At 37.4% G+C, this 226,128-nt stretch overlaps 17 protein-coding genes, 3 long non-coding RNA genes and 1 pseudogene across 44 annotated transcripts; 14 read left to right on the forward strand and 7 right to left on the reverse strand.

Moving 5' to 3' along the window:
- The first annotated feature begins 9,003 nt into the window (after positions 1–9,003).
- On the forward strand, positions 9,004–23,753 carry LOC106673284 (aquaporin AQPAn.G-like). Of its 2 annotated transcripts, none has more exons than XM_024227181.1 (5): positions 9,004–9,111; positions 20,762–20,973; positions 21,030–21,380; positions 23,043–23,123; positions 23,192–23,753. In XM_024227181.1, exons 1-5 carry the CDS (start codon positions 9,093–9,095, stop codon positions 23,306–23,308), a joined length of 780 nt encoding a protein of 259 aa, XP_024082949.1. In that variant the 5' UTR covers positions 9,004–9,092; the 3' UTR covers positions 23,309–23,753. The 2 variants fall into 2 exon arrangements, with proteins under 2 accessions (XP_024082949.1, XP_024082950.1); XM_024227182.1 differs by lacking the exon at positions 9,004–9,111 and adding an exon at positions 9,966–10,198 and having other exon boundaries at positions 23,192–23,750.
- Positions 23,754–23,764: 11 nt separating this feature from the next.
- On the forward strand, positions 23,765–27,532 carry LOC106673254 (patatin-like protein 5). The gene is made up of 2 exons (XM_014405296.2): positions 23,765–24,218; positions 24,278–27,532. The coding sequence occupies exon 2, from the start codon at positions 24,690–24,692 to the stop codon at positions 25,590–25,592; it is 903 nt and encodes a 300-aa protein (XP_014260782.1). The 5' UTR covers positions 23,765–24,218; positions 24,278–24,689; the 3' UTR covers positions 25,593–27,532.
- Positions 27,533–27,620: 88 nt separating this feature from the next.
- On the reverse strand, positions 27,621–53,446 carry LOC106673256 (neurogenic differentiation factor 2). 6 transcript variants are annotated; one of them, XM_014405301.2, is made up of 8 exons: positions 53,120–53,198; positions 52,363–52,478; positions 35,923–36,139; positions 35,752–35,826; positions 30,970–31,079; positions 30,759–30,909; positions 27,921–28,132; positions 27,621–27,862 (listed from the first exon to the last, which is right to left on the reverse strand). In XM_014405301.2, the coding sequence occupies exons 3-8, from the start codon at positions 35,955–35,957 to the stop codon at positions 27,771–27,773; spliced, it is 675 nt and encodes a 224-aa protein (XP_014260787.1). In that variant the 5' UTR covers positions 35,958–36,139; positions 52,363–52,478; positions 53,120–53,198; the 3' UTR covers positions 27,621–27,770. The 6 variants fall into 6 exon arrangements, with proteins under 6 accessions (XP_014260787.1, XP_014260786.1, XP_024082970.1 ...); XM_014405300.2 differs by lacking the exons at positions 35,752–35,826; positions 35,923–36,139; positions 53,120–53,198 and adding an exon at positions 53,372–53,446; XM_024227202.1 differs by lacking the exons at positions 35,752–35,826; positions 35,923–36,139 and having other exon boundaries at positions 27,921–28,129; positions 30,789–30,909; positions 52,363–53,138.
- Positions 53,447–53,468: 22 nt separating this feature from the next.
- Positions 53,469–57,533, forward strand: LOC106673253 (transmembrane protein 115). Its single transcript, XM_014405295.2, has 3 exons — positions 53,469–54,368; positions 56,470–56,646; positions 56,725–57,533. The coding sequence occupies exons 1-3, from the start codon at positions 53,662–53,664 to the stop codon at positions 56,933–56,935; spliced, it is 1,095 nt and encodes a 364-aa protein (XP_014260781.1). The 5' UTR covers positions 53,469–53,661; the 3' UTR covers positions 56,936–57,533.
- An 83-nt stretch (positions 57,534–57,616) lies between these two features.
- On the reverse strand, positions 57,617–68,302 carry LOC106673255 (2-methoxy-6-polyprenyl-1,4-benzoquinol methylase, mitochondrial). Of its 2 annotated transcripts, XM_014405299.2 has the most exons (4): positions 68,265–68,302; positions 67,877–67,927; positions 58,242–58,399; positions 57,617–58,186 (listed from the first exon to the last, which is right to left on the reverse strand). In XM_014405299.2, the coding sequence occupies exons 3-4, from the start codon at positions 58,367–58,369 to the stop codon at positions 57,661–57,663; spliced, it is 654 nt and encodes a 217-aa protein (XP_014260785.1). In that variant the 5' UTR covers positions 58,370–58,399; positions 67,877–67,927; positions 68,265–68,302; the 3' UTR covers positions 57,617–57,660. The 2 variants fall into 2 exon arrangements, with proteins under 2 accessions (XP_014260785.1, XP_014260784.1); XM_014405298.1 differs by lacking the exons at positions 67,877–67,927; positions 68,265–68,302 and adding an exon at positions 58,532–58,944.
- On the forward strand, positions 59,044–65,499 carry LOC106673260. 2 transcript variants are annotated; one of them, XR_001341382.2, is made up of 3 exons: positions 59,044–59,142; positions 64,942–65,112; positions 65,177–65,499. It is a non-coding gene; the product is annotated as an uncharacterized LOC106673260 (long non-coding RNA). The 2 variants fall into 2 exon arrangements; XR_001341381.2 differs by lacking the exon at positions 59,044–59,142 and adding an exon at positions 60,551–64,718.
- Positions 68,303–69,900: 1,598 nt separating the features above from the next.
- On the forward strand, positions 69,901–71,056 carry LOC106673258. Of its 2 annotated transcripts, none has more exons than XM_014405305.2 (3): positions 69,901–70,180; positions 70,234–70,338; positions 70,400–71,056. In XM_014405305.2, the coding sequence occupies exons 1-3, from the start codon at positions 69,930–69,932 to the stop codon at positions 70,467–70,469; spliced, it is 426 nt and encodes a 141-aa protein (XP_014260791.1). In that variant the 5' UTR covers positions 69,901–69,929; the 3' UTR covers positions 70,470–71,056. The 2 variants fall into 2 exon arrangements, with proteins under 2 accessions (XP_014260791.1, XP_014260792.1); XM_014405306.2 differs by having other exon boundaries at positions 69,908–70,180; positions 70,237–70,338.
- An 813-nt stretch (positions 71,057–71,869) lies between these two features.
- LOC106673257 (ADP-ribosylation factor-like protein 8B-A) lies at positions 71,870–75,021 on the forward strand. Its single transcript, XM_014405304.2, has 4 exons — positions 71,870–72,081; positions 73,378–73,532; positions 73,600–73,761; positions 74,405–75,021. The coding sequence occupies exons 1-4, from the start codon at positions 71,959–71,961 to the stop codon at positions 74,526–74,528; spliced, it is 564 nt and encodes a 187-aa protein (XP_014260790.1). The 5' UTR covers positions 71,870–71,958; the 3' UTR covers positions 74,529–75,021.
- LOC106673261 lies at positions 71,874–72,630 on the reverse strand. Its single transcript, XR_001341383.1, has 2 exons — positions 72,203–72,630; positions 71,874–72,119 (listed from the first exon to the last, which is right to left on the reverse strand). It is a non-coding gene; the product is annotated as an uncharacterized LOC106673261 (long non-coding RNA).
- Positions 75,022–76,729: 1,708 nt separating the features above from the next.
- Positions 76,730–105,968, forward strand: LOC106673267 (elongation of very long chain fatty acids protein AAEL008004-like). Of its 4 annotated transcripts, none has more exons than XM_024227176.1 (10): positions 76,730–76,746; positions 79,771–79,941; positions 96,953–97,034; positions 98,687–98,877; positions 101,128–101,208; positions 101,292–101,348; positions 101,668–101,773; positions 101,841–101,977; positions 102,035–102,238; positions 105,414–105,968. In XM_024227176.1, the coding sequence occupies exons 3-10, from the start codon at positions 96,974–96,976 to the stop codon at positions 105,546–105,548; spliced, it is 972 nt and encodes a 323-aa protein (XP_024082944.1). In that variant the 5' UTR covers positions 76,730–76,746; positions 79,771–79,941; positions 96,953–96,973; the 3' UTR covers positions 105,549–105,968. The 4 variants fall into 4 exon arrangements, with proteins under 4 accessions (XP_024082944.1, XP_014260822.1, XP_014260821.1 ...); XM_014405336.2 differs by lacking the exon at positions 76,730–76,746 and adding an exon at positions 79,584–79,695; XM_014405335.2 differs by lacking the exons at positions 76,730–76,746; positions 79,771–79,941 and adding an exon at positions 80,948–81,190.
- A 13,268-nt stretch (positions 105,969–119,236) lies between these two features.
- LOC106673268 lies at positions 119,237–123,823 on the forward strand. Its single transcript, XM_014405338.2, has 4 exons — positions 119,237–119,450; positions 122,857–122,980; positions 123,041–123,173; positions 123,232–123,823. The coding sequence occupies exons 1-4, from the start codon at positions 119,428–119,430 to the stop codon at positions 123,513–123,515; spliced, it is 564 nt and encodes a 187-aa protein (XP_014260824.1). The 5' UTR covers positions 119,237–119,427; the 3' UTR covers positions 123,516–123,823.
- Positions 123,824–129,836: 6,013 nt separating this feature from the next.
- On the reverse strand, positions 129,837–138,932 carry LOC106673276 (constitutive coactivator of PPAR-gamma-like protein 1). Its single transcript, XM_014405354.2, has 16 exons — positions 138,639–138,932; positions 134,646–135,210; positions 134,468–134,584; positions 132,955–133,354; positions 132,789–132,895; positions 132,597–132,719; positions 132,309–132,542; positions 131,950–132,239; positions 131,342–131,889; positions 131,159–131,257; positions 130,997–131,100; positions 130,664–130,795; positions 130,510–130,604; positions 130,326–130,427; positions 130,020–130,096; positions 129,837–129,918 (listed from the first exon to the last, which is right to left on the reverse strand). Exons 2-16 carry the CDS (start codon positions 135,165–135,167, stop codon positions 129,851–129,853), a joined length of 3,018 nt encoding a protein of 1,005 aa, XP_014260840.1. The 5' UTR covers positions 135,168–135,210; positions 138,639–138,932; the 3' UTR covers positions 129,837–129,850.
- Positions 138,933–139,979: 1,047 nt separating this feature from the next.
- Positions 139,980–143,314, forward strand: LOC112127011. Its single transcript, XR_002910349.1, has 2 exons — positions 139,980–140,170; positions 142,695–143,314. It is a non-coding gene; the product is annotated as an uncharacterized LOC112127011 (long non-coding RNA).
- On the forward strand, positions 140,516–143,314 carry LOC106673280 (annotated as a pseudogene).
- Positions 143,315–144,618: 1,304 nt separating this feature from the next.
- LOC106673278 (cyclin-dependent kinase 11B) lies at positions 144,619–150,798 on the reverse strand. The gene is made up of 7 exons (XM_014405358.2): positions 150,580–150,798; positions 150,151–150,256; positions 149,617–150,088; positions 149,064–149,541; positions 145,729–145,873; positions 145,025–145,665; positions 144,619–144,968 (listed from the first exon to the last, which is right to left on the reverse strand). Exons 1-7 carry the CDS (start codon positions 150,660–150,662, stop codon positions 144,692–144,694), a joined length of 2,202 nt encoding a protein of 733 aa, XP_014260844.1. The 5' UTR covers positions 150,663–150,798; the 3' UTR covers positions 144,619–144,691.
- A 1,288-nt stretch (positions 150,799–152,086) lies between these two features.
- LOC106673285 (facilitated trehalose transporter Tret1-1-like) lies at positions 152,087–164,216 on the reverse strand. 2 transcript variants are annotated; one of them, XM_024227249.1, is made up of 3 exons: positions 164,125–164,216; positions 154,704–155,305; positions 152,087–152,959 (listed from the first exon to the last, which is right to left on the reverse strand). In XM_024227249.1, exons 1-3 carry the CDS (start codon positions 164,129–164,131, stop codon positions 152,156–152,158), a joined length of 1,413 nt encoding a protein of 470 aa, XP_024083017.1. In that variant the 5' UTR covers positions 164,132–164,216; the 3' UTR covers positions 152,087–152,155. The 2 variants fall into 2 exon arrangements, with proteins under 2 accessions (XP_024083017.1, XP_014260853.1); XM_014405367.2 differs by lacking the exon at positions 164,125–164,216 and adding an exon at positions 155,360–155,703.
- On the forward strand, positions 157,190–160,020 carry LOC106673252 (zinc finger protein draculin-like). The gene is made up of 2 exons (XM_014405294.2): positions 157,190–157,368; positions 159,016–160,020. Exon 2 carries the CDS (start codon positions 159,033–159,035, stop codon positions 159,786–159,788), a length of 756 nt encoding a protein of 251 aa, XP_014260780.1. The 5' UTR covers positions 157,190–157,368; positions 159,016–159,032; the 3' UTR covers positions 159,789–160,020.
- On the forward strand, positions 161,538–162,566 carry LOC106673250 (NADH dehydrogenase [ubiquinone] 1 beta subcomplex subunit 8, mitochondrial). The gene is made up of 3 exons (XM_014405293.2): positions 161,538–161,648; positions 161,909–162,240; positions 162,328–162,566. The coding sequence occupies exons 2-3, from the start codon at positions 161,909–161,911 to the stop codon at positions 162,521–162,523; spliced, it is 528 nt and encodes a 175-aa protein (XP_014260779.1). The 5' UTR covers positions 161,538–161,648; the 3' UTR covers positions 162,524–162,566.
- Positions 164,217–164,360: 144 nt separating the features above from the next.
- On the forward strand, positions 164,361–166,190 carry LOC106673270 (DNA fragmentation factor subunit beta-like). The gene is made up of 4 exons (XM_014405342.2): positions 164,361–164,545; positions 164,620–164,715; positions 165,315–165,961; positions 166,027–166,190. Exons 1-4 carry the CDS (start codon positions 164,531–164,533, stop codon positions 166,094–166,096), a joined length of 828 nt encoding a protein of 275 aa, XP_014260828.1. The 5' UTR covers positions 164,361–164,530; the 3' UTR covers positions 166,097–166,190.
- Positions 166,191–167,498: 1,308 nt separating this feature from the next.
- LOC106673269 (transmembrane and coiled-coil domain-containing protein 4-like) lies at positions 167,499–173,901 on the forward strand. 3 transcript variants are annotated; one of them, XM_014405340.2, is made up of 11 exons: positions 167,500–167,836; positions 169,988–170,296; positions 170,396–170,407; positions 170,497–170,629; positions 170,692–170,789; positions 170,852–171,152; positions 171,204–171,373; positions 171,433–171,527; positions 171,584–171,828; positions 171,894–172,149; positions 173,339–173,901. In XM_014405340.2, the coding sequence occupies exons 1-11, from the start codon at positions 167,782–167,784 to the stop codon at positions 173,396–173,398; spliced, it is 1,734 nt and encodes a 577-aa protein (XP_014260826.1). In that variant the 5' UTR covers positions 167,500–167,781; the 3' UTR covers positions 173,399–173,901. The 3 variants fall into 3 exon arrangements, with proteins under 3 accessions (XP_014260825.1, XP_014260826.1, XP_014260827.1); XM_014405339.2 differs by lacking the exon at positions 170,396–170,407 and having other exon boundaries at positions 167,499–167,836; positions 170,455–170,629; XM_014405341.2 differs by lacking the exon at positions 170,396–170,407 and having other exon boundaries at positions 167,502–167,836.
- A 4,788-nt stretch (positions 173,902–178,689) lies between these two features.
- Positions 178,690–224,794, reverse strand: LOC106673266 (eukaryotic translation initiation factor 4 gamma 1-like). Of its 10 annotated transcripts, none has more exons than XM_014405329.2 (28): positions 224,582–224,794; positions 219,673–219,903; positions 199,958–200,068; positions 198,270–198,322; positions 198,094–198,189; positions 197,947–198,027; positions 197,720–197,870; positions 197,337–197,656; positions 196,474–197,043; positions 195,864–196,185; positions 184,889–185,100; positions 184,400–184,816; positions 183,843–183,941; positions 183,557–183,769; positions 183,360–183,497; positions 183,053–183,277; positions 182,734–182,970; positions 182,124–182,659; positions 181,909–181,973; positions 181,551–181,801; positions 181,310–181,488; positions 181,137–181,213; positions 180,928–181,049; positions 180,764–180,856; positions 180,395–180,538; positions 180,243–180,321; positions 178,979–179,119; positions 178,690–178,884 (listed from the first exon to the last, which is right to left on the reverse strand). In XM_014405329.2, the coding sequence occupies exons 2-28, from the start codon at positions 219,734–219,736 to the stop codon at positions 178,694–178,696; spliced, it is 5,187 nt and encodes a 1,728-aa protein (XP_014260815.1). In that variant the 5' UTR covers positions 219,737–219,903; positions 224,582–224,794; the 3' UTR covers positions 178,690–178,693. The 10 variants fall into 10 exon arrangements, with proteins under 10 accessions (XP_014260815.1, XP_014260812.1, XP_014260814.1 ...); XM_014405326.2 differs by having other exon boundaries at positions 198,270–198,331; XM_014405328.2 differs by lacking the exon at positions 224,582–224,794 and adding an exon at positions 223,936–224,097 and having other exon boundaries at positions 198,270–198,331.
- Positions 224,795–226,128: the final 1,334 nt, after the last annotated feature.

Here is a 226,128-nt window from a genome sequence, read left to right on the forward strand (position 1 = left end):
TTATTTTATAACTATTGACCTTTTGGATGTTTTTCTACCCTGTTGATTGGGCATTTATTGATCTTTCAGGGGACGATTTACCTGTATAAACAACATAAATGTAAAACCAAAATGACAAGCCTGATAATTATTGACCTTTATTTAAGTCAATAACAGACTTGTACCATTCATCTGTAAATGAACATTCCTGTAAAAGGCCTGAGGCCTGAAATTTTTTTATAATTATTGACCATTTGTTTCTTGAAGTCAGCTAAATACCAACAGGTACATCTGTGTTTCAATATAAACCCAAGGGTATACATTCTTATAATTCTGCAACTATTGACTTTTCAGGGATTGAATTATCTATGTATAGACATAAATTTAAAATCAAATAATGAAAATTGAAAATTATCAACCTATTGTTTGTTAATATTAATAACAGAGCCATGTGATTCCTTTGGGTAAGCAAATAAATGTAATAGGACACATTGAAACCAGAATATTTTATGATTATTGACATTTTGGATTAGTCAATTAAATACTCATGCTATATATCTGTGTTTGAATATAAACGCAAGGGAAGACCATGAATTCTTATAATTCTGCAACTATTGACTTTTCAGGGATTGATTTATCTACGTACAGACATAAATTTAAATTCAAACTGTCAACATTGCTGTCGTTTTTTAAAGTTAATAACAGACTCATGTGATTCGTTTGGGTAAGCACATAAATGTAGGAGTACACTTTGCAACTGGAATATTTTGTGATTATTGACCTTTAGGATTAGTCAATTAAATACTCATGTTATACATCTGTGTTTGAATATAATTGCAAGGGAAGACCATAAATTCTTATAATTCTGCAACTATTGACTTTTCAGGGATTGAATTATCTATGTATAGACATAAATTTAAAATCAAACTGTCAAAATTGACAATTATTGACTTGTCGTTTTTTAAAGTTAATAACAGGCTAATGCCATTCTTTGGGGTAAGCACATAAATGTAACAATACACTTTGAAATTGGAATATTTTATGATTATTGACCTTTGGGATTAGTCCATTAAATACTCATGTTATACATCTGTATTTGAATGTAAATGCAAGGGAAGAACAAATTCTTATAATTCTGCAACTATTGACTTTTCAGGGATTGATTTATTTATGTATAGACATAAATTTAAAATCAAATTATGAAAATTGATAATTATTGACCTGTTGTTTGTTAAAGTTAATAACAGACGTAATTATTAAAGTTTTGTTTGTTGAAGTCATGTACACTCGTACGATTCATCAGTGAATGAATATCCTTGTAAAAGGACACTCCGAAGCATTAATATTTTACAATAATTGACATTCCGAGTATCTGAGCATAAACATAAACATGTAATTAAATTGTAAACTTTATAATTATTGGCAGTGTTTGTTTTAGTCAATTACCCTCTCATATGATTCATGTGTGTATGGATATAAATTTAAAAGGAGACTTGGAAACCTGAAGGTTGTGTAATTACTGACTTTTGAGATGTTTAAGTCAATTTAATGCTCATCGGGTCCATCTGTGCTTGATAATAAAATGTAAGGGAAGTTTGGGAAGTCTTATAATACTTGAATTATTGACCTTTTCAGAGGTCAATTTATCTGAGTATAAACATAAATATAATATTGAGTATATAAATAATGTAAATATAACTTGATAATTATTGATATTTTGTGCATGTTTGACAATTAATAGCAACAGTCTGGACCCATGGATATTTAATTGACTTAAACATCCAATAGGTCAATAATTATTCACTCCCCAGACCACAGGTTTGGCAGATGTATTTTAAATTTATGTCTATGCACAGAAAAAGCAATGAAAAGTCAATAGTTGCAGCACTATTAGCCTTCACAGTCTCCCCTACATTTATATTCATATACAGATGTATTGCATGAGTGTGTTATTAACTTTAAAAACTCAAAAGGTCAATAATTATCAGGCTGGAGAATTGGATTTTTTATTTATATTTTTCCATGGATGAATTGACTTCTAAAAGGTCAATAACTGTAGTACTATCAAACTTCACAGTCTTCCCGCCAGGTTTCAAAGTGCCATTTTATATTTAGATACTAACACAAATGAATCTGAATAGTTTGTTATTAACTTTGACAAAGAACACAGTTTGATTTTAAACTTAGTCTATGCACAGATAGAGTAATGAAAAGTCAATAGTTGCAGTACTATTAGCCTTCACAGTCTTCCCCTACATTTATATTCACATACAGATGTATGACATGAGTTATTTAATTCACTTAAACATCTAAAAGGTCAACAATTATTAGGTGTGACAATTTGAATTTTCAGTTACATTTTTTCATGGATAATTGACATCTATGTGGTTAGGAACTACTGTATTATTAGACTTCACATGGTCTTATTTTATTTTTATATTCATAAACAGATTTATGGCATATATATATATATNCAGGGTGGGCGACCAAGACCCGAGGGGTTAAATGCCTGGGTAGACTCGTACCCCATCCCTAAATGGTCCGGGACTTGGTCGGTTCACGTGTCCTGCATAAACCTCTTGGACCTGTTCAACATAAACCCCAAGATTTTGGATCATTTTATCTTGGGGAGCGATTTGGCAACGTCCTCTCATTCGAAAGTTTCAAATCTATTCCTGGCATACCTATCACATTCTGTGAGGTAGTGCCATGCTGTTTCTTCTTTTATTTCACAGAAGCGGCAAAAGGAGTCTGGTAAAATACCCGTTATGAAGAGGTGTCTTCTCAAGGGGCAATGGCCCGTCAGGATACCTATCAGCTTCCTAATTCCCCTCCTTGAGTTAGAGAATAGCCATTTCGATTATTTTGGTTTGATTTCCTTCAGAAACTCCTTCGATTGCCTATGTCTGGGGGACAGATTCCATTCCTTAAGGAATTGTTTCATGCCCCAGCAATTAATACTCTCTTTCGCTGTGCTCATACAGTGATGTACCAGTTGTGGCCCGACAAACGCAATATTAGAACCTTCTTTGGCTAGGCCATCCGCCTTTTCATTGCTATAGTGTCCTTTATGTGCTGGTATCCAAATAAGGGTCACCTTATTCTCAAACCTGAAAGAGATCCTATTGATAAGACCTATAGTTTCCTCCACCAGTCGTGAGGTTGACAAATCTTTTTGTAATGCCCTAAGACTAGCCTGAATGTCAGAAAAGATTTTAATATCTTTTCCCTTAATTTTATTTTCCATAAGTGTTCTGCAACACACATTGATGGCCCAGATTTCCACCTGAAAAACGGAGGTGTTATTGCCAAGAGGGGAGGAGATGCTCTACTCCCTCTTCCTTTGATAAGTGATCCATCTGTGTAGCAGTCTATGTTACGATGGTCATCATCCAGACTATAATTATAATCACAAGGGGTGACTACCTGAAAGTGCTTTTTCCCCGAAGGGGAATCTTTTTATCACTAACGCTTAATAATTGACCGTTAACCTTACTCAATAGGATTTTCGAGTGACCTATGTTGTTGTACTTATGATTCCAGCTGCCTTCGCTAATTAATCTGTAGCAGCTGATTAGTGCTCTGACCTTAACCTCAATGTGAAGGGGTGTGGTATTGGTTATGATTTCAAGAGCTAGGGTGGGTGTAGTTGAAAATGCTCCTGTCATCATCAAATAACCTACTCTTTGAAATGACCTTAATTTATTACTATTCCCTTTATTTTCTAGACCTTTCCACCACACTAAAGCTGCGAAAAAGAATCTAGGTAGAATAATTGCAGTATATAGCCATTTGGCTACTCATGGTTTGATGTCCCATGTTTTACCGACAATTCTCCTACATTGTACCATTGATATAGTGCCTTTCCTGTATATGTTACTAATATGACCTTTTCAATCAAGTTTCCTGTCAAATGTCACACCAAGGAATTTGATGGAATCCACTAACTTTAATTCTATGCCCTGAAATTTAGGGTTTTTAAAATTACCTAATGTTCTTCTCCTACTAAACATTATCAATTCTAGTTTAGCAGGATTAATTGATAAACCTTTGTCACAACACCACCTATAAAGCAATCCCATGGCGTTTTCCATTAGTAGTGAAAGAGTCAAGGGATCCCTACCTGTGAGCGTACCATCATCTGAAAATAATTGACTGTAGAAACCTGAATTATTCAGAAGTTCTATTAAGCTGTTTACTGTAATTAGCAATAAAAGAGGTGACAAACAGCCTCCCTGTGGACAGCCTCCTTTTACATTAATTCTAAGAGTGCTACCACCTGCTGCTGCAAGTCTATACTTTTTTTTGTCTAATCAAAAAGGCGCATTCAAACATGTTTGTAACTTTACTACCATCAGTACTACTTCATAGTCATAATTCTTATTTATGGAATCAAATTTTAACTCATCTATTTTACATTTTCTGCCTCAGTTGGATGAGCCCAGTTTTCTGGGGGTTTTCTATTTTATATAATGGTGAGGTTGGACTTGTTGCCACCTTAGCTTCATAGTTTTCAGCTATTTTTGATATTCTCAGGTCTATGTATTATGTCTAGGTATTACTCCAGCTAGAGTCATAGCTGCATAGAATGATATAGTTCTATATCCTCTGATAATTCTCAGTTCCATTTTCCTTGGTACGCTTCTTAGTTTTCACCTGGTGTAATCTTTTCCTAATGCTGAGCATTAGTTAGTACTGGCACTAACGCTCCTTTATATATTGTATATAAAGCCCCATTAGACTTTAGCTGATCAAGCTTTGTTCATTTGTCCAGTCTTACAATAAAAAAAAATCTTGTTAAAAGTTGGTCCTCTGGGCAGGATCATCTCCATAAAATTGTGTTTAATATTCATGTAAACGTGAGTAAACTCTGTCAAATTAAAGATCAGTTAAAAAATGCATCCTCCGGGATGGATCATTTTAATAAAGTTCCTCTTTTTAAAAATCCTGTGAACATGGGAAAACACTTTCGTATTAAACTTCAGTTAAATATTAGTCTTGTTGAAATTTGGTCCTCCTGGCCGGATATCTTTTTGTGTGAACACCTTTCATCTACCTGTTCAAATTGAAATTTCATCTCATATTAACACATTTGTTCATTCTTACAATTTAAAAAAGATCCTGTAAAAATTTGTCCTCCGGGTTGGATCATCTCTATTAAAATTTATTTAATATTCCTGTAAACGTGGGAAAACTCTGTCAACTTAAAGAATGTATCCTCCAGAACGGATCATCTTCCTATGTTTATTTCCTTATGGGACTCATTATAAAACCTGATTTACATTGAATTCTAGGTGTGTTTTTTTTTTATCCTCTTACTCTTTTAAACTAATCTTTATTTGGTACATGGTATACATTTAATAACACTGTAAACATGGGAGAACAACACTTTATAAATAGGTAGTAGAAAAACCAATTCAATTTAAAAATCAGTTAAAAAATTTGTCTTGTTAAATTTGGTCCTCAGGGCCGGATATCTTCTCGTATGCACACCTTTAATCTACCTGTTCAAACTGAAATTTCAGCTCATATTAAAAAAATCTTGTTAAAAATTAGTCCTCCAGGCTGGATCATCCTCTTAAAATTTTATTTAATATTCCTGTAAATGTAGGAAAACTGTCAAATTAAAAATTGATTAAAAATAAAGTTTATTTCCTTATGGGACCCATTGTAAAACCTGTTTTACACTGAATTCTAGGTGGTTTTTTTTTTATTCTTTTACTCTTTTAAAATCATATTTATTGCCCTATTAGTAAAACAATTTGGTCCTCTGGGCCGTATCATCTTTCCACATTTATTTCCTTATGGGACCCATTCTTGTAAAACCTGTTTTACACTGAATTATAGGTTTTTTATCCATTTGCTCTTTTAAAATAATATTTATTGCCCTATTAGTAGAAAAATTTGGTCCTCCGGGCTGGATCATTTTCATAAATATTTTTTAATAGACCTGTAAGCATGGGAAAACATCTTCAATCTAAACATTAGTTTAAAAAATTCTTCTCATTAAAATTTGATCCTCCTTAGATCTTTATATGTTTATTTTCTTAATGTGTAATTTTTTTTAAACCTAAGTGGACGACACCATAATCCTATCCAACTCGATTTCGGTCCAAGCTACCTCCAACATCCAGGAACACCTTGAGCTTATCAAAGGCTTGTGTAAAAAATGGAGGACAAGACTGAATGGATAAAAAAGCACTCAGTGTACATTTTACACACTTTACACTGAAAAAGCAGTCTTGCCCTCCATCGTACATCAACAACAAAGAGATACCAATTTCCACTCAAGTCAAATACCTGGAACTTCTCGACAGTAGATTGATGTGCAATCCCCACACAGGATTTAAACATCAACAACTCAATACAAGACTTGGACTACTACTAAGACTTCTAAGACTGAAATCGAATTTTACAACTAAGATAAAGCAAACACTGAACCAGACATTACTAAGACCAATATGGACATATGGAGCGGGACTGTGGGGTACTGCCAAGCCATCCAATGTCCAGTGCTTTCCAATCGAAAGTCCATAGACAAATTGTCAAATCACCACTTGTCACTCCATAAGGTCCATAAAGACCTCAGCATTCCTTGAGTCAACAAACTGATCTGGTCCATCTTTTCTCATGGATGTTGAGGACATCTTTAACTTCCTAAGAGAACACCAGGAAGACTTTACATGCATGGACTTGACACATTACTTAGCTAGCGAGGTGGTGCAATGCTGACCAAGTTCAGAAGTGCTCTTAAAAGATGTCTCTTGAAAAAGGCAGTTTTATGGTTTCTGGCACAGCTTTTCTGCCGTTCCTTTCTCCCCCTCTCCCCGGAGAGATAGAGAAGGCACTCTATCTCCGGCTCGGGTTGGCCGGTACCCTCCAGTTAAGGTACATGTTATTCGCAAACCGCAACCACCACGAGTCCTACTTCAATTGGTGGCTACTTGGGGGGGACTGATAACACACCTGGGAAATCCGAGGAACATCCTACTGATGCACCCGTTGCCTGAGGGGTGCGGGTTCAGGAACCCAGGAAGTGTCTGACAAAGCAGGGAGAGGAAAGGATAAAAGGATAAGGTAAGGAAAAGGAAGGTAAATGGGGAAAAGGCCTCCAACATCGGTCACCTCCAGGCACCAGAGTTGATGGTCGGAGCTTGCCTGGGCCCATAGGGAAGGTGTCCCTATGGGCGAACTACTGAAACTGATTCCAAACCTTCCACACCAACCTTTCAAACCATGCTAACCATACTGCTCGAGCCCTCTCCACCCATTCCCATCCTGACAACCCGCCACATCGTCTCAACCGATGGGCCTCAGGACCTCCTTGACACCTAATCGTACACATTGAGCGCCAGCAATGGCTGGCTCCTCAAAGCATGCGTTCTACCGGTTCAGTGCTCTCTCCCGAGATGTGGTGTTTGAGGCAGTTGACTTCTGGGGTGGAGCAGGTAGAGGGTATATCCTGAAAAGTGAGCTTGCGAAGCCCGTGGGATCATTGTCGAAGAAACGGCAGGAGAGGCCTGAGAATTGAGGTGGATCATTCTCGCTACGCAGGTAAGAGATGCTCCTATCTTGAGAATCTAAATGTGTGACAGGTTGATGGGGGCAAGCGCATCACAACAAATTTTTCTTTTTTTCAATCCAGGACTCCTAGGAGACCCCAGCAGACCCTTTCCAACCCTTGGTTGCAAGGGGAGTTTCCAGGCACACACAATGGTGTAGCCTTGAGAACTTGACACACTCTCTAAAGCACAAGCTGTTCGTGTTTCCTGACGCGCATGATCGCCTTAAGCACGCCTCGAAATACGTCAAGGGAGGTTTGGCTTGCGAGCTGGCCGCGGACGGCGGGTGCTTGATCAGCGGCACACGTTGGTTAGGGTACCAGATCCTGTCTGCAGAGACGGATGAGGGTGCATAACCACAGCACAGTTCTTCAGGGAATGGATTCTTCGTTGGCTGCAGGTGAAACCCCTGTACCTAGAGAAGATGCTGTTGTTCGGTGGTGCCCGATTGGGCTTCCTTTACCAAAGGCAGTCTCCTCTAGGGAGTGGTAAAATTCCACTTTAAACGAAACCGCGGCCGGAGCGTATCCAGCGTATCGACGCTAGCCGGGCCCTACACTCAGGGAGATAGAGTTGTCTTCTCTATCTAGGGAGTGCGGTGGTAGACCGGCTGTTGCATTGCAGCCCTTTCGGGTATCCCTTTACCCAGAGGCACTCGGTTAAGTGCAAAATGTTAACCCACCCCTTCTGACGGGGCAAGCCAAGGGGGAGAAGTAAGCATGTCTGATTAGCCTGTGTATTTGGTGGCTTCTACACCGAACCTCACGGGGTTCACACTTTCCTCTGTGAGTAGAGATGAGTCGCTCCTATCTTGAGAATCTAAATGGGTGATAAGGCCTTGTGCCAGGTATGCACGTTAAACAACCTCCTAATGGCATTGCGACCCCCAATGGGAAACATATGTACATATTTGTATACGATTATGAATAGGTAACAAATAAATTTATTTATTTTTTGCATCAACCCAATACTTTCAATCTTTTTAAATGAATAAATCACTACTTATTTGCATTGTTTTTAAATCAAGACAAAAAAGAGACGTACAGATAACGTCGCTGACGACAGAACAATATAAATCTAAAAGTAAAGGGACAAAACAGGCCAAAATGATAAAGCGTGAACCAAATCGACTCCTATTCGACAGGGCAAACAGATATGGATTTCTTTTTTCCTCCCAGCCTATCTCGACCTTGTTTAAAACGAATAGAAATTTGAAGATAAAATAAAAGTTTCACAAAGACAAAATTTCGATTTTAAAAAAAAGTTGGGTTCAAAATTAGACAAGTTTTGGTGTTGTTTTTTAAAGGAAAGTAAATGTTTTCTGTTTATTTATTAAATCGAATATATAAATTTCAGCCTCTTTTATTTTTTGTTATTTATTTTTACCGATTTTTTAATTTTTTTTGGACGAGTGTAAATAGACGAGAAGTGATTAGAATTTCTCCACTGAAGAAGTGGGAGGCGCTTGCGCGTCGGTGGTCGCGCGGACTGCCGATTCCCGGGCTATCCAGTATCCTCTCATACACGGACAGGACTCAGGAGAAGGACGACATGCCCAGAAGGAAAGCAAGTACGATAAGACAATTTTTTTCCCTTCTCCCTCAAAAAAAAAAAAAATTCTCTGCTTTGTCGGAAAATCCGGCCTAAGACAGCGAATTTTCCTTGGTTTACTTACACTTTTTCTTTTCTTTTTTTCTCTTTTTTACTCAAATTATTTTCTCCTGTCTATCTAGTCTTTTAATCCACCTACCTATGTCTACTCTACACCTGTAAACCTGAATCAATCAATCTTTCTTTCAATTTCTATCTATTTCCACCAATGTACCTCTAAATCAATCAATCTTGATCTATTTATATTTTTCTATGTATCCAATTATATAGCTAATTGTCCATCAATTTATTTATCTACATGTACACTTCGGCTTTTAAATCTTTNTTTATTTATCTATCAATATATCTATTTAACCGTTTATATATCAGTACGTTTACTATTGATTTATTTATCTATCCATTTATCTATCAATTTATTTACATCCATTACCTATCTATCTATTTATTTATCAGTATATTTCTCAAACAATTTATTTATCTATCTATTTATCTATCAACATATTTTTCAATCATTTATCTATCATTATGTATATTTAACCATTTATATATCTGTACGTTTACTCTCTATCTATTTATTTATCAATATATTAATCCAACAATTTCTTTATCTATATTTATTTATCTACACATAGCAGTCGTACTATTCATCAACATATAAATTTATTTATCCTTCCATTTATCTATCAATAGATTTATTTTCGAATTAATTCATCTAGATAAATATACTTTTCTACTTATCGGGGAAACCGCTCGTCACAGATGTTTTTTTTTTTTTTTTTTTTTTTAAAGGAAAGTAGGTGTTTTCTGTTTATTTTTAAATCGAATATATAAATTTCAGCCTCTTTTATTTTTTGTTATTTATTTTTATAGATTTTTTAATTTTTTTTTGGGCGAGTGTAAATAGACGAGAAGTGATTAGAATTTCTCCACTGAAGAAGTGGTAGGCGCTTGCGCGTCGGTGGTCGCGCGGACTGCCGGTTCCCGGGCTATCCTCTCATACACGGACAGGACTCAGGAGAAGGACGACATGTCCAGAAGGAAAGCAAGTACGATAAGACAATTTTTTTCCCTTCCCCTCAAAAAAAAAAAAATTCTCTGCTTTGTCGGAAAATCCGGCCTAAGACAGCGAATTTTCCTTGGTTTACTTACACTTTTTCTTTTCTTTTTTTCTCTTTTTTTACTCAAATTATTTTCTCCTATCTATCTAGTCTTTTAATCCACCTACCTATGTCTACTCTACACCTGTAAACCTGAATCAATCAATCTTTCTTTCAATTTCTATCTATTTCCACCAATGTACCTCTAAATCAATCAATCATGATCTATTTATATTTTTCTATGTATCCAATTATATATCTAATTGTCCATCAATTTATTTATCTACATGTACACTTCGGCTTTTAAATCTTTCCATCTATCTATCTTAACTATCTATGTATAGATTTTTATACTGATCTATCCCATTTATATATCAATATATTNTTTATTTATCTATCAATATATCTATTTAACCGTTTATATATCAGTACGTTTACTATTGATTTATTTATCTATCCATTTATCTATCAATTTATTTATATCCATTACCTATCTATCTATTTATCAGTATATTTCTCAAACAATTTATTTATCTATCTATTTATCTATCAATATTTTTCACTCATTTATCTATCAATATGTCTATTTAACCACTTATATATCTGTACGTTTACTCTCTATCTATTTATTTATCAATATATTAATCCAACAATTTCTTTATCTATATTTATTTATCTACACATAGCAGCCGTACTATTCATCAACATATAAATTTTTTTATCCTTCCATTTATCTATCAATAGATTTATTTTCGAATTAATTCATCTAGATAAATATACTTTTCTACTTATCCATTTATCTCTCAATACATTTATATTCAAATTATCTATCAATATCTATTTATCTAGATATATCAACTTTTCTATTTATCTATCTATATATTTACCAATCTACACATAACCACCACTATATTTATCCATGTAATCATTTATATGACAATATATTTATTTATGTATATTTATTCTTTTCTATTTTTCCACCATGAAGACATATTTTTATTTATCTAGGTTTCTTTAAAACCGACTAATTGTAACTTTCTATGCAGTTTTTTCTTCTTTCTTTTAATTTTACGTAGGTTTTTACAGTTTTCTTTTCTGTACTTTTTTATTTAACGATAGGTAAGTTCTATCGAGAAATCTGTCTATTACACATTTCTAATCTTCCTTTACATTTTTTTTTTTACGTAAGATGTCTTTCTTTTCTACTCTATCTAGAATTTCATATATTACATAATCTAACTGTTAGTTTGCACAAACTTAAACCCGTCTCACTCTTCGCCTTCCCATTTTATTTTATTTTTTAATTTTTATTTTATTGTTAGCCTGTACATTCTTGTATTTGTTCGATCCGTTTATGTTAATTTTGTATGTGTGTGTGTGTCGTTCAAATTGGCACGACAGCTCGTTTGTCTTGGGAGGCTTGTTTTTTTTTTATATATATATTTATATTTATCCGTGTTTTTATTTTATTTTTTTAATAGCAGTTTTTTTTTAGACAATTTCGTTGGTGAAACAACTACGGGGGACGAGATTCACCAAGAGTCAAATATTTGCCAACTACTTCAGCACTAAATAAATCCCACGTCGAATCCCCCGAGGCTAATATTTTCTAATTGATTAACCGACAATTATGATCAAATACTGGCGAGATAAGTAATTTCAATTAGCACCAGAACTGGAGTTTTATTTTCCCCCAACATTCTTTTATATGACCTTTAACACCCAATCTTTGCATATATATTGTCAATATTGCTAGGCAAGTTTTATTTTTATATCGATTTTATTTTTCTCTGAGAAGATAAAGCGTTTATCTGGACAAACAAAAGATTAGAAAGAGTAAAAACGTGGCAAATATCTATTTTTTTATTCGATATTTACTGTATATATANTTTATATATATAAGGAATAAATTTATCATAGACTTTCGACGGATCTATTTATATATAAATTATTAAACGTGACTGTAGTTAATCGGTAATACTTCATGTGAAAGATCGATCATCCGCGGATTTATTAACGGATAAAAAACTCACCGAACCGGTTTATAATTGATAAAACCCGACCCCAGGGCCGTGATTGTATTGTCTGTAATGACAGAAAAAACGCACAGTCATGGACGGTTAGTTGAACTTTGTTCGGGGAGTGGGGAAGAAAAGGGCAAAAGGGCGACAAATTGAAAAAAACAAACCGAACAGGAAGTTACAAGTGGTTTTTTGTTTTAATTTTTTTTTTAATTCGACCAGATATATTAACAGAGCTCCTGGTACATCATTCCGTCCTGGTAACTGCAAGCTTGAGGAAGCAAGTAAGGAACCAGGAGTTCAATCTGTACAAGATTCTCTTTATCCTTCCATCCTATAGTATTTTATATAGCTCAAATGTGGAGTTATCAGGAGGCAAGGAAGTACCAGGAGCTCAATCTGTACAAGCGTCAGTTTATTATTCCATCGCATAGTAATTTTTTATATCTCTGACCATGTTTCGGCCCTGTTTGGATATGCAATCATAAACAAGTCTATTTCACAAGAGTAGGTGGGCTGTAGGAGCTCAAATGTGGAGTTATCAGAAGGCAAGGAAGTTCCAGGAGCTCAATCTGTACAAGCGTCTGTTTATTCTTCCATCGCATAGTATTTTTTTTATATTTCTGACCATGTTTCGCCTCTGTTTAAGTATGGGATCATAAAGAAGTCTATTTGACAGGAATAGGTAAGCTGTAGGAGCTCAAATGTGGAGTTATCAGGAGGCAAGGAAGTATAAGGAGCTTAACCTGGTCATCTGTCACTTTAACTTCTCCATCGTTGTATTTATTTTATATTTATGGCCATGTTTCGCTTCTATTTAGATATGCAATCATAAAGAAGTATATTTGACAGGAGTAGGTACGCTATTGGAGCTCCAATTTGGAGTTATCAGGAGGCAAGGAAGTATAAGGAGCTTAACCTGGTCATCTGTCACTTTAACCTCCTCCATCCCGTTGTATTTATTTTACATTTCTTACCATGTTTCGTCTCTGTTTAAGTATGCAATCATTAAGAAGTCTATTTGACAAGAGTATGTAGGCTGTAGGAGCTCAAATGTGGAGTTATCAGGAGGCAAGGAAGTACATAGAGCTTAACCTGGTCATCTGACACTTTAACCTCTCCATCCCGTTGTATTTATTTTATATTTCTGACCATGTTTCGCCTCTGTTTAAGTATGCGATCACAAAGAAAGTCTATTTGACAAAAATAGGTAGGCTGTAGGAGCTCAAATGTGGAGTTATCAGGAGGCAAGGAAGTACCAGGAGCTCAATCTGTACAAGCGTCTGTTTATTATTCCATCGCTTAGTATTTTTTTATATTTCTGACCATGTTTCGCCCCTGTTTAGATATGCAATCATAAACAAGTCTATTTGACAAGAGTATGTAGGCTGTAGAAGCCCAAATGTTGAGTTAGCAGGAGGGAAGGAAGTGCCGAAGGTGATGGTCCAATGACTTCAACCCCAAACCCAGCTAAGCTGCCCTAAAGGGAAAAGCATCAGCCTGCTCGACCTCCTTTTAATCAGCTACGCCAACAGCTCAGATAGTAAACGTCGTACCTTCCTCAACAATATCACTGTAGTCACTGGGAGCTTTCTTGAAAGTAAGTATGTATCAGGATCTGCCAGGAGCTCGTTGATAAAGAAAAATATTCTAATTTACCAATTTTCTCATCATTTTAATTGTTTATACAAATTGGAGCTTGAGAGTAGAAGTACCAGGATGTAAGGATGTGCCAGGAGCTCCTTGTTACTATAGAAGCTCAGGTGCAGCCAAAAAACCTCTGCTTTTACAATTTTTTTCTTTCATGAATCTGAGTTTCTGTTGTTATCAAGGAGCTCCTGGCCCATCCTTAAATCCTGATACCTCCACTCTCGAGCTCCTATGCGGGGAAAAAATCAGCTTGTACTGTTACTTATTTTAATTTTTTTTTTAATAAAAAATTGCGTGAAAAGAGAAAAATCATGAAATTTGACGTAACAATGCTTTCGTCGACGTCTTAAGTTATTTTTATTTTGTTTTTATTGGCTGCCCGCGAGAAACTCGTCGCCCTTGTGTAGGCATTTAAATGTCAATCCGGACCCGGGGGAAAAAAGGAGGAAAAAAATTCGGCCGGCCTTGCAAAGCATGGGCATTTATTATATGTCCCATCTTCGATTTGATTCGTGACGGAAGTGAAATGCAAGTCTCGGGTCGGCGACCCGGTTTGAAATATTTACAATGGGTCAATGACGGAATAAATTTACACCGGGGCTCTTCCAAGAGGGAGTAGATATGCCTATTTTAACACACAAGCCACCGGCAATCCCAAAACTATTTTTTTTATATACATCCTCACGAAACATCCACGGCGAGAGAAAAGCCTTTTAGAGCGAATAAGGTCAATTATTGACTCGGCCGAACTTGGGGGAAAAATAGACCATTACGCCATTCGAGTCAACGAAAAGAGTAAATATTCTAAAAAACACGACGGAATTTCCACGAAGAGTCGTAAAAACAAATTGGCAGTAAAAAAATCACTGGGACATAAATTTAACGCCAAGACATAAATACACCCGAATTTTTCCGGCGAAAACACTTGTAATGCACTCTTCTGATTTTATTGCCTTCCATCTACGTTCTTCATACACACACACACACAAATGTATCTATCTAGAAAGCAGCAATATTGATAGAGAGATAAATGGATGGTTAGAATGTGTCATTGACAGATAGAGGGATAAATAAAAGGTTAAAACAATTGATTATGCGTCGTGACCCGATTGACCAAATAAATTCTTTCAATTAATTAATCTTTAATAATTTAATCTGAGATGAAAAAAGTCAGGATCACGAGCGGGATTCGAACCCACGATCTTCGGCTAGATACGCCGCTGCTGAGCTATCGTGACCTCGATTCACTCGGACTCTATCAAGTGGTAGAGCGACGGCGTATTTAGCCGAAGGTCGTGGGTTCGAATACCGCTCGTGACACTGACCTTTTTATCTCAACCGATACCATACTGAAAGATTAATTTGTTAAAACAATTGCCAGATAGCAGATTTAATGATTAGAAAGATTGATATATAGATTAAAGAATGGTTAGAAATATTTTGATGCTTAGAAACATTGCTAGATATATGGATAAATGGATGGTTAAAAAAGTGATAGATACGTAAATAAATAGATCGTTAGTAATATTAATAGATAGATAAATGTATCGTTAGAAAGAGTGAGAAATAGGTAAATGGATGGTTAACAAAATTGGTTGATAGATAAATGGATGGTCAGAAAGATTGATATATAGATAAATATATGGGTGGTTAGCAATATTGATAGATAAATAGATAGATAGATGGTGGAAAAGAGTGATAGATAGATAAATGGATGGTTAACAAAATTGTTTGATAGATAAATGGATGGTTAAAAAATTGTTAGTAGATAAATGGATAGTTCGAACGATAGAGAGAAAACCAGATGTTTGGAAAAATTGATAGATAGATAAATGGATGGTTAGACAGATTGATATATATAGAAAAATATATGGGTTAGCAACATTGATAGATAGATAAATGGATGGTTAAATAAAATTGTTTGATAGATAAATGGATGGTTAAAAAATTGTTAATAGATAAATGGATAGTTCGAACGATATAGAGATAAACAGATGCTTGGAAAAATTGATAGATAGATAAATGGATGATTAGAAAGATTGATATATGGAAAAATATATGGGTGGTTAGCAATATTGATTGATGGATAGATAAATGGATAGTTAAATAAAATTGTTTGATAGAAAAATGGATAGTTTAAAAAAATTTAATGGGAATGGGTAGAAAGATAGATAGATGGATAAAAGGATGTTAGAAAGATTGATTGAGAGATTGCTGTATGGATTAAGTTAGAAAAATTTTGGTCTTTAGAAGCATTGATAGATATATTGATAGATGGATGGTTAAAAAAATGGTAGATAGATAAATAAGTGGATGGTTAGAATATTAACAGATATATAGAAAAATGGATGGGTAGAACGAGAGATAGATAAACAGATGTTGAGAAAAATTGATAGATAGATAAATATATGGGTGGTTAGGAATATTGATAGATAAATGGATGGTTAATAAAAAATTTAGTTAAATAAATGGGTGGTTAGAAAAATTGATGTATAGATAAATATATGGTTGGTTAGCTATATTGATAGGTAGATAGATAAATAAATGGATGGTTAAGAAGATATATAGATAGATGGATGGTTAAAAAGAGTGGCAGATAGATAAATAAGTGGATGCATAGAATATTAACAGATATATAGAAAAATATAATGTTTATATATAAGCAGATGTTTAGAAAAATTGATAAATAGAGAAAAGGATGGTTTAAATGATTGATATATGGATAAATATATGAGTGGTTAGCAGTATTGATATATAGATAGATAAATGGAGAGTTAGAAAGATAAAATATATGGATAATCAGAAGTATGGATAGACCAATAAATACATAGATGGTTCGAAAGATTAAACAAATGGATGATTAGATGGATACATAAACTGATTGATAAATGGATGGTTAAATGTAACATTCACACACATAAACTGACCATTGTGCATTGACGCTTGGTATCCTTGAGATGATGTCACATAGAACCCAAATATTCAGTTTTCACTCCATTTACAGGCCATTCGTCCAAATTTGTCCAATTTCATACACGCTCGCTATATGAAGCCACATAACCGTCCATTTATTTATTATTTTTTATAAAATAGTATATGTGTTTATTATTGTAATATTTTATTTTAATTTATTTTTTTATTGTGTAATACATTGTGAACTGAAAGGCCCACACGTTAGGTTTGTGGATTTACGTAACGAGAGCCAGGGCCCAGTTATCGGGTCGAGTTAGATAGCCGACGTTCAAGGATTCAACCAAAATAACACCTTTTTTACGTCGAATTTTGTCTTAATTTTTTTATTTTGGTCCGTCACGCGCGTGCAATTAAAAGACGAAAGAGGAATTCGATCCGTAAATTATTGTGTTTACAGACTCCCGTTCGAATTGACGAGACCGCGTGGGACCCCCGCCACACGATTTGATTCTACTTCCTATTTTTCTTACTTCCAAAAGAACAAGAAACTTCCAAAAAAATTAATTTGACTCTGGGTTCAACGTTCTTCTCCTACTTTATCAAATATTTGTCTAATGTCGCGCAGGTGTTTCCTCTACTCTTTTTTCCCCCCTCGACCGACGTATGTCCCACACGTGTGTAAATCGAATCGAATCTCTCTGTCTACAAATCTATTTATTCGGCTCTAAAACAGTCTATGATATATTTACTAATGTATAAAATCCGATTACTCCTTCTCTTTAATCCACATGGAGTGCAAAGATTGATTAGATAAATGTATATGGGTGGTTAGAAAAAGTAATAAACGTATAATTAATTTAGGAATATAGATAAATTGTTGGTTCGATAGATGGAACGATACATTCAAAAGATTGATAGATAGATGGTTGGCCTGTTGCATAGATTAAGTAAATTGATGGTTAGAACAAAGGATAGACAAGTAGAAAGATTGATGGATAGATAAATGTATGGTTAGAAAGATTGAAAGATACATCGATTAATGTATGGTTAGAAAAATTCTGATGGTAAGAAATATTGATAGAGAAATAAATGAATTTTTAGAAAAATTGACAGATAAATAAATGGATGATTAAAAGTTTTGATGGTTCGAAAGATTGATAAATAGATTGTTAAAGAAATCTGATGGTTAGAAAATTTGATATAAATTAATGGATTATTACAAAATATTTGATGGTTCGAAAAAAAAATTGACAGGAAATAAATGAGTGGTTATAAAGATTGAATGATGGAACGATATATAGATTAATGGATTATTAGAAAACATTTTATGGGTAGGATAATTGATAGATAAATAAATGAAGGGTTAAAAAGATTGATTGATATATAGATAAATAGATTGTTAAAAAATTTGAAGGTTGGAAAATTAAAGATTGATAGATATATAGATAAATAGATGGTTAAATTTTTTGATGGTTAAGAAATTGATTGACAGATTGATATGTCAATTAAGGGATGGTTAAAAAATTTATGGTTATAAAGATTGATTGATAGATTTATATTTAGATTAATGGATTATAAGAAAACATCTGAAGGGTAGGATAATTGATAAGTAAATAAGTAAATGGTTATAAAGATTGATTGATATACAGGTAAATGGATGGTTAATTTTTTTATGGTCAGAAAAATTGATTGACAGATTGATATATAAATTAAGGGATTGTTAAAAAAATTGATGTTGTAAAGAGTGATTGATAAATTTATATGCAGATGAATGGATTATTAGAAAACATTTCATGGGTATGATAATTGGCAGATAAGTAAATGGATAGTTATAAAGATTGATTGATATATAGATAAATACATTGTTAATATTTTGATGGTTAGAAAGATAGATTGATATATAGATTAATTGATTATTAGGTAAAAATTATGGGTAGGATAAATAACAGATAGTTAAATGAAGTTATAAAGATTGATTGATAAATTGATATGTAGATTAAGGGATTGTTAAAAAAAAATTGATGGTTAGAAAGATTGATTGATATATAGATTAATGGATTATTAGGGGGGAAATTATGGTTATAAAGATTGATTGATATTTAGATAAATGGATGGTTAATTTTTCATGGTTGGAAAGATTGATTTGTGGAATGACATATAGATTAAGGAAGGTTTAAAAAAATTCATCGTTAGAAAGATTGATTGGTATATAGATAAATAAATTAAATGGATGGTTAAAAAGTTTTGATGGTTAGAGAAATTGATGATAGATAAATGGATTGTTANAGATAGATAGATAGATAAATAGATTATTAGAAAAAATTTGATGGTTAAAAAAATTGACTACTACATAAATGGATGGTTAGAAAGATTGATTGATATATAGATAAATGGATGGTTAATTTTTTTTATGGTTGGACACATTGATTGATAGAATGATATAGATTAAGAGATGGTTAAAAAATTGATGGTTAGAAAGATTGATTGATAAATTGATATATAGATAAATGAATTAAATGTGTGGTTAAAAAGTTTTGATGGTTAGAAATATTGATGTATTGATTAAAGGTAAACGGATGGTTAGAAAAAACGACATAAATAAATGGATGGTTATAAAGATTGATTGTTATATAGATAAATTGATTATTAGAAAAAATTGATGGTTAGAAAAAATTGACTAGTAAATAAATGGATGGTTGTGAAGATTGATTGATATATAGATAAATGGATTATTAGTGGCAAAAATTATGGTTATAAAGATTGGTTGATATATAGATTAAGAGATGATTAGACCATGAAGACCAAAAATTGATGGTTAGAAGGATTGATTGATAGATTGATATAAAAATAAATTAATTAAATGGATGGTGAAAAAGTTTTGATGGTTAGAAAGATTGATGTTTTGATGATAGATAAATGGATGGTTACAAAAAGTAACATAAATAAATGCATGTTAGAAAAATTGATTGATAAATTGATATATAGTTAAATAGATTGTTAGAAAAAATTTGATGGTTCAAAAAAACTAACTGATATATAAAAGGAAGGTTATAAAAATTGATTAATAAATTATATATAGATTAATGGATGGTTAGAAAAAATTTGATGGCTAACAAGATCGATAAATAGATAAATAGATGGTAAGAAAAGTTGATTGATAGATTGATATATATATATATCTTAATGGGTTATTGGAAAAAATTGATGGTTAGAAAAATTGATAGATTAATAAATGCATTGTTATAAAGATAGATTGATAAATTCAGATGTAAATTAACGGATGGTTTGAAAAATGGAAATATAAATAGATAAATGGAGAGTTAGATAAAGAGATAGAAAAGTGTATAGATAAATTAATTTATCTATCTGTCTTTTAATTTTTCAAAATATCTAACCATTCATTTATCTATATATTAGTCCATTTGTTTAATCTATCTAGCCAATTAGTTATCTATATTTCTATCTATGCATTTATCCTCAGATATTACATATTCATCTTTACATCCGACGCCATAATTGTTTAACCTGCATACTTAATTATGATGTTATGTCAATTACAATGTACATAGTTCATTAATCTAATATGTAGTACTAATCTATGAATCAGTCCTATCTTTGTGGAGGTTTTGCAATTCTGAGGAGGCCTATGACCTCGAGCTGGTCGAACGTTTAGCTTTGAATCGCTAAAAGATTTTACTTTTCACCAGCCCGATTACGAAACCCGGGGACAAACAAATCCTACCAGGTTTTCTACCAAGGGTTCGAGAGGATTGCCCTCCCCCTGGAAGGGTAGGGCCGTTACCTAACTTAATCGGAATAAGTGGTCCAGTTACGACACGGGATTTATTCGGATAATTTTTTTTTACGTAACCCCGAGGGAGGAGGATGAAAGATGAGGATGAGGTGTTAACAGTATGGTTTTTTTCAGCATACACGTCGCTCATAATAGATGAGAACTTCTCGGACATAACGATGAATAAGGTAAGGAGGCTGATCGGGTTCGCACTCGCTGAGATGTTGGGCACTGCTTTCTTCGTCGGCCTGGGATGTTCGAGCACTACTAACCTCCTGCAAGGCGCGCACAACACTCATCTCAACACGGCCATCGCCTTCGCACTCGGCGTAGCCACGTCGATTATTGTAAGTGGAAATTTTAATTAAAAAAACAAAAAATTGAATTGGACTTTTGTTGGAAGGTTTTCGGCCCGATAAGCGGAGCGTTGATGAACCCGGCGCTCAACATTGTCCTGATCATCCTTGGTCATATGTCCGTCATCAAGGGGGTCTTCTACACCCTGTTCCAACTCCTAGGAGCCTACTTGGGTGTCCTGGCCGCAAAGACTATAACGCCAGAGGTCGGAGCTAACTTCTGCATGACCCTTCCCAACCCCGAGGTGTCGACCGGGTCGGCTTTCTTCGTCGAGTTCGTCACCTCGGCGATGCTCGCCTTCGGACTCTGCAACGCCGTCGACAAGAGGCAGTCGGCCAACCATTCCATCATATTCGTCAAGTTCCTTGTCATCATACTCGCGATAGCGATGGCATCGGTTCGTCAAATCATACTTCTTTGTCGTAACGTTTATTAACCTTCCCGCCATCCTCGTACGAACGTTTCTCTCTCCTTACCTAAGTAAAGGCACAACCTAACCTAAGGAAACGCTACTATTCTCCTGACAGTGGGCCCTATAGCCCAAACCCTAACCCTACGCTAGCTAGGCATAGCTCTAAGCATGTCCTTATTTCGACCAAAGTCTTACCCGTCTCAAACCTTACCTCACTTAACCTTCCCTACATCCCTAGTTTCGACTCCCCCCCCCCCAATCGTACCCGTCTCCTCACAACCTGACCTAACTATAACCCTAATTTAACCTTAATTAACCTAACCTATCCTAAAACTTACCGCACCTTAACATTGACACATAAACATAATAATACCTAACCCTACCAAACCTAATTCAACCTAACCGTAGTTAACTTCGCCCGACAGAAACCTAAACTTTCTCTAAACCTAACTAATCTAACCTGTCCTAAACCCAAACTTTCCATTAGCCTGACTTTAACCTCCCAAACCGTAACTTTAACTTTATCTATTCTTAGCCAGCCCCAACCGCCAATCCCAAACCACCTTAACTCCAATATACCCTAATCGTACTCGTCTCTAACACTACCTGATCTAACTATAACCCTAAATTAACCTTAATATTGACAAATAAACATAATATACATATCATTGAACTTAACCTCACCAAATCTAACTCAACCTAACCATCCTAAACCCAAATGTTCCTAACCCTAATCTTAACGCTACCAGCATAACCGAACCTTACACATCCCTAACCCTAACCCCAATCTTGCTTTAACCTAACACATTTTTAAACATTGACCCTAACTCTACCAAATTTAATCTAACACCCCCTAACCCTAACCTTAAACAATTAACAATCCTAACCGTAACCCTACCGAACATAGCACCACTTTACCCTAGTTTTACCCATCTGGAACCGCTGAACCCCAACCCTACTTAACTTAACCATATCCCTAATCTAACCTTAACACTGACATATAAACATAATATGTATAACATATACCCATAATACAACGTAACCTAACACCCTCTTAACCCTTACAATTAACAAACATTCGTAACCCTACTAAACATAACACCCCAAACCCTACCTAACCTTACCCATCTCTAACCACTAGCCCTAATCCTACTAACATAACCTAAACAATCTCTAACCTTAACTTTAACCATATTCCTTTCCCTGCATTACCTAGCATAACCTACCTAACCTAATCAAGCCTTTACCTAAGCCAGACCCTTAGCTAACCTAACCTGTCCCTATCCTTAACTAAACGACGTAAACTCAAACCTTCCCTAACCCTATCCTAACATAACATCCTTAATCATAACCCAAACCCTAAACCTAATCTTGCCCATTTCTAATCCTAACTTTAACCTAACTAACTATACTTAACCCGTCCCAACACTTAATCCTGACCCTACGATACCTAACGTAACCTTCCCCAACCCTAATTCTACTCCTTAACTAGTTTTCCTTAACCTGTCCCAAACCCTAAACGTAATCTTACTCGTCTATAACCCTAACAGTGCTGTGATCTCACAAATGAACCTTCGCTGTCTCCTGCTACTTCTGATAGTTAAGCAATGTGAAACTCTTAATAAACAAAACTTTACTCGTTCACAGGCGAAATATTCAGGGTGCAGCATGAACCCGGCCAGGAGTTTCGGCCCTGCGTTGCTCGCCGGCAACTGGGAATACCATTGGGTAAGATTCTTCTACTTTCCTTATCGGTCATCTTTTAACGATTGTTTTTTTGTGTTTTTGTCGATCAGATCTACTGGGTGGCGACCTGTCTGGGCGCTGCGGTCGCAGCGGTCCTCTACAGGATGGTCTTCGCCCAAGAAATCTTCGAGGACAAGTCGTCCAGGGAGGAGGTCCATTCGATCTGAATGATTTAGACGTAGGCAAAGGAAAATTCCACCTTGCCAATCATACATCCCATAAAAATCGAAGAAAAAACAAACTGGTTTCTAAAGTTGAGAAAAACCCATCAGGTTGCAAAAGGAAGCACACCATTTTCAAGAAAATTAAAATAATAAATATATATAAAGATAAAAAAATAAGAAATAATTAATTGTAATTTATTTAAAATAGGAGTAAAAAACAACTATTATATATTTTAAAACAAATAGACAATTATTTGTTTAGAAGCATAGAGAGGTGATGTTAGGTTAAAAGAGGAAATTTTCCAGTTCTCTTCCAAATACATAGATAGAATGAGAAGTTGACAAATTTTAGCGGATTAGGCAATGTTTTTCATGATTGTATATTTTAAAAAGGCTATAAGCGTTGTTAAGTTTTTTAAATAATAAATAAATGAGATCTGCGAAAGAATTAAACGTTTTTTTTGTATTTGTTATTTATTGTTGAAATGTTGTTCGGGTCGAAGATGAACCAAAATCTTACTTGACATACCAATTCTAATATAACATAATCCTTACCAGAGGGTGGCCTTAGCCGTCTCAAATCATAACCTTAACTATGAGGTTAACATTTAACAAGTTAACAACCTAGCATAACCCTCCTTAAGCATACTTAAGATGTAAGATATAATATTCGGTTAAGCATACTTAACCTAACCTTACCCATTGCTAGCCTTAACCCTAACCTACTTAACATAAACCGTCCCTTCCCTAACTTAACCAAAGCTAACTCTTCCCTAAACTTGACCTAAACCGTCTCAAGGAATAACCTTAACCTTACTCATCAAATAATCTTAACCTAGCATAACCATATTTAGCATACCCCCCCCCCTACAAACATGTCGACTCACTACAGTAGATCCGTTTAGAACGCAAGGTAAAATAATCAAAGTCAAGAGGGTGGTCACCAAATTTCATAAAATGAAACTTTTCAAGGTTCAGGTGTCTAAACGCCGCACGGATTGGGTCGTGACTAACTCAGATGCCTTCAAGCGCTGTATTATTCGTCCAGGCGAAGTTGAAGAAGCTTAGGCGGTTTTGCAATATCGACATCAGTGCTGAAAAAGTTCACCATGTCTTGAGAGAAGCTGGCTTGCGAGGAAGGTCAAAAGTTTTAAAAAAATAGATTCACTTTGTTGGAATTAACGACTGGTATGAACTATGACCAGGGTGCAGGTTGTGTTGGTTTGAAGAAGATAGTATTTTCTCGGTATCGAATCGTTATTTTAAGCGTCAAGATGTCATCTGTATATCAAAATCTCAAGTAGTTTTTTTTAACATATGTCATATCACCGTATGTCAAACAAATGAAACTTTTTCATTCGCCTTCAGTTTTTAAATGTGAGAAATGGCCAAGTATATTCTGTCCATTGACGGGGGAGGTATGAGAGGCATCATGCCAGCGTTGATACTCGCCGAGGTCGAAAAGCGATGCGGAAAGCCCGTATCGGAGATCTTCCACCTCATGGCCGGGACGTCGACCGGTGGTATCGTCGTCGCCGGGCTCACTGTGAAAGGTCGACACGGGCCGAAATACAAGGCCGAAGACCTCGCCGACCTTTATCGCAAGCACGGCCCTTACATATTCAAATCGTCGCTTTTGAGGAGGTCCATGTCGTGGTTCAACAGGGCCCAGTACCCGCATGAAAACATCGAGACGGTCCTCGAAGAGTATTTCAGCGATGCTAAATTGAAAGACTCAATAACAAACGTACTCCTCACCAGCTACGACATACACAACAACTGTCCTTTTTTCTTCAAAAGCTGGAAAGAAGACAGGAACTCGATCCTAGTGAAAGACGCCCTGAGAGCGACGACCGCCGCACCGACCTATTTCATCCCTAAATCTTTGAAAATCCATACGACCGAAAGAGTGTTGGTAGATGGGGGTGTATTTGCGAACAACCCCTCCGCTTGCGCGTACGCCACGAGCAAAAGGCTATTTCCGAATGACGATATCGTTATTTTATCTTTGGGCACTGGAAGGACGGACAGGAGGATCGAGAACGCTAGGAAGTTGGGAAGGATCGAGTGGATAATGCCTCTACTCGACGTCGTTTTCGCTTCAGGACTCGACTGCGTTAATTATCAAATGAATAAAATCATGGGGGATAAATACATAAGGATACAGACTCAAATATCGGCCGAGATGGATGACGCCACGCCTGAAAGTATCCGATCCCTGGAGGAGGAGGCGGAAGCGATGATTGAGAAGAACCAAGAGGCAATTGCTAGATTGTGCGACGTTTAGAAGTTGGACGTATGAATTAGTAAACTGACGGGGAGTGGGAGTTGAGGTGGAGTGGATGGCTGCGAGGAAGAGGTGAGCTGTTGGAAGTGACGGTGAGGGTGATGACATGGTACGTTGAACTGTAATAGAATGTTTAGCCGACACGGCGTGGTGAGCTGTAAGAACTGTAAGAAAATGATGAGCTACAAGGAGTGATGAGCTGAAAAGGAGTGGTGGATGAACTATCTATGGAATAGTTATATGTGAGGGAGCGGTGAGCTGCCATGGAATCGTGATCTACAAAGATTTATGACCTGACATGGAGCGGTGAGCTACACGAAGATGTGAAGGAGTCATGAGGTGAGAGGGAGTGGTGAGTGGCCAGGAGTTAGCGATAAAGACTAGTAAGATACCACGAACCTCTGAACTGATAAGGTACGTTGAACTGTAATACAATGGTTAGCCGACACGGCACGGTGAGCTACACAATTAGTGATGAGCTGAAAAGGAGTGGTGGATGAACTATGTATGGAGGGGTTATACGAGCTACACGAAGATGTGAAGGAGTCGTGAGCTGCCTAGGAGTGGTGATCTACAAGAGAGCTACGACCTGACATGAAGCAGTGAGCTGCACGAGGATTTAAAGGAGTCGTGAGCTGAGAGGGAGTGATGAGCTAGAGAAGCTAAGAAGAAAGCGCTGAGTTGGGATGGAGTGGATGGCTCCAAGAGAGTAGTGAGCTCTAAGATACCAGTGAGTTAAGAGGGAAGGTCGAGCGATAAGGGAGTAGTGAGCTACCGAGGAGCGGTGAATCGCCAGAGGACAACTGTATAAACAGTGAGCTACACAAGGAGTAATGAGCTATAACAAAGTGGTGAGCTCCCAGGGAGCGGTGAGATGTAAGATAATGGTGAGCTACCCGATGTCAGGAAATTGCCCTTTAATGAAATTGTAAGCAGTATATTTTTCTGGTCTGTAAAATATATTTGTGCTTTTTTTTGAGAAGTTGTTCTTTTATTTTTTAATTGCAAATGTGACCAACCCTCACACCATGGAATGGTGAGCTGACATGGTGCGGTGAGCTGACATGGATAGGTGATTTGTAGGAAATCGGTATGCTACCTATGGAGTGGTGAGCTGTATGAGAATGATCAGCTACCAAGCAGTGGTTAGCTAACACGGAACAGTGTGCTTACCTAGAGTAATGAGCTGACATGGAAGGCGATCTGTAGGGAAATGGTGGGCTACCTAAAGAGTGGTGAACTGTAAGCAAATGGTCGGCTACCACGGAATGGAAGCTGACATAGTGCAGTGAGATGACACGGTGCGGTGAGCTGACATGGACTGTGATTTGTAAGAAAATGGTAAGCTACCGAAGGAGTGGTGAGCTAGCCTAGAGTAGTAAGCCGACATGGATAGGTGATCTTTAGAAAAATGGTCAACTACCAAGGAGTGGTTAGCTGACACGGAGCGGTGAGCTGAAATGCTGTCGTAAGGTGACCTGGAGTAGTGAGCCGATATGGAATCTGAACTGTACGAAAATCGCAAGCTACCTAAGGAGTGATGAACTGTAAAGGTGCGGTGAGCTGACCTAGAGTAGTGAGCTGACAAGAAAAGTGATCTGTAGGGAAATGGTGCGCTACCTAAGGAGTGGTGAACTGTAAGCAAATGGTCGGCTACCAAGGAATGGTGAGATGACATGGTGCGGTGATTTGTAGGAAAATGGTAAGCTACCTATGGATAGGTGATCTGTAGGAAAATGGTGAGCTACCGAAGGAGTGGTGAACAGTAATGGTGCGGTGAGCTTACCTAGAGTACTGAGATGACAAGGAAAGTGATATGTAGGGAAATGGTTGGCTACCAAGGAGTGGTTAGCTGATATGGTGTGGCGATCTCTAGGTAAATGGTGAGTTACCTATAGAGTGGTTATACGTAAGTGGGCTGTGCACTGCCACGGAGTTGTGACCTACCCAGAGCGGTGAGCTGACATTAAGTGAACAAAAAAAGCAGGATGTCATTGATAGATGGTGTCACGTTTAAAAGTTGGGCGATTGAACTGACCACAGGATAAAAATTTATTTACAAAAAACAAACAAAAAGACCAAAGATGACTAGACTCAGATGGTAGATTTTAAATCAAATGGTAACTTTACTTTCCTTAGGAAAAATATCAGGTTTTTTTCCATTTACGTCGGGGGTGTTCAAGTGAGCGCCAGAGACGTGAGGATACTCCTTCGGTTCGGGTTGACCCCCAGGTTCTCCCAGTTGATCCATGACAGCCTCGCGGTCAGGTCTAAAAAGCGTAACAGAAATTTTGAACCGGCCCAAATCTCGAGAGAATCGTGTCTTACCGCTCGTGTTCCACTCTGCCCTTTCGAGGGAGCTTTCGCTCGCGAGGGCCTTCTCGACGTACTCAAGAGGGTCGCAGTCGGCGGCGAGCACCTCCCGGAGTAGGGCGATGTAAGCGATCGCGAGACGTAGGGTGTCGATCTTGGAGAGCCTCTTCTCGTACGGGAATGTCGGCACGTGGCCGCGCAGCTGGTCGAATGCTGAGTTTATACTGCTGTAACAGGCCATACTTTTATCAAAAAACCTGATTTCGACAAATTGGGCTATTGAAGAATACAAGGAACTCGCGGAAGTGACGTGGCTTGTATCTCGTCGTAAATAATAGGATGGCATGAGTTTTGAGGAGATCAACAAAATGAAGAAACAATCATAGCTTTATATTGCGAAGGAGTTCGTATCAGAATGAGCTAGCAGGAGGTCAACAAAGTAAAGGAAAAATCCAGTTTACAGGAGCTCGAGGAAAACATTCAAATATCGCATGAGCTGCCAGGAGCTCGTAGTAAATGGCACGATGGAAAGAGATTTGAAGAGGTCAACAAATTAAAGGAAAAATCCAGTTTACAGGAGCTCACATCAGGAGTACAAACCGGGATGGCAAGGAAGTGCCAGGAGCACATAGTAAAATGCGGAATGGAGGGAGCTTATAAGAGGTCAAGAAAGTGATCTTATTCTAGTTTTCTTTTTTACCAGGAGTCAGATCAAATAAAGTAAAGAAAAAATCCTAGTTTTCAAGAGGTCGTATACCAGGATGGCATGAGTTGCCAGGAGCTCGTAGTAAATGGCTGGATGGATGGCGCTTGGAACAAGTCAAGGAAGTGATAAATATCCTAGTTTTTTTTTTTTACCAGGAGTCAGGTCAAATAAAGTGAAGAAAAAATCCTAGTTTACAGCAGCCTGTACTAGGCATGGAAGTAACTCGTACTAAATGGCAGGATAACAGAAATTTTGAGCTTAGAAGAGGCCAAGAAATCGATGCAATTACCAAAAAATGAATGAAAAACTATTTAGCAAAGACTTAAAAACGTGCAATATTAAAAATTTAATTTAGCCAATGTTTCTTTTGCTTTTTATTTATTTATTTATGTTGTATAAAAGGGTACAAACTGTACTTAAGAACGATAAAGTATGGTAATTATGTAGTAGTGAGGCGGGAATTCAAGGCACCTGAGCTATACCACACCGGATTGACTTAGCTGTATTACGTACTATCTATTTTGACGGCCGAGTCAAAAGTTTCTACGATGTTTACATTTTTTCCTATTTTTTTACCAGGAGTCAAATAAACTGAAGATAAAAATCCTAGGTTTCAGGAGATTGTATCAGGAGCACGTACCAGGATGGCATGGGTTGCCAGGAGCCGATACTGAATAGCAGGAGTTTGGCGGAAGTCAATAATATCCGAGTTTTCGTTTTTTACCAGTATTTCAGGTTAGGATGGCAGGAGCTTGTAAGAGATCAAAAAGGTGAAGAATAAAATCCTACGTTCTTATTTTACCACGAGACACGAGCATACATACCAGGATAGTAAGAGCTCGTACCTCGACAGGATCTCGTGGGGTAAATGGCAGGATGGCAGGAGCTTAGGGGAAGTCCTAGATTTATTTTTAGCAGGATTTCCAATCAGTATGGCATCAACCTATAAGGGTTCAACAAAATGAAGACTGAAATCTTATTTTCTTGTTTTACCACGAGGCAGAAGCATATATCAGGATCACTTGAATCACCAGCAGCTCGTAGTGAATGGTAGGAGCTTAGAAGTTATCAACAAAAGGGGGGATAATCGATTCTAGACTACATTTGGAGCTCTTATCAGGAGCAAACACCAACAGAAAGGACTAGGATGGCAAGAGCTCTTATTTTGCCAGGTGCTCGTGGTAAATGGCAGGATTGCAGTGACTTGAGGGGGGTCGAGAAAGAGAAGAAAAACCCTATTTTCTTATTTTACTTATTTGTTTTTATAAGGAGTGCAGGTAAAATAAAGTAAAGAAAAAAAATTCTAGTTTACAGGAGCTCGAATCAGGAGTACAAACCAGAATGGTATGAGTTACCAGGAGCTCATGGTTAAACGGGAAGGAGGCAGGGGCTTGGAACAAGTCTAGAAAATGACAAATATACTAGTTTTCTTTTCTTTGCAAGGAGATAAAATAAAGTGAAGAATAAATCCTAGTTTACAGGAGCTCGTATCAGGAGCATATACCAGGATGGTATGAGTTGCCAGGAGCTAGTAGTAAATGGCTGGATGGAAAGTGCTTGCTTGGAACAAGTGAAGGAAGTGCCAAATAATCCAGTTTTCTTTTTTTTACCAGGAATCAGGTCAGGGAATAAAATCCTAGTTTTCAGGAGCACGTACCAGGATGGCATGAGTTGCCAGCTCGTGGTAAATGGCAGGATGACAGGAACGTAAAAATAGATGTATCAGGAGTTAGTACCAGTAGCTCGTAACAGGATAGGTAAGGACTTGTTGAGTGGACGCTAATCCAAAATAGAAAAAAATATTCACACAAAAAAAGTTAATTTTACGCATGCAAAGCAAACGGCCGGAATCAGAGAGAAACAAACAATTTGCAAGCAAACAGCGAAGTTTTTTTTAATAATTATCTAAATTCATTTAAAATTTGTTTTTATGATTTTTTGTTATACTTTCTTCGCTGTGTGTTTTTCTCTGATAGGTCGGCCATAAGGAAAGTGTTATCTTTTCTTTTTTTTTTTTTTTTTGCTTTTCGCTGTTTGCCTCAAAAAATTTTGTCCCTCAGCCGCCGTTGGAGATCCGCGCTTTTATTTTTTTATTTTATTTTTTCCGAACTACCGCGTCGGATTTCCAGGCGGCCTCGGCCGCTTACATTTTCACGGGTGGCCTGCATCCTTCCGACCTTAGCATCCGCTTCCTCTCCCTGATGTTGGCCGCCTGCCTCTGGACCCTGTACACAGGTCCTCCTATCCCGCCTCCTCCGCCTCCGGCGAAATAGCCGACGTCGTTTCCTTCCATATCGTCTGGAAATAGTCGATTCTGTTAGTAGACTGCAAAAAAATTTAAAAAGGCACCTTTCATACCTTGTGGTATCTGGTGGACGTAGCTCGCCTGAGCGGGACGGGCGGCGTAGAGACAGCTCGGGAGATCCTGATCGTCGTCGAGGCTGTTCCAATAGCGCTTCTCTTGAGCGCTAAGACACAAGAAAAACAACATATGGTAGGTACAAAAGTGAAAAGACAAAAGAAAAAGAGGCTAGGAGAAAAATTGGTAAAGTAAAGGAAATAGTGAAGGGCGCTGCTAGAAATAAATTTTTACTACGGAGATACTTTTCCGGAATCAGTGTTGCAAACAGTGTTGCCAAAAACATGAGAAATAGAGAAATCCAGTGTTGCCATCTTTACAAACCAATAGTTTATTGTTTCGTATTAATTTGTATATAATATTTTTTTTAATAATAATAAAAAGTTTTATATATATATATATAAGTTATATACGAGTATAAACATTGTGTTAAATAAATAATGTGATGACAATGCTAGGATGCAGGTGTTGCTCCTAGAATTGTCATCAGCACTCTCTCCCACTCTAGAAATTTCATAAGGATTTTCATTTTAATAAACGTTAGTCTTAAGCCAGATTTCCCGAAAGCATATCGACGAGATTTGATTTAGATTCATAAAGTTCTGAATGTATATCAGTAACTTATTTGTAATTTCTTTGAATAAAAGTTTTTAAAAACACGTTCGTCCAAAGAAATTATTTAACTGGCGCAGTCGGACTGGACATTGTCGAAAGTTATAATCGTGTAACTTTCCGTTTCAACGGTTAATCGGCAATCGGACAATCAACGATCGGTGAAGAGTTCAACGCATATGAACTTTCCTCCCGGACAACGGCATCGAACTTCTAGACTCTCGGAACCAGCGAAAATGGTCGTAGGAGCTCTTGTTTTTATGTAAGAAATACTTAAAATAATCTAATTTAAATTTGTAATATTATTAACATATTCTTAAAAAACGAAATTTTTTATTAATTGTTAACAAATATCCAAAATGGCTCTCCCAGAATTTAAAAGAGAATTTCTGGACATGGTCCCGGAATTCAATGGAGATCCAACCGTTCTTACGCGATTCATAGACATATCGCAAAAATTAGTTAACACATTTGTAGATACTAACCACCCTAATAATTTCCAAAATGTATACCTGCTTTCATGCTTAAGAAATAAGATAAAAGGTCCTGCAGCTCAAGTGATTGAAAATAGTAACGTATCAAACTGGGCAGATTTAAAAACTGCATTGTTAGAGGGATACGCCGACAAAATGGACGCATTCACTCTCCAGATTGAGATCACACAACAAAACGAAAAACCGTATGAGTTCTATCAACGAGTACAGAACCTTTTAAACTTACAAATAGCGTATTTTAAAAACCATAATCCCCTTCAATCCAACACTTTAATTGACTATGCGAGAGGCGTCGCACTCCGTGTCTTACTAAGAGGTCTAAAAGAACCCCTAGGCTCACTTATGCGCACTAGGAATCCAAGTAATTTCACAGAAGCCTTAAATATCCTTACGAATGATTTTCAGTTTTTGAAAACTTTTCAGGAACCAGACAATTATCCGTCAAGGAAACCTCGATTTCAACCACCCAGCAAGATTCCCCAATCAATATCCTAATTTCCCTCAAAACACAAAATTGTACACACAAAACTCACAAAACACCATGTTCGCCCCGCGAATTCAAGCCGCGAACGGACGTGACATCAGACCGACACCCATGTCGATACAAAGTAGACAATCGTTCAGAGAACCCAATAATTTTTTCACGCAGCAAAATTCCAAATTCGGTCAACACCGTCCGAATTACACGGTAGAAGAAATTCATCAATTAAATAACCAGACAACCGCCACAGAAAATTTACAACACCAAAATCAATCGAGCTTAGAACCTATGGATCATTTTTTAGAAAACAAACGCCTCTACCCAAGTATCACTTGATGACACCATGCAACCAAGCAAGCCTCCCATATATACAATTTAGAAACCCACCTCTCAAAATTTTAATTGACACAGGTAGTACAACATCCTTTATCAATCCTGAAGTAGCACACAAACATTTTAAAAAATCAATAAAATTAGACCCGTTTAAAATAACTTCGGCACACGGAAACTCGACCGAAAAATTTAGTACATTTATTCCATTTAACGATCTATTTCAAATTAGCGGATTACATTTAAAATTTAGGATATTTAAATTTCACGAAAGATTCAATCAGAGATAAAATGAACTATGCTATTTTAGCATATAACAACACAATACATTCCTTCACGAACGCAAAACCAAGTAACATAATCAGCGGCCATATCGAAAAATGACTCCCCGTTCGCACTAGACTTAGAAACTCAAATATACAACGACTACATAAACACCCACAAACAGAAAACTCTTTTATTATATCAAAAGATTAATGAACTAAATTCGAAAATCAAAGAAAAAACTATAACAACGCGAAACCAAGAGAGAGAAGAATTACCTGATATCCCTGAAGAAGTATATATACGAAATAAACAAAAACAAAGTAAAACTAAAAACAAATATAAAAAACAAACGCTAAAATCAATCAACAGAACTCTGAAATTAGGTAAACTAAATGCACAACACTAAATCCACAGAGCAAAATCCACTTGTCAGATGTTCAAAGACCTAGGAAAACCACTCAAAAAATTGACGCTGTTCTAGGTCCATCCTCAACTGTTGTGCAAACGGACTGAATATCAAGAACATCACAACAAACCCTGGTATACTACCCATAAGGCTAGAAAAAGCGAAAATCCAACAAACACACCACACTCTCATTCATTACTACAATGTTACAGAATTAGACACCAAATTCAGTGAGTTAAACGTTAATTATTTGAAAATCTTTGAGCTGGCAAAAAACGACACTGATATAAAGAAGAAATTGAATAATTATTTTAAAATTATTAATTATGAAGGCAGTGTAATAAGCGAAAAACTAAATGCGTTAATTGTACAGAGAAAATTTAGAATAAAAAGAAGAATAATAAATGGTTTAGGATCCATTGTAAAATTCATAACAGGTAACTTGGACGCCTATGATGGCGAAAATTATGAAAAAATGTTAGCAGATATAAAGAATAGTGGAAATAACTTTAATTATCAATTAAATAGTCAATACTCTGTAAACAATATATTAATAAAAAATTATAAAGAATTGATTAAGGAAATAAATATTAATAATGTAGAATTAAAAAATAAAATTGTAGAAATTAATAATATCATTAAGGATAATAATAAGGACATTTATGTATTAGAATTAGAAAATATGCTTAACCAATTTGTTATATTATTTGAATTAATCTCTGATATGCGAAGGGAAATAGAAAATTCTATTGTATTCTGTAATCTAGGGAGATTACATCCCAGTATAATCAAACCTAGAGATATGTTTAATGAACTAAACAAATTATTAAAACATTATCCCGGTGGATTTCCATTTGAACTAAAACTAGAGAATATCCTAAAACTTGAATCAATGGTAAAAACTAAATGTAAATATTATAATAATGAAATTGTGTACTACTTGTACATCTGTAACGCAATAAACAGATTATGACCTGTATTGTCTACTTTCCATTCCATCTTATTACAAAAACAAATTTATAACTGTGCTGGCAGAATACAAATACTTTTTGAAGTCAAGGGACAATTCGATTATCCAACCATTGAAAAAACTGTGCCCTGAAATCAACGGAGTTTACCTTTGCTCCGCCGAGGAGGAGGTTCATCAAGCAACACCTTGCGGCGAGAACATATTGCTTCATGAAAACATGGAACATTGCCAGATTGCTGACATCAAAATAGCCAACAATTTACTGCAACGAATTCCAGAAATTAACCAATACCTAGCAATTTTTGCGAAACCTGACACTGTTAAAATAGAAACTTCAAGTGGCCTGGAAACGCATAAATTGAAAGGGTTGTTCCTCATAGATGCAGAAGACAGCACTCTATTCTACAGGAACAAGGAGCTTAACCAGGCTATGGCTTATGGCAAAATGAAATGGTGGACGCACTTGAAAAGGAGGCTGCAACATCAGGTCCAATCTTTGACATTTAAATTCCTAAAGATGACGGGAAAAACTTTTTGAAAAAGTTATGTAGAAATCTGTGGCAAGAAAAATACAACACATCAAATGTCGGCAATTATTACAGGTCTCTGTTCCCTGAGCTCAAGAAAAACCCATGGTTTTCGGAAGGCGATAGCCCAGAAGGATTGTCAAAGAAGTTCTATTCTACTATTTTTAGACTGAAGACAAATCATGACCTATGGGTTAGCTACAAGAAGAGAATCGGTTTGGCTTCGTCTCCAAACTCTCCCACTTGCGATTGCCCTTCAAATCCTTCCCACATAATTTTTGAATGTCCAGAATACGAAAATGAAAGAGATAAAATGCTAAAAAATCTGAGCAAAGTCCCAAACGTTTCCAAACCAATAAACTTAGAATCTGTTCTAATAAGCAACAATCCATCAGCATTCAACATAATCTATAGATTTCTAAAGTCTATAAACGTTACTTTTTGATTATCTTCAACCATGAAAATTTAGAAGAGGATTGAGCTGAGTGAGTGGGTGCGGGCGCGCGGCGGGGGCCTGGACCTGGTCGGCCGATCCCGCTCTGCGTAAACCCAATAAAAACATTTTTTTTTAATTTAATCTCTCTCTCTCTCTCTCTCTCTCCATCTCTCTCTCTCTCTCACACTCATTTAATCACTCCTTCACTCTCTCTGGCTCTCATTATTTATCTCTCACGTTATTAAGCAAATAGCTCACCTTTGACATGGCGATGACGAAGAGTCCGACCTGGATGTCAAAGCCCTCCTCCTGATCATCGTCTTGTCCAACTCGCTAAAGGGACGATACGTTTTCTCGTTTATAATTTAAAATTTAAAAAGAAAAAAAACGGCACAGAAGAGAAAATTGACAATATCAACGACCACCGACCTCCTAATAGCTGTGAATTCCTCCTTCATCGTCATCCAACGGTCTCCTACGCCAAGTCCTGAGTGGGTTGTACAGGGTGCCGCATCGACCTTTTATACAAGGGTGGTCTCGGGGTGGCGGTCCCCGTCCGCCGATTGGACAAGAGGCGAAGTCCGTCCGCCCTTAAAGGGCACGCCCTTCAACATGGCCGGGAGGGGCTTGATCGATAAGTCCCTACCTGGAAACAGGCTCAAAAAAATTTAGTATTTAAATCGAAAAGGTAAGAAAAACATCAAAATTGGGAGAGGTAGGCCAATTTTTTTTCGACGGCTCCGGCCTTGGCACTACACGGGTTTCGCAAACATTTGGGTCCGTGCATACACGCTTTGTTCTCCCGATTTTAAAAGAAAAACTCTAATAGAAAACATAAAAATAATTAAAAGGTGGCCAAAGGTTGAGCTGAATCGGTCAAAACTTGTGTCCGACTGGCCTCGCTTCTCGACGAAGAAGAAAATATGTTAAGAGAGAGAGAAAGGGAGAGAGGGAGAAATAATGAGAGCGAGAGAGTGATTGAATGAGAATGAGTGAGTGAGAGAGACAGAAAGAGAGAGAAAGAGAGAGAGAATGAACGAATGACTGAGAATTAATGAGAAAGAGAAAAGGAAAGAGAAAGAGAGAGCGAGAGAGTGATTGATTAAGAGTGAGTGTGATAGAGAGAGAAAGAGAGTGGTCGAGAGAGAGAGAGAGAGAGAGAGAGAGAGAGAGAGAGAGAGAGTGAAAGGAGAAAATCTGTCCACTAGCTTTTGAGAGAAATGATGTTAGAGCTCAGGTCTGGTAGTTGAAATTGTAAGTCAAAAAAATTAATTTACACAGATTTCCGCAAAAGTCGTTATATCTATGGGTTTATAACCCTAGAATCACGACAATGAGGTCAAATCCAAGAATTGACCATTTTCTGGCCTACTTTGCTTTAAAATATGCAAAAATACACATAAAAAGTATTTTTGTTGATTTCTGTTCTTAAATCATATAAAATTAGATTAATCTGCCTCGTACAAAGTAGAATTTAATTATGTTTTATGAGGTTCCACTGTAAAAAGACATTGTTTTGCAAAATTTTAAAAAGTCAAGGGTGATGTGAAGGGGGGTGCGGATGCCAACGAAATCCATCTTTTAAATAAAATAAGTTAAATGCTCCATGGGGTCTGATAATTCCAACACATCAAAAAAAAAATGATAATAATAAAAGAAGAAGAAAACAAAATTAAAACAAAAACGTTTTACGAGGCAGAATATTCTAATTTGGTATGATTTGAAAAGAGAAATCCACAAAAATACTGTTTTTTGCATATTTAAAGCAAAGTAGGCCAGAAAGTGGTCAATACTTGGATTTGACCTCATTCTAGCGTTATAAAACCCTTAGATAACGACTTTCGTGGAAATCCGTGTAAATTAATTTTCTTCACTTACAATTTCTCCTGGCCCGACTGACTATCCTAGTGTTAGATCTTGCAATGTCAACTTAAGTGAAAAAAAAAAAAATTATAATTTACACAGATTTCCGCGAAAGTCGATATTTATAAGGGTTTTACAAAGGCAGAATCACGTCAGGGAGGTCAGATTCAAGTTTTGACCATTATTATTCAGAAATCGTGAGATGCGGTCTGGTGTGATGTAGGTTTCAGAAAAACATTTTCTTTATTGTGCCAACGTTTCGATTTTTATTGAGATCATCTTCAGGGCCTGGGATTTACAAACATTGTTTACATTTAACAAATACATGTAGGATGTGAAAAAAAGTGAATTTATAAAAAAATATATTTTGCATTGTATAAATTCCACATCCTTAGCACGACAAAGAAAATGTTTTTCTGAAACCTACATCACACTAGACCGCATCTCACGATTTCTGAATAATTTTCGATTAACGGTCACTAATCACCACACATTTTGACCATTATTTGATCTGCTTTGCGTACAGAATGTTTGTAAAATATACAAAAAACAAAAAGTATTTTGTTTATTTCTCTTCATAAATTATATCAAATTAGAATATTTTGCCTCGTAGAACGTTGAATTTATTTATATTTTATAGTCGTTTAGCTATAGTATATATATAAACCTGTAAAATTTAAAAAAAAGTTTTTGTTTGTTTAAATTGTCTAATTAATTGTATTCAAAGAGACATTTTGAAACGGATCAAACCTTTACAACAGGTAAATGAAAGGTTTTTTCGTGATAGATTTTCCTAATGACATAACTTTAACCTCAGGTGTTCCCCAAGGTTCCAAACTTGTTCTGATATTATTGATGTTGTATTTTTAAAGATCTTTTTGATTCTAGTCTTCCTCAGTTTTTAACATTTGCTTATGATGTTTAAATATTTAAAGTCATTACCTCAACTGGTGACTTGATAAAAACGTAGAATGGCAGTATATTTTGTAAAATAATACAAATGGGTTTTGTATTAATATTTAATTATCGGATTTCCGCGAAAGTCGATATATCTAAGGTTTTATAACGCTAGAATGAGGTCAAATCCAAGTTTTGTCCATTTTCTGGCCTACGTTGCTTTAAAATAGGCAAAAAAAGCAATATTTTGTGGATTTCTCTTTTTATATCATACCAAATTAAAATATTCTGCCTCGTAGAACGTTTTTGTTTTCATTTTTTTTTTTTTTTGGGGGGGGGAGGTGTTTTTTATTTACTTCATTTGGGATGAGCTGGAACTGTCAGACCTCGTGTGCTTTTGACTCGTTTTATTTAAAAGATGGATTTCGAGGTCATCCGCCTCCCTTCACATGAGCCGAACTTGTTTAAATTTATATTTATATATATATACATGATCTTTTTACGGTGAAACCTCTGTAAGATATAATTAAATTCTACCGCCATTCAGACTAACGTTCATGACGATTTTATCCCCAAAATGCATAGTTAAAAGGAAAATAAAGCCAGAAATTTGATAAAACATCGAAAAAGTCTAAGCCAGTCAAAACATCGCACTAACATCTCGGTTTGAAGTTATTAATAATCTTACAATTAATTAAGATTTTCAGTTGAGATAAAAAAGTCAATGGCACGAGCGGGATTCGAACCCACGATCTTCGGCTTGATGCGCTGCTGCTCTACCACTTGAGCTATCGTGACCTCGATCCACTCGGACACCAACTTCCCACCTCAACGACACCTTTTGAATTTTCCCTCCTTTTTGCCATTTTTCAAANGGATCGAGGTCACGATAGCTCAAGTGGTAGAGAAGCGGCGTATCAAGCCGAAGATCGTGGGTTCGAATCCCGCTCGTGCCATTGACTTTTTTTATCTCAACTGAAAACCTTAATTAATTGTAATATATTAATTGGTCAAGCGGACCACGAAATTAGTGAATTGAATAAGTTATTAATAATCATAAATCATACATTGATCCATTACTGAACACTTCAGGACAAACATCTGTAACGTATTTGCCCCCAAAAAAACCCTAATTAAACAGAAAATAAAGATTGTCATTTCATAAAAGATCGAAAAAGTCGAAAATTACTAAATTACTATTTTTTACTAGAATAACACACTAAAATCTCGGTTTGAAGTTATTAATAAACATAAATCATACATTGATCCATTATTGAACACTTCAGGACAAATGTCTGTAACGCATTTGCCCCAAATAGCCCCAATTAAACGTAAAATAAAACTTGAAATTTCAAAAAACATCGAAAAAGTCGAAAATAGTAAGAACTCGTTAAAACCTCGATTCGAGATTACTATTGATCATAAATCATACAATTATCATCATTAAACGTTGCTGGGCAAACATTCAAGACGATCTTGTCCCAAAAATGCATAATTAAAAGGAAAATTAAGCCTGAAATTACATAAAACATTGATCTAAGATAGCCAAAAGAACACGCCATCACTTTATTTGAACATGATTACTGACCAAAAATGATACGATGATCGACCATTGAACACTGTAGGACAAACATCTGTAACGTATTTGCCCCAAAAATCTCTAATAAAACAAAAAGTACAATCTGGCACTTTAAAAACAATAGAAAAGCCTAAGAAAGTCAGAAGAACGCACTATCATCATGTTTGAACATGATTAATAATCATAAATCAAACAATGCTTGAGTATTGAACACTTCAGCACTAACATCGGTAACGTATTTGCTGTAAAAAGCTCTAATTAAATGAAAACTATAGCCTGGAATTTCCAAAACGTTGGAAAGTGCAAAAATAGTCAGAATATCACACTATCACCTTGTTTGAACATGATTTATGATCAAAAATCATACAACGATCATCATTAAACTTTGCTGAACAAACATTCATAACTTTGTCCCGAAAATTCATAATTAAACGGAAAATAAAGGCTGGAATTTTTTTGTCTATGTTTTACACATTTTACAAAATTATGGAAGGGGCGCCATATTTATTTTAATGTTTTTCAAAAATACACATTTCATGAGCTATATTTTCATAAAACATTAATCTTATTATATTATAAAATAAGCAGTTTACGTTATATGTTAGGATCGAGGCAGTTCGAACCCAAATCTTATCGGATTCAACTCAGTACAATCGGCTACCGTTTAATTTTAATCTATTTGTATGTGGGGGAGGGGGGTTTGTTTTCCATTGTACCTCGACCCGTGTCGAATTAACAAGCGAGAACGCGCGGACCAAATGCGATAACGCTGCCTAGAATCTCGAGTGTTGGGGGGTGGGCCTTTATCGGTTGGTCGGCCGGCGGTCATTGTTTGCCCGTTGGAGTGGCTTTTATATTTGTTTAGCCCGATCTTGGTCACGTGTCCTCGTTGGAACGACGAGAAATCTCAACAAAAAAGTAAAAACCCGAATGAAAATGAATCAAAACGTAGAAGTCTTGCCTGTGAGAAGCGAGACGAAACGGAGGGGTGTCTCGAGTGCGCAGTGCGGGATGGCCGCCGCCCCCGGGGGTGGCGAGCCTGCATCTGGCAGGCCGTTAAATCCAGGGGTTGAAAATGGGGTGGCGTAGCCCGTCAAACGCAGGGACTCACCCCAGGCCCCACCCACATATTCGGCAATTAACGAACCCCCCCCCCGAAGCAGTTTAAGAAATTACACGAGAAAACTCACCCACGGCATTTAAGATCGATATCTTTGGTTGGGTATTATTTCCGGTCCGCTAAATCTCGCTTTACATTCCACAAGATCATTATGATAACCGCTAATATTATAAATAATATGTGAACACACTAGTTCAAGCATCAGCCTTTAGTCTTAATACGTAAAAATGAGAACAAGGTTTTTTCAATTTAGGATCGGATGTAGTATGTGTTTGAACTGCGTATTAAATAAATGGGCCCGTCTAAACACGCGGGTTTTGATGTTACTCAAATGCGTTTTGTCTTTCCGCCATCTTCATTGGGAACTGGCATCTCACCGCTCCTACTGTTCTCTTGCAGCTCACTACTCTATGTCCGATCACTGCTCCTGACAGTTCACTACTCTATGCAGTTCATCTCTAGTACTGCTCCCTGATAGCTCATCTCTTCCTGGCCGCCCACAACATCAAAACAGCTCATCACTTCTGACAACTCACTGCTCCCTGGGGGCTAAGTACTCTATTCCAGTTCACCTCTACTACTGCTCCCTGGCAGCTCATCGCTTTCTGACCACTCACCACTTCATAACAGCTCACTTCTTCTGACCACTCTCTGCTCCCTTGGCAAAAAAAAATAATACAGGGTAATACTCAGGTCGGTCCAGTTCAACTTAAAAAATTCAAGTACGATCCTATGTATTCTTGACACCATAATTTTAAAAGATTTTTTATGCTTAAAACATTGGCGAAACCGGATTTTAAATTGGTCGAAAAATGATAAAGTTACACTTATTTGGTTTGCTATTTATTAACCATATTTCATGTTCGAACTGCCTGCTTTGCATAAAGGTGCAAAGATTTGCTCTTTTCATCGGTAATCAGAGCGATAGAGTCACGGGAGGTGGACTGAGGTTGCTGGTTTATGATCGGCGTAGACAATGTTTTATAAATAGTCCCACAGAAAAAAGTCAAGTGGATTTAAATCGGGTGGCCGAGGAGGCAGACAGGTCGAGCCATGAGGTCCTATCCTACTAGGACTAAGTGTCATCTAATAGTGTTAGTCAAACCTCCCTCAAAAAACTGAGGAACTTAGCACCATTTAATTTTCGTAGTCCCGATTAATTTATTTCCGAGAAGTCCACACCATCTGATGATGACAAGAATACGAATTTATAGGATTTTCCTCTTTCTTAAATTTCAACGGTTAGTATGCCATTAGAGGTGAACTTCGATCGTCCATGGGATGGATGTATGTGCAAGGAACGTTAGACGCCCGTCATAATCAGAGTCCCGAACTCCCTGGACAAGATGAGACCGATACGGCTTAAAATTCTATGTCCGGAGTACATCTACAGTAAAATATTCAGTTCCTCGTGGAAATTACGCTGGCGGTTTCTTGGTGATGGAATCCGTGTCTCCTCATATCGCGATCAGGAAATTTCTGGGAGTAAAACTCGATTGCATCGTTCTCATATGGCCAGGGACTTCGGGATTCTGATTATGACAGGCGTCTAACGTTCCTTTCACATACATCTTATAGAATGATCCAAGTTCACCTCTAATGGCATACTAAACCGTTGAAATTTTCGAACATGAGCACAGGAATCCAATAATTTCGTACTCTTCTCATCATCAGGTGGTTCACAGTATTAACGTTTGGTGTGGACTTCTTGGAAATAAATTAATTGAGACTTACCTATATTATTAGATTATGTTCCTCTCCAACAACGACGAAGAATGATTCTCCAGCTTGATGCCCTGCACATTCTTCGCAGTTGAGACGTTTTCTGAACAGTCACTTACTCCTAGGAGGAAAGGACCTCATGGACCGATCTGTCGGCCTCCTCGGTCACCAGATTTTACTCCACCTTGACTATTTTCTGCGATGTTATTTAAAAAACAGTGTCCACGCCGATCATAAACCTGCAACCTCAGTTGAAGTACTGCGGCAAATGATAGAAAAGCTCCCCTGAATCTATTGCTGTGAGCACCGGTGAACAGTGGTTAAAAAGAGCAAATCTTTGGATCTTTACGAAAAGCAGGCAGTCCGAATATGAAATGTGATTAATAAATAGCAAACAAAGTGTCTTTTGTTATGTTTTTCAAACTTTTTGCCATAACGTTGTTGTTTTTTGACCAATTTAAAACTCGATTGTATCATTGTTTTCTGCGTAAAAAGTCCTTGTCGTTATTACCAGTAGTTCAATTCAGCCGGGCCAACTAAACGGGACATTATATCAGAAGGCTGGGAAATAAGTATTTTTATTGAACATAAATCAAAGGAAATAAAATTTTAAAAATAGCTAGAACGTGAAGAGCTAGTAGAATATTATCTAGGATAGATCGGGAGCGGTTAGGGAAAAATGTGCAGTGATGAGCTACCGGTTGTGAATGGCTAGAAAGTGATGACCTCTCGGTAAGTGGAAAGTGTCCAGGAGCGGTGGAATGAGATGGAGTTGTGAGTGGCCAGTGCGACTGCCAGGGAGCAGTAGGAGAGGAGAACTGCATAGAGTAGTGAACTGTCAGGAACAGTTAACATAATTCAATTAATTAATCTTTTAATGTAAGTTTTTGGTTGAAATTAAAAAGTTAGAGTCACGAGTGTCACCTTTGGCTCGATACGCCCCTGCTCTAACCAATTGAGCTATCGTGACTACGATCCACTCGGACACCAACTCCACATCTCAACCTACAACCTTTCGAATTTTCCCTCCTTTTTCCATTTTTCAAATGTCGTTTAATCAGGATTCGATTCTCGGTGACGTATGAAGTGGCCACGGGGAGCTGTTAGTGAATTTATACTTCGTGGCCGACTAACCAATATCTAATTCATCATAAAAAGATCATCCAATAATAAAGCCCTCCCTGCACTTATCGTGGAACCCACACTGCCATTAAATGAATGGCCCCATCCGGCTTATAGAACTCAAGGACTAACAGAATCAGTACATGGCAAGACAAGATCGTAATGTACACCGTTGGGAGCGAAATGAATAACGAGATTGGAGCAACCCTAGTCATCTATGGAAAATACAACATCCTGCAAGAAATAATACAAATTAGACTCGCTAGCTGGTGTAGGAACCACCAAGCCGAACTCGTTGCTATCCTGAAGGCTCTTCAATGGCTCGCACAGCAGGATATTGAGGAAGTGGACAAAAACGTGCTAGTGATCACAGACAGCCGCATATCCATTGTTAAGATAAAAAATTACAAAGCACGAAGCCTGATGGTACCGACATCAGAAAAATGATAAAATCATTTCGTGATAATGGCTGGAAGATCAGTATTGAAAAGGTACCAGCGCACCTGAATCCGAGGTAATGAGGAAGCCGACGCAGCAGCAAAGGAAGCCACAGAAAACGCAGAACTCGAAACAACAGTCACAGTAGCGCCGAAAAGCTACGTCATCTCCATGACCTCGAAAATGACATTGGCCCAATGGGAAGAACCTTGGAGGCGTACTACTAAAGGTCTTCAAACCAAAAAGTTCTTCCCAACGGAATCGAAGATGGCAGTAGAACCATATGCTTACCCAACTTATAAGCTGCCTATAGATTCTACATAACACAGTATTCGGAATGCGATTGTGCAGGGAGAATTCAACATACATGGGACCACATCTTATTCGACTGCTCCATTCAAGAACCACGCCGAAAAGCTCTAATAAGGGACGTTGTATGTAAAAGTGGACAATGGCCACCAGATCTTCACATTTTGATTAAAGACCACCATTTTGTTAGGAAAATTATATTAAATTAATTTTAAATAATAATTGTATATGGATATGAATACTTGAAATCACTATGATCAGGTACTAAATAAATTCTCTAGCCGTAGGGGTACTAAGGTTAGGAAAAAAATGTCAGGAACAGCGATCGGAAATAGAGAGTGATCTGCCAGAGAGCGTGAACTGACGTACAGTACTGAGCTCCCAAGGAGGGTTGAGTGGTCACAAGCGGTGAGCTCCCAGGGAACAGTGAATGACCAAAAGAGGTGAGCTGTCAAAGAGCAGTGAGTGGCCAGAAAGCGATGAGCTGCCAGGGAGCAGTAGTAGAGATGAACTGCGTACAGTACAGAACTGTCAGAAGCAGTGATCCAGAGCAGTAGGAGCGGTGAACTGACATAGATTACTGAGCGCCCTCGGAGAGTTGAGCGGTCAAAAGAGGTGAGCTGTCAGGGAGCAGAGAGTCGTTAGAAGCTGCGAGTTCTTATGGAGCCGTGAGTGGCCAGGAAACGATGAGCTCAGCCGGGCCATCTAAAATAGGACACCCTGTATATTGTATTTATTTTATTAATAGACGCTTGTATAAATCTTATGAGTCGACTGTCGAATTTCCCACCGACTTTGATACACGATCATCCGTGATAATTAAGGGACAAATATTTATTCGTTTTACGAGGGTTGGGGGCGGTCGGCCGTCGTCGAGGGGGCGGCCAATTGATTCGTCCCGGGTCCCGACGATTGTTTCCCTTTTATCGCCCTAACCCTGAGGGCCGGAGGGGAAAACTCCGAACATAGCTAATAAACGATTAACAGGTCCTTTTCTTTCATCCGGTTTTTATTTTATTCATGGAGTGCGAGCCCGCCGCAAGCTGCTTATGTTAATTGTTTGCCGTTCCCATGGAAGGGACGGTGGAGCGTCAAATCCCCGGCCACAAAGGGCCGCGTCTGGGGTGGCCGGTGGACGGTTCGCCCTTTTATTCGCAGACCACCCTTCCGGGGTTAACCGATTTGACGGAACTCTACTGAAAATCAAAGATCTCCGGGTTACGACGTATGACGTGACATGGGGGCGAACGAAATAAACATTGCCATATCGCCTTTTCTATTGATTTTTTTTTAACTTAATGTATTCATAGCCTATAAAGATTTGTTCACACTACAATGTCACCGTATGGTTTTCTTTTCACTCGGCCATAGCACAAACACAGCCAGCGTCGCATGCGGAGAAACACAGGTCATGAGAAGCCAGCCGATGCTGACACTCAGTGTGAGGGGTTAAGGGGCAAGGAGGTCTCGAGGCTATCTTCGATTAAGGTGATGCGGGTTCTCGGGGTGCATGTGGAGAGGTCTCGATAGTTTAGGACGGATGTCTAGGTATAATATTAGGAAGTCTCATTGTTTTTTATGTACAGAGGAGGGAAAAACGGTTGTTTTTTTTTTTTTTTCAATGTGAACCTACACTGAGTACATTTTCCTTCATTCAGTTCCTCCACTTTTTGCCCCAGTCTTCGGTAAGCTCGAGGTGTTCTTGGATATTGGACGTTGCACGGGTAGGATTTGGGTTAGAGGAGAGAATTGCTATCAGGCTGTGTAGGTAGATTAGCGGTGTCGATGATATAAAGCATGGGGCCAAGAATGATCCCTTGTGGGACGCCGGCCTGATTAGTTGCAAAAATTATAAATGAAAAGGCCCGAAGATCAAAACCAACGCTCATGCTACACAGCCCACCTTCACCATCCACGACCTCATAACTAAAAAATCGCAGAAATCGCCCTAACACGGAAGACGGCGAAATGCTGAAACGCGTCTGAACTAACAAAATCAACGAGGATAGTCAGACCAGGATGATTACTATCGAACAGTTTTATCACCCGGAGACGATAGGAGGATATCTCACGAGGCCTATGTAGTTTAGTAGAGAGAAACACTCTTAATTTCATGCTAATTTTTTTTTTAGACTATCTGATATTTGACAAAATATATAATTTAATTTAGAAAGTTATCCCAAGGGACTGGGGATAAAAGGCTACCCCTTATTTTAAGACCATCAGATAACTCAAAAAAAGCCCCCTGTTCGGTCTTTCACTCCACTCACTCTCTCTTTCCACTCGTTCACTCCACTCGCTCGCTCACACATTATCTTTTCAACACCATTACACCCTCACTCTTATTCATTTACTTGCTCACACACCACTAATTCACTCTCTCGCATACTCAATCACTCGTTTTCTATTGCGCACTCTCACACTCTCCATCCGTCTCCCCTCTCTTTCTCACCGCCCCTCGCTCATTCTCTCACTCTATCACTCTCTTTCACATTCTCCTACTCTCCCACTCTTCCTCACTCACTCGTTCATTACCTCATTCTCTCACTTCCTCTCTCGCTCATTCTCTCACTCTATCACTCTCTTTCTCATTCATTCACGAAAGAAGTGATAGAGTGAGTTCACTCGCTTGCTCACTCCTCACTACCTCTCAATCGCTCTCTCAATCTATCCCCCTCTCATTTTTTTTCTCTCTCTCTCTCTCTCTCTCTCTCTCTCTCTCTCTCTCTCTCTCACACACACACACACACACACACACACACACACGCACACACTCACTCACTCACTCACTCTCTCCCTCTCGTTCTCGTTCCAGTCTCGTTCTCTCTCCAACGCAAATATGAATATCTAATGTGCCGACCGTGCATTGTACGAGGGATGGTTTGGTGGTTGGGAAAAGGGAGAGAAGAACTGGATCGTGTCCTACGAGGGGTCAATTGGGTTGAAAATAAAAGACCAACCACCCTCGCCTCGGCCCGCGTCCTACATCTCAAACGAAGCGTGTTAAACAGATTGATAAATGGGCCGAGCGTGTCCCACCGCGGTTTTCCACCGTCTCCCCGGGGGCATTTGTCAAGAGCTATTAACCGTGTAAAGAGGAAGGCCCTTCAAACAGGGCCGCCCTTCGCAAATAGCTCTCTGTCAACAAACATCTTTCCCACAAGGGTGCCGGAGAATCAATCGGCCCCAGGCCCCTTCCTACGGACTCTATTTGATCCGGAAAACACAAATAAGGCTTGCAAAAAAAAAAATATATATATATATATGTATGTATGTATAAAGAAAGGGAAGTGTTTCAAATATACACTGTGTTCGGCTACTCGTGTTACAAACATAGCCAGTAGATTCTACATTCAAAATGGAACCAAAAAGTCCTAATTAATTATGGTCCGAATCTCAACAGTTTCGGAGTTATTCCTCTTTTTTCTGATTTTGTGAGATTTCACGGTCTTGCTTCAAATAAACAATGACAACTCCAAAACAGAAAGGTTTTGGACAAATCCGTTGATACTATGAAAACGACGTTAAATTCCCAATAAGATATGATCTATACTAAACGTGTAAACGTTGGTGAAAAAAGCATTTTGATAGACAGAACTTTGAAAATTAATTTTTTTTTCAAAGTTGAAAACTTACTATGTCTATTGATAGGTTAAAAAATTCAAAGTTCTCCTCCGTGGTTGAAAACCTTTATTCAATTTAGTAAATTACATGGACGTTCCTGGCCCATCATCAGAAACTAAACATAGAGAAATCTCATGGTATAATTTCCATGTAATTTACTAAATTGAATAAAGGTTTTCAACCACGGAGAACTTGGAATTTTTAAACCTATCAATAGAGAATATATGAACCGTGGAGTTGGTAATATATAAAATAAGATGAGAACTTACTATGGTGATTCTAAACTACTATTTCCAAACCTAGAGACAGCAAATTTCAGAAAACGTACTCCATTTAATAACCTTTTTAGTGGTGTAATTGCTTTTTAATTAGCCAAAGATGAAGAAATTTATGAACGGAAAGGAAAAATCCGTGGTTGACGGACTGGTAAGGTGGAAAGATTAAAAAAACTCAACTTTTCTTTTATTTACGTTTCTTTTAATGTTCGGACTTCGCTCACTCATTCACTCAACTCGCTCACTGCCACGCTACACTCTATCTTTCTTTCCACTCATTCACTCTATTTGCTCACTTCACTCGTTTACTCCACTCACTTTCTCTTTTCACTCGTTCACTCCACTCGCTCACACTACTTGCAACAAAGGATATTAAATGGAGTACGTTTTCTGAAATTTGCTGGTCTCCAGGATTGGAAATAGTAATTTAGAATCGCCATAGTATGTTCTGTATACTAAAACGCTTATTTCACCAACGTTTACAAGTTTATTATTGACCACATCTTAATGGACATTTAACGTAGTTATTTATAGCTCGCTGCTGGCAGAGGGTGACACGGAGGTCTATGACGCCTTGTTCAAATACTTCAAGAAAAGAAGAAGAAGAAACTGTTGAGATTCGGACCATAGTTAATTAGGACATTTTGGTACTATTTTGAATGTAGAATCTGCTGGCAAAGTTTGTAACACGAGTAGCCGAACACCCTGTATAGTTTATTTTATTTTATTCAAAACTTAGCTCTAGACCGCATTTTTTTTTTACATTTGACGAGTACATGCGGACCCATCGAAGTGAAAGGTGGCCACGGGCCATGGGAGGCGACAGAGCGTGACAGGCCCGGCACGCGCCGTCCTCCCCCGGAAGGGTGGCTTATTAATTATCCGCCCGGAGGAAATCTCCGCCCCTGGGAAACAAGCGTGCCGCGTGTCGGCGATCCACCGTGGCCGGCCCAATAAATAATTACAACAAATAGAAAGATAAAAAAAGAAATAAAATAACGGGGGGAGGTGAAAAGCCTGTTATTTACATGATGTTTGCAGGCCCTAATTGTCGAAAAAGGAATGAGCCGTTGACAGGCAATGGTTGATAAAACATGACGGATTTTGAACATCTTAAGTCGAATCTTAACAAAAAAAAATGACGAAAAATGTGAGGGATGCCCCCAAGGGGATGTACTATCGCCTCAATTGTTGGTAAATGACTTGATTGTGGGACTAAATAGACTAGGGTACCTTATCGTAGATTATACCGATGACCTAGTGCTAATAATAATGAGCATGATGGGCTAGTTTCATTGTAAGAACAGTCAATAGGTACCCGAACGAAACACACTTTCATTAAAAAAAGCTTCATCTAAAACCATTATTTTATTAATTTATTACATGGATTTTCTAGTAAAACGTGCAGTATAACTCCAAACAGTCTACTGGCCGACAATGGCCTCTGATTATATGGGCCCATAGTTTGCTGCCCAAAAATCTTCTCAAAAAAGCCCAAAATCAATTTAAGAATTTACACAAATTGGCCCTGTCTTAGCATTAAGAAAAATTATGCCTTTCTCACTCACTCTCAAAAATCATACGTCTCTCTCTTTCAATAATTCACTATCCCTCACTCACTCTCTCAATTTATAAGGAGTGAAAGATTGAAAGAGACAGTGATAGAGTGAGTAAATGAGCGAGCGAGTGAGGGAGGGAGAAATTGAGAGAGGGAGTGAGAGACCTCCCACTCTCCCTCACCCCCTCTCACTCTCACTCTCTCTCACTCTCTCTCACTCTCTCTCCCTCCCTCCCTCTCGCTTTCTCTTTCTCTCTCTCAAAAATTGTTAAAAACTAATAACAAAAACTTAAAGTTAAAATTGTATAAAGTTTTAATGCTTCCATATGTTACATACTGTCTAGCTGTAATATCACATCTAAATTACAACAACAACCATAAAATAAAAGTTGTCCTAAATTCATATATAAGATATATAAGCAATCTAAAATACGATTCAAGAATACATGACAAATATAAAGCTTTAGACCTTTTGTAAATAGAAGACATAATGCATATTACTCTATTTAATATGAGATGGACGAATAAACCATCCTACCTAGTAGAAATGATACAACCCATGCTATCAAAAATTACATGCCTAAATAGAATGAATAAAACCTATTATGAAGAACACAATCATACCAAAATTTATTTATTCCAAGAAGTATTCTACTGGATAACAAACTCCCAATTATGTAAAAATATGTGAATCTCAAAATCCATATAAAAAAGCTCTAAAAGAATATCTCTCATGTATGTACTCCTAACATGATTAATAGATGAATAGAATATACTGAACTTTTTAAACTTTCGTTTGTATAAAGTAAAAGTTATAGAATTTAATTTTTATATATGTTTGTAAAATTTTTGTTTAATTTAATTGATAATTAATTTTAATGGATCTGTTAAGTACAACACTATAAAAGTTAAACAAAATATTGTAATTCCAAAAAGCAAAACAAATAAATGTAAAAATTCATGTTGAAAATGGATATCTCTCTCTCTCCCCCCCCCCCCCCCCCCCCCCCCTCTCTCTCTCTCTATCTCTCTCTCTCTCACTCTCTCTCTCTCTCTCTCACTCACTCTCGTTTACACTCTCCCTCTCTCACTCACTATCTCTCACTCTCACACCAGCTCTCTCTCTCACTCTCTTAATCACTACCTCTCACTCTCAAACGTTCATTCTCTCATTCTAGCTCTCTCTCTCTCTCTCTCTCTCTCTCTCTCTCTCGCTCTATCTCTCTCACTCTCTCTCTCTCACTCACTCACACACTCTTTCTTCCATCACAATCACTCAACCCATCCTCCAAAAATCGCTCTGGGACTTTCAAATAATAATCAATTGCTAAACAATCAAGAGAGATTAATTATTTAAACTTCGTCTGACCCTTGTTGGAAATTGTTTGGATACGAGTTAGCCTCGACAAATTGGCCGGGCGGTCCGATGCTAGGCGTGGCTGTCCCACGGGGTGGCTTCCAACCCCCTTGTATGCAACAAAACCACCCCTCAGAGAAGGACGTTTGTCCTCAAAATCGTCTACACCCCGCACAACAACCAGGAAGGTAATTGGCGACAATATATGTTATTATCGTCGACGAAGGGGTCAATGGGAAGACGACGTACCCTGGGAATCGGCGTCCCGTCGGTGAGTCAGCGAGACCTGACGGACCTATCATTCCCAAAATTAAAAGCATATTGAAAAAAGAAAAAATACCAATAAATGATTCGTTTCGGCTTTCACCCATAAATTAATACAATAAGGTCTAAAATATTCTTTAATCACGCTTTTCTCCTGCTGCTTATGAAAAATTCAAAATATGACTGTAACTTTCCTACTGTTACACCAAAATGGCGATGAACGTCAGGTTATTTATAATTAAATTTACATTGTTTTGTAAGACCTCTCAAATCGTAATTTACTAAGTGAATAATTACCTTTTTTAATAAATGAAATTATAGAATTTAACGATGAATGATAGAATTTATTAATAGAAACGCTGTTTTGCCGTTAAAAAACGTCACAATCGTTTTCCATAATTAAAACCTTCCTAGTGTTACCAAAATGGCGATGAAAGGCAGGCTATTTTTTTGCGAGTTTCTTTTTTTTCTACTGACAAAACATCCAAATTAGAATTTACGTGGTGACATTAATAAAACACAACTTCTACTGTCAATACGATATAAATATACGACGTTTTGGTGTAAAAATAATAATTTATATTTAAAATTGTCATAATTGAAAACTTCCAAATGTTACCAAAAGGGCTGTGAATGGCACATATACATGTTTAACCGCCGATTGTACTTTTTATGAATGCAATTATTAAAAAAATTATTGAAAACAAAAAAAAATACGGTAATTAACTGGATTTTACTCACTCGATATCATGTTGAAACCTTGTCAGAAAAAAGATCCAATCTAAGAATGTGAAACCTCCTGACGAAATGTCGACGAATAAGGTTACTCCAATGAACGGGTCAATTCCTTCCGTAGACTTGTAAAAGATCATAAAAATAAAAATCATAACTATATCGAATAACAGACAGAATTTGTCAATAAGAAAAAGTGGGTTATGATATTTAATTGTATTATTTCAAATAAAACCATCTATGAAAATGGCGGCAAGGTGGAAAAAAATGAAACCTTCCTTACTGCGTCTGGTTATTTTTCTAGAATTATTTAAACAATTTTACTTAAAAAATTAGAAAATTATTAATAATGTGGCGTGTTAATAAAATGAACTTACTTCGTTTGATTTCTCTTTATAATATTAATAATTATTATCAATTAAAAGTTAATAATTTTGGTTTATATTTGGTGTTAATGAGTCTATGAAGGGGTTAGTCAATATGGCGGATTGTGTGAGGTTATTTTTGTTAATTCGTTTAAATAATTTTTCATTAAAAAAACATTAATATGGTCTTTTAGTTAAATGAACTTACTTTGGTTGATTTCTCTTGATAATAACAATAATTATTATAATTATAAGTTTATATTAACGGGTTTTTTACATCAATGTGTGTATGAATAATAGGTTCTCAATATTCCGGATTGTGTCAGGCTATTTTTCTTAAATTATTTAAATAATTTTGCTTTAAAAAAGTTTGATAATGAGTTATTTCCTTATGAACTTACCTCGGTTGATTTCTCTTTATAATAGTATAATTATTATAAATGATAATTTAACTATTATAATTCGGTGTCAATGAGTGAGTGAAGGGGTTTCTCAATATGGTGAAATGTCTTTTTTTTTAATTTTTTCAAAATAACTCGAAATGAAGGAAAGTTTTGATTTTGTAAACGTAATAAAAATAGTCATATTAATTTAGTTGTTAATATGGGTTTATAAATAATATTAATCTTGTTTATTATTGTAAATACTTTTACCTCCATATAGCGATATGAGTCAGTTTTTTGTACTAAATGGTTATCTTATTATTTAAACTCCAAAAGGTTATTTTTGTGTTGTTTGTCTTTCTTATTTCTTTAAATTGTTTAGGTTGTTAAGTTATTTACAATATATTTGTATTTTTAAAATTTGTTAATTTTTGAGTGGGCCAATATGGCGTGCGTTGAGACGTGAGAGATAGAGAGGAGGTTATCAGTGACTGTTGTCGATCTAGAGAATTGTGCCCTAGTGCTAGTGCCCGTCGAGGGATGACTGTTACACCAGGAAGATGGCGTCATTGAAAATACTGTGGAAAAACATCCCTTACATCTGGCAGCAGCTGAACGCCCTCCTGGGCAACACGAGCCCGTCCGTCAAGACGATATGCCTGGTCGTCCTCGTCGGCCACTTCCTCTCCTACTGGGACGACGCTGTGAACCTGGTAAGCGTCACCCCCGGCTACCTGATCCCGCCCAGTTTCCGCGTCTGGACGGCTTTGACGTTCTGCTTCCTCGAGATGCACTTCTGGGAGGTGTGCGTCGACCTTGTGACAGTCGGCCTGTGCGGGAAGCTGATCGAGCCCCTCTGGGGCCAGCTGGAAATGGTAGTTTTCTTCTTCGTCGTCAACCTGGGCGTAGCACTCCTCACAACGGCTTTCTATCTCTTCTTGTACATGTGCACGTTCAACGTCGACCTTCTGTTTTTCGTACATGTACACGGATTGGCCGGGTACATAGCCGGGCTATCGGTAGCTGTCAAGCAGGCCATGCCGGACCAACTTTTACTAAGGACTCCGCTCGGGAAGCTCACTAACCGTAGTGTCCCACTTTGTCTGGTCCTCCTTTCACTCGGGCTGTACGCTTTCGGCATGCTCGAAGGCACCAACCCAGCGATGCTCATCGCAGGGGTCCTCGTCTCTTGGACCTACCTCAGGTTCTACCAGCGGCACAGCAATGGCAGCCGGGGCGACCTTGCCGACAACTTCTCCTTCGCAAGGTAACCCACATCTAAATCCACTTACTTCTTTAATATAAGATTTCTTCTTCTTGGAGCCCTGTGGTGTGATGAAAATAATATCAATTTACAGTTGATTTGTCATTTTCTTATAACATAAGCCCTGCAATCTTTCTTATCATTTTGGCATGCCTATTGGTGTAATATACATATCCACATACATAGGCAGACCAAAAGGGTTGGAAAACCACCAAATATCAACCCACTTACCTCAAAAGTAAAATCTCACAATAAAACATTGTGCCATTCGATTCTTGTAATTTACTAACAAAATCTGACCCTTTTGGACATTGTAAAGCCTTCCAGTACAATATTTAGAACATTTTCAACACCGTTGAAATTGTTTTACAAAATAAAACTAAGAGGTAAGCTTACCTTTTACAATGCCTTCCCATATGATGGTAATTATTCCATCTTCGTTTCTCGATTCCCAACATATTGCCACTACAAAGCAATTTAATCTGAAATATTTAAAAACAAAACTACAATAATAACAGTACATAAGAGAAATTTCTTCTTGGAGTCTGCCAGGGATGATGGACTTGTATCTCAGTCGTTCCCATCATTAGTCCACATGTTTCGCCATCTTCAGCATTGTGTTTCCATTCACTCATTATTATTCGTGTTTAGTCTTTCTGTGTCGTGATAATAGCCGCTATAACTTCTTTACGAATTTGATTACTGTAATTATAAAGGGGTTATGTTAAATCGCATGGATAACGATACACCAAGGTTAAATTTTATTATTACCGTCAAGAGAGACTAGGCTGTCGATTTTTTGTTTTTAACCTTAGATTAATAGTTTACAAAATAACATTATAAGCTGGGTCAGGTTATACTATATTATTGCTGGATTATTTTAATATCATTCGAGATAGATTAGATTGACTGTAGAGTCAGGTTTGATTTGATTTGTCATATATTGCCCTGTTCAATGATGCATTTAACAGATTTTCCTCTTCTTTTTTTTATGTGTTAATTATTTAACATATTACAAATAATTAGTAACACTATATGCAGACATATAAAACATTGATATAAAATATGAAAAAATTATAATGGAATAAGGCTGGGAAAGATTTATATCTGTATAAAGAGGTTAAATATATTTGTTGGCCAACACTTTGGTGTAAGCCCTCCAAATCCACATGGTACATAGATAATATTGTTTACAAAATAACAATAAAAATTAATAATAATGATATTATAAAGAAAATATCATTCGACAGGTTAGATTGACTGTACAGTCAGGTTTGATTTGATTTGTCGTATATTGTCTTGCACAACGATGCATTTTACAGATTTTCCTCTTCTTCTTTGGTATCTGTTAATTGTTTAACATATTACAAATAATTATTAACACTATATACAGACATAAAACATTGATATAAAATATGAAACAATTATAGTGGAGTAAGGATGGAAAAGATTTATAACCGTACAGTGAGGTTAAATATGTTAGATCTGGCCAAGCCTTGGTATAAACGCTTCAAATCTACATGGTACATAGATAATATTTTTTACTAAATAATAATAATAATGATGACGATGATAATAATATAAAGGAAGCCGGATCAGGTTAGATTATATTGATAAGATCGGGTTTGCATTACCAGGTTCGTGGTGTGTTGGTCTGCGAGTTGAACTGTCAAGGGATGAAACTGTTTGTTTTTCATCACATAAAAGCTCATTAAAATTGTTAAATTTCTGTACAAACAGGTATAAAAGTTGAAATTATTTATCATTCGTGGGATGAATTGATAACCATACAGTAAGATTTGATTTGTGTCTTCCATTGTCCTGGTCGATAATGCATTAACATATTTTCCTTGTCTTTCTTTTCTACCTTTTAATTATTTAACATATCAGACAATAATTTTGTTTATTAACAGTATATACAAGCTTATAAAACAATAATATCAAATATGAGCAAAATTATAGTAAGGTTGGAAAAGATAACCACACAACAGGGAGATTACATGTATTTGTGTGGGCCAATGCCTAGGTGTGAGCACTTAAGAATATAAATGCTGCATAAATAGAATTTAAACGATGTATTAATAATAATAAATTCCCCTCCCAGCTTTTTCCCCAATGTTCTCCAGCCAGCGATATCCGTGATATCTAACATGGTCTATTCAGCGCTTGTGAAAGCTGGCCTGTGCAGACGTACGGTGAGGAAGTTCGACATGTCCACCGCGCCGACCGGAGTCACAGTCACACTGCCCGGGAACGACCCGCACGACATGGAAAGGCGCAGGTCAACTTAAAACCTAATAAGCCTTGTTTGTTTTTGGTTTATATTTTGTTAATAAGAAAAAATATATTATATTTTTAGGCAAATCGCTTTGAAAGCGTTGAACGAGAGGCTGAGCAAGTCGGATGCCCTGCGAGGGGCCAGCGGCCATTCGAGCCAGGCCGTACCCACCCCACCACAACAGAAAGAGACTGCGATACAGATATCACCACCGTCCGATGACCCTACCGCCCCGCTCCTGCCAAACCAAGTCAAGACGACAGCTCAGGTCCACCACGTCATCGACACCTGATGTCCACCGAGCTGAACGTTTCGCGATTCTGTTTTCGTCTTCTGTAAATATTCTGTACAAAAACAAACAAAAAAGGGCAACACCCGCATAAACCCTTTTCCTTCCATTTTTTTTAAATTATTATTAAAGGATTTATTATTTTTAAGAAATTGGTTTAAAAAAAAGTATATATATATAAAGAATACAGAAACAGAAGAAGAAAAATAATAATCCTATGTTAAGTTTTATAATGATTGTACTATTATTTCCAATTTATTATATTTTATTACAAATAATAATTATGTATATAGCAATATTTATATACTTATTTCTTTTTAAGCTTATTTCTGTAAAAAAAAAAATATATATATATACATATATAAATTTATTAAGAAAAAATTAAAAAAGGCAAAAACAATGAAAATTCAGGACAGGATAAGACTAGTCAATACGAGTGTTTGCCTAACAAAAAATAATAAAAAATATTTAAAAAAAGATCTGATGAACGCAATTTGTAATTAATTTTTCTTTTTAAATGATTAAGCATGGATGTTGACGAGTGAGTGAGTCGTATGACAGGCGGGAATAAATGTGATAATTTTGTTATAGTCTTAATGGATGGATGATTTTTTTTTTTCAAACCCTTCCCCCCTTGTAAATTTATTTTTCAAAAATTCAACCATCTATTAATAAAAAAATAAGAACAATTATGATTTTTTTTTTAATAATTAAAAAAAATGTTTTATTTACAACTTGAAACCTGAATGTATAGCGACAACACCGAACGTCATGTTTTCATACTTAGCATCATAGAAGCCGGCATCGCGTATCATTGCTTTGAACCGTTCCTGATCCGGGAACTGCCTTATACTCTCAACAAGGTACTGGTAAGACTTCCAGTCGCCGGCGATCACCTGACCCATAGCCGGTATCATCTGGAATGAGTAGGAGTCGTAGATTCGGCTCAGGATTGGGTTCGTGACCCTGCTGAACTCTAGGCAGAGGAAACGGCCACCTGGCCTGAGGACGCGATACGCCTCTCTAAGTGCAGCATCGATGTGTGTGACGTTGCGTATGCCAAAGGCAATTGTGTAAGCGTCGAATGAGCTATCTGGAAATGGGAGCTTTTCGGCGTCACCGTATGTCCAAGTTAAATCTTTGGACAGGCCGAGTCGTTCAGCCCGTCCTTCACCAACACGCAGCATCTCCTCATTTGCATCCAAAACGGTCGCATGGCCTGTCTCGCTCTGGTTTTTCAAATACTGCAAGAACCTAGATAAAATACAGTTGAATGAACATTTAACAATGACAAAATCACGTGTCGAACCTGAATGCGATGTCTCCAGTACCACCGGCGACGTCGAGGAGCTTAGTCCCACAAGTTGGGCCCAGCCGTTCGACGAAGCAGTCCTTCCAAAGCCTGTGAACTCCAAACGACATGGCATCATTCATCATGTCATACTTATCAGCGACGCGTGCAAAAACCTGCATCAAACCGACATTGTACAATGATGCAATAAATTATTTTTTTTAATCCCGTTTTCCTTTACTACCAAGGTCAAGATAATACTGCAATCTCACAAGAGACTGACATTTAAAGAACAAGTAAAATTTCACCTCGTTCACCCGGCGCCCTTTCTCATCCTCCGGCACAGTCTCATATCCGAAGTGTGTCTCGAGGAACCTCCTCGACAATGCCAAAGGGCGGAAAATCCTCAACATGATTTTAAAAAAACGATCCGGCTAAATTCTTATTTTTTTTTTTTTTTCACCAGAGCTTTTTAAAGAACCTCATCTCTGGGGAAGGTAGACCTCAAAATTGGTAAAATTTCAACACTGTAACTAAGATAAATTCAACATGGAAAAAACGATTAAATTGATAATTATCGTTTTAAACAATTGAATTAACAATAAATTGATTTTAAACGATTTGAATGTATTGTTGTTGATTGTTTAAAGATTGTACAATTGTTTAAAAAAAGAATGCAACTACCAACTTTTCCTTATCGCAAAGGTTCATGTCCGGTTATCCATTCATTCTTATCACCAATCAGTGTAAAAATAAAAAGTGACAAGAGAAAAATTCGAATAGTGTCAAATCGTTATTTGTCAAACTATTAAACATTTTGCAGTAATTCAATTAAACTGCTAGAAAGATTAGATATAGAAGGGTTTGGGGTTTTTCTAAGTTCCAAGATAGAAAACACTGTGTCCACAGACGACACAAGGTTTGTTCTTTTTTTCGCCCTATGGCTTATGAGAGAATGATAATAATTAAGACGAGGCGTTTTAGATTAGTCTGAAACTGTTAATTATTTCAAAATATAATTAAAAAATCTATTAAACAAAATATAAACAAGTTCTCCTTTTGTGAGAAGGCTATATGTTACAATCCTGGCTATCCATCTTTTTAATGCAAATAAAGATCAATAAATGGCACAAAAAAAAAAAAGATGGGGGAAAGCAATTTTTAATTGTTTTAATTGCAAATTATTTGGTTCGGCTGTTGTAGATGTAGATGTAATTTCAGGGTATAGTATACTGCACCCTTTAAGAGCTATCGTATGTATCCCCCGTCCTATTTCATCAAGGAACTTAACAGGCCCGGTTTCAGTGGTTGAAGCTCTTCTATGGTCACATTATATATCCCAAAACATTTCCTCCTGCGGGCTAGTGTAGCACCGCAGTATGTTAGTAGATGTGTTGGTGTCTCTTCTGCCTCTTGCAGAATCTGCATGTGCCATTTTGGATTATTTCAATCTCCTTTAAGTGTCCATTTAACTTAGAGTTCTGTTAGGAATCTGATTAGGATTTGCATTTTATTCCTGCTTCCCTTGACACATTCTGTAATTTCTTTCCTTCCAAAATTGGTTAGAAGATTCTTGGACTGTCTGTGTCCAATGAGTGAATTCCCTCATTTTCTTTTTGTCCATCTGTCTGAGATTCTCGTTAATAGTGTGGGTTCCTATGCCACAGAGGATTCAGATCTGTCAGCAGTGTAGCAGCTCCTTGCGTTGCAAGGATGTCCACTTTCTCATTGCCTTCTACTCCCGTGTTCTCTGGGACCCAGCAAAGGCTGACTTTGTTCTGCGTACCTAACATGTTTAGTTTGGTTTTTGCAGTTCAGCACCATCCTTAAACTAATGATGTTTGAGCTTAGTGCTTGATGCCCTTTACTTAGGTTGATTTGGGTACATCTTTCGATTGCATGAATCTCAGCTTGGAATATACTGATGTATTTTCCCATGGGTTCTGAGTATTTGGTTCCAGGTCCAAATACTCCTGCCCCTGTACCTTCTTGTGTTCTAGATTCTTCTGTGTACCAAAGGATGGTGCCATTCTTGAAAGAGGTGTTTCCCTCTCATTCCCATTCTTTTTTGGTTCCTAGGTTTATTCAGAAGTTAATTAAATTAAATTCAAACATCCTGTTCATGTCGTCTCTTGGAGCCATGAGTATCAGATGGTCTTTCCATATTTTGTTGCTATCTTTCCATTTTAGTTTTATTCCTGTTGGAGGTTTCTCTTTGGTAAAATTAATGATGGTTTTCTGTGCTGTCCTTATTACCATGTGGTGAAGGGGGATTAATCCCAGTACTTTTTCCATGCTAATTGTAGGACATGTTCTCATTGCTCCCGTTTTGCAGATGCATGCAAGTCTGTATTTTTGTGAGTTCTTTCCTTTTAGATGCTTATTCTGCTTTGTCAGCCCAGGCTATAGCTCCTATTTAAGTATAGGTCTTACTATCATGGTGTACACCATTCTTCTGTGATTTTTAGCCCCTCTTGTATTATATCGCAGAGTTTCCTCGAATTTTCCCCTGGCAGTCAGTACTATGTCGTCCACATATCCCTGACATTTTAACCCTGTGCAGTTCAGGGTCTTGAGCAGTTCATCAACTGTTAGGCTCCATAGAAGAGGTGATAGTATATCTCCTTGAAGACATCCCTTGATTGTGCTAATTTCTATAGTGTCTGTTCCTATATTTGTTTCAGCTAGTTCTTAGCATTTCTCCAATCCATCTGGATGTGGTTTGGTATACGTGTCATTGATGCATTGCCGAAGGCTCCCTCAATATCGAGGAACGCACAGATTGCTATTTCCTTTGTTCCCAGTGTTTCCTTTAGGTCACTTGTTAGCTGGTACAGTGTAATTTCTACCAGTGATGTCGTTCTTATATGGTTGTTTATCAGCTTTTCAAGGGTTTTTAGTAGAAAGGATGTTAAGCTGATTGATCTGTAGGATTTAGGAGTGGAGGATCTCTTTTTTCGACTTTCGGTATAAACACTACCTTTGCCCTACGCCATGTCTGTGGTATATAACCTAGTGCTAAGCTGCTTCTATATAATCGCATCAGTGTTGGAGTGATTATATCCATTCCTTTTTGTAGAAGGATGGGAAAAATCCCATCCGTTCCCGGTGCTTTGTATGGGCTGAAAGTGTTAATCACCCAGAGGATCTTTTTCTCTGTGACTATTTCAGCTGCTTTCTTGCAATTTTCTTTCTTGGGATTATCTACTCTCACATTTTCTTGGGGGATGTCATAGGTGCTGCCTGGAAAATGTGTACTTAAAAGGAGCATTGTTTTTTGTTTCGCATCTTCTGTATAGTTACCTTCTACGTTCCTTAGGGCAGTGTTTATATCTATTCTGTCCTTTGCTAGTGCCCTGTGCAATCTAGCTGCTGTAGATACTGTGGAGATTTCTCCGCTGAATTTGCAAAAATTTTCTTTTTTCACCCTGCGGATGGCATGGTTGTATGAAGTAAGTAACCTTTTGTATTCTCCCCAGTTACTTGCTATTCTAGCTTTGTTAAATGCTTTCCTGGTTTCTTTCCTTAGTTTGCCCAGTTCTGCGTTCCACCAAGGTGGTTCTTGTCTACTTTTGGGACCTTCACAGGGCAACTTGACTCATATGCATCAATTATATTCCCTGTGAATTCCATAACTGCAAGTTCCTATTTATTGCAGGTTTTTGTACTCTCTTCACTGTTGCATGGTTTAGACTATGTCTTACCATTTCCGTGTACCTGGCCCAGTCTGTTCCGAAATGGTGTAGGGTCTGTCTTATCTGATTCGATGTCAATCCTTATTATTTTGTGGTCCGACATCGACTCTTCACCTGAAACCCTCCAATTTTTTATCACTTTATGTAGGGCTTGGCTACAATGGTAATATCCAATACTTCTCGTCTCACTTTGATGACAAAGGTAGGGGTTGATCCTATATTAAGTATTTCTAATTTTTCCTTCACCAAAAATTCTATGAGCAACACATCGTTTGTTGTTGTTGGTGTTTCCCCAGCTTTGATGGTGTGCTTTGGCATCGCATCCCATCAGTAAAGGGAGGTTCTTCTTGCCGCAGTAGCTGGCTGTCTTCATAGCTCTTCGGGGGAGGGTGGTTCTGCTCTCCTGGGAAGTATGCCGATGCTACCACTGCTTCCAGTTTCTTCCCATCGGTTGTCATCTCCACCTTGATGGGAACTAAATCTCTAGTCATGAATTCTGAAAGGGAGAGATAATAGTGTTTTTCCTAATAAATATACATGCACGGGGATTATCCTGTCTGGAATCCCATACAGCCTTACCATCTTTGCAGGACAAACCTCTAATTTGTCCTTTCCACTGTCAGCGTTCCTAGATGAGAATTGCCCATAGATGTTGCGCAGTGAACATCCTAGTTGTTACTGCCGAGGCAGCTTTAGCATGATTGATGTTCACCTGGGCTATTCTCATTTTCTTCATATAGAGTTATTCTTTTGGGGGAGGAGGAGACATCTCCTCACCCAATAGCTCCTCCTCGATGAGCATTCTCAGCTCTATCTGTAGAGGAAGAGGGGGGTCTGGGTTCCCAGGATAACCTGGTCAACTTCCCTTTCGACAGTGTTTTCAAAGGTAGTCTCCGTGGGTGGAGGCATTGCTGTTGGGGGCTGCTTCGTTTGAATAGATGGGGGGTGATTCGGGTGGAGGTGTGGGATTTCTCCCATTTTGTATCCTCCTCCCCCTGCCTTTTTCAGGCCCCTTACCAGGATCCTCCTGAAACGATAATTGAGGGTGTGTCCTCTTTGAATTATCATCTCTGCCGAGATTTCATCAATGCTCAGGATCATGACAATCCCAGGCCCCTCCGCTTTCACTGAGTGAACTTTCCACTCCTCAGTACAGATTCCATCGTTCTGTGCGTTGACCAATACTAGTGTTCTCTGTTCTTCTCCTAGATTTGTCCTAGGGAAGAACACTACAGTCGAGTGAGGTTTGGGAACATTCCCCTACCCTCACTGCCAGCTTCTTTTCTTTGTTCAGCTCCAATTTAGGGGTTATCTCCTGTAGCCACTGTACAGTTTTGCCATCTTGACAACATGCCTGGCCTGAAGTGTATGCCTTCGAACTTTATTTTGGCTTCCCATCCTTTTATGATATCTTCAAGAGGGTTTCCTCTAGATGGGTTAGCTCTTCCATGGTTATGAGGGGGTATGCCTCTGGTAGCAAAGACACCCTTATAATCTTTGCTATTCCAGCGTAGCTAACACCTGGAGCAACTTCTCTGGCCCTATACTGTGACTGAGGTGTGGATGGCTTTGCCTTCTTTTCTTTCCTTAATTCTTTGGGGATTAGAGATTGTTCTCTTGCCTTCTTGCTGGATGGATGTGTCTCCAGTTTTTCCTTTTGGATCTTGGCCTTTCTTTCGTCAGCCATCTTCCTTGCTTCTTCGGGTGTATTCCCAATCTTATCGCTCTCAGGTACCATTTGGTCATAGCGCCGCTAAGACCTTTCCTGAGAGGGTCATCTTTCCCGCCTGGTTCTCCTAATTTCGACAGTTTGGCAGAGACTTTTTTCTTCCCTTTTGGTTTCCCAAGAGGAGGGTCTGTATTTTCTTGTGTCACTACCTGAACTCCTGAAGGCCCTTCATTTGTGTGGTGATTGGTTTCCCACGTAGCGACTGTTGTTTGTCTTTTGTTGGGAGAGGTCTTTTGCTTCCATGGAATAAACGTCCATTCCACCAGATTCCTAGGTGTTTTTGGAGCAGTGAGATTCTGCTCCAGGTTTGGTTTATTGGTTTCTATACTCATATGATTCTCACGAGTAGCTAGGGAACTAAAAGGTCCACTCCATCAGAGCCCCGCATGATGGAGTAAGGCTAATTACTCTCTGATGTCGCCCGGTGTCAGAGAGGCTCCGTTCAAGACAGCCACTTAACCCCGGTTGCCAGTGAATCACTCGGCACGGAATGTATGACACCTTTGATTGGGGCGGATGCGGTTTTCTGTCAAGCCCAAAACTCTTGTTAAAGGGTGATAAGATGGAAGGAGAGGGGTTGCTGGTAGGATTCGGTTCGGCTGTTTAATGTAAGAAAAAAAATTAGAAAATGATGAAATTATATTTTTATAAATAAAACGATATGAAGGTTTTCTATTGTTCCTTGTAATGACAAGGTTTCACTCATGGATATCTAGTGTTATCGATTTATTAATAAATAATTGAATTTTAATTGTTTAATTAAAGTGGTAAAGTTGTAATAATGTTAAAAAACTCGTTTAGCATTTTTGGCGCTCGATGTTGTTGGGAGGGGGTTGGCAAGTGAAATTACATCCATAGCCGTTTTGTAAATTTATCTTTACGAAGAAATACCGTTGGATGATTATATATTAAATAAATCGATATTAAAAAAATATAAAAATTTTACGCTTTAATTTACAAAAAGAGCTTTTTTTAAACCGGCCATGATAGGGGGTTATCCGTTGTTTACGAAGGTTGTAATAAAGGCTACCGGGGACAGGTTATCGGTCTCCATGGTTTGTAAACAAATGAGTAAGTAAAACAGTCATTAATTTTAATTTTTATTAAATAAGCGGTTATTTTTTCACGTTAATTAATAATAAGGACCGGCTGGTTTGGGATTAGGGATTGTATATGTTTATTATTATTAGTTTGTGTCTTTGAGAATTTTCTTTTCCAGGAGGAATGATGGAAAAAAATTGTTTTTAAATATTATATCTAAAATATTATATCTAATTGGTTTACTTTTGTCTAGATCTGTCTTGAGCTGTTAGATATGAAAAAGTCCAGGCCTGTGGTTCAAGGCGGTCTCAGAAGGCAAATAACATTGCGAACACCCGGTACACTGTAGTAGCGAGAGGATGGACAAGGAGTGCCTGCGAGTCGCTGGCCTCGCCGAGTACTCATGCCAACAGTGCCATTTCAAGTGAGATCTTTTTTCCCTCCCTGGAACTGGAAGGTTTTTGTTTTTTATTTTTTTCTCCCCTTAGGTCAGTTTCGAAAGTGAACGTCGAAGCGCACACAAGCCTGGCACACTCCAAACCGGCACTAGTCGACCGCCGAGACAGACAGTACGCCTGCTCCGAATGCTCATACATCTCGCTCCACAAGTCGTCCCTTGTCTCTCACATGCACTCAAAACACATCATATGGCGTTCCAAGGACAATTCATGAAGCAGAAGGATGCCGTCAATAAAACAAAAACTGACAAATTTGTTTCATACTGTTTGAAAATTCATATATTTCACACATTTTTTAATATTTTTTATTAATTACACAAAGAGCTTCACGCTCTTTTCTTTTTCTGTTTTGACACAATGCTGTTATTTTATTTTATTTATTGTCATCATGACTGATCTATCAGTATTAAAATTCCATTTTAATGGAGTCAACGAATACTCAACGTTTTCCCCGTTAGTTGTAAGACTGATTAATTATTTACTTTCTTGTCTACATTGATTTTAGTTCCTAAATTTAATAGTCAATTTTAAATTTAGTGTTTAGCAATTTTTTTAAAGCATTATTTTTTAAGTGTAATTTTAAATTAATTATTTTTTAAAGTAGCATGTGAATATTCTTTTTTTAAATGAAAAGATTGAATAAACTACATTCTTTTTTATTTACAACCCTCAAATATTACCCATTATACATATAATAAAATTTTGTTGCACCCGAGACGTAGTCTGGTAGTGTCTGGGGATTACACACTCAGTCCCTGATTGAATAAAATTACAAACTTTTTTGCTTTCAAACGGGTCATTTAGGCTGGGCATCTAATTATTGTTTTGTTAAGTATATGGGAGGGTCCCTGGGCTCTCGGGGCATAAAGCCAACAAAAAGGTTAGCACGTTGGCCAAAGATGGAGCCAGCATGAACTCTCTAGGTCCTGAACCCTACTGTCGCTTAGCGTCTTGCTGCAAAAGAGGATACATCTTAAAATGGATCCTTAATGAGTCCAAAACCTGGTGGAGCAACACATGAAGAGATTCATAGGAGGGCCATCCACAAAACATAAAAGAAGTACTGAAAGGCAACCACGGGCACTGCTGCTTAAGAAAGCCATGCACCAGATAGGAGACAGACTGAAGAAACACTGCAGGTACTGCCAGGAAGAGGAGGAGACCGCAGAACACATGTCTCTGTGAAGGTGTAGGTGCAGGTTCATGTAACTAGGACAGGAAAAACCGCAAGCAAGATCCTACACTAAGGAGCTGCTGGAAAGGCTATGGAGGTTGATAAACAACATGAAGCTGGCCAGTGAGATTTAAAAAACAGGGGAGCATCTACTCAGGTCAAGGTTTGGAAGGCCTTGAGGCTGCCTCTTTTAAATGCAATTTTGCAAAATGTTGCAAAAAAATTGCGATTTTCTCAAAATTATGTGCTGCTTAGTTTGGGCGGGAGGTAGTCATCAAGAAAATTATAAGGCACTTTCGTATAAGTAGAAATGTGATATGTGGTACAAATTTAGGTCTTATAAGTAAAGGTGTTTAGCCGAAGCGTAATTTATTCTATTTTCTTATTAAAAATTAGTTAATTAAAAAGTCTTATTAAAATTCAATTAAGTTCTCTTTATTTTAAGCCTTCCACCTCTGATTGGCCTGCCGAATGATGAGAGGCTTAGTTGGCGGATGGTGTGAGGCTTGTCTCTTTTCAGTCAGTTGTTTAGTCCACAAAAAATCATCATAAAATTAGTTAACGTCTTTCCCCTCTCAATGAAGTATTTCTCATCCGTATTGCAACACGAGAAAATTATCTTCCAAAAAGTGCTGTTTATGTTTCACAGCCAAGGTGTTAATGGCATTTCCTCATCATTCCCAAAGGAAAACTCTAAGGCCTTGGAGCAGACCAACGGGCGTTATTATCCTGCAGGAGCGAAGTAAGGTGAGTGAAACATTGCTACTCTCAGCAAGTGATTTTCTCATTGTTTTCCCTTATGTTAATTATTTGAGAGTTCACTTAATTATTTTTTATTATTATTTTAATTACAATAAGCCTATGGCTTAACCAACAGGTAAGAATCTAATAATTACAATTTTCTCAAAATTAGGTGCTGCTGGGGGGAAGGTAGTCTCATCATTAAAATTATAAGGCACTTTCGTATAAGTAGAAATGTGATATTTGGTACATTGTAGGCCTTATGTTATAAGTAAAGGTAAGAATCTGAAAATAGAAATTTTCCCTTCTTACAAGGGAAAATTTACCACATGCATAACCGCTCCTGGGCCTTGAAAAAAAAAAAAAAAAAAAGACGTCCACAATGTTGAAGCGAATAAAAAAAGTGTGATATTTCAACAAAACGCTAACCGTTTTCAAAAAAAGTTTTATTTATTTTCATCGCTTAACGCTTGGCCAGTTTATCACTGATGCAAATGAGGAATTTGGAAATTTTGTCTGTTTTCTTCTGATTTCTCTGCCTTCCCTACGCCCACCTCTCCTGTCCTCAGAAATTGGTCAAGTGTTAAGCAATAAAAAAGTTTGCCGCAGTGTGTATATTATTAGGTAAATTTGTTTGGCGAGGGTCTGGAACCATGACCTTTTCTTTGCAGTTAGATTTTTGTTAAGATAGAAATATCAAAATTATTTATAATGATTTTTAAAATTGTTTAAATATATTAACTATAATGTCTCAATAAACAATAATGTTTTTTTTTTTGTTGGTGTTTTAATAATTATAAGGGAAAGAAACTTACTTCTTGTTGTCACTAAAGTTGATAAAACGGACGTGGTTGTTCCAACGCCTTCTGAACCAACAATAAGAAAAAAATTATTATTTAAAAATTATAAAAAAAACATTGTTCATCCATAAAAGTGGTAATAAGTAAAATAAAAACGAATAAATAGATTTACTTAATATAATATAATGCTATGAAAAATAAGGAAGGTTTAAGAATAAAATTATTAAAACTGACCTCTCTCAAGGCCATTTTAAATGGTGAAAAAATTGATAAAAATATCAAAATATTCACAATAACATATAAAAATTATTTATATCCCATCTATAATGTCTCAATTAAACAATAATAATGCTTTTCCTCTACTTGTTTAACTATGAACAAAATATAAGGCAAAGAAACTTACTGCATATGGATGCTGGAATTGTCAAAACAGCCATTATTGATCCAATGCCTTCTGAATACACAAAACAAAAAAAAATATATATCAAAAAATACAATAAAAAAATATTTAAATAAAAATTAATTATCAATAAAAGTAGGAGAATGTAAAAAATTAAATAAATAAATACAAATAATTAAGTATGCAGTTAAAAATATAATGATATGGAAAGTTAAAAGCTTTAAAATTTATAATTTTATTAAATTTTATGCAATTTAAAATGGGAATTTTGTATACCATTTGGCCTTCCGAATTAAGAATTTTAAAAAGAAAAATTAAAGCTTGGATGGCAATAGGATAAATTAGATTACGAGTGAATGTTTGGAGTCAGAGCTTTATAGCACTCAGAAGAGATATAGCTACCCTAAGATAGAAGGTTTGGATGTTAGGGCGTGAAATGACCTTAGCCGTTAAAACGCCCTTAAAAATTAATAATAATAAAATAAATTAAACAATTACACAAACCCCACAATCATTTTTTTAATGAGACCACATCCGAAGCCATTTTGAACGGTAAAACAATTGATAAAAATTTAAAAATTATTTATAATAACATTTAAACAAATAATTTAATGAGTAATTTAAAAAAAATTCTGTTTATTTAACAATTTAATGCAAAGGAGCTTATCACACATCGATCGTGAAGTGGATACTGGATAAAACGTCCATGGTTGTTCCAACACCACTAGAGAACACAAGACACTAAACAGTAAACACACAAGAGAAAAAAATTATGATAAAATTATTTAAAAAATATATAAAGTAATTATCAATGAAAGTAGTGATATGTAATGAAATAAATAAATTAATAATTAACTTAAGTCCAAGGTTGAAAATATATTCCTATGTATCAGCAGGTCCTATGAAGCTACATTGTAAAAAAATATATGTGTATATTAATTACCAATATTGTAATAATTAAGAATAATAAAAATTATTATTATTAAAATATGGTTCTATTGTTTGATGTTAGCCTGAGGCTATATTGAATGGAAAATCCATTGGACTAAGAGAAAAAAATTATATAAATCCATTTACGTTTTAGTGGTCAATTGACCAAGTTAATTCTTTAAATTAATTATTCTTTCTATGTAAGGTATAAATTATATGAAGTTCAAAAAGACAATGACACATAGATTGCGAATGCCGTTTTACATGCCAGGTTGCGCCTGGATCACACCAGGACCACACATGGGCACCGCCTAACCAGGAATGAGAACAAACCATAACTCCTAATGCCAAATTGACGTCAATATAACTTAAGTGCAGTGTCAAAGAAGTAAAAGATAAGATGGGGGTTGAAATGACTTGGAGCCTCTTCAACATAGTAAACTACAATAATGTAATTTTAAATCAAACAATAAAATATGTATAAGTGCAAATATTTAGTAATGCTTTTACTGTTTATTCTTTTTATAAAAAGTTTTACATGTTTTTAATGCACCAAGCTTTCTGAATAAAAAATTATAATTAAGGACCACATGTACTTATGTAATAATAATTAAAATGGGTATCTTTTGATATGTACTTAATATGTGTATGTCTCAAAATAATATGTATCTCAAAAGAGAAAAAAGTGAAAATCATGTGGTTTGCAATTTTTTTTTTAATATATATTGAAAAAAAAAAATGCAATATGCATCGTTGAATCTCTTGGTCTGTTTCCTTTTAGTTTTCGCTAGCCTGATCCTGACATTGACCATCATCTTCATCCTCGGATGCGGAGTGTTCATCGCTTGGGAGGAGTTGAACGACGATGCAGAAGCTGATAGGGACGACAGGTTCATAAAGGCAAGGAAGGACCAGCTGGACGATGACCCCCTGGGCCAGGAAGAGAGTCGATTCAGTGATACCCCTGCCTGCCATAACATCCAGCCAAGGTTTATTAATTAAAAAAAAAAAAAAAAAAAAAACTTTCATACAATTATTTTAGCAGGGCGGAAGACTTGCCAGAGTGTCTGCCGAGGATGCGCCTCCCCGGATCCCCCGGCTACGATTGTGTCGTTCCAAATATGATACAAAAGGCCTTTATGTTCAAGTAATTTGATCCGCCTCCATATTATTTATAATATATATATATATTTTTTGTCTTTTGCAAGGTCGCAGACTAAACTGCAAGAGCGTACAGTATTTCTGCACCAGCAGATTCGCAGGCGTAAGAGATTGTGACGAAGGAAAACATGTTCAATAACTACCAAATGTGCTGATAGATTTTTTCAAACGGGACAAAACAACAAAAAAAGACAAGAAAAGATTATAAATAAATAAAAACTAAGTTCGATACTTTTTATTCAAATAATTTAAAAAATCATAAGAAGACATGTCAGATAATAAAACAATCGTTCTGGTACTAATATCAGACAATGCATTTTAAAAAAAATTATAAAACCACACTGGATACCACTGACCCATTGGAATAGGAAAGTACCGACCGGGCAAATACTGTGACGCAGAAGACTACAAGGGAAGAGTTGAGAAATTGAAGTTGTTAGGTTCAGATTCTGCAGTCAGTGGAAGAAGCATCAAAGCCATGTTATGTCTTATGTTTCTTTTTTTAAGTAACTGTTTTATTGTTGCAAATGAAAGTTTGAATTTGGGTTTATTAACGACACAATTTGCTAGAAACAGATCCATAAATTGCAGATAGGGGGTGTTGAAATTACTCTGGAAAATTTTGTCATATTTTTTATGCATTTCAAGCTTTTCTTTTACTCAATATAGTCTTAAATGATTAATTACAATGGTTTATTTAAATAAATAATTGTTTATTTATACTATTTTTGTTTAATTGGATAAAATACATTAAAATTATAAAATTTAGAAAAAATTCTTTATTTTTTATTTTAAAAGGGTATTTTTGTTAGATTCTGGAAAATTTGGTCATATTTTTTATGCATTTCCAGCTTTTATTTTGCTAAATATAGCCTTAAATGATTAATTACGATGCTTTAGTTAAATAAATAATTGTTTATTTATTCTATTTTTGTTCAATTGGTTAAAACACATTAAAGTTAGGAAATTTTAGTACAATAATTACACATTGTATAAAAGAATGGGTAATTGTAGTATCTTTATTTTTTTTATTTTAAAAAAAAAAGTGTTTTTGTTAGATTCTGGAAAATTTTGTCATATTTTTTATGCATTTACAGCTTTTATTGTGCTAACAATACCCTTAAATGATTAATTACGATGCTTTATTTAAATAAATAATTGTTTATTTATTCTATTTTTGTTCAATTGGTTAAAACACATTAAAGTTAGGAAATCTTAGTACAATTATATATATCTTTTATACTATATATAGTATAAAAGAATGGGTAATTGTAGTATCTTTTTTTCTTCTTAAAAGTGTTTTTGTTAGATTTTTATTTCAAAAATTGAATTAGCTAATCGTTTGATTAACTTAATTTTTTTTAAATTGATTTCAGCAATTTTTATTGTTTATTAAGTGTTTCGGGATATTTTGTCGGGCGGGGGTGACGTATATTGGCAACACTGGGCCGGCAGATCGCTGACAACGAACTTACGAAGTCTTAAACCAATTGATAAGAAGATGGCCGTCTTTTGAGCTCGGCCTCTGTTCCGAAAGGGATTTCGATTTGTACCCCCGTTTCCTGGACAAAACCCAGACGACCCGAAGGGCGAGAATAAATTCAACATGCTCTCCGTCATAAACAGGATACTAGACTGGTTCCGGAGCCTGTTCTGGAAGGAGGAGATGGAGCTGACCCTAGTCGGACTCCAGTGCTCGGGGAAGACCACCTTCGTCAACGTTATCGCTGTGAGTAACTGGCCTCAATTTTTCTTTAATTCCTCGGCCTCAAAAAAAAATTACGGCCAATAATTACAACCTGATAAACATCAAACCAACAATTACGTCTTATTTACAAAGGAAAACATACATGCCCAAGCAACCTTTTACAAAACATACTCCAATTGGCGATCTATGTACAGAAAAAGCAGTAACAAAGTTTTCAATGTTTCAACAAATTGCCTTCACATCAAAATTTTAACCACACCTTTCAATCGGGACTTTTTGTATTTTAAACAACACAAATTGTGTGTCAAGCGTTGATAAAAGAAAAAAGAGAAAATATTAATGACAATTGGTTTTTTGATTACAGGGCCGGTAGGTTCCTATTGCGCAGGTTATAGCAAGCAACCATCCACTTTTAAATTATTATAATAACAAAATCTGATTTATTTAATTGAAAAAAAAAATCCTCAATACTATTTTTTTATGCACCGTCTGAACAGACAGCGTTATGTATCGAGAGTATTTTCCACAAACTTTACAAAAAAATTAATCATCTAAATCTTGTCTTCAAAATAAATACTAAATCTTATCTATCTTACATTCACCGTTGATTAGAAAACGTCGCCCTTTCTCCACTTGGAGGGGAAAAATAACCATTAAATTGCATTTGTGCCATTCCACGACAACAATCAACAATAAACAAACAAAAAAACACTTCTAAACTCTTTTTTTGTCAATTTGCCAATGGGAAGGTTTCTCGTGGAAAGGTTATCCTGTCAAATATTTTTAAAAAGTTTTTAGTGTCCAACGCTTAATTTATGCCAAAATTACTAATTTTACTGCATAATAAATAGCAAAAAAACTTTATTAATAATTTGATGGCCACGTTATATACTTGAAATTTCCTAGTTAAAGACCTGTCAAATATGCCCCTGGACTATGTTGGAAGGTTACAGTAATAATTTTATTATTGATTTTTTGAAACAATGTAATGAACGTTCTCTATCACATCAATCATACATGACAGTAGTTCGCTCATTCGCTCACTCTTTTTTCCCTGTTATTCTCGTTCAAAACACTTCACTTAAGTACATAACAGAATAAGCATTTATTTTGAATGTCGAATATCTCATTGCCACTCTCACACGACACAATAATATGACACATCTACACAGAAAACAAACACTTTGATCCCTGAAGGTGATCTCAATACAGATCGAAACGTTGGCACGATAAAGAAATGTTTTTCTAAAAACTATGCCACACCAGACCGCATCACACGATCTCCAAATAATCATTTATTTTGATTTTCATTTACAGTCTGGGCAGTTTACCCAGGACATGATCCCGACGGTCGGGTTTAACATGCGCAAGATCACGAAGGGTAATGTCACGATCAAAGTATGGGACATAGGAGGGCAACCGAGGTTCCGCTCCATGTGGGAACGCTACTGCAGAGGCGTCAATGCGATTGTGTAAGAGCTCTTATTATTCTTTCATCACTTTTATTTTATGAATTCAAATTAACAAATTCACTTTCAGTTATATGGTCGACGCCGCCGACCCAGACAAGCTGGAGGCGTCGCGCAACGAGCTGCACAACCTGCTCGACAAGCCGCAGCTCATGGGCATACCCGTACTCGTACTTGGAAACAAACGGGACCTGCCGAACTCGCTAGATGAAAAGGAACTGATCGACAGAATGTGAGTAGAATCGTCCCGTGGTTTATCGTTCACTATTCACTAGCTCATTGGTTCATTCATGCCCTCACTGTAACATTCACCTATCGAATCAGTCTGTCTTAATAACTCATTGAGTCAATTTTTATTAAGACAATTAATGATTTACTAGCTCATTGACTCGATCAGACGCTCACTGAATCAATCAGCTGTTTATTCATTCGTAGTTTACTCGATTAGCTGTGGAATCAGTCTGCGAAGCTTATTGAATCAATGAGTCTCTCACCTGTCTGCTCGTTTGGAGTCTGTTCATTCCGTCATTCGATAAAGCATTCCGTTACAATCATAATCTCCACTCCCTGAGTCGATCAGGCAGTCATTGAATCAATTAGCTGTTGACCCATTCATAGTTTACTCATTTAGCTATGGAATCAGTCTGTGTAGCTTGAATTAATGAGTCATTCACTGAATCAATCAGCTGTCAGCTCGTTCTGAGTCTGACTCACTCATTGACACAATGAAGCATTCTGTCACACTCACAGACAGCCAGTCGCTCACTGAGTCAGTTTCAACATTACCTTACTTTATCAATTAGCCAACGTATGATCCATTATAGATACACAATTTTTTACACTCGCCGATCACCCCCTCCTCATTCCTGTTCCAGGAATTTGTGCGCGATCCAAGACAGGGAGATATGCTGCTACTCGATTTCCTGCAAGTCGAAGGACAACATCGACATAACGCTGCAGTGGCTGATCAACCACAGTAAATCCGGCGGGGCGCACTAACGTACCGCAAGCGGCTGCCAGCCGTCTGAAGAACAGCAACAACCGCCGGCCAGGCTAGGGCCGGCAAGCCGTATGGAAGATATAAGACACAGTAATCTTATTTTTTCAGTTTTAACCATGACTATTTAAAAAAATGGTCAGCAATTATCATTCTCCCCCAATTTTCCTTTGTTTATATTTTAATTTTTTTTAAATTAACATTTAAATAGGTTCGATTACAATTTGTATCCTGCATTTTAAACGCCTACAATGCATTTTAAACAGATTTGTGTATTATTAATAATCATTAAAAAATAATGGTCGACGAGTGGCATTTTAATTGTTTAAGAAAGTGAGTCATTGTTCATATTCTTAGGCTTATAGTGTATTTTTTTTTTTAAATTTATTAGGTTAAAAAAATTTGTATATTTTTTTGTAGATACAAATTGTGATGATTTTATATTGCAATACATTATTATATTGTAAATGCAAAAGATATGATTATTTTGTTTTGTTATATGATATTATTTATAGATTTTTATTTTATTTTATTTTGTAAACTTATTTTAATTAAAGTGTATTGGTAATTATGTATTTTTCCCTGACTTATAGATACATTTATAATTTGTAAGCTATAAAAAATTAGATAAGAAAGGACACAAAATGTTTATTATAAGCTTGAGTCATAATAATAAATAATAATTAAAAACTAGTTGTTATTGAGAGTTTTATGTTGTTATTATTACTAATATTTTATATATGCCCCCTTAAAGAGAGAAATAGAACACCAACTGCCATTTGCTCAGGGACATTTCACAGTTTTATTGTTATTGACTCAACAAACTCAACTCAACGTTATTCACCAAATCATAGTCTTGACTCATTCAGACTCACTGACTGAGACAATCAGCCATTTGGTCACCCAGTCTGTCGTCCGCTCACTAAGTCGATCAGGCACTCACTGAATCAAAACAGTTCTTCATTCATTCAGAGTCACTGATTGAGACAATCAGGCATTTGGTCACACAGTCTGTTCACTGAGTAGAATAATGAATCAGTTCTTGACTCAATCAGAGTCTCTTGTTAAAACAATGAGGCATTTGGTTGTACAGCCTGTCATCTGCTCACTGAATTGATCAGCCACTCATTGAATCAATCAGTTCTTGACTCATCCAGAGACACTGATCAAGACAATCAGGCATTTGGTCACACAGTCTGTCATTCGCTCATTGTGTCAATCGGGCACTCACTGAATCAATCAGTCTTGACTCATAGTCACGACCCAATGAGGCATTTGGTCAAACTGTCTGTCATCTGGTCATTGAGTCGATCATGTTATTATCATTTTTAATTAATTATACTCTAAGGACTTTGTTGAGATGAAAAAGTTGTGTCACGAGCAGGATAAAAACCACTGTCAGCTCAATACGCTGCTCTGACCACATAACATGAGAACTCATGCATGTGGTTAGAGCGGTGGCATATTGAGCTGAAGGTCATGGGTTTGTGCCTCTAACTTTTCCTTCTCTACAAAGACCTTAAATAAAGAATATAATTAATTGAAATAATTAATAAAGTTAATTATGATTGCTAAACATTTAAAAAGTCCAACAGGTACTTAAGATTTGATCACTCATAATCGAAAGCCAAACGCAAGTTTCAGATCAATAACGATTAAATTTTGAACAGAAGTTAATGAATAATTTAAAAAAAGACTACTCACTTTGTCCACTGACTTAAGTCATCGACGATTACTATTCCATCTCCACATAGTTGTACAATTTTTGCTCGATTTTCATTGTGTACAAAACTTTTGGCAATTAAAAATAACAATAAATGGGGAACATAATTTGAACTTCATAAAAAAATATTACAACTGTAGTTTAAGTTAATGGAATACCAGTACAGTATTAGTACAGTTGGCAGCATTGTTTAACACGCCAACCGCACAATATAATTTTCAAATACCTATGTTTTATTTATAACAGAAAGTGATTAATAGTGGCTCGACGAGTACAACCGAAACAACGAGAACAGGCGGACCCAATAATAGGGTAAACAAATTTGTCTTAAAAAACAATTATGATAAGAAAACACGCTGTTGAGTTGGCAGCACTGACTTAACGGCCAATCGCCTTTTATAGTTGAAGCCTATAAGTTGAAATAAGCCTCATTTAGCACGAAGGCTGCGAGACGGGAAAGGCTGAAACTACGAGAAGTGGCGGACCAAAAACGGAAGGTAGGCAATAAAATTTAACTAACGATAAATATTATAATTATAATAAATTCTTCTGTTCGGTTAAGACATTGATTTAACTCTTCAAATCTGCCTGTTTTCGAATCTTTTATATAAAAAAGAGACTTTACTCTACGATAAAAACCTAATAGGGAGAACAGGCCGGCGAAACAATAAGAGAAAAAATATGTATGAAAAACTATTTTAACTATATTTAGTCTGGATATGAGTAAAGAATCCAACCAATATATTTAGTCAAATAATTTTCATTTACAACTTGCTTTATAATAAAAATCGAAACAGCGAGAACAGGCGGACCAAAATAAAAAAAACGAACGAAAAGGTTAAAGATAAGAAAATACTCGGTTTGGTTAAGAAGCACTGACAACTCTGCAAACCCACCAGTTTGTCGAAACCATCTGTATTTTCAAATGTTTCGTTTATGAAGGAGATTTAATGTTACGTTAACAAATGAAACATCGAGAACAGGCGAACCAAACAGTAATGTCTAAATAGATAAATAAAAGGTATTTCAATTTTATTTAACTTAAATGTAAGAAAATACACTGCTTGGTTGGCAGCACTGACGCAGAGTCCAAACAACACGTCGCGTCAAATATGTTTCATTAACAGAGACTTAATACTAAGATAACAATAGAAACAGCGAGAACTGGCGGACCAGACTGTAACGGACTTAATAGGTAATTAAAAGGTATTTCAATTATATTTAGTTTAGATGTATGAAAATGCGCTGTTCGGTTGGCAACCCTGACGTAAAGAAGTCAAAACAACATGTATTGTCAAATGTATTTCATATATAACTTTACACTACGATATAAACTGAAACAGCAAGAATGGGCGGACCAAACAATAAGGTGAAAATATATAAACGAAAAATATTTGAATTTTTTGTATACCCCTTGTGGAAGAGCTTATTTCAAAAACAATCTTAAAAAAAGAGGCAATCTCAAAAACCCAACCAATAATCCGGAATCCTAAGATTTTTAATAATTTCATTATTCTAATTAAGTGCCCAATGATTTATTGAGTTCTTACTTTTAACCTACTCATTTATCATTTTTCACGATTATTTCCATGGTTTTTCTACTACTGTTGACTTTTGATACGTACTGCATCTTCTAGGCCTTGAGGTCTTAATGTCCCTTCTATATCTTCTACTATTTCTCTAATTTTATCGTTTCCCTAACTGAGTCTGAGCCTTCGTTAACTTTTCTATTTTTTAGAGGATATATTAACGCCCTTGGTCATCAATTCTGTCTTATTTTGTGAGGTGACCTTGGATTTTTTTTTACAGAGAAACAGCAGTTAAAAAAAGAATTAAAAAAAAAAAACGAATAAGAAATTAACTTCATTATTTACGTCGAAAACTTCTTTCCACTGTTCAGTTGAGAATTTGTGATAGATTCCGCTAATGTCGAACGAAAGCCGTAGTTAGAGATTAGTCTGGATTTCAAGAGCAGTGGTTTTTTTAATATTTATTTATAACAAGATATATGGTTTGATCTGATATACAATCGCCTTCGATCTACTTCCACTTACACAATGATTTTTTTTTTTTTCAAAGTGTGAAAATGCCAATCATGTCTCGGCCGAATCTGTCATGTTGTCTACCATTTTTAATCTGTAGTAGGCCTTCAAAATTTAATAATTTATACAAAATGAAATTAAAATTTCAAAAAATGTATGAACGTTGAATAAACAGTCTTGCCATCCACTGTACTTCAAAAACAAAGAGATACCATTAAATTCAAATACTAGGATTATACTATCGTAGGACGATTCTAGACAGCAGACGGCTTGATTTCTTTTTTAGGCGAAAAACATCAACGGCTATAATCGCTTTTGTACTACCAATGGTATTGGTTTCCTTTAGACAATTATCTCTTCTTTTTCTATGCTTTGATTTCCAGAACTGGACTCACCGGCAGGAGGAGCAGCCTTCCCCTGCCAAGCAGCGAGCAGTACGCCCCCAGGAAAACATGTCCCTGTAGCTGGTGGGATTGTACTCCCAAGTCATGTCTTTGTACCTTGTGAGATTGTATTCCCAGGTCACGTCTCTGTGCCTGGTGAGATTGTACTCCCAGATCACGCCCCTGTACCTGGTGAGATTGTACTTCCAGGTCATGTCCTTGTACCTGGTGAGATTGTACTCCCAGGTCACGTCTCTGTACCTGGTGAGATTGCACTTCCAGGTCAAGTCCTTGCCCCTAGTGAGGCGGTATTTCCAGGTCATGTCCTTGTACCTGGTGGGATGTTTCCCCAAGGTCTAACCTCTTTTATATTTCGTAATTGGTTTGTTTCCACCCATTTTCCTCAATTTTAATTAACTTAAGTTTGAAAGCGGACTTTATATTTTAAGGATTTACTAAAACTGAGATGATGGGATTGTTCTGTGAAGTTTTCGCTGCGTTGACAACTAGCTCATTTCCCTTAATCCCGACATGACTCGGTATCCAAATGAAGGAAACAGAAGAGCCTTTAAATTTTGCCAAATGTTCTGAACTAATGGGTTTTTGGAGACTGACTTGCTTGAAGAGCACTAGAAGAATCAGAATATTATTGCGGTGACTGATAGAGGGATCATGTAAAGCATTTAAAGTCGGACTTGAAATCCCCACCCGAGACCTAAGAGGCAACTTGAGCTCTAAGACCGAAAACTATTTTGACTGTCAAGACTCGACTAACTTTATACTTTACTTATTTTATTTAGATGATTTTGTACATAAGTGGTGGAACCTTGAGGTAATGCCAAGAAATTTGCCGGTTTTCTCGTTCAGCTCCCTGTCAGAAGGGCTTAACCTGCCGGTAAATTTCTCCTGTTGCGGTTGGCGGCCGTGGCCCTTTTTTATCACGGCTCCGCTCCTCCTCGCCTCGCTCTCCTTAGCCGCCGGAGTTTCGCCGAGTTTTTCCTATACTTCGACGTTCCTTTTTGTATGTTTTCCATTTTTTTTTCTTTTTTGTACGACTTCGCTCAAATTAATCGGCCCTCGTTCCCGGCCCCAACAGGTCGAGTCCAGTCGTCGTGGAAAAGGAAGCCGACACCCGGGTATGGCACCGCCGGCGGGAACACAACAGAGCTGCAAAGACGTTTCGTGATATTTCACGACGCCTGACTTCCAACGGCGGCATCAGGTAGGTGCAGGAGGAAGAGACGGAAGAGAACAAACCGATAAAAAGGTAAGAAATGACCATAAATTCCATTTTTTTTAAATCGAGCAAACAATCTAAAGCTCGATGTTTCGGCGTGTATTTATTAAAAAAAAAATAATACCCGGAGGGGCACGCCCATTTTATTTTTAGAACGTTAAACGTTGATAAACACGGTTAAACCGACGATAAAAGGAGGAAGCGTTTCACCATTTCCGATTCAACTAAAAAAAAGTCTTTCAACGGATCCGCCTGCCACGGCTGATCATGTTTTACACGTCTATTCCTGCCAATTTGACCAAAATTTCATCCACTCAAAAAAATAAAATAAGTTAATAAATAAAAAAATAAAATCCACCTGTCAAATATTTCCATAAAATATCACATTTTCCCAGAAAAAAAATTTGAATAAAATTTTTAGGAAAATTGATATAGTATCGAGAATAAAAATTTAACTCCATTTAATTAACAGGTCAAGCGGACCAGAAATTAGTGAATTTAATTAACAGTGTTGCCAACAAAATAAATTTTCTAATTCTCCTTTTTAAAAATAAAATTTATTTTTCCATCGTTATAATTGAACAAAACACGTTATCATGCCGGGTCCAACAGAAAGATTAGGATGATCAGGAGGAAATGGATTTATTCGCTTTTCAATAAAATGTTAATTTGGTTGAAACATTGTTTTTGTGTAAATTAAAATTAAATATGCATATCTTGTGTGGCCTTCGTATTGTGAAGACAGTGTTGCCACGCTCGTCGAAAACAAGTCTTGGGCGGGGGGTGTCATTTTTTGAAAAATTAATGTCAATTTTATACTTTGTTTAAACAATAATAACAAATTTAAATAAAAAACCGACCTGTTAGTTTTCCCCGATTTATTTTTTCTCGTACATCTCCCCCCATTAAAGTTCATTGTTTTGTCTTTGTTTTTTATCCATTTCATTGAATAAAAATTTCGAGAGGAAATAAATTTTTTTTTCAAGCCGGTCTAATAAAACATTTGTATTGTTAATAATAATATAAAAAAAATCACCGATCAGCCAATTTTCATAAAACATAGTTGCCACGCTTGTCGCGTGGAGAGTTTGATTTTGTTGTATTTGTTATATTTAAGAAAAAAAGAAAAAAAATATAAGGAAGAGAAAAAAGGGGGGAAAGGTCGATACTACACCTTCATGCCGCTTTTATCTGCAGAAATCTTTTTCAATAATTCTTTAAGATGTCACGACTGGTGGATTTTTTCGCCGAGAACACACTCTCCAAGCTTCCCAAGCTTGTAAGTATAATTGGTTTACAGTTTTGCCTTTTTTCGAGTTATGGATGTATGCACATGTACAGGAAACGATTTTTTTTTTTTGTTGAAAATATAAAAAATAAAGAAAAAAATTGAACATCTCTTGCCTGCCTCAATCAACCCCTTGATATACTTGTTGACTGTTGATTTTCTCCTCTTCTATTATTTACTATTTTTTTTCTTTCGATATAAACATTTCCCAAACGTTTAAAGACTCATAAATACACGGGAAAAAAATAAACAGTAGGACAAAACAGAAGTCTTAGCACTAGTCGAACAGTGTTGCCAAACTGTCAATTGTTTTTCATATAATCCAAATTTGACAGTTAAGGGGATTTAATATTTTTATATTCTATTTTTTATTTTAACGTAAGGAGAAAAAAAACAAGTTTTACCTGCCGAGCTGACAGTAAAGGATGTACTGTTTTTTCGATGTGTGGGGGGGAGCGTAAGCTAAAAAAAACAAAAACATTAGCGCCCCTCCGTGATGAGTTTCCAAACAATTCGATTTGTGGGGGGAAGTGAAAAAATATCGAATGTTTACGTCATTCAATCGCACATTTTCGCTTATATTTAATTACCTTTGTTCACACGTTCGATTGGCATCCTTTGTGCACTCATTAAGACACTCATTCGCCCCCTTTGTTCACTTGTCCAGACTCTCATTTCGCTGCCACCCTATTTTCACATGGTTCATTCGTTGGGACACTCATTCGCTTCCTGAGTTTAATCGTTCAAGCACTCGATTCTCTCCCTCTTCACTCCCTTTGTTCACTACTTAAGACACTCATTCGCTTCCTAAGTGCAATCGTTCAAGCATTCATTCGCCCCTTATGTCTATGTGATCAATCGTTCAGGCACTCGATTCGTTAGTTCATTCGTTCTGGAACTCAATTCGTTCCCTTTGTACACTCGTTGAGACACTCATTTCTCTCGCTCACTCTTTCAGAACACTCAATTCGTTCTTTCATATATTTAACCCTTCAAGTTGGCTGATTGATGAAGTTCAGTGTCTAACAAACGCACATACCCACAAACACGATGTCCCAATGTCGAAAAGGATTTTTAAAGTGGAACAACGCGATTTAAAAAAGGCAAAATAAAACGGAAAAACAGGTTCTCAGAGAAATGGTCAAATGTCAGGCGCTCATCAATAAAGACCATTTAGCCGATAATGACCACTCGAGTTGGTGAAAAAACGCCGTTTTCGAACTTACTGTCGACGTCATTTCAAATATAGGAAGATTCGATGTCTCAAGGTAGTACTTAAAAAAATGCAATAATTTTAAGTTGCGCGTTTTTTTTTCGTTTGTCGAGAGCCTGGTTCATCCTTGCGGTGAAAGCGTACGCAATAAAGAATATCGGGCGATGGTATGCGTGCACGTGAGGGGATTGCAGATTGGGCCCGTCGTCCCTCGCTCTTACCCTCGCCCTGGTGTGCGGTACCTTCTTAATTGCGGCCCAACTGTTCAGATAGCATAAGAGAAAAAAAAACGCAAATTTTTTTAAAAAGCCAGTTCGATTTTGGTTTTCGCAACCGTGTCCCATTAAAAAAAAGAAAGTCAATGTCGGCGTACCCCACTTGGGCTGTTTTAATCCGATACACGATTCTCTTAAGCAAAGTGTAATAGTCTTTTATTTTTTCCTCTACTTTTTGTTGATCCGTCCGACCCTCGGTGCAGAACTAGTCCAAGGACCGTGTTTTACCGCTATTTTCGGTCTCCCATTTGAATCGACCGACGGTTTTAAGTACTAAGTGCCACCCGTGCCAGGCGTTCCTAGCGCCGCATTCCGGAATCGAAAAACAAAAAAATCGAATTTTCAACTAATGCACCCTCAGCTGAAAAGAATCGGAAGTTACGAACGAACGAATCGAATGAATGGCAGGTCAAAACTGATCGGTAAACCACACGGAGAAATCTCACAATAGAGTGACTGAACGATTCGGGTGGGTTGAAAAATGAAACCAAGGAGAAAGTGAATGGAGCAAGTGAGTGAATTAGGGAATTTATGTCAGCAAACGAGTGCATGGAACGAGTGAGTTCGTCGATGAGAAGAACGTATGAGATGGGGAACAAGTGAATGATAAAGTGTGCGGATGAGTGTATGAACGGAACGATGGCATAAAGGTGCAAAAGAATGTCGTTTTCGGGAAAAGTGAGCTAATGAACTGAACGAATGAGGTGGTGTGGTGAGTGGAACGAACAAAAGAATGTTAGGTTTTTAGGAGAGTGTGAACGAGTGAACCGAATGAATGAGCTGGTATGCTGAGTGATTGAAACGAAAAAGTAATTAAATTAAGGAGCAAGTGATTGATGTCAGTTTTTGTGAGAGTGAACCAAATGAATGAGCTGGAACGTCCATGCTGAGTGCGTGGAAAGAAAGGGATATTTTAATTAAAGGAGTTGTGAGGTACTTGTATCACAGAGCAAATGATTAATATGAGTTTTTGGGAGAGAGTAAGGGGGTGAACCGTATGAATGAGGTGGTATTCTGAGTGAGTGGATCGAACGGGGGAATGAATTTGAAGGGCAAGTGAATGATTTGAGTAAGTGAACGGTATGAATAACCGAGTGTGAGAGTGAAGCTCATCTCTCGCAACCACTTACAATCTCGTTCTATTTTTATATCCGTTATTTATGTTTCATTCCAATTATTCATATCGACAGCGCTGAATGAATTATGCGCGATCGTTTTTTTCCAGTTCTTTCTCCAACTGCTAGATCTAGAATATGAAATGGTCAGAAAATGAGACAGGTGGCCGGTTCATGGTCGATCACGTGCTTTTGTTTTCTTATTTTTCTCACAGTCTTTCATTGTTTTAACAATGATTGTCATCGTCAAGTTAATGGCATCATTGGAAAATTCCAATCGGAAGTGCCAAAGCTCATTAACTATTCACGCCTTCAACGGAGGGCAGGATGGGAAAACCATTTCTGGTGTTTTGACGCACGGGCTATTTGTCCGGATTGTTGACTTGATTTTTTTGGTTTTGTTTTAAATATTTCAATTTTTAATCAACAGCCCGGTGAACCCGTGGAATTTTACAGGAGAGCTGGTTTCTCCGTCCGGCAATCCAGTTATTCCCGTCCACTACCGACCTACTGGGCAAACCCAAAAAGACCACAGCCAAACGAACCTCCCACCTTCAAGTCCGCGATTTTTCTCGTTCTAGCGTCTTCACGCGATTTCCTTCCAAGGCCTTACAAAAGCGGTTGACATTTGGAGAGAGAGGGAAAAAGAGAAATAATGAATGTTTCACCTGAGAGAGAGAGAGAGAAAGAGAGTCAATTATGTAGCATGTTAGAGATGTTTATCGCGTGAGAGAATGAGAAATATTGGCAAACGAGGATTATTGGTTAGATTAAGACGGGGATATAGATAAATACATCCTAGAGCGATCGAATTGAGCCAGGCTGAGATTGACTAAATGATGCAAGCAATAGAGTGATAGAGGTATAAGAAGAAAAAAATGACAAAGATATTTTTTATGCTTGTGTATACGGCAATGCAAATTGTAATCCAATCACGGTGAGGTCTTTTTATGGATTCTCACCTTAGCGGCAGGCTTCCAAGGGTAAGCGATTAGGTGACAAACGATTTTTTCCCCCCATCTCCTCCAGCCAGAGCAAATATACGAGCGAGGACGTCAATTTCGCAAGACGTGTAAAACAACTGAATACCAAAATAAAAAAAACTGCCTCGGATCCGCTTGTTCTCGCTCGGCTCGAGAGGCACCGAGACGGACAACTACAACAACACGTTGTTTGTCCAGGGCGCAAAATCGCAATTGTTGTTGTGCACGAATTGTGACAGGGCCGAGGAATTTGGCCGAAAAGGCCCGACCCCCTGGGGCCCTACTTTTACCCCGGCTAATTGACGTCAAAAATGCCATTTTGAAGGTGAAAAGGAATTTGACGCCGTCGACCCTACGAAGAAACCGGTGAAAATTCGTTGCAGGCCGAGGGTGTATCCTGTGTTACATCGCAGTTGGGTGGGGGTGGAGATAAATAAAAACGACAACCGTCTTTCGTTATAATCGATTTTTATCTAAAAACGGCGAACACAAGCAAAGTGAATTCAAACAAAATAAGTAAGTGGATGGGTGAGCGAAAGATTTAAAATTAAGGGAAAGATGACTGATCACATGGTGGGTGAACGAAGTGAGCATGTAACTGATCCGTTGATAGGTGAATTAATCAAACGAGTGTCTCAAGATGAGTGAACGAATGAAGTGATTGACCGATCCCACAATTGCTATCGAACGGAGTATCCGAATGGTCGTAAGATTGCTAAAGGAATGAAGTGTTCATCACATGATTGGTGAACGAAGATAGTGTGTCAGATCCCATAGTCGATGGACGAATGAAGAGTGTGAAGGATCGCAAAATTGGTAAACGAATCAAGTGCTCATCACATGATCGGTGAGGGAATGAATAGGGTCAGATCCCATGGCTGGTGAGCGAACGAAGTGTATGAATGATCGCAAAGTTGGTAAACGAGTGAAGTGTTCATCACATAATAGGTGAATGAATGAAGGCTCTGATCTGATGAAGCGTCTGATTGCAAGGTTGGTAAACAATGGGGCGTTTGAATGGCCCCATGCTGGGTGAAATAATGAAGTGTGTTAATGATCCCATGCTGGGTGAACCAACAAAGTGCGTGTGCGTATTTGATCCCAAGATTGCTGAACTAATGAATTGTGTGAGTGATCCCATGATTGCTGAACTAATGAAGTTTATGAATAATCACATGATTGATGAACGAATGAAGTGTGTGAATGATCCCATGATTGATGAAAGAATGAAGTTTGTGAATGATCCCACGCTCTGTGTGTGTGCGCGCGTGCGTGCGCGTGCGTCCGATCCTATGATGGACGGACGAGTGAAGCGTGTGAATGATCTCATGCTGGGTGAACCAACAATGTGAGTGTGCGTATTTGGTATTTGATCCCAAGATTGCTGAACTAATGCATTGTGTTAATGATCCTATGATTGCTGAACTAATGAAGTGTGAATGATCCCATGATTGTTGAAAGAATGAAGTGTGTGAATGATCCCACGCTGTGTGAGTGTCCGTCCGATTCTATGATGGACGAACGAACGAATTCTTTAAAGGATCCCATGATGGATGAACATACGAAGCATCTGAACAATTCCATGATGAGCGAACGAGCGAAGTGAGTGTGCCAGATAATTTGATGAGCGATTGAACTAATTGAGTGTGCCTAATACCTTGATAAGCGAACGAACGAAGTGAGTGTATCTGATCCCTTGAGCGATTGAACTAAGTGAGTGTAGCTGATCCCTTGATAAGCGAACGAACGAAGTGTTGAACCTGATCCATTGATGAGCGATTGAACTAAGTCAATGTGCTTGATCCCTTGATGAATGAACGCGTGTACGCCCTTGGATACTTAATAAACAAATGAAAATGAGCTTTTTATTTGCTTTTGAACAACTAGGTGAAAGTCATGTCAGTTGGGTAATATACAATTATTAAGCTATTAAATTTTTTCTCCAAGTCGCTAGGAAATTTTGTTTTTTCTTTAAATTTGAATTTAATGATTTTCTTGTAGCTGGGGGTGTTTATTTCATTTTTTTAAATTTTTATAGAAGGTATGACTGAGTCATTCGACTTGAATTTTAAGCGTCTAGTCGTAATGTCTCGTCGATTACCAAGATCGTGATCTTTTTTCCCGTCTTTCGAATGGGCAGAAAACCCTGGAAAAATTTCCAGATGACGGCGGTTTTTCGTGGGGCCCCCCCAAACGGACATCCTCCTACTCTCGGGTGGGCCCCCTCTTCGCGGCCACGGGGTCCCTCCTCCGGGTGCCGAGGGAAAAAGAAATCCAGTACCGCCCGGTCTTCCTTCTCAGAGGTTCGGGACGCTAGAAAGGAGAAAGGGCCAACAGAATTAGACGCCGGCGTACTAGTTGTCGTTTTTCTCCGGTAGAGACAGAGATTTTTCACCGCCCCCTCTCTAAGAAAAAAAAAGAAAACCCAGGAAAACCGTGCCAACCCCCCATCGCAAATCGGCCCCACCCCTACAGGAAAAAAGGTAAGAAGTTTTCTTTTTTCTTCCCCTTCCTTCATTCATTGTCTTTCCCCCGGATCGGAATTTAAAACATGCGATTTTTTTTGTATCGCGCAATGGGGCAAAAATCATCGAGTCATCAATTTTCCAGCCTGGTGTCCTCAAAACCTTAAAATATATATAAAAAAATAATAATTTAGTACTTTTAATACATTGGTTCATTTTTTCTCCTTTTTCTTTTTCTCATTATTATTATTATTATTATTTTTTTTTTTTTTTTGCCGTGGCTAATAATAATTTTCAAACTACACTCAAAACACTTTATATTTGAGCGTGTGTGTGGTTACCCCCATCTCACAATTTCTATTTTGTTTTTTTCACCAGTGCTAATTTTTACTGGACTTCCTGTGCTGTTTGATATTTTCACCTTGCTCCGCTTAAACCGCATACTATTTTGCGGTACCCTGTATATATATATGTGTATATATATATGTANTCATTACCCAGTGAGTTTTGTGATATTTCGTGTTCAACGCTTAATTTGCAGTAGGTTCTCTTATTTTGTTTTGTGTGTTTTTTGAAATTACTAATTCTGTCTGAAACAAATTAGTATCGAAAAAATATACAGTGATTGAAAATTAGCAAAAAAAAAGTATGTATATATACAGGAAACTGACGGCTAATATTGTAAAAATATATGTGGTGATGGAAAATTAGCAAATAAAAAAACCCTAAAATATTACACTATACTGAACATTACTAATATAAAATTTACATATTCTAAAAAATCTATAACTATTGAAAAAAAATTACATGCTAAATAAGATAAGTACATTTAAATTAAAAAATCTTGAACTGTACAGTATGCATAATGAAAATTAGTATTAAAAAAAGGATAAAATTAGTACTTACAAAAATATACACTACACTGAAAATTACCATTGACAAAAATATGACATAGAAGTGAAAATTAGTATTGACAAAAATATATACATGGGAATGAAAATTACCATTTACAAAAATATGTACATAGAAGTGAAAATTAGTATTGACAAAAAATATATACATGGGATTGAAAATCAGTATTGACAAAAATATGTACATGGAAGTGAAAATTAGTATTGTCACAAATATATACATGGGAGTGAAAAGTAGCATTGAAAAAAAAATATATACATGGGAATGAAAATCAGTATTGACAAAAATATGTATATGGAAGTGAAAATTAGTATTGATAAAAAAATATACATGGAGGGGAAAATTAGTATTGACGAAAATATGTTCGTGGAAGTGAAAATTAATATTGACAAAAATATGTACATGGGAGAAAAAATTAGTACTGACAAAAATATATACATGTGAGGGAAAATTAGTATTGACAAAATATATACATGGGAGTGAAAAGTAATATTTACAAAAATATATACATGGGAGTGAAAATTAGCATTGTAATGTACACTATACTGAAAATTAGTATGGACAAAAATATGTACATGGAAGTGTAAATTAGAAACAACTAAAATATATACATGGAGGTGAAAATTAGTATTGGCTTAAATATTTACATGGGAGCGAAAATTAATATTGATATTAATATACTCTTTACTGAAAATTTATACTGACAAAAATGTACACTGTATTAAATCAGAAAAGTATACACGTTAATGAAAATTAGTAGTATTGAAAAAAATGTACAGGATATTTAAAATTAGTACTGAAAAAATATACACTATGCAAAATAATTAATATTGAGAAAAATATACCTAGTGATAATTAGTAGTGATAATTAGTGTTGAAAACATATACAGGAGAATGAGGAAAACTAGTAATTTTTACAATCTTGATGAAAATTTGCATAAAGAATAATGTATGCATGTTAATAAAAATTGTTCTTTATTGATGTCAAACCAAATTGATTATACATACAAGCAAAGAAAGAAAAAAAGTCAAAAAATTTAGGCTCAAAGTCAAAGCGTTATTTTAATTTTTTTTTTTTTTTAAATAAAATTATAATGGACAATCTTTGATCTAAACATCTATAACAATACAAATCCTTCGACGCTAATGTGAGTCACATAGGTAAGTACGCAAGAGTACTGACCTTTCATCCAACATTGCACCATTCACACACTTCATTCGTTCATCCCTCATTGAATCATTCACACCCAACAATTTTCATTGCAATACTAATTCCCATTCCCTTTATACGTATATTATTATTTTTTCAGTATTAATTTCCCACCACCCTATGCATTTTTTTAAATGTTAATTTTCATCACCTTTACATTTTTTCAATACTTAATTTTAATAGTATATTTTGGGAATTTTAAAACTGACAAAAAAATATAGAGTAAGTGCAATAGTAATTAAAAAAAAAAATCCGTTATGTATAGGATACTTATAATTAATATTGGGAGAAAAATATATATGTAGGATAGAGAAAAATATAATTTTAAAAATTTGCAGAATGCTGAAAATTGTATTTAAAAAAATCATATGCAGTGTAATGAAAATTAGTGCTCAAAAAAATTACTGTCTAAAGAAAATAAGTAATTTTAAAATTCCCAAAATACACATTATACTGAAAATATTATATAAAAATACATGTACAATGTATTGAAAATTTTTGCGCGTAAATGAACGAATGAAGTGTGTGAATGATTCAATGTTGCATGAGCAGTACCCTTGCGTACTAACCTATGTGACTCACCCATGAAGTGTTGAAGGATTTGTACTGTTATAGTTGTTTAGATGAAAGATTGCCCGCTATTTGAGAAAACCGACAAATTACATAGGAATCGGGAACAGCTTTGACTTTAAGGCAAGATTTTTTTGACTTTTTTCTATATATGTATACGTCAATTCCGTTTTGACGTCAAGAACATTTAACTACAGGAACTGGTGACGTCGTTTTCTGAAACCGGTCTTTCAGTTTGTTTATAATTTGGTTCTTTTTTTGTTCAGTACCTTTATTTTACTCGGGAAGGGGTGTCCTTACTAAATGACAGCACCTTTGACCTCGAGGTTTTTTTAAATAGTAATTTCTTGTACCATATATATTAAATTGCTTATTTTTTCTTCCTAATTGACAGTATCGTCTATGTATATTTTTTTGTTAGACAGCGATTTTATATATATAATAAGGTGGTTTTCCTACTGATTGCAGCTATGTATATTGTGGTAGATCCTTGTTAATGGCAATACTAATCGTTGTACGCTAATTGGCAACACTGTATAATGAAGTGGTTTTCATACTAATTGGCAGCACTGCATTTGGGGTAGTTTGTTTCCTATTGATTGGCAGCACTGAATATAGGGGTAGGTTTTTCGTATTGATTGGCAGCGCTGCATACCGTTGTCTTCCCTATTATTTGGCAACACTGTATAATGAAATGGTTTTTCATACTAATTGTCAGCACTGTATTTGGGGTAGTTTGTTTCCTAATGATTGACAGCACTGAATATAGGGGTAGGTTTTTCGTATTGATTGGCAGCGCTGTATACCGTTGTCCTCCCTATTATTTGGCAACACTGTATAATGAAGTGGTTTTCATACTAATTGTCAACACTGTATAACGAAGTGGTTTTTCATACTAATTGTCAGCACTGAGGAGCATTGTCTTTTTGTTTTGAATACATTATAAACAAATTATATTACAGTATTATAATTTGGTTAAATATTAATTAACTGAAATTTGTATATTGATTTTTTTTTAAATATTACTTCGGAGGAGCGTGCGTGCGTGTGTGATTAAAACAAATACAATTTGCCAGTCGTTTAGAAAACGAAGCTATGATTACAGTAATAGCGGTGTAGTAACACTTATTACTCGGTTCGAAACACGGGATATCCCATGCTTTTCTGGACGAGCGGGTTTCCCCGGAAAAAGCGAGGATACGCGGACCCGCGTTACTTTTTTATCATACCTTCGGTTTTCCGCGTTCGCGACGCAGCTAATCGCTTCCGTTAATTTCGGACAACAGACGTTCCACCACGTCCCCACCCGGTGCCACCAGACGACAGACGTACGTCGAAAAACAACGCCGACTTTCTAAAATACCCCGGGACATTAAAAGAAGAGAAAGAACGAAAAAAAATGGGACAATTAGCCCGGGTCGTTTCAAAACCCCTGACACAACGGGCACATCCTAGTGACACGGATTATTGCCGGTGGACTGTGCGCAACTAAGCCGAGGCCTCGAATCAAAAAAGAGCGAGGACGCGCGGACCGGAAATTGCCATAGCCTGGAAAGGCAGCCCCTTGGACACAAAACAGAAAAAAGATCAAAGACATCCTAACTGTAATAATTTATGTAAACATTTTGAGTTAATATGCCCAGGTTTTACATTCTATTTTTCATAAATAACACTTCCTGATATTTTGAAAATACTTATTATTACACTTCTTCTGTTCACGTCGGTGTCGACTGCCAGTGTACTGTATAATTTTTATTTGCCACCGAGTACCTTTTCCTCATTCTTGTTTGAAGTTAGTATGTTTTGAGTGTCTGCTTCTAGTCGCGAAAGGTTTAGCACCTGAGTCTGATCTTTAATCTAATCGTTGGCACGATAAAGAAAATGTTTTTCTGAAACCTATGTCACACCAGATTCATCTCTCACTGTTCTTATTCACGAACGATTCTGCCATTGAATCGGATCATTGATTCAACTCTCAGTGCTTCTTCAAATCACATATAGTTCAGCTACTGGGTCGAATTATTGATTCAACTCATAGTGCTTCCTCCAATCGCACATAGTTCAGCTACTAAGTCGGATCTTTGATTCATCTCACACAGCTGACATTCACGTACGATTCAGTCTCATCGGTTCGGCCCGAACGATTCATCAAACAGTTCCGTCGTCGCAGCGATGCCGAGCGAACCCCGTCGGCCGGCCACTTCCTACCCATCGGTCAAGGCTGGCTGGTGGATATCTCCCGGCCGACGCGACTCATAATTGTTACGCAATTGGAAATTTCTCCCGTTGGGTTGCTTTCACTCTCCGTCCAACGGGGGAGAGGAGCCGGAACACGACCGGAATAAATGGCCGTGCCCTTCCGAATAAGGGAAATTGCCGCCCCCCTTTACTCGTTGGCGGGGGAGGGGGTGGAAAAAAGAAAACCTTGATTATTATTATTTAAATACCCGGGGGTGAAATTAATAAAATCCGGACCGGGGAGCGCGCCCCGCCCGATGTCCCAGGACTGTGCGCCCGGGTGAAACCGAACAGGAAATTCCTGTGCAATGGGATTTTGAAGCACAGCCGCTCGTCTCCCGTTCCTGGCGCAAAACTGTGACTGAGGGCGATGACACACGGAGCGGTTTTGACCGAAGCGTTTACCGCGAGAAAAATCGAGGCGGTGAGTCGTTCATTGTTGTTGCATTTAACCTGACAGACGTAGCGGTCGTAACCGCCTGTCGGTTTTCAAACCGAGTCGGTCGGTGGCGGAGACGACCCAACGCGTCGGTTTTGAAAACGCCAGGCGGTGAGTGGTACCCAAGTATTGCATCAGCCCTGACACACGTGGCGTTTATTTGAGCTGTTTTTCTTGTTTGTTCCCCACTTTCTTGAGGGGTTGTTCGTTTGTCAATCTTCTAATTTACTTTTATGATGCAAAAAATAGACGTGGAGAAAAAAATTTGTAATGCGGCATTTTATTTTACTATGTAACTCGTCAAAACTGCCCATTTACAACCTGGTAATGTTAAAACATTCTTCAGGGTGTTTCCTCATCTCTGAAAACAAATTCTTAAAATGCCCTCTTTCGCTTCTCTTCTCGACAATTGGATGAACCCACATTCTCCTGTGTTTTTTCTCCATTCTCTTCTTCCAACGATAGTACAACAGACACCAGAAGTATCTCTTCATCCATGGGAACTCCATGGGGAATGGGCCAATGCCAGTTCAATAAGATTAATAAATAATAGAATTTTAGCTAATTCTCAACTTCCTGACGCCTAAGCTTTACATATTGATACTTAACCACCACTAAAAATGGGGGGGGGAAATCTAAGTATTTACAGATTGTACGGTGCTGTACAGTAACACAACCGTTTTTAAAACGAACTCACCTTCCTCCAGGGCCTCTTTTAACTTTACAACTACTTGAAAGTACATCACCTTATAATTAAATGATTTCTACAGCTTTACGGGTACAAAGTATGCGTATGACTGTCGGTGATACATGGTAGTAACTAGTTTAATAAAAATTTTGTTTTGAATATTATCTGGAGGAGGAAGGGGACCTCGTTCAAATCCCAGCTCTGTGCCTTTTAAATTATAGTATGAAAAATGAAAAGTAGTTTAAACCTTGCTTGACTCTGAACAGGAATTACTTTACTTTTATTGATCAGAGAGGATTGATTTTTTTTGTTGGGGGGAGCGAAACGGGAATCGAACCTACAACTGCAGGATCTAAGCCGAGAGTCTGACACGCCTACTCAGCTACCCGAGATCCCAGTTAAATATAAATCAACTTAAATATTTATTTTTAAAGACTATTTTTCAAAACTTCATAGAGAAAAGAAAACCGAACGAGACGTAGTGTGTAGATAACTGTGAGATTTCACTTTGTAGCCAGTTCCATGGAATGTTCATCAAAGAAAAAAAAAAGTACTACATGGGGGAATAGTCTGTAATGCTGTAACTAATACACGAAGTTACATACAGTTACAGAACAATATATTTATTAAACAGGACTTGTTAAACAAACTGCAAAACCTTGCGACGTTCAATGCTTATATGCACTGCTATAGGATACATTTAATAACTGAGAGAAAACAAAACCGCTTCGGCCAAAACGCACATCATACCGCTGCGTGTGTCACAACGAAGCGGTAAACGCTTCGGTCAAAACCGCTCCGTGTGTCAGCGCCCTGACTCAATCGTTCGTTCAGTACACCACTCAATCGTTCATTCATAACAAATAATAAAATAACAAGGAAACTACAGTATACAACAAAGGAAATACGAGAAAAAATATCGTGTAAACTCGTAACAATTTTTTTTCTTTTAAATTATTTTATAATAACAAACTTCCTTTCGTTACTAAAACAACCTGGCTGTCAGTGAATTAATTGAGACTCGTGCAAATCACGAACGTTTCAGAACTGAGTTGGGTCATCCTCCATTCGGTCATTTGAGGTGGTTGTTTACAGAGTTTGTATGTCTTTTAATGAGTTGATCGATCGCTCACTGACTTATTCGGTCTTTCATTGAGCCGCTTAGTCGTTCATTGAGTTGATCGGTTATTCGAGGTGTAGCTGGTTGTTCGTTGAGTCCGTAGTTCCTTTAATGAGCTGATCGTTCGTTCGTTGAGTACATCTGTCGTTTAATGTATGCTGAGTCAGTTGGTCCTCACAGTTGATCAGTCCTTAGTGATCGGTCACTCGAGTTGTAGGTAGTTGTTCGTTCAGATTGTTGGTCCTTTAACGAGTTCGTTGAGTACATCGGTCTTTTCTAATTTTATTAACCATTATTTATGCAGTTTTTTTTGTTCTTTTTGACAAAACCGTAAATGTTTGTATTTCCGCTGATAGAAAATAAGTAAACGCCAAGGATAACGCGATAAAGACGTGAGACACGATATCCTGAAGCTAATTATCCAAATGAATATAATCAAATTATTTAAAAAAAATCTGCGATCCTCAGCGTGAGAACGGCTTACAGCATTTTCCCTATAATTAATTAAAAAATTGTTTTTATTTGTATCACCGGCGCAGGTAATCGTAGGGCCAATTATATTCTAATTGACGGACAATGGGTGATCGTCGCCACGCCATGGGATTCTCAGCCGAGAAAATCGGGTTTTAATTGGCTGTTGACGTTTTTATAAGTGTTAGAAAGTGAGCGATTCGCAGACGTTTGACACGCCGTTGGGAAGGTTGGGAAGAATCGACCTTTCCTCAGATCTGCTCGTTCTACGTCGGTCGTTCAGTGGGCTGTTGTTAGTTGGGTCCATCGTACTCAAAGAGTTGATAAGTCGGCCGTACTTTCAGTCTGTTGTTCGTTCAGTGAATCGTTTCTGTCTTTCAATGAGGCTATTCGGTCATTTGAGGTGGTTGTTTGTTGAGTCGTTGGTTCTTTAATGAGCTCATTAGTTGTCCGTCGAGTTATCGGTCGTTCATTGTATGTTGAGTCAGATGAGTCGATCAGCCCTTAGTGAGTTGTTCGATCGATCGTAGTCCCGGCCGGCTCAAATTTATCTTATTCGTGGATTTTTGAACCATCGCGTTCACCTGCGGTCCGTTCGCAGCCCCGCCGTGCGAAAGGGAGAGGAGTTTTCACTGTAAGGTCACTGGGGTCCCATTCTAGACCTTGTGTTGCACTTATTATTGTTTTCTTTCCTTGCACCAAAATAAGTACAATCGTGTCAACATGCGGTTAATTATGAATAATTAATATTATTAATATAATTGCAATTAATGTTCTAATGAAATAGTGGACACTCTTGACCAAACAATTATCGTGAATCATCACGAATAAAAACTTCCTATTTACATAATTTTACTTTTTCAACTGGCCGAATTTGAAAAAAAAATGCACCAATTTGGAGGCGAAGGAACGATCCAATGAATGGAAATTCGACCGAATTACTGAATGAACGATTATTGATTCACTTAACGAACTACACGGTGAATGGTCGGCCATGTCGATGAACGAACGATTTGCAGACTGATGAATGAACGGCGTGTTACCTCCTGAAGCCTGATCAACTAACTCAAAGAATCAAATAATGAACGATCGAATGTTCCCCACTGATAGTATGACTGAATGAGTCATTAAACGACGGAATGCTCGCGACTGATTGATTGACCTACTGAATGAGTCAATGAAGAGCTACTCCCTCAAAGATAAGTTAACTCAAACGACCGAATGCTCTTGACCGTTCGACATACTGAACGAGTCAATAAACGAGCTATTCACTCAATAAACTATCGAATGCTCTCGACTGATTGATTGACTGACTGAGCGAGTCAATAAACGAGCTACTCCTTCAATGATAAGTTAACTCAATAAACGACCGAATGCTCTCGACTGATTGACTGACTGAACGAGTCAATAAACGAGCTACTCCTTCAATGATAAGTTAACTCAATAAACGACCGAATGCTCCAGACCGTTCGACAGTCTGAACGAGTCAATAAACGAGCTACTTACTCAATAAACTACCGAACACTCTCGACTGTTTGATTGACAGACTGAACGATCAGTAAACGAGCTACTCACTCAATAAACGACCGTCTGCTCTCGACTGATTGATTGGCTGTCAGAACGAGTCAATAAAATAGCTATTCACTCAATGATAATTTAACACAATAAACGACCGAATGCTCCCGACTGTTCGCCAGACTGAACGAGTCAATAAACGAGCTACTCGCTCAATGATAGTTCAACTCAATAAACCCAACTGTGTTCACTTAATTATAGGATCAGTCAAGTAAGGACGCTATAAAGTATTAATAAATAAATAAACACTTGTAAGCACTTCGTCATCATTTCTGCTTTAGAAATCCGTCTCTCTGTTGTCTCTGAGAAGTCCTTGAGAGATGGAAAATCCTTGGGGGATTCTATTTAGAAAATGGCACAGCCTCGTAACCCCTTCTTTCGCCAGGATAGAAATCGTTGATTAAAAAAAAATAATAATAATAAAAAATTCTAGCTATAATCGTCTGATCAATCATCATATTCCACTCATTATGTTGCAGGTACGGTTGAAAGGCGGCACGATGGCCACCTTGGTCAGGGACATCACGCATTGGTACCACGACCTCATGTACAACAGAGGCGGTGAGTAATTTATCATGATTATTTTCTATTTATTGTTGTGTTATTTTTTTCACGATATGACACCATGGTTATTTAAAAAACGCGGAAACTTCGGGCCTATCCCTCCCAACAACGGACGATCGTCCCCAGAGAAAGCGGAAGGTCCGCCGCTCGCGTTGCGCAAGGGGATCCCGCCTTGTGGTGATCTTCTGCGGTCGAGAACGAAGCCCCCCGGCCCGGTATTTCCGAGCAATTGAACCTCTAATCTCTCTACACTTTTATTACGGAAAAAACCCAAATCCCGAAATAGTTGATGACTCGCCGACTCTGATCACATGAGGGCCGGGTCGAGTGGGACGGGGATTATTACACCAGGGGGGGGGGAATCATCGCGAGATAAGGGATAAAAAGTCCCGACGGGGCACGGCAAGTAAAACGAACCCATCATGGCAACCCCCCCAGGAGAACTTTTAATATTGCAATAAAACCAAGAGTCTTAGAAAACCGGTCACAAGAACGTTGACAAGTAAGATGAACAACGACCTGCCAATAGCCAGTTACGTTGTCATTCACCTGTCGTTCAGTAGATAACTCGATCGATCGTTCAGTAGACCCCACAATCGTTCGTTCGGTAAATCGGTTATTTGTTCGTACGTTAGCTCACGCATTAGTTCAGTTGATAACTCAATCTTTCGTTCATTAGATTGTTCACTTGTTCATTCATTAGATCACTTAGTCCATTGTCAATCGGTGGTTTCACTCAATGAGACATCCAACCGTTCGTTCGTTCAGTCAATTATTAGCCTAAGTTTATTTGATCAGTTAGTCACCCAATCGTGTGTTAAGACAATTATTAGTCTTAAGTTTATATGATCAATTAGTTACCCAATCGTGTGTTGAATCAATTGTTAGCCTACGTTTATTTGATCAATTGGTCACCCAATGGTTCTTTCAGTCAATTATTAGTCGGTTTGTTCACTCAGCGGATCACTCAAATCATATGTTGAGTCAATTATTAGTCTAAGTTTATTTGATCAATTGGTGGTCATCCACTCGTTCTTTCAGTCAATTATTAGTCGGTTTGTTCAATCAACTGATCACTCAAATCATGTGTTGAGTCAATTATTAGTCTAAGTTTATTCGATATTGGTGGTCATCCACAAGTTCTTTCAGTCAATTATTAGTCGGTTTGTTCAATAAACGGATCACTCAATCGTGAAGTCAATAATTAGTTTAAGTATTTTTGATCATTGAGTCACCCAATCGTCCGTTCAGTCAAGTGTCAGTCGGTTTGTTCAATAAACGGATCACTCAATCGTGTGTTGCGTCAATTATTAATCTAAGTTCGTTTGACCATTGAGACATCCAGTCATTTTTTCAGTCAATTATTAGTAGGTACGATCAATCGTTCTTTTGATCAGTGTTGGTTCATTGACCCCGTCCGTTTCTTAGTTCAGTCAATGGCTAAGCAGACCTGTCGTTCGGTCTGTTGTCCAGACAGTCAATCATTAACCTGTTCCCTCAATTGATGATTCATTCGGTCATCACGCCACCGTCTTCGGGTTTCCCTTCGGCACGTGCGCGTCCCTCATGCCCATCGGTCCGAGTTAAATTCCCGCTTTTTCTTTTTTCATTATTCGTTATTTTTTTTGTTTTTTTTTAAATGTTTTCAGACGAAAGGACGAGCGGATGGCCGATGATGGCGACCCCGTTGCCCACGTTGATCGTGTGCCTCTGTTACGCGTACTTCGCCAAAGTACTCGGCCCGGCGATGATGCACAACAGGAAGCCGTTCAAGCTGAGGAGGGTCCTTATATTCTACAACCTCTTCCAGACGATATTCTCCGCTTGGATCTTCTACGAGGTGGGTGGTGACGTTTTTCTTCTTTTTTCTCCTTCGAAGACGAGAGCGCAATATTCAATCAGAGTCATTGTCTGGCCCATTCACATTCACCGGCGTCGCCCGTCCGTCCAAGGCGAAAGTCGTAAAACGACGACGGATCGGAATGAAGCACAGCAGAGGGATGGGTCCGCGGAGCCCCGCTCTGCCCCCATGGGCCCCGGGTGATTCAAGGCTGCCCTGTGCCCATGGGCCCGAGGTCGAAGAAAGCACGATTGTACGTGACGCAAGAGTGAGAGTGATCTTAGACCTTATCTCCATCTCTCTCACTCTTTCTCGCTCACTCTCTCGCTCTAAAGCACAACCTCAGACCGAGTTACGCAACCTCGGACCGGCCGACCGGTCTGGAAAGGCAGGAATAGGAAGAGGAGCGAAGGTTAGCCCCCCTCACACACAATTTCTCACTTTCACCTTGTGTCTATCTTAATTAAAAATATAAAAAAATGTTTCAAGTATGCACGATAAATGACTTCCAACATGCTCCGGTGTGGTCAACAAATCCGGCTTCCGTACTGTTCCCGCTCGATTCTTTTAATTTTACAAAAAAAAAATCTCGTGTCCGGAAAACCCGAACCTATCGATTGTATTCAAATTGTAATTGAATAGAGGAAATAGTTTGCGAAAGAAACACGACCTGTTTTGCGTTTTTTGGAACGGTCCCTTCCGGGCTGCGTGAACCCCCTTGGATACCGTAAATTAAACCGTTACGTCATTAATAGACCGGTTCGGGTATTTTGCGGTCTTATTTTATCGGTTTTGGTTTTTATTTATTGGTGTAACATTGTATGTCGTTCGGTGGTTCTGTTAGTCGATAGTTCGTTCAGAGTCGTCGATTCGCTAGCTTGGTCAGCAGACAGTTCAGCTCGTAGAGTTCGATCGTTCGTTCAGTTAGTAGGGGTCGGTCAGAATCGGTCGTTCAATGTAGTCGGTTTGCTAGCTTAGTCAGCAGTCAGTTCGTTCAGCTCGTAGGGTTTGATCGTTCGTTCAGCTCGTAGGGTTCGATCGTTCGTTCAGTTAGTAGGGGTCGGTCAGAATCGGTCGTTCAATGTAGTCGGTTTGCTAGCTTAGTCAGCAGTCAGTTCGTTCAGCTCGTAGGGTTTGATCGTTCGTACGTTCAGTTCGTAGGGTTCGTTCAGAGTCGTCTGTTTGCTAGCTTAGACGACAGTCAGTTCGTTCAGCTCGAAGGTTTTGATCGTTCGTTCGTTCAAAGTCCATCGTATTCTCCTTTTCAAACTAGTTAGTTCGCTCGGTCAACCAGAAAGTTCGTGGCTTTCGACGGTTCAGCTAGCCGAGCGTTTGTTCAGTTATTTGTTCGGCTGTTGGATTTTGATCGTTCAGAATCGTTTGAACGCTTGCCCAGCCAACCATCAGTTCGTCGATCGTTCATCTCGGCGATTTAGTTCGTTCGTTCATCGCTTAGATTTTGATCATTCGTTCATAGTCGTTTGAACGCTTGCTCAGCCAACCATCAGTTTTTAATTAGTAGTAAGTTAGTATCGGTTCGCACGATCGTTCAGCTCGGTGATTTAGTTCGTTCGTTCGTTCATAGTCGTTTGAACGCTCGCCCAGCCAACCATTAGTTTGTTAATTAGTAGTAAGCTAGTATCAGTTCGCCAATCGTTCAGCTCTGTGATTTAGTTCGTTCGTTCGTTCGTTCATAGTCGTTTGAACGCTCGCCCAGCCAAACAACAGTTTGTTAATTAGTAGTAAGCTAGTATCAGTTCGCCAATCGTTCAGTTCGGTGATTTAGTTCGTTCATCTCTTAAATTTTGATTGTTTATTCATTCATAGTCATTTGTACACTCGCTCAGCTAACCATCAGTTGGTTAATTAGTCGTAACTTTGTATCAATTCGCCGTTGATTCAGCCCTTAGATTTTGATCATTTTTTCATAGTTGTTCGAAAGCTCTCCCAGCCAACCATTGATTTACTAATTAGTCGAATGTTTCCTATCGGTTCGCTGATCATTCAGCTTGGTGATTTAGTTCTTTCGTTTGTTCAATCAGCCAACCCCATCCACTCTGCATGTAGTCGCCGATTTATTCAATTTAGCCTCCTCATTCCATACATACTTTCCATTTCCCCGCCCCCATCAATTCGCCCTTCATCCAACCCCCTTTTTTTCCTTTTTGCAATCTATCTATCTTTCAATTGCAATCTAAAGTGCAATCTATCCTTAAATAGATTTATACATTTTTCACTCGTTATTTTCAGTATTTGATGAGCGGTTGGTGGGGAGATTACAGCTTCAGGTGTCAGCCAGTCGACTATTCAAGGAGCGATAAAGCCATGCGGGTGAGTCTTTTATTGTTTATTATTATTATAGTAAGGTGTAAATTAAAACAAAAAAATTAAAAATTACTGTTTTTTCTTTCTAGATGGCGATGACATGCTGGTGGTATTATTTCTCAAAGTTCACAGAGTTTTTTGATACGGTATGTAATAAATTATTGTTAATAGTTGACCAGCGTCTGCCGGTCACCAATCTTTTCATTCCATTTGTAACATTTATAAGTCAATTGTTTGTACAGTGAGTCAATTATTCGGACTCTAAGTAGAAGTCAATTGTTCGTTGTTGTTTTTTTTCTCCTAATCCAACACGTATTTTATCCTCAATCAACCTTGTCAACTGGGGGGGTGGGATCGGTGGGAAAAGAATTCTTGTACGCGCGAACAATTAGCGCACCAGTGTGAAGCCTCGCCCTCATGACGTATCACGATTGATGTTCAAACGCTTTGCTGATTTTTTTGCAGCTTTTTTTCATCCTGAGGAAAAAGAACGAGCACGTATCTACGCTGCACGTCATCCACCATGGCATGATGCCGATGAGCGTATGGTTTGGCGTGAAGTTCACACCTGGTAAGCGTGATATTATTTTGATTATTTTTTTATATAACTTTATTTTTATTTTATTTTTTTAATTTAGGCGGGCACAGCACGTTCTTCGCTCTCCTGAACACATTCGTACACATCGTCATGTATTTCTACTACATGATATCGGCAATGGGACCTGAGTACCAGAAGTACATATGGTGGAAGAAGCACCTCACGACTTTCCAAATGGTAAAATAGGCCCTAGTTTATCGCCCTGATGAAATTATAATTTTGAAAAAATTCCAGGTCCAGTTTGTGATGATATTCGCCCACCAGTTCCAGCTACTGTTCACACCGTGCGACTATCCCAAGTCGTTCATGGTGTACATCGCCCTTCATGGCGTACTTTTCCTATTCCTCTTTTCCGATTTCTACAGGGCCAAGTACAGGGGAGGAAAGCCGAAGAACGACGGCGTCTGCATGGTCGTGTACAACAACAACGGGACGACGGTAATTGACAACGCATATGATCTTAACGACTGAGACTCTGAGGCCAAATCGGCAGATTAAAAGTGCAATTGAATGAACAGTCAGTGTGAATGTATGATTTATTAAGATTTGAAGTGATGGAAAAAATGAACCGTTGAATGAGTGAAATTGAATTATTGATTTATTGAGTGACGGAATGAATGAGGAACTGTTTGTGATATGTGACAGTCCCAACAAATGAAACGATGTTGGGCTGAATGATTTATCGTCATGGAATAATTGAATAAATGACCCAGTGAATGAGGAGCCGATTCTTTGTGAGAGTCAGTCAAGTGAGAGATTGATTGAATTAAAAATTGATTGAACTAATGACCCAGCAAACGAGGGGCTGATTATCGACAGTCAGTTGAGTGAATGAATGAAGAACAGATTTCAGGTGTGAATGATTGATTTATGGAACAAATGACTCAGTGAAAGAGGAACCGATACTTTGTAAAAGTGTATTGACTGAGTGATGAAGTGAATGATAGAGCCATTGGGCAAAGGAGTAATGGAACGAACGAAGATCTGATTCTCAGGGGAGTCAGAGCGAATGAAAAACGGATGTTGGGTGTGAATGATTGATTTATGGAATTGTAAGTGGACTACGGCGCGGCGGCCGAATAATCTCTCAATATTCGCTTGCTTTTCTCTAAGCGACAAGAGATGAGTTGGTGTAAGCGCGTCGCTACTTATTCTTGTGTAGGGGAAGGTAAGGTTCTAGAATTCAATAAACCAGAGAGCGTATTCATTAACATTTATTGTACACAATTCCATCTCGTAACAGTACCCAAACAACAGATTTAATTAATCTAAACGTCAGCCACAACTCTAAATCTGGGATGAGTCTATCAACAAAGGGACTTACCCCAAATGACGCTTGCGCACGATTAGTGTCCACTGCATCTTGTCTCTCGACTGTTGACTTGGCTCAATGGGTCGCAACGGCTGGCTCTGGCTGGCTGAGTCCTCTTGTTGAATCCCAGGTTCTCTACCGGAGGAGGGGTGGAAAGGAAACTCAAAAGTCGCGGGAGTTCCCATGCCGCGGGTGGGCCGGCGAAGACGGATGTCCCGCACTGGATTGACACGACCCCAATTTACGATGTCTCACGAGGCTACATATTTTTGACCGTGTGACAACCCTTCAGCACTAAATATGTTTACCCTAATTTGTTCTTATTTTAACAACTAAAACTTATCCCTAAAACGGGGACCGGCTTACAGAATGAATGACCTAGTGAATGAAAAGCTGATTCTTTGTGGGAGTTGGTCAAGTGAGTGATAGAGTGATTGATTGATCCATTGAATTAAGGATTGGTTGAATTAATGACCCAGCGAATGAGGAGCTGATTCTCGATGGAGTCAGTCAAGTGAATGAATGAAGAAGTCAGGTTTTTGATGATTGATTGATCAAACAAATGACTCAGTGAATGAGGGCCGATTCTTTGTGAGATTCAGTCAAGTGAATGATAATATGAATGAACAATGGATATCGAGTGTGAATGATCGATTTATGAAAGTATGGAATGATTGAATGAATGACCAGTGAATAAGGGTTTGTGAGATTTGGTCGAGTGAGTGAAGGATAGATATTTGGGTGTATGATTGATCCATTAAGTTAGTAGTGATTGAACGAATGATGGAGGTGATTCTTGAAAGAGTTGGTCAAGTGAATAACGAAGAATTGATTTCAGGTGTGAATGAGAGTGATTATGGAATGAATGGCTCAATGAATGAGGGGCCAAATCTTTGTGAAAGTCGGTCGTCTGAGATATGAAGTGAATGATTGAATCATTGAGTTAAATAGTGAATTAACAAATGCGGATATAATTCTAGAGGGAGTCAATTGAATGAATGAATGAGAACTTATAACTGGTGTGAATGAGTGATTTATGGAACGAATGATCCAGTGAACATGGGGCCGATTCTTTGTAAGAGTCGGTTGAGTGAGTGATGGATGAAAGTTAGAATAGATGATTGAGCCATCGAATTAAGAAGTGATTCTTTGTGAGAGTAGATCGAATAAGCAATGTTGGAATGAATGATTGAGCCATCAAATTAAGGAGCATATGAATGAATGAGGGGTCGATTGTGAGATTCGGTTCAGTGAGTGAATGATAGATAGGGTGAATGATTGATCAATCGAGTTAAGTAGGTATTGAACAAATGAGGGGTTGATTCTCAAGAAAGTCAGTCGAGTGAGTGATGTTGAACGAATGCGGAGATAATTCTCGAGGGAATCGGTAGAGTGAATGAACAAAGAATTAATGTCGTGTGTAAATGATTGATTTATGGAATGAAAATGACCCAGTGAATGAGGGGCCAATTCTTTGTGAGGGTCGGTCGAGTGTGTGATGGCGTGATGTTGGAGTGAATGATTTATCCTTCGAGTTATCGTGATTGAATGAACGACTTCTTGAGCATGTAAGGGAAAGTACAATAGAGTGATTGATTGAACTAATGTCCCAGCGAATGAGGGGCTGATTATCGACAGAGTTGGTCGAGTGAATGAATGAAGAACAGATGTCAGGTGTGATTGATTGATTTATGGAAGAAATGACTCAGTGAAACAGGGGCCGATACTTTCTGAAAGTCGATCAACCGAGTGATGAAGTGAATGATTGACCCACTGGGCAAAGGAGTGATGGAACGAATGAAGAGCTGATTCTCAGGGGAGTGAAGTGTTTCATGAATGAAAAATGGATGCTGGGTGTGAATGATTTATAGAATGAATGGCCCAGTGAATGAGGGGCCGATTCTTTGTGGGAGGGGAGTTGGTCAGGTGAGTTGATTGATTGATCCATTGAATTAAGGATTGATTGAACTAATGACCCAGCGAATGAGAGCGGATTATCGAGGGAGTCGATCAAGTGAATGAATTGAGAATGGGTGTGGGGTGTGAATAATTGATTGACGAAATTATGGAATGATTGAATGAATGACCCAGTGAATGTGGGAGATTGAGTTGATCGATTGGAAGAATGGATGTTGCAACGAATGAACGATCAGTCGAGTTAGGGAATGGTTAATGATAAATTGACTCAGCGATTCACTGATTTTCCTAGTTATCAGAATTGAGTGAAGGATGATTGCACTGATCAAATGAACTATCGACGGTCAAACAACTCGGTTTTACAAAGGCGTTTCTTTTTTTCAGGACAAATCCAAGTACAACGACGAGAATGGGTACACCAAGGCGTACCCGACTCACTTCACCTCGTGCTACAGCCATGGCGAGGGGAACGGGTACCTGCCTCCGACGGCGATGGCCGAGTCGGACAAGGACAAATGATCGAAGGCGCGTCGGCGGCTGTGGGTAGGCAAAGCGGAAGATGAGGCGACGGCCGTATTTCGACGACACGGGCGAGAGGAGAGATGGGGGAGGAAGCGCGGTTGAGGATCCTGTCCACTCGACCGACCTAGGGAAAGACACAAACACAAAATTCTTTTCTTCTTCTTTTTTATTTTATTTTTGTCCATTTTTGATGTTTTTTTATTATTTTTTTATTATACATAAATAATATAATTCTTTTTTTTTTTAATTTTAGTATTAACTTTTATTATGTTTTATTGTCTTATTTTTTAATAATTAGTTTATTGTTAGCCAAACAGAGAGAGGCCATTTCAAAGACAATCAAACCTCACTGATGATGTACATTTTTTCTCTTTTCTCCTTCCTCTCCCTCTATACCTCCCTCCCACTCTCTCTCTCCTTCTCTCTCTCTCTCTCTTTCTTTCATTCTTTTTGTACAAAAGTCTGACAAGCTTTGTAAATATTGTGTAATAAACAAATTTCAATGAACAAAAAATCCAAAGTTGTATAAAAAAAAAATGTTAAATTAATTAATTATATAAAATAAGTGAATATAATAATAATAATGAAAATTGCCTTATATTGTCTCTTGTGGTTTATTATTTTTATTTTTATTTCTTTTTTTTATAATGGGCCCCGTTTTAATTTTATTGTGAATTTTTTATTTTGAGCACCACGATTTTCGGAAGAAAAAAAAAAGTATTTCTTTTTATATACATATACATATAGGTACAAAAATATAAATATATATATTTATAATTAAATATAAATATATATGTATAATATAAAAATGAAAATAATAAATTGTCTATTTAAAAAAAAAACTTACAATAAAACAACATAAACAATTACTTAAAAAAAGTTATTCATTTATAATCCTGTATGTTTGAAGATTTCTTGCATCGAAGGAGGAGAGAAATGGGTATTCGTCGTTGAACAGAACGAATGGGTTGGGTGGGTCAATGACTCATTGAATGAGATAGAAACCAGATGAACTGAATGATGTACGGTTCAGTGCATGAACGACCAGCTTACTGAACTAATTAATTAAGGTTTTTAGTTGAGATAAAAAAGTCAGTGTCATGAGTAGGATTCGAACCCACAATCTTCGGCTAGATATGCCACTACTCTACCACTTGAGCTATCGTGACTTCGATCCAATTGGACACTAACTTTCCACCTTTTGAATTTTCCCTCCTTTTAATCTCAACTAAAAACTAGAGGTTTTATCCTAAAAATGGAAAGTTATAAGGTTTTAACCTTCAAACAATAGGCTATACTCATGCTTTTATCCTGATCTAAAAGGTGTCTTACTTGAGGTTATAACCTAAAGTAAAAATTTATAATTTGTTGCTTTTAGGCTAAAATCACAGTTTAAACTTGGCGGAGTCTAAAATAAAAAGTTTAGCCTAAAATAAAATTTTACACACGAAGTTTTAGGCTAAAAATAACTGATTATCTTGAGATTATAGCATAATTTTTTTTACATGAGGTTTAGCCTAAAATGAAGGTTATATTCGGTGTTTTTAGGCTAAAATCAAGGTTTATGTTTGAGGTTTTTACACTAAAATAAAAGTTTAAACTTGAGGTTTCAGCCAAATAAAAAGTTAGACATGCAATTTAGCCTAAAATCGAAGGTTACAATTCATGTTTCAAGGCTAAAGTCAAAGTTTATACTTGGTTTTTAGCTAAAATAAAAGTTTAAACTTGAAATTTTAGTCAAGCAAAAAGTTAAATATGAGGTTTAAGCCTAAAATACTTTTTTACATGCGTTTTAGATTAAAAACAAATTAATACGTTCATTTATGACTACTAAATACATATTTGGACTAAAATGAAATGTTATTTTGAGGTTGTTGCCTAACTCCAAAGGTTATAAATGAGGGTTTAACCTAAAATCAAAATTTATTATCTATGTTTGTAAACTAACAAAAATAAAAAGCAAATGTTCAAATGTTTTAATTAGGGATTTCAGCCTAAAATAAGAGGTTATAATTGTGGTATTAGCCAAAAATAAAGGTTATAATTGAGGGTTTAGCCCAAAATAGAAAATTTTACTTGGAGATTTCAGTCCAAAATCAGAGTTTATAATTGATATTTTTAGAATAAAATCGAAGGTTGTACTTGAGATGTTCAGCCTAAAATAAAAAGTTATAATCTTTGATTTTAGAATAAAATCAATGTTTATACGCCGATTTTTTAGCCTAAAATAAAAGTTTAAACTTTGTTTTAGCCTAAAATAAAATTTTATAAGGCTGTATTGATGGCCTTTAGGCTACGGTAAAACGTTATAATTGAAGTTTTATACTAAAAGTTTAACTTCTATAATTAATTTAGGTTTTTAGTTGTGATAAAAAAGTCAGTGTCACGAGCGGGATTCGAACCCAGCTAGATACGGCTACTCTACCACTTGAGCTATCGTGACTTCGATCCACTCGGACTTTTTTATCTCAACTAAAAACCTTAATTAATTGAAATATATTAATTGGTCAAGCGGACCACGAAAACTAGTGAATTTAATGAGTTAAATGAAGTATATCTTCACTTAAGATCTCCGTGGCCATTTCATTTGTCGTCGAGAATCCAATAGATTACACATTTGAAAACTGGCCAAAAGGAGGGAAAATTCAAAAGGTGGGGTTGAGGTGGGAAGTTCGTGTCTGAGTGGATCGAGGTCACGATAGCTCAAGTGGTATCAGCGTATCTAGCCGAAGATCGTGGTTCGAATCCCGCTCGTGTCACTGACTTTTTTATCTCAACTAAAAACCTTAATTAATTGAAAGATATTAATTGGTCAAGCAGACCACGAAACTAGTGAATTTAAAAAGGAATTACTGAACTAACAAACATCTGATTGAGTAATTGGACGAACTAAAGGCCCACTAGTGGGGGGGGACTGACAGAGATTAATTCACTCAATACCTAATGAACAATCAACTAATTGAACTAAAGATTGACTGACCCAGAGATTAACTCACTCAAATACCGAACGAACGATCCACTCGTTGAATGACAGAATGAACAAAAGACTAACTGAACTAAAGATCGACTTACTGATTGGCAGACCAAGATATTGACTCACGCAATAACCAAACGAACGATTCACTCGTTCAATGACGGAATGAACAAAAGATCGACTCACTGATTGGCAGACCAAGATATTGACTCACGCAATAACCGAACGATCGATTCACTCGTTCAATGACGGAATGAACAAAAGATCGACTCACTGACCGGCTAATCCAGATAGTGACTCACTCAATAACCGAACGAACGATCCACTCGTTCAATGACGGAATGAACAAAAGATCGACTTACTGATTGGCAGACCCAGAGATTGACTCACTCAAAACCGAACGATCGACTCGTTCAATGACAGAATGAACTAATGATTGGCTGACCCAGATATTGACTCACTCAATTATTGAACGAACGAACGATTCGTTCAATGACAGAATGGCTTAATGGCTGACACAGCGATTGACTCCCTAAATAACCGACCAAACGGTCAACTCGTTCAATGACGGAATGAACAAAAGACTAACTGAACTAAAGATCGACTCACTGACCGGCTAACCCAGAGATTGACTCACTCAATAACCAAACGAAACATCGACCCGTACAATGACAGAATGAACTAATGATCGGCTGACTCAGATATTGACTCACCCTATTAACGAACGAACGATCGATTTGTTCAATGACAGAATGGACTAATGATCGACTGACTCAGATATTGACTCACTGTATTACCGAACGAACCATCGACTCGTTCAATGACAGAATGAACAAATGATCGACTCACTGACCGGCTGAATCAGAGATTGACTCACTCAATAACCGAACAAACCAACGACCTGTTCAATGACGGAATGAACAAAACACTAACTGAACTAATGATCGACTCACTAATCGGCTGACCCAGAGATTGACGCACTCAATTACCGAACGGACGATCGTCTCGTTCACTGATAGAATGGACAAAAGACTAACTGAACTAAAGAACGATTTAGTGATTCACTCAATTACTGCACGATACATAGACTCGTTCAATGACAGAATGAACAAATGATCGACTCACTGACCGGCTGAATCAGAGATTGACTCACTCAAAACCGAACGATCGACTCGTTCAATGATAGAATGAACAAAAGATCGACTCACTGACCGGCTGAATCAGAGATTGACTCACTCAATAACCGAATGAACGATCCACTCGTTGAATGACGAAATGAACAAAAGACTAACTGAACTAAAGATCGACTCACTTAATGGGTGAACGATACTTTTACTCATCATGGAATTAACTTCTTTTTTACACGAGAAAGTGTAATTAATTGTACGACAAAGGATACATTTAAGTAAGAACGATTCTCCGAAGGCCATCACGGCCGCCTCGAAGGACTTAACCCCTGGGCTTAAATTTTTCCCGTCCAAACACATCAAAGAAAATGGAGAAAATTTCGCGAAGGTGGGCGGAATTTTTTGTGCGTGCAGAAATTTGTCTCGTCAGACTTTGTCTTTTGCATTTTTCAACTTGGGGTAGGCTCGCTTTCACTGAATTTATTTAGGAATCTTTTCAGGGGCCGGAAACAAGAGAAAATAAGGGAAATCTCTCTTGGGACGGGCCGTGAATCCGTGACAAGTTTCCGGCCTCCGCCCTGATCTGAATGCGAATTATCCTTCAGAAAATTATCCTTCCCTGGGCGGCCGTGTTTTCTTCCTCGTTAACGGGTCTGCCGTCGTCCTTGGCTCTGGATTCCTGGACAATTTCTGCCCTCCCAGGAGTCAGCCTTGTGCGACCGCTTCCCGGCCTCTTCCCCCCCACAACAACAACGACCGTCTCGCCCCATCGACATCAAAGGGGAAAAATTCAGAATTTCTTTATTGAAAAAGTTTTCGCAAGAAAAGTGACAAAAATAACACCACTAGTGGTGTACGTAACTAGTACAGTTAGTGAACGGTTCACATCACTAGTGTAAGCAACTAGTAGAGGTAGTGAACGATTCACTAATTAAGTTAGTGAACGATTCACACCACTAGTGTACGTAACTAGTACAGTTAGTGTACGATTCCTTAACTATTAGTGAACAATTCACCAATTCAGTTAGTGAACTATTCATTCACTCAACGATACACTAGTTGAGTGATCCTTTACTCAATAAAATTTAATGAACGATTCACTAAATCACTAAAACAATCAACCACTTTCAACGATTAACTCATTTATTGTCATTGAACGACTCACCCGTTCATTCACTGGATGAATCATTCATTAACTTGCCATTAATTTTAGTGAACGATCAGACCTTCGATCACAATGAACGATTCACTAACTGTATTAGTTATAAACACCAGTAGTGTACGTAGCTAGTACAATTGTTGACTAATTAAGTTAGTGAACGATTCACACCACTATTGTATGTAACTAGTCAGTGAACGACTCAGTAATTCAGGTACTGCACGATTCACTAATTCAGTTAATAAAGGACACAATAATTCAGTTAGTGAACTATCCATTCACTGAACGATACACAACTTGAGTGATTTTTAATTCAATACGATCTATTGAACGATTCGCTAAATCNTCTTGATACGCCGCTGCTCTACCACTTGAGCTATCGTGACCTCGATCCACTCGGACACCAACTTCCCATCTCAACCGCACCTTTTGAATTTTCCCTCCTTTTTGCCATTTTTCAAATGTCGTGTAATCGGATTGGATTCTCGACGACAAATGAATGGCCACGGAGAGCTTTAGTGAAGTATACTTCATTTTTAATCATTAAATTCACTAATTTCATGGTCCGCTTGACCAATTAATTATAATATATTAATTGGTCAAGCGGACCACGAAATTAGTGAATTTAATTTTAAATAACGTTAAAAAAAGATTATTTTTTGAAAAATAATTTTGTTATTTTGCGTATTTTCCTATTGAAATATTTTGTATATTTTACTGGTACATAGTCATTAAAAAGCTACGTTCCTCTTCTTTCAAATAGTCTGAAGTATTTTTTTGTTTTTTTTTATTTTAGCCGGTTTCAATCAGATACTTCTCACAAATCGGAAAAATTTTTAGGGGGGAAAACCGATAAATTTATAATCAGACAAAAATTTATATTTACGGATCTTTAGAGGTGCTAAAAAGAAATTTTGTATTAGTTTCACGAAGAAAAAAAAATTACGACCTAGTTTACACGGAAAAAATTTAATTTTTAGAATTTTTTTCGTTATAAAAAGCTTATAAAGCTCAACAGATTTTACTATATTTTTATCGCAATATACATAAAATATGCTGTAAAATGATATATTCACATAATTGATTCTAACAAGTAAAACGGCTAAATAAAATAAAAATATTTAAAAAAAAGGAAAATTTCAACTTTCAAAAAAACTTTTTTTTGCAAAATCAAGGCCTATTCACCAAAAGTGTCTAGTACGAGTCATATATATTGGAGTGTAGAATCACAAAAAAAATTGGTCCAAATCCGTGACCCAACGGCCTGGTCCCCTTGTAGGTATAGCCTTAAGTATTTTACTTGTAGGCTTTTATTGTTAACGTATAGACGTTGGCAAGGCTATTTGTTTAGGGTGAACGTCATTTAGCTCCATTTGTCCTAGTTCACCTTCAATTTCCACGTTTTGCGCCATTCTTCAATGAGCTCAAGATGTTCCTGGATATTGGAGGGTTGGAGTTGGGATAGCGGTATGGTTGTAAGGCTCGTGTCGGGATGTATGGGCAGATCGTCTATGTTATACAGGATGGGTCCAAGTCTTGGAAGTTGGAGGCCAAGGTACGTCAAGGGCACTTTCACTTCCTGTCCCACGATGACCAGGGTGGGCCGCGGATTTACAAACGATACGGATTATCCGTTTGGGTTAAGCTTTTTTTTGCTATTCTCCGTCCGCCTTTGGACCGTAAGGATCGCGTGTCTCCGAGGCCGTGCACGATCCTGGCATATCATGGCGTACAGTTTAAATGTCACCTCAGTCCCGGTGCCGAGAAGAGAAAGGGGATTCGTTGCGACACCCTGGGAGGGCCCCCCGTTTCCATATTTCGCACGTCGTCATCAAACCCTTTCTCATATAAATAAAAACGATATAAGTTGAACGGAGAGAGGGAATCAATTGACCCAATCGATTGGCCACCCTGGAAGAAGAAGAAAAAAAGGCCCTCTTCCCCTCCTCGCATTGCACACGGGTCAAACGAGTCAAAAGTCAAAAGTTGGACGTAACAGTTTGCCCCTGCGAGGAGGTGGGCGGGTTTCGTACGCCGACGAAATATGCGAAGGACGATTGTTTCCGTATCGAGGGGGGATTTAACGACAGTCGATGATTGCCGATGATTTCGTTGGATTGCGAAACCGATGAGAGAACGGCGACAGGCCCCAGAGACGAACCTCAGTCGAATTTGATCACCAAATAGACGAAAATTCACAATTTTTGGGGGCTTTATTTAGGCCCGGAGTACCGGAAACTATTGGAACTGGGTCCAAAATACCTCCGGTGTAAGGTTCGGAGGTTGAGAACTTATGGACAATCGGGCGAATATCTCAAAAAACCCTAACTTTTAGTATTCCACAAGGGAGATTTTTTTACGACAATACCTTAACCTAATATATTTTGGACACGGATCGGCTAGGCGTCAACCTCAAAGATTTCATATGGCAGATCTTTTGGACAATTAGACAAAGATCCAATAGGGATCGTCCTCAATTAGTTAACAAGGGAGATCTTGTGGTCAACTGGACAAAGATTGAACAAGCCTCAGCCTCAGATATAGCCCTAAGAGGTCTTTTCCAAAATTGGACAAAGATTGAACAAGCCTCAGCCTCACCTAAAGCACCTAAGAGATCTTTTGTACAATTAGGCAAAGATCCAATGGGCCTCGGTCTCAAATAGTTCACAAGGGAGATCTTTTGGTCAGTTGGGCACAGAATGAACAAGCCTCAGCTTCAGATATAGCCCTAAGAGGTCTTTTCCAAAATTGGACAAAGTAGTGCTCAATTTCAGATATGACGTCTAAGAAATGTTTTGGACTATTGGACAAAGATTGAATATGCCTCAAATATAGCGTCTAGATATCGTTTGAACAAAGTAGGGCGTAATCTCAGATATGGAATCTAAGAGATCTTTTGGACGATTGGACAAAGAGAATAGGCCTCAGATATACCACCTAAACGATTTTTGGATAATTGATTAATATCCAAATGGGCGTTAACGTCGGATGTAGCACGTGTTAGTTCTTTTGGACGATTGGACGAAGATCGAACAGGCCAGCCTCAAATATGGCACCTGAGAGACCTTTTGGACCATTAGACACATCCTTTAGCAATAGCTTTTAATATTATATATTGTTCCTTAGATATCTTGTGGACAATTGGACAAAGATCGATGGACTTCAGGTATAGCGCACCTAAGGGAGGCTCACATGGAAGTCTTTTGAACGATTGGCCAAACTTCGAGTAGGCCTCAACATCAAATAAGGCAGCTGAGGTATCTTTTGGACATTTGGAGAAAAATCGAATGGGTCAGCAATGTGCAAATATGGCACATGAGAGTACTTTTGGACAATCGTACAAAGATCGAATAGGGCAGACTCAAATATGGCACCTGAGAATTCTTTTGGTCAATTGGACAAAGATAGAACAAGCCTCAGCTTCAGAAGCACCTATGAGATCTTTTTTAAGGTGACCATTCACGATCGCTCCAAGCAGACCAAACGGAGCGACGCCGTTCCAAAAACCACGTCAATGGCAAAACTGAACTGGCGTGCCCGGCTGTGCCGAATATTCGACCGGTCCAAACTCCATCGCGCCACTCCAATATCTACGGCGCGATGACGGCATGGCGCGTTCGTGAATGGGAAAACCTGGCGTGGAGGGTGGGGATTTTGGCGCGCTGGCCTGGTCGTGAATCGAAATTCGATCCTCAACCAGTTGGTCGACGTTTTCAAAACAAAGGATACAAATGCAACGAGAGATGCGGTATTGATAACCCCTAACAATGATCAGAAATCGTAGTAGAGAACTTAAGTTCTTTGTAGTTCATCCCTGTAGCGAGAAATCGTAATGTGGTTGCCAACCTTTCATGTAATGATGATTTCTCTCATGACTGTCCTGTTTTCTAATCAAAGGGGTAACAAGCTGGAGTAAATATAAATAAGACGTTAATTTTTTTTTTTTTTTTTTTTTTTGTAAGGTTTTGGTTGAAATGAAGAAATAGTGTCACGAGGGGATTCGAATCCACGACATTCGGCTAAATACGCCGCTGCCTAACCACTTGAGCTTCCTGACTTCGATAGTTCGATCCACTCGGGCACCCATCTCAACCTTTCGAATTTTCGCTCTTTTTGCCATTTTTTGGTGTCGGAGAGGATCGAAGTCACGATAGCTCAAGTGGTAGAGCAGCGGCGTATTTAGCCGAAGGCCATGGATTCAGACCCCCCCCTCTTGCACTAGCTTTTTCATTTCAACCAAAACCTTACAAAAAAGATTAAATAATTGAAATAAGTAATTTGGTCAATAGAACACTAAATATAATGAATAAATAAGACGTTTCATCCATCCTTAAATAGTTCCTCCAATCAGCGGGTTCAAGGGAAAGATCTTTCATCAAATTGATGTGGGTATTCGGCTTTTGTTCAGGAGCCACTTCTTACACCATTTTCTCTTCGATTTTTTGCTTTTAATATGTAAATAAACAGAAGAGTAGCACAAGATATCGTCATCCATTTTGAGAAGGTAATTCACTGGTTGACGGTCGGAGCGACTGGCTGTGGAGCGGTCGTGAATGCCCCCTCAAATTTCAGGCACTCCAAATGAAGCTGTACGGCTTGGCGCGGTTCCATTTGGAGTGATCATGAATGGCCACCTTTACAATTAGGCAAAGATCCAATGGCCCTCGCCCTCAAGTAGTTCACAAGAGAGATCTTTTGGTCAATTTGGCAAACAACGAACAAGCCTCTGCCTCAGATATATCTAACAAGTCTTTTGGAAAATTGGACAAAGATTGAGCAGGCCTCAGATATAGCGTCTAAGAGATCTTTTGGACAAAGTAGAGTTCAACCTCAGATTTGGCATCTAAGAGATCTTTTGTACAATTAGACAAGCAAAAGTCCAATTGGGGACTGAAGTCTATTTGATGATTTTTCAATTGTTCAAAAGTTCTCCAATGTGAACTAACGCAGGATCTCCAAGGGACAATATCAGAAGTTAAGGTCTATTCGATGATTTGCCAATTGTACAAAAGATCCCTTAGATGCCTTATCTGATGCTAAGGTCTATTCGATCTTTGTCAAAAAAAGCTGAAATATCTTGTAGAGGAAATTGACGAGGTTAAAGCCTACCAGAACTATTACCGATTATCCCAAAGGCCTCCTAGGTACGATATTTGAGACAATTTTGTACTAGCCTCTTCGGTTTTGTACTATTTCGGCCTATCCCATCCATATGAATCGTATCAAACCTACGACGTAGAAGACGATCCGAGGAGCAAAGGGGGTGACCTTTACTTTCATGCTGGGGGGAGAAAGTTGGAATTAAGGCTCTTCTTCCTCCTCTCAAGGATTTCATCCTTTCGATTGTGCAACTCGCGCATCTCGGTGGATCGGATGAGCATCGGAGATAGACTCAGAGTGGGGGTGGATTGAAAATAAAAATCCTACAGCTCTCGCAGAGCCGACAGAAGGTCTTCTTTGATGTAAACCCCAGCCGCAATATTCGACACACTGACACAGATGTGGGAGGGAAAAAAACAATCTCGTAGAAGTTGCAAGCAGATTTGCACCTCTATCGCAACAGGGCATGCGGTGTGCGCAACGTGTTTTCCGGTGAAAGTGAAATAATCGCGCAATTTCAAATGGCCGTTTATTGGGGATTTTTGCCCGATCCCGGGACCTTGGAAGAATAAACCTGTTTTCTGAATTAGGGCGTATTCGCTTTTTTTTATTATGAATTTTTCCTCCTCTAACTGGCATCTCTACAACCGTTCGAAACTTGGGACCTTGGGCCGGTTACGAATTCCAGACCTGACCGCACGTGTGCCTGTCAATATGTGGGTTCAACTAACGTGCTTTTGTCTCATTTTTTGTTTAAAAACCAAAAAAAGCATCGAGAAAAACCCAAGCGGACCCATTCGCGTCGCAGGGTGGTCGCGGACCCACCACGAATCATAGTGTATATCAACTAAAAAATCATTAGGGGGGTCATATATTTCATTGTTTAACATAAATTTTTAACATAAGTAAACGTTGGGAGCCTGGGACCGGTTTGCCTTGATCAGGCCGGTCCACTACTCCAGAACCACAAAGGAAATAAAACAGATTTTCGTGTAAAGGGGAAAGATTTGGACCAATTTTGTGCCGCGTTAGTACATTCGGGAACGTGTGATGGTTGAATAACTGTACTATTCGCTAACTAGTGATATTCATTCGTTAAACTAGTTAATGAATCAGTGAGTTAATCATACAGTAAATGAATTTGTGGGTGAATCGTTCAGTGATTGGATTTTATACACAATTGTAGTGTGTGAGCCGTTCACAAACTATCTAGTTGAATAAATCGTTCATATTGTCACTAAACGATTCGTTAACTAGTTCGATCAGTGAACGGCTCAGTCGCTCATGTGATCAACCCGTTTAATGATTGAACGATTCACAAACTCAATGCCACTGAACGGCATACTCACTAAGATGGACTGTATTATTGAGTTACTGAACGATTCGTTAGCTAGTTCAATGAGGGAACGGCTCACTCAATAAAACTGACTGTATTATTGAGTTACTGAACGATTCGTTAGCAAGTTCAGTGAGGGAACAGCTCACTCAATAAGATTGACTGCATTATTGAGTTATTGAACGATTCGTTAGCTAGTTCAATGAGGGAACGGCTCACTCAATAAAACTGACTGTATTATTGAGTTACTGAACGATTCGTTAGCACGTTCAGTGAGGGAAAGGCTCACTCAATAAAACTGACTGTATTAGTGAGTTACTGAACGATTCGTTAGCAAGTTCATTGAGGGAACGGCTCACTCAATAAAACTGACTGTATTATTGAGTTACTGAACGATTCGTTAGCAAGTTCAGTGAGGGATCGGCTCACTCACTAAGATTGACTGTATTAAATTCACTAATTTCGTGGTCCGCTTGACCAATTAATATATTACAATTAATTAAGGTTTTTAATCGAGATAAAAAAGTCAATGGCACGAGCGGGATTCGAACCCACGATCTTTCGGCTTGATACGCCGCTGCTCTACCACTTGAGCTATCGTGACCTCGATCCATCGGACACTAACTTCTCATCTCAACCCCACCTTTTGAATTTTCCCTCCTTTTTGCCATTTTTCAAATGTCGTGTAATCGGATTGGATTCTCGACGACAAATGATATGGCCACGGAGAGCTAATTGGTCAAGCGGGGCCACGAAATTAGTGAATTTAATGATTTAAAATTAAGTATTTTTCACTAAAGCTCTCCGTGGCCATTTCATTTGTTGTCGAGAATCCAATCCGATTACACGACATTTGAAAAATGGCAAAAAGGAGGGAAAATTCAAAAGGTGGGGTTGAGATGAGAAGTTAGTGTCCGAGTGGATGGAGGTCACGATAGCTCAAGTGGTAGAGCAGCGGCGTATCTAGCCGAAGATCGTGGGTTCGAATCCCGCTCGTGCCATTGACTTTTTTTATCTCGACTTTAATTAATTGTAATTGACTGTATTATTGTGTTATTGAACGATTCGTTAGCTAGTTCAATGAGGGAACGGCTCACTCACTAAGATTGACTGTATTATTGAGTGACTAAACGATTCGTAAACTAGTTAACTGGTGAATCGTTCATAGAATGAATGACTGAGAGAATCGTTCACTAACTGAACTAGTTAGCTTATTTTTCAGTAACTGAATCATATCATGAGTCGAATCAGTAAGTGACTAATTCACTCACTGAAGTAACTAAATGCATCGTTAGGCGATAAATTATCAAATCATTTACTATACATTACAGTGGTCTAATTGACCATATTAATTATTTCAATTAATTAATCTTTTTACCTAAGGTCTCGGATGGGATGAAAAATGGCAAAAGAGGGAAAAATTCGAAAGGTTGTAGGTTGAGATGAGTGGTTGGTAGCCGAGTTGATCGAAGTCATGATATGTCAAGTGGTTAGAGAAGCGGCGTATTGAGCAGGTCGTGGGTTCGAATCCCGCCCATGACGCTAACTTTTTCATCTCAAGACCTTAAGAAAAAATAAATAATAAATTAATAAATCATTAAAGAATAATTAAATAAATAAATAATAATTTACTAGAACTACTAAACTACAAAAAGGTATGATGTACATCTTGATTCTGGGGTTTATCAAGCACCTACCAGGATCAAAAGTAATAAGAAAAATTATTTTATGTATTAAGACTTCACCGTTCACCGATACATTAGTTATTTCCCTTAATTTAGGGATCTAGCTAGCTCAAATTTTTAGGGAAGTGGGGTAGAGCAGCGATGCCATTTGAAAAATGGTAGGTCAAATTCGGAAGGGCTGAGAAATCAGGTCGATCTTGAATATTTAACAGAGCGGTTTAGGCTTTAAATCTTCGATAGAATTTCAATGCCAAGACTTAAACGAGGTGGTGGACCCCCTGGTGACTTTGGCCGGGCACTTAGCCCGTCCCCCACCGGCCGGGATGGAATCCGGGGGGACCTGGAAGGGATAAACCGACGGACTGGCCTCCTCCCGATCTGGAGGGAAAAAAAAGCAGTCTTTCAAGAGCCGAGGACAAGGCAGCGAAAGTGCACCGCCGACTGAGAGAAGAGAGAGAGAAGCAGCAGCAGAAAGGCCAACAGAAGGAGAACAACATGAAACAACTCTTCTGCCTCACGTGAGTCCCACTGAGAAAATATTTAGTTAAAAGAATTGAAATATTTTTCCGTTTTTTTTTTTTTTCTCTTTTCCATTCGACGGTCTCTCTCCGGCCTCGGATATGAAAGTTACAAAGGCAATTGCACAATAAAGAGGCGCAGCTTCATCGCTTATTCTGATTTTATAGGCGTGGCAGATTTAAAAGGAATGCGTTCGTATAAAATTTCCGCCAAGGCGCGACTATACCGGAGTTGTCGAATGAAGGGCGGTCGGGAAGAAAAGAAATTTAGACGGAGTCTTCCAAAACTGCGGTCCCAATAACGTCCGAAAGCCAGGCGCCTGCCTCGAAAAACCATCATGACCAGACCCACTTGAAAAACTCCACAAGTTGTCGTAATTTAAACCTGAATTTTTAATTAAGACATTTTTGAAGAAATGTGGACGGAATTGCCCAAAATTGTGGTTCTACTTTTTGTCCAATACCCAGAAATTTGCACATTTCCACGACTCCTCTCTGGCCAGACACACTTAAAAAAACTCCACAGGTTTTCGTAATTTAAACTTGAAACGTAATTTAGACATTTTTCAAGAAATGTGGATGAAATTATCCAAAATTGTTATTCTAATTTTGTCCAAAATCCCAGAAATTTGCATATTTCCACGACCGCCCCTCTGGCCAGACTCTTGAAAATCGCCAAAATGTTTTTGTAATTTAAAATTAAATCGTTAATTAAAACATTTTTAGAGAAATATGATCGAAATCGTCCAAAATTTTGGTTCTACTTTTTGTCCAATACCCAGAAATTTGAAAATTTCCACGACTCCTCTCTGGCCAGACTCTTGAAAAACTCCACAGGTTTTCGTAATTTAAACTTGAAACGTAATTTAGACATTTTTCAAGAAATGTGGACGAAATTATCCAAAATTGTTATTCTAATTTTGTCCAAAATCCCAGAAATTTGCATATTTTCACGACCGCCCCTCTGGTCAGACTTGAAAATCGCCAAAATATTTTTGTAATTTAAAATTAAATCGTTAATTTAGAAAATTTTTTTAAAGAAGTGTGAACGAAATTGTCCAAAATTGTTGTTCTAATTTTGTCCAAAATCCCAGAAATTTGCATATTTCCACGACTCCTCTCTGGCCGGACCCACTTGAAAAATTCCACAAATTTTAAAACTGAATCGTTAATTTAGACATTTTTCAAGGAAGATAGACGAAATCGTCCAAAATTGTGGTCCTAATTTGTTTCCAAAACCCAGAAATTCGCACACTTCCACGACCGCCCCACTGCCCAGACTCTTGAAAAACCCAACACATAATTTAATCTTGAATTTTTAACTTAGACATTTTTGAAGAAATGTGGACGAAATTGCCCAAAATTATGGTTCAAATTTCCGTTCAAAACCAGAAATTTAAACACTTTTAAGATCCATGTCTGCCAAGACTCTCGGACAAGCCACCAAACATGGCCGTCCTGAAATTATTAAAAGTTAAATTGAGTCGTTAATTTAAATAGTTTTCAAAAAGTTTTAGACAAAATTGTCCAAAATTATGGTTCTAATTTATATCCAAAAACCCAGAAATTCGCTCTCTTCCACGACCCCCCCCCCTGGCCTCACTCTTAAAAATCCCCACAAGTTTTCGTAATTTAAACTTGATCGTTAATTTAAATTTTTTGTAGAAATATGGACAAAATTGTGGTCCTAATTTTTGTCCAAAAACCCAGAAATTCGCATATTTCTACGACCACCCCTATGGCGAGACTCTCAATTTCCGTCCAAAACCCAAACATTTACACACATCCACGCCCCCTCATTCAACAATTTCGACTCACAGAAATATAGAACGTTAAATGGAATCATTAAACTATTGAGTATTTTTATTAAAATAAATGCGGAAAAAATCGTCAAAATTTTCCTTTTATGGCCAAAAAACAAAAACTAAGACTCCCCCCCACCAGTTAAAAATTTCGACGCCCAGAAATGTAGAATTTTAAATGGATAAAATTATATTCGATTATTTTTCAAAGGATGTAGGAAAAATTCGTCCAAAATTTTGGCCTCACTTGGCACCCAAAACATAAACATTTACACACTTCCTCGACTCCTATCTAACCAGTCGCTCGGAAAACCACCTCCTAACTTTTTTTAATTGAATCGTTTGTACGGGTGGACGAAATTGTCCAAAATTGCTAAATTTGTGGATCTTCCCGTTCAAAACGTCCAAAAAATACATTAATAGACGGCCCCCAGTCAAAAAAAAATATATTCATTCTTAAAGGTAAACGTTTATATCAGCTATTTTTCAAAGAACTAAAAAGAAAAAATGGTCCAAAATTGTGTTTCCTCTTGACGTCCAAACCACAAATTTACACACTTTCACGACCTCCTCATTCGGCCCTGACTCCTATAATTCCTTAAAAACTTGTCGCCCCATATTATTTAAATGGGACGTTTAGGGGGGAAAAAAACTTGGACAGAATTGACAGAATTGGACGAGGTTGTCTAAAATTGTGGCGTCTCTAGCCTTGCCCCAAACCAAAAATTTTCAACACTTTCCTCATCGTCCATACTTGACGTCCTGTAAATCAAAATGGGATATTTGTTTTTTTGCCAAGATGTCGGCGAAATTGTCCCAAATTCTAGTCTCTATTTCCGTCTAACAGCCAAAAAAATTTATCCCTACCTTAATATAAAATAATCACCGTCCAATAATAAATGTGAAGCGTCCAAAAATGGTTAACGATCGCTTTATAACCTCTCATATCCTCTTCACCAACCAATAAGAATCTTCCCCGCCAAAATAAGCCCCTTACATCCATCCACCACATAATGTAAAATATACTATAGACTGCTATACTTTATAGACAGTTTTTTCCCTATTCCACTTCAGAACCGTCGGCAAATTATTTTTTCGATTCGGAGAGGCACGAAAATCGTTTAACGCTGGCTTTATAACCTTTTCATGCGATCGTGACGTCATCAGGATCTCCCCGCCAACACTAGCCCCCACTACTTACCGGAAAATATATTTTTTTAAACTAATTTTTTCTGCTTTAGCCGTTTTTCGACTAGACTTTCACTTGAGAAACATCGGAAAAATTATTTTTTTCGAATCGAAGTGATATAAAAACCGTTGGACCCTTTTATAACCTGATGCGATTGTGACGTCATCAGAATCTCCCCGCCAAAACTAGCCCCCTTTACTGGGAAAAAAAATTTAAACTGATTTTTCCTGCTTTTAGCCGGTTTTCGACTAGGTTTCCACTTGGGAACCGTAGGCAAATTATTTTTTTCGAATCGGACGGATATTAAAATCGTTTGAAGACCCTTCTCCCCACTTACATGCGCTGATTCGGTTGTGGCGTCATCGAATAGCCTAATGATCCTATGATCGGTCATAATTGATAATTTCCGTTTTAGACTTGTGCTCGGCCTGGCGTGCTTCGCCCTTGGCCAGGACTACCAGGACATCGAAGAGAAACCGATTTCCAGGCTGAGGAGCCCTAGAGGGCCGCTCATACCCAACAGGGCCAACAAACAACAGGTGGGTCTCCGGATAAATAATTGACGATCAGCACATAATTTTTTAAAATTTTCTTTCAAGGCTCTGAAGGCTCAGACGACGACGACTACGACAACAGAAGCACCTGCCGAAGAGTACGACGAGGCGAACTACGACGAAGAAGAACCCCAGCAAACAACTACAACGACCGAAGCGCCCAAGAAAGGGATTAGAGGTAATTAATTAGATATTGGTTTTGATTGAGTGTTTGATTGATGGATCGATTTGGTTAGGAGGAGTGCTTAGGCCATTCAGGTCCAACACGGACTTGATCGAAGCACTGAAGAGGAGGAGGGCCCAGGCGGGATCTGCCTCGCAGCACCACTCGACGACAACAACCACCACTTCCGCCCCCCAGGAGTCGAGCAAGTCCCAAAGGAGGTCCAAGGGGCTCGAACCGTCCCGCAAATTTGCCAGGAACGGGTACCAGGGTCAAACGAGCACGACTGAACCGCCCCAGGGGGACGAGCCGACTCAGAGGTCGCGCTATTTCGCCGGCAGGGGAAAACGATTTTAAGTTAAATCCTCCTCAAGAACAGATGGCAGATAGAAAAGAAAACCTGCCCTATTCGAAGAACCGACATCTTATAAATAAATTGTGATAAACTCAATTATAAGGCCATAATTTTTCTTTTTTTAATGTTAATAAATGTAATTTTTCAATGAATGAAACAAAAAATCCGGCCATGTATTTTTTAAATATTTTATGTTTTAATTAAAAAAAAAAAATAAAGTTACCAATTTGCCAAGGTGGTGTTACAAAACACCATACCCCAGCAGCAAAACTATATTGTAAATATTATAAATAAACTTTAAAAAAAGAAACGATTTTTTTTTTCGGATTATTCTATACAAATACTAGGTGAGATGCGTTTGAAGGTACTTAAATTTCCAGGCTTTTAGGAAAACAAAAGTAAATCCTCGAAACAGTAAGTTAAACAGATAAGATGAAATCGCTTGAGAAGGTTGGACACTAAGAGACGGTTTCGTTTGAGAAAGTTGGCGCATAGGAGAGTAACACTTGAGAAGAGTTGTATAAATGAAAATTTTCATACAAGAAGATTTCACTTGAAAAAGTTTGTATAAAAAAGCGGTTACACTTGAAGAGATTTCATTTGAGAAGGTTTGCTCAAAGGGGAGGAGGTTTCATTTGAGAAAGTTTGCCTAAAGAATCGGTTTAAAGTTGAGGAGGTTTCATTTGAGAAGGTTTGCACAAAAATGAGGTTTCATTTCAGAAGGTTTGCACAAATAAGTGGTTTACAGTTGAGCAGGTTTGTATAAAGGAAAAATTTCATATGAGCAGGTTTGCACAAAGAATCGGTTTACAGTTGAAGACGTTTCGTTTGGGAAGGTTTGCACAAATAGGAGGTTTCTTTTAGAAAATTCTCACAAAATAAAAGAGAAACTTCAAAAATTATACACAAAAGGGATTGAGGAAATTGAAATTTGATGTTTGTACAAAGGGGAGGTTTCGATTGAGAAGGTTTGCACACAAAAATGGTTACACTTGAGGACGTTTCATGTGAGAAAGTTTGAAGAAAGGAAGGTTACACTTGAGGAGGTTTTACAACGAGAGGGTTCCATTTAGGAAGGTTTTCACGAAGAAAAGATTAAACTTCAGAAGGTTTACACAAAGAAAAGTACCCATTTGAGAAGATTCGTGCAAAGGGGAGGTTTGATTTCGGAAGATTTGCATAAAGGAAGTTTCATTTGAGAAGGTTTGCACAAAAAATGCGGTGACACTTGAGAAAGTTTGCCCAAAGGAATGTTTCACAAACTTGAGTAGGTTTAACATCTTGAAGAAATTTGCACAAATAGGTTTAAAAAAAAAGCAAGGGGAGGTTTCATTTGAGAAGGTTTGTCAAAATAATATCAAAACGGCAATGGAAGACGCAGTTAATTTTAGAATTTATTTATTTGATTTAACTTTGGACGTAGTAGGTTGGGAAAAAAATTGTAAGATAACAATAACAACAAATACATAATTATTGATGTGTTTAATTAATATTTCTCGGTGATTCGGCCGAATAGAGTTTGATTATAGTAAAATAATATTTTTAAATTAAAACTTACCAAGAAGAGGTAAGGGCGGTAATGATGTAAAAACCACTTTTCACACCACCTTCAATCCCCTCGGGTCTTGGCACACGCAATTTATCCACCTTGAGATTTGTTAGGCGTTTCCATGGCACCATTGAATTAAAGGTGATCAAGTCTAAGGCCCTCACTTTAGGCGTCTCAGAATATCTGCAATTTTTTGAACTTTTTTTTGCGCACAAATTCTATTGCTTTGTTAAGGATCAAATCAGCTCAAGGTTTAAAAATAAAATAAAATAAAAGTTTATATATATATATAGANTTTAAATCTCACACTTGCCGCACCTATATTTATTGAAACTTTTTCCGTAAAGAAAAAAAAAATTTATAGTATAAATTTTGCGTGTCTTGTGTTCGACTAAGTATAAAACAATAAAAATAAACAATTGACACTTTTTTCTCTCTCTTTACTCCCTCCCCTTTCTTATATTTAAATACATTGTTTATTGAAATTTTTATGAGGGGAGGAATAATTTTAAAGCAGCATAACATTTTAGGTAATAAAAGAAAACAATTGACAATTGATTATAATAATAAAGGAAAGAAAATTAAACGACATCGTTTAAAAAAAAGGATACAAATATATTTAAGGGGGTGGGAAAGGAACAAACAACTTTTTTCCTCTCGATAAACAATTTTGTTTAATGTATAATGAAAAAATTACATTATGAAAATTACAAACATTCAAATCTCTTCTTCTTTGCTGTTTCTTTTGATTTAATAATGTTATCGATTTGATTTTAATAAGATTCAAAAGAAAAAAAAAAGGCAAGACTAATTCTGAATAAAAAGATAGATTTTTCATTGAAAAAATTATTGTATTGGTTGGCCGTGCGAACACGCAAGAGAACTTAAATATGTACTTTTTTATTTTTCCTGAGGAAAAATCAAACCAAAGAAAAAAGTTAAAACTATCAAATTTGGCTTTGTGAGTAACTATTTAATTTTAATTTCTGACAGTTTACCAGCTAACATCTATGGAATACAAGTGTCAAAGAGGTTTTTCCCCCTGAATCTTTTTGTAGAAAATAATAACAGTAACATTCATAAAATAATAATGTATGAAAAGTATATTAATAAAAAATCTATCAACCATAAATTAAATGAAACCAATTCCCCAATTTTTAATGCAAAAAGTACATATTGTTTAAATTATTATGTATATTTATTCGATGAAAATGGATGACTGATCAATTCGTCGAATATATGGGATAAGGGGTACCTTTTTTTTTTCCCCCTCACAATTAATAACTGTCCTAATTTTGATCGTCCGTTCAATTCTTCAGGTATGTACGAAGGCCAAGTTCTTTTGGGTCTCAGGCCTAGCTGTTGATTTTGTAGAGCCGTGAAGTTGAACGAACAGGACGTACAAAATCTCAACAAATTACGACCGTAATTGATTATAAAAAAAAACTAAGATGATCCCCTCATTCATATATTCTACGATTAATACTTAAAAACTATTGAATGTTTTTATTACATATTTAAAATAATATTACAATAAATCAAGGAAAATAATTTTTTCTTCCACTTTTTTGGGGGGGAGGGGGTTAAATCTTTTTATTATTATTTTTTAAATCAACCTTATTCTTAATATTAAATATATTAATTATTTTTTACCTCTTTGTGATTTTTATATTATTAATTAAACATTTGAATAACTAGAGTGCAATATTTATATTTCAATGAATTTTTGTTTAATCTCTCCCTTTTTCAATAATAAACTAAACAAAAATTATATAAGCAAGCATTGTTAAAAGAAAATTTAAAAAAACACAATATTTATTACAAGTTTACAATGAATTTTTTTTTAACTTTACAATATTTTTTGTTCTTCTAAAAAAGCTGTATTTTTTTAAATTTCTGTTTTAAGTATTAAGATATATACTTTTTTCTTAAATCTTACTGCATAAAAATAAAGAAAAATTAACGATAACTGATATTACACACAAAAAAGGTCGCCGATCGTACGGTAAGAACTGTCGAGGCCTGGAGAATCGAGCATGTTTTTGTTTGTTTTCTTATATTATTATTTTTTTATTTTTATTATGTTATTACGTCAAATGACAATAATCGACGATTATTGTTTTCTCCCATTTCTGCTAATGTTATTTTCATTTCAAAAAAATAAAAACATCAACGGGCGTCTCTAGGAGTGACAAAGTCGCCGTGAACATCGGATTCATAACTCACAATATTTACATTACATTTTTCTTTTAATACACGTTATGCAATAATTATTTATTTATATTATTAACCCACCCCATTAAGCGATACAGGGACAGCAATAAAATGACAAAAAAAAAAGAGCGATTGTAAACAGTTTTTTTTATACAGTACCTCATGCAACAAAAGTTTAACATAAAAAACAAAGTGAATGGCATATATGTCCATCTATACACAGCATATACCATAGTGAGTACATGCATATATGTATATACTTCTTATATATGTTTATTATCGCTCTTATTTGCTTTTAATATATTTTTTTTTTTATATATTTTTACACTTTTTACCTAGTTTTTTAAATTAATTCTAACCGTCACTGTGCATTTTTCCCCCATTACATACATATATTTGTGTATATAAATTTTTAAAAATTGTTTTATAAACAAATAAAATATAGTTCAGAGGTCTTTTTGGTTCAAACAGTATGGGAGAAAAAAATGCACGGGGTGCTGGCGGCGATGGATTTGTTTTATATATTACATTGTTGTTGTTTTTTAAATAAATTTCACAATAAAAACATATTACACAACAGCAAAATTAACCCTTTCATGCTAAATACTTTGATCATTTAAATTAAAGGGATAAAATCTTTCAACTACCGACAAAAAGAAAATTCATCTTATCTACAAGTTATTTTGCCCGACTAACTTTTTTTCTTAAATGTTTATTCGTTATCAACATTATCGTTATTCGTTCTCTCTCTTAATTATGCACTTATATAATAGTTGATTTTTATTTTTAAAAGTATAATACTATAATAAGTGTACATTTAAAAATTTAAAATCGATAAAACCATTTCAAAAAAAGAAAAGAAACGACAAACTTACGAGCTATTTTAATTATTATTCTGCTTATTTACTTATTTTTATCAAATTTTTTTTTGTCTTTTTCCCATTTTTATTTTTTAAAAATTCATAGTTATGCTTTATTCAGTTTCACTTTTGTGTGCACAAAAAAGCGCATTGCGTTCAATACATGGTCGTAGTGTTCAGGTTAGAAAAAAAACTGACCCATCCAGGCCCCTCGCGAATCAGTAGTGACAATAACTATCTTATATTTTTATTACAAAAAAATGCACGCAAATAATAATCAAAATTAATGAAAAAAAGAACAGTTCTTACCGATGCTCCGATCGCCTGCAGTTTCGTTTTTGACTGAACAAATTTTTATTTATTTATATCGTGTATTATTTGTTTTGTTTTTTCTCTCTTATAGGCTTAATTAAACCTTATGTTGATCGATTAATTACAGAGCACTCTGAGAAAGTACTGAAACCGTGGGAAGGGGGGAGGGCACATATCAGATAACAAAAAATCTAATTTAAAAAAAAAATTGAAAATTATTCGGTTTTGTTTTTGTTAACCAAAATCAATAATGAATTAATTTAAAAATAAAATAATCCTCTCATCACTAATAATAAATATCAATAATAAAAATTGATAATAAATATCAATTTTTATATTTCTTACATTATTATGTTTTCTCCCCCCCCCCTCTTGATTGCTCTTGGCATTTAATGTCTTATATAATTTCATTTTTCTCTCAATTTTTTTTTTTAGAGTGTTGTAAATACATTATGTATGTACATATTATGTGTACTCACATGCGAGTGAGACACAATTTTATGTAATTTAGTCTGAATCGGACTCGTTTTTTTTATTTTTATTTATGCATACTTTATGTGTTATTCAACATGTATCATCGCGTTTTTTTTTTTTTTAATTGCTACGTAAATATTAAGCATACACATTAAAATACAAACGCATGTATGGTTTTTCTTAAAAATTTTGTAAATAAATTACACTTTTTTTTGTGTGTCGCACGTGATCAATTTTTAGAAATTAATGAGCACCCCACTATTGTGCTGGGCACGCTGTTTAAAAATAAAAAATTTTAATGTCAAAGTACGATTTTTTAAAAAATCTTTTCTTTGTCTCTGTTTTCTCATAATTTTTTTTTTATTTTTTGCAGATATTAAATACAATGTAAAGAAAAAGATTTGTTGTTAAATATAAATTCCATCAGGTATTTCAATTAAAAAATAATAATAATAAAAAAAGAAACAGTACAAAGCAAGGGGGAGCCATCGGAAAAAATAACCGACGCGACTTTTTTTTTTTTTTTAAACCGTATCACAATATTTGAGATTTTTTTTTTCAAATATAAAAACAAAACAAACAAAAAATAAAAACAAAAACCTCCGAATAACAAAATAAACTGAGTTACTTATCTCCTTTTTTTTTTTTTTAAATCCATCATGTCGCACTTCATACATCATATATATATATAATCTGTATAAACGTTACCTTTGTTTCTGTTTTAAAAAGTCTTATAATGTACAAATTGAAACTTTTTTTTTCTTCAACTTCGTCCTTTATTTCCGTGTGGTCCTTATCTTTCTTCCGATAGTTCGATTTAAATCGAGTCGGTCCTTAAAAGCTATTTTTCTTTTTTTCTTTATAAACTATACACAAATAAATTATGGAGTCTTTTTTTCTCATTATCATTGGCACTTTAAACCTTAGTTCAGTTGTCGTTGAGCTGCGCCGGCGTTAGGACGTCCTTCCCGCTGCCTTTGGCACCGCACGAGCCTCCTGCGTGAAATAAAAGCACAGATTTTTTTTGTCATTTCTCTGTTAATACATACTGTCGGGATTTTTTAAAACACGCCGGAGTGAATTTATTTGGTGTTAACCTGATGCGACCGGAGCGGAGGCAAATTGATTCGACTGGGCGTTGTCCCCATTGGTACGGATCACAGACTCGTTTGCACTGGAACAAGAAAAAACATACATGTATTAAAAAGGCCTGGACCTGGCTTAAGATAATAAATTGTGCCTGTTTCCAAGGAAAAAAAATTATATGGTATGGTGGTTGTATGTACTTCACATTTACCACACACACACGCACGCACGAACGCGCGCGCACACACACACACACACACACACAAAATAATAATAATTATAATTTTCTACCATTTTTTAAAATAATAATTACTCACTTTGTGGTTTGCTTCTTTGGTTCGTTATTGATGAGGATGCGCTTTTTCTCTTCGAACTCGGTATAATCTTGATCAATAAAAACTGACGCATTTACAACTTTACTAAAAACGGGGAGAATGTTAAGACAGTATAACATTATTAATCAGGCAATTTTTGCGGTACGCTGTAAATTTATAAGTTTACCCATTAATAGGCGAGACGATGGTCATCATCCCTCGGCCGCGTGTCTTCCTCCCGTCTTTCTTGCTTACGATGGCATTTTTCTTTTTCCCGTTCACCTGGCGAAAAGAAAACAAACGTCAAGAGATGGAGGAGTTGTACTTTGAGTTTTACTTACAATGACTTTCCCAGGGACTCGCCCCTTCCCGCATTGTGCGAGGGCGCTGCCCCCTCTAGTCGTGTACGTCGGGTTTTTCCCACCCCTAATTGCAGAACCCCCATTATATCCAACGTTCCCAATTGACGTCACCTGTAACATGTCCCAAAGTTTAAGGCAAAAAAAATTAAATAAAAATACAGAAAATATAGCAATTGCAAAACAAGAAACCCTACCAACACCGTACAAGGCGTAATTTATAAAGAAGGTATAAACTTTGATAAAATGTTACCCATCTCATAATATAGACTTGTAAAATTGACATATTGTAAATTTTGTAAATCAGTGACAGACCTGAGTCTGCGGAACCATTAGGTTTTGATGGTGGAAGCGACAGTTGGGCCCCCAGTTGCCAACGACGACACCCGCGATTTCCAGTCGGCCGCCCGTTGTCATTCCTGGACGACAGAACAATTTCAGTACACTGACTTAATTTTTAAGTTTAAAGGTACTTACCACGACCTCGTACTGACGACAGAGCACCTGCGCCCCTTGTGAAAGTCGAGCCCTTCGAGGCGAGGCCAGCCGGCATGACAGAATGCACTCTAGAAGAGTCTGGAAATAGTTGAGTTTTTAGATTTCATGATTTCATTATTCAGTCTGATCAGTAATGATCAAATTATAAGTAAAAAAAATTACCTGCTGCGAGTGCCGGGATGTACATTGGCTGTGCCCACTGGATATAAAGGCCGTCGAGTATGGCCTCTCGCATACGTTCGACTTTACCGACTTGTATCGTCCTGTAATTGCACAGTTCTGGAAGGTTGTTGGCTGTTTCGGACCTCGCCAGCATGGCATGGAGTAGCTTTCCGTCGAAATAAAGCCAAGGGCACGTCATGACCCATGGTATCGGCGCCCCGCATGTGTCGTTTACAAGCAGAGCGTACTCAATTCCGGTCATGATAAGCGCGCCGATTTGTATCCCCCTCGTTGAAACGCAGTTCACCTGGAGTTCCTGGTTGAACTCGGAGTTGTTGAGGTGAGGGTCCATCGCCATGGATATGATCGCATCGAGTTCCTGTTTCTTCAGCATCCTCATTTCAGGATTTGACATTATATACCTAAGTACTGTCGCTAGGATCAACAACTGCTGTGGCACGTAAGTAGGATCGAGCATGAGCTGCGTGTCCGATCTCATGCACGTCAAATAAGCTCTCAGTCTTCTTCTTTTATCATCGACTGTCGTTCTAATAAATTTTTAAAAAGTCAATTTAAGTTTAAAAAAATGTAAGAAAAAACATACATACCCGAACCACAGTCGTTGAACTGTTGGCACGCCCCAACCGAGAGGCTCGGCTTTCACTATCTCCGGCTTCTCATACGGGTTCGACCTGCTCCATATCCATTCTTTGACCTTGACCTCAGGCGGTTTTGAATCGGTACCCTGTGCCTTGTTGTTCTTGTGTATGTACTGTAGATGGTGGAGGTTGAAAAGTATTGCGTAAACCATCATACGGAGCGGCCTATAGAACAGCTGTACGCTCGGTATGTCCTTGTGGTTCTCGTCCTCCATAACGACTGGGAGTTTGACCTCGCCCTGTTAAAAAAAAGAGTAGCAGTATGATTATTTACAAGTCCCATAAAAAAATAATCAAAAGTTACAAACCTCAGTGAGGATTTGGTAAATAAAGGGCGACATGAGTCCTTTGGTGTGGCGTTCGGTGACGGTCCGCATTATTTCCGCTGCTACCGGGTGCAGCTCTATCTTTTCCTCTTCAACTACCAGTCTTACGGTTTTCTTTGGCTTTGCCCCATTCTCGGCGGTGCGGTACGGTGACGTTGCACCCGAGCTCGATCCCGAACTTGACATTGTGAGGAGGTTGTGATTTCCATTTACAGCCTAGGGGGAAAAAGGTGATAAGTGCAATTGACAACGGGTAAGCTTGTACCGTACCTTTTCGCCGTTGATCTGAGCTGTCGGTTCATGAGGCTCAGTCGTCTTGGAAACGTTGACGACTATCTCAGGCCCAACGGAAAGGCATGCCACAGCCTCCGTGAGGGTTATCAACCCATCAAGCTAGAATAATAAATAATTTTAAGATTTTGTTAAAGAAAAATTTATATATTTTTTAATTATTGAAATTACCTCATTTCCTGTGCTTTCGGATGCCAACCTTGATGTGTCCATACCAGGTTCAGAATTTTCAGTCTTTTCGTTCAGTTTAGCTAAACCTTTCTTTTCAGTTTTTTTACCTAGAAAGAAGAACATTAATAAAACAAGTTTGTTATTTATTTTTATCGAGCCCACTCACCGTTGGCACTGATTTGGAATTTGAACGTGCCGTTTTTAGTGCCATCGAGATAATATTGAACGGCCTGTTTGAACTTTTCCGCCCGTTCGCCTCCGACTACGCCGAAAATCTCTGTGGCTAGGTCATTTATGTCAGTGGAAGACAGAGACCGTACAAAACCGGCGACAGCTCTCACCTTCTCGGGCGCAATAGCCCTCACCTTCTCAGATGGGGCGTCAGCGACCGTACCGTCTTTGCCCGGCTTGGGTTCGACATTGAGCTTTTTGTACAGGTCACTCAGCTCACTTTCAGGAAGGAGGAAGTTGCCGAGTAGGGCGGCCAGGACACACAGCTGTTCCTGCGTCAATTCAAGCCCTTTCATGACTTCGGCTATTATATACTCTTTCGACTCTAGAGTACCCTATTAAAACAACAATTAAAACCAATAATTAATAATAAATCTTTCTTAAGAAATTAGCTCTTGTTGTATAACCACTAACAAATTTTAACCTGACACACTATTATTCTATATTATTTTTTAATATTGCATTAAATTATTTATCTATCCACACTCATAGAAAAATAATATAAATTAAAAGCAAAAAAATTTTAAACTCATTTTTGGTGGTAGACTAGGTTATAACCTTCTTCAATGGTTATAAAATTATGTTTGAGTAATATCAAAAATAAACCATTCATCAAAAGAATTGGCGTACAAAATGTAATATTAATCCAACAGGTGGTTAACTACAAGATAATATACTAAGTGAGTATCTAAACAAATCAAATAAATAAGTATATTAGAATATTTCCAATAATTTTAAGTTTTTGTGAGGTTATAAATCACGGATGAAAATGGCAATGTAAAATTAGGCTAATTCACAATTTAGATAATATTTTTCTCCTGACAACATCCAGGTACGGTGGGACTTTATATAACACGATGATAAAATTGCGACTAGTACAGTGGAAACCCAATTATCCAGACCCGTATGTTAAAATATTTTTTATACATTTTTCACAATTCTCAATGTATATTAATTTTTTATTTTAAGTTCATAATTCAACTATGACCTTTTATTCGTCTCAAAAAATTCGTAAACACCACAGGAAAAAAAAAAAAAAAAAAAAAAAAAAAAAAAAAAAAAAAAAACAACTTAAAAGACTGGAAATTTCTGTGTCTTGTTGATGTTGGCTTCCATCAAAACGGTTTTTTTTATTAAACATTTTTTTATGTATAAATTTTTTGCGAAACGTGTGTCCAGACATAAACAAAAGGGGGGCATTTTTAAATTTGTTTGGCGACACCGTCATGAGATTAATTATTCCGTTAACATACTTATTAATTAATCCACATACAATTTTAATTATCGTTTCCTTGTGCCCAACTCGATAATTATGACAAAAGCCCTTTCCGTACAACATAAAACATCCAAATACTAATCTAGTAACATAAAACCGTGGAATAAGGTTAATAAAACAAAAATGCAAGTAAAAACGATAATTCAATTGTTGTATATTTTAAATTTACTACCTTATAAGTAAGTTTTAAATGTCTCGCTGAAAAATATCTCGGAGGGTTGAAGGCGACGTACTCAGCGTCGTCTGCAAGGATCGCATGACACATGTTCTCCCGGCAGTATGCAATTACCTGGAAATTCACAAAAAAAAAATTAATCCTTTGAGTAAAGGATGTTTATTTTTCGCTTTACTTCTTGTTTGTGATCTTCCATTGTGACAACAACCGGTACGTTTAGGTTCCTCAGAACCATCCTCAGCGTTGGGCGGAGGCAGGAAGGCGGGATCCACCATATTTTCGGCGGCGGGGTCCCCTTCATTGACAGATGCCTCAGGACGTGATTGATTCTCTGCCGGTTTCTAAACTGTTTCTGGATCCATTCTTCAGTCCTCTGCGGCTCGGTGCAGCCGTTGAAAAATACGGCCAGGTCTATTTTGGCGAGGTTGAGCGATGAGACAAGCTGGCCAAGGAAGGTCGTGACACGATTCCACTGACCGCCGCAGACCCAGTCAGAAAAGTAACCACCGTAAAGACGGTCCAAGCAGCATTCAGCATCAACTACGATGCTGAATTTGATGTTCTGCCCCTTCTTTTGAGGGTTTTTGACGAGCCATTTGGCGGCCTGGGATCTCGCTATCCTAACAAGATCGACACCAACACACGAACCCTCGATATGGCTTCCTTCAAGAAAAACCTGAAGGTCTTGGATGCCCATGGCGTAAATAACTTCTTATTTTTATCAGCTTCAGAACATAAATCTAAAAATAATAATAAAAATAAATATAAGATAATTGTGTAAATGCATAATTATTAACCAGATGAAAGGCAGGCCAAGACGATCGGTAATGGCCAAAAGTACGGGGTCAACACTAGAGGGGGTGAAACTCCAACCCCGCATCCTAGCAGTGCCCGCCCCCTGAGAAATGCTGGTCAGCGAGGAGTTAAGTCTAACCGAACAGAGGTTTTTAGAGGGATCAGACGCGAGAACACTTTAATGGTTTCACAGGATTTAACTGCTCTTGAACCCAATTTCACAGACATGGACAAATAGCAAGAGGCCAATCTGCCCAAAAACCAGCCTGCAATGAGGGATCAAGAAATGCAGACAGAAAAAGAAAATGAAGGCAAAGGATTCGGGGACTCTTCACAGAGGCCTACCTGACTTGTTATTGTCACTCTAGAATATCCCACCCTTGACAGTTGAATGACTAGATGCCATCCATGAGTAGCTATTGGATGGTAGAGGATTAAGATATGGTGAGATACTTCTTGAATTTTTCCAACACGTGCACTGTTAAACTTAATGTCAAATCCAAAAAAGAACCCAGTGAAACCTGTGGCTGCTCCTCTGAAGGGGTTGAAAAGCTTGCAAAATGAGAAAACATACCAACCCCAGGAGTGTTAGGGGAGCAGGAAAAAGCGGTAACACTTAAACCAAAAACAAAAGGGACAGTATACAAAGAACAGATTAGAAAATCCCCTTCCCTTACCAGAAGGACAAATCGTGGTAAAATTGGCCACCCCCAACTGACAGGAAAAAAGCGAGGGGGCCAAAAGCAGCAGGCAAGCACTGGAGTGTGTCCAGATGAATTTATATTACAGTCGGCAGCTGTCGACCTAAGCCATCTTTTCACCTGTAAAACCTAAACATTGCCCTAATCCAGTAACCTTGTGTAAGGGGGCATGGTGAAAAGGATACCATTAAATATAGATAAATTGGTTTACTTTAGGGATCATGAAAAACCCTAGATCCGCCCTAGTGAAGTTTTTATCTGTTCCAGAATATACGAGGGGGCCACAAAAGCACCTCCAGAGCAAGTAAAAAAGTTCACTAATAACGCCATACCAGCTGGGGCAGCACCGGTAACAACCAAAGGGATGAGTCTCTCTTTGAATACTTGCTGACGAATAACAGCAGAGAGTAATAGAAGAAACAAACAAAGACTGAGGTCTTAGATCTCACACTAGCAAGATCAATAAAATCATAGGTGGCATGTCTCCTCAAAACCATCTATTTCCGATTCATAGGATCATAAACTCTGTGATGGAGGCAAATAAACCGGTTTACGGTTTACAGAGAACCAGTAGCTCTTTCAAGACTCAAACTAGAGAGTAGAGACAGAAGGGTTGAATATTACAGTTTAAAAAATACAGGAACTAAATCAACTGGCCAAAAGGTTGACTTAGGCAATCACTACAGCCTATGAAAGCTGTAGCTCTTTAAAAGCCAAAGGGACAAATAGAGATGACCCATGGTGGAATCTAACGGAATATAGTGATACCCTTCAGAGGTGAGGATGTGAGCCTCTTCCTGCAAAAGTGTATGCAAACGGTTTTCGAATTACTGACTGTCATGTCCAAAAGGTAAAAATAGAGGTCATCAACGTACAGCAATCAGTTATTCTTGTTATATTGCTTTCTATGCCTGATTTACAACAAGTCACATCCCAGGACTAAGGAATTTTTTCAACTGTTCCGCATTGAAACTTGAAATAAGAATGCTTTCTACAGCGAGCTTTACAGTTGAATCAAGGCGTCTTTTGAGCTTAGGGATAGGGAAGGGGATAAAAGAAGCGGCCACAAGGCCTTCAGTACCTCGACCTGTGTAGACCTATTGTGCTCCCCTGTTTTTATCACTCACTGGCCACTTTCAGATTGTTAATCAGCCTCCATAACATTGCCAGTGGCTCCTTAGTTTAAGATCTTGCTTGCTGTTTTTCCTGTCCTAGTTGCAAGAACCTGCATCTACACCTTCACATCAACAAAATGTGCGGTATCCTACTCTACCTGGCAGTACCGGCACAGAGTTCTTCTCTGCCTGTACTCCTATCCACTGCATATGCTTTCTTAGGTGGCACTGTCCTGACAGGAGTCCAACCAGAATCCTGGTTCAGTTGAGGTTGCCTTTCAGTAATTCCTTTGTAAGTTTTGCGTGTGGCCCTTCTAAGAATCTTTTTGCATATACCTGCAGTACTGTTCCACCAGGTTTTGGACTCATTAAGGATCCATTTTAAGACTTTTGTGGCAGGATGCTAAACCACAGTAGGGTTCATGACCCATTCATCTTGGCTCCCTCTTTGGCCAACAAGTCTACCTTTTCATTGCCTCTATGCGCCGAGTGCCCAAGGACCCATGCCAGGGTCAGGCTATTAGTGTCGCTGACATTCGTCAGGGCCTCCATGCAGTTCCAAACACTCTTTCCTTTCCTTCGCATGTAGGCTGTAGCATATTTACCTAAATTTACAAGCATCTGATCTTTCAAATCGAAGTTTTCAGACAAATTGACAAAGCTCCTCTCTAACCACACTATCCGAAATGATGCCAAGATATCCAAAAACCCATCCACCATTCCAATCGTCCTCAGAAAAATTGTCAACTATGTCACAACGACCTCAACATTCCTTTCATCAAGGAACCGATCCATTCCCAATTCCAAAAGTTCCCACCAACCTCTCGACCCGTCCTAACCTACCAAGTCCTCTCTGCACACTCCCTCCCTGAGAACCCACAGTGAGTAGAACCATGTAGTTCTGCCAAAATTTCCCACAACCTATCCAACCCTTCCAATCAAAAGTCCTCAGACAAATCGTCAAAACTATGTCACGACCTCAATATTCCTTTCGTCAACATACTGAACCATTCCCGATTCCAAGAGTTTCACACCAACCTCTCCATCCGTCCTAACCTACCCACTCCCAACCCGAGAGCCGACCAATTAATTGACGATAGCCCGAGACCTTCATCCTTCCACTGAGTGCCAGCACCAGCCTGTTTCTCATGTGGCATGGCCCTACAGGACTAGCATTAGTGATGTGACCATTAAACAAATTGAAATCACATTTGTAATATGTACAAATATGTATAGGCTGCAAATATTAAATTTAAGATTTTTTAAAAAGATTTCCAATAACTGTGTTTTTCCTGAGACATTAAGATCGACTTCGACCGAATTTGACATATTGTCCATTTTAGACTGATCGGCATTGGAGTGGCCGTTCAGTGTTGAATCTTTCCCCTTTTTAAAATACCGTTTAATTGTATTTGTGTGCTGTCTAATAATAGAGGTGGTTTAATCAATAAAAGATAGGTTAAGGGGTGGTCGCGTGGTTTTTATCTTATTTAATCGTGTGAGGACTAAATATAAAAAATCGGTTTTATTTACAATTCGGGTCTTCAGTGGTTTTACCTCAAGTCCGAGGATGCCGGCGGGTCGTTGAAGTGCCGAAGGCTCGGTTCTCCGGCTGTCCTGCACGTCCGGCGTGGCGCCGTTCCGTCCCGCGTCGACTCGATCCGCGGCCGGAAAATGTAGAGTCAGTGAACGCCGGCCATGCCGACGTCTAGGCTTCTTGGATGAGAAATCGTCGGCGGGGGGAGCCTTTTCGTTGGGTTTTACGATATTGGGTTTAGGGTCGAGAAATCGGTTTATTGGAAGTCTCCGAACCTGGGGTACTGTCGGCCGTATCAATGGGGAAGGCTCAGGGCAGTGGTGATGAGGTACCCAACTACACCCCGTTTTCCCGCAAAACTATTAACAATAACATCTTCAAAATAGACTCAAAAATCTTTTTTAATTGTTAATTTTTGACTTTGTATCATGTAACACAAAAAAATTACTTGAAAAAAAAAATTCTGGTGGAAAAGGCACGGAACGTAAACCATCCAAAATGTGGAGGGGGCGTCTAAAAGTCCCTACATCTATATCATCTAAGCTAGGTTTTTCTTTCTACCCGTTACTTAGTCCACGCGGGGCTCTTTTAATGTACCTTTCTAATGAGGTGCACACTGCAGAATGCTGACTTTCTAATATAATTTATCGTTTCTCAAATTCTCATATTCAGTTCACTTCATCTATAAATGGTAAAAAATTGTCTGTAGGATGGAATTTCAAGAAATCCTTTCTTAGCTGCTATCCATGCCATTGTAGGAATGTAATGTAAAAATTTCATCCTTTTAGATCCAGCGGTTTGGTCAGTGCGTGCACACAATATTCCGCCATAGACCAGCTCACGCTATGCATTCACGCTAATAAATACATTCTATTTCAAGTCATCCAAGAGTCAGAACAAGGGGCCCAGATACACGCTGCCATTGTGGGGGTGGCATTCTCACGCGCTCACTATATGGAGCCAAGGGATTGCACCCTTCAAATAGGTGGGATTGAGAGCTTTCCCCAAAAGGTTTAAGAAAAGAGCTCAATCTCTTCGCAATTTCTTCACCCCCGTTATATAACTAACCTAATTAAAAATTCACTATTCCGCAATAAATACATTCACCCTCAACAATCATCCAAGGATCAAAACCGGGGGGGGGGTATAATTGCGGAGGGGCGCTCCGTCTCTTTGCAGTTTCAATGTAAATCGAGAAAATATCATTATACCAAAAAAATAAATAAATAAAAATATAAATAAAAAATAAAACAAAACGACTGCAGTTTGACTTAAATATAATAAAATATGAGTTTAAACTTAAAAATCGAGTTGAATTATTTAGAAAATATTTTAAAATTATGATGGAATTTGATAGATTTTTATTTGTTTCAGAATCAGTTCAATGATGGGAATCTGAATGGATGAATATTGGAGACAACAAACTAAAAAAGATAAAAGACAGCATTCACCCCTGGGAAACTTCTTATCAAACGAATAGGAGGGAAGAGGTTATCATCTACCGACTCAGAATTGGACACACAAGAATAACACACGGGTTCTTAATGGGAAGGTACTGACCCTCCTGTCTGCCTATGTGGTGAACGCCTAACCATCGAACAAATCTTGTGCCCCCCAAGGAACTGCCAACGGTTTTACACATCTTCCTTACACCTCTCACTTAAACAACTCCTACACGATAAGCAGCAAATGGTTGACAAAGTCATCGGGTATCTAAAAAAAATAAAACTATACAACTATATATAACATTAACACACAAATAACATAAGCAACAAAATTCGGCTTGCTGTACGCGCTTCACAGAAAAAAAAAAAGAGAAAAAAAATCAGTTCAAATAAAAAACCTTTCATTGTTTGACATTTGAAGTGTTACAGAGAAAAATTGTGGTCAGTTTTAAGGATAAGTTTAAGAAAAAAATTGTTTTTTTGTCGAAAAAACACATGTTCAGACTGTAATATGACGGTTGATTTTTTTACCTTTCTTTTTTTTCCCGATTTCGATAAAAACGCGTTTTAAAATATTTTTTTTCCTCTTATTACCCTGTCGTATCGAGTTTTGTTGAATTTATTTGTGGATATTGTTTGTTTGTTTTTTTTCCTCCTTGCCTGAAGAGACTTGTTAAGGTTATAAACATGACGGGCGTTTGAGAGGGAAACCTTCCGCCGGTTGATATATCCATACTTCCGTCTCTAGCAAGTCGGTGAATTATTTATTATAGTTTTATCGTTTATTGTTTGGTGTCAAAAGATTTATACATAAATATAAACTATATATAAGAAAGGAGGAAGGTGAAGTAGTTGAGGGAATTCCGAAATGTCCGGGAGGAACGAGTGCCGGGTGTACGTCGGGAACCTCCCGCCGGACATCAGGACGAAGGACATCCAGGACCTATTCTACAAGTTCGGCAAGGTCGCTTTCGTCGACCTCAAGAACCGTCGGGGTCCGCCGTTCGCGTTTGTCGAGTTCGAGGACGCCCGGGACGCGGAGGACGCGGTCCACGCCCGCGACGGCTACGACTACGACGGCTACAGGCTCAGGGTCGAGTTTCCGAGGAGCGGAGGCCCGAGCGGAAGGCGCGGCCCTTCGTGGTCCTATTCGAAAAAAGGGCCGGCCCGCCGGTCTCAGTTCAGGGTCCTCGTCTCCGGCTTGCCAGGGTCGGGATCCTGGCAGGACCTCAAGGACCACATGCGCGAAGCCGGCGACGTCTGCTATGCCGACGTCTTCAAAGACGGCACGGGCGTCGTGGAGTTCCTGAGGTACGAGGACATGCGCTACGCGTACAAGAAGCTAGACGATTCGAAGTTCAGGTCACATGAAGGCGAGACTTCGTACATACGTGTCAAGGAGGACTACACAGGACCGAGGGAAAGCGAGGAGCGGTGCACCGATGACAAGTGGTCACGAGGAAGGAGGCGCACTCCTACCTATTCGCCCGTCAGGCGTAACGAGAACAGAGGCTATGCCCAACACTCGAGGTCCCGCTCAACGTCAAGATCCTGAAGAGACTGTAGAACTTACAATTTTTTTTCATTTTTTCTTTTCTTATCAATCAAAATATTTAGTTCTTTGTTGAATTAATCCATTAAAAAAAGTTTTTTCTCTTAAAAAAAAAAAAAAAAATCAATAAAAAAACATTTATTATTCTTTCTTTAATCTATCGATAAATATAAATTTAATATACCGTAAAGGTTTTCCAAGTTGTTCATTTAAAATAAGAACAAAAAACCATGGTGCGCTATAATCAAATCTAGTCTTGTCCAATTTTCGCCGCAGCATACAATTTTGAACGTGACCTCATAGCTTTTTTGATCTGTTCTATCAGGAACAAGATTTCAAAATTTTATGTACATATGTGTGTATTTTTTTCCGGGTGTCAAGCCTTAAAGAGTCGATATAAAATTTCAACTGCTGGCCGAAAAAAAAAAATCAGGGAGCCTTCAGGCCAAACCATTATAGGCCATACGAGGCAAATACGGCACACTATTAATTTTTTTATTAGTTCTTAAAGACTCGGTATAGCGCCTTTTTTTTTTATCTTCAATGGTGCAATCTTTGATTTTTGTTGGCCTACAAAAAACAATTAAATTTTTTATTTTTTAAGTGTTAGGTGATGCCTGAGCGAGCTTCGAGTCAAACCGTCAGGTCAATCATGTGAAATGCAGTGATCCATAATTTTTTTAGGTCAATCAAGTCAAACACAAAGACCTGTCTTTTTTTTATAAGGCTTCTTTTCCCCCCAATAATCCAAATATTTGACTAGTAGGTGAAGTTTGAGTGGGCCTTCGAGTCAAACCGTCATAGGTCAACCATGTCAAATATGCCTTAATATTTTTATTTTATTTTTTTTCCACAAAGACCTGTATAAAGCTTTTTTGCCCGATAATCCAATATTTGACTGATGTTAAAAAAAAATTATAATTTTTTGGGGATTTCAAATTGAACCATCACAGGTCAATCAATTCAAAACTGGCATGCTATAGTTTTTCCCTCATAAAAACCACTATAAGACTTCTTTTTTCCTAATTTATCCAACATTTAACAATTGTCAGCAAAAAAAAAATTTTCTTTTTTTTTAGGTGTTAGGTGAAGTTAGAGTGGGCCTTTGAGTCAAACCGAACCTTAACAGGTCAATCAAGTGGCTACAATTAATCTGGTACGCCATTTTTTTTTTGCCAAAAAAACCACTAATTGTTCTTTTTTCACAATTAACACAATGACTGTTGTCAGTAAAAAATAAATATTTTTTGGTTTGTTTTTGAAGTGTTAGGTGGAGCCTGGTTCGTGTCAAATATGGTGTGCTGTAATTTTTTGCCTTCCCTCTGATCATCCAATCTTTCGTTGTCGTTGGCCAACAAAAAATAAATTGGAACAAATATTTGTATAATGTTTTTTACAATATGGCATGCCATAATTTGTTTGTTGATAAATCTTTTTTTCCTCCTCAATAATACATTATTTGACTGTTGTTGGCTAACAAAAAAATATACAATTGTTTTTTTTAATATTAGCCAAAGCTTGAATGGGCCTTCAGCCTTCAAATCAATATGGTGCGTCGTATTGAAGTCAGATAATAAACCGACCAAGAGCTTAATAAAAAAAAATTGGGATCAAAATGAAAAAAAAAAAGTTTCCTTCAAGTTAGTCTTGATGCTTCCATTTTCAAAAGGTATCAACTACAGATACGTACCCAACATAGTACAATTGTAGCTTTATTATTATTAAGAGTATAATTTTGGGTCGTTGTGGTTTAACGTTTGTTCAAGTGTAGTGACAGTTTAAAAAAAAAATATATATACACTCATCAGATGAGAGATTTCGTATAATATATACATGAATTTTAAATAAGTTTATATTTTGTATATTGTAAGATAAATAATAATAATTTTTAAAAAAACATCAAAAATTCTATATTTATAAAAAATTTCCTCACCCTCCCCAAAAAAATTACCAGTTTTAGACACAAATATTACGACCTGTTAGAAGTAAAGGAAAAGTTCCACAGGCAACATAGAACTGATCCTGGTTGTGCTTTAATGCCAACCTGATAACATAACTAGCAACACTCAACAAAAATATTACCGAATCATTAAAAAAACCGAGTAAAAATATTTTTCTATTAACTTGAAATATATTTTCTTGATTTATAATAGTTTATAAATTGTTTTTCTGTTATATTTTTTATAGTCTTTCTTTTATATAAAATCGTAAAGGTTCTTACATTTCTTTCTTCTATGGACTGTCGATAGACATGAAGGCTGTTTTCCCATAAAAATCGTATTGTCATGACCTTGAAATCAGGGAGTTAAGTTGGCCTTTGTGATTATTTTTCACATAAAATGATAAAGATGATAAATTAACCATAAAAAAAAAATCAGTGTATAAAAATATTTCTACTCTTAAACGACAGTAGAATGAACCTTAACTTTTCCCATAAAAATCATATTGTCATTACCTTGAAATCAGGGAGTTAAGCTTGTTTTTGCAATTATTTTTCACGTTCGACGATAAATTACTCTCCCCCCCCCCAATAAAATCAGTTTATAAAAGTTTCTATTCTTAAATGACAGTAGAATGGACCTTAAGACTGTTTGTCCATAAAAATTGTATTGTTATCGCTTACAGTCTCATTTTATGCTGTTGTACACCGTTCTCACCACATTTGTAATATGCAAAGCTAAACGCTTGAAAATAAGGAAAGGTTATGAACTGAGGAGTTTACAATGTATTAGAAATTTTTTAAAAATTAACGAAAATGTTACAAACTTAATTGTAAATAATTAATATTAATGTTTTACATTTTGTAAACTCCTGCTTTCAGTCTCATTTTATCTTGTGGTATAACACCACACCCGCTTTATTTGCCAAGCAGTGAATATTAAAAAAGAAAGAATCAGGTTATGAGTATGAGGAGGTAACAATGTATGAGAAAAAGGCGTACTGGGGAAGATTAAAAGGAGGTAAGGATGTTCAATTTAAAGAAAAAATAATTGGTAAAAAAAATCCACCTAATAAAAAAGGCCTATTATATATTTTTATTAACAAATATTTACAAAACCGATGCATCGTCCTACGGCTAGAACTTGAGGCTGAATCCTGGCCCGCCTTGCAGCTGGGTCCTTTCGTCGATCCCTCCCATCCTGAATCCTTCGTCCGTGTCTTCGAGCTGTTTGTAATCCCTACCGCCTGACGGTGGTTTCGGGCTGCACACCTTTTTCACTTTGCTCCCTTCGGACTTGGCCGGCCAGGTTGGGAACATGGCCGGGTCGATCGCGAGCGGCGTCTCCCTGAAATACTCGTGAGCGAGGCCTGTCTCCGCTGTAAACCTCGTCGCTGGGTTATAAGTCAAAAAACTAAAAAATAAATTTTGTTAATAAAAAAAATGGATTACAAAAATGTTTTCTCTTACCCGTTTAATAAGTTAAACCCGTGCTCAGAAGGAAGGATGCGGAAGCAGCTTCTGAGCGTTGATACGGGGAACTCTGTGAAGTTCATTTTCTGCACGGCGGGAAGCTTATTGTAACCGGGCCAGATGCGTTCATTTGGCGTGCCGAGTGTTTTGAAGATCTTGTTCAATTGATCCTGCTCGGATTTGCCCGGGAACAATGGCTCCATGGTCATCAACTCACTGAATATACAACCGACCGACCACATGTCAATTGGCGTCGAATATTCCTTGGCGCCTAGGAGAAGCTCAGGTGCACGGTACCACCTCGTCACCACAATCGGGGTGTACGGTTTCAAAGGTGACCCGTACTCCCTGGCGAGGCCAAAATCACCAACCTTCAATATGCCCTTGTGCGAGAGGAGGAGGTTGGATGCTTTTAGATCCCTGTGGAGGATCCAATTGTCATGGAGGTGGGCGACCGCTTTGAGCAGCTGCTGCATCAGGCACTTCACCTCGCCGGGGACGAACGCCTGCTTCTTCGATTTCATCGTCTCCATGAGCGATTTAAGGTCGTGTTCAACGTAGTCCATAACGATGTAGATTTTATCCATATTACTACCTACGACTATTTCCCGTACTGTGACTATATTCGGATGTTGCACCTAAAATATAAATAAATAAATAAAACACACTTACACACATACACACACACACACAAAATCTACCTTAAGCAAAGTGTTGATTTCACGTAATGAAGTTATAGGAAAGCCTTCTTTTTCCTTTTCCATTTTGAGCCTTTTCAGGGCGACGATCTGCTCCGTACGCTTATCGATGGCACGGTACACGACGCCGTACGTGCCTTCTTCTATTCTGAAAATTAAAAATTTCTCTATAATATTTTTTAAAAAAGTTTTGGCTGAATTATAAGTGAAGTAAGAGAGAAGGACCTATACGATTTTAACAGTGTATTTTTTTATTTTACGAGGGATTGTAACATGGGGGGGGGGTGAAAAAAACATTTGTAAGTATGTCGGGTTCGAATGCAGGGCTGCTGGAGTCAAACCCAGGACATTTACCTTACAGTGCCAAGGCCTAAACCGTTGCAGTCACTGAAATCCTTTTTTTTTTTTTTTGAATTTTTTTTTTTTTTAAATAGTGTAGAAAGAGGGTAAATGCAACAATATTGCATATTTAAAGGATTTTTTAATGTAAAATAGCATTTATCGCGCAAAATATTATAATATAATATACTAATGCATTTACGTTTAGTGGTCAATTGACCAAGTTACTTCTTTCAATTAATTATTTTATTTGAACCAAGACTTTACATAGAGATGTGAATATAAATTTTGAAGTATTTCATACTAACATAAAGTGTGTGTGGTGCCATAATGGTTTTGGGTGAAAGTGTGAAATGTTAATTTGTGTTCTGCTGTTTTTATACAATTGTGACAGGATGGAGGAGGCGGTAAATCTGGGAAATTTTCTTTGATCACAGGCATCTTTTATTTAAGTCAAAGGACGTCGAGAATGGGGATTTTCTGGATTGGATTTGTGATTCTACATTCAATATTGGAAAGGAGGTTTATTAAGGATGATAAGAAAGGAAAGGGAAAAATAAAATTAAGGTTTGATAGTTTATTTATTTTATGATGTTGGCGTAGCTACCGCTGAATTGACACACTTGTAATAAGACAAATAGATGGCACACTAATTATAGATTGGTACCAAAAATCAATGATCGCTACCTCAATTTTATATCGCACTACCCCTTATAAACAATAGTAAGCACGGCTAAAGGATTATTACACAGAATCTTATCTCTGTCATGAATCCTATCACCTAAAAAATATTTAAACATACAAACTAATCTTACCCAGCACTACACAAAACATCATCTTCCTATGAAGATAATTTTGAAAATACCCGCCAGCCAGTATGACGCGTAATAAAAGGATAAAAGGGAGAAGAAAAAGAGGAGAGGGCCAGGTAGGACTGTGCATTCGAAGAGACGATTTTGGATGAAAGCTGAAGATTAAAAAATGAAAAAACAAAAAGCGAAATGAAGAATAAGAAGAGCCATCAATATTTGTCTCCGAAAAATAATTTTTTCCTCCGTTGTTTGTTTATACGTATTGCATTGTACTGAAGTCAAATCATTTTATTTTATTTTTAATTGTTAAATTAGAATTAATACTGGTGATCGCTCAATTTTTCAAAAGGTCATTTTTATTTTAGTTGTTTTCCAATTTTTGTTATTGGCAAAGGGTTTAATTTTATTTTCTATTTTCAATAAATTATTAGTTTTTTCTAAATGTAGTTATTATCATTTTGACCACTAGTTCAGTTCTTGAAATTCTTTTCTTTCAGTTGTTTTTTTTACCTATTTCTTCTACTTGAGGGATCCACAAGATAATAGCAATGCTGAACTCCACAGTACACACCACATCATCAACACAATCGTAAAAAAACAAACCAATATACATGTCCATTCCATTAATCCACACATTGTCACACAAATTAAATAAATTTCTCTCCTCAGAACACATTAAAATAGCTTTTAAAAACCATAAAACCGTACACACTTTTTTTTAAGTCAAAGAGCCAATATCAACAGCTTAGAAATCCAATGATATTAATTGAATTAATTAATTGAAAGATATTAATTGGTCAAGCGGACCACGAAAAATAGTGAATTAGTCAAGCGGACCACGAAAAACAGTGTATTTCATAAAATTAATTGTATGAACTGTTTAGCAACATGCATTGGAGTTAAATTGCAATATCTAGAAAAAAAAGGAAAAAACAATGCATCTTTTGTTTTCTTGCGTAAAACACCAAAAATCTTCAACAATACAACTTTGATTTTGACAAAATACAAATACTACACACAGAATATAAAACAAATACAAACACAACTTTCTAGAAATGTTGAACTAGAACTTAACGTAGAAACTTAAAAACTTAATTAATTGAATGTTATTAATTGGTCAAGTGGACCACGAAAAATAGTGAATTTCTAGAAATGGTTTACATCAATAGAGACACAGAGCATTAACTACAGAACAGATACATGCAAAACTCAGCCATAGTTACGCCAACATCATAAAACAATAAACTATAAAACTTTATTTTTATATTTCTATTTCTTCCGTTATCATCTGTAATAATTAACTTCTTTTCCAATACTGAGCCCCGAATCACAAATCCGATCCAGAAAAATCCCCTTTCTTAACTTCCTTTAAAATAAAACCGCCTGTGATCAAAGAAAATTTCCCAGATTTACCACGTCCCCTGTCACAATCGTATAAAACCGGCAGAATACGAATTCGCATTTCACACAAAACCAATATGACACCACAAGAATATGTATTGTCAATTTATTGACAAACATATGCAGATAATGTTCTCTTGGTTGTTATCAGGGATGTGGTCAAAGAAAAAAATGTTGAATTTTAAATATTCGCCTAGCTTTAGGAAATTTATTGTACCTTCTTCAGGGTTCTACAAAAGGATATGTTATAATTGGACACATTTTAATTTTGGCCAATTTAACATCAAATATATAAAAGCAAAACACATTTTTGTACTTACTGATTTTTAGTCAGAAGTATATAAACTTAAATTCTTTTATTTTCATGTTAAAACTGAAAACCTTTTCACTTTTTTCTTCACCTTTTCAACTATGAAATGACTAGACTAGTAATATAATACCACAGTCTAGTCATTCTGAAAGGTAGGCAAAATTTTAAAATTAAAAATATTTACTTCGGCCACATCCCTGATAACAACTAAAAGAACATTAACCACAAGAATAACACACTTTATGTGAGTATGAAATACTTGGTTCAAAATTCATATTTACATCTTAAATTGTATTTTTTTCCAATCACGGTATGCTTTGTAATTATACAGGCCGTGAAGATGACCAGAATAAAGGTCGAAACATCGGCAAAAAAATTAAAAAGGCGTTTTTGTAAATTACCTCATTCTTGACCACTCATCATGACTTTGACAAACAATACAAAAATTAGCTTTTTGTTTAAGAAAAATATGTTACCGATTTAGACACTGAAATTCCTCGACACTCCGACAGCCTTGAATCGCCGGTAAGTATGGCGGTAGGGTGTCTTTTTCAAGTTCCATTTCTTCTTCGCCATCGTGCGCCACTTCAGGTAGAGGTGGCGTGTCGTCCTTGGGACTTACGACCGGGCTCGTGTCATCCTCTGTGTCTTCGGCTGTGCCCTCATCCTCTTCGTCTTCGTCCGTTATCGAAGAGGTCGAGCTCGTGTCAGTGTCAGATGAGTCACGATTGCCGTTCTTGCGTGGCTGGCCCGAGTATGATTTGGGCGGGGTGAGCTGACGCACATCCTTGGCTGGTTCCTGAACCTGGGCTGGCACGTTAGCGTCTTCCTCTTCGAGCCCGGTGTCCATAATGATTGGTGACCTCGACTCATCGGATACAACAACTAGGCCAGCCCTTTCCATCTCCGCCTGAGCAGCGGCTGCCTGCGCTGCCGCCTCAGCCTGTTCCGCTTCTATTTCAAAAAAATAAATAAATAAATGAATAAAATAAAAATAAAACTATAAAATAAATAAATAAAAAATCATACCGAGTTTTCTTTCTCGGCTTCTACTTCGTTCCCTTGCTTCTCGGCGCATCCGACGCTCCTCTATGTCCTTTTTAAAAGACTCCTTCACCCTTTCGGCCTCCATGAGGCGCTGACGGCGTAATATGATCTCCTCATTTTCCTTGTCACGCTCTTTAGTTAGGTGGCGGCGTTTTTCAAGTTTGTCGCGCAGGTCTCGCTCGATCTCTCGATTCTTGCGTGCCGTGTCTTCACGCTTCTGCCTCTCTTTCTCATCTCGCAGCCTCTGCTCCTCGACGATACGCAGTTCTTCGATCCTCGTCCTCTCCCTTTCCTCGCGCCTGGCCATCTCTTGGCCTCGCCGCCTCGAGTTGCGCATCATCTCCTCCCTGCTCCTCATCTCGTCCTTGATCGACATCCTCTCCCTATGGTGATGATGGCGGTCCTCGCGGTGCGAGTGCGTGTGATGACGCTTTTTCCTGTGCTCCGATGAAACCTGCTTATACAAAAATAACACTGTTTACACAACCAAATAAAAAATTATTTTAAAAAACTTACATGTCGTTTCGTAGACGATGAATGTTTGCTCTTCCTCGGCCTTTTATGTGCGTGCGCCTGCGGAGGTTTGATCTCAAGTGGATCGACTGTCTCCTCATCAGAAAGACTGAAAAAATATAAAAATGAAACTTTTCCGCATAAAACACACCTAAAGTTATTTTCATTCTAAACAGTCATATTTATTACATAAAACAATGTTTAAAAGATTTTTTTTTACTCAAAATAGTTTAGGACAGGTTATTAACGACCAGGTTAACCGTACAGACCAACCGTCTTTAATTAATTTCGTATAGACATTTCCGAACGTAATACAAAGGAGAAATAAAGTCGTGAGGTTGAGAACCGAAAGGTTTTTCTTTTTAGTTTATTTTCAGTGTTAAAGAAAAATGTATAAATATCGAGATAATAGGAGAAAAACATCATAACAACCTCAGAGATTCCAACGAAGGCTCCTTGTGGAGTACCGGAGATTTCTTCAGCTCCCCGTCTTCCATGTGATCGTCGTCTTCCATCCCAAAAGGATAAACTAATGTTTCGAAATAATTAACTTATAATTAACTTATTTAACTACTTCATCAGAAATTCTAGATCGATTCTATTCACTATTGACTGACCGCGAGCGTCGGCGGGTGAACTGTGAAAGGTTACTGCGATGCATATTTGTTGGAAAGACGACGCCGCCTCGATCTGCCGCCATTAACGTCACCAATGACGTCATTAACGAATAAATCAAACATTTTTTATTTCTTTTAATTAATTTTTAGTCATTTATATGTCTTTCAAATAAATCTAGTACAAACAAACAATTTATACGAAAATACATTAACGAAAAATTTCGAATTATAAATCAAGTCGTTTACTTGGATATCGATTAGTTGGAAAGAAGACGCCATCTTGATTCGCAGCTAATACGTGTCAGTTATGACTTCACTAATGCCTTAATCTAGAACTTTATTTTCCCTTAATGAATTATTATTAGTATTTTCTAAGATTTTTTTAAATTTCCGTTTAAACTCGTATAAACAAAAAAATTTATATGAAAATACATTAATGAAAAATTTTGAATTATTACAATTAATTAAGGTTTTTAGTTGAGATAAAAAAAGTCAATGGCACGAGCGGGATTCGAACCCACGATCTTCGGCTTGATACGCCGCTGCTCTACCACTTGAGCTATCGTGACCTCGATCCTCTCGGACACTAACTTCCCAACTCACCCGCACCTTTTGAATTTTCCCGATTTTTTTCGAATCCCGCTCGTGCCATTGACTTTTTTATCTCAACTAAAAACCTTAATTAATTGTAATATATTAATTGGTCAAACGGACCACGAAATTAGTGAATTATGAATTATCTTTCATCAAGTCTTGGATATCGATTGGTTGGAAAGAGGAAGCCGTCTCGATCCGCAGCTAATACTTGTCACTTATAAAGTCACGAACCCCTTAACCTAGAACTTTATTTTTCTTTAATTAATTATTATTGATTTTTAAGTTATTTTTCGTTATTTCCGTTCATACTACCATAAACAAAAAATTGTAAGAAAATACATGAATGAAAATTTTTGAATGATCTGTCATTAAGTCGGTTACTTGGATATCGATTAGTTCGAAAGACGACGCCATCTCAATCTGCAGTTAATACGCGTTACTTATGTCGTCACCTAACCCCTTAACCTGGAACCTTATTTTTCTTTAATTAATTTTTATTGATATTTTTCAGTTTTTACCTTCGTTATTTCCGTTAAAACTGGCACAAAGAGAAAAATTTATATTCAAATACATTAATGAAAATTTAAAAAAAAGGTTATAAGTAAGTAGGATAACCTGACGTTTCAACCTAAGAGTAGAACTTTTGTTAAATGTTGTTTGATAAAATAATTAGTTCAGATTTACAAACAATTGTTTATTTTTGTAAAACAATTGAATTGAGGAGCTTGAGATTTTTTTTTTTTTTTGGGGGGGGGCTTTTTTTAGCAGCTGAATTGTCTTGGGATAGTCGGTTGTCATTTCTTCTGTCCCGATTGCATCTGATAATTGTGCTTGGTCGCACTTTGGCCCCAATTTCCCATTTCTATCTGGTCGGACATCTCCGTGTTCGTTGATTCGATAGAAACCCTCTTGTGCTTCTTAGCAAGCTGCTGCTGTATCTGGTCTAGGGTTTTGTTCTTAGTCTCGAGCATGAACCATGAGTATGTGAAACCGACCATGGTCGCCAATAGGTACAGGGTGAAGTTGCAGTAAACCCCGATCGACTTCCATATCATTATGAATATCTTGATGTAGACGAAGCTGCATATACCGCCGAAAACGAGTATCATGCTCAGCGCTTTGGCTCTTATCCTGACCGGGAGGAGTTCGTTCGTGACTAGGCCCGGTATCCAGAACAGTCCGATCCCGTACATGAAATTGTGGACCATGAAGATGAGAAGGGGTAGCTGGGGTGCTCGGTTGTCGTATAGGTCGTACTCGTGGGCCCAGAACCACCAAGAAAGCGCCGCCTGGAATACCATCGTGCCGAGAGTCGAGACTATCATGAAACTCTTCCTGCCGAACAGGTCGACGAGGCTCCCCGATATACATATCCCGGCGAATATGCAGCTGTTGAGTATGCAAGGGATGTACTTGGCCCGTATGAAGCTGGCCGGGAGGAGCTGGGCAGGGTAGACGAGAAGGGGAGTGTAGCTTGACCCCCTCTGTATGAAGGTGAGCAGTAAGCCCCTCATCATTGAATATCTGATCGCCGGGTCGACGAGAATGTCGCAATAGGACACGCCCTTTCCAACTGATACTTTCATTATAGCGTTCACCTAGAAAAAATGTAATATAAACAAATAGGCAACAAAAATTTAGTTAGGTTGTACAGTCTCAAAAAAATTAATTCAATTACCATAAACATATATAGATTATTGTTTAAAAAAATATGTTATACTAAGGTTACTTCGAATCATTTTAATCACTTTACCGTATCACTTTCATTTACTTAAAGGTTTCCTGTCTTAAAAAATGTTATAATAAAGTGGTAAAGTACGATAAAAGAGACATTTATGCTCTTAATATCATAAGCAGGCTATTAAAAGATTTTCCATTTTAGGAAGTAGGTTATATGAAAATGGTACAGTTTTCCTCGTGTAAAGCTTCTATAAATCTGGTAAGATACGGTACGATGTAAGAAATATTAATATAACCGATTTATGACTTGAAAAATCTTAGTAAAACTTTTTTAATAACCTTTTAAACTCACTATAACCTTCTTTTTTAAGATGTAAAGACTTCCTATAACCTAATTATGATTTGGGACATCTTCATGGCTTATAAAACCTTAGTTTAACTTATTAGACCCTTAGTTAGCAAAAATTTTAACTTAACTTTATCTAATACTGCATAATGTTAGACTAACCTGCTTATGACGTTGAAAAACCACAGCACAACCTTCTTTCTATAACTGGAAGCCTTTCATAAACCTGCTCAGTTATGGAAAGCGAGTTTAACCTTCTTTTCTTGCCTGGAAACCTCCCAATGACCCAGTTGTGAAATGGAAAATCTTAATCTAACCTTCTCTCTAGGATTGGAAAATGTTTGAGTGACCTGTTTATGATTTAGAAAAGCAAACATAACCTTTTTATACAATCGTCTTACTCCCTCAATAACCTTCCTTCCTAGGGTAGAAACCTACCTACAACCTGATTAAAATGTGGTAAATATTAATATGACGTGCTTACGACTTGGAAAACCTTAGAATTACCACTTTTAGTTACCTTTTAACCCCATAGTAACCTTTTTTTTGGGGGGGGGTTGGAAACTGTCCACATCTGTCTCACCTGATTATGATGTGAGAAATCTTTATTTTGTAGCACCTTAGTGAGGCCTTTTTTCCCAAACTGAAAGCCTTTCATAAAACTGCTCAGTTATGGAGTGCCTTGATTTTACCTTCTTTCCTGGGTGCAAACCTTCTTATAAATCTAGTTATGATGTGCGTGATATTAATATAACCTGCTCATGACTTGGAACACATAGTATGCCCTTTTTATGAAACCTATTTACCTTATTATAAACTAATAATATTATAACGTAGAGAAACCATAGTATAACCTTTTTATGCGACCGTTTAATCTCTCTATAACCTACTTTCCTAGGGTGGAAACCTTCATACAAAATCTGGTTATGATGTGAGAAATATAGATATAACCTGCTTATGATTTGGGAAACCTTAGTATAACATTTTTATGAAACGGAATAATTTAATAATTATATATAATTAATTATAACCCACTTTACTATGGAAGTCTTTCTATAACCAAGTTACCAAGTGGAAATCTTAAATTAACCTTATCTAATACTGGAAAATATTTAAGTTAGCACTTAAATAAACAGCTTACATAATCTTATGACGTAAAAAAACGTAGTTTAACTTTTTTTTATGAGAGTGTTTGGACTCATAACTTTTTTTCAATAACCCGATCGTGATTATGGAAAAACCTACTTTCTGAGGTTAGAAAATGTTTCGATTGAGGATGTTAAATAAAAATAGTTAATAACGTGTTTATACCAAACCTCTTCCTGTCGTAGTTTGACACCCCTCATCCTCCCCATTTCGTAGATGGCCTGGTCGACGTTGCCCGACCTTATGAGGAAATAAGGACTCTCCGGTACCGAGAAAAGGAACGGGTAGAGAGCTGCTGCTATTCCACCGGAGATGAACGCCTGGGTCTTGTAGTCCAACGCAGTGCTGATGACCGTCTCGATGATGGTGCCTAGTAGAAAGAAGGCGTTTAGGATGGAGGCCGACCTCCCTCTCTTCACCGGGTTGGTCAGCTCGGCGAGGAAAGTCGGCCCGTTGAGTATCGAGAAACCGAAATTGATCCCGGCCAGGATCTGCGAGAGGATGAAACCGGAGTGGGACCTGTAGTGGCAGATTATCCCCCAGACGACGAAGTGCATCCAGTAGAAAATGAGGAGGAGTTTCTTTTTACCGTATCGGTCCTGCATGAGGGCCGTCGGTACAACTATCAGGATCTGGCTCAAGTAGCTGAACGAAACAGCCCAGGAGCGTTGCTTAGGGGTGAGGAAGTAGTCGGCTTCGTGCCTCCTGAACTTGATCAAAGCCGTCGAAGGCCAAGCGACCGCCATCCCGTTAACCAGCGAAGAGAAACCGACTTGAAAACAAAAACAAATTAAAAAAAAAAAAAATTAAAAAAAAAAACGCTCACTTATCCCAGGCAATATGTCGTAAAGGGATTCACAAAGTCTGATATCCCCAGTTATGATGTTCACGAATGCTTCTTTCGAGACCATATTTCCAATGGATCAAAATTTTCAAAGAAAACACCACAAACCGAAAAAAAACAAGCTTCTATTAATCGGAATATCGGTAAGAAAGAGAGAAAAAAACGCACACACAAGAACACAAACAAAAAATCATATGGAATAGCCGGGTCTACACATGACAAATATACAATCAGCTACAATTTGAACAAACATTAAGCGCAACAGTTTACATATCTTGACTTGTCACTGTATAACGCAGAATCAAAATTTACCTAGTTATACATAATTTCCTTTTAAAAAAATAAAAATAAAGCAGGTTATACGAAGGTTACTGGTTTTGAAAATGTTAGAAATATGCATCATTTTAACCAGGAAAGTAGTTTAAACGAACCCTCTACTCTCTAATGTAATAAAATAGGTTACAAAACTTTTAAGCTACAGATTTTAGGTTTCAAGAATATTTATAAACCAGAAAAAAAGAATATACTAACACTTTAGACTCTACAATGTAGTAAAGTACGTTATGCCGAGGTTTACAAAGTATGTTGTACAGTGGATACAGGCATCATAAAGTAACTTATATCAAAATTGTATGGTCATAAAGTAGGATATAATATGGTTATGGTTATTATAAAGAAGCTTATAAGAACGTTATATAGTCATAAAGTTGGTTATACTGTGGTTATAGGTTTCCATAAAGCAGCTTATACAAAGGTTGTAGGGTCATAAAATAGGTTATACTGTGGTTATAAGTTTGTAAAAACGCTTATAACAAGGTCGTATGGTCATAAAGTTATACGTATCATAAAGCAGCTTACACCAAGGTTGTATGGTCATAACGTAGGTCAGACTATAGTTATACGTATCATAAAGCAGCTTACACCAAAGTTGTATGGTCTTAAAGTAGGCTATACTATAGTTATAGATTCCTAAAACATCTTAGAATCAGGTCATCAGTCAGGTCATCAAAAAGTAGTTTATACTACGGTTATAGGTATCATAAAGAAACTTACGACAAAGTTGTAAGGTCTTAAAGTAGGTTATACTCTAGTTATAGGTTTCAGAAAACTGCTTATACAAATGCCATATGTTTTATAAAGAAGGTTATACTATAGTTAAGAATTTCACAAAGAATCTTATACCAAGGTGAACGGTTTTATAAAGTACGTTATACTATTGTTATAGGTTTCCAAAAAGCAGCTTATATCAACGTTATCGGTTTCATAAAGTAGGTTATACTATGGATATAGGTACCATATAGAAGCTTAATTTTTATGGTCATATAGGCGGTTATGCTATGGTTATAAGTTTCATAAAGCAGCTTATACAAAGGTTATATGTTTCATAAAGTTGTTGTTAAAGGTTTTGAATTATTTCATAGTTGATACGTAAATAAAAAAAATTTAGGTTTCACTCTATATAAAACAAGCAGGTTTCAAGGACCTGAATGTAGGTTTTGCCGATATTTAATCAGAACAAAGGGGTAAACTAATCCTCTACAATCACTAATTATATAAAGTAGTTTATACATAGTTTATAAGTTTTATAAAATGGGTTTTGCCAAGGTTAAATGCTTTATTAAGTAGGTTTGATAAAACGATTCCATTGTGATAATTCTGCAACAGGTCATTTATGCACTTGCACGGTTTACAATAAAGTAATTAATTAATTAATAATTAATTAACAAAACAGTTCGACGATGGGAGACCGATTTACTTGTGACGTCACGGATCCTCTTAGATCAATCGATGAGAAGGGGGTTGAGAACCTTCGTTCAACTTGCAACCTGCCTCGGTGCCTCCCCTGAACCTAGACCGTTTTGTAAACAAATTATGGACAGTCGGATAGTTTTGTCTTTTTTTCTATTTTAACGGAAAATCTTCTTTTTTATTCTTTCCAGGCGAGAAAGTGAGAGAGGAAAGAAAAGCCTGGAGAGAGAGAGATAGAAGAGGTATTCAATTTTTTTTGTCGATTTTGATTTTGCGTTCGACGTATCCCGATGGCCCCCTTCAGCCCGAAATCGGGTCGTTCCTTCTACAATTTTCTTTTTTCCCTTTTTTAGCGTTTTCCCCAATAAAACAATTTTTTTAAAAATTAATATTTAAAACAAAGTTTATTTTTTTTAAGTATACGCAAGATCGGCCGTCAGGGTGGAACGGTCGTTTATTACCTTAAAATCTTGAAATATATCGGATTTGTAATATTTAATGCAGCACCCTGTATATTTTGGTTAATGCATTTTACACGTGATCCGTTTAAAAAACGTCAGAAAAAAGTTTACTATTGAATAAAAACTAAAGAAATTTAACCAGGTCAATTGATTAGTAGTTCAGTCGACCAATTTTGCTTGATCACACCGCAGACTAAAAAAATCTAAATTTTTGTAATAAATTCCGTTATACAGCGGTTTGCTATACTTTTTTTCAGTGGGTAGGTTATACCTCTGTTTCTAATCACAAAAAGTCGGTTGTAAAAACGTTTTCAATCTCAAAACTGTATTCACACATGGTACGTAGGTTATAGGAAGGTTTTCATTTCAACAAAGTAAGTTATGCAATTGTTTCAAGCCTCAGAAAGTAGGTTATAAAAGGGTTTATAGCATATTAAAAAAGGTTATATAATGGTTTCAAACCTCACAAATTAGTTGTAAAAAAATTATGTATAACCTGATGAAGTAGGTTATACAGTTGTTTTACTGAGTTCATAAAATAGGTACAGTTTTTTCAGTTTCATAAAGTAGGTTCTAAAATGGTTTCCAGTGGGTTCGACTGGTGATAGGGGGAAAAGTAGGTTATATCATTGTTTCCAATTTCATCTAGGTTAACTATGGTTTCTTGTATGATAATGGTACAGTTTCTAATCTGACAAAGTAGGTTATGTAATGTAAGTTTCAAAAATTACATTGTCAAATTGTTACTTGTCTCATAAAATTGTTTGTTATATGTCTCAAAAAATAGTTTTCTGTTGAATGGTTTCTAGTTTCTTAAATGCTTTCACAAAAAGTTTGTTCTACAATGGTTTCCAGTATCATAAAGTAGTTTTTGATAACCCTAAAAAAATTGTTTCATACAAATATTTCTAGTCTCTCAATTTAGTTTTTATACAATGATTTCAGCTGTTATAAATGGTTTATGACAACCCTAAAAAAACGTTATACGATTATTTCCTGCCTCATAAAGTGTTCTTTTTATGCAATGGTTTTCGGTATCATATTGTAGTTAGCGATAGGCCTTGTAAAAAGTTTGTACATACTTTTTTCCACTAAATTTAATTAATTAATTTAATTGTTAAAATCTAATTTAAAAAAAAATTGTTATGCCCAGTATCATAAAGTAGTTTATAATAAGCCTACAAAACATTTTTGTTGTGCAATTGTCTCTAGTATCAGAAAGTAGTTTAAGATTTTTAAAAAAAAGTTGTACTATCGTTTGTATAAAGTAGTTTATGATAAGCCTAAAAAATAAATAAAAAATGGTACAATTGTTTCCAGTATCATAAAGTGTATGATATGGCTAAAAAAAAATGTTATTATTAGAAATCTTTGCAATACTCTGCATATATACGGTGTAGGTCATTTAAATTATTTGTTTGTTAATAGGGAAGCTTGTGTTTACAATGTCATCTAAGAATGGTGTCGAAGTGGAAGGAAAGAATGTGCAGAATGACAAGCAGCCGGAAGATGAGGGCTACCCCGAGATCCCGTTTTCGTACGAGTGCCTTGACTGCGACACGTCATTCGATGACAACATCCAGCTCATGTCGCACGTTTGCACTGCAGAGGTGAAGAAGACGGACAAGAAGAGCCGCTACCCGTGCAAGTACTGCGACTACACGTTTCCGGTGCCTAGCAAGCTGAAGCGGCACATGAAGACGCACGTCGAGAAGAAAGGCTTCGCCTGCGACAAGTGCGATTACTCAACCGGACGCGAGTCCAGCCTTCAGAGTCACTCGCAGTCGCATTCGAACGGCTGCTCCGTCTGCGGTGATGGATTCCCTACTCCGAACAAGCTCAAGGCGCACATGAAGACGCACGGCGAGAAGCCTTACACGTGCGACTACTGCAGCTACGCCTGCGACCAGGCCGGCAAGCTCAAGGTGCACATGCGGACGCACACGGGCGAACGGCCGTACCCGTGCCCAAATTGCAGCCACGCCTTCTCAAAGGCATGGAACCTCAAGGTGCACATGAAAACGCATATGCGTGACCTAGCATGCAAAAAGTGTGACTATAACGCTTCCAACGTTCAAGACCTGAGGGTGCATGCAATGGCGCACGTCGGCAACCAGGTGAAAGTGCACAACTGCACCATGTGCGCCTACTCGTCCAACCAAATTTATAAACTCAAACGTCATATGAAAACCCATATTTAAATAAATATGCCACAATTTCAGCGCCTCCCATATTATTTAAATATCACATATATATATTTACAAAAAAGGAAAAAAAAAACTTTAAAAACCCTAAAAAATAATTAGTGATCGTGTCTGTGATAAACTTATGATTACAGGACATCTTTTACCCACTTTCTTAATTTAAATGTTATGTATAACCAATCAATGTCATGTGATAATGTAAATAAAATAATTTCTTATTTTTTATATATATATTTTTTAACATGTATGTTATTTAATGGAAAATCTTTTTTTTCCAGTTCTGTCCTTTTCATCTTCAACATGTCAGGAATGATGATTGGAAACTATTGTAAACATACAACCTAATACTAGGAATTTGTAACCTATCTTTTGACATGATCACTGGTTTCCAACAATCAAAAAGTTGATAATACAATAGTTTGTCGAATCATAAAGTATGTTATGAAAATAGTTTCCAGTATCATAAAGTAAGTTATACTATGGCCTCCAAACTCACAAAGTGATGATGATTTCCGTTTCTACAAAGTAGGTTCTAAAATAGTTTCCACTTAACAGGTTTCACAGTAGTTCTTAGTAACCTAAAGTAGGTTCTACAGTGGTTTAGAATAAGGTAACACAAAGATTTTTCAATTTCATAAAGTATGTTGTGATGCAACAGTTTCTAGCTTCACAAACGACATTAAGTTTAAATTCTCATAAAGAGGGATAAACATTTGTCTTCATCTAATACAGTTTACACAATCCCATAAAATATGTTATACAATGGTGTTTCAATTCCATAAAATAGTTTGTTATCGAATAGTTTCACAAAGTAGGTTAGGTTTAAATGATCATAAAGTGTTTATAAAATGGTTTCTTGTCAATAAATTTTATACAATCTCATAAAGAAGGTTATACAAAGGTTTTTCAATTTCATAATATAGTTTGTTATACAATAGTTTCTACCTTCATAAAGTAGGCTAGGTCTGAAGTATTGTAAAGTATGCTATGATTTTCATTTCATTAAAGATGGTAATAAAAAGTGACCAGCATCGCAAAATAGGTCATAAAATGTTATCTAGTATCACAAAGTGGGATATACAATCATGCACAGAATCATAAAGTTGGTCATATAATGTTGTTCAGTATTATAAAGTAGGTTATACAATTATTTCCATTACAGTAAAGAAGGTTATAGGAGTTGGTTGAGGTGGTCCCAGAAGTGACCATTTTATACTACTTACAATGGTTTCCAATTTTAATAACGTAGGCTATGCAATGGTTTTCAGTATCTTAAAGTATGTTTGTACAGTAGTTTCCAGCATCATTAAATAGGCTTCTACAATGGTTTCCAACTTTAAAAAGGAGGTTATGCAACGGTTTTTAGTCATAAGATGAGTTATACAATGGTTTCTAGTGGCATAAAATGAGTTGTATAATGGTTTCCAATGTCTTTAAATAGGCTTCTACAAAACTTTCCAATTCTAAACAAAAGGAAGTAGGTTATGCAATGTTTCCAATTTTAACTAAGAAGGTTATACAATGGTTTCCAGTACCATTAATTATGCTTCTACAAAGTTTTACAATTTTAACAAATTAGGTTATACAATGGTTTTCAGTGTCATAAAGTGGGTTTGTACAATAATTATGATTATATTTTCTAGATTAAATGAAACTCGACCTTAAAAACTTTATTAAAAGTAATATGAATACTCTTAAGTTAGTTTTAATATAATTCCGCCAGGCGCTGTAAGTATTGTGCCTTGAGGTTATTCCATCAGCTGATTGCCGTTTTGAGGGTCCTTACGCTGCTGGTTGAGGTTTTCTCTACCAGTCAGGAAAACTGGTAACCCAGAGAGAAAATACACAAAAAAAAAGGTGAAATTAATTTTGCTTAATTAATATTGATTTATTGAAATGCGTAAATGTTTGTTTTCCTGTCGCTACAGGAGGACTCACATTTGGTGGTACAAGTTGGCTTGATCAAGTGTTATTTATGTATTTTATTGCGTTTTTAATGTGTATTTGATTGGCTTTGTAGTTGTCTACTCGATGCGGGTTTTATTTGAAAGATTCTGTTTGTTAGCTTTCAAATCTGGGAGAGTGATTTTATAGTTGACCGGTTGTTATTTGTTTAGATGTCTGTGCTGAAGGGGAAGCTGCTTTATCAAGTGGCTCGGCGTAGCATCTGTTCCGGTTCGGCTTTGCGTGCTGCATGGAACAAGGACTGGATGCCGGGTCCGTACCCGAAGACGGAGGAGGAGCGTCTCGCTGCCGCCAAGAAGTACAACCTCTTACCTCAGGAGTACAAGCCGATTGACGACGACGGTTACGGCGCTGGTGACTACCCAGACTTCAAGCCTTACTCGGTCGAATCGCGAGACCCTTTCTACCCGTGGGACTTTCCCGAGTACAGGAGGAACTTCGGCGAGGCGTTACACGAAGATTTCAACATGTACACCGAGGACAGGTAGTCCTTTTTCTCTTTAAATATATATTTTATACCTCAGTTTTCAAAGGACAAACTTTGTTTCTTTTTTCACCTTGCCCAAAACAGACTGGACATCAGCAAGAGGGAAAGGTTATCGGCTCCAGTGATGGGGCTCATGTTCCTAGGTACGTTGACTGGCTTCTACCTAATAAACGTGCTCTGCCGTGACCTTTGGCTACCTCCTGCATTGCCAAAGCAGCTCCCGGCCCACGGTGTCAAGCACTACATGTACGAAGGCACCGCCGGCACCGGACATCATTGATGTACACTCTTGTAAAAACAAAAAAAAGAAGAAGTAAAAATGAGAAATATGTATATTAAAAAAAGCAGTTTAAATAATAATAGTTTGAAACATTTCATAATTTTGTTATTTTACCCCCTGCTATGTATTATATATGTTCAACTAACATTTGTCCGTGCATGTATCAGTACTGGAGCACTCAAACCAAATCTATATCATAAAAATAAGCATTACATATTTATATGAACACTTTCATAAATAATTAATTATACATAATGTCAAAAAGATGTCGTGCAGAATTGTTCTGTTTGTAGAAACAACTTTTTTACGTTACTTAACGAAACTTAAATAAAACCTTCATTTCGCTTAATTACAAAATGCTGTCAAGTTTGGTATTACGTATGAACAGATATTGTAAAAACCTAGTATGATCTGAGATTGTAAAACCTTCAAACTACCTGCTTTCTGAGACTAGAAACTAGTGTATTAACTACTTTGTGAGAACATAGTAATCTAATTCCCAAGACTAGAAACCATTTTATTATCTACTTTGTGAGAATGTAGTCATTGGATTTCTGAGTCTGAAACCATTGAATAATCTTTGTGTGAAATTAAGACTGGAAGAGTGGTAAAACCTATATTCTAAGTGTGTGGTGATTAGTGACCGTTAATCGATAATTATTCAGAAATCGTGAGATGCGTTCCAGACCGCATCTCACGATTTCTGAATAACTACTTTCTAAAATTGGAAACCGTTTTATAATAACCCGTTTTATGAGATTTAAAACAGTGCTACAGCCCACATTATCATACGAGAAACCATTGTATAACCTACTTTATGAGACTGGAAATTACTATTCAATTATTTTTAAGAGACTGAAACCATAGTAAAACTCACTTTGTGAAATTGGAAAACATTGTACAAAACTGAGACTTTTAAAACAATCGTATAATCTACTTTGCCTGACTGGAAAATATTGCATAAATATTTTTCGGTAGTGGAACCATTGTAAGTGGAAACAGTAATAACCACTTTTGTGAAGCTGGAAACCCTGGTATGACTATCATTCTGAGAATGTGCAATTGTATAATATAATTTATCAGACTAGACATCAATGTATAACATTATGAGATTGGAATAGTGATAAAACCTACTATATGAGACTGAATATAATTTTTTTATAACCACTTTTTGAGGTTGGAATAAGTAGTGTAACATACTTTGTGAGCATGGAACAGTGGTGAAATCTACTTTATGAGACCAAATAAGTTCTTTTCATAACTTGCTTTATGAGACCGGTAAAGCAGGGAAACGTACTTTATGAGAATGAATGCATTTCTCTTATAGCCTATGTTATGAGATTGGAACAGTGGTAAAACCTACTTTATGAGACTGAATACATTTCTTTTATAACCTACTTTATGAGACTGGAACAGTGGTAAAATCTAGTTTATGAGACTAAATACATTTAATGTAACCTGCTTTATTATTGAAATCATTGGTTTAACCTACTTTGCGAGCTTGAAACCCTACAACCTTGATTGTGGCATTGTAAAATTTTTTCAAATACCTTAAAACAATATTATAACCTCCTTTTTGGATAAAGAACTCTTTTACATACCCTTCATTCTAAGATTGACTGTATAATCAACATCAACGACTAGAAACCAGAACCCTTGTGTAACATAATTCCTTAAATTTGAAACAGTGGCATAACCTACTTTTTAAATCAATTGTGTAATTTATTCAACAAACTAATAACTAACTTAAGTTGCAAAGGCCGGAAACAATTATATAACCCACTCTATGAAACTGAAAACCATTGTAAAACCTACGTGGCTGTAAAACCATGTCTGGCGTGCTTTTTGAGGCTAAAATCTATTAATTAGTTTCACCTTAAAAAATTACAAAAAATGCTTTTCCGAAAAATCTTTTAGAATTTTTTTCTGACGTCACAAACGAGTTATTGATACGAGATAACATGAAACCTCCACTGTTGTTACCGGCTAACGGTTTTTTAAAGATAAATGTCTCATTTGAAGGTCTGGCCCATTAAAAATTAAAAATAACAAACAATTAAGATCCGGGTCAATTGACTGGGTTGGTCGTTTTCTAGGGTTTCAAGGTGACGGACAATGGGCGGAAGAGGCTTTTCGGCGTGGCGTGCCGCTCCTTCGGCGAGCTTCTTGAAAAAGGCTCGAAAAAACTCCAAGTACGTCCCCACCCTTTAAAATACATTCTAAAATATTTTATTGTTTTATTATTAATCAGTTAAATCAGTGAGCCGGTCGTTTGCTCAATTATTCGTTCGTTAAATCAGCGAGTCGTTCAGTCAATTCGTTCTTTCAGCCAGTTCGTTCGGTCATCGGTGCGAACGGTTAGTGAATGATTCGTTCGTTCAATCAATTGAACTAGTTTGTTGATTCAGTGAGCCGTTAGTTTAGTCAATGATTCTATCGCTGAGTCAGCTAGTCGTTTTTTGGTCAATTCGTTCGTTTAGTCATTGGGCCGATGTGTTATTGAATGATTCGTTTGTTCAGTCAATGATTCTTTTGTTGCCTCAGCGAACGGTCGATCAATCGATGAATTTTTCATTGAGTCAGCGAGCAGGTCGTTTAATCTGTTATTGAATAATTCGTTCGTTCAATAGTTTGGTGATTCAGCGAGCCATAAAAATAGTGTTGTTTTAATACATTAATTGACTATATTAAGTAGGATGAATTTGACAACCTTCCTCATTGGTTATCTGTGTGTGGTTGATTTTTAAATAACGTGTTTTATTTTTTTATTTATTGTTTTATATAATTTTAGGTTGAGAAGGATGGTCTCTGTGCATATTTGCAAGATGGTACGATAATAGACGAAGAGTACTTCATGACGCTTCAGCCACAGACGGTTGTAATCCTGACGAAAGGCGATGTAAGGACAGGTGCCGACTTGATATACGACGTCCTCCGTACGGTAAATGTCGACTTACTTAAGGCGGGCGCAGAGGTGGAGCGTTTCTTCCAAGACGGGATCAAAGACAAGATCAAAGTATTGTCGAAGCTCGCCGAAGGGGACGCCGAAGAGGATTTCGCCGAATGGGCCAAAGGCGTTGAAACGGGCTGCCGCACCAAGGAGGCATACATGGAAATGCGCTGTCGCGAGAGGATACGCGGGTATTTCCACTCGGCTGTCAAGCTGCTCCGCTTGTCCGATGTCTACGCAGCAAAGAAGCTCCAGGTCGAGAGGTTAAAAGACGATTTGAAAGCCAAGCTGGACAAGAGTAAATGCGAGGGACATTATTTCAACAGGACCGTTGCCAGGGCGATGTGCGACGCCAAAGGTGTCTTCACATGCGGTGGCCTCTGGGACAGGGAACGCTGCAATCACAACCGTGGCGAAGGACATAAAATCAACCCATACAAGAGCCGCGAGCAGAGGATCATATTTTCAACTTGGAATCTTGATCATAGGTGAGCAAACTGTACAAATTGTAACTGACTCAATTCTAAACCGAAAAACAACTTTTTCAGAATAGAAAAATCAAGGACGATCATTCCTACAATAATAACAGCCTTGTCGAATCTCAAAAGCGGTCTCTCGATTGATTCAAGTTATATCTACACGCTTCTTTTTACTAAGGAGAACCTCAAGATCGTCCATATCGTATGCCACGACAAATCGGCACATGCTACGGCAAAAATTGATTCTGACAGGATCATCGTGAGGAGGAATGGAATGGCTCTGGCGGCATCGTGAATCATTATTGGCGAGTGCTATTTTAGTTCTCATTTATTTTAAGTAAATGTATCGTTTTGGTGCATTAAAATGATAATGCCCTCACTGACCAAATTTAATGAGACATCCTCTCAATACCCTGACTCATTGACCAACTCGTTCACTCACCGGCCAAACTTAATGAGACACCCTCTCAATACCAACTCATTCACCAAATGACCAAACTTGATGAGACGGGCTCTCAATACTAACTCATTGACCAACTCATTCACTCTCCGAACAAACTAATGAGCAGCCTCTGAATACGGACTCATTGACCAACTCATTCACTCACTGACCAAACTTAATGAGACAGACTCTCAATAGCAACACACTGACCAATTCATTCACTCAGTGACCAACTTGAGACATCCTCTCATCACTGACTCATTGACCAATTCATTCTCTTCCTGACCCAGTCACTCACGCATCGACTGACTCATTAATTCACCAAACAGCTCTTTCGTACACTGACCAAACCGATTGTGCCAATTGACCGCGGTTATTATTTTTCTACCTTTGCCAATTTTTGTAAAGACATTCCGAGACAAATGGTAAAATATGATTTTGTATGTTTTAATTTATGGAAAATATTTAGAAAAAAATGTAAAAATTTCTAGGGATTATCTATGTCGTTTAAACAGCCATGTCCTTGGAAAAAGAAAAAACAAAATGTACTTCATTATAATATTACAAAGATTGTAATTCTTATCTAAGCAATTATTATGCTTTTTTACATTCTTTTTCGTACAGAGGTTTAAAAAAAAATTAAGTTTACCTTATTTTAATTCATTTACTATGGACAACATACCTTATTATTATTAATGTATTATATTGTTTTTAATAATTAATTATTTATTTACATTGTGATTTTTTTAAATTTTATTCTTTGACCCCAGGTGTACAGAAAATACTCCCGGTTTTATAAATTCCCGACGCTTTCAGACAATTCTACCATTCAGTGACTGAACTATTCACTGACTAGTTCAGTTTGTGACCGATTCACTCGCTCAATGTCACTGCATGATTCACTCACTTTACGATTGATTTTGCCATTCAGGGACTGAACTATTCACTAACTAGTTCAGTTTGTGAACGACTCACTAGTTCGATGTCACTGAACGACTCACTTTACGATTCGCAGAACTATTCACTAATTTACGTACATAGTTTAATTTACGAACGTGGGAGGGAAATTTTCCCTCGTTTCGGCCAGCCTGCAAAGCCGACTCCCCCTTCCCAAGAGTTAACAGTCGATGGCCGTCATCCGTGGTGTTCACTCCGACGGGATTTGACATTTGTTTTATTTTCTTTCCTGTTCTTTTTTATATTTTTTGTTTCCCGTTTTATCTGGAATCGTGTCAAACACGCCCATTGTTCCGTTTTATTTTATCTTTCGACCACTTGTATTTTTTTCTTTCTTTTTAATTTTCCCTCCGGAAAACGACTTTCTTTTTTTCCAATTCTCCCTTTTCCTGTTATGCGACTCGACTTGGCTGATTGATCCGGCGATGTGATGGATTTTTCCGGTCCTTCCTTCGAAGGGGCTGAGGTTGGGATCGATGAAAAAGGTAAAAAAAAAGGAAAAAAAAGAAAGAGGAGTGGACATTGAACACCGCACTCATTCCACCATTCATCATTTCTATAGACGATTGGACTTTTCAGGCTGGTTGATACCGTATGTTGTGATAACATGATTTGATAGCTCAGTTCTTTGATTTCACGGCCAGATCAGGGTCGGCTTTTCCCATAATTAAAAAGTACTATCATCACTGTGAAAATGTTTTCGCAAAAGATCTTTAATTTAAACTGAAACATTGCACAATCTTGACAGTTGGGTGTATTGAGGCGATCGTTACTTCAGTTGTCATTGTATGTCATGTAATCGTTGATTCAAAAAGAACGATTCGTTCATTTTGTTCACCTTTCGTCCGTTAAATGAATTAGCCGTACGTTCTTTCGGTTAATTATTCATTATATTCAATGAGCCATTGACTTATTCCACCAACAAATCAGTGAGTCATTCTTTAAGTCAATATATCATAGAGTAGATTCGTTCGTTCGTCATTTTGGTGATGTGTTTGTTGAGTTATAGCGTCGGACGTTCGGTCAATGATTCATTCGTCAGTCAGCGACCTGGTCGTTCAGTCAAGAATCGTTTGTTCAGTCGTCGATCCGGTCGGTTAGTGAATGAATCGGTCGTTGAGTCAGAGTGCTGGTTAGTAGTGCGGTAGCCGAGTGGTTAAGGCGTCAGACTCTCGGCTAGTAGATCCCGCGGTCGTGGGTTCGATCCCCACCGTCGCCTCTGGACTTTTCTGACGCCTAAGAGGACCGGTGGCCGCAATTGAAAGAAATTGACACGGCACTCATCAATGGAAGGGGCGGGATCGGATCTCAGCGACCCTGAATTTGGTCCCAACCCCCTTCAAAAATGAGTTTTTTCGATGGAAGAACACCAGTAAACGGGGGCTCAAGTTCACATTTGTGTTGCGAGCCCTCCCCCAAAATTTGGAGCCAGGGATAAGCTGTACAGCTCAGCTGCAGTGCTCAGGAGGGAACTCCTCCAGTCCCTGGTATCCAACAAAAAAAAAAGGCCGGTCGTTCGGTTAATGATTCGTTCGTTCTTTCAGAAAGCCGGTCATGTGGTCAGCGAGTCATTCTTTCAGTCAATGAGTAGCACGTATCGGGGTAGATTTTGTCGTTCGTTATTTTGGTCTCGCGTTTGTTAGTTATAACAACGGTCGCTCGGTCTATGATTCGTTCGTTTAGTTAATGATCCGTTGGTTAAAAACGCTTGTTCTATCAATCAACGATTCGTTGGTTCATACAGCGATCTGATCGGTTAGAGAATGATTGGTTTGTTGACTCAGAGAGGCGGTCGTTCGTTCAGTCAATGAGTAACTCGTTGTATCAGAAGCTATATTCATTCGTCCATCATTTTGGTTAAGCGTTAATTAAGTAATCGAGTCAGACGTTCAGTCAATGATTCGTTCGTTCAGTTAATGATCCGTCGGTTAAATAAGCTTGTCGTTCGTTCAGTCAGTGAGTAGTTCGTATCAAAGGGTAGATTCGCTCGTTCGTTAATTTGGTCAGCGTTCAAGTCAGCGCGTTGGAGGTTCTGTCATTGATTCGTTCGTTCAGTCAATGAGTAGCTCATTGTGTATTCGTTCGTCTATTATTTTGGTTGTGCGTTTGTTAAGTAATCGTGTCTTACGTTCAGTCAATGATTAGTTCGTTCAGATAGCCGGTCTTTCGGTTAATGAATCGTTCGTTCAGTTAATGATCTGTTAGTTTAAAAGCTCGTCGTTCTACCAGTCAATGATACTTTCGTTCAGCCAGAGAGCGGTCGTTCGGTTAATGAATCGTTCGTTCAGTTAATGATCTGTTAGTTTAAACGCTCGTCGTTCTATCAGTCAATGATTCGTTCGTTCAGCCAGAGAGCCGGTCGTACGGTCAGTTGATGATTCGTTGGTTAAGTAAGCTTGTAGTTCTACTAGTCAATGATCCGTTCTTTGAGCCAATAAGAAAACAGTACCTTCAATGAATGATTCATTCCTTTTTTGACTCAGTCGTTCGTTTGCTGTCAAATGAGTGAATCGTGTGATAATTTTATCTTTAGTTTATTCACGTCTTCGCCCATTTATTGTGTATTACTCAACTGCATACATTTAAATTGTGATTTTGTAATTTATTGAATCACTGTGAATTTTTTGTTTTTGTAGATATTATAAATCTCGTGGAAGGGCTCACGGATGCAGGTAAATACTCGTACGCCGGCCTCTGCGCCATCACTCTCCACAGCCTGTTCTACGACTGCGAACCCGACCGGCCGTTCTGCTACGAATGCCTTTCCTGCGTCGTCAGCCACCTCGGCCTCCCGGACTCCGTGTCGCCGATCATGGACCTCCTCCTTAAAGGCGAGATGTCCAACTCGGCCGAGTCTTTCCTCAATGTCCTCAACACGGAGGCCGTCCTTGAAGGAAATCTCTGCTATGTACTCCAAGACCTCGTAACAGTCGCAGTTCAGAAAGGTTTTTTTTATATTAATAATAATTATAATGTTGTTTTGTGTTCAATTTTTATTATTATACAGTTATTTTTTTTTTTTTCACTTTTACACATTTTTTGAGGATTGTCTATCGGTGAGTTTTATAAAGTTTAACAAGATTTTTTTGTTTTGTTTTTTCAGAATTAATTTTTTGGGGTGAACATTTTTTTAAAAATGTTTTAGGTGAGTACGACTCGCGTTGGAGGGTGTTGATACGCAAGCTGAGGGAGCTCATGGACGTCGAGTCGACCGATGTCGAATTTTACGAGATCAACGTCATCAACTGCCTGACACAGGAACGGGCTAGCGTCACAGAGTATGTCTTTTTTTTTATGATTTCCTAAATAAAGAAAACAATCGGCAAATTTTCCCCTGCAGGGAGGAGAGGAAGACGACAAAGAAGCGCAACAGGATTACAAAGGCGAAACGTTATGCCATGATCGCTCTGGCAACGATCGGTGGTGGGACTTTGATTGGTGAGTCATTCACAGGTTCATTTTTTTTTTTTTTTAATTATCATTATTATTATTTTTTAAAGGTGTGACAGGAGGACTAGCGGCTCCTCTGATCGGAGCAGGTCTGGGCTCTGTTTTGGGAACATCGGCTATCATCACCGGACTGACTGGTGCGGCTGGAGCGGCGGTTTTTGGCACGCTTTTTGGCGCGGCAGGAGGCGGACTTGCTGGGTACAAGATGAACAAAAGGGTTGGTGAAATCGAAGAATTCGCGTTCGGCCAGCTTGGCCCGTACACTGACAATGGACGCGATGGCGTCACATCGGTTACGACGCCTCAGCTCGACATAACAATTGCCCTGTCTGGATGGATCAACGACGAAAGGTAACATAAATAAATAAAAAAAAATTAAAATAATGAAATAAAAAATTGCAGTGAAGATAACTTTACGAAGCCTTGGAAGACGCTGTACTCGTCTCGTGAGCAGTATTACCTGCGCTACGAGTCATCATACCTGCTCGAATTGGGCAAAGCGATCGAGTACTTCATGTCTATGGTGCTTACAATGGCAACCCAAGAAGCGTTGAAATACACCATACTCTCAGGTTAATCCCCCCTACCCCATACACTTTTTTTTAAATTTTTACATAAACATTTCTTGCAGGTTTGGTGAGTGCGATCAGCCTACCAGCTGGTCTCATGAGCCTGGCGTCTGTCATCGACAACCCTTGGGGAGTCTGTTGCAGAAGATCGGCGCAGGTGAAAAAAATCCAATTTTTTAATATTTTTTTAATCCTTAGTTTATTACATGTTAGGTTGGAAAGCATTTAGCGCAGGTATTGCTGAATCGTGAGCATGGGCGCCGGCCGGTGACCCTGATCGGCTATTCACTCGGTGCGCGCGCTCTCTACTACTGCCTCCGAGAGATGTCGGAGCGTCAGAACTGTGTCGGGCTTGTCCAAGACGCTTACCTCCTTGGTGCCCCGTGCACGGGCAATGCCGCGAAATGGGACAAAATTTCGAAAGTCGTCGCCGGGAAGCTCGTCAACGGATACTGCACGTGAGTTGTCCGAGAAGTAAAATTCCGAACGTGCCTTTTTGAAAACGTTTTCTCTCCGTCGAAAGGACGGATTGGCTGTTGCGTTTCCTGTACAGGACGCTTTCGATGCCAAGAGGTGGAGTGGCTGGATTGCAGCCGATCGCCATCGAAAGCCGGCGGATCGTCAATCACGACCTGTCGCATATTGTGTCCGGGCACGGCGACTATCCGGACAACATGCACAAGATACTTAAACACATTGGCGTTAGGGTTGTCGAAATTCAGCCTATCACCGCTTCCAAATCGCACGACGATCTGCTTACCGTTCCTCAAGATGTTCAGGTGAATATGTCACTGAGTACAAATAAATTTATGTCCGGGGGTCTAAGTTACTAATTATTGATTGATTGACTGAGCAGATGACTGACTGACAGGAGTTGAATAAATCTTAGTGAGTGAGCTGTTCACTAAAATTAAGGGAGTGAATCTTTTGATTGAGGGAATCGTTCAATGATAGAGTATTTCATTAAATGAGTGAATCGTTCGGTCACTAAATGAGCGAATCGTGTCTGAGGGGTTAATAACTAATAATAAGTGATTGGTTGATGGACTGACAAGATTTGAATGTATTTTAGCGAATGAGCTGTTCACTAAAATTATGTGATTGAATCTTTCATTGACTGATTGAGTAGTGATCATTCAGTGACTGAATAATTGAGTATCATTCAATGAGTGAATCGTTCGGCCACTGAATGAGTGAATCGTTTGGTCTCTGATGAATGAATCCTTTGGTCACTGAATTAGTGAATCATTTGGTCACTGAATTAAGTCCAGTTGACGGACTGGCAGGATTTCATTCTCCAAAATTAAGTGATTAAATCTTTCAGTGTCTAAATGATTGAGTGAATCGTTCAATGACTGAATTATTCATTAACTTATTATTGAGTTGAAGTAATCTTAGTTCATTGATGAAGCGATTGAGTAAATAGTTTGGTGATTAAACAATTGAGTGAATCTTTCAGTTACTGAGGGGTGAATAACTGACTTATTGAGTGACAGACTGACAAGAGTTGAATGAATCTTTGTGAGTGAGCCGTTCACTAAAATTAAGTGAGTGAATCATTCAGTGACTAATTGAATGAATCTTTCTGTGACTGAAAGATGAGTGAACCATTCAATTCCTTAACTAGTTAGGGAATCATTCTCAAATTGAACTAGTTAATGGATTGGTTGATGAGTGAGTGAAGTGTACAGTAACATGAGGTGAATCGTTCACCTACTGAGTTAATTCAATTGAATGAGTGAATGTTCACTAACCGTTTGATTGACTGAGTTGGAGGGGATGACTTAAATGAATCTTCCATTCACCTACACAATGAGTGAGCCGTTAAGTGAACGAATCGTTCAATGACTGAACTAGTTCATAAATAGTTTTGTAACCGACCCTTTGAGACAAAGTAATTCCAATTAAATATGAAAACAACCGAATATCGTCCCAATATTAATTTTGTTTCGATCTTTTTTTTTCCAGATTGCCACGATTACGAAATCCTTGTCCGACTCTGTGATATTGACCGAACCAAAAAAATGACGAGAAAAAAATGCAGACATCACGTTTATGTTTGATAGGTGTAAAGTGAAGCCAAAAATTAAAAAAACAAAACAATTGTCCTCATCCTTCCTTAATATAACATCGTACTAAGACATTCCAGACGTCGTATGATAAGGACCAGTATACCAGGTAGAGTCTTTCAATATTTGTTTTACCTTCCATTAAACATTCCCTTACCTACATATTAATTTATGTATATTAATGTTTTTTAAACACGTTAGGTTTAATTCATAACAAAACTGTTGTATAAAAAAAAAAAAAATAGCACTTTACACATATCCTAGCGTGTGCCTCTTAGCCTAATATAAGCACTTTAAATTATTATTAAGCATTTAAATATATTTTTGATGCTTCAGATTATATAAATATATGTTATATATATATTTTAATGCGTGTATTTAAAAAAAGAAAAGAACAAATATATGTATATGTTGTGATTCGGCTGTCATCTGTAGCTTCTAATTAAAATTCTATTGACTGAACAGTTGATTTTTTCTCTGTTAATCACCTATTTGAGTCACCAGTCCTGATAAATCCCTCACTGAACGATTCAGTAGCTGAATTATTAACTAGTTCAGCCAGTGAACAGTTCACTAACTCGAATGTCACTGTATGGCTAAACCATTCATTCAGTCTATGAATTTTCATTAACTTACCATTAACGATTCACCAACTATACTAGTAACAGAACTAGGGTCCATAACTAGTAGTTAGGGAACGAACGACTCACTAATTCAGTTAATTTACAATTCACCAAATCAGTTGGTGAACTATTCATTCACTGAACGATACATTAGTTGAGCGATTCACCCATTCAATTGAACTGGCTCAGTGAAAGATTCACCCATACAATTGAACTAGCTCATGTAGTAAACGATTCACCCATTCAATTGAACTAGCTCAGTTAGTGTAAGATTCCTCTATTCAATTGAACTACTCAGTTAGTGAACGATACACTGTACAATACACACTCATCAACCGATGCATTAACTAGTTCAATTTGCGATTGATTCCGTAACTAGTTCAAGTAGTGAACGATTCACTCAATCTTTCAGTCACTGAACGATACACTAGTTTGGCGAAATTGTACTTATAAAATTTAGTGAACGATTCACTAAAACTATCAATCACTTTTAACTCACTTATTGTCATTGAACGACTCAACCATGTACACACGACTCAGTGGATGAATCATGTATTAACTTGTTAATATTAGTGAACGATCAGACAGACATTCGACCACAATGAAAGCTCGCTCACTGAACGATTCACTAACTGGACTAGTTATTAAACACCACTCATGTACGTCTCACTGATAGAATTGTCGTATATTTTCACCATCTCATACGTTCAACCTAGTGCGGAACGATTCCTCGATGAGATGTTAAAGGTACTATCTATGGGAGAAAAAGCTGAAGGTTAAATAATATTTTTATTTTGAACGTCTAGTTCATATAATCATAATTAATATGCAAGGGCTCTAATGCGATAATTTGGCTTTGCCTTTTTTCTCGATGTGTTTTTGTATCATTTTGAGTTTGAGCTTCATGTCGGAGTGTTCCTGAAGGTGTTTCTCGTAGATGAGCTGTGATCGGGCCTCGGCCGCCGTCAGCTTTCCGATGTACTCTATCGCCTCTCTGAGGATGAAGCGGCGCGACGCCATCCCGCCTTTGGGCCCCCCTCTCCCAGGGGCCAGGCTCGAAGGCAGTAGCCTGTGCAGTTCCCGGAGGAGGCGGATGTGCTGCCGCCTCCTGAGACGCTCCGCTTCCGCGTGGGACGAGTCCTCGTCGGAGATGCCGCAACACGCCGGCGACTCGTCGTCCACGTTGATGCTGATGTCCTCGTCGCTGTCCGATGAAAGCACGATGACCGGCTGCTCGTTCTCCGCGGCCATTTCAGAGCCGATCCGCCAACCCACGAGAGTAGATCAATTGACCGATATCGGCATCGGTTTCGGTGGTCAATAATTGGCCAAACTCCAAAGTGTAAGTCCGGTTTACAAGTATATACAACAATCGTTAGGAAGGTCTTGTGATAAAAAGAACTGCGTCACGAACCGGTCATGACGTCACTAAGTACAATAGCTAATGTATAATCTCTGTAATTCAACATATCTAGTTTTCATGTATAAATTTTCGAAAATAGCTCATTTGAACTAGTTCTTTTATGAAGTACATATCATTACTGAACTAGTTCGTTTATGACCTACATATCACTAAGAGAGGGGCAAAACGGTTCCTTTCGAGAAGCATCCTTCTGAGAAGATTCGTTTTGTTAAACTAGTTCTGCGAATGGTCCATTTGAACTAATCAATGGACCGTTTCATGAAGAACGATTCCTTTTACGTAAACTAGTTCTGGAAATATATTTATTTGAACTAGTTCTCGGAATGGCCCATTGTAACTAGTTCTGAGAACAGATCATTTGAGCTAGGCCTGGTTACAGATTTATTTGAACTAGTTCTGGGAGTAGATTATTTGAGCATGCTCGTTTGTGGACGGGTGCATTGAGTAAGTTTGACTAAGTAAACTAGTTCTTGTAGCAGATTATTGAGAACATGTTCGTGTATGGATGGATCCATTGAGTAACTATTTAGTTAACTTGTTTTGGGAATATATATATATATATATTTCCACTAGTTCTGGAAATAGATCATTTGAGGAATATTATCCTGTTGATAAAGCTTATTCGATTGAAACTACTTTTATTATCAACAAATCAACTACTGAGTCTACTGGTTCGGTTAAACCAGTAAATATTTTATTATTTTACATGATTTTTGTCGACTAGATTAAATAAATGGTTAATACCAAATGAAGCAAGAAGGCGATTTACATTTGGAACTTACCCTTTTAAAGATTATTTTAACATAAAAAAATCACTTTTAAATAATAAATAAATAAATTAATAAGAAATATACTTAAAAAAATTACTTAGCAATGCGAAGGAGTGTGTGCCATACTGCCTGTCCACTGTACTGAAGAGGATGCCTCATGGTTACAAATCTGTATATTGGATAGGGTTTTTTTTTCAAAATAAAGAAATTAAAAAAAGAACAATTTTGTTTGTTTTCTTTTTTCTGATATATAAATTATATACATTTTTTATTTCAAGTATTTTTTTAAAATTTTTCATATTTCAAACACTTTTGTTTCTTTATATAACTCAATCCTGTTGTTTAAATTATAAGACCAATTTTCTTCATGTCCTTAATTTATTATGTATATTATTTTTTCTTTATTTATAATTATGTATAAATATATGCTTTCGTGCGCATATGGTAAATGAATCATAAGCATATTTTGTTTTTATTCTCCCCCCGTCCACAGTAAACGGGAAAGGCGCTGTCGAAGGTCCAAGAGTGCGCCGAGGCAGGGGGTAGAATAAGTGAAGGGGAGGAAAAAATAAATGTAGAGGCTCCTCATTCATTCGTAAACCGTCCTATGGTTTTATTTATTTATTTTTTTTAAATGGGCGCGCGATAAAAAAGAACGAGAGGGGCCGGGTGGTTAATTGTACACTATACACAAATTCGCCATATTGTCTTGCGCTTGGGGGGCAAGAATGAAAAGCATCAGCACTGTAATTATCAGGGACAGGAAAATTAATCCTTTTTCCCTCTTTTAAGCGTAATGCATCGTTAGCGCTATTTTTATAGTATACAAGTTTTATTTTTCTCTAATAATTTATGATTTGCATTATTAAAAAAACAAAAACAAAACCCCTCGTCGTTTAGTCTTTTTTTTAACGCTTTAATTTTTCAAAATTATAAAAAAAAAAAAATAGCAATTTTTTAAATAAATAAAAGTATTTTTTTATTTATTTCGACAAATCCGATCACAGTAAGAATTCACTTCTGGGTATTTACACTATGTCCGACTATGACGACGAACGACAAGAAAAAAAAAGCATTACTGCCATTTTTTTAAATAATAAAAATTATAATTCAATACTACCCCCGAATAACTCATTTATTTTTTTAAACCTATTTACACTTAAAAACAAAAACAATAATTAAATAATTTTATAAAGAATGGGCGAGAGAGAGAGAGGGAGAGAGAAAGGAAAAAAAGATCAGTGCGCCGATTTTTTCTCTCAGTTTACCGTTTCCGGCAAGGATTATACTCACACGACGAGACTATCATAACAAAACGCCCAAATGACAAGCGATAAAAGTATACATTTTAAAAATAAAATATTTTCATACGGATTTGGGCACGATATTTTTACGTGGATGGAAAAGAGCGAAGGGAGAAAAATCGCCCTTTAAAAAAAAGTCATCGATGATTTTTTTCCTCCCCTAACAGTTCCAACAGAAAAAAATAGTTAAAAAACTAACAAAATACATAAATGCTAAAAAAATTCAATGAAAAACAAACCAAATAATATATAAATAATAATAATTATAAAAATTAGAGGAAGAGGATTTTTTCCATTATTTGCTGTGGTCTTTTTTTTTTTTTTTTGTAATATGTACACGTTGTTTATTCAGAAAAAAAGAGAAGAATCGGTGAATCGACGTAGCACGATGGATGTCATCTTGCATTCCATTACCGTCCGATGTCCGTAGTCTGAGAAACACACTGCACTTTTAAATAGCACTCACTGATTTAGATAAAACACCCACTTTTTTATTATCAAATTTCACTTTTTTGTCTTCCAGAAATTTTTTTAATGATTTTTTGTTTCTTCAAAATTCATTTATATATTCAAATTTTTTTCTTCTTTAATGTTTTGTTTAATAATTACATTATATTCAATAATAGTAATAATAATGATAATAATAGTTATTAAATGTAGTAAATAGTAATAAATTGCTGGAGGAAAAATCAATAATTTTAAAAAAAAAAAAAAAAAAAAAAGTTTTAACAAAATTTTCAACAAAAATTGAGTTTTTTAATTTTTTTTCTTGCTTTCAGTCTTTGTTTTTTAATTTTTTTTTTTGTTTTTCTATTTTTAAACAAGGGTAAGGGGGGGGGAAATGTCATCTTATTCCTTTTTTTTCCGAAGTATATTAATATATATGTATATATATATATATATATATACATATATAAAGAGGAGAGGAAGACTTCAGCTTGGCTGTTGAAGGACAGTGAGTGAAGATCTGACTCCGCTCTTGTACTTGCGATTATCGTAGGTCCTCCAACCTCCACCTTCCACCCTGTGAGAAAAAAGGGGGAAAAGGCGGGTAAGAGCACAAAATTAATAAAAAATAATCAATGATCGGGTTCAATGAGTACCGACCTGTCCTTACCCGCTTTGACAGATGGATCAAGACTCCTCCTCTGTGTCGTTATTTTCTGAGAGCATTACAAAAAATGATGGGAGGATTTTGAGAAGGACGCCCTTCCCGTGAGTCTCGTACTCGGTCTCCGGCTGGTCGGGCGATTTCCATTTGATGAAACCTTCATACGATATCGTCCCGGCATTGTAGAGCATTTCAAAAATCTCTGATATCAGGGCTGGAGGGGGGACGAGAATGGAGAAAAAATCAATAGTTTAATCTTCCTGGTGCTCAACTTGGGGGAAAAAAGAAAAAAACAAATCAAGACTTACAGGGTGGTGCGACCATCTCGTTTGCCAAAAGGTTCTGTACTGCGTATAAACAAGCGAGTTCGCGTTTTTCGACGTTGTCGACGAATTTCTTGATAAGTTTTCTATTGCACTCAAATGCTTCGTGGCACAATTTGTCTTTAACTGCAAAAAAATAAAAAAATAAATTACTATTAGAATATTTACAATTGATTAAAAAAAAAAAAAAAAAAAAAAAAAAAGTTCAAGTTCAGTTTGTGGCTCTTGATCAATGTCGCTGAATGGCTCTCAACCATATGTTCGGTGAATGATTCACTTACAAGTACAGGTGGTGAACAATTAGCTCGCTCATTGTTACAGAACGACTGATTCAACCATTCACTGAATGACGAACTAGATTTGCACTTTTTAATTGACTTGTGCCTGAACAATTTACAATTGGTGGGCGACTCGTTTAATCAAACTGAACAACTCTATAGTCAAGAATATTTTTTAAGTTATTTAGCATAGTTGTTGCTCCTAGTACGTATAACCAACACATTGTTAATACTCTGTGTGGTGTTTAGTGATCATTAGTTGATGGTTAATTAGAGATCGTGAGATGCGGCCTGGGTGGTGTGGGTTTAGAAAAACATTTTGTTTATCATGCCTAAGTTTCGATCTTTATTGAGATTATCTCCAGGGCCTGGGATTTATAAACGTTTAAATGAATGGTGAGAAATGCCCTAATAAAGATGATCTCAATAAAGATCGAAACGTTGACATGATGAAAAAGTTTTTCTAAATCCACATCACCCAGACTGCATTTTATGATAATCAAATAATCATCGTAAATATTGTAATAATTTGTCCAAATAGTGAGGAGCAGTCAAGAATGAGGTAATTTAGAAAAACACAATTTTTGTTCCCCCCCCAACATTTTGACCTTTATTCGGATCATGTTCTGGGCCTGGGTATATTACAAAACATGTTGATTGGAAAAAAAAATTTAAGGCGTAAATATAAATTTTGAACCAAGTATTTCATACTCACTTAAACTGTGGTGTCATTTGGGTTTTGTGTGAAACGCGAATTCGTTTGGCTAAATACACCGCTGCTCTAACCATTTGAGCTATCGTGACTTCGAACCACTCTAACACCAACACATCTCAACCTCATTCTTTGGTTTCTATTTTATTTATTTAAATAGAAGTTTTCAGTTTGATTGTAATTAATTTTCATGTGGTTTTTAAGAGGCTAAGTATTTTTAATTACAAAACAAGTTTATACATAAAGAAATAAGACTTACCTATAGAACCTTTTAAGACCGCTCGTGTGACGGCTTTAATAAAATCATTGCTTCCTATAATTGTGTCAGACACGTTGACCTAAAAATTTAAGGGGAAAAATATATCAGGACAATTCTTTCGAATTACGATTTTTAATTGGGCAGCACATTACTTTGACCCAATCGCAGGCGTAGTCGAAAGCTTTATTCGAATCGTTCTTCATGAAGGTGAGAAGTTTCTCCTCAATTTCTTCGCACGTAAGGGTGTCGTCCGGCTGCGTTGCCACTTCCCCGGAACCGGTGAGGAACCCTAAATTCTTCACAAAAAGGAGGAAAAAAATTACAGTTCAATGCGTGACATCTCAACAGATAAAACAAATAATATGGTTTATTAAAGGTCAGAACTGAATTGAAAAATTTTCGTCCTCTTTAACTCTAAAAGTTAATCGGAGAGAAGATTAGACTAGTCATCATATTTATCTGTTTTTCTGATTTATTATTAATTAATTTAAAAAAAATCAACTGAAATTCATTTGACTTACATTATCTGCTACAAATTTATCTACACTGCCTGGTACACAATCTACAATTTGGACTCGCGACAGCTCCCACTGCGTCCTGATCCAACTTGGTCCCTGAAAAAGAAGAGGAAATCAAATATATAATACTCTAATAATAATAAAAATTACACATGTTAATATTTTACCTTTTCTTTAATTAATAATTCAATAATTTTGACTAAAAGTTGAGAAAAGTTTTCTTTCCTAGTGGATTTTGCCGCAATTTTCACGTTCGCAAAGTTTAAAACCTCATGGGCTAAAAGAGGGACTGTGGAGGAAAAAAAGTTTTAACAAAACCATCAACACAAACAATTTAAAAATAAATAAATAAAATTTAAAAAAAATTAAAAATTACCTAATAATTGGGCTAAATATTTCCATATTAATGGCAAGTCTATTACAAGATCTTCATTAGCCATGATTTGTGAAAACCTGAAAAAAAAAAAAAAAAAAATAAATAAATAAAAATTAAGATATGTACTGCAGGTTTGATTATTTTAACTTCATAATTTCATGTAAAGTTCTCACCCTTCAATTACATCCTTGGTCTGAATTAATTTCTTATCCTTAATAAGAATGACTAGTAATTTACCGAAGCACGTCCTTGAATTCGACTTGGAGTTCTCGACGACGTCGAGAAGACCCGTGTGGATAAAACGAACTCGGTTGGGACCGATGAACGTCTCCTCAATCGAGAGACAAGTATCCTATCGAAAAGATAAAAATTAAAAAAAAATATATATATATATATTATATATATATCAATCACCTCTATATTTTGATACAGGGACCATTCTTCGATAGTGACCCTGGTCAAGCTGAGGAGCTTATTGTCAGGGAGAAGCTCAACAGATTTGGCGTCTGACATTTCTCTGTCATTCGCCTTTTCCTCCCTGTCCTCTCGGCTGAGCGCCGATGATGACGAGAGCGAAGTGGCTGGGCTCGTCCCGTACCTCTGCCTAGAGCTCTCTCTCGAGCTTGGGCCCGATCCCGAACCGCTTCTCCTCTGCATGTCCAATGCTGAAAATACAAAATGGACCATATGTAATAAATAACTAATAATAAATAATAATGAAAAAATTGTTATTACTACAAATTATTTAAAAAAAATATATATATATTCCCACCTTGTTTGATACTTGGAAGTACTCTTTCCTTTTCTAAACTGGGGGATGGTGTGACTCCTTTTTTGCTGTGGAAAATAAAACTCAAAATTAATATAAAATTAAAACATTTATGTTTAGTGGTCTAACTGACCAAACTACTTATTTTAATTGTTCTTGGTCGAGATGAAAAGTATAATTAGTCAAAACAAAATTTTTATAAAAATTTCGTGTGTTACCTCATAGGTCCGAGCATTGATTTTTTGTCGTCATGTTGTCCGAGGACGGCGTACCGGTTTATGTATTGCTTGCTGTTATCGGAACGCTTTGCATTCGATCCCAATGACCATTGTACGAACTGGTTCGCTGTACCTAGCCCTTCGACGTCTGTGCCCTTGATGTTGAGGAACTTAGACGCTTCGACAGTCGTATAACTCTTGACGCCTTGATTCACCTTGAGCCAGCCGTCCTCGCTCACTTGGTTCTTCTGGTTTCGACGCCTGTCGTCATTCATGTGCTTGCCTCGACTGCTGCCGCCTCCGCCCGACATGGACATTGGTGCAGGGTAAAAGTTACTTTCGAGTATTGTTTCCCTTTCGGCATCCTTGTGTATTTGTTCGATTGTCTTCGGCTTGTTCTCATCCCGCCGAGGTATCCATTTGTTCATCCTTAAGTCGATAACGTCCTGAAGCATGAACCTTATCCTTGATGAAACTTTTGAGTCTGACGATTTCTGCGCGAGTTTCGATATCGTGTTGAAGTAATCGTCGAACTCCTAAAAAATTAAAAAGAAAAAATAATAAAAACTATCATTGCATTTATATTTGAGTACTAAAATAAAATAATTACTCCATGACTCGATTTCTGTTCCAAATCTTTGCCAACTGTAGTTAAAAGTTTACACAAGCATTCCAAAGGTTCTTCGTCAACCCGAGCAAGCAGAACTCCGATGCACGTGTGCATTATGTTAGGCGTGAGCATGCCCTTTTTGTAAAGCTCACCAATAAATCTTACCAAGCCGACGGCTTTGACACGAATTTTTCGCTCGTCCTCACCAAGAATTAGTTTCATCTCTTTTTGCTTTTCCTTAAAAAAAAAATATATATATATACATAAATTAAAAAAATATATATTCCAATTAAAATTAAAAGGGATGCAAGTTACATACGAGATCTTTCGTTTCTTCAATTTCCCTCGTACGGGTCACGATGTCAAGCTGGTCGCCTTTTGTCTTCTCGAACTGTTCTTGGCACTTGACGAGAAGTACCTTCCTGAAAAGGATTTCATTCGTTGTGCCCTCTTCTTTCTTTTCTTTGTTCAACGGGACTTTCGTGTTCTGAAGGTTGGCACAAAGATCAGCGTACATCGATGAAAACGACGGCTCATCGATTGCCTATAAATAAAACAAAAACATCAAAAAAATTAATAAACTTAATTTCAACAATACTAGAGGGATAATAGAAATAAATAATAACCTTTTCAAAAACTAAATTTACAACGCTCTTGAGCCTATTTTCGTTATCTATACCCAAATTCTGGACTTTCTCGAGTAGCCGTTCAAATTTCTGAGGGGTGAGCTTGTTCAATATACCCCTCATTGTTTTAAGAAGAACCTAAAAACAAAGAAAAAATGTTAATATTTTTTTTTTTTTAAGACTATTTTTTTAATTGCCTGAGTTTTGAGCTCCTCTTCAGATACGTTCGCCTGATTTGTAAACCGAGTTGGTTTCCAGCTGTTGGCCACTTTGTGCAGGTTGGGCTCATCGCGATACAAGTTGGCACTGCTGTATGAAGAGCCAGGCTTCTGCATCCTACCGACGCCGCCGTGGCCCATGCTGCTTGGCATACGCCCTTGCATGGCGTTACGCACGTTTTTACCAGACACCTGGGAGGAAGGAAAAAAATAAATAAACCAATTAGGAAATATATTTGTGTATGCAATGAATAATTTTTCTCACCGAAGAACCCCTTTGGCTCATTGAACTCCTTATAAAATTTGGCGACATATTGTTATCGCCTCGTGTCATATTTATACTACTTGATCCTTGAGGATTTTTCTAAAAATTAAACCAAAATTATAATATTTTAAAACAATTATAAAAAAAGTATATTAAATATTTAAAAATAATAATGTCAAATTAGGACTTTTATGTATTTTAAAAATGGCACAGAATCGTGGGAAAAACGATTGATTAAAAAAATTATTAATATATTTATGTTTAGTGGTCTAATTGACCAAATTACTTATATGAAAAAGTTAGTGTCACGAGCAGGAGTCAAACCCACTACTTTCGGCTCATGACACTAACTTTTTCATCGCAACCAAGATCTTATATAAAAAGAATAATTAATTGATGAAATAAGTAATTTAGTCAATTAGACAACTAAACATAAATAGATTAATATAATTACATTATCTTACATAAAAAGAATAATTAATTGAAATTATTATTAATCCATTTATGTTTTAGTGGTCAATTAATTATTCTTTTCTTATTTATTAAGACACTCTTACCCTATTATTATTTGAGATGTCATTTGGTTTGTCCCTGAAGAGGTCGCACTCCATCATCAGGTTTTCAGGCTTTTTCGACGATAATGGATTATTCCTGATTTCCATGAGGAACGCCCTGTCATAGACTTTCTTTCCTTCTTGGTTTATCGGCGACCATTGGTCTTCTTTGTAGTTGTACTGCAATGCCGGTGCTGACCTCTCTATCGTCATTGACGGTATGACACCATTGTCCTCCGTTTCAACGGCTTCTTGGGTGTTGTTGTTGGCCACGTTCCCACTTGTGTTGTTGTTGTTATTGTTGTTGACGGCGGCCTCGATCGATTTGGTATTCTCTTCGTTCTTGGCTGCGACCATTGCGTTGACCTCGACCTCCGTCTTTTCCTCTACGACCGGTACCGGTTCCGGTACAATTTTCTCCTAAAAATAATAATAATAATAATAAAATACAATTACATTTGGAAAAATAAAAAGTTAATTTTTTTAACTTACTTGGACGGGCAAAGAGGGTTCAGGCAGGTCAGGCGTGTCCTCTGTAAGTTGAACCGGGAGGGAAGCAGGAGGTTGTTGAAGCGCCTGCTGTACTTCGGGCGCCATTTCAACGAAAGCATCCATGTCCGTACCCTCCTTCTCAACCCCCTTACGGTTCAGGTCTTTCTTCTTTTGCTGTTTGTTCTGCTTTGGCCTTTGCTGCGCCTTGCCCACTGGAGAAAACAAAAAACATTGATTAGTAAGTGTAAATAAAACATAGGAAGACTGTCTTATTTATGTTATTATATAACGACATCATTTCTACGGATTCTTTAGAAGTGTGAATAATTAATTTTTCTCAATACTATTTTACATTTATGGGGGGGGGGGAAACGTATACAATTAGAGAATGAATAAAGAAAAAGGGGGTATAAGGAATTTGACAATAAATATAAAAAAAGATCTCTGACATTCTATTTATAGAAAAATCTCAGTGAGTGAGTACTAAAAATACTATAGGAGGGAACAGATAGGGGGATATAGCCGGTTATTTTCTAAAAGGACAACGACAGGGTGGCGGGGGGTGAGACGCAAATTTTTCATCTACTCACACGTATCAACGGAAAGGGGAAGGTTAGGGAGATCTGCGTTCAGATCCACAGAAGTCTTTCGTAAGGAATCTTTGATACGAGAGGCTGATGAAACCCGGCTCCTTCGCCCGGAGGTCGACCTCCTTCTTTTTTTCCTGTCCATTCGTCAGCGATGATCCTTTCTTGTGGGGTGGTAGTGTACAACACGGATCACATGGCCGTCTCGTGCTTTCGGTCAGGCCCCTAACTGAACTGCTCCCAAACGGTAATCCACCCTCCCCACCATGATCAAACACACACTACTGTTCTAATAATAACCCTTATAACTCCGAAGACTTTCCTTTTGAGTCGGAGAACTTTTTATTTGTCGAAGCACACTGTTGGCTACAGTATGGAACATTATCCGATGTCCCTGCCTTTAATTCCCTGGCTCAATTTAATATAACAGCGTTAACAGACTATTTTTTCTTGATAAAAACATTAAATTAGGTCAGACATCAAAGAATGTCTATATAATTTTTACATGCACATTCAATATAAAAATAATATTGACCTCAATTGGAAATGGGATCACGTGGAAAGTAAGTATTTTAAAAAAATTAATGTTGGGACATTCTTGTAATTTACGTCTCCCTATAAAGTTAGAAATTTTAAAAATTAAATAAATAAATAGGTATAAACATTGTAACCATAAAATATTTTTAATTTCCTGTCGCATACGTCAGTAATTAACTAAATTACATATAAAAACGATATTTAAGCATGATTTCATACCTTAGGCAAGCAGTGAACATATAAAACTCATGACATAATAAAAGATATTCCAATAAAATCTGAAATATTTATATTAAAAAGAAAAATTCGTTTGAAGTTTGTTCAACAAATTTTTTAAATTAAAAAATCATTTCAGTTGTCTTCCACGATGTCCCCTTTAGTCATACGTAACAGGGATCTTTGAAAGAATGGCCCAAGTTTAATTAAGGGGTCTTAAAATAGAAGGAATGAAATGGGGTCTTAAAAAAACATAGTTGAATCAAAGACAGAACATGAAAGTGTAGAGGTAAAAAGGGTTCAAGGGGGAAAATATGTATGATTAATCTTCAGTTTGTATTTTAAAACACAATAACCAAAACCAAATAAATACGGATTACTGTTTTTATTTAGCTCAACTCCCACTTATGTATATGCATACACATAAGAAATTCAGAGTTTAATAAAAGCTAAAATATTACGGTGAACATAAACAATATATGTACAATATGAACAATTGTGGCAGACAAGAGACGAAAAATCAGAAAGACAGTTTGTAGAGGGTTGGGAAGGGTAGTGGCGAGGGTGAAAGCAGGACATTCCCAGCAAGACGAAGATAATGTGGCCAAACACTTCCCGGTAAAAGGAATGTGTCGCGATTTTGCAAGTATGAAAAATAGAGATTGTGAGAAGAAAAGGCTGGTTCGATAATGATAATGACGAGAAAGGAAGGGTGCAAAACAGGTCTACATTCCAAAGTGACTGATACATACACACTGGATACGACCTCAGCCAAATAGACTCCATGAGTGTCCAGCTAGAGCTCATAAAAGGGGGGGAACACGAGACAGTGCTTATTCACAGTGCAGCTTGCAAAGAAAAAATTCTAATACTAATGAAAATTACACAAATATGGTGTAAAATGACATTTTGGAAATGAAATCCGATGGAAAATAAGAACCTACATATAACTACATTACATTGAGTTGAGCAAACTGCCTAAAAGTGCTTGCTTGCCAAAGTGGTCAAAGCGATGAAATTGTTCACTCTAGCTTACATCAACTTGGGAAGTCAGAAGCTGAGCAAAGTGGTTCCTCAAATGGAAATAATCTTCAGTATTTAAAAACTTGCTTTGCATTTCTTTCCAGAACAAAATTGACATTTTTCATCGGACTGTATGTGACGACAATTGGATCCTGAACAGTAACACCAGTAGGTCATACCTCTATGACTGTCCCATTGATGCAAAAACCAAATATTCAACAATAAAAGATTCTTCGTGTTTGATGGCATTGTGCACAATGAACTCTCTATATTATCACAGCAGAAATGCACTCAAGCCAACTACGAGTACGTCTTTCCCTGGCACAGAAACAACCTGCTCTCTTGAGAAGAATAGCTGTAATTCTTTGTCATATAGTGAGAGAGGCAATTATGAAGCTTAGCTGTTCAGTCCTACCACACCATACATCCAGACCTGGCCCCTTTTCTTCTCCATGAACAATCATGTGCACAATTTGGAGTTTGATAATCGCTAACAATTGGAAAATTAGCAGAATTTATTTTTTCTTTCAAGTCCCGGGACACAAACTTAAGAGGATCATAACTAAGCTACATCAAAAGAAAAAAATGCTTATTATTTGCCCATGAATGAAATTAGTGATGGGGGGGGGAGACTGTGACAGACATTCATTACCATCTGAATCATTTTGATTCGATGGATATCCTCAGGTTTAGAGGCAGTATTTACACATTCGCATGAGCGGTGAGGCAAGTGATGGAGCGAATGTGTAGATGGTCCCCTCTGGCCTCGCCATTCATAGCGCTCGTCCAGGAAGCGGTATTCGAAGTCTACTGGACTCATCCGAACAAAATTTCGGAATCCCATTCTGTTTTCCAATCTCATGTGCCCATGCTTCTTCCGATCCTTGAATATCCCATCGAAACCACCAATGTGGTGGCTTTTTGCTAGCTCTTTTTTTTACTCCGCAGACCTACATAAAGTGCTACTACAATCCCTGAAAGTGCGACCTCGTTAGACATGACTCAGACTCAAACGACATGTGGATTTCCAGAGCGAACTTCCGAACAAAGAATTCCAGTGCGTACAAAGCTTTAAATAAATTAAATGCCTGGGGAGAAGGTCAATTTAGTGTTTTAATTGAATATGTTCAGTTGAAATTCTACCACCAGGCCAGAGATGGATCGGCAATGTCAATTTTATCTAATATAATAAAGTAGTCGCATTCCGCTTGTTGTTGCAAGTCGCCCAAATTCCATTAACGCTTGAGGTTGACCACTGCTCTCATTTTTATCAGCTGAAAACTGCCCAGTTGCAACAAAACCCTTTGCTGCCAATCACCGACAACAAGAAAGTCCTTTTTCATATCATTCTCTCGACATGTCACAAACATTCCATACTTTTGCTCTCCCACAAACCGCTTAAAACTTATAATCTTTTATTTCCCCTGAAAAAACCACTTCAGTCTAAACCCTTCATTTTCTGGGCAGTTCCGCTGAACAAAATATAAATAAATAAAGTGTAAATGTGATGTCTTGATTGAGAAAACTGGGCCAAGCATTCAAGGTAGACGACCGGAGAAGGGAAAGAGAAAGCAAATTTTTTTTTTTTACTAAAAAAAATTGAAGCTTGTATCTGTGCTTTAAAATATACATGCATTTACGCCTTTTTATAAACAAATTATAAAAGTAATTTTACTTTTTAATCTTTCTTTTTTAGGGGGGGGAGGGCGAACGAAATTGAGAAGTTGGCCGGGCGTGGTTTTCTTAAATTAATGTTTTTTAAGATTAAGAAGTAAAATTTGATTATTTAATACTTAATGGTACAAATAATATAAAAATGCTAATTTTTAATTGATCAATTAAATACCGGCAACAGTTGTTCCAGATCGCGACGGCGGCGGGGGGAAAACCCGGTACGAATATTCCCTTCAACAATTAGAAAATAAATAAAAAATATCTGACAATAACAAAAAATCCAATTGCGACTTAATTAAAAATCAAGAAAAACTTTTTGTAAAGTGAGGAAAAAAGAGAATATGTCCTTGACACAGTTTTACAAATTCGCCCACTCGGCACTTTCTCCCTTTGCTATTCCAAGATTTCCTCCCCACATATTCTTTCAATTTTTTAAATTTTTAATAAACAATGATAAAAATACTAAAAAGCCATAAAGGTTTGTTAAATATGTATGTAATAAAATGTAAAAGAAAGGCAAATTGGAATTCGGCCGTTTATGATAAACTGCCCCCCGGGCCGCAGCAGGGAAAGGTCAAGGCTGTTTTTCCGGACCAATTTTCCAAACGGGCTCCGCCAGGAAATGATAAAGCACAATTTTCTCGACTTTTCTTTTCCCCCTTTGTTATTATTCTCATTAAAAGAAAACTCAATAACAATGGGTTAAAAAATTTTTAGTACAAAAAAATGGCGTTTTCATTTACCTTTAATGTTCTTTCCCATGTCTTGTACCAAGCATTTTTCTCTCCCTTATCACTTCTCAAAAATATTTCTTACATTTCCATTTTTAAAAAATTAACGGTTTTTAATTGAAATTGAAACTAAATAAAAACCACTTTCGTTGATTGAGAGCGGGGAGCACCCCCGGGTCGAAAAGAATCCGTGGGTCATTTCCCCTGCGGGGGGAAAAATGGATCACGTGCGAGTCCGACTCGGCGGACGGGAATGGCGTAAGCAGGGCTGCCAACTTTGCCCCCACCGACGGCGACCCCTCCACGAATCATGGACGTCTGCGCAGTTTTTTTTTCTTACCCCAGATCGAGACAATTCGACATCTAGGCAGTAAAAGTGTAGACGAAAGAGAAATAATATTTTTAAAAAAATATATACAAAAAAATTCAACAAAGTAGTTTTTTTTACCCAGACCAAGACTCAATTCGAGGTCTATCTAGGCAGTATAAGTCTAGAAGAAAGAAAAAAATAACAAAAAAAATTCAACAAAGTAATTTTTTTTAGCCCAGACCAAGACCTAATCCGAGATCTAGGCAGTAAAAATGGAGAAGAAAGAGAGAAATAACAAAAAATTCAACAAAGCAGTTTTTTTAGCCGAGACCAAGACCCAATTCTAGATGTAGGCAGTAAAAGTGTAGAAGAAAAAGAGAAATAATATATATAAGAAAAAAAAATCAATTAAGCCTTTTTTTTAAACCAGACCAAGACATAATTTGAGATCTAGGCAGTACAAGCATAGACGAGAGAGAGAGAGAGAGAGAGAGAGAGAGAGAGAGAGAGAGAGAGAGAGAGAGAGNAGAGAGAGAGAGGAGAAATCAATTCGTTTGCGGCTTCCCAAACCGCAAAAAAAGGGCCATCGCAAATACTAACAGGACAGAACTACTAAATCTAGGACGTTCTAGGGTTTAGAAATTCTAAGATTTCTAGGAATATTAGTTGGACTGCTAACTGGGAGGCTCTGGAGCCATATGTATATACTATTCGGGGTGATAGATATAGGCCTGTGCAGATATTGACAAGAAGAAGAGAGCAGATCACGTCCTCTGTAGGTGCGATGTAATAATAATAATAGAGATATTATGAATGAAATTAAGCTAGTTGTACATAAATGGCCAACTGAAGAAGTGATTCTCTCTAGATTGCGAATAAACACACATAAGGCTAACCCATAATAGGCTTTTAATAGGTGACTGTAAAACATAAAACAGTCGACTGTCACACTTTGCAACCAACCCCTCTTCTTTAGGCAAAGGCTCAACATTTCGAATGATTTAAACGAGTTACCGGGCCTCCAGTGTTTGTTTCGCAGAGCACTTTTCAGCTTTCTCAAATTGATTGGAATTTATAATGAGATTTAGGCCTTTTCCCAAATTGTTATACCATTGAATGTTTGTCTGGTAGTGCTTGAATGAGAGTACTGCGTGCAAGATTTCTTTATTTTTTCAAGAATTTTTGTGGATGCCGGAATGGAAAAATGAAATATAATAAAATATATATAAAAAACAATAAATAAAGCATAAAGAAAAAGAAGTGTTATTGTGTTTTTTATTATTGATGAGTAGCATTAGTTTATTTACCATATTTGAATGGAAGAATAATAGGCCACGAACAAGATCCTATACTCATGCTAAGACTGTTGCTAGTCTGACTCCATTATTATTATTATTGTTATTATTATCAGCCATACAAGCCTATGGGAAATGTTTAAATTATGGGAAGAAACATTTCAAAATTCTAATTAAAGAACAGGAATAAATTTTATAATTTAAAATGAGTTTTTGCATACATTTGGGCTTCCACTTTAAGTATTTTAAAAGGATAAATTAAAGTTTTGGATAGCAATAGAATATATTAGTTTATGAGTGAATGCTTGGAGTCAGGAGCTTTATAGCACTCAGAAGGGATACAGCTAACCTAAGATAGAAGGTTAAATGTTAGGGCATGAAATGACCTTAGCCATTAAAACGCCCTTAAAAATTAATAACAATAATACTTTATTTCCTAAATATAGGTACAAAAAAGACAAGTATTTACAGCTTGGAATTATTCCATTCCGTCAGCCAGAGGTTGACCTAATAATAATATAATATATTCTTTTCCTCTCTCTCACCCCCTCCATTTGAGAATTTTCAAGTATAAAAGATATAGAAAGCAAGAGAGAAAGATACGGAAAAAAACATTGTGTAAATAAAGAGAGAGAAAAAAGCAAGACAAAAAGGTAACAAATAAAATGCAAACCATTGTTCAGAACGAGGAGAATGTTTAAAAATTTAATTGCTGTACTAGAAATTATCTATAATGCCATGCAGCGCAAATTTAGAGGTAATAGGAGTCGAGAAGAGAAACGAGCTGGGTACTAAGCTTGAAACTACCCAGGTAATGCATATGGAACTCGACAAAAACAGGCCATATTGCTAAATAATGGAATACGTCCACTCTTGCATTTAGGTTAGAAAGTGCACCAAGTAATTTCTCGGTCCATCTATATGGGATGTAGTTAAGATATAAAAGTTCCCTTCTCGATTTGAACAGCTATCTTGATTCACTAAGGGACCAACTACTGGGCAATTTATTCTCAGAAAACAAACCTGATTGAATGTTTATAGTTTCTTATAAAACAAGAACCTGGACGACAACATGGCACGATCGCAGCCTCTTCCCTATGGTGAGGGATGGAAGAGTCTGAAAAGTCCGGATTGAATTCACATGTATGCTTTGCGGCAAGACTGATCCAGGTTTTGATCCATGAAGTTCTCCTATTGATTATTTTCAATTGCTAATATTCTCGGAAGTCAAAATGTCGGTAGATTTGAGGCAGTACTTGAAATGCAATTTTAATGAGGAAATCTCCAGCAGGTCTACATTAGTTTCTAATAATGGCACTAAATTGAGAGTGATCGTTCGTAAAGCCACAAAATTGAGTGATCGTTGGTAAAGCTTGGTAAAATCTTAATTTTTCTACACTCTCAAATCTCTCATATGCTCAAATTAGTGAACCAAGCAGGCAACAGATCTAGCAACAGAGTTAAAAAGCTGATATTTTTGGGAAAGGGGATCATGTTCTGCGCAAGGAAACATGACCAAACATCTTCACAGAAGAGACTTTCTCCTTAATATGTGATACAAATCAAGGCGGGTATGTCGTACTTTTAAAAAACATTCCTTATTTGTATCGCACATCAATAATTAATAAGGCAAATCAAATTTTAAGGATGGAGAAACAAAGATGGCTATGGTCCCATCCCAATTTAGAATTGTGTTCAGTTGTTTGGTCATATCAGAAAATACTAATTAAATTAATTCTTTACATCCTAGTATAAGTTTTACATTGGAAACAAATAAATATGGGTGTTTAAACTTTTTAGACTTAAAACTTTCCATAATAAATAACCTAATTGAAATAAGACTTATAGAAAACCGACAACTAGAGACACACCATGACACCCCCAAAAAGGCTGGATTCATTCGGCTCATAGACCGTACATTGAAACTACCATTAACGCCTAATTTAAAAAAAAAAAACCTGGTTTTTAAAAACAATAGGTATCAAGAAATATTTATTGATAGGTTGTAAAAGGATAAAATAAAAAATTAACATTCAATTAATTAAGGTTTTAAGTTGTTAATCTGTAAAGTTTTAAGATTCGAAGTTGGGGGTTGAGATGGGAAGTTAGTGCCCGAGGGGATCGAAGTCACGATAGCTCATGTGGTAGAGTAGTGGCGTATCAAGCCGAAGGTCGTGGGTTTGAATCCCACTTGTGACACTGACTTTTTTATCTCAACTTAAAACCTTAATTAATTGAATGTTATTTTGGTCGAGCAGACCACAAAAAATAGTGAATGTAAAAAGTTAACATTAAAAGAAGTGACAATGACCACGCAGTGGGCCATCTACTTGTCCGTGCGTATGATTGATTTGCATAAGCACCCTCAAAAATATCAAAGATCAGACAAAAGAAGCATAAAGCGTGCGAGGATGTCAACAAAGCCCGTCGAATACGTTCGGGGGTAGTGGATGGGTGAACATGTGTCGCTTATATCCTCTCCCGTTCTTGCGATCTCTTGCGGTTTAGTGGTAGCCACCGTTAAAGTCTCTACGGAGGCTGGATTAAAAGAGGATCGCAGCATGCTCATTTTGTGAAGATGAATACAGATCAGGGCAGGTGGACCTTCGGGATGGAGCTAGTACAGCAATCCCCCCCCCATATTTCAATTGATTATTCTTTATTTAGATAGAACTCGGTTGAGATGAAAAAGTTAGTGTCACGAGCAGGATTCGATCCCACAACTTTCGGCTCAATATGCCTCTGCTCTAATCAGGCTCGCCACAGAAACTTTTTTTATTTCAAACAAGAACTGAGATAAAAAGATTAGTAAATTGAAATAATTTGATCTATTATGACCCCTAAACATGTATGGTTTGATCATATTTGTTATGACATGGCTTGTTGGGTTGGGACATTAGTACACGCTTCCACCTTCTCGTTACCAACTGATGGAAGACAGTCAAAGGATGGTGTCAGCAGCGTATATTTCTTTACCAAAATGGTTTAACAATTTATTAAGAAAAATACAGACAACACAATCTGGCTGAATTTTTAATTATTCATGAGGAGAATATGGGGTTTATGATGGGTAGAGTATGTCGATCAAGTGATCAATTATGAATTTTTTAAGGAAATTTTTTTAACTCATGGCAACAAACTAAAGGTTGACTTAATTAGGTCACCATAAAGGCAAAGTGAGAAATAAAATTTAATTATGATGCAGACCAAATGGCCAAATTAGGTTTAACAGGCAGGCATTTTAATTTTTACCCCGGTAATTTTGTATGAAATGTATTTCTGAACATTTTTTTTTACAAGTCACGGGACGAAAGAGAATCCAGGTAGATGATCACAATCCTTTTTTTTAAACTGCCTTTTTGGTTCCCCTTCTGTTTTATGTTTGGTTCCTAAGTTTGTGTGTGTGTGTGTGCACGAGCGTGAAATGTCTAGGAGAGACCAAAAAGACGCTTATTTTACATAATCATCCCAAATCAAGATTGTATGAACTCTCACAGGTGTTGGTGTTTTTGGACAAAAGTCATTTTGGCGACTCGTCCTTATAAGATAAAGGTTCTGGATTGGCTTATAATTATACCAATTTTTTTCAAAACCACCAGGGTTCATAAAACTTCAATTTGGGATGGTAACGTGACTATATACACCTCATATAATAAAGCGAAATGTATCTTAGGAATATAGTTAGTAAATTCCTTGGGTATGGAGTGGATGGAGTTATATTTTGATTGATAGTTTTAATTTATATTATTAGGGGCAGATCACTCTACCTTCATTGTGCTTATTGGAATAATAGATAGCTGAACTTATCAGGGGGTAACTACATCTATCAGATAAGGAGAGCGATTTTTTTTAACCAACTCTTCCGGTCTAGTTTTAAAAAATAAGCGGCGCCAACTTACCAATTTGGCCGGCGGTATGAGAAAATTTACATTTTCAATGGTATCCTTGTGTTAGAATCCGAATGACAAGGGTCATTCTGACATCATTTCCATTTCTATCAGTCATCGCTGTCTTGTTCAACGTGTCTGTTTTTATATTTTTAATTTTTTTCCTTATTATCTTGTTCTTTTTCTCCTTTTTTTTTCTCTCTCTCTCCTACTTATTACGACGGGATTTTCAGGCCGATGGGCCGGAAGGAGCTAACACTACAAAAAAACGGCTACACCGGGCTTAAACTAATTTTTAAAACTGTTTTGGAAAGCTCACATAACAAAAAAATATGTTCAATTTTTTTTTCAATTTTGTTATTTTCTGTTATATTATATTATCTTGAAAATCATATGATTTTTATTTTTCTGGTGTTTTCCTTTCAATTTTTTTTACTGTTCATTTTTTTTTCCAAGTAAAAAACCGCATTATTTTTAAGCCAAGCATAAAATTTTATACAGGATAATACCAACATTTTTAAAAAAATATGCAGCATACACTGACCATCAGTAAGCTATCTAATTATTTTTAAGTGGTGAAAGATATCAACTTGAATTCATATTGAAAAAATTATGACAAAATATGGACATGTTAAATATGTAGAGAGAAAAAAAACTAAATTTATATATTTGTTGGTTAAATTTATTGGGAGAATGAAAGTAAAGGTTGACTCACCGTCATCTGAATCACCATTCGTCTCTTTGTCATCGAGAGGTGCCACCTGCGCTGTCTGCTGAGGAGGCGGGGTCGGCGTCGACCGAGTGGGGGCTGCCGCTGGCTCGGGAGCGGCTTTTACCTTCGGCGGCGAAGGGTCGCGCTTTGCAGCGGCTGGGAGGGGTGAGGATGAAGGAGGAGGTTGTTGCTGAGCTTGTGCTCCGGCCGGCGGGGCTGAAGTGGCTCCTTGTTGCCGCGATGTCTCCACCCTCCTCATCGCCCTTTCCTCCTTCTTCGACTTGGGCTTAGGCCCTTCGGTCGGAGGTAGCACATGTTGCTGTGACTGAAATGACAAAAATTAATATTTAACATCGTCCGATGAGGCTAATTTCATAAATCTTAACTAAACTTTTCTTCTTTATAAGAAAATTCAATTATTTTTCATCCTTAAAATAATTGAAACTTAACATTGCTCTGTATTTTTAACCTGAACTTAACTAACTTAATATTGCTATAGTTTTATCTAATTTATTTAATATATAAACTGTGGTGTATATTTAATAAAATAAATGAGAAAAAAGTCAACTTTTTCAATCTGCTCATAGAAGTAAATTCTGACAGTTAAGAGTACCTGAGGAGTTTGCATTCCTGTTGGTGAGGTACTGCTAGTATGGGTTTCCTTAGTTGTAGTGTTTGTTGTCTGATGTTGGCTTGGTTGAGGGTGCACCGGCTGAAGCGGTGGTTGCGCCTGAATCACCGGCGACTGTGGCCGAGCCTGTGTTTGTTGAGGGACAGGGGCTGCAGGCTGTGCCGGCTGAGGCGGGAGTGCCATCGGAATGCCATGCGACGGGGGAGGAGGGTTGTGAGGTACAAAGTGGGTCACGGAGACGGGTGCAACGGCGGGCTTGGTGACAGGCGGTTGCGGCCTGTGCAGCTCGACGGTTGGCGAATTGGTCTTAGCGGAAACGGTTGGTATCGCTGGTTCGGGGGTGAGCTTCACAGCGGGCTGGACAGGCAGCTCTATGGCCGGTGGTTCGACTGCCGTTGGCGGTGTCAACGACCGGCTGCTCGGGCCGTTTGTCGCTATCTCCTCCTGGACTGGAGTGTTTTCTGGTGTGTCGGCCATCGCAGCCTTTGACACTCGACTCGCAAAATCAGCCACCACTGCTGCCGCTGCTTCCATTGCCTCATCATGGACTGACTAAAATTTGCCAAAACAAGAAAATCCAAAATTTATTTTTGACCTTTTGCCTTTTTATTGGAAAGAGGGATAGCAAACGATTTTTCACACCAATTATATCATTTGTAAACTTCATATTAATAACAATAAATTTAAGTTAGCTACCAGTACAAGGATTTGTATTAGCATGAAAATGTATACAAAAGAAAAAAATATAAAAAGCATGCTCTCTTTAGGAGTATAATTAATTTAATTTTCATTAAAAAAATGTGTTATATTACAAGTTTTAATTTATCATAAATTTGCTAAATTACCTGAGGCTGAGGGGTATGGCTAGTTGAAGACGTCTCGCTCGAGTTGTTCTCCCATAAATCCTGTAAGACATCCTCTCCGGTGATGGGATGGAGTATGGCAATAGCTCTTTCACGTTTGCGCTCTTTTTTTGCAGATATAAACGGCGGGTGCTGGGCCATCGACATGGCCGAAACTTGCGCTGACTGCATGCCGACGGCCACCATCCCCTGGCCCTGGGGGTTGCCGATGATCTGTGGCGGCACTTGGGTTGGCTGCTGCTGCTGCGTGTACTGGGCAGAGTTCGGCGTCGCCTGTTGGTTCCTCAGCGGCATTGAAAATACTTCGGAAAAAAATTAAAATTTTACTCTTTAAAAAAGAAAAAGAAAAAACTCGTTAAACGTACATGTAGCAGCAGCTGAAGGGTAATGGTTGAAGGTTAGCGCTTGTGGGGTCTGCACGAAGTAGCTACAACTCTGCTGCATGTAGTTTGAAGTTGGCCCTGCATTGGGCATCGCTGTACCATGGCTCTGGTGCCTTGTTGGCTGTTGTGCCATCTGAAAATAATTCAAAAAAGAAATCCAGTCACAAATCAGGCGCAGAATTAATTCCTTATCATTATTTTGTACTCACGGGGAACCCCATGCCATGTGGGACCATCATCTGTTGCACGTTGCCTGGCAGATATGCCGGTATCATGCCTGGGTTAGGTACCTAAAATTAATTTTATAATTATATAATCAAACTGCTTTTATTTAAGAGAAGAAAAAAAAATCTTACAGGGTATGTCATGCCGGTTGTTATCGGCATGGTGCTCGGCCTGGGTTGCGGTGGCATCCGCTGAGGGTGCGACGACCCCCTGAGCGAGTAGAACTGCTGCAAAGTGAAATTTGACTAAATTAATACTTCCCCTCTGTACGAGTGATTTGATAAATTGTATATTTCAAAAGACTTACGCCCACATGATTTTGTCTCGATTGTGCATATAAGTGCTGCATAGGGCCTGGACCTAGGAAAGCTATACATTTTATATAAAATAGTTTAAAAAATGAGTTAATAAATAATGCCAATTTTTTTTCTTTTTTTAAGGGTTCAGGGAAAAGTTGTTAAAACAGGATTATAACACATTACCAGGATAAATTTCTAGTTTGGGAAAGAGAGCTCCACACCGCATTCGGAAGAAGAAAAAAAAATTAATAATGACTTAAAATGACAAACTTACTTTTCTCACGTTTTGTCCCGTGTGGTTTCGACCAATTCTCCATGTCTACAGACTAATTTCCGCCAATGGAATGAGATCCCATACCCCCTGGTTCTTGAACAAAATCTACCCCCTGCTTAGATTTAGATAATAAGACTTTTGCTTTTATACCTGAGAGGACGCTTCAATAAAAATTTTATCTTCCACCACAAGGATGGACAATGGAGAAAGGCTATTTAAAAATTTAGAAAGGGAGAATTATCAAGTATTAGTCATTTTTGAATTTCTATCAATTAATCTTTGAAAGTAAAATGAGATAAACAAAAAACCTATATTTGATATTTTGGTCTTCTTACCCTCGCTAGGTTGGCCTGTCTTACACATTTTGAGATTTTTTACTTCAAAAGCTAAATAAATTATTTGGATATACCTTAAGCTGATCATCATCAGGGGGACAAAGGAGCTATCCCAAAAACCTGGCAGGTGTTGTAGAAACGCGACAGGCGAATATACCCAATAATACGCAAAAAAAAGACAAAAGTTATTCTTTGAGGGGAAACGTTCGTCGAATTGTGGGTCATCATAAAATTGACATCTCATCAACCCGGATCGCCATCAACAGATATAACTGTGAGGCTGTAGTGTTCCGCGATCCTGTAACCATTTCAAGTGGAGACGACATGGTCGCTCCTCAAGAGATCTGTAGTGCTCACCTGAATGAGGAAGGATTAACTCGTCCGAGATAGTGGCTAATGGAGAATGTATATTCATCCATTATATCCACTCCCTAACCATCTCTAACCAACCGTTTATCTGGACTTGAGGGGATCGGGATTTGTCCAGATGATCGAATTTTATTTGATCACCCTCAAGACCTATGTGCAAAGGTACAGGACAACACCGTTTTGAGACGCTCCAGTTCGTGTTATCTCTCGAAAAAGAGCATAACAAGAGGGTTGACAGAAAACCTGTCCAGACGCAGTAACCGCACTAATCCTTGATCAACCCAAAGACCGAACTGACGGTAAACCTAGGTAAATATGATAGTTTTCCAGTCTGAAATCATAGCGATTGAACACTGCACCAGGAAAATAAAAAGGCTAGAAATGCATTCCCAGAAAATAGCCATTTTCTCTGATGTAAGATTTATAGATTTTTTATTGCGTTTTGTTCAGCATTATCATTTCACTTTATTATTTTTTTATTCATTTGGCAGGAAAATAACTTTCGCTTGGACGGGAGTTATAGAAGATAGTAGATTTTTTTTTTTTTTTTTTGGGGGGGGAGCTTTTTATTTTTACCCAGATTGTTTTTAAATTTAATCAAATCTAAGAAAATTTTACAAAAAAAAAGGTATTTTTTTTTGGGGGGGGGGGTGAATAGGATAGAATTGATAGGTTAAACAGGTTTGGACGTCGTAATGAGAAAATGAGCACAATCTACCTGTTTGCAACGTCTGCTGCGGTTGCTGTTTCGGGTCCTGCTGCTGAGCTCCCTGCGGGCAGATCCTTATTTGGGACGCTTGATAAGACCCGGCCCCTCCTCCTTCTGTCCCTGGAACAAAATTGACGGACTGATCAGTGGTGCGGCTGTGATCGGCGGACGGCGGCCGCCTCTTCGGGCCCTCCTCCTTGACGAAGGCGCGCCTCCCGTGCTTCGGGCAGAAGTACACTCGCAGATCAAGCATTTCCGGAAACCGGGCGGTTCAAATGGCATAATTCACACTCTTTCCACCTTTAGGTTACGGAAACGCTCGGGGGGAGGGCACCTACAACCCGCGAAAAATCTCGAGTCCTTAAAATTAAAAAAGGAAAACGAAAAACCAGCGATCCGGTTTCAGACGAAAACACCGGGTAGTTATGGTTACATACGCGATGGCGGATAACCCGAATAGCAGGGTCCTGGAGAACAGCTGATGAGTTTTTCCACACAGAAATATCAATCAACTAACTTACTTTTTTATATATATGTATGTATAAAATCAATAAAGTATTCTTTAAAAAAATAAATAAACACTTAAATAAATAAAATTCATTTTTAGAGAAGAGGGGCGAAGGATCGTGGCCATTTTGATTTACAACCACAAATACTTCTGGTTTGATAAATCCACCTTAAAAATGTTTACTTTTTATAAATTTTGTTATTCGGTTTGGTCATAATACAAAACCAAGTACAAATAACATCATTAAAAAAATTAAGGCTTTTTCCTTTTTTAAATAAATGTGTAAAAAGAGAAAAAACAAGATGGCCGCTTTGAACACATAATAACGACATAATGTAAAAATGATTAAAATAAATATTCTATATATTTACCTACTCCTGGCAAAGAAAATCTCTTGAAGAGGGAATTTTTTTTTTCAAAAGAAGAAAAAAAATTTGTTTGTGTGTATGTAACAGTAAAAAAAATCGAATAAAATCGGCTTCAAGTGAGTTCGTAGTTGGAACTGGGCTGGCAGGCGGTCCCCATGAGGCTTTTCGCCCTTTTCCACGACGGATCCATAGCGCGAACCCAAAAAAAGACAGACACACAAACACACACACAAAAAGAGAAAAATATTTTTTAAAACCCCCGGCAATATGATTAGAATGATTGTTTTGTTGTTTTTTTTTCCTTTCGAGAGGAAAAAAACGTGAAAGAGTTTGTAATACGCAGAAGAATCGCGGCGGTACTGCTCACGAGTCGTGTCCCATGCCAGGAGCGAAGCCAGCCACGGTCGTCTTGATCGCCAGATCGAAGAAAAAAAAAATTAAAAAAAATCATTGATATTTTGAAAACAAAATTTTATACCTTTCAAAAAAATTATTAAAAATAATAAATCACGATTATATATATTTTTATTAAACATTTAAATGAATAGGTAAATAGATAAAACAACCTGCGTTTGACGTTGTAACCATAGATGTAATGTAACCTCCTTCTGTTTTTTTTGTTGTGTTTATCATAAAACCCCATTTTTCTTCCCCCTCATTTTTTTTAAATCCAAGCAGAAAACCCTTCTCGGGTTGTTGCGTAACCCGGGGGGGGGGAGGTTTAAAAAAAGAAAAAGTCCGACCGAGGGCGAAAGTGGGTTACGAGGGGAAGGACGTTCGGATCGACATCCTTGCCATTCAAGCCCCCCCCCCCAACCGAACGAACCGGCTGCCTTTCTCAACTTCCACATAAAATAATTGGAGAAAGACCGTTCGAATGCCGTCAGGGCTGAGGATGGGTCAGACTCGAAGCGCGAGGACAGGCGAACCCACGGTGGAAATGAAACCCTTTTCCGACAACGTTTATCGTTGTTTAAAACCTAACAATTTAACGAAACTGGCTTAAAATTTGTGGGGAGGATATTTTAACTAAGGGTGGAGGATACTGCCCCGATTTTAATGGTGGGCCTTCTGTCCCACACTAAAAATTACACTCCAAGTAGCCCCAAATTGAGGTTCGCGATCAACTTGTACCTTAGCTGGAGGATACCCGGGCTTGCCGAAGACGGAGATGCGTTCTCTATCTCTCCGATGGTACTGAAAGCAGATTTTGTCTGTTAGTAAATCACACACACACAACATTGCCCTTTTTTCAAGGCACATGTATGGATGAGCACTTCTGAACTTGGCTAGCGTTGCACCACCTCGCTAGGCAAGGAATGTGACAAGCCCATGCGAGTAAAATCTTCCTGGTATGCTCTTAGGCTAAGGCCACACCGGAGGTGCAAGCTATGTAACTAGTGACAAGGCCTGTGTCACTCAAGAAAACGAACAGTGTAGAAAATACGAGAACGACCACACCAGCACGTAGTTACATAGCGATTCACCAAGTAAAAGAGCGGGTCTGTTTCTTTACTTGGTGGGTAGTGATTTCTGATAGTTTCACGATGGACGAGGTTATTATTTCCGCAGTTTTTAAAAGACCTGCTCTACGGAATCCAAATGAGGATTTCCACAAAATTCGTAACTACGTAATTGTCCATACAGCAGGTGAATTCACCTTCCAACATTCTTCGCCGATTGATGTCATGCACCGAATTCCTTGATTTATACCCTAATAAATCATATTTCAATTTAGTATTGTCGGAAAGAAATAGTTTTCTAGTTAATTTAGAGAGAGGCATTTCGGGCACTTTCTTACACAAAGCACTAGTAATTTCATCCTGGTGTGGCTACTTGTAACCTGCCACCAAGTAACCAGGCGACTCACTTTGTTACTAAGCACCTAGTTTGTCACCTTCGGGGCTTAGCCTTACAGAACACAGGGCGTCTGAGAAGTCCTTTCGGGGTTAAGTCCGAACGTTAAAATCCTCATGGGTCTCAACAACCATGAGCAAAGATGAGCTCGAATGCACCGTTTATTGTTTTTTTCCAACAATAAAATAATTTATAATAAAATTCAAATCGTGACCAGTCCGTGTTGAAAGGTCGACTTTCCGTTGTGATGCAAGGTTTTTTTTAAATAACGTACGGAACATATTTTATCGATTTCTCTCTTTAAGACATACAATTTAGCAGGAAATGAGCTTTCGTGCTTGTAAATTGTCAAGGGCACGCAATATGGAAGGGAAAAAACATTAAACACTGACACGGCCGCCATTTTGGGTTAGCGGAATATGCGTAAACTATTGAATCTTGAGATTTTAAAAATCAATTGTTTCTACGATTGGGTCCGCCGGGTCTCGCTTTACTCCCCTTCCCAGGGAAAAACCCCGCATAAGCCGTGAAAGCTGGAAAGTGGGTCGAATCGATTGGAAAGACCGACGGCGGGGCAACCCAACGACGCGCGGTGCAACCCAATGCAATCGAGAGAATGCACCCCGCTGACCTAGATACCCGTTTTTTCCGCCCCCGGCTTCTGGATGGAGGAACATTACCGGACGGGACAAAACGAGAAAAAACTGCGCTCTGGACTTTTAAACATATTATTACTCTTCTTATTTTATCACTGTGGGATTTCACAATTTTGATAGATTAACGACGTTTTATACTGTTTTCTGTCCCGTCGTTATCTCCCAAGGATAACTGTGAGTTGAGCAATACAATTTTTAAAAATATGGGGGATCTGATCAGTATGCGTGTGTTTGAGGATTGCCGAAGAAACAAGCGATTCCGGACGGGCCAGAACGGTCAAAATTTGTTTGAGGGTTGGTTTTAATACTTACTCTGAACGCTCTGGTTGATGATGGCGAACTGAGCCAGGTTGATCTGCGAGTAGCAATGGACCTGGCATTCGTTACCTGGGTTGGCCAGGTTCCTGGACACCATCCTCGTCTCCGGAGTCGATTCGGATCAGCCCATAGCTGGAAGTAGCGATCAAAAACTTTCTACCGAGGATCGGAAAGGGGAAGAGGTCAAAGAGGGTTAATTTTGCACATTTTTTTTAAATAATTTAATTCTATGTTTCGGAGAAAGAGAAATAGCAAAATGTGCGCAACAATGGGCAAAAACTTTCACATTCCCGGGCAGTTTCGACAGGTTTTCAAAGCACTGGCGTCGATCTGGCACTGGATGACGTACTTTTTTTTAAGGGAAAATTTAGTTTAACCAATTTCCCGTGGGAAAGGTTGAGAAAAAATCAGCATTTCCCTTATGCTTGGCTGAGAAAACAATTTATTATTTTTAATCTCATTTTAATCGGTTTAAAGGGCGGAAATCAGTCGACTTTTGTTTTGGACGGGATCAAAAAAAAATCCATAGGATCGGAACAGATTCGCCAACGGATATTTTTTAAAACGGCCTTCCCTGGTATTCTGGCACGCACCACGTGGCAAACGGGTTTTTCCTTTTCCCGAACCCGTGGTGCCCTTCCAATGCAGGAGGGCGTATCGATGCGGCCGCGGGTCGACCCAATTCCGAAGTACGCAAGTGCAGATGGGGGGGGGGGTGGCTTCCTCTATACCACCGGGCCCCCGGAAAATGTGCAAAAAAAAACCTTTTTTATAAAGTGAAATTTAACAGACAAAAAAACACTTGCCTTTACTTCCTCGATTTGGACACTAGTCAGAAACTGAGGTTCGGAGGGGGGAAATAGTGACTTTTGTCTGATGCTTAAAAACCAAAAAATAAAGTAAGAAAAAACCGCTTAAAAAACGAGATCACTAGTTCTGTTTTTCGGTTTTGTCTAAAAGAACCAAATTCTATATTAAAAATTTAATAAAAAAAGCAAGGTAAATGTAAAATTGTTGTTATTAAAATCGCGTTGTTTCGTGTTTTCTTTTTGTCTTCACCTTCCGCCGGTTCGCCAACGCGCGCCACTCGAGATATCCTTCTCTCTCCTGGGGGTGGAGGGAAAAAATTAAGGACCGTCGTGTCGGGGCTCCGGCCCCCGATTGGATTTCGGGGGTGGCCGAGGGGCCGCGGGGAGCGCTGGAGCCGCCCCCGGGGGTGGATCGATAACGGGGATGAATTCGTAGACGCCCTCTCCCGCCTCCAGTCAGTCCCGCCGCCGCCGACCACGTGGTACGCAAGGTTTACATAAAATTGTGAGAGGAGCTGATGATGGATGACGCGTTGTATGGGGGTTGATACGGGGAGATGGGCGAAGCCGTCCCTTTTGAGGGATGGACCAGCCGTTCGGGACATTTTTTTTTTATATTAGCTAGTTCAATTTTATAAGTTCATTAAAAAGAAAGACTGGACAGTATAGTTCTTTTTTCATGACAAACTAGGTTGCCCATGGATCACCACTATGATACACTACGCAATAGAAATGGGCAAAGGTAGTTTCCTTTTGAGGAATAGTTCTTTTCAGGACGTCTTGGGAATAGTTCACTTGTACTAGTTCGTTTATAAGCTACACCTAACTATGACAACTGCGCAATAAAGATGGGAAAAGGTAGATTCCTGTTGAGGAATAGTTCATTCCGAGACACTTTGTTTTATTAAAATAGTTCAGGGAATAGTTCATACAAACTAGTTCTTTTACGAATACACTAACAGACAATAAAGCAGTTCCTTTTGATGAATAGCTTCTTTTATTGAACTGGTTCTGAGAATAGTACATTTGAACTAGTATTGGGTTGTCCGGAAAATAATGCAGGATTTTAAGTTTTCATTAAAAAAAATCTATATAAAATATTCTGTTTACGTTTACAGGATTACTCATTTGTATGAATGTCNGAAATTATTTTGATTAAAGAACATTGCTTTAAAGTAACTAGTTTCTTTTTTTTTGTTTAATACCAAAATCCTGCATTATTTTCCGGACAACCCAATACATTCATGAGCTACACAACACCAACAGCCATTCCTCCTGAGTAATAATTCATTTCAAGGCAGTTCGTTTTATAATTTGGTAAAGTCGTTAGGAGAGGTCAAGAAGGAAGTATTTTAGAAAGACACCCTTTTTTATAATGCTTCTAAAATTCCTCATTCTTGACCGCTCCTCGCGATTTAACAAATTATTGAACCTCCGGTCACTAAAACTACGCACACAGGTCGTTTTATTGAACTAGCCCTGGGAATAGTTCACTTGTAAAAATTCGTTCATGAGCTACACTATGACACACTATGCAATAGAGATGGGGGCAAAGGTGTTTCTTTTTAAGGAATAGTTCCTTTCATGACAAGCCCGGGGAATAGTTCACTACTAGTTCGTTCATGAGCTACACATCACTATGACACACTGCGCATTTGATGGGCAAAGGTAGTAGTAGTATTTTGAGGAATAATTCCTACAAACCAAAAAAAAAACTATACTTCCGGAAGAAAAAATGGGTCACCACTGTATTTATATTAGTTGAAATTTATTGTATATTAAGTTAACTATTTTTCGTGGTCCGCTTGACTAATTAATATCGTACAATTATTTTTTTTATCTCAACTAAAACCATAATTAATTTTATTGTATATATTTATTGGGGGATGAGTAAAGTAGTACTTTTTGGGATGGTGGTAGCATAACTGACATCTCGTAACACATTCTTCCAATGCAGCTGTATGCACGCTTGCACACTAAAAACAGTATACGGTTGAAAAATCACGACGTTGTTGGCCTTTTAAAAGTTTCGACCAACTCGGTCCTTCGATGGCCAGGTTCTGGATTTTTCCCTCTTTTCCTTCCCACGGTATGACCTCAAATTGACCTTTAAAATTGTGATGTTTTCGGGACAGCCTACCCCTAGTCGAATGCGGTACATTCCATGGACCGAAGGTAGAAAAAAAGGAATCCTATCGGTCACGCTCTCCCGACGTGAAGGTGAATTGGGTCAGACGCCGGAGACGTAGAGCGGTAGGCATCGCCTCCCCCTCGGGGGTCCGCCAGGTCTCGCCGATTCTCGCCCCGGGCAACGTCCGAGGGTACCGTTTCTTCGGTATGTACCGTTACGCCGCATGTTTTCACTTTCCGGGTGTTCCTCTTCCGCGTTCGGACCCCGGGCAGGAGGCGTTACCAAGGCCGTTACCTCTCATCCGCTGCCATTTTGGAATTTCTGCAGGAGACCTCGGGTTGAATGTTTTCTTTTTTTCCTCACCAGGGTGAAAATAAATGGTATGATATGGTAATGACGATACTAGGAAGTTGTGCTCCCCAGGCACTGCAACCTTCTGTCTTATTGTACCTTCCTAGTTCCCTAGTTAAGTGCAATAAACTCAATCCTTCTTAGATGAATGTCAATGAAGGTCACTGACTGTCGCTGCTACAATTAGGTTAAATCTCCATTGAGCTTGTTGCTTTGCATTCGAAGATGATATGAATTCCTCAAGTTTCCTCCTCCTCCTCATTGCATAATCTGTAGACGGGATCATCGTTGTATATGGCCCATGTCGTGCAGATGTTTTCTCAGATGCCAGTGACCGGTTAGTAGTCCTATCCTTGGAGTCTAGCCCTCTTCATCCAAAACCGAAACACATCACCCGATATAATTGTTCTATCAATTAGGGGTAGAAAACGTGCTATTTCGAAACAGAGGCTACCACTGCCAGCTGGCGAAGTTGGCAAGGTCTTCCTTCTTATTGTCTCCTCATCCGTCCTTCATGTTAAAACATCCTAGAAGGACTTTCATTTCGCCTATTCGTATTTTATCGTTCCGGGGAGAAATATTTCACGACCGAGTTGGACAAGGATAGCCGAGGGAAATCCGTATACCCCCATCACCCATCAAGGCCCGAAATAGTTAATTTTCTTACGTGTAAATCAATATTCTACCCCAAGGACGGTGGTGACGGGTTGAACGCGAAGCCGGGTAGGGGTTTCAAACACATCAAACGTACATGCATATATATAAATTTTTAAAAAATCGAATAAATTATAAGTGACTATGTTCCTCGAACATATCCTTGTTTCCTCCCTTTTTGCCTATTGAAACAAGGCGAAACATTTCGCCTATCGGGCAGCTCGTATGGTACCAACAATCGATAATTTTATAGATAAAAATAGGCCTTGCCTTTTCCGGGAAACCAAGCACACAACAAAGCCGAATATGTCAGCTATGCGCCTGTCATGAGCAAGATTTCAAAGGGAATTTTAACTCTTTTTATGAAATTTTTGGAAATTGATATTAAGTATAGAAGAGAAAGAACTGAAAATAAAAACCGATAGTGTTTGTTTTTGAACTACATCTGTATGGCCACTGCCCGATAGAGATGGGTCAAGCCATTTCCTATTGAGGTATAGTTCCTTGCGGTACGGTCTGTTTTAATTAAACAAATTCAGGGAATAGTCCATTTGATCTAGTTCTTTCGTCTTCTTTCAAGACGTTAGTTCCCTGTTAGTAGGGGGTCTCATCACCTGGACGATGAGGTTCTTTTCGTTCGAACCTGGTTTTTATTGGCCTAAGTCGATTGTTTTTAACAAGGTGGAGGGGAGCAGAATCCATTCCATTCTATTACCCACGAATTTAGGGGCTTTTACCGGTACGGACTATTCGAGTTTTCGTTTTAAGTGGAACGCTAACCACCTCAAGGGGAGCCCGGCCATTGGTTTTCTGGCAAACCACCTGAACGACAGCATTAAGTCCCTCTAGGAGTACCATCATCGAACCACTACTAATCCAAACCAAATAGTGAACTAGGGAGGCTTGGAAATTGCTTCCACCCGTACTATGTCATGCCCCGTCCCCGATTTTTCAGACAGGCTCACTGTGATAAAGATAGCGCATTCGTTCGTCCACTGAAGATTTCTTTCGCAGGTATACTTCAGTTAGTATTCAGTGAATGCATCCAAAATCACAACCTGGAGAAACACAACAACCAGATTTCTTTGGTGCCAGGGCATAAAGTAATTTTGGGTAAGGAAAAGACATACACACTGGCCAGAGGATATGCTAAAACATACAAGCCCAGAACCTTTATTTCTGATTAAAAAAAATGAACAAATACAGAATCCTTCATGTCCAGCGGCGCCAGACACAGTAAACATATGCTAAATCAACCCTCTCCAAGACTGGCAAACTCACTGTTGCAGTTCGACCAGTGATACGACTATTAAACGGTCATTGGCATTTACATAACATGGACATACATAACGATCCTATTTGAAAATTATGCAATGAGGAGGAGGAAACAGCCACCCATATTATCTTCCAATGCCTAAGTAACAGCTCAATGGAGACATAAGCTAATACTTCCGAGAAGGATTGAGTGCACTAGGAAGGTACAATAAGTCAGAAGACTGCAGTACCTGGGTATCACAAACCCCACGTCCTAATATCCTCATCACCATCATACTTTCGTGTACTTTTGACATCTTGTGCTTTAGAGTTTGTCACTTTCTCTATGCTGCACGGATATTTTGCGCCTAGAACCCCTCCCCCATTAACCAAGGGTTGGCACAAGGAATTCAGTAATATTAGGACGTAAAGGATCGATAAGGGGTTGCCGTGAATAGGAAGCTCACCTTACCTACCTACCTAATGTTAGCCTGTTACCTAGCGGTTACTTACCTAATACCACGTGTTATTCCATTTATCATCAGGTCGTGATGGCCCGCAATGTTCTTTCCGTGAAGAGGCTATCGATCATGATTGGCTTCAAGCCTCTTTTTTAGAGACGAACGGTCTAGACGGTTTCGAGTTGGGCCCAATCCAACTCCTATGGACTTCATTTGTCTTCATTGGATAAATGAGTGCGTTGGCTCCTTTAGTTAAGTTAAAAGAAAACGTCAACAGTGGCTAGGAAATCAGAAGGTCGCATAAGGACGAAAATTATCACAAGTGTCACTTTTCGGGACAGTTCGTCTTATTGAACCAGTTCTGTGAATTGTTCATTTGAACTAGTTCGTTCGTGAGATGCACATCACTATTAGAACAGGGCAACCGTTCCTTTACGAGCCGTACTAGTTTAAGGACTAGTAGATTTGTACTAGATCTTCCAGGACTGCACATCTCTAATACAGGACTATCAGAAATGTTTTTGGGAAATGACCACGCACTGGTTGAATTCAACAGGTGTGAAAAAATCAAATTAATCCCTCGACATATTTCATTTTCTTCCAAGTATTGGTAACAGTGTTTTCCCAGAGAAAAAAATCAATTTAGACAACTTCCACACTGATTAGTTGCATCATAGCTGCCCGTCCGAAACTAAGTTAATCCACCTTTCATGATTTTTATCATTAAGTTTTTCAGAAACAAAAAACCTCGCATTTTTTCCCTTCCTCTTGCACTAATAATATCAAATTAAAAATAAAACAGAAGGCGAACACGTCAAAATTATTCCTTGTCGTTTTAGGTTATATAACCTCCACCGTTCAACAATTATATAACCTAAATAGACATGTATTTTATTTAAATTAATTACGTGCTTATGCTTGCTTAATGACGTATTTTAAACAGAGAATTTGTATATTTCTCTATTCTGACTTTATACAATAATATAATAATACTAATAACAATAATATTAACAAGAGGGGAAAACATTCTTATCATGTTGTGTAACCTCCCCACCACTTTCAAACAATATAAATATATTTAAATTAAGCTAATTAAAAAAAGGAAGCTTGTAACGAATATTATCGGTTTATATTATCGTATAATGTGATAAATCCAATTTTCTCGGAATTGATAATCGAGGCCCGACTGCGATTTAATTTTTTTCCTAGGTTTTTTTTGGGGGGGGAGGAGGGGGTTGTCAATCCGCCGGGTCGTCCGAGACGCGCGTATCCCGGCGTCGTGCGTGTCCCCCCTATAAAATACGCGAGTCGTGGATGTCACGTTGGGCGGACGTGAAGAGGGGCCCCGACCAAGGACCCCGCGCGGCGGATCGCGACTCGCGGTTGCGTAACGCTGACGCGTTTACCTACGCGACTCGCCAAACTCTTCATAGGGAAAACGCAAAAATAATAATATAATTAAAGACCATTGGGTGTTTTTCATAAAGGGAGATGAGAAAGACAGAAAGAAAGAGAGAGAGAGAGAGAAAAAAAAGACTGACAAATTCTAGGGCCAAGATGATGAATTTTTAGTAGGCTCCTGTCACGACACGTTCAACACGACAGTCAATTACGTTTTTTTTCTAATTGTTGACTATTTTAGTCAAAATCGAATCGGAACAACTTTGAACTATAGAATAATTCAAGGTCCTTATTTACAAACTATTTGTGTTTATTAAAAAAATAAAAAATGTATACACTCTGTTTACGTACAAAGCCGTAGGACGATTCGGACCCAGGGCATATTAGTCAAAATTGGTCATCTCAGAAACAAACTTTTTTTCAATGAATTTTTCATTTTTTTATTTTCTTTTCTTTATGGAAAACCATAATAAAGTCCTAATTTAACCGAGCATGTGAACAATCGTCGAAACTATTTGCGACGGTCCGTGTCGAAACATCGTTACGACGCGGCTTCGCAGCCAATTAGCAATAATTGAATTTTATATTCTTGTAACAAGAGAAAAAGAAAGTCATGGAAAAATGCTGAAAGGTTTTGTTTTTTCCAGGATTATTATTTATATACGTCAAAAATGGAGAAAATGTTATCCGGGAGGAATTGTGCAACCCGGAGGCGGCGGTCGCGAAAGTCCCCGACCTTGGAGTCCACGTGCCCGCCGCCCCTGGGATCCCTAACCTCGCCCGTTCCGTGCAAGAAAAGAAACCAAACTAAGGAGGAAAATTAAAAAATGGAAAAAAAAATCTCATCGGATTTTCGGACAAGGTCGAGGAAATTAAAGGTCACGTACCGTTCATAACAGGTTGTTCGATGTCCATCACTCCATTTTCTCCGACGAGATCTGTCCGTTTAAGGCGTAGGTGCGGATCTCCAGGAGGAGGGGTTGGGCTTCCGTCTTCTCGTCGGACAATTTTCTATTCCCCGGTGATAAGGTGAAATCCACAAGAAACAATTTTTTGACTTTATTATTCAAAAAAATTAAATAAATAAATAAAAAAACAAGTCGGCTGCTAAGTATTGCAACCGAGCCTTCGTGGAGGATAACTAACGAGGAAGGTTCCCCACTTACGTGGCGAGGGCGGTCGAGCGGAGAGGGGACTACGACTAGCGCCCCCCCCCCCTACGGCATCAAAGGAACGGGGCAAACCGAGGGACCGTCACATGACGGGAGAAAAAGGCGATTTTAATGGAACCTCGACTCCGGGCCGTGACCCTGCGTGGCGGGCGTTTTCTTCCGTTTCTGCGTGTCTCCCGAGACCGGTGCCCGTTGCTCGGGAAAAAGCCCTGGCCCGGTGATGGATGAAATTTGGCAGGGATCGACTATAATTGCATAACGCTGTGGATTATCTTCCTTGAACAACAGCCGAAATACATATATAAACTAATTACCCAAAAACCTTTACAAAATAAAATGATCCGGTATGTAATACAATAGACGTAGTAGTATTGCATATTATGTACGTATAAAGGACAGTAAGAATATGATGATGTTAAATAAACTAATCAAAAGTGTATGTGTGGGAGAGAGAGAGAAGAGAGTGTGATAAAGAAAGAGAATAGAAAGGTTTTCTACTGGAAAGTAAGTAACTTGTGTTCGATTCAGTGAAAAAATACCCCAATCCTCTTTTTGCCTCGAGTGATTCTCTAGACAGTTTGGAAGGAAGCGAAAGAGCTTCTCTGTGGCAGCCATACAACTACATTTGGCAGTAACTCAAAATGACAGTGACCTCAAAATAAAAACTTGAGGAAACTACAACTCCCCCTCCCAACATGGCAAACTTGGTCTCTGGATGTGTTCTAATACCTTCAAAACACACTGATTCCAAAAAATCTCTCAAGTCCAATTGATTTTTTTCCTTGATAAAAGAAAATTCTGCCCTTAATCTGTCTCATTGTTTTTACCAATAAATATTTGTTTATGCTGTTTTAAATTGGGAATATCAATTAGAGGTAAATACACTTAATCCTTAATCCAAAACAAGGATAAAGGATTTTTCAATGTTTACTTTTTAAGAAATTTAAAATATGTATTCAGTCTCATTTGAATTCTGACCGGTAAACTGTTTACTTTTCATCTTTGTTTACATAATTTCAATTTCTAAACATAAAAATGCCACTTAGTGCTGAAGATGTTGGGGAGTGGTGTGGCAATTATTGATAATGGAAGTTTCATCGGGTATGTGGCTAATGCCATCATTTTTAGGAATTCAGCGAGACACCATTACATGTTTTCGAGAGGCTGGGTCCTACCACAGATGGTCTGGTTTTGGACGCCCTAGGGTAACAGAACCACAGGATGACCATTTCTTTGACTTTGAGAATTTTGTGAAAACCGGCATCTTACTGTTCAAGCAATTCGTCAACTCCAGGAAGTTCAAAGTGTCCAAATTGTTGAACGCACTGCTCGAAGATTAAATTGGTATGGACTGATGGCTTTTCAAAGACCAGAATTGACTGGAAGACACAGAGTTGCACAGCATTTCTCAAGAACACAGTCGTTGGTCTTTGGACGATGGTCTGCTGTACTTTTTACAGATGAGTGTAGATTTGCTGTACCATCTCCAGATGGGAGTGAAACAGTGTGGAGAAGGCGAAATGAAAGGTTCGAAGCCTTAATTGTTCTTAAAGCTACCCTTTTCAACATACCTCAGTGATGGAGTGGGTGGGGATCTCAATGGAGAGACGCACAGAGTTGGTTGTTGTTCGTGGAGGGTCTATGACGGCCACTACCTATGTAGATGAAATTTTGGAACATCATGCTTATCCTCGATGAAACCAGCAACAATCCTACACTAATGCACGATAACACATGTTACTTGCATAATGCAAACCTTCAACAAAATAACGTTAGGGTCTTAGCCTGGCCAGCCTGTTCTCCAGACTCAAACCCCATCAAACATTTATGGATAACCACTAACGACGAACAAGAGCAAGTCCATCATTTCCTGATACACTCCACGATATTGAAAGGACTCATTGTGAAGAATGGGCTAAATCTGGCAAAGAGATATTTCCAGGCGGGTAGAAAGTATGGCGAGGCTTCTTCAAGGGCAAGAGGAGGAAATACACAATATTGAAATTTTAATTATTAATCTAATTAAAACAATTTTTTTTCCTTAGCAATTTACATTTTTTTTTCTCTTTTTAGACAAAGACTCAATTATTAAACATTAAAAAACGTAAAACTTTCATAAATATATACAAATCAAGTTATGAGTGGGTGAAATTTTTTGTCTGTCAGGGAACATGGTTCTTTGAGGAAGAATGTGTGATATTAAATTTTGGTGGATTGAAAACAATCACATGCATGCGACGTTCGCCAGCAAAAAAGTCAGAGCTCATTAATATAACTGAGTTATGGAGTAGTCTGGTTTACTCCCCATCACCCTTAGTCAAGAGATAAGCAATAGAGCACGAACCAAGGGCGTGGGATAACCACCTACATAAGCCGACATTCGCCGCAAATTACCGAAAGAAAAAGCTTTGTACAGGCGTAGCTAAATGGTGGTCATGATCACTAGACAACACTAGCCAATCAATTGAGGAGGCACTATGTGAAGATACGTCCAGGATGGCCTGTCTTCAGCATAGTACCACTAACTAAATTTGATGCTACTATAAAATCAATATAAATAAAAAACTTTGTTGAACTTGCACTGGAATAATTATTGGGGTAGTAACCAAGTGCCAGTTCTTCACAGACCTACACATGAACAAATGAACTTCAGAGGTCGAAAATTCATCACTGGGTTTCATTATAAAACTCAATTCATTGGCCCAAAAGTAAATGTCTGTGTATCAACCTCGCAAGGTCAATTTTTTAATCAACAGAGCTCTTCTTTGCCAATCCACTCCACCCACATTGCCATTTTCTTTTAATCGTGTTTTTATTGCATTTTTAGCATCAGGGGCCTGATCGTGATGGTTAAGTCCGGAGGGTTGGGACGTCCCAGCATAAGATGCTCACTTGCCTTTTCATTATGTCCACTAACCAGATGACAACCACTATTTTGCCGAGATGCTCCAATCCATGTTATCTCTCTAACAAGATGATAGACAGAGGCTTGTACAGGACAGCAGTAACCGTGCTGAGGTCTGTGCAGACCAGGTGAGCAGAACCACCATCGCCTCGAATAACCTCAAACGCGTACAATTACATCATGTAAATCTTACAGTGCGGTGGGAGCAACAATGAACGCGCATGCCACATCCTCGGTCTTAGTTATGTACGATTGTTTTGAATCTTACATGTTGTTTGAATAATTTGTTCAGTACTGTAAACCCTGATGAAATTTATAGATGGGCAAAAAAAAAAATATGGATGGTAGTGTATATACTATTTATTTGTAAGTTACTTGTGTACATAGATACCTCCTAAAGAAATAATAGAAGGTGGAGTGAGTATGTCAATTCGCTTTTGTATAGGCTTGTTCATACAGGTTTTGTTGTTTACAACTAGCATTAAACACTCATCATCAGTTTGAAGGAGTTGCAAACACCTCTCTCGGCAGAAATTGTAAAAGCCTAATGGTAACAATACTACCCTAATTCTGGAAATGCTGATAGTTGTAAATAACTAAACAATGAGGAGAAAAACCATCCTTTACAAAAGTAGATACCGACCTGTGTTCGACTTCATACCAATATGTCTAGTATTTAATGACCATCAATTAACGATTAGATGTAGATCGTGAGATGTGGTTTTGGGTAATGTAGGTTTAGAAAAATATTTTCTTTATTGTGCCAACCTTTCGATCATTATTTAGATCATCTTCAGAGCTCAAGGTGGGTGTTTTATATGTAGATGGGTCACGGTTGTGTTGTGTTAGAAGATATTAATGTTTTTTGTTTAATATGTTTCATATTGAAGGAGTAGGAAAGGAATTATGGATAGAAATTCATTTTTCTATGAGGAGTTGGCTTCTTTGTGGTGAAAGGGACCGACAATGGAAAAAAGGGTAATGGTTTGTCATCTGGGGCTTGTTATCCTTTTTATATTATTAGGGAAAGTAGAGATAAATTTTTGAGGAATTAGACTATGTAAAATTGTTTAATTTGTTGAGTAAAATGGTTATTTTATCTGTTTTGTGTGCTATATGTATGTTATTTATATTGCATTTGATTTATGATTAGCATAGGTATAGCTGAGCTTTTACATGTTTCTATTCTGTAATTGATGCTGTGTTTATTTTTGTTGACGAAAACCATTTCTAAATAATTATGTTTGTATTCTTCTGTGTTTAATATTTTTGGATTGCTGAAATTGAAGTGCTGTAGGATTTTTTTTTTTCATCATAGATATGTTGTTTTACTCTCTTCTCCAGATATTGGGATGTAATTCCGATGTAAGTTGCCGACATTTATACAATTGATTTTGTAAATTACATCAGACTTATTTGTTACAGGTGTGGGATCTTTAATTTTGGGAAAAAAGAATGTGAATAGTTTTAGTTTTTGAAAGCTATTTTAAAGTTATCAGAAGAGAGAAATGTGTTTAATTTATGTGATAGGCCATGAATGAATGGCATGGATATGTATGTTGCTTTGCCTGCAGGCCTGAGCACTTTCAACACGACAGACAAGAATGACACATCTACACAGAAAACAAACACTTTGAGCCCTGAAGATGATCTCAATAAACATTGGCACAGTAAAGAAAATGTTTTTCTAAAACCTATGTCACACCAGACAGCATCTCAGGACCTCCAAATAATCAGCTATTTAAAGCTATCAAAAGAAAGAAATGTATTTAATTTGTGTGATAAGCCGTGAACAAATGGAATGGATATGTACGTCAGTTTGTCTGTTTGATAGAATTGACGTAGTGTTATTAGTGATGGTGTTAGTGTTGAGTTGTAGTTGTTGATTATGTGTTTAGGGTAGTGATTGTTATATAGGATATGTTTGTATATCTTTATGTTCTTGTGGTGAAAAGATTCAATAATTCTTTAAGTAGTTCTTTGGCCGTGTTTATAAATGTGTGAAGGGCACAGTGTGATATAAAGTTGATGTAGCGATCTGTGTTTCTTGGTTTTTGATACAATTTAATTAATGTAACAGAGCTGCAGCTTAAAGAAGTTGTTCCAAAATTACAATTTTGCAAATTTCATGGTGTTTGTGTTGTTATTATGCCAAGTAGACTTGTAATTTTTAAAAGAAAAGTGGCCAGTCTAAAAGGTAATTTCGAGCTGAAACTAAAAATAATGTGAAAATTCGAGGAAAAGTAACGTTAGAGTGTAGAAAATTCGGATTTATGTAACAAAAAAACGTGTTTTTTACTTTTTTACGCTACTGGTCTAGTTTCAATTTTTAATAATTATTTTTAAAAAACACATTTTTCTTTCATTTCGAAATTGCTCTTAGCTAACTTGTCTAGGCCAAACACAGTGTATACATGTTTAAAAATTGAAATGATGAAAAACATTTTTCAAAGCATAATTTGCCGGTTTGGACTTTGGCGTCACCCATGATATAAGGGATGGAGGGGTCGTAACCCCACAAACAATCAGGTAGGGGCAATAATTAAGAAATAATATAAATAAACAATAAATATTTTTTTCAACTTATGTGGCAGGGGGTGCAATTAAAAACACGTGTTGACTTTTTATTCCCCCCCCCCACTAGAAAGCCGGGAAAGGAAAATCCAGCACCCCCTACAAGAGATTGTGGAGGGGTGTGGTAGGGGGGGAAGATATCGATTTTTCTATCGACCCGACTCTCCTTAACTTGTGCGTAGGGGGGTCAACGACCCCTTCACTACTAGGCTCCCTCCTCACGAGGGCAAACTCATATTCTAAGGTGGTTGTCTACCATTCATAAAAATCGCCAATACAAAATTCAAACTATTTAAAAAAAATAATATAATAAAAAAACTATTCAACGCTGTTGTCACGCACCATGATGATTTATTGTCAGTGTTATCGTTTTACTAATGTGTGATGTTTAGTGATGTTATAAATTATTTAGAAATCGTGAGATGCGATCTGGTGTGATGTAGGTTTCAGAAAAACATTTTCTTTATCGTGCCAACGTTTCGATCTTTATTGAGATCATCTTCAGGGCTCAAAGTGTTTTTCTTCTATGTAATTGTGCCATTCCTGCGTGTCGTGTCGAGAGTTTGGACACTCTCAACACGACAAGCAAGAATGGCACAATTACACAGAAGACAAACACTTTAGCCCTGAAGATGATCTCAATAAAGATCGAAACTTTGGCACGATAAAGAAAATGTTTTTCTGAAACCTATATCACACCAGACCGCATCTCACGATTTCTGAATAATTATCGATTAACGGTCACTAATCACCACACACACGATGTTATAAATGTTTAATTTTTTTTTTTTAATGATTATTTGATATATTACATCCTGCATTTATTGTAATAGAGATACTTAAGGAACTGGCTGAACAATGTAAAAGTAAATAAATACATACATAAAATAAACAAACTTTAAAATTACAACCATTGAGATAAATATATAACGTTTTTTTGCTTCACAGTCATAAAATAAGCAGTCGTTCATTATTGTCATAAATAAAGTGATTTGTTTGTTGTTAATTCACTACATTTAATTTATAATTCAAGTTGTGAAACTTGTATAGGTAAAAGAATAAGTAACGTTTTTTATTACAGAAGTATGAACTTAAATGCAAATTTTATTTTTTAAATTAGATTTATAAAAACATGGAATTATTTATTATAAACAAATAATTATTTTTCAGTTCTTTTGTTTGTCCTTAAGAATAAATGATTATTTAGATATCGTAAGATCTGGTCTAGTGTGATGTGTGATTAGAAAAACATTTTCTGTATTGTGCCGACGTTACAATCTTAATTGAAATCGTCTTTAGGGCCTGCGATTTATAATCATTGTTTAAGTTATATAAATACATGTAAGATATGAATTTATACAATGATGTACACAATATAGAAATTTTAGGTTTAATCAAAGTATTTGTATTACACAGAAAACACTTGAGTGAGAACATTCTTCTTGTGTCCAAGTATGGCCCGGGGGAGCCCCTTCTGGTATTGTCTTCATATCTCTAGCTTCTGATATGACATGACCTCTATTATTCAATTATTTAAACACAAGCAAACTATTACTAAAGTCCAGCTGTCTGGCAATATAAAGGAAATTGCATGCCTACTGGCAACAGTATGAATTCAGTTTCTCACCCCTCGTGTGGGGGGTGGTGTCACACTCCGGCCTGGCTACCAGTTGGGAGAGGGACAACAACAATGCCCTCCCCTGCCTGAGGATCAAGTAGGGCTCAGCCCTCAGGTGTGCACAAAACTTGGTTGGAACTAGAAGGGCGCCTACAGGGCCGACTTGCAAAAAAAATATTTTGTGTTGGAGTGTGGTCGAATTTGGTTTTATCCTTTAAATTGTATCTAATATTGGTGTTGGCTAGAAAAGTAAATAGATAATTTTCATTGTAAATAGTTTCTTTTTCATTTGTTTTATTAAAAAGGTCTATTTTCAAGAATTTTTAGTTTCTTAATTATTTTTCTTATTTTTAGTACTCTAGGTATGTATATCTCTTTTTAATAGTCAGGATAGTCCCGAGAAATAGACAGGGACATCTCACACTGTACATACTATGATTTCTATGTAAATCCTAAGTGAACTGTTCACCTGCATTGTGTCAATCCATCTGCTATGTAAATTTATAAATTGAAACAAAACAAAAAATAGATTTTTACTTTAAAACTTATCCATTGTGTTTTAAAATAAGTTAGCTGTTCAGCTTGTCACATACAAATCACATAAAAATTGTCTTGTGCAGCAGAGCCCGCCAGGATGGATGCAATCAATTCTTAATAGGTAGTAAATATAATAAAAAAAACACTCACCGTTGTTTCCATTGTATCGGTAACCTTGGCTCTGCCCAGTACCGGGGTGTTTTTGTTTTTGCATTCTTGCAAGATGAAGCCGAAGTTTGGAGTCATATGCTGGTCTTTTTCTTGTTCCAATTCGGTCCCTTTATTTCCTCTTCTTACAATCGACCCTGTCTCTTCTCTGAGAATCAGTTGAAAGGAAAAAAAGAGGGAAATGAAAGTGAAGTCTCGTCCGATGCGTTAACACTGGAACAGGAATAAAAATGGGTCAAATTAAAAAAATAAATAAATAAACGTACATAGGATTCAATAGAGCGTAGTACAAGTAAAGGAAAACGCCAAATAATACAGAAGAGTGTAAATTGAAAAATATATGGTTACTATTTAAGAAAAAGCCTTTCCAGTGGTCATCCATTCAAACTAGGCATACAGTGTTCTCTTCGTACTAATTGCTCCAAGAGGGTATTCGGATTAAAAAGGGTGTGAAAATACGTACTGACAATTTTTGTTTTAAAAGATATTTCTTTTTTTATTATTTAAAACTTTCTTCATTTCCTCTTCCTAATTTTCACTCATTTTTAAGCAGAACATATTATATTTAACAGAGAAAAATGTAGACTGATCTAATATATTTTTTAGCAGATTCACCGAACAAAAGAAATTATCGAAAATACATAAAGCCTAAGCTGGTCTTGGTCTTTCATATGACACTCCCTCTTACTAACTCACTCTCTATTTTCTATTTTTCACACACTCTCCCTCATCTCCACAACTTGATACAACCGGGATTGGTTCCTGAAATTAAATTAGAAATTTGAGATTTCCCAAAACTCAGACTACCTATCTAAACAGATGGTAGTAAGAAGAATAACAAAGTTGGGTGTGCCTTTGTGGCTTATTGGGTTTATAAGACATTTCTGGAGAGATAGTTTTGTCTTGCAGAACATTGTTCAAACACCATGCTGAACTTTTGGCTATATTGAATTATTTGGAATGGCTTATTGATGATCTTTTACATAGGAAAAATGTAATTGTATTGACTGATAGTCAAATATCTCTCGACATGATCACCAAACAAACAACCACATGTCCTTGGTGGATAGAATTCGGCTAGCCTTATTGAGTCTTAATCAGCGGAAATGGAATGTAGTATTCATTAAGGTCCAGGCTCACATGGTGAAGTGGGTAACGAAAGAGCTGATTTACTGGCAAAATAAGCATTGGAAGATAAGAATTTGCAGGTAACCTTCGAATTTGTCCCGAAAACTTATGTAGAACACAAAAAAACAGAGCTGACAACAAAAGTGGGAACAAATCTGGCAGACAACAGGGAAAGGCATGCTCACTAAAGAATTTTTTCCATCTATAGGGGCAAGAGTCAAGTGTAACACTGCAGTATGCTACAAGGTGACTCAAGTGTTGTCAGGTTATGGAAAAAACAGAGCAAATCTTCATCATTGTAATATTCTGCCAGATGCAAGTTGCCTTGTGATCCAATGGGACCATATTATCTTTCATAGCAGACTTTTTGAAGCAGAAAGAGCATCTCGATAAGAAAAGTGGTAACCAGAGGGCTTAAATGGCCTCCAGAATAAAGTGTTCTTGTGAATGATTATGATAAATTAAAAAAAAATGTAAATTGTTTAACAATTAAGATTAATTGTATGATCTAATGTAATGTAAATTTTTATTAAGTGCATATACGCATGTAATATTGGTGTAATAGTGGTACAAGCAGGAGAAACAAAAAGTTCTCATTTCACTCCAAATAACGTTTCACCTGTTTACTTTTAAATTCTGACTTCTTGAATTTTCAGAATATGAAAATTCGGATTAGGGAAAAAGAGCACTGTACTTAAAAATGGGCTTTTTTTTTCCAAAAACAGCACTCTTAGGCTATGACTTCCTAGTTGTAACACCCTCTCATTTGAAGAAGGAAAAAAGAACAAAAAAACCTGAACAACATGGAATTTGTAAAACTTGCCATATGACAGAACAAAGTTTGATATGGTTGTACCTTATGCTGATACCGAGACAGGTTTAACAGTTTGTACTGTCGACAAAACCTCTCCCAATAAACTGGCGAGGGTGACAGGAATTTGCTACGACCAAAAAACAAAAACATAAACTGAATCATCATTTGTTGTCACAGATTTTACCCTTTGTTAAAATGCCATTGTTCTGGTGTTTTAATAGATATGTTACCTTCCTTTTTTTTTTTGTACTATCTACAGATAACATCTTAAAAACAAATCAATTGATAACGGCTGCAAATTAAACTGGAAGGAATTTGTTAGGCTAGAAAAAAAAACAAAGCTAGTCATTGTTTGACATTGCTGTCTTGACCCAGTTCATAAAACTGCACCATTTAAAATACAAAATAAAAAAAGGAGGATATGATTCTAAAGATTAGAACAAAATGCCAGGAAGGATTTCCCTCCAGCCCTTACAGTAACACAAAAAAATAAGTTTTTCCCTCCAATGAAGACCCAGACATTAATAAAAAGCCAGGAAGGGCAAAAAAAAATTACTACTGTAAGCAAAACAAACCAATTGCCATTACCTGTAAATGAAGACATTCTAGGCGAAATTACAAACTCACAACAACATATATGCTATGTATTATAAATAAATGGAGGAAAAATTAAGAATCAAGCTGAATTAGCTTAAATCTATATGCACAATTTCTACAAATAAACTGTATTCTCTCTCAGGATCAGTTTACAGTTATATATCTAGGAGTAGCCCAATATGCCAAGCTTAGTTGGAAAGATAGGTCAAAACAATACAAAATAAAATATTGTCATACTCCGGAGCCAACGCCCTCTCGCCGACTTGGTAAAAAGCCTCTTCATCCAAGACTCACAAGGTTCCTAGGTCCTAGGTGGGGTCGACACCCTACAAGGTAAGCAATTTTCATAATCTAAAGCTGATTATATGTGTCACTTGAGATGAAGTGGGAAAATGTGAGTCAAAATCACAACAAGCGTAAGAGCGAGAACCGAAGTGAAAAGGTCAGATAGTGCCTGTCATCACAGTTTGTAGAAAAAAGATATCTAAAAGGATTCATCATCACAAGACAATCCACCACCTTCAAGACCTATGATTGTTAGGACACGGGTGCGACCAGTTTGATTCCCAGTTTCTGCTATAAAACCATATGGAGATATTATAGCATGAAAGTCAAACAGATTAGCGCCGCAAACCAAATAGAAAAAATCTTACCCAATGTGGACGGACATATGGTACCAAAAACAATACAAAAATAATTAAAAAATATCCTTCCAAGCACACCTTACAAGCAGAAGACACAGTAATATAGAAGGTTGAAAAGGACAAAACCGTAACTCATACAGTGAAATAAATTAACGATTAGCCGATTGTAAATTTAATTATAAAAATGGGTTTATAAAAATCATTGTAATATTAATGATTAGTATAGTGAGATGGGTTTCACAACATTGTAGGCATAACCCTGTAATCTCGTCCTTCGACTGGTCAAATTTAGGGATAATAAAAGCGCAGTTTGTATTTGAAAAATGAGTTTTTAAATTGTTAGTACGTTGTAAAATTGTAACGCGACTAATTCGATATTTTACAGTTTTTTTATATTTTTTTATTATTTATAACAATAACGTTTCCGCGGATTTAAATAATATTTGTTTGAAACATACTGACAAGGTTATTTAATCTTTTTTTTTATATATTGTAGTAAATAGATAAATTTATCAAGGAATTAATATTTTGTGATTAATTATGGTTTTCTCCGAATCATTTGGAACATGAGTCATGGTCGACATGGTTTTTTTTTCATTTATATATATATATATATATATATATATATATATTTTTTTTTTTAATGTTCTTAACTACTTAGATAATCAGAGGGGGCTTTATAATATGCCTTGATTTCTTTTTAAACTGTAAGTACTTACTCTTTTATTCTATTCTTTTCGACAAAATGTTCTTTTATTCGACAAGAGAATCACGGCTTATTCAAGTAAATGGACTTGTTATGAGAGTTCGAGTTAAAATGACAACTGTGACTGGAACACGGCTGAAAAATCACACTCGGGTTGAAGACTAGGTTGGCAGCATTGTAACGACGGTGGAAAACAAGAAGTCTTTGAATTTGCGGAAGGGCGCCCCCTTCGCCCCATTTAACAAACCGAAGGGTTGACACACACAAAAAATAAAAATAAAAAACCTTTCCTTTTTTATTTTAAAAATATTATTAATTTTTTTTAATAAATAAGTTTATAATAAAAAAAAACGAACCTGGGTCGGGAAGGATCGCCACCGCTCGGCCGGACCCCTTGACAACAATGGCGGCCGACTCTCCCGGAAAAAAAACCCGTTCGTACTAGAAAATCACTTCCAATCTCGACGCGATTTAAGAAAAAAACTGAATACTAAAGACCACCGACAGAGGGGAAATCTTAAGAAGAAAAAAAAAACTGTCTTACATATGTAAAAATTAGTTCCAATTTATCTGTTAAATAAAGTTTTTTGTTTTGTTTTTGTTTTTTTTTTATTGGAAGAAAAGGACAGGTTGTTTTTATTTTTTTATGTCAATCAAAATTGAAAATCCGTTTCGACCTTTTTACTCACTATATTTTTTCTTTTTTTTATAGATTGGGTTTTATTTATATTTTACGTCTTGTATGGGTTTTGTTGGTATTGAGAACACCCTTGTTCCAGAGTTCGGCACGCCGTTTTCCCAAAGGGCGAGCCGGCCGAAGTGAGAAACTGCTACCGTACACCGGTAATAGTTTAAACAAATACAAAAGTAAACAATTATAAAGTAAATAAATCCGAAGTTGTTTTTTATATTAAAAGGACTGAAAAACATGACATCATAACCTAAATGGGAGGTTCCGTGTTTGGAGGCCGTGAATAAAAAAAAATGAAACATTGTACTCACCGGATTTTTCTTTCCAAACGGATCGTAGTTTCCTCCGATCTTGTGGATTGAAGAAATAAAATCTCGTCCTGTGTCGGTCGCCCTTCTTTTTTTTCTGCTTGTTTTTTCTTCAAATTCACTGTGAGTTTATTCCTTTTGGTAATAAAACTGCGAAACGGGCCCCGACGAGGCAAACATCTTTACCACATTGTCCTGTTCGCTACTGAAGCGACTCATGTCAAAGAGCATGCGCCGTGAAGACGCCCCCCTCCACAAAACGAAACCAAGGAATTGATGATCCAGGAAGAAGATCGGGACCTACAACTAAAAGTTTGAAAATTTCCCTCATCCCATCTAAAAATAATAATAAAATTAAAAAAACAAAAAAAATTAAAAGTAACCAGACTAGTGATGCAATCCTTATTCAATACGAGCCGAAGGTCGTGGTTCGAATCCCGCTCGACACTCACTTTTTCATCTCGACCAAGACCTTACATAAAAAGAATAGCTATTCAGATATCGTGAGATGCGGTCGGGTGTGATGTAGATATCTGAATAACTATCGATTAACGGTCACTAATCTCTACACATAAAAAGAATAATTAATTGAATATAAAAGCTAATATTTTCAAAATATTCGAACTAAAACATAAATGGTTCCAAATGGTTCTCCCTTGGGTCCAGTTCTTTTCTCCTCTCCATCCACCTTTCTAATTTTCATTCCTTCAAATAATTAGCCTCGAAATTTAAAAAATATTTCTTAATATTCGTTCCACAGTTGGTATGGAAAAGGTATTAATATTAATCCCCTTACACTACATGATAATGAGGACAGAAAACTATCATTAGTATTATTAAAGAGAAATATCCAACAGGAATGAATGGAGAGATAACAACAAAATAATGAACGATCATCCAATACTCATAGCTCCACTCCAAGGGACGACATGAGTAGGATGTTTGAATTTAATCAAAAATTCCAAAAAAAACTTAGGTACCAAAAAGAATGGGAACGAGAGGAAAAGGCCCCATATTTTTGTACACAGATGGATCTAGAACACAAGAATGTACAGGGGAGGAGTATTCAGTCCTGGAACCAAATACTCAGACCCCATAGAAAAATAAACCAGTATTCCAAGCTGAGGTTCAAGTGATCGAAAGATGTACTCAATTCAACTTGACTAAAGGGTACAAAACCAAGAACAAAGCCATGCTGCCATTAAAGCACTAAGCTCATCATTAGTTCAAAGATGGTGTTGAACTGCAAAACTAAATTAAACATATTAGGTACATGGAACAAAGTCAGCCTCTGCTGTGGGAGTAGAAGGCAACAAGAAAGTGAACACCCATGGGTGATAGGACTAGAACCCTTTTGTGGCATATGAATGAGTACCTCAGACAGAAGGTTAAAAAAATGTATCAAAGAAAGCAGGGAAAAACTGTGAATCCTAATAGGATTCTGCAAACATGGGCATTTAAAGAAGATTGGCATAATCCAACATGGCACATGCAGAAGAAGCAGAGGAGACACCAATATTCCTACTAACAAACTGTGGTGCTACTTGCTC

This window comes from Cimex lectularius, unplaced genomic scaffold (genome assembly GCF_000648675.2).
Source record: "Cimex lectularius strain Harlan isolate CLEC.00 unplaced genomic scaffold, Clec_2.1 scaffold14, whole genome shotgun sequence".
NCBI classification, from domain to species: domain Eukaryota; kingdom Metazoa; phylum Arthropoda; class Insecta; order Hemiptera; family Cimicidae; genus Cimex; species Cimex lectularius.

Bases quoted from the DNA above. Each gene is read 5' to 3' on its own strand.
- LOC106673269 (XM_014405339.2), top strand. From the start codon at position 167,782: ATGGATTTTTCCGGTCCTTCCTTCGAAGGGGCTGAGGTTGGGATCGAT. The intron at 170,297-170,454 runs GTTTTTTTTATA...TTGTTTTTTCAG, and splicing joins AACAGTCGCAGTTCAGAAAG to AATTAATTTTTTGGGGTGAA. The intron at 171,829-171,893 runs GTGAGTTGTCCG...CTCCGTCGAAAG, and splicing joins CTCGTCAACGGATACTGCAC to GACGGATTGGCTGTTGCGTT.
- LOC106673270 (XM_014405342.2), top strand. The intron at 164,716-165,314 runs GTACGTCCCCAC...ATATAATTTTAG, and splicing joins AAGGCTCGAAAAAACTCCAA to GTTGAGAAGGATGGTCTCTG. The intron at 165,962-166,026 runs GTGAGCAAACTG...TTTTCAGAATAG, and splicing joins ACTTGGAATCTTGATCATAG to AAAAATCAAGGACGATCATT.
- LOC106673255 (XM_014405298.1), bottom strand. From the start codon at position 58,636: ATGTTGAGGATTTTCCGCCCTTTGGCATTGTCGAGGAGGTTCCTCGAG. The intron at 58,400-58,531 runs GTGAAATTTTAC...GGTTTGATGCAG, and splicing joins AAGGGCGCCGGGTGAACGAG to GTTTTTGCACGCGTCGCTGA. The intron at 58,187-58,241 runs GTTCGACACGTG...TATTTTATCTAG, and splicing joins ACTGGAGACATCGCATTCAG to GTTCTTGCAGTATTTGAAAA.
- LOC106673266 (XM_014405324.2), bottom strand. From the start codon at position 203,752: ATGGTGTCCAGGAACCTGGCCAACCCAGGTAACGAATGCCAGGTCCAT. The intron at 183,770-183,842 runs GTGAGAAAAATT...CCTTCCTCCCAG, and splicing joins TGAGCCAAAGGGGTTCTTCG to GTGTCTGGTAAAAACGTGCG. The intron at 180,539-180,763 runs GTAAGTCAAATG...CTTTTTGTGAAG, and splicing joins ATAAATTTGTAGCAGATAAT to AATTTAGGGTTCCTCACCGG.
- LOC106673256 (XM_024227187.1), bottom strand. From the start codon at position 52,508: ATGATTTTTATTTTTATGATCTTTTACAAGTCTACGGAAGGAATTGAC. The intron at 31,080-52,362 runs GTGAGTAAAATC...CTTGTGTCTTAG, and splicing joins AGGTTTCAACATGATATCGA to CGCTCAAGAGAAGCGCTATT. The intron at 27,863-27,920 runs GTAAGACACGAT...TACGCTTTTTAG, and splicing joins GGCAGAGTGGAACACGAGCG to ACCTGACCGCGAGGCTGTCA.
- LOC106673285 (XM_014405367.2), bottom strand. From the start codon at position 155,444: ATGGTCTCGAAAGAAGCATTCGTGAACATCATAACTGGGGATATCAGA. The intron at 155,306-155,359 runs GTGAGCGTTTTT...TTTGTTTTCAAG, and splicing joins CGACATATTGCCTGGGATAA to TCGGTTTCTCTTCGCTGGTT. The intron at 152,960-154,703 runs GTTTGGTATAAA...CATTTTTTCTAG, and splicing joins TCAAACTACGACAGGAAGAG to GTGAACGCTATAATGAAAGT.
- LOC106673258 (XM_014405305.2), top strand. From the start codon at position 69,930: ATGCAATATGCATCGTTGAATCTCTTGGTCTGTTTCCTTTTAGTTTTC. The intron at 70,181-70,233 runs GTTTATTAATTA...CAATTATTTTAG, and splicing joins TGCCATAACATCCAGCCAAG to CAGGGCGGAAGACTTGCCAG. The intron at 70,339-70,399 runs GTAATTTGATCC...GTCTTTTGCAAG, and splicing joins CAAAAGGCCTTTATGTTCAA to GTCGCAGACTAAACTGCAAG.
- LOC106673253 (XM_014405295.2), top strand. From the start codon at position 53,662: ATGGCGTCATTGAAAATACTGTGGAAAAACATCCCTTACATCTGGCAG. The intron at 54,369-56,469 runs GTAACCCACATC...TTCCCCTCCCAG, and splicing joins GACAACTTCTCCTTCGCAAG to CTTTTTCCCCAATGTTCTCC. The intron at 56,647-56,724 runs GTCAACTTAAAA...TTATATTTTTAG, and splicing joins CACGACATGGAAAGGCGCAG to GCAAATCGCTTTGAAAGCGT.
- LOC106673276 (XM_014405354.2), bottom strand. From the start codon at position 135,167: ATGGGCATCCAAGACCTTCAGGTTTTTCTTGAAGGAAGCCATATCGAG. The intron at 134,585-134,645 runs GTAAAGCGAAAA...GTGAATTTCCAG, and splicing joins TGGAAGATCACAAACAAGAA to GTAATTGCATACTGCCGGGA. The intron at 131,258-131,341 runs GTAATTTTTTTT...AACTATTTCCAG, and splicing joins CATCCCGGCACTCGCAGCAG to ACTCTTCTAGAGTGCATTCT.
- LOC106673257 (XM_014405304.2), top strand. From the start codon at position 71,959: ATGCTCTCCGTCATAAACAGGATACTAGACTGGTTCCGGAGCCTGTTC. The intron at 72,082-73,377 runs GTGAGTAACTGG...TTTCATTTACAG, and splicing joins CCTTCGTCAACGTTATCGCT to TCTGGGCAGTTTACCCAGGA. The intron at 73,762-74,404 runs GTGAGTAGAATC...TTCCTGTTCCAG, and splicing joins AAGGAACTGATCGACAGAAT to GAATTTGTGCGCGATCCAAG.
- LOC106673254 (XM_014405296.2), top strand. From the start codon at position 24,690: ATGGCCAAGTATATTCTGTCCATTGACGGGGGAGGTATGAGAGGCATC.
- LOC106673278 (XM_014405358.2), bottom strand. From the start codon at position 150,662: ATGGAAGACGACGATCACATGGAAGACGGGGAGCTGAAGAAATCTCCG. The intron at 149,542-149,616 runs GTATGATTTTTT...TTTTTGAAATAG, and splicing joins AAGCCGAGAAAGAAAACTCG to AAGCGGAACAGGCTGAGGCG. The intron at 145,874-149,063 runs GTAACATATTTT...TTTAATTTTCAG, and splicing joins GAATTTCAGTGTCTAAATCG to AATAGAAGAAGGCACGTACG.
- LOC106673284 (XM_024227181.1), top strand. The intron at 20,974-21,029 runs GTAAGTGGAAAT...TTTTGTTGGAAG, and splicing joins GCGTAGCCACGTCGATTATT to GTTTTCGGCCCGATAAGCGG. The intron at 23,124-23,191 runs GTAAGATTCTTC...TTTGTCGATCAG, and splicing joins GCAACTGGGAATACCATTGG to ATCTACTGGGTGGCGACCTG.
- LOC106673250 (XM_014405293.2), top strand. From the start codon at position 161,909: ATGTCTGTGCTGAAGGGGAAGCTGCTTTATCAAGTGGCTCGGCGTAGC. The intron at 162,241-162,327 runs GTAGTCCTTTTT...TGCCCAAAACAG, and splicing joins AACATGTACACCGAGGACAG to ACTGGACATCAGCAAGAGGG.
- LOC106673268 (XM_014405338.2), top strand. From the start codon at position 119,428: ATGAAACAACTCTTCTGCCTCAC. The intron at 122,981-123,040 runs GTGGGTCTCCGG...TTTTCTTTCAAG, and splicing joins ACAGGGCCAACAAACAACAG to GCTCTGAAGGCTCAGACGAC. The intron at 123,174-123,231 runs GTAATTAATTAG...CGATTTGGTTAG, and splicing joins GCCCAAGAAAGGGATTAGAG to GAGGAGTGCTTAGGCCATTC.
- LOC106673252 (XM_014405294.2), top strand. From the start codon at position 159,033: ATGTCATCTAAGAATGGTGTCGAAGTGGAAGGAAAGAATGTGCAGAAT.
- LOC106673267 (XM_014405335.2), top strand. From the start codon at position 81,134: ATGTCACGACTGGTGGATTTTTTCGCCGAGAACACACTCTCCAAGCTT. The intron at 81,191-96,952 runs GTAAGTATAATT...ATTATGTTGCAG, and splicing joins TCTCCAAGCTTCCCAAGCTT to GTACGGTTGAAAGGCGGCAC. The intron at 98,878-101,127 runs GTGGGTGGTGAC...CGTTATTTTCAG, and splicing joins CCGCTTGGATCTTCTACGAG to TATTTGATGAGCGGTTGGTG.